The sequence below is a fragment of the Schistocerca nitens genome, chromosome 7 (genome assembly GCF_023898315.1).
Source record: "Schistocerca nitens isolate TAMUIC-IGC-003100 chromosome 7, iqSchNite1.1, whole genome shotgun sequence".
Lineage (NCBI taxonomy): Eukaryota > Metazoa > Arthropoda > Insecta > Orthoptera > Acrididae > Schistocerca > Schistocerca nitens.
The window spans coordinates 245,297,534-245,585,891 of record NC_064620.1 but is presented as its reverse complement, the minus strand read 5'-3'; the positions used below and the strand labels follow the sequence as shown (position 1 = coordinate 245,585,891).

Below are 288,358 nucleotides of genomic sequence, written 5' to 3'. Positions count from 1 at the left end.
TGGCCATTACCCACTTTCGTCTTCTACTTAAGAGATACGTGATCCCACCTCTGTTCGCCATTCATCCTCAAGTTATTTTTAAACAGCCTGTGACATTGGGGTTCCTGACTATCTCTAGATGCGATGGCAGTGCCAACGACCCATTCTTTCGGCATCTGTGCACGACGGGCACAGTCTCTGTGCCTCTTAACTTACATTCAGCTCCGCAAGAAGTAATACACTACCAATTCAAGTAGTTGCTTGATACAGTCTAAATACTCCTGGTAAGCTTTTGCAGACGTTCAAAGTTTTGTCTCTTTACCTTACTCCACTCCCCCACCCCCCACCCCAGCCTCACTTCCCATACACAGTTTTATAAAATGTTTCAAAATAATGATAATAATTTGTCTGCATCAGTGGTTAACACAACTCTTTTTGCTTTTCGGGTTTGGGGTCATGACCCCCTCCATGACATCCCCCCCTCCCTCTCCCGTCCACCTTGTATCTGTACCTGGCAACGGTTCCTGGCTATCACTATACTACAAATTCAGTTCACATGACATTAACGCTGACAAGATACGCAGACTCATAAGAAAAAAGTTATAAACACTACTCATCTCACAAGAACAGACAGTTATTGTTGACTTCTTCACAGAAGTACAGAAACGAGCAAAAAAACAGGTACTTCTGTTGCTTCTAGCAGACGCCCTCGCCTCAGCGACTGATCACTGCTGTGAACCATCACTGTTAATTTAAATGGCTGGATTTTCTAGATTTTAAGCTTTGTTGTAGTATTGAAGCAGTGTTTTTTATGTAACAGATAAACGTTGCGAGTTCAAGGGAGAGGTGACGTCTTCATTATTGCTCTTGTCCCCTTAGATCCGCAGGACCGCAAAGATCATTGATACAAACACACTGCGGTGCACGAACCTCCGTGTATCGGACCTTCAGACAGGCTGCTGTTGTGGAAAGAGAACAACAGTGAACCACTCCAGCTGGCGAATGACCTTGGCTGATAACGCTTCCGCTTACATGACACCATTCCGCTGCTGCGTTAACTTTACGGTAGCTCGGTCCGTCTTACGCTGATAGCAGCCTGCACCAGTTGGACACGGCGGAGATTTTCCAGTAACTGAGTTAAATTCCAACGGCTTAATGGTCATACGTGCGTTCATAACGGACGCGTTAGATTTGAATTCTTCACGATCTAAAGAACAAGACGCATAGAGCACACCGTCGACATTTTCACTCTTGTGCAGGTATTTTCAGTACAGTACGGATACGGAGATAAACGGGGGGTAAGACATCAAACGAAATGTAATAACTCAAACGAGACACCGAAGACCACGGCTCTCTCGTACGAAGATACTTACAAAATAGCCCTGAACAACCCCAGAAATTTATCTGTGGTGGCCGGTTTCTACGTGCACAAAGAACAGGCTTCTCTGTACACATCAATGCTGCCGCTTCCATTGGATAATGAGAAATACCGAACAGAAAGACCAGACACCTAAGGAGATCACAACAATTTCTCTCAGTGACATTTTGCAGATGAAATTCTTTGCCCCTGGTGCAGATAAAGTTAAACATCGTAATGTAAGAACTTAAAAAAACTAGTTTTAAAATCGGCTCGGAAATAAATTACAATAGTACTCAAGTAATCAAAAGTCTGGAAGGCAAATTGTACCAATTAACATGGAAGTCAGTGAGCCAATTGATAAATATTTTGTGTCTAGGGCAGCTGATGTCAACAACTGGGTTCACAGGAAAAGAAATAAACAGAAGAGTAAAAATTATTTGGAGTTCTTTTGATAAACTAAACAGTCTTCTCTCGACAAAGTTTCCCATAAACCTGAATCGGAAATTGTGTAGTCTGACTGTATCACCAGTTTTGACTCTTGACAGTGAGACTCGATCTTTGAATTAGAAAACCATTCAAAAAGTGAAGGTTGTAAGGTTGTTCAAGGAGGGATTGATAGATACATGATCAAAGTTAGTCATATTTCTTTTAAGTGGAGCTCCCCAAGCCTTCATTTGCTTGGTGACCATCACAAAAACTTCCAATGTCACCTCTGTGAAAAGAGTTAGTTTGCTGCAGTGGGGTTGACAGGATGCGGGTTTGCAATGCGGTCATCCATTATTATGGTCTCATCTGAGTTATATTGAGTTGGTGAATAAGTTCGTAGACGTTTTCGTTTTGCATGTTGATATTCCAGTTGCTATCGGTTTATTTATCGACTGTCATTTTTTTATTTGTAATTGACTGTTGCTGTCTGAGTTTACATATTGCCATTTTGTCGTTTGGAGATAGTGAGTGGAGCTGTGGACGCCAGAAAATGGAGTGCCAAGGGGAGAAATCGGGACATTTCCGACATATTCTTCTGTTTGACTTCAGTAGAGATGTGATAGCAGCGGAGGCATCCAGAAACATTTGCACTGTGTATGGGGTAATGCCACTGGACAGAGCACGGGTAAAAAATATTTTCTCGTTTTAAGGAGGATCGTTTTGACATAAGTGACTCTCCACATTCAGGAAGACCTTCGGGGTTTCATGAAGATTGTTTAAATGCATTAATGCACAATGATACACGTCAGCGTACTCGAGAACTGGTGGAAGTGGTGAACTGTGATCATTCCACCATCGCGCAACATTTACGTGCAATTGGGAAAATTCAAAAGTCAGATGTACGGGTACCGCATACTTTAAGCAAATGGTTCAAATGGCTCTGAGCAGTATGGGACTTAACATCTGTGGTCATCAGTCCCCTAGAACTTAGGACTACTTAAACCTAACTAACCTAAGGACATCACACGCATCCATGCCCGAGGCAGGATTCGAACCTGCGGCCGTTGCGGTCGCGCGGTTCCAGTCTGAAGCGCCTAGAACCGCTCGGCCACTCCGGCCGGCATACTTTAAGCCAAAATCGCAAAAATCAGCAGGTGGCCATTTGTCCAACTTCGTTTGCTCGTCATCAGTTGGCTCGTGAACAACACCGACTGTTTCTATCCTGTATCGCTATTGATGACGACAAATGATCTCTTTATGTTAACACAGAAAGGACTGACTGAGCCCAATCGAAGCAGGAACTGTCCATACAAACACTTGCGTGCACCCACAAAAGGTAATTTATGCATCTGGTGGAACAGAAACGGTCTGGTGTACTATGAATTGCTTGCCATCGGTGTAACTATCACTACTGACATTTATTGTTAACAACTGAGAGTCGTTCCAGACGCAATCCAAGGACAACGACCAAGAAGACTGCGTGAAATGATGCTACTGCTCAATAATGCCCGCCCCATTCTTATAGACAGGCAAAAAAACACTATGCAGAAGTTGGGTTAGGAAGTCATTCCGTACCCACCTTACTCACCTGATTTTGCGCCCTCAGATTTTCACCCTTTCTATCGAACAACATTCAACAAGTAATGAAGTGAACCCAGAGCCATTTCTCATGAAACCTCAAAAATATTTCGCCCTTCGCCGCTGTTCTCCTTGCAGCTGATAAATTACAAATGGGCCAGGCTTCTGAAAGGTTTCAGTAGCGTTGTGCCATCAATTCACGATTTTTTTTTTTTTTCGCCTTGCATCACCAGCAAATGTCAAAGTTACTAAAAATTGATACGGACTGTAAGCTTTGTCAGTTAAATTCATTGGAGACAGCATTACCTAAAGTGGCAGCATTAATGTGTTTAGTGATTAATAAATACAGTTTTTCAGTAGTTTTGAGTTGTATTTTGATAGAAATAGTGCTTCATAACTTACGAATCTGGCGTATCCACGAAACTGGAATGCGGCAACCCCCTAGCTCAGGCCCTGATTACGCCTGCGGACAGAAAAAAAAATAATCAGGGAGCAGACTGTAATGGAAGATATAACTACGGCTATAATGAAAACAAAATGAAAATAGGCAGGACGTGGTGCGAGGTAAATGGATGGAACGGGGAAAGCTGATTCCGAGGGATGACAGAAAGCTGACACAACTTAATGGAAAGTAGTTAGGTAACACAGAAAAACACCCAGGAGATAATGATCTATGGAAAAGTCTAGAGGTGGGCTTTTTCCAACAGTGAAGATGAGACGGCCGACATTTATGCTGACAAGTACGAAGCTAACTCAGGACGATCAGGAACCTCTTTTAATTTAATACTAACACTCATTAAATGCTGAGGGAACAGTTCTACTGTAGGTATAGAAAAGAATTAACAGACAAATATTATTTTAAAACACTGATTATCTCAGAACACACATACTACTTCTTATAGTGGACAATGACTCGGGTTCCCCGCCAAGCTGCGGTATAGATATGGAGTCTAAGATAAGCGGATATCGCTTAATAACAGTTCCTCGCGGCACCAGAGGCAGCGCAAGCAGAAGGTACAATGGATTCGTCCTCGTGCGGAGTTCTGTGCCTAAATATGTGCTCGTGGACATCTGCTGCTACTTTCCTGTTGCTCTCGACTGCGCCATTCGGTACAGCGTTTGACTACAGCTTGTTATTAATTTTCTGTCTCTCTCTCTCTCTGTATTCAATCTGGACTGATCTTGTGTTCCAACGACCTTGCTGGGCTTTCGATTCTGTTTCTAGTCAGCCATTCTTTATATCAAAATAATTTTTGTTGCTTGTGTTTCACAGCTTTGATAAATCATAGATAAGTATCCGGACACCTGGCTGAAAGTGACTTACAAGTTCGTAACGTCCTCCATCGGTAATGCTGGAATTCAATATGGTGTTGGCCCACCCTTAGCCTCGATGACAGCTTCCACTCTTGCAGGCATACGTTCAATCAGGTGCTGGAAGGTTTCTTGAAGAATGGCAGCCAATTCTTCGCGGATTGCTGCACTGAGGACAGGTATCGATGTCGGTCAGTGAGGCCTGGCACGAAATCGGTGTTGCAAAATGTCCCAAAGGTTTCCAGAATGAAATTTTCACTCTGCAGCGGAGTTTGCGCTGATATGAAACTTCCTGGCACACAATATCCCAAAGGTGTTCTATAGGATTCAGATCAGGACTCTGTGCAAGCCAGTCCATTACAGGGTTGTTATTGTCGTATAACCTCTCCGCCACAGGCCGTGCATTGTGAACAGGTGCTCGATCGTGTAGAAAGATGCAACCGCCATCCCCGAATTGCTCTTCAACAGTTGGAAGCAAGAAGATGCTTAAAACATTAATGTAGGCCTGTGCTGTGATAGTGCCACGCAAAACAACAAGGGGTGCAAGCCCCCTCCATGAAAAACACGATCACACCATAACACCATCGCCTCAGAATTTTACTGAAAATGGGAGTGGGTTGGGTGGATTTGGTCTCCTCACCAAATTGCGAGTTCACCAGTTTCATCGGATTAGGGAAGGATGGGGAAGGAAGTCGGCTGTTCCCTTTCAAAGGTACCATCCCAATATTTGCCTGAAGCGATTTAGGGAAATCACGGGAAACCTAAATCAGGATGGCCGGATGCGGGATTGAACCGTCGTCCTCCCGAATGCGAGTCCAGTGAGCTAACCACTGCGCCACCTCGCTCGGTCCGAATTTTACTGTTGGCACTACACACACTGGCAGATGTCGTTCACCGGGCATTCGCCATACCCACACCCTGCCATTGGATCGCCGCATTGTGTACCGTGATTCGTCACTCCACATAACGCGTTTCCACTGTTCAACCGTCCAATGTTTACGCTCCTTACACCAAGCGAGGCGTCGTTTGGCATTTACCGGCGTGATGTGTGGTTTATGAACGGCCGCTCGACCATGAAATCCAAGTTTTCTCACTTCCCGCATAACTGTCGTAGTACTTGCATTGAAACCTGGTGCAGTTTGTAATTCCTGTGTGATTGACTGGATGGATGTCTGCCTATTACACAATACGACTCTCTTCAACCGTCGGCCGTCTCTGTCAGTCAATAAACGAGGTCGGCCTGTATGCTTTTGATCTGTACGGGTCCCTTCAAGTTTCCACTTCACTAGCACATTGGAAACAGTGGACCTAAGGATGTTTAAGAGTGTGGAAATCTCGCGTGTCGACGTGTGACACAAGTGACATAAAATCACCTGACCACGTTCGAAGTCCGTGAGTTCCGCAGACCACCCTATTCTGCTCTCTCGCAATGTCTAATGGTTACTGAGGTCGCTGATATGGAGTATCTAGCAGTAGGTGGCAGCACAATGTACCTAATAAGAAAAACATATGTTTTGGTGGTGTTCGGACACTTTTGATCACATAATGTATATAATGCGTGTTTGTGTTCCAATTGTATAAAAAATAACAGAAAAAATAAATGACTGTTTTGGAAAAACAGGTTACTGAATGCAAAACCACTTTAGCTTTAGATCAGATTTGTCAACAGTAAAAGCAGTAGGAAATCTGTTAGATATTATATAAGAGGGCATTGAAAAGAGACATGCTACATGTGGTACACTTATACATTTGAGCAAAGCCTTCAACTCTATATCACACGAAAATATGTTAATACAATTAGCTCACTATGGCATTTGAGATAAATCATTCAGTATATTTGGAACCTATCTAGCTGTCAGGTTACTGTTAGTACATGCAATAATCAGGCACCACAGTTGTTGAAAATAAAATGTGGAGTACCACAGCGGTTGGTTCTTGGACCCTTTCTTTCCTATTTGTATATAAATGATTTCTGAATCATGTGCCATATAAGAATGTGCTGTATGTTGATGACATCACACTGATAACAATAGCTGAAAACTTACAAAGTGTTCAAAATTACAACAGAGAAATAGTTGAGATGACTAATCACTGGTGTCTGACTAAGCACCTGTCAATTAACAAAACAAAAACACAAGAACTTTATTTCAGTCTCAGAGTAGTGAAGTCTGTAAATAAAAATTACTTGCTCATGTGATCGATGAAAGACTGTTGTAGGATGGGTACATAAATTATTTAAGCACCAAACTAGCAAGAGTTTTATTGCGTAAATGAAGTCATAGAGTTCATAAGAATCTGCTGCTTTAATCTCATTATGCGTTCTTCCGCTTACACCTGTAATATGGAATACTGTTGTGGGAAAATACACCAGAGTTAGCTTACATTTTTCAATGGCAGAGGAAAGCTGTTAGATGTATTCTAGGTGTGCCTCCCAGAGAGACTTGCTGAAGTCAGTTCAGAGCATTTAACATAATGACAGTCCCATACCTTTACATCTATAGCTGTCTAATTTGTTCTAAAGAAACATTAAACAAACTTAAACTAAAAAGTAATATTCATTTTCGCAAAGCAAGAAACAGCCACATGATAGTTTTATCGTGCTCAAGACTTTGTCTCACACACAATAGCTGTAAACACCTGAATCTTAAATTCTTTAACAAACTGCCAACAACAGCTCACTTGACTCCCTTCAATGAGTTCAGGAACGTCTTAAAAACTTTCCTACAAGATTAATAATTTTACCCAGTTAATGAGTTCTTGGAAAGCTATTTTCAAGCAGTGTGCTTGAGGTAGCTGTATATAAAAGTACAACTGCATGTAATAATCAAACAGTTAGATATATGCATGTAAATAAGTATATGAGTATTGTTGCCTTTGCCTCAACTATCCATAATTAATTGTGAACTCTAAATGTGTGCAAATGATATGTACTCACATAAGTTTCTAATTAATATACAATTGTAATTAAGCATTTCCATATATATATATATATATATATATATATATATATATATATATATATATATATATATATATATATATATATATATATATATATATATATGGAGAGAGAGAGGGTGGTGCACTGATCATGACTGCCCCAAATAAGTGTCAAACGAAAAAGCTACAAAGAACAGAACTTGTGTAGCTTTAAAGGTGAAACCAGATGGCGCTATGGTTGGCCCACTAGATGGCGCTGCCATAGGTCAAACAGATATCAACTGCGTTTTTTTTTTTAAATAGGAACCCCATTTCTTATTACGTATTCGTGTAGTACATAAAGAAATGTGAACGTTTTAGTTGGACCACATTTTTCACATGCATACACTTTCATATCACATGCAAATTTGTGTCTTCAGTTTCATTTGTGTACATAAAATGTTTTTGTATGTTTATCAGTTTCCAACTATGTTCATGGTAAATTTTCCAAAATTTAACGAGATGCTGGAGTGTTTTCTTCAAATGTACCATAAACCTTATGCATTTAAACAGTGTCTTATATTTAATGTGTCCCACTTTTTTGGATGGAAAGTGAAAGACTTCCACTTATAGAATTATATTATTAGACCGTTGTGATGTCAGTTTTCCTGCCATCTATTCATGCATCGACCAACATCTCTTACTCCAGTAAGACGATATCTCAGTGCAAGCTTCAGGACTCTGTTGTCCCCCATTCTAAAAATATGGTTTTTCCAACTTCTCTTGTTTTCAGAAATTTTGTTATTCAATGAGAATATATTTAATTGCTGCCTTATTGCTACATTGCATTTTTTGCCTTTTAGGAAGTATCTTTTCACTGATCTGAGGAACTGCATTCAGAGGACTGTTTTTTGTTTGAATGATTTGTTTAATTCACCCATATCTCACTGTCATAGATCAATGTTAGCACATCTGTAGTCTTATAAAATTTATGTTTAATCTCTTCTCTCACATTATCCTTCAATTTTCACCAAATTGTTCACCCAGATATATTGAAATCGATGAAGCTTTTTCTTCACTTTGTCATCGTCGTGAAAAGATAAATCACAGACATCTGGAACTTAACTTCTGCAAATTATATTTAATATATGTAATGATTCATGAAGTGCACCTTACATTCCTGGAGGAAAAACTGAACATTTGTAAATAGCATAGAATTTATATACATACTGCTAGTCAGTTTTATTCCAAAGTGCACATATTCCTTCTAGTTTCTAATTATTTTGTGTATACATAATTTGAAGAGGGTTGGAGAGAGGCTGCAGCATTGGCATACTCATTGATTAATTACAGTTTTTTTCATTTACATATTTCCCAGATTTAAAATATTTTTTGTTATGCATACATATCTTGGATAACTTGAATTAATTGTTTAGAATGCCCCTTCTTTATCTCTATGCTCCCCAACTGCTCTCTAACTACCATATCAAAAGCTCTTGCCCGGTCAACAAAGGTGATGTAGGTTTTTTAAGGTATATTCTATTCTCTACCCCAATAACTGTTTTAAGCTAAATGTATCAGCTGTACAAGATCTCCACTTTTCTGAATCCAAATTTTTCTTTCTATAAAAAAAGAACAGCCTATAAGCTTAAGGCTGTTGTTTACTATTTTAGCATATATTTTGAACTCAGCATCTAGCAGACCTATTCCATGTTAGTTATTACAAGAACTTCTATCACGTGAGATTACTTTAGCATTTTTTTCCATTCTTCAGGTATGATTATCCTTTCCCAACAAAGGTTAATTAAATGTAAGTACCGGAATTTAAGAACAAAAATGGTTCAAATGGCTCTGAGCACTATAGGACTTAACTTCTAAGGTCATCAGTCCCCTAGAACTTAGAACTACTTAAACCTAACTAACCTAAGGACATCACACACATCCACACCTGAAGCAGGATTCGAACCTGCGACCGTAGCGGTCGCGTGTTTGCAGACTGTAGTGCCTTGCCGGCAATTTAATAACCATCCCACCACATTCGGACGGCTTCAAATTCATTTTACCTAATCCCAGGGCGTTCGTATTTTTAAATACTGTATTTAGTTCCTCTATACCGATTGGGTCATTTCCTGCAGCATCGATACCTCTACTTTGGTCTTGCTTTCATTATGTTGTAATTGTATGATACTGGGTCCATGATTCTTCTTCAATTATATTTATATTGGCTGTTTCTCTTTCATCACTGTAAGATGTTTTATTAATTTATAATCCATATCTTGCTTACCAGGCGCATCTTCTACTGAATGTTGTTAATCTGTTCCAATATCATTGCTTCAGTTTCCTTTTCATTGACTTAACATTATCTCCGCGACTTTTATACACTTCCTCGTTTTCTGGGCTCCAATTCAGCATCAGCTTTAGATAAACTACTCATTTTTGCATTACAGCTTTTGAAATTTTCCCATTCCATATTTTTTGTGATGACACAGGCTAAATAAGGGGCCCAAAGAGGAAGCTAGGGCGCAGCCACTGACAGTAGCTACTGTCAATAACCTGCCACCACAGCAATCCCAGTAGAAGCAAATGCTTCCATGCCAGCCACTTCCATATGGCTACTCCTGCATCTTGGAGACTTTCAGGAAACTTCTATGCTAGCCCAAGGGTTCATGGACATGGAGGAACGTGGCAAAGGTGTGTCTTCCTCATGGTCAGCTCCATACAGCTGTAATTAAACTGCTTGAACCTTCTGTCTTCGACAGGATAGCTAGATCATGTTATGATATTCAGACTGGCTCTGATCAGCAGACCACCGACCACTGCCTGACTACCCAGGTCTCTGGCAGCCAGCACATTGTTGCCGTCCCATGGTCTGAGGCACCAAGTGAGATCCAACCAACACAGAACTGTGTGGGTCCGACGCTACCTGCTACTACTCTCAAATCTGTGGTTCGATGTTCATCACTCTGAGCAGTACTACTGGGCAGACCTGTGTAGACGCGGCTACCAGCCACCATGTCGTCGCTCCTTCATCCTGACCAAGCAGCAACTGTCCTCCACAATGCAAAGGCAGCAAAGCTGTATGGTACCAATACCGTCCATGTGAAATTCTTGAGCCCGTGCGAGCATACCAGCATGCTCAGGTCCAAGGGTAAATCCCTGCCTCCTGTCGTTTACCTGCTGCAGGCATACTATTCCACCTTCATTCGTGTTTGTAAATAAATAACTTTAACAAGAAATTGGCTGCCTACGTCATCTGCACCTCGTCCACGTCTTTGTATCGAAACCCATTACATTTGGCTTCAGAAGAACTATTGGAGGCTGAAATGGTTGAGCAATGGAATGCAGAAATGACAGGATTCAGCAGCCATGGCAGTGAGCGTAATAATACAAGTAAGCGGCGGCTTTAAGCTTTTGGGCCTGCCTGGTTATGTTTTTTTTCCTTTTCTTTCTTTTCTATTCGGGTATACTAAATGCTTTTGGTGGTGGCAGATAAGCAGAATGTCTTTCAGTGATAAAGTAACACCCCAGGTGACGATTCAGTATTTGCCGGATCATGTAGGTAAGTTTAAACTCATAGTGAAGTGTTGCACAGGGAAACTGATCGATTAAAGGGGCGAAAGAAGAGAACGATCAACTCCTAGCACGCCTCCACCTTTCCTTGATACTAGTACTGCCTCACTAGTAATCCCATTACCTGGTGAATCTGTAGAAGATATCTGCTTATAGGTGCAAAGTTAGGAAACTGGGAAAGCGAGCAGTTGTTAAGAATGGCTCGCTTAAAATTAGTATTGGATGCTAGAACGTAACATGCAGTGAGAAGTTACGGGATGACCAGTTCTTCGAAGACTTACAGGAAAGGTTAGTGGCTCTTTACAGAAGAAAAAAGAAGTCTAGTTATTATCGAGAGCAGCTTAATAGAGTAGTCCAAAAACAAGGGGAATTGGTAGAAAGAGGTTGTGGACTTGTAATGTCCCCACAGCAAATACCCTCTACCACGCACCAATTAATCATTTTCAATCAAACCATCTACATTCATTCACTTTGGAAAAGTTATCTGATCTGATTTTCTCGTAATATATGCGGCGACAGCTCGTCGACGCCAAAGTATTTTCTAGTGCGTTAATTCTTTGAAATAACAGAGATGCATATATGCATTCTCCATGGTTGTTAGAGTGGTAACTAGTACAGCTTCGGGAATATCTGTTGAGGGATTGACGTGTTTCTGAGAGATACATATTCTGCTTTTCTTCTCGCTAAAGCGAGCCAATTAACATTTGTGCCGTTGGCGGTTTGTTTTGAAGAGAAAGAGATTGTAAAAGGAAAATAATTAAGGCGTGGAATCATCGGAGATCTGGATATGTAATGGAGATGGATTTAATACACGATTTCCTCCATAAATAAGGTTTGTGACTTTTTTGTTCTGGAGTGAATGAACGAATGAGTTTTTTTCTGAATCATTTGTTGATCACGTTGGCCCTGTAATTAGTGGGGAAGTTTCAGCTGTGTCGAAGAGAGCCTGCAATCACTGAGTCTGTGTTAAATCGTCCAAAAAGGCTTCGTACACATCTGGAATTCGCAATCTTTCGTAAAAGGGACAAATTGTTCAAACGATTGATTCTCCCGACTGACTGCAGTGTTTAACAGTAATAATAAATGTAAAGATCTCTTACAGCAAGCCCGCCGCTGATTACCAAGACGAAGGACCCCACCAAAAATTCTATTTGGCTGATTCCTTTTATCCACATACCACGTAATGAAATCTTATATTAAAAACTATACATAGATAAAGGAGAGAAAGAGAGAGAGCGAATGAAAATAGAGATAATACTAATAATCCTCCATTAGTCTGATTTTTCGCCTGTCTTATCACGGATCACCCGAGAACTGGGAGGGCCTTACTTTACTGTATAGATTTATGTGTGAAGATGAAGGGATCTTAAAGGCAACAGATACACGCCTATACAGACAAGACATTACACAGAGACAGCAACTAGCTGCATTGATCATCTATTCTTAGATAAAGAGACGGCAACTTATTATCTGAACATTTAAAATTGTTAAAGACTGAATCAGAAAACTCAATATTGATATATATGAGTTGACTGACGATGAAGGCGCCAATATGACTACTTTACAAAAAGCGGAACAAGGGCATTTGATGCGTTTTTGCTGTGTCCACCTGCTAAAACGTCGTGAAAAGTGCACATGGAATTCCAAAAAATCTTGGACGAAGCATTAGCAATTGCATCAGCTGTTGCTGAGATTGACTCAGTGATGGAGCTGAGAGAGAGTAGTTTTTAATGAGGATTATAATCATATAGATGTAGCCATCTGGGTCGCATTCACTGCTTCTGTAAGAAACCACAACGCAGATGGGGCCCTCTGTCCACAGATGCGAGGAATGTGGGCTCAGGGTAAAACTCGCACCCCTACATTAAACGGATCAGGAGGCATTGTGAGCACTGTGCAACATGCCACAGGAAACCCCTTTGCCAAGTTATTGACAGACTTTTGTCCAGCTGGCTATGTAAGACGAATGTTGTGGAAAATTTTATTGGATACCGGATCACAGGCATTTGTGGCAAGCCGGGGTATATTTGGTACAGTAAATCTGAACCAACCCCATTGTAGGTGGTAATAGGGTCATTAGCTCAGATCAGCAGCTTTGGTGTTCTGAGTGGGCATGAGACAGTTCAAGGTGTGTGTGGAAGTCATCCTTACCATAACCATGAACTACCATGTAATACACTCCTGGAAATGGAAAAAAGAACACATTGACACCGGCGTGTCAGACCCGCCATACTTGCTCCGGACACTGCGAGAGGGCTGTACAAGCAATGATCACACGCACGGCACAGCGGACACACCAGGAACCGCGGTGTTGGCCGTCGAATGGCGCTAGCTGCGCAGCATTTGTGCACCGCCGCCGTCAGTGTCAGCCAGTTTGCCGTGGCATACGGAGCTCCATCGCAGTCTTTAACACTGGTAGCATGCCGCGACAGCGTGGACGTGAACCGTATGTGCAGTTGACGGACTTTGAGCGAGGGCGTATAGTGGGCATGCGGGAGGCCGGGTGGACGTACCGCCGAATTGCTCAACACGTGGGGCGTGAGGTCTCCACAGTACATCGATGTTGTCGCCAGTGGTCGGCGGAAGGTGCACGTGCCCGTCGACCTGGGACCGGACCGCAGCGACGCACGGATGCACGCCAAGACCGTAGGACCCTACGCAGTGCCGTAGGGGACCGCACCGCCACTTCCCAGCAAATTAGGGACACTGTTGCTCCAGGGGTATCGGCGAGGACCATTCGCAACCGTCTCCATGAAGCTGGGCTACGGTCCCGCACACCGTTAGGCCGTCTTCCGCTCACGCCCCAACATCGTGCAGCCCGCCTCCAGTGGTGTCACGACAGGCGTGAATGGAGGGACGAATGGAGACGTGTCGTCTTGAGCGATGAGAGTCGCTTCTGCCTTGGTGCCAATGATGGTCGTATGCGTGTTTGGCGCCGTGCAGGTGAGCGCCACAATCAGGACTGCATACGACCGAGGCACACAGGGCCAACACCCGGCATCATGGTGTGGGGAGCGATCTCCTACACTGGCCGTACACCACTGGTGATCGTCGAGGGGACACTGAATAGTGCACGGTACATCCAAACCGTCATCGAACCCATCGTTCTACCATTCCTAGACCGGCAAGGGAACTTGCTGTTCCAACAGGACAATGCACGTCCGCATGTATCCCGTGCCACCCAACGTGCTCTAGAAGGTGTAAGTCACCTACCCTGGCCAGCAAGATCTCCGGATCTGTCCCCCATTGAGCATGTTTGGGACTGGATGAAGCGTCGTCTCACGCGGTCTGCACGTCCAGCACGAACGCTGGTCCAACTGAGACGCCAGGTGGAAATGGCATGGCAAGCCGTTCCACAGGACTACATCCAGCATCTCTACGATCGTCTCCATGGGAGAATAGCAGCCTGCATTGCTGCGAAAAGTGGATATACACTGTACTAGTGCCGACATTGTGCATGCTCTGTTACCTGTGTCTATGTGGCTGTGGTTCTGTCAGTGTGATCATGTGATGTATCTGACCCCAGGAATGTGTCAATAAAGTTTCCCCTTCCTGGGACAATGAATTCACGGTGTTCTTATTTCAATTTCCAGGAGTGTACATGTACTAGATTTCCTAATTAAACAACACGCCGAAGTCGAACTGCAATTGCACATAGCCGAGTTGGATAGGACATTGTTCTGTCTCGGTTTGACTGCTGAACGAACCGAGCTGTCACAAAGCACACCCGAGATATCAGGTAAGCCTACTAAACCCTGAAGTCTCTTAGATTCGAATCTCAGGATACAGTTCTGAAAGTTACAGGGAAGCTCATCTGGATACATGCAGGAGGTGGTCTGTCGATTAATTCTGTATGTGTAGTTCAGCCCTTGCCAGAAAATAAGGAACTGGATCAGGCACAATGTTTCTATGAATAGTTTATCCTAAATGCAAGAATTTGGTAGAAATCAATTAGTGCTGTCAATGTACACAATTTTAGTTTCAAAGGAGCGTGGCTATCAAGTGGCGCAGTCTGTCAATTTTACCACAGAGGGGAAAGGTGCTGCATTTGAAAGAATGTGATAGGTTGGACATGGTGAGGTTATTGGAGAAATAAATGAATTTATTTAACCTGCCTGGACCATTGCCAATTAGCAGCACTAGGAATGAGCCACATATATACAGTAAACTGTATGGACTTCCATTCCATCTACAAACATGGATAGATTACTCATTAATTAACAGCTTCATGACAGAATTGTAGAAGAAGCACTATTCCCTGATGAGCACCTGTTGTCATGGTTCTGAAAAAGTCCTCAGATAGTAGTAAAGCTAATAAGTTTATCTGTCATTAGAGAAACGGTTATGGATGCTTATCCAGTGCCTAATATTTTGGACAGTATAGGACAATGCCTTTATTTTACAATCAAAGAGTTGCAAAGTGGGTACCACCAGTTAGAGGTAGCATGGGAGGATCACCCCAAGACAGTGTTTAAGGATCCATCTGGTCACTATCAGTATCGCTGGATGCCATTTGGTTTGGAAAAGACACTGCTTACTAGAGTTCTACAGAGTCTAAAATTGAAACAATGCATGGTGTAAATGAACGATATCACAGTATTTTCCAAGTACATATAAGAGCGTGTGGTACTTCTATGAAAGGTTTCTAATCGGTTATGTGCAGCTTGACTGAACCTTAGCTTTAGGCCATATTATAGGCCAATTTGGTGTATGAACTGATCAACGAGTTATACAAGCCACAAAGAATTTCCCAATGCCTAGTGTAAGAAAGTAATTATACTCATTTATTCGTATTGCTAATTTCTATAGAAAATTCATTCCTAAACTAGCAGGTGTAGCAAGACCCCTTGCACATTTATTAAAGAAGGGAATAAAATTTCACTGGCCTGCAGATTGCAAAGCAGCCTTTCAGGAATTAAAAAATTTACTTACAGCTGGTCCTGTCATCACTTTCACAGACTGTCAGAAACAGTTTATATTATTGTGTGATTCAACCACTCATGCTCGAAGACGTGTTTTGAGCCAAGAGATAGATGAGAAAGATCACACAATAGCCTATGCTTCTAGAATGGTCAGTAAGGCAGAGAAGAATTCTTCATATACAAAAAAGGATATGTTCACATTAATCTTTGGCGTCATCTGTTTTTGCTATTACTTTTTAAGGTCAAAATGGATCACGAAATGTTGAAATGGCTTTTGGGACTCAAAGAACCAACTAGTCACTTGACCCACTGGATTTTACAGATAAGGGAATTTGATTTTGAGGTTTTACATCATTCAAGGAAATCTCATGATAATGCGAACTTACTCGTAAAATTTCCACCTTTGTATGTATTGGTATAAGGGCAGAACAATGGAGCAAAGCTCACGCTGGTAACCCAGATAGTCAGCAGTTCGCAAAGCAGGCACAATTCAGGTTCGCTAAATAGATTTTGATACAATTTTGGCTAATAGGTTGAATGATTAATGAGGAAGGTTTGGTTATATAATTTACAAATATTTAATGAAAATTGGATGAACTATAATAAATTAAAACCCGTCACTACTATGAAAACGATGGCATTGTCATCTAGTGGTACAGTTACTGCGACTCCAGAGAGCAGTGAAGCTTAAGCAGAAACTAAGTTGAGTCTGGCGCTCTAGCAGTAAATCACATGCTTGGAAGCTGAAAGCGCACAGTATCGAATTCTGGTTGGACCATGGATTTTTCACTAGTATTCGCCTCTCCATGATGTGGACATTTGCCAGAAGCAAAATGTGTTTCAGATCTCATGTTAAAATGTATGTCTCCTTTCCCAAAACCGCATCGTAGTTGGGTTTGGTGGTCTAGTGGTAAAGAACATGTCAGGCAGCTGGAAGATTGTGGCATCGAATCTCGGTTAGACTGTGGACTTTTATCTTTGTTTTGTAACCTAGCAGCCACCTCTCAGTGCCGTGGAGAATCTCCAGAAATAAAACGTATTTCGGATTCCACATTAAACTGTAGGTCACCTTCTCCCAATTGGATAACTGGCTCTAAGGCGCTGCAGTCATGGACTGTGCGGCTGGTCCCGGCGGAGGTTCGAGTCCTCCCTCGGGCATGGGTGTGTGTGTTTGTCTTTAGGATAATTTAGGTTAAGTAGTGTGTAAGCTTAGGAACTGATGACCTTAGCAGTTAAGTCCTATAAGATTTCACACACATTTGAACATTTTGATAACTGGCTAGGGAGACATCCAATTGAAAGATTTGCACCAGAACACTGAGTAACATGAAATTATCATTACCGGAATCTATACATACTTAGATACACTATCATTCTGTAGATATTGTCCATTAAAGTCTCCCGCCATATTTTTATGCCCATATATGAAGACTAATCTCAAGAACTATTGTAGGGATTTTGATAACATTTTCGCTAAAAGATAGTCCGCCCCCGGTAGCTGAGTGGTCAGCGCGACAGAATGTCAACCCTAATGGCCCGGGTTCGATTCCCGACTGGGTCGGAGATTTTTCTCCGCTCAGGGACTGGGTGTTGTGTTGTCCTAATCATCATCGTTTCATCCCCATCGACGGCCAAATCGCCGAAGTGATGTCAAATCTAAAGACTTGCACCTGGCGAACGGTCTACCCGACGGGAAGCCCTATTCACACGACATTTATTAAACGATAAATTGATTCATGAGGAAATTTCGTGTATATTATTTATAAATATTTGGCGTAAATTGACTGAAGTATGACCTACAGTTACCTACCACGTTTATCAGTGCGTGTGTGAAGGCTGCTCTCACGAAGTAGTGTAGGGATTTTGGTGCTAACGGGGGACTTGTGTTATCACCCCACCGACATTTATATGGCCGTAGAGGCGTGCCGCCTGACACAAACGGGTACTATTGTTCGAGGGGCTGTGACCGGGCAGTCTGCTCACTCCTTTAGACGCTGAAGTACGCCGACAAGTCGCGTGTGCTACCTCAATCGTTTCGTCACGGAATTCATCCGGCCATACGTATTTAGTGTTACCTGTGCGACGCTTGGGTGGGTTGCTAGTTAACTGTAAACGATATTTCTCGCGTTTTCTGGTCATGACCGTTACACCAAATCAAAAGGCAGAAACAGTGACACAGGCTACTGTTAACCAATGGATACTGAAGTTCAGGACACCAGAGACTGTGTAATAACTGGCCGAGGCACTAAATTTGTGCATCAGTTACTGAAGCAGTTGTGTTGACTGTTATGCCTAAAGAAGTTTAGAACCAGCGCGCTACATCCATAAACTAACAGGACTGAGAGAATACATACAATGGTAGAAAAAATACTGATTTCTTACATAAATAGTCACCATAGTGGTTGGGACGATCTGCTACCATATGTAGTAGCAGCATATAACTCCAGCATGCATGAAAATACGAAATTATCGCCATATGAGCTTGTTTCTGACCAAAAAATGCCCTCCCCTTTCGAATTATGCAACCCACCGGCTGGATAAGATACATCCTCCGTTCGCAATTTTGCTAAAACGTTAACAAATATCTGCCAGCAAGTTAAATAGATAGTAACCTCCCCACAAAAATTTAAAATTAAATAAATATTATTTGGTTAATGATTGTAATTTTTGTGTGACCTCAGAACAAAATTGGTTCCCATTTAATATACCCACAAAATTCTTTTCTCATTTAATGTAAGCTCGAAACAGAAAAATTCCTAAACCTCGTAATAATAATAAAAAAAAATTCAGTAACCTGGTAAATTTTGGACGACAGCAGTGCCGCGTCATGGCCCTGTAAGATCATTCTGAATAAAAAAACAAAAATTCTTACCTCAATAAAAAAAACGGCGAATATATCTGCTCTTACCTAAAAAATTTTCGGCACAGCTCTGTGCAACGCTGGCCTATACATTTGTGATTTATGAAAGGAAGCAAACTGATTTTTCTTTTGCAACAATCGGAATGATCGTGGATTGGAGAAATTAGTAAATTCTTTAAATTGAAATGAATGCTTTAAAAAATTACTTTATATTACAAAAATTATTATTAGGGCATTTTTCAAAACATTTGGATGACAGTTCACATACATTACTAGATATGCGTGAGGCTGCTTTTTTACCGTATACAATAATACTCAGGCTCCAGACTCCCGACCAGAGCAGACTGCGGACAACCGCAGACTAGCGACAAGAAACAACTAACTGTTACAGTTACACCGTTCGTAGTCAGTCAACACTGCTCTCTGGTCAGCGATTCTCTTATACCTTGCATATCGCAGGCAGCGCATACCTCTTACATAACCCTCCACTGGGGGGGGGGGGCAAAAATTTGGCAGTGATGGTGAGTCAATTGGACTTGCCATGAGCAACAAATTTTTCTAAAATCTACTTAATTAACTAAGTTGACAGTCACAGAATATATACATATATATAAGCGCAGAACATGAAATGAACTATAGTGCACATGCACTGAGTACAGAACATATCAAGCAATGACACAATGTATGTACAATGAGTACAAAACATATTAACAAATGACATAAAGTGCACACACACTGTAGTACAGAACATATCAAGCAATGACAAAATGTATACGCAATGAGTACAAAACATATTAACAAATGACATAAAGTGCACACGCACTGTATATATATATATATATATATATATATATATATATATATATATATATATATATATATATATATATACCATTTTACAAGAACTAGGATAGGAAAGGGAAGGATTGCATCATGGTTGTAGCACAGTAGGTTGCATGTAGCTGCACTGAAAGTACATATCTTTCTACAGAAGCACAACACCAAGTGAGACAATCTGAAGTTCTCTTCCTGAAGTATTTATCAGTGTAGCCAAGACCCTGAAATGTTGTATTAATATTGTATGTTATCATTTTGGTAGTACATTAGGTACACCAAATAGTATAACCATAATAACATCTCCATTGTTCAAGGTGGGGGACAGCATGTCATGTCAACACCACGTTCTTGTAAGGTACACCAACGTAGAATTAGTGCAAAAAGCAAAGTATAGTGCTCCATGATCATGAGGATGGACAGGACAAACGGATATTGCAGTAATTTCTGCTAATTAGGTCAGAAGGTGAAGGACATTAAGTCTTATGCTAGTCATCATTGAGAATTACACTAGTCTATCAACCGATTGAAGTAATTGGTGGCACTATCGCCTAGTTACTGAACATTTCTGTGCTATGTGTGAAGTATTACAGAATAATGTTCATAGGTCATCTGATTATAGTGAACATTGGCACTCATTGCCCAGTTACAAACCATTTTTATGCATTATTCAAAAATGATCATACAAAACAAGAGTTAATTAATGGCATACTATTTACATAATTCATCTAGTTATAGTAATCTTTGACACTCATTGGCCAGTTACAAACCATCAGAAGTCATCATTCAAAACAGGAGCTAATGAGTGTAGCATCAAGCTACTGGTATTCATATATAATAGCATGTAAGTGACATAATACAAATTTAAAATATAAGAAACAGTGGCATTCATTGACCAGTTACTAAACATATAGCAAGTATTGAATATTACAAAACTTTTTCATCATTCAAGTGACATATGTCATATTTAAAATAATTATTGGCACTCATTGGCCATCAGAAGTCATCATTCAAAATGAGAGTTAATTATTAGCATAGCATTTATAGAGTATAACAAAAATATTATTTACAGAAATTATTGGCATAGCATGTATGCATTATTACAAAATATCATTCATTATTACTCAGAACTCATCATTCAAGTGACATATGACATATTTAAAATGTAACACTCTGTAACTATTACTCAAGGTCTGTGATTAGAAAACATCATTCAGTATTACTCAGAACTCTCTGAAACTGGTAGCATTATTTGGGACTGGTAATACATTTTTTTTTGTGCTAGCAATGCATTGCGTTGGGATCGATAATTAATTGCTGGGGGATAACAATATTTGCTTTTGACTTATTGCTGCAAATGAGGATAGGTAACGTCAGTCGTCATGAGTCAGCTGTAGGAAGGTTATGAAACAAGTAGAGTATATGTGATCACATTCATGAATTACACACACAAATGGGTAAAAAAAGTGCAAGTAATAGAAGAGGTTTAATGACCAACTATTTATAGCACATTAATTTCATAAATAGCTTCTCCTAGAAAAAATACAAAATGGATTATTAAGCTGAAAGAAGAAACGCATAATATGCTGAAAAGTAGTGAACTTCGAATTAACAGGTAATGAAATGTGCACTCAATATGTATGTACTCTAGCTGTCCTTTCCAAAACATTCAGTCATTATACCATGCGACATAAGACATACTGTCAAAACGAACTGCAACAAATACTTAAATATTTACATAGCATTTCTTAACTAACAGTAAATGTATAAACTTCATCATTATTCTCATCTGCAAAGAAAAACTTAAAAGTGGTGCGTTAAGTGGCCATATAAAATTCATCACTATCATCACCTGCAAAGAAAAACTTCATTATTCATATTACCATATTCTTCATATAACTATTCATCGTCATTCATTATCATCTGCAAAAAGACACTTCATTATTCATCATTCATATTACCATTTACTTCATACACCTATTCATAGCATAGAGTTTCTTATTTCTAGCATATTTCATCACTAAAACTAAGGTGTGCAGTTCTGTCTGACAGCCTTCATCAATCGCCTCGTATTCTGAAAGAAAAACAATTAGTTAAGACTGCTATCATACGATGTGTATAGTATATTCTGGTTAATGTTTGTTAATTCTGATCCATTTACTCTTCGTGACGAGGTATTGCTTCTTGTTTCGTTCATTCCGAAGGTGAAATTCCCATTTCATAGTAATCCACTGTGGTTTGTTTAATTTATTTCCTTTACACGTCATTGCTTTCTGAAAATGATGAATAAGGATTAATATCTTGCATTTAAATCATATACCAATTAAATAAAAACTGGTTGCTAGTGATATAATTAAGCATACAGCATAGCATGATAGAAACGTATTATGTCAAAAACATAGACATTGTTCAGGTGCAAAAATGTACACAGAGTATCATAATGTAGCAGTAAAAAATGTAAAATAGTCACGATGTTGAGATATCACAAGGCAAAATGTCAAAGTCAACTGGTGTTTGTTACATCTTAAACATTTCATAGTGCATACAAACAAAACAGGAAAACAATCATATATACACGAAAAATGGAAAATGTGCACGGTCTGATATATAACGACAAGAAAAGCGACCTGCTAACCTTACCTTGCCGGGCACTTGCCAAGAAAAAATATGATAATCATCAGTAAGTAGTCACATAGATAGAATTGCATAATTATTCATAAAATGTGTAAGTTTATCTGGAAAAATGTGCACGGTCTGATGTGTAACGACAAGAATAGCAACTTGCTAACCTTACCCTGCCGGGCACTTGCCAAGAAAAAATATGATAATCATCAGTAAGTAGTCACATAGATAGAATTGCATAATTGGTCATAAAATGTGTAAGTTTATCTGGAAAAATGTGCACGGTCTGATGTGTAACGACAAGAAAAGCGACCTGCTAACCTTACCTTGCCGGGCACTTGCCAAGAAAAAATATGATAATCATCAGTAAGTAGTCACATAAATATAATTGCATCATTGGTCATATAAAAATCAGGCAATGGCATTACAGTGTGATAAATCATAAAGTATGTTCATTCAATAAAGGGTTTAATATTGGAGACATGGTGATTGCCTTTACTTTTTCTGGTTCTCAAAGTTTCGACGTGTACTACATTGGGGTGAGGAATGCTGCGAATTCGATATGGACCTGCGTATAGAAGCTCAAATTTACTACACCTATTCTTTCCTCTGTTGGATAAACAGTGTGTGCGTACTAATATCTTCTGTCCAATGTGAAAGTCACGGCGTGTACAAACCTGTTTTTGCTGTCTTCTCCGGCGCTCTGCGGCACGTTTGATGTTGTTCAGCGCAATGTCAATTATTTCATGGTGTCGTAGTCGACGAGATGTAGGAAAGGTTACTAATTCTTTAATTTTGTTAGGTGGTTCAACATTTTTTAATATAACAGTCGGAGATAGCATAGTAGATTCATTTGGTACGGAATTAATTACAACCTGGAATGAGAGTATGTGTGTGTCCCAATCAATATGTTTTTTATGGCAGTATATTCTACACAGTTTACTAATTTCTTTCATTAGTCGTTCACAAGGGTTCGAAGAAGCATGATACCCGGATATATAGATCGGAGAAATGTTTCTAGCTCGTAACATACGTGTCCATATAGCAGATCGAAACTGTGATCCATTGTCGGAAATTACTTTCAATACATGCCCTACATGGACTAGGAAATGTTTTACAAATGCTTTCGAAACAGTTTTAGCAGTATCTTTGCGTAACGGAGTGAAGGTAACAAATTTTGAAGTGAGTTCAACAGCGACAAAGATGTAGCAAAAACCTCTATTAGTTCTGGGAATCGGACCAAAAATGTCTACAGGGGCCATGTGTCTCAATTTAACAGGTACAATGGGATGTAATGGAGGAATATGTGAAGTCGTGTCTGACTTAGCTTTCTGGCAGATTTTACATGACGCTAAAACTCGTCGAATACGTTTCTCCATATTAGCAAAATAACAGTTCTGTCTCAGTATAAGAAAACATTTTCTGGCTCCGTAATGTGCGTAACTTAAATGAGTATACCAAATTAATTTGTTAACAAGCTCGTCAGGAATGCATAGTAACCAGTTGTTGCTGTCAGGGTGAGAGCGGCGAAACAGAATATTATTGCGTACAGTGTAATGGTTTCTAATGGTAACATTATTCCTATCTTGCCAAAGGTGTTTAATTTCTTTCCACACGTTGTCTTTACTCTGCTCTTGTGCTATGTCTCGTAATGACGACGAAATGAAATTTTCAAATGCAACTTGTTGAATGTACATGACGCTGAAATTTGCTTGGCACAAGTTGGTTGCGATTTCTTGCTGATTGTTGCTGAGAGAACGGGATAGTGCGTCTGCTACAATATTTTGTGTGCCGGGAATGTGAACAATTGTAAAATTAAATTCCTGTAAATAAAGTTTCCATCTGCTTAATCTGTCGTGTGTAAATTTAGCGGAAAGTAAAAACTGTATACCTCTACGATCTGTGCAAACGGTAGTATGTCTTCCATAAAGAAAATGCCGAAATCTCGTAAATGCCCATACAACACATAATGTTTCAAGTTCTGTGGCAGAATAATCGCGTTCTGCAGGTGACAGAATGCGACTCGCAAAGGCGATGTTTTTAATTACTGTACAACCATCTTCTTCAATTTCCTGAAAAATGTGTACGCCTAAAGCGGTGTTAGAACTGTCGGTGGCAATGGAAAAATTTCTAGTAAGATCTGGATGTGATAAAAGTGGTGCATTCAACAAAGCTTCTTTCAGATTGACAAATTCAGAATGTGCTTGGTTATCCCAGGACCAAATAGTGTTTTTACCCGTCAATTGACATAATCTAGGGGTGTCTAAAGCAGAGTAATGAATAAATTTAGGAAAAAAGTTAATTAAACCCAAAAAGCTGCGTAGTTGCTTCTTCGTCGTAGGAACATTAATATCACGTAAAGCTTGAAGTTTTTCCGGGTCAGGCGCAATGCCTTCTGCTGAAATTACATGTCCAAGAAATTTTATAGACGTTTTGCCAAAGTGCGATTTACTAAGATTAACTGTGAGTCCTTGTGCACGAAAAGTTCGTAACAGTTGTTCAAGAATCAGACTGTATTGACACCAGTTAGCTTCTGCAATAAGAATGTCGTCTACATACGTTGTGATTCTGTCTTTTAATTCTGTTGGTAGTATAGTATTCAATCCGCGAATAAATGCTGCTGAAGAAATAGTTAAAACGAACGGTAATTTGCAAAATTGAAAACAGTCACCAAAACAGAGAAAAGCCGTGTACTTTCTGCAGTCCGGATGGAGCTGAATTTGCCAAAATCCCGATTTCAAATCTAATGTGGAATAAATAGCAGTACCATGAAATTTCTGTAGAAGTTCTTCTAATGTCTGTGAGCGATCTGTTTCATTAATAATAATATCGTTGATGTGACATGAATCAAGTACGAGGCGAAGTGAACCATCCTTTTTCTTAACAATATGGAGTGGGTTTATAAACGGACTAACTGCCGGTTCAATAATTCCTTGGTCAAGCATAGCTTGCAATTCTTTCTTAACTTGTTGTTTGTGAATATACGGAATGGGATAATGTTTGGCTTTAAATGTGTCGTGCTGTTTAACTTGAAATTCATACATAAAACCGGACATAGTACCAGGCACGTTGTCAAAAACCGGAGCTTGCTGTAAAAGAATTTTGCGTAGTTGCGTGCGTTCGTCGTCTGTATTTGCACTGCTCTGTTTAACTTTATCAGCAATCATTTGCATAACGTTATAGTCGGCTTCGTCGGGAGTATTATAGTTATGTACGTACGTATATTTGAACAATGTGGAATGACAGTCTATGTTACGTGATGCGGAAATGACCTCTGTACGATTAATTGTTTGTTCTTCTGCAGATAAAGAGTGCTGAAATTCTAAACCCAGTTGTACATTTTCATCCTTTAACATTAAATAGGAGTTTTGAAAGTCAATAATTGCGTCGTGTTGTACCAGAAAATTTGTACCTAAAATAACGTCTGTTGTCAATAAGGGAACAATCCAAAAATTTGAGTGAAATGTATGACCTGCAGTACAAAATGATAAATGTGTCTGTAATTTTACATCTACTCCTTTACCAGATACTGCTCCTTTTACTTTAGTTTTGCCTAATGGTAATGTAGGACAGGTATTCTCTTTGTTACATTCGTTGAAAGTTTCCTCATTTATAACTGACATAGGTGATCCAGAATCGATTACTGCTGAAAATTTGGACGATCCAATCCTTACCTCAATGGTAGGGTGTGAAATGGTTTTTTGAATAACTGGTGTTTCCTGCAAAAGAGTGTCTCGGATGTCGTCAAAAGTAATAACATTTTCGTGAACAAGATTCAGTGTGTCAAAAGTATTGCTTGCATTGCTGGAAGATGCAACCTGTACTGTATCTAGTCAAATTGTATCTGACGTGCTATTATTTGCGGGAGGATGCTGTGGCATTTCAACTATTTGTACCGTTCTGTTATTTCTTCCTAACGTATTACGTTCGGGATGATATCTACTGTCTGGTTCATTCATGATAATATGTTGTTGCGGATGATTTTGCTGCTGATAAGACCGACTGTTATTAAGCGTACGCTGAAAATTGTGCTCCTTACTTTTACGTCTGTCATGATAGTCATTTCTATACGGTGCAAAAAAAAATGGTTCAAATGGCTCTGAGCACTATGGGACTCAACATCTTAGGTCATAAGTCCCCTAGAACTTAGAACTACTTAAACCTAACTAACCTAAGGACATCACACACACCCATGCCCGAGGCAGGATTCGAACCTGCGACCGTAGCAGTCCCGCGGTTCCGGACTGCAGCGCCAGAACCGCTAGATATACGGTGCATTGCGATATGAGTTGAAATGGTGTGTTTTCTGTATGTAGTTATTTTCTTGTTGCTGTGCGTTACTATTTAGCGGAGCCGACGCTATACGTGTAGGCGGCGAAACATTAAAGCTTGGTTGACCTTGTACATTACATTGTTGGTTAGGTATGCTAACCGGTTGGTTTTGTTGCTGTTGTTGAGAAAAACCTGTATTGTTACCAAAATGTGTTTACGATTGCTGAAAATTTTGTACATACTGATGATTAAAATTTTGTCTGATATTAAAATTACGTTGGTAGTTCTTGTTATTTCGGGAGCGTATAATGATAAATGTCACTTTCAGATAAAACTTGTCACATCAGGTTTTCTTTACTCTTTCATAATTATAGATAGATAGATAGTTGAAGAGCTGTTTTGATGGATATGAAGGATAGTAAAAGAGAAGACAGCAGTGCAGAAAACTAAAGGTGAAATAGCACTACTACGGCTCGGGACCCTGTGCACGCTATGGCACATATTCATTGAAGCGTAATGAATCCCCTGAGGTCAATTACGCGCTGCAAATAAATTTTAGCTTCTGCGTTACAGGCAATGCCGGTGAAAATTCAAAAGCAAGTTGTTGTATCAAACTCAATTCCAGTTTCTGCATTACAGGAAATGCCAGTGAAAATTCGAAAGCAAATTGTCGTATCCAGTCGAAAGCGTGTACCTGTGCTCTGTTATTTTTAAATACCTTAAATTTTCTCACGGATAAAAATAGCTTATAATCAACGTCATCGTCTCTGAATGTGTCAACAGGTTCAGGATTGCATGAGAATCTGTTTGTCTGTGTCTCTTCGGATTCTAAGTCGCGTGGTCTCTGTAAATTACTTAAGTTATACTGGCTGTGTGAGTGTGACAAATGTTTGGAACGTGGCGTATGCTGTGACGTGTTAGTGACTGAAACATTTTTCATTTCTGTCACTTTAATACATTCGTCAATTTGGCTGATCTGTTGTTCAAATTTCTTATCGACTTCCGTATCCAGAGTGCGTAAAACTTCTGCTGACATTAATTTAAACTCGTCGCATATCTGTGTTGCGTTTTCTGAACATTGTTCAGTGACTGCATTAATTTCATCTATTTTCGTTGTGGCTACACGTGTACTACTTAATTCTTGTACAACAGATCTAATTTCTTCACTATTGTTCCTAGCACAAGCCTCAATTTCGTCACGTAATTGTTCTTTAGTATCATGACGTTGCACGGTAACGGCTGTAATCTGTTCACTAAGTTGTTTGTTCTGTTCGTTAAGGTTGAAGTGTTTTTCATTCGACTGTTTGAAACTTTCATTAAGTTGTTCTTTGAGATTTTCACTAAGTTGTTTGTTTGATTCATCGAGTTGTTTGAAGTGGTTGTTGTATTTTTCATTAAGTTGTTTGAAACGGTTATCTAGTATTTCATTCCGCTGTTTGAAACTTTCATTAATTTGTTGTTTGAGATTTTCATTAAGTTGTTTGAAATGGTTGTCGAATTTTTCATTCCGCTGTTTGAAACTTTCATTAAGTTGTAGTAATAATGCCATAACTTGATCCCAGCCAAAATTAGCGGCTCTATTTTCTATGTTGTGTGTTGGTGTATTGCATTTGTCACGTTTTGTGTAACCATTTGGTCATTGTCTGACTCGCGAAAAGGTTTGCTAATTGGATGAGCACTGTTAGTCACTACCTCGGAATCAAATAAATCTGACGTATTTTGACTACATTGATCATCTTCGTGAGAAAAATTTATCTGTTCACTATTCAAGTTTTGCAAACCGGGTGTGTCAAACTGCGCAGCGTTCATTGTATCGGAACATGCCGTGTCATCAATTGTTACATTTACTGTGGACACAATTGAATTTGTTTGTTCATCATTAGCATTAAAATCATTACTAGTGGTCGGTACGCACTGATTGTCTGTAAATGGAGGATTATCATTAAGACACTGAGTAAAAATCTTCGAATCGGCTATTTCACTCATTGCACATCGTGATGGACTGTTAACAGTTTTTCACGGCATTTTTCACAAATCAAAATTAAGCACAAAATGAAACAAAGACAAAGCAAAAATGGAATAAACACAATTACAACAAAGAGCAATAAATTGCCGATCATCTGTGAAAGAAAGAGTGACAAATTAGTAAATGCGTTGCACCAGATGCAAACTACATTTAAGTAAATAAGAGCATATATATGACTACTTCTCAGAGATTCACAAAGAAATACGATCCTGGCAGGGTCGCCAAGTGTAACCTCCCCACAAAAATTTAAAATTAAATAAATATTATTTGGTTAATGATTCTAATTTTTGTGTGACCTCAGAACAAAATTGGTTCCCATTTACTATACCCACAAAATTCTTTTCTCATTTAATGTAAGCTCGAAACAGAAAAATTCCTAAACCTCATAATAATAAAAAATAAGTTCCGTAACCTGGTAAATTTTGGATGACAGCAGTGCCACGTCATGGCCCTGTAAGATCATTCTGAAAAAAAAAATTCTTACCTCAATAAAAAAAAACGGCGACTATATCTGCTCTTACCTAAAAATTTTTCGGCACAGCTCTGTGCAATGCTGGCCTATACATTTGTGATTTATGAAAGGAAGCAAACTGATTTTTCTTTTGCTACAATCGGAATGATCGTGGATTGGAGAAATTAGTAAATTCTTTAAATTGAAATGAATGCTTTAAAAAAAATTACTTTATATTACAAAAATTATTATTAGGGCATTTTTCAAAACATTTGGATGACAGTTCACATACATTACTAGATATGCGTGAGGCTGCTTTTTTACCTTATACAATAATACTCAGGCTCCAGACTCCCGACCAGAGCAGACTGCAGACAACCGCAGACTAGCGACAAGCAACAACTAACTGTTACAGTTACACAGTTCGTAGTCAGTCAACACTGCTCTCTGGTCAGCGATTCTCTTATACCTTGCATATCGCAGGCAGCGCATACCTCTTACAAGATGAAAACAATGGCTTTAGAACAGCAGGTAAGCACCCATAATTAAAAAGCAAAGCTGGCTATGTACCAAGTCCAGCAGTAAGTAATGTTAACGAACACTTACATGCTGAAAGTAAAAATTAAAAAGTATATTTCACATTGCCAAGGACGTTATCAGGTAGTCGAGATGACGTCTCCAGTCAATGTGAAAGTGAAGCTTCCAAATGGAACCACAAACGTCCACAGGGTGCATCAGAGGCATTGCTTCAATTTCCAGTAGCTCCTTCCAGAGGGGGAAGGGAAGTGTTTGCAAAGAAGGAAAAGGGGGGTAAGACCGGGAAAGTGAAAATGGATATCCCAACAGTAATCCTTAAGCTCTTAGGTCGTTAAAGGGACAGGCAATCTAACAGATAATTTCCTATTCCAATAGAGTGTGATCCAAATCCAATGCAGGACCAGTTCATGCAAAACAGGGGATTGAGCTCCAGCTCAAGTCGTCGAGTGCAAGACAAAGGGGGATATGAAAACAGAGGCATCATCACTGTTGTCTTCCTGAGCCTGTTGGGCAGATATAAAGCGACAGAGGCTCACAATGTATGTCCTTTGAGTGGTGAGGTACTGTTCACTCAGAAGGCCGATATAGTGGTGTCAGAACATTAGAAGACATTGAGCATGGACTTTAGTATATGGGTATAGAAACTGAAATTCAGTGACTGGAAGATTCGTTTGGGAAACTGAAATCATGATGCAAAGATAGGAGGGATTGAACGGCACTCGAGAGTGACATTAATTATTGCAAGCAGCCTCCATACGCTTCCAAGAGCAGTAGCAGTCCATTACAAGTATAGTCCTGCAGGCCTGACAAAAGAGGGGCTGGTTAGGCGCAGGTGGTGGGATCCTAAAGACTGATGACGCAGAAGACTTAGAAATGATAAACATGGTGATCCAGGAAGTACAAACGGATGTCGAAAAGAACCAGGAGACCACTGAACTGCACACCACACAGCTCGCAGGTTTCGAAAAGACCACGGTGAACAATACCTATCAATTCCATGTCACAGCTACCACTCTCATGACCCATGTACAAGAATCAGCAAATGCAATAAACCACGACATGGGTGTTCTCAAGGACTGTATGGATAAAGCTGACACCCAGCAGTCGTGAGGCTCTTACACATTCTCGCCGAAGCTATAACCGACATGCACACTAAGACCACAGAATCTCAAGACACAATCTTCTATGTTGTCTGAGGGCATCTGACAACAACACTTTTACCATGGGGTCAGTTCTTTGAAGGACTGTGTAACGTTCGAGCCTGGTTGCCAGCACCATTGGAATTCTTAGCCACCATATTCCCAGCGTCAACAGCACAGAAGAGAGAACAAGGCTGAAGGCTCAAGTATAGATACTGCTAACATGTAGGGATTGGCAGTTTGAAGGTTTTGTCATCTACACCAGACCAGAAATCCTACGAAATTTGTGCATTTAAGAGTACACGAAATATTATTGGTAACGCCTAATAGAAAGTCTTATGAATTATTCTACACCATGGAATTACCACAGTGCCAAGAAATGTGAGTTACCCTCTTCTCCACAAAGCAAATACACACAGACCCTGGTTCATCCAAGTATGCTCTGTTTCTGCTATGCCAGAGCTCATAGCCCTCCAGTATAGAAGTGCTGCACTGTGGGTGACCTACGCCAAAAGTCACAGGGGTTACAACGGTAAACACCGACATGGCATACATCGCCGACTGATGGCAGTGGCATAACCCTAAGAGGGCAGTGTCAATGTGGACCTAATCGCTGCTAAAGGATCACATTCTCGAAAATAGATATCACTGTATCCTGGTTTCTTAATAGTGTTTTTGCTCGGATGTGGCTATTGCTAGTCAGTTCTCCACAGACGATCTCTCTGGGTTTTACGTCAACAACTACTGCGGTTTCTCAGTCAGAAGTTCTCCTGTAATCCTCCCATGACCTGTTATCTGACACCAGTCTACCTGCCTGGGATCTTCGCCTCCAATGCTGCTAACAGTCACTCTCAAGTCACACCACGACTTGGTCTCTACAGTTCGGACATCAGGGCTTTTAGTATTTTGGCCTGATGCAGTCTTTGTATGATGGTGTTTGGTTTGTGTGTCGCTCAACTGTACATTCATCAGTGCCTGTACAAAGTCCCATTCTTTACACAGTCCAACCTAACCACTTTCACAAATGGTGATGAAATGATGGGGACAACATAAACACCCAGTCCCTGCACAGAGAAAATCCCCAACCCAGCTGGGAATCAAACTGGGGACCCTGTGATCAATGCTAACCACTAGACCACAAGCTGCGGACCAGTATTTGTGTGATTAGAGACAATCAGTTCCTCGTGAACCAGTACTTTGACTCTGGTAACTGGGAATTCAGTGTTCCTTGACTTATGGTCCACTGAATCTTTGCATCTCACTGACTTCAAAGACAGAGACTTGGTTATGTAATTACGGTCTGAAGAGGAGGATTGAAGTTTTATGTTCGTTTCAGTAAACTCGCTTCTCTTTATCTAATTGAGCTTTGGTTTCTTTGCGTCGAACAAGATGTGGGACATTTCAATTGGCAACAAGGTTTTCTTCTGTGAACTCACTCCGCATGCTTGTGCTACATCCCAGTTAAACGGTGCTTCTTCATATGTTTTCCAAGTTTCTGATGGACTAACATTTGCTGTATGTTTCAGTATGTCTACATCTATGGCCTTGAACATTCAAGTCTTACCACTTTTACAAAAATTGCTCAAGAGCTGATGTTCGAGAAGTTGGCTGCCTTCCTTCCCCACCATATCATTGAAATTCCCACATGATTGGCTCATTGGCAAAGAGAGTCTAGATGGCGCCCGCACTGTTCTAGGTGTCTGAGAAAAAGATGGAGCCCTGGGCCAACTATGTCTCCCACTTTGAATAACATTTAATTGCCCACAGTATCTCAAGAGACGTCCAGCAGAGGGCATTTTTTTCGCATACACAGAAGTAGAAATCTATGACCTCTTGCAGCAGCTCTACCCTGTGACTGAACCTCATGATTTACCTTATGAACATTTAAAATCCTATTTGTGGTACTATTTTGATGCCCAAGTGTATTGTCAGCGCCTGCCACGAGTTTTTTAATTGCCATAAACAAAACTGGCAGCAGTACAGGGAGTGGATAGCCTGTCAGCAAGGCCTTTCTACAGATTTCAGTTTCCAGTGTTGCAATCCTCAGTGCAAATAGACTTATGCCAAATCGCTTCTTAGGGACACGATCCTCGTCCACTCAACAGGTAAAGGACTACAGAACGACCTCTTAAAGCTCAATCTCAATCTTTAGCTACATACCTTCCCCTCATCCGTGCATTTGAACAGTCTATCAGGTCTTCGGCAGCTCTGCGGGACGAATTGCAGGTATTTGTTGCCGTCCAGCTCATCTGGCCCAGATCCAGCCCTGTCCCCCAGGCCGACCTCGTTCGCTGGCCAAGCACTCCTCCAGCAAAGTAGCCATGAGTAGACGAACATTTTATTTACTCATTTATTTTCTATATTACAATGACTGCTGTCTGGTTTACAATAGCAGTTTCTGGAAATGATTATACAGTATAGCAGTAGTTAGTATCCCTAGGTCCCTAAACAGGCTTCTGCAGGATGTTCATATGTGGTGTGAACTCAAGAACATCCTGCAGAAGCCTATTTAGGGAACTAGGGATACGAACTACTGCTTCCCAATGAAATTTGTCATTAAAATATATCACTTTTTCAAACCAACAGCTCAGTTCATGGAATCAATACTAGAAATAAGAATAATCTTCACAAGGATTTAAAGTCACTTAATCTCGCACAAAAAGGTGTGCATTATTCAGGAACACATATTTTCAATAACTTGCCAGCAGCCATAAAAAGCTTAACAACCAATGAAATTCAGTTTAAGAGAAGCCTAAAAGATTTATTGGTGGCCAACTCCTTCTACTCCATTGATGAATTTCTCAGTAAAAACCAACTGATATATATATATATATATATATATATATATATATATATATATATATATATATAATGGTTCGAATGGCTCTGAGCACTATGGGACTTAACATCTATGGTCATCAGTCCCCTAGAACTTAGAACTACTTAAACCTAACTAACCTAAGGACAGCACGCAACACCCAGTCATCATGAGGCAGAGAAAATCCCTGACCTCGCCGGAAATTGAACCCGGGAACCCAGGTGCGGGAAGCGAGAACGCTACTGCACGACCATGAGCTGCGGACTATATATTGAGCAGAAATTATATTTTACTTATATATATATATATATATATATATATATATAATATAACTTATGCTCAATTTCAGTGCAGTAATGTGTTCATTGTAAATATGTGTGTGTGTGTGTGTGTGTGTGTGTGTGTGTGTGTGTGTGTGTGTGTGTGTGTGTGTCTGTAAGTACAATCTAACTTCTGCACCATTTCAGTGCCGTAATGTGTCCATTGTAAATAAGTATTATAGTAGTTGTATTAAACGTTTATTACCTTATAAATAAATAAAAAAACTTTTTTTTTAAATTCAGTGCATTAGTATTTGAAAAATGACTCTTTCGTGTAGTGTTCATTAAAAATGACGATCATTGCACTTGGGACCTGTGGAATGGTACATTAGCTTATTTGTTTTAGTTGTAAATATTTGTCATGTATTGTTTTTCTGATATGTTCTACATCCTGGAGGACCTCCTCACTACGGATCAATTGGAATGAAAGTAAATCTAATCTAATCTAAAGGCTGGCCGCTGTGGCCATGCGGTTCTAGGTGCTTCAGTCCGGAACCGCGCTGCTGCTACGGTCGCCGGTTCGAATCCTGCCTCGGGCATGGATATGTGTGATGTCCTTAGGTTAGTTAGGTTTAAGTAGTTCTAAGTTCTAGCGGACTGATGACCTCAGATGTTAAGTCCCATAGTGCTCAGAGCCATTTTTTTCTAATCTAAAGATATGAAATATGGTACAGCATGCAGAGTACTAGACTGTAAAATATAATCCTACTATGATTATTTCAGCTTACTTAACCTAAAAACTCTAATTACCATCTACTACCAATATATTACTCCTACACACCAGTGGTGGTCTTGGAATGAATGGAGCCTCGCCACACGTACAGCTAAACTACGAACTATCCCAAAAGTGCTACATTAGACAACATTATCAAATGTGATGTTGCAGGGGGCAGCATACCCAAAAATTACAGGGAGTGTACAAAAATACAGAAACCCCGAAAACACAACACATTAGCATGCCTAATACAGTATGGGAAACCTGTTGGCACTCAAAACAGCTTCCAGTCATCTCGAAATGGATAGATACAGGTCCAGTATGGGTTTCAAAGGAATCTTGAACAATTGTACCTGCAAAATAGTGACAAGTTCAGAAACCGATGATGGAGATGGATAGTGATCACACATCCTTCGCTCCAAAGTGGACTGCGAAGCTCAAGAGAAGTGAGATCTTTTGACTGTGATGGCCGGAAGATCTATGACAATTCTTCTTCGTGTTCACAAAACCAGTCCTGGATGATGTGGACCTGTTGCCTTGTAACACAGCATCACCATTGTGGAACAAACATTGAACCTTGGGAAGGACCTGATCAGACAAAATGATAGCTTAATCTTTGCCAGTAATGCGACCTTCCAGAGTAACTATGGGGTCCATGGAACACCACGATATGGCTGCCCAAATCATAACCAAAACCCCGCCAGGTTTATCTCCTACGGTGTAAACTCGGTCAGAAGTAGGAAACAGTGTGATACATTACTCAAGCGACCACATGACTTCTTCCACTGCTCCATAGTCCAGGTTTTATGAATTCGGCGCCACGTTTTCTTTGGCGTCGCCAGGGCACTGGCCATATTCCAATACTGCTTGTAACAATACTACTTATAACACTTCACAAATGATGTTTCGAGGATGGCAAATTATTCAGACAATATCATTGTCACTGGTAAAAATGCACAGGATCTAGCAGTCAATTTGGACTCATTGTTCAGTGTGTTTAGTGCACTAATTTGAAGAAAAAATGCTGTTTCTTCATGCTGTGGAATATTTGGGACAGCTTTTCAGTACTTCAAGTGTATGCCCCAGTCCTCACCATTCTGAGGCCATAAAAAACCTATCAGCACTTCGTTCGAAACGTATTCCTACTAGCTGCAGAAAGTAATTAATTGCTTTTGTTGGATTTACGGTCTGGACATAACGACGTCTCTGTTTTTGTGGAGGACGACGAAACATCTGTAGATGTAATGTGGATTCCGCCTGGAATGCGATTCAACCACTCAGTAAAGATTTTTTTCTGCAGTGGAAAGCATTTTTCAGAAAATTATCAGACAACATAATTTACGATACCTCTCTCTCATTTCAGGTTCCTCAGTGGAACAGTATTCTTAACGTCCAGTCATTTGTGCATTATCAGTTTTCTTCGCCACACTTTACGAATTTGATCAAGTATGCCAGGTATGCAGCGCAATATGCAGAACAACGGCCGGAAACATTTCTGACTCCATCCCAGTTCTGTCTAAATAAAACTAGTGGCTACTGCGAAGTGCCTGACTGCATCAGTTTTTCCTTTGTCCGCTTGGTTTTTGTCATTCAATAGACACTTCTCATTTTTGTGACGACTACAGGGAATAAACAAAGAACTCTTTCACTCATTTGAGACCCGTTTTGATTTTCCTACTCGGGTGGTAAAGGATAGCAGCTCACTGATAGATAACTTCTTTATAGACCAAGATAAGTTTAACCAGATAAATGCTCAGCCTGTTGAGAATGATCTTTCTGATCAGGGTGCACAGCTAGTTACAATATATGACATAGCTCCATTCAGCAATACTAAACAGTCCTCCACCAAAGTAGTACGTTCAGTCAACGATTTAACAATTGCAAATTTCAGGGAAAGCCTACAGCAGTTAGACTGGGATGAGGTGTACCGTGAACCTGATACCAATTTAAAATATAATTTATTTCATGACATTTTTGTAAATGCATTTGAAAACTGCTTCCCCAAGAAAATAGTTAAATATACTCGTAAGAAACCTTGTAACAAACCATGGCTTACTAAGGGTATAAAAATATCTTGTAACCAGAAAAGGGAAATGTATGTGAAAGCAAGAAAGAGTAGTGACTCAGAAACTATCAAACATTATAAAAACTACTGTGTTATATTAAGAAAAGTTATTAAAAAATCCAGCAGTATGTGTATCATGTCTGAAATCAGCAACTCTAATAATAAAATTCAAACAATTTGGAATATTATTAAAAAAGAAACAGGTCAACCAAGAGCACAGGAAGACAGTATTACCATCAAATCGAATGAAAACTTTACGAACAAAAAGTCAGAAGTTGAAAATATTTTTAATAATCATTTTCTAAATGTTGTGGATATAGTAGAATCCAGGTGTTCATTAGAAGATGCTAGGCTGTTAATGGAAGAGGCCATACCTATGCAATTTGATAAATTGAAATCTCATCCACTTCTCTCTCTGAAATTAGGAAAATAATAAACTTGCTTAAAAGCAAAAACTCACATGGAATTGATGGCATTTCCAGCAAAATACTAAAAGCTTGTTCTCAACAGATAAGTAAGATTCTCAGCCAGCTGTGTAATAGCTCTCTGGAACAGGGCATTTTCCCTGATAGACTGAAATATGCTATTGTTATACCTTTGCATAAAAAGGGTGATAGATCTGATGTCAACAATTACCATCCAATCTCCCTTCTAACAGCTTTATCCAAAATTTTTTAGAAAGTAATGTATTCAAGAGTAGCTTCACATATCTGTAAAAATGAAGTACTAACAAAATGTCAGTTTGGTTAACAGAAAGATTTTTCAACAGAAAATGCCATATATGCTTTCACCAATCAAATTTTGAATGATCTGAATAACCGAACACCACCCATTGGGATTTTTTGTGATCTCTCAAAGGCTTTTGATTGTGTAAATCATGAAATTCTGCTAGACAAGCTCAAGTATTGTGGCATGAGTGGGACAGTGCACAAATGGTTTAATTCGTACCTAACTGGAAGAGTGCAGAAAGTTGAAATAAGTAGTTCTCATAATATGCAAAGATCAGCACATTCCTCAAACTGGGGAACTATCAAGAATGGGGTTCCACAAGGGTCAGTCATGGGTCCTTTGTTGTTCTTAATATATATTAATGACTTGCCATTCTATATTCATGAAGAGGCGAAGTTAGTTCTCTTTGCTGATGATACAAGTATAGTAATCACACCTGACAAACAAGAATTAACTGATGAAATTGTCAATAATGTCTTTCAGAAAATTACTAAGTGGTTCATTGTAAATGGAATCTCACTGAATTTTGATAAGACACAGTACATACAGTTCCGCACAGTGAATGGTATGATGCCATTAATAAATATAGACCTTAATCAGAAGCATATAGCTAAGGTAGAATATTCCAAATTTTTAGGTGTGTCCATTGATGAGAGATTAAATTGGAAGAAACACATTGATGGTCTGCTGAAACGTTTGAGTTCAGCTACTTATGCAATAAGGGTCATTGCAAATTTTGGTGATAAACATCTTAGTAAATTAGCTTACTACGCCTATTTTCACTCATTGCTTTCATATGGCATCATATTTTGGGGTATTTATTGCACAAAAGCGTGTAATTAGAATAATAGCTGGAGTCCACCCAAGATCATCCTGCAGACATTTATTTAAGGATCTAGGGATATTCACAGTAGCTTCTCAGTATATATACTCTCTTATGAAATTTGTTATTAACAACCAAACCCAATTCAAAAGTAATAGCAGTGTGCATAACTACAGAACTAGGAGAAAGGATGATCTTCACTACTCAAGATTAAATCTAACTTTGGCACAGAAAGGGGTGAATTATACTGGCACTGAAGTCTTTGGTCACTTACCAAATAGTATCAAAAGTCTGACAGATAACCAACAAGTATTTAAGAAGAAATTAAAAGAATTTCTGAATGACAACTCCTTCTACTCCATAGAGGAATTTTTAGATATATATTAAGAAAAAAACAAAAAATATTAAAAAATAAAAAATAAAAAAATAATTAAAAAATAAAAAATAAAAATACAAGAAATAAAAAGTTGTTACATTAACTTAAGTACGTTGTTAAATTAACTTAATTTTGTCATGTATTGGAAAATTTTACTCGTTCCACATCATTACGAAATATCGTATTCATGATCCATGGAACTAGTAGTATTAATCTAATCTAATCTAATCATAATCAAATGTACAACATTCAAACATTAATATAAGGAATGGCCAACAGGAATTGTCATAAAATGTAACACTGCAAGACACATTTAATTTCAACAAATAACAAGTCCTCATTGATGGAAGTCGTCTGTGACATGAAACAATGCCATAATTTTATTTTCTCTGCTAGCCAATTTTATCAGAATTACTTGTGCAAGAATTGAACTGTCGGTATGAATGTATAGTTTAAGCCAGGTTTTCACCGGAGCAAACAAGCTAATAAGTACGAGCAAAAGAGAATTCTGTCTGGCGTACCCGGTAGGCCTCTTGCAGGTCTTTCAACTGGACGCCACTGCATCTACTTACGTGTTCCTAACCTTCCCCAGTTATCTAATCGGAAACTGGAGACCTGCAGTTTAACATGGAATCCAAACCACATGTCTTTCATGGCCACTCCAACATCTGTGATAAGTGAATGCTCGGTTAAAAATTACAGTGAAAAATTGTGGTCTGAACGGGATTTGAGCCCGCGCTCTCTGCATCACGAAGCGCGTGCTTTGCCACTTTTTTTAGTTCGATACTGTTCGTTGCATTTGTTCGGTGCAGATGTCCCATGACACCCGTTCAAGTTCAGTGTTGATCCGTTGACTCAGATTTTTATTACAGAGGGCAGATAACTGTGAAATGGAGCAAACAGCACCCGGTGTTCTCAGGTGGTCACCCATCCAAGTAGTACTAAGCGGGCCCGAGCCACTAGACCGTTTTTGTTTTAGAAAAAAAAAACAAAAAACAAAAACAAATACGACCATTAGACCTTACGCGTGTAGTGGAAACGCTAGCTGTGTCACCTCTTGAGATGATGCTCGACGTTGGTAATTAGTGTTCTGTTTATAAATTTCCCGTCAATGGTAATCAGAAGCCAGGGAATAATGGCAGCCAACATACAAGGAAAATTTTGGACCAGTGCTAAGGAGAGATGGAGATGCAATTCCGTATAAAGTGCACTATCTCCACCCATGTCGCGCTTCCAAATGAATTGAGACACCAAATTCTTCCTTCCCTGCGCCATTTTTCATACTCCATCAAGAACAGGAGCTCGCTATGCAAAATAATCTTTAATGAACAGCAAAGTTTCGCATTGTGGCTCTAACAGGATATAATTGTATCCTGTAACCCGAATATTAGCTCCAAAAACTAAAAACTAATAATACAACGTTCATAGGTAATGTTCACCTCCTCGTGTTCTCTTCCTTTCCCTCTAGTATAGACGATTCCACCGATATACAAGCGAATGGTAGTGAATTTTCTGCAAACGCTCATTCGCACGTGTTCGCTTCCATTCGCTCCATTTAAAAACAAGGCATTTTAGGCGCTTGAAACTGGAGTCTGTGAACTCCGGATAATTCCGCTACGCGGCGCTGCGTGAGTGATTCGCCTAGTCGGCTCTAGCGGGGCAGGGCTGTACAAACCGCTGTTATAAGCTGTTCTTCGCTCGTCAAAAATGAGTAACTTCAACATTTTTTTTACAAAATACTTCCAGTGCCTCTTAGCAGTCAAAATATTGGCAGAGCATTTCTTTCGTTGCTTCTTTCTCTGTAAAAAATTTCAGGGTAGCTTTCGACATGTCTTATTGGACCATTCCCTTATGAGCTCCACACTGACCACTGCCATGCTCAGTCAAAAGCTCTCCTGGAATCCTCCCACAATCTCTTGTCTGAAGCCGGGCTACCATCCTGACTCCTTTGCCTCTGATACTACATGGAGCTACCAGCACTAGCCACTACAGTTTTGCTCCAAGAATCCCGCGATCAAACGCCCTGTGAAGGTAATTACGAGTAAAACTGCATTCATTCAGAGTAGTGGGGGCAAGGATTGTTAATAAATGATACACAGTATGACATTTAGGGACATACATGCTGGTTACCTGCCACTGAGCAGTGGGCGGATGGCAATCGATTTCGCATGCCTTGATTTTGGGCATTATTCACTGGCGCTACTATTGGCAGCTCGAATCTGTCGTAGCTTGGCACTGTTTATCTCTGGAAGAGACCTTGAGCAGCGTTGGTGGGGAAGTAAGAGTTAGGCAGCGAGTGACAGCAGACTAGAGGGCATCACAGGCTGAGTTTCAGACATATTCTGTCAGACGGCCGATAGCTCTGTTTATGACAAGACTTGGTGTAACTGGTGAAGTCGGAGTTACAACACAGAGCTGAATACAGCGTCCTTCTGTCTATGTCCGCTGATTTGTCTGGCTTTGATATTATTACATGCTGTGCGGGACTGGATGCTAGGAGCCGCACAGGATATTTCCAGGATTATCAAATATCTGCACACCACACGTTTATGGTCAGTACTTCTCACACTACGATACACCCAACTCCTTGGCCTTCGCTCGGTGGCTTACTGAAATATTCATTTGAGCGTAAATATCTGAGCTAAGGCTCTGTTGCTTCAGATTGTTTATTGGCTGTATATGTAATTGTGCATGTATTGGGGATTTCTGTGTAATACTGAAAGTTTCACTGTAATGTATTTGTGTTAGCTATATGAAGGGTGAAAGACTAAATTCAGTGGTTAACCTTAATGTTTGATTCTCCCACTGATATGGCCATCGGCTGTCTTGTGTTATAGTATTCTGGCAATAAGCTGTTGCAAAAATTTTGCAAGTTACATTGTGATCTTAAATGACTTTAAGGATTTTGTATTTAATTCTTTATGTTACATTTTGTTTGCCTTTTTAACAGAAATTTCCAATATTTAATATATGTGTTGGAACTGTGCTGAAGATTTCCATTTCTAAAAGCCACGGAAGGAAGTATTGTTTGTAAGGTCTAATTATTAAGTACCTCCTTGTAGAGGTAAGCTCATCATTTTACTTATGTAACTGTTTGCTTCATGCAAGGGTCCTTGCCATGTGGTTTGGTTAAATTACTCTCAGATCTTATTCTCTGGGCATTTATTAAGTTACCTGTATCAGATTTTATTCAGCTAAATGATTTAACAGACATTACCTTTTCCACTGCTATGCATTCTTGATATTTGGTTAAAGTTAGATTTTTGAAATTTTGTAGCATATTAAGAGGCCTTATGCTGACCATTTCTCTAGAAGGTGCCCATTAATATTTGGTTAATTTGTTTGTTTGTCTATGCCTTGAGGTGCATCCACTACTGCTTCAGCATGCTGGTTCACACTGCCTACTGATAAATTATAAGTCAAGTTGTGGCTATATTACTTATGTTCTGATCTATGGAACGTTATTTAAAGTGTACATCTCTTTTGGAATATGCATGTATTGCCCATGTTATGAGGGCCAGTAGCTAAGATCTTTATAAACTTACTTATGTTATGCAAATATTTCCAAGTAATTTAACCATAATTACTGGTTTCAGCCTAAATTGGGATTGTACTTGCCTCACATTTGGACAACCTAGATCTATTTTATTGTTTTGGTACTTGATGAAAATTTCATGCTGATTTTAGCAGTGTGTTTTCCCTCTTGTATGTTAAGGTCCTGTTTGATTAAAAAAAATTATTTATTCTGGCACTGTGTTTTGTGGCTTGTTGAGGTAAAATCATTTTCTAAAGCCAAGTATTGTTGTAAGCAACTCTTTAGCCTTACCCTGTGAATATTGTATTTGTTTATTCATGCTATTATCTGGTGGTTGAACAAATGTAACCATTCAAACAATAAATGATGCCGTTCTTCTGGGTTCGCCCTTCCACATTTTCCTTGTCCTACTCCATCCTGTGTTTAGGGATTTCAGCCTCCGTCACTGGAACCACAACCCTGAACATTAGTTATTCAGTGGTCTACCTGCCAAAGGAAAACCTAAATGACGTGCTACATCTGACCTTTTTACCTCCACTGATCAGATGGTAGCCACACAAAATGTAAATTACTAGTCACGTTGGCACCAGTGGTGACTCAGTCTTGAGACTGACGTAAAATAGCGCAAAAATAGGATCTACAAACTCCATGTTCAAGCAACGTAGGTGTGAGGTACTGAATACAGTGTAACATAGGGAAGAAGTACATGCAAAGGTGGAAGTTACTCAAGAAGTGCTTACATCAGACTTGCGCAAGAAAATGTAAAGTGCAAAGATAATGGTAAATATATTAGTGTTTCTGTTGCATGTAATCTCTCAGGTAGCAATCCAGTGAACCAGATTTTCTAAGGAGGGAAGAAATTTAACGACATGGGTAAAGGCAGGGGCCTAGAGCTGTACCTAGGGTGCAGCCACTGCCAACAGCCACAGTCAATGACCTGCCAACACAGCACCCCAAGTAGAAGCAGCTGCTCTCATTTCATCTCCTTCTGCGTAGCAATGTCTGCATCTGGGACAATAATCAACTTTCAGGAAGCTTCCACACTAGACCACGGGTCCATGAATACAGAGGAATATGGCAGAGGCATGTCTTCCCCACACTCAGCTCCAGACTGTTGTATTTGAACCATTGGAGCCATCTTCTCATCAATGGGACACCACAGCCATGTTCTGATGCTCGACCAGTGCCAATTGATACTGTATTCACGAGACAGTTGCCACCGCATTCTCCAGGACACAAACAGCCGTCTGCTGCCTGACCATTCAGGGCCCTGACAAACATCACTCAGTCGTTGCCTCATTATCTGAACCTCAAAGTGAGATCCAGCCAGCGCTGCACTGTAAGTGTCCGCTGCCACCTGCCTCTGCCCACCATCGCTCTCAGCCTGTGGTTTCATCTTTGTAACACTGGGTGGATCTGCCTAGTCCTGGCTATCAGCGACCTTGTCACTGCCCTGTTCACCTCCCACAAGAAACGCTTGTGTCAACACAGCCCTGCCAGTGTGCTCGGATCCATTGCCCAATGCTTCGGATGGTTCCTTTAAAAGGGCATGGCTGACATCCTTCCCCAGTCCGATGAGACCGATGACCTCGCTGTCTGGTCTTCTTCCCCAAATAATCCAACCCAACCCAACCCAATGCTTCTCGTTTGCATGCTGCAGACACAATGTTTCATATTTGTTTATGTCTGGAAATAAAGAACTTTAACAGGTAATTGGCTGTTTATATCGTCTGCACCTTCACCCACCTTCAGCAGAGAGCTGCTGTCCCACACCTTCCTGTCGCCCAATCCCATGTCTGGCCATCCTGATTTAGGTTTTCTGTCATTTCCGTAAATCTCTCCAGGCAAATGCCAGGATGGATCCTTTAAAAGGGCACGGCCAACTTCCTCCCCTAATCCGATGAGACTGATGACCTCAGTGTTTGGTTTCCTCCCCAAAACAACCCAAACCGTTCCTGTCACCAAATGTCACACTTTAGTCCAGCCTTTTACTGAATTTCCTTTTCTTCCCAATAGCCTCATCTCCTGCTTTCTTTACTGCTAGATATATATCTTCCCACTCTGTTTTAATTTCATTTCTTGTTGGAATCCCAACTAAATATTGCTGTGAACGAATCTGATATCGGTATTTTATTCACTCAGCTTGCAAAAGATATTTTTTATACATTTCATTGTCCTTCTGTACTTTCTTACAAATTGTAAACTATAGAGTTAAAAAGTTTCATTATTAAACTAAAAACAAAAATAGATTTTATATTTTTATTCATTCTGTTCAGTTTAATAGATAGCACACTTTTTTTAAGTTACCCAATGCAATAGGTCTAGTCCTTTGTGCTACCACTAAAATCTTTTAAAGCTCTCAAGAATTGCCTTAAATGCCAATGAGTGATTGATTCTTTTAATATTTCATACCAGAAAAAATTAAAAAGCTCATTTCTGTTGCTAAGGACTGTCTGTGTAGTACTTTGTGGATATTCTGGCTGGGAATGCTCGCAGGAAGAAGCAGAATGATAGTGAATGTAATTAACACACACTTCATTACTAAATACTGACATACAAAGAAACACATGCGCACAATGCCATTATTCATAACAAACTAAGCAAATGAAAAATATTCTCTCTATGGGCAGTTAAACTCGCTGCCAAAGAGTCTTTTCTATTAGTTTACATCATCAACAGTGAGTTCCCCACAGAGCCCTATCTCGCCCCCACCCCTTCAGTGTGAAACCATCGGCTGATGTCTGTGTCCTATCATTGCGGAGTACTCAGCTCTGGAGGTGAAGGGTGAGAAGGAGTGCTATTATCAATTTCTGACTGCTTGCTGGTAGCATTTGTTTCCTAGGAGGCTGGAAGAAGGTCCCTGAAGGTTTCAGCTGATGATGTCATCTTCGAGCAGTTCCATGTGACCAGCCATGCCATAGTAGGCTGCAATGCAGGACATGGCTGGACTATTTGTCAATGAGAAGAAAGTACATAGTACTGGTGGCCTACTACCCTTCTTAATACAAGTGATAATTGCTAAGGTAGGGGCGAGGTCGTCAGGGAAAACAATAACAGGACTGCTACTCGGCGTTGAGGTTATCAGCTTGTAGTGGCGGAGTACTCAGCTCTGGAGGTGAAGGGTGAGAAGGAGTGCTATTATCAATTTCTGACTGCTTGCTGGTAGCATTTGTTTCCTAGGAGGCATGATCATTATGAAACCATCGGCTGATGTCTGTGTCCTATCATTGCAAGTTCAACAGTGTTAAGTAGTTTGTAGAGGCTAGTGAACTGTCTGAAAATAAAATCATTTTCAACCTGTCACTCCTTATGCTGCCATTCAACCATAATGAAGCCGTCTGCCAGTTCCACGTTTACGACATTTGGCTGGAACTGATGTATATTAAGGCTCACCTTGAATGTGTTGTCGGTATTCTCAATGTGTAATGTCGTGTTGTGGTCTGGAGTGACATTCTGTTGTCAATTCAAGCAGTCCCTCCACCATCTGTGCTGATTGCACCTCGTAAAATGCAGGCGGGTTTGAGAGAACGCCTTGAAATGGTGACTGGCTTCCCATATAGGGAAATATCGAAAGTATCGTGTCTCCATTTCAGTATCCGATGTGCACCAGAATACAGTGGCTCATAACATGACATACTCGCAGTCTGCTAAAGCCTTGTGCACGAAAATTCTTGTTGAGCAGTTGGGTTGGGACAGTGGTATCCTTAATTTCATAATTGTTGTTTCAGTCTTTGAACTAGAGCTGGTAGCTCCATAGTCGATCGTTGTTGTACCATGGATACGAAATCAGCTGGTAAACTGAGCAGCTTAACACAGAATGACCGCCTAAAAGAACCCAGATTAAGAACTGTGTCCACTTGTCCCAATGGTGCATAAGTGCTGCGTTGAGTGTTCAGTGCCAGTGTTCCATCAAAACATTGCTCTGGGGATGACAGGCTGTGGTGTACTAGTGCTTGATGCTTCAAAGGTTATAGAGTTCAGAGAATAATGCAGGCTCAAATTGGCACCTTGGTCAGTAATAATGAATGCAAGGCAGCTGAATGTGATATCCACAACCGTGTAAACGCCCTCGCCATCAGTTCCACCATGCAGGAGTGTCGCCTTAAGCCAGTGGGTGATGTGAGCAATCACAGAAAGAATATACTGGAACCCCCCCCCCCCCCAAGTCCAGTACAGAGCTGACCATGTGGAGCTGGACATGTCATAGTGACCTTTGGGTATTTCATATCGTCTGTGTTTTGGATGTGTGTGTCGACCAGTCGTGCGGTGTTGGCAAGCCATGCAGATTTGTCACAGTTTGTAGTCTCGGATCACATCCAGACAGTCTAATCAATCTGTAACATGTTTGTAGTCGAGACAGCATAAGATGATCCTTGACAACTCACGGCGCTGTTGTTATTTTCACTAATGGCTGCAGGTGCAAACACTAGCCATCTAGAGAGTTGTGACAACACTGAGGCGTTGCCACATAATTGTTTACAAAATCACATTGCATTATTGATTGAGGTGGGTCCGCAACACTGCAGCACCCTGCCCAGTGCAACTGTCAGGGATCAACTTACGCCGACTCAGCTGCAGTAGTGGGACTTATTCCCACGTGTGAAAGTCCATGCAAGCTATGAAAAATAGGCTTCCACATAGTGAGTGGGACTAGTGGGGAGAGGTAGTTTTGTGAAATGTCTCAGCAGACTTATGTGAATGAAGCATGGATAGCGCAGCCCTCAACAAACCAGTCATAGTGCCTTATAGGAGACTGCAGATTTGCACATCCTGGTGTTGGGCCTTGGCGAGTTTGTCATAGTTGATGTCAACTGATAATGCATTTACTCGAGATAGGTAGTCAACCCTGACATTGTCTACATCCTTGAAATACTGAACGCCAGTAGTAAACTCTGCAACATAATGAATGTGGTGGAAACAGCGTGGAGAACAGTCTTTTGCTGAATTACATATGGAATCTGCTAGTGGTCAGTTGTCCATGTAAACAGTGGGGGCCTGTCCTTGAAGAGTCACACTACATTGTGTACAGCAAGCAGTTCTCTATCAAAAGCTGACCACTTTCAGTGAGACTCCATTAGCTTCTGTCAGAAGAAGTGTAATGGCTGTTGGTCGCTTGCAACTGTCTGCTGAAGCACAACTCTGACTGCAGTGTCACTCACATCAGAGGTTATTGACAAAGGAGCTGTTGTGCTTGGATGGGCTAACGTTGTAGCATGTAGCAAACTGAACTTAATTCGGGTGAATGCTTGTTGCATTTGAAGGGTCTGAGTGAGAGCCTACTTGCTGCATGTGTTTTTGCCAGTCAATTTGTCAACAGTGCCTTGTGGCTGCCACTATTGGAAAATGATGCCTACAGAAATTAATCATGCCAAAAAAGGCTATAACTCATGATAATTCCTGGGCTGTGGAAGTTGACGGGTAAGTTCTATGCATTGGGTCATGGGTCAAAACCCACTTCGACTATTTGCCCCAATATATTACTTTGGATGTTTCAAAGTTGGCATTAGTCATCATTTATCACTACATCAAAATGTTCAAGGATTTCAAAAATGAGTGTAAGATGTTCCTCATGATCTTACAGAGATGCTGAAAAAACTAAAATATTGTCCAAGTGTGCGTAACAGAATGAAAGTTTGAAGAGATTGTTATCACTGAAGTATTGCCATGTTTGGGCTGCATTTTTCGAATCATAAGGCATAAACAAAAATCCTAGAGCCTTAACAGTGTTATTATCACTGTTTCAGATATGTCCTCAGAAGCCATGGGAATTTGCAGGTAAGCTTTTTTACAGTATAGAACGCTAAACACAGAAGCGCCTCTTAAGGTGTGCATAAAATTGTGAATTTCAGTTTGGGTAACTATCAGCTTCCATGCAAGCGTTGAGGGCCCAATGATCACCACATAATCTGTATGTTTCGTCTTTCTTGGTAACTAAGTGTATGGACAAAGCCCATGGGCTATCTGACTCCCCAAAAATGCCAGTTTGCAGTAATTCATTGATTGCAGTTTTATCTCCTTATAATCTGTCTGGTGCCAGTCTGTGTGCTTTGTGACGAATTGATGGACCTGGTTTAGTATTAATTTTGTGCATAGTGTTGCGCCTAATGCTTGCCTGTTTAAATGGCGCATACATTGTCTGGGGAACACTGAATGTACAGGTGGGAGATGCACGCACACTGCAACTAAAGTTCATCGTACTGATCTGTATTTGTGATGAGTTACACAATGCACTATGTCCCAACTGCATGAGCGTGCCATCGACCAGTGTCAAGGTGGGTGCTGTCTCTTTCACACAAGGTACTTGGAGATGGTGACGCTGTTCCTGCTTTAAGTGTAGCAGGTAAGACTGTGTGGCATACACTTCATTCACTGACTAAAGTATTTCGAAGTGCAGTATTAGATTCTTGCTCCATGGCCTGAGCTTCTCATAACTTGTTGTCATTGTTTGTATTTTTTATTCTAAAACCTGACGGTCATTAAGTAGCTGCACATGGGTGTCATGTGTAGAGATTTAGGGAAGTGTTATCAGAATAGTCTCCTCCAGAAATGCCTGAAGATGTGGCTGTGGAATACTGATGACACCGTGTACCGATTTTCCACAGTTGGTTGTCCCGAGAATACCTTGTGTTAGATCTGGTGGGAGATGAAAATCCCAAAGAAAATTTGTGCACAAGATTGGTTTTCAAACATCTGTGACCAGAAACTGTAGACTGAAGTCCACAGGGTGTGTGACAGTTCTGGAAAGTTTGATACGAGTATCATTTGCAGCTTACAGTTGCATGACAGGTATCATAAGCTCCTTTGGTGGTTTCTCCCTGGGGAAGATGCTCACTTCTGAGCTTGTATCAATCAGGAAGTATTGATTTATTGATTGTCTCACACATACAGCCTACAACTGTCACTCAGAAACGGGACAAGACTAGTGTGGCCTATGTGTTTTGGGCGTAAGTGACCAGAGTGCAGTGGCCTGCAGTACCCATTGTAAACAGCGTCTTTGCATTTTGGCTCTTGTAAGGCCTGGAGCAGCTGCATGCTCTGTCGCCAAAGCAAGCACGAAACCGACATAGCCACGGTTGTATCGGTTTGCCTGTGTGAGGAGTTTGTTGTCAGTTGTGGGCAATGCTGTCACTGCTAGCCGAAGCTCACTGCCCTCACAGTGGGGACCTGTAATGTCACTCACATGAGTATATATAATTACTCAGATTTGCATCAGCTGCTTGTGGCTACGGGCAGCATGTTGCATGAGGATGTAGTGACAGCATTTGCCATCTGTGTCCGAGGTGGTAGTTTGAGGAGAAATAGCGTCTATAGTGTGCTTCCTGTCATGAGAGTTCAGCTGATTCATGTATAGAGATGCCTCCAAAGCTGAGATTGTGGCATGTTGCCCAGTCTTTACTCATAAATTATTTGTTGCAACTATTGCTCTGGTTTTTTTTTGTGTGTTGGTAGAGCAACGCTGCCTTCATGGTGTTGAATTTGCCATCGGCTAGGGGCTTGTATGATGTCACTGATGACGTGGGTGTGCTCTTCTATGTTGCTCAATAGAACCATGAACTTAAAAGCAGAATTGAAGATGCCGTGGCTGTGCAGCATGAGATGAATGATTGTGGACCATGTTGTCAGGTATTGCAGTTGGAAGTGCAGTAGTTCAGAGTGGAAACTCAGCTGCATGCATGAGCCACAGAAATTTTGTCAATGATGTACTGGGAAGTGTTGGCTGAGAGTGATGGCAGATGGGATCCCTGCAAATATGCACAGTGTGGATGGCAACCTGAGAATCTTCTTATGTGGCCCAGAAGATTGGTCCTGCTTGAGGTTATGAACAAATTTGGTTGGGTCATGCCTGATGCAGATGGACTGGTAATATGGCACAAGGTGATGTTCTGTAGACTTGAAGTAAGAGGCAGAATATTGTTTTATTGGTGCAAGGAAAGATTGAACTCTTCACTAAAATCGTCAGGCAGGTCGAAATTAATTACACATTGTTTGTGCCCACATTAATCATTTTTGTAATCGACAGTACAATACGATGTTCATAACGGCAGCAGTTGTGGGACGAATCCATTGCAGAAGTGAATGCAATTCAACAAAAGACTCTTATCACGTTAAAGTAGCTACAGTTGTTCGTTTCGGGGTAGCCATCGTGTAAATTTCAGCTGGGAACGATCACAGGAAGGAGTGGAACGCGAGTAAATACTTATTATTAAACGTGGATATAGAAAAAAAACACATGCACATGATACTTTGTTCATAATGAACTAAGCGAGTCAAAGATATTCTCTCTGCTGGTTGCTAAGCTCGTTGTCAAAAAGTCTTCTTTTGTAATATCTTACATCAACGATGGTGAGGTCCCCAAACCAATTTTGAACGAAAAAAAAAATAACCCATTGCCTCAATGATTAGAATTACACCTCAAGGAAATACAACTAATGCCTGAGAGATAAGGTGGGGGGAGGGGGCAGACGGTGCATTAGATGATAATATGTTGCTTGTGTGTGCAAAAATGTAATCGAAATGGTCTGGGGTATCGTTTCCACTTCACACTTCTCAAACCTGACGGCAATGTCAGCGGCTGAAAGCTTATGTACATCGAGAAAGAATCTAACTAAGCGCATTTAACATGTGGTGGGCATTTCGATTTTCTTAAATATTATCACAAATAACAATGAAGAACCCACTTTGTTCTTGTCTTTGTCCGTGACGTCACTATCCCGCTGGTGGGAGCCACGCATTTGCACACGTGCTATTGCAACAAAGTTACGACATAAACTGCGAACTGAAATAACTTTCTAGATATCATTTATACGGAAAATACTTAAGGGAACATTTCATTCTGTAATGGTCAAAGACACGCGAAACAAAGCATTTTAGACATTGTTTCCAACATACAAGAAAAGTGCACTCTATTAAAGGACACAAAAAGACGCAAAAGTTTGTCTTCACGTTAAGGTTAGCATAGCATGAGGATTTCCACAGGGAATTGAATATGTAGGATGAAGTTGAGGTCTGGAGGGGAAAAGAGCGGAGAACCAAGAAGGTCGACGGCGTTCCTTCTGGGGCAATGTGCTCTTTATGTTCAAACCTGACCAAAGTACTTGCGCATCTACTGATCATTATGGCTTTGTGTGTCTTTCCCCTATTTTTCTTCTGTCTCTCTCTCTACCATTCTGCGGTTCTCTTTCACTACCAGCATTACAGCAACTAATGTCGCTATGTAGCGCAGCCCATACAATTTTATCTTCTACCTCCGGCTCCACAAGTCTCACGATTTAGACAACTTCTTGCAGTATTAATCTCTGCCGTCAACGTTTATTCAGTATCATATCTCTTCCTCAGACTACCTACCCTTTGTTTATAATATTGCGGAACGTTTGGTAATTATCGTACCTCCAACTGTCAGTTTATTTTTATCCACAGATGTGACTCGACTAATTTTACCGTAAGATTCCGCAACGCTTATCAAAGTTCTATTGCTTGAGACTCTAAATAGTAACAAGAAGACTGTTACCAGACCTTCTACCCGTAAAACAATGGCCAACACTCATCTTCACAGTTTACTGGATGCATTCGGTACCAGATACGAAGTTTTACTATGGCCGCCTATCACTGTCATTATTCTTATGTTACTGGTATGATATTAAAACGCAGTACCGTTCACCAGTAGTGCAGACAGGAATCAGCTTTCTCAGTACATTGTTACACCGAAATAACTGATGCGAGATGCCTTTTCTTTCTTATGCGCGTTGACACAAAGAAAGTTTGGAGCTAAACGATGCATGCGAAATAAATCAACACAACTGCCACTAACAACTATTAATATTCTCAATTCTAAGACACTATTTCAAAATTTACCTTTTCTTCATACACTTGTAGTCTTTACTCTTGTATTTACCTTCTACACCATTTAAAAGTTATACGGCATCTGTTGTAAACAAAAGGCCACAGACTAGACAAGATCGAATCGCTCCGAGTTCACTGCACTTGCAGTGTCGTATCAGAATTTGTTTTTTATTACATATCTAATTACGAGTTGATATTGCCAAATCATAAGCATGGTTCAGAATTATATTTCATCTATGGGCAGTGTCTCACAGAGCTTAAACTTGATCTAACAGTGATCAGCTGAGATTGTAAACAAACAACGAGGAGTAGGTTTCATATCTCCCAGCTGTTCTTACGTCACTGTCTTGACAGCTGAGGTATAAAACAAGCAAGATGGCGCCGTAGGGGAGCAGACAAAGGAGCTGCGTATTAAACAGAAAATTTGCGTTATTCGTGTTTGTCACTGTGTGACTGGAAGAGGAGCCTAAGTTAACGTTCTGTCGCTACATGCTGAAGAAATGCTTGAACTTGAGTTGGTACCAGAAAGAAGTCTAGGGTGTGAACAATGGGAATTTATTTTAGGTAAGCCTTTTACCATGTTTGTTGTGAATTATTTGCGTAATATTGTTTTTGTTTTGAACCAACGACAAGACTCTGAGATGATCGAACGAAGTACGGTAGCATGAGAAAATAGAAAATATTGTATCTGCTGATCATAACGAAAAACTTGACGAGAAATATGAAGTACGATATAAACTGTCTAGAGTTACGTTGGAGAGGGTTGCACTAGGGGTAACCTTGATAGAGCAGAGTGAGTAGTATCTGAAATCATTTTATTTCTGATAGTAGCTGGCAAGTATTAGTGTCAGTGAAAGTAATTCCAATTAATGCAGTGGTTTTTTATAATTATTTTAATTTTTTTCTTTTCATTCCAATCCACAGGAATGCACTTTTCGCAAGCAGTAGCAATAATTCAGTCACAGGTGGGCATCATAAAAGGCGTTCAGGTGCTCTACAGTGATTCGGTAAGCAGGCAATATCATATTGTTTAGCATTAGTTTTCTGTGTTCATGGAGATACCAGAAAAATATTTTCTCCTTTTTTTCTACCGTATTATTTTAGATAATGGAATACACTACACAAAATTATAAATGAGGATTGTTTCGTTTCTAGAATTTTGTTCACGCTATAAACAGCACCAATGCTGTTCATTCGTCAATTTATGCAATTACCCTTTACTGTTGTTCACATGCTATTCAGGAAAGTTCTTATCAGTATGTACAACACAGAGAGAGAGAAGGAATGTAATGACATCAAAACATTACAGGCAAAGTAATTATGAAAAAATTAAGTTCATTGGTTGATTAAGTTCATTGGTTGAAAAAACTGTAAATATAGTCGAAACTGGTGCGTATCATGTGACAAGACCAATGACTGCAGGTGAACAACATTACTGGAAGCAAAAGAAAAAAATAAAACTGGTGTCTGAGAGAGTTGGTAACTGAAAAAAGTTGTAGAAAGTCTGTTGCTGAATCATTATGAAGATGAATTTACAAAACATCATTTGCCTTGTGTTAATGTCTGGGAATTGGAAGTACATCCTTTTAGATAGAAAATGAACAGCTGAAATCCCAAAAGAAGTATAATTGAAGTCGTAAGTTTGCAGGACAATAAAGTGAGAATCTGGAGAGTATTCTTCTTCAACTGAATGTGTAGTGGGCATTACTTCTGTTGGTTTCATTCTCTGTTATTGCAGGGAATACAGTTCAGATTTTGTTGCCAGTTAGATTTAAGCATCATGCAATTTTATAAGGGGGTGAAACTGAGCTGTATACCATAGTATTTGGACAATATTTGTCTTGTAGTGGTGATCCTTAAAGAAGGCCCTAGCTGGTACCTTTCTATGTTCAGTCTGAGCTGGTGCTGAATATCTAACGATCTTGGTGTTGATAGTTGTTAACTATAACTTTTATTGTAATGGATTGAAACTTCATCCAGGTACATTTCTTCTTTATATTATGATTACTGAAGATTTACATTCACTGCACAGATTTCATAAAGTTACTTTCCAAGCCTAAATTTTCTTATTTCCAGTGCAAACAGCAAATTTTGCAAGCGATGATGTAGGTGCAGTACAGTAACAAACAGCAGTGATAAAAATGTTAATACCATAAATATAGCCTACAATAAATTGTCTTATATAGCACAACTGTGATGTGTAAACATATTAGCGAAATCTTGGCATAATTAGTTTAAAACTACTTGACATGGTGCAAGGTAGAACAAGCTAATGTTTGTGGGGTACTGAAATGCATATGGTGCACTGAAGAAATAATGGTAAATTGAAGATGTGCTATAGAGTAATTCCCATTTCATGAGAGCTTGAAAATGAACTGCGTTCAGTTCATTATATGCCATTAATGGCCTCCGATTTCACATGTAACTAAGATGAAAATATAAATTAGTGGGCACAAACTTTTGCTATGGAAAGAAATGCTTATGCAAATTTTGTAGGCTAAATGTTTGCATTTTCACCCATCTTTGATTATTATTTTCTCATTCCTTTCGCTCCTGTTGCACCAGAAATATCACACTGAAGTAGATGGTGTCAGAATAGTTTATAGTGGTAGTGACGATTGTAGCAGTAGTAGTAGAAGAAGGCATTATGTTATGCATTTTCAACACAGTACTTGGTAATCCAGGATAGTGCAATGGAAAAACAATGTCACTATCTAGAAATAACAGTGAGTAATCCGTTCACACTCAAATATTAAATGTGTTGTTTTCATTGTTATTTTTTTTCTGTCTTTTCATAGAGCTACCCTTTATTGTTTTGTTTTAATAAGTTACAATTCCTCTTCTTCGTTAATTATTGTCCCAGTAGTGTATGACTGTCACATTGATGGTTCTCAGTGAATGAGAATGTATGGATACTTGCATTTGTTAGGGAAGAGTTTGAATGTAGTGCTTTCTTCACTCATGATTCTCATTTCTGCAGCCATCTTTGACTCATTCAAATTGTAATGCTGTAATAACTGAACCTTACACTGGGAAAATTGTTCCTTAAAATGTTTCACTTGTGGCAGGCTGTGTGTGGAAATTGTTTTATGATAACGAAACCCCATTTCTGTGTGCTGAAGATAATTCCATAAATTATAATCTAATGTTTCATTTGTGAAAATTTCATGAGGGATTACTGTGATTTGACTAGATCTTTTTAAATGAAAACATTGATATTGTGTCATAATTTAAGAGAAGTATAGCTAGTTTGAAATACTGAATATGTTCTTCCTTATATCGTGCCTTCTACAGACATCTGTTTGTCTCAATCTCCTCCTTGACATCTTGCAGAGCATCTCAGCAGTTAAGCCTGCTTATTGTTGTTGTCAGATAATTCACTCACAAAAACAGATCTAAATTCTTTCACTTTCAAATCTTTCTTAATGTGGTCATTCATTGTTGACCACGGTACTCGAAGTTCAGCTGTTTTTCATGAATGGGTTTCTCATCTGTCACGCTGTGCTTTCGTTCCCCTTATATGTAAAATACTACTAATTACAAGTTGTTTACAGGTTGAGAGTTTGGCAGACAACACAATCTCCTTGCTGATTGCATTTGCTCAAAGAAAAAACACTGTGGAATGCTGCATGCCTGCGTTTGAAGTTGGCCTATTTCATTGCTGTGAGAAATCCAGCCAGACACAAACACCACACATAGTCCAAGCTCATAGCATAAGTTGTCAACAAGAGGGTAGCTAGCACATGCAGACTGAATATGACACTGGCTTATTGTTACTGTGCTGGCCGCTCTATTCCCCTCAAGGTACCATGGGATCATGCCCTTTAATGTGATGTGGCAAAAGAAGGTGTATCTCTTGCCTGTTGTGATGTGCTTGCTGTCTGCTGTGCATATGTGGCAACACTGGTGGTGGAAGTGAGTAAATAGTTTCCCTCTCTTTAAATCATTGGCTGCAACAAAGTTAACAGGTGTACAGGGACTTCTCGCACACGTTGAATAGTGCTAAAAGGGCAGTCAAATTTACTACCCATATCACATCACTTGCATGGATCCTCAAGAACTGTGTCTTGTGCTTTGATCCTGGAATACCCTGTGGAAAAGTCTTGAATTAAACCTATGGCATTAGCACTTGGTCAGAGTCATACACCTTAGAAAAAATGTACACTGGAAAAGGGATGGGGAATGGTACGTAAAATCTAACAGAACCTTTTTTGTTTGCCATATTCATGGAATATCAGGCATTTTTATCTGAAAGTATATTCTGGAAATTGATCTAAAAGTTAAAATCATTTGATCGAGAGTAACAAGAGTAAAATTTTGTAGGAATGAAAATATATTTTATTTTTATGCCAAAGACACTTATCGTTAACACTTTTAATAAGCTTAAATTTTTAGTGCATTTGACTTTGATGTACACTTTTCACATTTTAAAGCTTCTTCAGCTATTTTTTATATGATATATGTTTTGTTTGCAGAACCCTTTAGGCGCAGATCTTATTATTAACTTGCCGCAGGATGGGATAAGATTAATATTTGACCCAATCGTTCAGAGACTGAAGGTATGGCTGTGAATGTAGTTTTTAATTGAATAATTTCTAAACCAAAATGAGAATTTAAGACTATGTTTTAGAGAATAACTTCTACAATATTTTATTTTTTATTTTTCAGATAATAGAAATTTACAACATGAAACTGGTCAAAGTAAAATACTGGTAAGTGTTTTCTTTTTGTGTAATTTTATACAGAAAGCAGCATGTTGTCTAACTGTCCATCGGCTGTTGCAGTGGTCTTACGTTCAACTCCCCAGAAGTTCTGCCGAGTATTGAACAAATCGAGAGGTCTTTTGGAGCTACGCATCCTGGTGTCCTGGATACCGAAAAACAGTTGTTTGTTCTGAATTTTAGGGGCCTTTCATTTTGTTTTCCTGTTGAGTCAAAATTCCAGGTAAGTGCCCTTAAAAAAAATTAAATGCTTATATTCTTGTAGCCTAATTATAGTACACTTAATATTGTGATTAGAGAAAGTAGCCGAAAAAAATGTGCGATGTTCAAATTTTGGGATGAAGACAAGCCAATGTAGATGTCATAAGTAATACATAATCAATAGCATTTGTGCAGAACTCCCTGGCTGTACTCAGACTTAGTAAAAAGATTGATTGTGGTTGTACAGTAGCTTGGTATGAAATGTCTTGTACACTCCATTTGAATGCCCAGCTCAGACCTGGTGGACAGCCATTGACTGACCAGTTCCTACACATAAACATAATAGTACAAAAATGACCAGTAGAAAACAAAGCTGTTCTTAAACTCTTGGACAGCATTGATGTGAGTGAAATACAATGTCAGTTTTTAAGTTAATATAGGAGGAAGGAGTAGAAGAAGGGATTGTGGGAGAATATGGGCTTGATACTAGAAATGACAGAGGAGAAAACTAGTTCAGTTCCGTAATAAATTTCAGCTAATAATAGCCAATACTCTGTTCAAGAATCACTAGAGGAGGAGACCAGGAGATACAGGAAGATTTCCGTTAGATTAAAACATGGTCAGGCAGAGATTCTGAAATTGGATATAGGATTGTAAGGCGTATTCAGGAACAGATAAAGACTCAGATCACAATTCAGTAATGATGAAGAGTATGCTGAAGTTTAAGAGGCTAGTCAGGAAGAATCAATGCACAAAGAAATGGGATACAGAAGTACAAAGGAATGAAGAGATTGCTTGAACTTCTTTAAGGCTGTAGATACTGCAACGAGGAATAGCTCAGTAGTAAGTAAAAAGGAAGGTAACTGTGAAGAAATCATGGGTAACAAGAAATACTTCAGTTGATGAAAGAAGGAAGTACAAAAATGTTAAGGGAAATTTGTGAATGCAGAAATATGTCGCTGAGGAATGAATTAAATAGGAATTGCAGGGAAGCTAAGACAAAATGGCTACATAAAAAATGTGAAGAAATCTAAAAGGACTGACTCAGCTTATAGGAAAGTCAAAACAACCTTCGATGAAATTAAAAGCAAGGCTGGTAACATTAGAAGTGCAGTGGGAATTCCATTGCTAAATGCAGAGGAGAGAGAGAATAGGTTGAAAGAATACATAAAAGGTCTTTATGGGGGGGGGGGGGGGAGATTTTTCTGATGTGATAGAAGAAGAAACAAGAGTTGATTTAGGAGATCCAGTATTAAAATCAGAATCTAAAAGAGAAGACTTTAAATCAAATAAGGCAAAAATGATAGATAACATTCCATCAGAGTTTCTAAAATAATTGGGAAAAGTGTCCACAAAATGACTATTCAGCTTTTTGTATAGAATGTATGAGTCTGGCAACATACCATCTGACTTACGGAATAATAACATCTGCACAGTTTCGAAGACTGCAAGAGTTGACAAGTATGAGAATTATCGCACAATCAACTTAACAGCCCAGGCATCCAAGTTGCTGACAAGAATAGTATACAGAAGAAAGGAAAAGGTTTGGCATTAGGAAAGGTAAAGGCACTGGAGAAGCAGTTAGGGCGTTGTGGTTGATAATGGAAGCAAGACTGAAGAAAAATAACAACACATTCATAGGATTAACTGACACTGAAAAAGTGTTTGACAATATTGAGTGGTACAAGATATTTGAAATTCTGAAGAAAATAGGGATAAGCTGTAGGGAGAAATGGGTAATGTATAACGCATAACATGTATTGTATGCCAGTGAAACATGGACTGTTGGAAAACTGGAACAGAAGAGAATTGAAGCATCTGAGATTTGGTGCTACAGACAACTGTTGGAAATTAAGTGGACTGATGAGGTAAGGAATGAGGAGATTCTGCACAGAAATGGAGAGGAAAGGAATATGTGGAATACACAGACAAGAAGGAACAGGATGGTAGGACATCTGTTAAGACGTTAGGGAAAAACTTCTGTGGTACTAGAGGAAGCCGTAGAGGGCAAAAACGGTAGAGGAGGACAGAGATTGGAATACATCCAGCATATAATTGAGGACATAGGTTGCAAGTGGTACTCTGAGCTGAAGAATGGTACAGGAGAGGAATTTGTGCCAGGTGACATCAGACTAATCAGAAGACTGATGGGGGGGGGGGGGGGGGGGCGAACTCCTTGAAGGGAATATTCCAATGGAAAATCATCCTGTCAATGAGAGAAAATCTTTCCTTGCACTCCATTGTTTTTCTCTGTAGCTGGATGGGAACATCAAAACTTTGTGGAGAGGTTGGCAGGTTTGTCAATAGCACTTTCCACTAAACTGCATGAAACCTATTCCCAATATATGATATCAGCTAATTTCGTACACTAGAAGTAACTGTGGGTTGACAGTATGTAAGGACAGAGGGCAAAAATGGCAGTGTTGTTATTTATTTTTAATTCATCGAAAGACTATCTCACACTGATGTAGGAAATGTCCTGTTAATATGGTGAAAACCAATAGCTCAAACTATAAATATACACAGAATACATAGATGTGCTCCACGAGGGTGGGGCTGGTGGGCGACTGTGGCCTCAATGATGGAATGATCCCAACATTTGTCTGAAATGATTTAGGAAGACCACAGAAAACTCAAATCATGATGGATGGACAGAGTGAGCTTCTTCCTCCTGAGTATGAGGCCAGTGTCTTAATAGCTTGACTGCCCAATTTGCCTGGTTTGCTCTTCATTGCCTCACACACTGGGAACGCCATTTGATGACTTTTGGACCATGAAGATGCTGCTATGCCCCTTGAGCTAACTTCAGTTTGTTCAGAAAACTGACTCCAGGGCCACTGTGCTCCATGTTTGTCTTCCTGCCATGCCCTTCGTCCACCTGAAAAACTGTGTCAGCAGGGACTGGACTCTATCTACACCTGCTGACTTCTTACTTTGTAATTTCTGTATTGTCTTCCTTACTTCAAGCTTTGTTGTGGGAAACATTATTGTGCTTGCTGTGTCATACATTGTGGACACTACATGTGTTGTAGTAAGATTTTTTTTTTCTGCAGCCTCTCCGCAATACCAAAGAAATAATCATTTACAAAATTTTCTAATTCCTAGGGATTTTCTGTTATTATACCCTAGTTTTTGATTTGCACGTTATTATGTTTGTGTCTGCCTTTTACAGCTTCTTGTTTTAGGATAACCTGCACTGCTTTGCATCTATTTTCTGCATTATGCAGCACTTTGCCAGTGAATGATTTTTTTTCTCTCAACAAGCAGTATCTCTGTATTTTTTATACCTGTGATAGTATTCTAGGAACTGTGAATTAGTGCAAACCTTTTGTAAAGAACTAACAAAATTAAGTTTCTGTGAGGACTTTCTGATATCCATAGTTATCCATCTATTTTCTTTGGGTGTTTTGTAGAGGTGGTCTGGAAACTCCTCAAAAATTAATTTAAACAATGTACAGAATCTAGAGAACTTAGCATCTATGATGTTTGATCAAAAAGTAATGGAAACTTTTGCTTTGCTTAAAGATTCTATACTTATTTGTCAAGTGGTAATTTTTGTTTTTCTTAAAGATTCTGTACTTATTCGTCACCATCAACACCTACTTTGTCCCATTCAAAGTAATCCCCCTCAGATATAAAACAAATGTGCCAGTGTTTTTTCCAATCCTGGAAGCACCTCAGGAACTCATTTTTCGTTACAGTGTTCAGCTCTTTTCTGCTTTTGTCTCATCAATGGTGGCAAAACAATGTCCTTTCATGCTTCTCTTCAGCCTCTGGAATAGAAAGAATTTGCAGGGGGGCCATGTTCAGTGAGTATGATGGCTGAGGCAACATAACGATTTTACTTTTTGCCAAAAAAATCATGAGCAAGCATTGAGGCATGAGGGGGAGATGTAATTTTCACAAGTAGTTTCATCACACTTTTGGTCAATTTCTTCAGATTGCTTCACGCAAACAGCACACAACTTCCAGCCAGTATTACTTATTGGCTGTACAACCGTAAGGCAGGAACTTATGATGCACTATTCCATTGTAATTGAAGAAAACAGTGAGAAGAACCATTATGTGTGATCGAACTTTCCATTGGGACAACTGGGCCTTGGTTTTGATGCCTTACCCGTGTACAGGTGATTCATCATGTGTTATGACCTTCATTAGAAGTAGTGGATAGTGGTCAACTTCTTTCAGCAGTTCCTGAGTAATGTTTACACAACATTGTTTTTGCTCAAAATTCAACTTTTTTGGAACAGACTTTGCTGTTACACATTTCATACTGAAAACACCCCCAAAAAATTGCTTGGCATGCGCCAAAGGATATGCAAACATTATGAGCAACCTCACTGGTGGTGATTCGGCAGTTTTCTAGAATCATTTTCTTTACTTGTTCCACATTGTCATCAGTAATTGATATGCCAGGGCATCCAGGGGAGTTGTCTTTTTTGGTGTCTTCTCAACCTTCTTTCAAATGTTTATATCACTAGTAAACTCTTTTCTTAGTCATAATAGATTTGCTAAAAGCCACAGTCAACATTTCAGATGTGGTGCTGCACTCTGTTCTATTTTTCAAGCAAAATTTGATACAAATTCTTGGATCTATCTATTTCGAAAGTAAAAATTTGCCAAGTGCTCAGAAACATGTATAACCTTATCAGCTGTCGGAGGTAAACTAAAAATTCAAAACAGCTGAAAATACCAACATACATCAGAAACATGTGTACCAACAAGATAAAAAATTTGAAAATTGAGTGTATAAAGCCCACAAAATTAAAAAAATTCCCATTACTTTTTGATCACATCTCGTCCATTGTTTTCCATTCTCACTGTCTCCCAGGTTTGATTTGCCAATTCCATGGAAAAAGCATGTAATTTACACTCTGAGAGGATTCTTCTGTTAGCCTGCAGTTTTGCGGGTTTTGCCGAGCCTGTCTGTTGCTTTATTATCTAACAGTAGTTACAAAAAAGATCGAGATTTCATACAAATACTTAAAATTTTCCCTGTCTGTATCTGTAAGCATGTGATCTAAGACCAGTGCTGAACATTTTGATATTCTAGGTGTTGTGTGTAGCATTTGCGCAACCCCAAAACGGCTCAAAATGTTTAAGAAGTTGTTACTAATTCCACCATTAACACCCATGTTAATGTTCATATCTCAAAATATTATTACATTAGTTGTGATGGCTGATGCTATTTCCAGGTGACAAAAGTAATGGGATAGTGATATGCACATATACAGATGGTGGTAGTATTGTGTACACAAGGTATAAAAGGGCAGTGGATTGACAGAGCTGTCATTTGTACTCAGGTGATTCAGATGCATAGGTTTCTGATGTGTTTATAACTGCACAGCAGGAATTAACAGACTGACTGTGGAATGGTAATTGGAGCTAGATGCATGGTACATTCCGTTTTGGAATTCATTAAGAAATTCCTTATTCTGAGATCCACAATGTCACAAGTGTGATGACAATTCCAGATTTCAGGCATTACTTCTCACCACGGACAACACAGTGGCCAACGGCCTTCACTTAACAACCGAGAGCAGTGACATTTGTGTAGAATTGTCAGTGATAACAGGCAAGCCACACTGCATGAGATAATCACAGAAATCAATGTTGCCATACTTGTATGACAACGTACCTGTTAGGACAGTGTGGCAAAATTTGCTGTTAATGGGCTATGGCACCATACGATCGACGCAAGTGCTTTTGCTAGCAGCATGGCATTGCCTGCAGCACCTCTCCTGGGCTCATACCATATCAGTTGGCTCCTACATGACTGGAAAACCATGACCTGGTCAGATGAGTCCCAATTACAGTTGGTAAGAGCTGAAAGTAGGATTTGAGTTTGGCTCAGACCTCACGAATCCTTGGACCCAAGTCATCAACAAGGCACTGTGGAAGCTGGTGTTGGCTCCATGGTGGTGTAGGCTGTGTTTGCAAGGAATAGACTGGGTCGTCTGGTCCAAATGAACCGATCATTCACTGAAAATGGTTATGTTCGGCCACTTTGAGACCATTTGCAGCCATTCACGGACTTCATTTTTCCATACGACAATGGAACTTTTATCAATGACAATGCATCATGCTGCCAGGCCACAATTGTTCTTCAAACCATTTTGGACAATCCAAGCAAATGATTTAGCACCTGTCAAATATTTATAGGACATAATTGAGAGGTCAGGTCAGTTCATACACAAAATCCTGCACCATCAAGACTTTTGCAATTATGGATGCCTATAGGAGTAGCATGGCTCAATATTTCTGCAGAGGGCTTCCAAAGACTTGTTGAGACTATGCCACATAGAGTTGCTGCATTATTCATGGCAAAAATAAGTCCGACACAATATTAGGAGGTATCCCATGACTTTTGTCAGCTCAGTGTATGGTGTAACTCATCATCTCTAGACCAGTAATCTGTAATGCATATCGTGACACTGTTCAAAGACTGTAATTAAACTTCAGGCTGGTGTACATTAGTTTTAATGGACTATAATTCTGAGCAAATGTTTGTGGTATCTGTGCGTTCCACTGTGGTACATTCTACGTTCTGTGCACACAATGAAGAAATCTCTAAACTGGTTGAGATAATTTAAGGAAGGGGAACCCATTGTCAGGGTTTATCCGAGAAAATGTGTAATCATCCTAACCTCGGGAACACGTATTTGATCAAGTGTGACATCACACCCATCTGCTATATTCTCACTAACTCCACTAACCTCCCTTTTCTAGCACGGTTGAGGTACAGGCCATGTCTAGTGTAGCCCCACCTCCCGATAGTCCACACCTGGCACCAGTGCTGCCCGGTCAGCATTTATCAGCACCATCTCCAGCTCCATGTTGAGGTGGCTTGCAGCACTGCCAAGATGAGGCCGATCATGCTGCTGGAACAGCTCTACCTTGCTGACATTGGTGCTATCAGTTTGGGAAGCTATCTTACTCAGGTCAACATCTATGCTGTATACCCCCATCCATATCCAAGCAGTTCCCTGCCTCATTCACTGTTATTACCTTATCATCCATTGTGAAATTCTTACACAAGGGCCCAAATCCTCAGTCATGTGGTTTAACCCAGGACTTGGCTTGAAAATGGCACCCTTGTACTCCTCCCCTAACTTCTCCTGTGATTGAAGACATGTGCCTCTGCCATAAGTGCTACCTAGCAGCAGTTCTGTTCTTCCTAACATTTTTGCTTTTCCAACCCTTCTTACTCATAGAATCTGCTGCATATTTCCTACTGCTTTTTCTTGTTTGCTGTTTACTTGTGTAATTTTTTTTTTTTTTTTCAGTGTTACATTGAAAATGATAATGTCTCCATCATGTATGCTATCTTTATTATTATTATTATTTCTTTACTTTCTCAGACGTTAAGTCTGGTTAAGAATGGAAAGTGACGCGGACCTTGATCAAGCGTCACTTCCTATTAACTGTACGGTATGTGTTATATTGCATTTAGGAACTTTCGGGTAATTGAACATGTATCAATAATTACGGATTTCTGTAGTTGTATATATATGTTTGGATGTAGCTGTATTGCATTGATGTACTGGTGGATATTGTGTGGTATGACTCCTGTAGTTGATAGTATAATTGGTATGATGTCAACTTTATCCTGATGCCACATGTCTTTGACTTCCTCAGCCAGTTGTGGATGTATTTTTCAATTTTTTCTCCTGTTTTCTTTTGTATATTTGTTGTATTGGGTATGGATATTTCGATTAGTTGTGTTAATTTCTTCTTTTTATTGGTGAGTATGATGTCAGGTTTGTTATGTGGTGTTGTTTTATCTGTTATAATGGTTCTGTTCCAGTATAATTTGTATTCATCATTCTCCAGTACATTTTGTGGTGCATACTTGTATGTAGGAACTTGTTGTTTTAAAAGTTTATATTGTAAGGCAAGCTGTTGATGTATTATTTTTGCAACATTGTCATGTCTTCTGGGGTATTCTGTATTTGCTAGTATTGTACATCCGCTTGTGATGTGATCTACTGTTTCTATTTGTTGTTTACAAAGTCTGCATGTATCTGTTGTGGTATTGGGATCTTTAATAATATGCTTGCTGTAATGCCTGGTGTTTATTGTTTGATCCTGTATTGCAATCATGAATCCTTCTGTCTCACTGTATATATTGCCTTTTCTTAGCCATGTGTTGGATGCGTCTTGATCGATGTGTGACTGTGTTAGATGATACGGGTGCTTGCCATGAAGTGTTTTCTTTTTCCAATTTACTTTCTTCGTATCTGTTGATGTTATGTGATCTAAAGGGTTGTAGAAGTGGTTATGAAATTGCAGTTATTATTATTATTATTATTATTATTATTATTATTATTACTGTTATTTTATTTTTGATTCATCAATCTTCTGACTGGTTTGATGCAACCCGCCATGAATTCCTCTCCTGTGCCAGTCTCTTCATCTCGGAGAAGCACTTGCAACCTCCATCCTCAATTACTTGTTGGATGTATTCCAGCCTCCGTATTCCTCTACAGTTTTGCCTTATACAGCTTCCTCTAGTACCATGGAAGTTATTCCCTGATGTTTTAGCAGATGTCCTTCCATCCTGTCCCTTCTTCTTGTCAGCATTTTCCACATATACATATTTCTTTCCTCTTCGATTCTTTGCAGAACCTCCTCATTCCTTACCTTATCACTCCACCTAATTTCAACATTCGTCTGTAGCACCACATCCCAAATGCTTCAATTCTCTTCTGTTCTGTTTTTCCTGCAGCCCATGTTTCTCACTACCATACAATGCTGTGCTCCGAACATACATTCTCAGAATTTTTTCTCTTTATTATACAATACACAAGACATTTAACTGCATCACTGAAAAGAACAAAGAAATATATTAAACATTTTGAATGTGAGTAAAGAAAATAATTACTGTTGAAGGCAAATAGTTTTTAAAACATGTACTGTTATATTTTTGATGTGAGATATTGGTTATAGTTTTAAAATTCTCTTCTAAGGAATTGTATTTCCCATGCATCACCACTGCCCTATTGGGGGAAAATAGTAGCTCACTCTATTATACATGAAACTACTCTGGCCTCATTGCTGCTGAAAAAAACTAGATTCATGTATTTTGTTGCCTACATACATAGTCTACATTTTTTAATGGCATGGAAAGTTGCTCTGTTGCTAGGTTCTGAGGGGAGCTATATTCTTTGAGAATATCCACATTGCTGAGACTTGTTTTCCAAGTACACATACTAGGCTCTTTGCTATGTCAGCATTGATAGGATTCATGTTCCTTATTGTATGATGGTAGAGTTGAAGCAAGAATGAAGGGCTAAGAACACTGACGTACATAGATCTGTGGCCATAAGAGCTGGCCAGGTGCTGTCAGGTGTGAATATTACTAAATATAGTAGTTGCAAAACACTGACACAAAGTACGTACAGAATATTGGAATAACTGGCTGAGGGAAACTGATATTTATATCATTTTCAGATTTACGGGGAGCGTTTGGTATTGTTGACTGGAATACATTATTTCAAATTCTGAAGGCAACAGGGATGAAATAGGGGGAGTTATGACTTGCCCGTAATGTGTACTGAAAGCAAACTGTAATTACCAGAGTCAGAGGAAATGAAACAGATGCTGTGGTTGTGAAAGGAGTGAGACGTAGTTCTAGCCATTCCTTGAAGTTATTAGATTTGAACGCTGAGTAAGCCAAGGAGAAATTTGCAAAAGGGATCAAAAGTTCAAGGGAATAAATAAAACTTGGGGGTGCATCAATGCTGTTGTAATTCTGTTGGAGACAGCATATGGTGCAGAAGAGCTGTTGAATGGAATAGATAATGTCTTAAAAAGATGAATATCAGCAAAAGTAAAACAAGAGTAATGGAATGTACTTTAGTTGGATGATATTGAGGGAATTAGATTAGGAAATGATACACAAAAAGTAGTCAGCGAGTTTTGCTAGTTTGCGGCAAAACAACTGTCACTGGCCAAAATAGGGAGGATATAAGATGCAGATTGGAAACAGAAAAGAGTTATTGAAAGATAGAAGTTCATTAATAAAAAAATAGGTTTAAAAGTTAGGAAGCATTTTCTGAAAGTATTTGTATGGTGTGTAGCCATGTATGGAAGTGAAACATGGATGGTAAACAATTTTGACAAGAAGAGAATGGAAGCTTTTGAAATGTGATGATACAGAGGAATTCTGAGGTTTTGATAGTTGGATTGAATAACTTTAGGGGGAGGGGGGTACGGAATCAACATGACTAGAGAAGAAATTATTTATGGCCCAATAAGATATGGATTAGTGGGATACATCGTAGGACGTCAAGGAATTGTCTGTTTTGTAACAGAAGGAAGGTGTGTGTGTGTGTGTGTGGGTGGGTGGTGGTGGTGGTGGTGGTGGTGGTGGTGGTGGTGGTGGTGGTGGTGGTGGTGGTGGTGGTGGTGGGGTGTATTGTAGAGGGTGTTCAGGCCTGACTATGTTAAGGAGCTTCAAATGGAAGCATTTTGCAGTAGTTATGTAGAGATGAACAGGCTTGATCAGGATAGACTACCATAGATAGCTGAATCACACCAGTCTTCGGACCGAAGCTGACAACCAGAGCTGTCAGCCAAGTTTGAAAGAACAACCAAATGTGTTTCAAGTTCTCTTCACATCTGTGCAAAGTATTTATCTCTGCTTTTTGTTAGTGTCTCTTTAATCTTGCTTGTTTCATCACAAAAATTCCTTTCTTTGCAATAGAAAAGTGATCTTCATGCTGTTTTAGTTTGGAATACAGTTAAATGAAGTAGAATAATTTGAACACTAGGTATCCTGTCATATTAATCAGATTACCAGCATACCCTTACATTTTGCTTGAGGACACACAGAAAAGCCTTTTACAAAATTGCCAAAGTATCAGTAACATTTTATAATGTTATGTCCAGAAGTTTTTGAAAGCAGGCATTTAGTGCAGATAATATAGTTCGAAAATTTATGGAGAAGTGAGTAGGGTTGAAATTTGGCTTATGCTTTTAATTTAGTGAGTTTTGTGTAACATAATTACACCCACGAACCAACATCATACACAAATTGCTGGATGGTAGTCCATGTATATTATCTGAAGTTTGATTAGGTGATTAAGCATATCTACTGAAGTATTAAAATAGTGGTATTGCAGTAATCTGATCTGAAAATTAAAGAGGAAGTCTCCGCGATGTTTCAGACACTTATTGTAATGTTCATCCTCATCACAGTCACCTCTTGGCAATTGACTGTCTTCATTGGTACATTGTTCTCAAGTCATATCAGTTCCTCTTGTGGATTCTTCTGTGCAAGTCCCTGAGCATTGTGGCACAATGGTTAATGTCAATGGACTCCTTTTTGTGTGGAGCAGGGTTCAAATCCTCATCTAGATGCCTGGATTGTAGGTGCACCATTATTTGTTTAAAATATTTGAAGTGAGGAGTGTTTCCTCCATAATACCATGGTCAGTTTCCTTTTGGGTTTCTGTTTACAAGATTTGAAAATAAAACATACTTACCCCTTTTTAATGAGTCTACTGCCAACCATTAAAAGAATCTGGATTTAGTGATTTCATTTAATTACATTATTGATAAAAAATTGTCTTGGTACAAGCTACATAGTTTTATGGGCAACAAGAAAGTACTTCTACATGCAATATTACAAAAAAGATTTCTTAAATTAAAGTTGTTTGTTACATGACTTATGATAGCGTACAAGAAATGAAATAAGGAAACAAAGAAAATCTAACATTATCATATTTGAAACGCGATCGAAAAAAAATTTTGTTAGGTCAGCACACACTAAGAAAATACAATATGCAATACGACACATTGCAGTAAAGGTCATGAGATGCATCACTTATTTGTGTGATGCATGTTTTTCCTCTGGAACAATGCAACAAGCAACGGGAGAGTACAGATGTGTCAGTGACAGCTTGCATTATAATTTCTTACGAGGTGTGAAGAAAGATCTGTTCCATACTTTTTCATGAATAAGAGGCAATAATGGCCCTGATTTCTTTGCATCACACGAATAGGATACATTTTCACTTTAGACAATTATCTTATTGGAACTATTAAAACTTACACCAATACAAAAGGAACATTTAACAAACTACATTCAGTAAAAACTTCCTGGCAGATTAAAACTGGGCAAAGGTCCCGAGTTCGAGTCTCGGTCGGGCAGACAGTTTTAATCTGCCAGGAAGTTTCATATCAGCACACACTCCGCTGCAGAGTGAAAATCTCATTCTGGATACATTCAGTAAGTTCTGCTCTAAATTGGACTGGTGGATAGTGTGAGGAAGAGTCATCAGTAGCAGATTAGTTCATTTTATTATGTTTCATAAGAATTTGCATATACAACTATCAAAAATAAGAATAAGATGAAACAATGACAGTAACAAAATTGTACATGAAAAGAGAAAAAGCATATGGTAGCTCATATTCTGCCAAGGCACTTTACCAGTCTCACTTGCAAAATAATTAGCCATTGCATCTCTGTTTCTTATTGCTGACACATTTCCTCCGCTTTCATCCAATTTTGTGGCAGATTCAAATAATTTCGCAGTAAATGTATTTTCAAGTTGGTGATGTCCAGAACACAGTATGCTTTAGTTACATCACAATCAGAATCCTGTTTAACATTCCTAGCTCACTGGAACACAATGCGCGAACAAAAACAGTTACAGAATGTTTTGTGAATTAATCTGTTAGTGCAAACTAGAAAAATTTTGTTATCTGACTTTATAAAGCACATACAAAAGAAACAATGTTCTTCCATTGTTTGACATACAAAACAACAACATAAGCCACAACTCTGCATGGTGTGCAGTCATAGCATCAAGGGTGGTGTGCTGTAGCTCATCACAGCCAAACATCAAAATATATCACTTATCTGTTCAGGACTGGTAAGATAAACAGCTTTCCTTCCAGTGCTAAAAACAAATTTGAGTTAAATTTTGTATCCTGCAATGTGTGATCTTAAATAAACCAAACATAAACTGGCCAGCATTTATGTTTTCTTTATTGCAAGTGCTTCTAAATGTGTCCAGTGGTTTACTTATTTTTGAAATAACAAATAACTGTGGACAACAGCAAAAAGGAAAATAATGCCTTGTAAAGCTGTGATGTGCAATTATAAAATGCAAAAAGAGGGTTTTTTTCCAAAATTTCCCTCAGAATCGAATGAGACAGACAGAGACTGCATGGTGGAGAGCACATGCGAATCTAAGAAATGTGTTTTTTAAGTTTTTACTCAAAAAGTAAAAGCTTTACTGAGGAACTTAGTAGAAAGCTGCATGTAGCTTGGCTTAATTTACACAAAACTATTCTTTTTCAAGCCACATCTGATTACTTGAAATTTGGTTCTCGCCCTTCCCTCCCCATCTATTTTATGACACAGTTGCGCTGAGCCATGAAATAGAGATACATGTCAGTGTATTGCTGTAGCCTCAGTGTCAACCAAAGTCACTTCAACTGCATTTCCATGCCGACCACTGATGTGGGTTGCTTCTGCCTCATATCAGGAGTCACATCTCATATAATATTACATATCACCTCAGTGGAAACTGCAGCATGTTTTGTTTGCGTGTTAAGAGTATAAAGCAAATTGTGACTGCACAATTCAAATTAATTTTGCTGACTTCCATAACAATTAAGGAACTCAGATTCTTACTATTTTACAAGCAAGGTGTCACAAGGTTATCACACTGGTCTAACACTTTGGAGGACAGTATTTCAAATTCCCATCTAGCCATGCAGATTTAGATCTATCGTGCTTTCCCTAAATCAAATGTCAGGATGGTTTATTTTTAAAAGCAGACAGCTGCACAGCTGACTGCCTTCCTCACCTTTATTGTCCCCAATGACCTCAACATGAAAAGATAAAAACTCCCATTATTCAGCAGAACAGGAATAGATTCAAAACTTTTGCTGGAGGAATTGCAGTGTCTAGTTTAGTATCCTAAAAGAATTCAGATACTGATACAAAGGTGAATGTAGCATGGTTGGCCTTTTAGAGTTGTACGGTTTTACGGCCTCACTGCAGTTGGCATGTGAATGGGCAAGACCCTCTGACAGAATAGTTACTATTTGCACACAGTGACATGCTTGTTGTTGGTTATTCCTTCGGTTTACTATTCAGGTTTTATTTGTACAATGTTAACAATTCTTTTGGCTTCACGTTTCTCTTCCTGTCAGTTTTTTCTTTTAGGACTTGTGTTTGGTCAGCTGTTGCCCAGTGCTCTTGTTTAGCCACGTAGAGTTTCTGACAGAAAGTGTGTTGTGGCACTCTGCCGCTTGGGTAGTGCATTATAAGAGGGATGACGAAGCTGACACTCAAATGTGAAATCACTCGTAACAATAGGTCAGCAGTTCTTGGAGCTTGGGTAGCTTTAGATAAGGCTGTGTGAACAACAGTGGGAACAGATGTTACAACAAGTACTACAGCAGGAACAGGTGCAGGTACTGATCAGACAGAATACGGAGCTGATCTGAAACATCCGTGGGACAGTCTTTGCCTCCAGTCGTCATAGCCATTATGAAGATGTACAAAAACTGCCTCTGCCCACAAACCCTGAAGCATTTGAATTTACTGAACTGTGCAGTCTGCTGCTGATCATTTCTGTCATCAGTCTCGCATTGTGGCAGTGTGATTGCGGTTTAAGCAATAAAGGAAGTGTAGTGATCAGTCCAATGCAACTGGATAACGGATTTGCAAGTCATCATCTGGAAATGTATGAACTATAGGGTCTTGTTGCTGATTCATGAATCAGTGATTGTCTGATTATCACTGAGCAAAGAGATTTAGCCTAAAACTGACCTTACCAAGACATTTGAGGTGTTGGCAGCAGCTCAAAATGCATTTTCAGGTAGTTGGCGAATAGCTGTGCTCTCTACTGTTTGCTGGCAAGTTAGTCCTCTTGATGACACTCTGGGTGCAAGTCCCATGCAAGGAGACACTTCATGTTCCCAACTAGGTTTCATTGGACATAGTAAAGAGGCACAACCTATCCAGGCTTCTTGACATAGATCATATTCTTTAGATAATAAGAAAAGTTCTCCCTCAACATTTGATTCACCCCCATTGATGCTCAAGTCTTGTCTGGACTGTTTGAGTTGCCATAAGCTTCACCAGTGTCCAAATTTTGTCAGCACATATTATGCCTGTTGCAAACGAGGGCACATAGCAGCAGTGTGGCTACACAGGGAAAGAGCACTGCAGGCTAATGCTCTGGTGTTTGACTGTACACTCGGTGCAGCAGAACATGACCAGTGTTAGTGTTTGCTTCAACTCCAGTCTCAGAAGAACCCATCCAACCACCTAATAAACTCCTGATGGATTTGGATATCAGTGGTATTATGATCCAGTGGGGACTGTAGTTTCTTGTATTAATCAGGAAGCGTATCATTGTTTGGGTACCCCTTCTGGCAGCTGTCGCAGTGGCAGGTTGCTTCACATATCTGGCTAAAGATACCTTTGTGAGGGTGAATTGTATTATTGACAGGACACAAATAATGTGGAATGTCAAATCACTTTCATGGTTGTGAGTTCATCATCAGCTGTAAATGTTTTGGACGTTTCACTATAATGGGGTCATGCCATTTTTTAAGAAAAGTTTGTATTTTCTTTGTAGGTCAGTTTGAAAATGTCCTAAACAAGGTGAAGTGCGTTATTGGCAAAATATATAATAATGAAGCTTGTTTTGCAACTGAGACTGTTTCTCTTCAAAATGTTCATCTCTGACTGCTGTGTCTTCCCATTGCAAATTTGGAAAAGTTAATAATATTTTTGGTTTAGATGCATTCACCTCATTTGGTGAGGTAAACCTGGTATCCAGATCAGTAGCATTCCAGGATTTATCATGGTTGTTAGAGAATCGAAGCAGTTATTCGAGTCAACATTGTATCAGGCCAAAGAGTTTGAAGTGCTTATTTCACTCAAGCAGTCCGCTGTGACTAAATTTTGCTGTGCAGTGCCAGTTCCTTTTGCAGTGCGTAACACAGTAAAGACAGAGTTAAACAGGATAGACAACTTTGGAGTCATTGTGCCAATCTTAGCTAGTCAGTGGGTGACCCAGTGGTCATTTTCAAGAAAGTAAACAGCTCCATCAAAATTTGTGGTGATTTTAAGACCACTATTAACATATAAAATGAGATCAACATTTACAGAATCCTTTCGCCAGAGGAAGTTTTAGTAAAGTTCTTTATGCAGTTACCTCTAGACTCAAAATTCTGGTGCCAAAGGTGCCTTTTTGAATGTATCAATATACGAGGTAGTCGTTTGGAATCGCTTTGGCACCAGGAATTTTCTAAATGTGTGTGTGGAGCAATTAACTCATGGCATTTGAAAGTGTGTAAACTATTTGGATGACATTTGGGTGATGGGTGCAACTAGGGAAGAGCACAAGCAAAAGTTACAAACATTATTTCAGCAGCTGCTGGAGAATGGAGAGAATAGACAAATGCAAGTTTTTGCACTGTCCGCAGTATTTGGGGTGTACGTTAAGCAGCAAAGGGGCCATGCTGATGGCAGACTATGTTGATGCAATTGAGAAGCTTCTGACCCTAAAAACGTTACAAGAATTGCAGTCTTTCCTGGGAAAGTGAACAACTATGCAAAGCTCATTCTCCAGGCAGATCACCTCACATAGTCACTGAAACTTTTGAGGAATAAGGTGTTTTATTCATTTGGTCATCTTGTAGTTGAAAACCACATGTGATCAGCCCTATGCTTTAGTGACATTCATAGTAGGCAAGTTCCTGACCCTTACAACTGACATCACAATATGTTCTCTCACACAATGGTGTCAGAGGTACATCACAACCAATTGCTTTTGTATCTAAGACACTCTCATTGGTACAGCAAAGTTATTAACTGCAGGCAAACATAGATGTGTTATCACACTTCTCCATAGTGCCTAATACTGAGTTTGACCATCTGGAAGCAGATGTTTTGCCCCATGACGAGATTTTGTGCCACACTTTGAAAGATTTCCCAGTCACTGCTTGCAAAACAGCAGTGGCTGCTGTCCTGGACACCCTCATGTGATTCAGGGTGATTGGCCAGAGTGTCTCCTGAAAGAATCGAACCCAGCATTGTGAAATTATACACTGAGGTGATGTGTTGTGATAGAGAAAAAAATGTACATATACAGATGACATTAGTATCTCATACACGAGGTGTAAAAGGGCAGTGCATGGGCAGAGTTGTCATTTGTACTCAGTTGATTCGTCTGAAAAGGTTTCCAAAATGACTGTGGCCACCCGACACATATTAAGATTTTGAATATGGAATGGTAGTTGAAGCTAGATGCATGGGACATCGTGTTTCGAAAATCATTAGGGAATTTAATATTCTGAGATCCACAATGTCAAGAACTTTCCGAGAATACTAGATACCAGAAATTACCTCTCGCCATGGACAATGCAGTGGCCGATTGCCGTTGCTTAACAACCGAGGGCAGCAGCGTTTCTGTAAAATTGTCAGTGCTAGCAGACAAGCAACAATGTGTGAAATAACTGCAGAAATAAATGTGGGACGTACGACAAAGGCAGTGTGATGAAATTTGGCATTAATGGGCTAGTGCAGCAGGCGACTGATACAAGTGCCTTTGCTAACAGCATGGTATCGCGTGCAGTGCCTGTCATGGGCTCATAACCATATCAGCCTGATCAGTTGAATCCCAATTTCAGTTGGTAAGAGCTGATGGTAGGGTTAGTGTGTGGTGCAGACCCCACAATGCCATAGACCCAAGTTGTCAACAAGGCACTGTGCAGGCCGATGGTGGCTCCATAATGGTGTGGGCTGTGTTGACACAGAACAGAATGAGTCCTCTGATTCATCCGAATGGAGGAATTTTTATCGATGACAATCTGCCATGTCACCAGGGCACAATTGTTTTCAGTTGGTTTGAGGAACATTCTTAACAATTCAAACAAATGATTTGGCGAATTCTATCGAACATTTATAGGACATAATCGAGATGTCGGTTCGTACACAGAATACTGCACTGGCAACACTTTTCACAGTTGTGGATGGCTACGGCTCAATATTTCTACAGGGTACTTCCACTTGTCGAGTCCATCCCATGGCAAGTTGCTGCACTATTCCAGGCAAAAGGAGGTATAACTTGATATTAGGAGATATCCCATGAGTTTTATCATCTCAGTGTATTTTGCTGTGAAACATAGGCTGAATGTTGTTCAGGGAGCAGTATTATTGTCTACAGAGGCAGTCGGTCAATGCATTGGAATACAGTATCCAACCACGACCCCTTTCTGCCAGCCTCAAACTTGGAAGCTGAGTGGATAGTTGGAACATTCAAGGCACAAATGAGGAAGGCATTCACATTACTGCCCACTGATAAGGCCTTTGCTATCAACTGGTCTACCGCAATCAACAAATGAAGCCCGGCTGGGGTGGTGCACAGATGCAGGCCGCACACACTCCTGGGTGCTTCCTCCCCCACCGACTCCTAAACTGGCCACACAACTCGCTAATTACAGGGTGCTGCTGCTGTTGCTGCTGTTGCTGTTGCTGCTGCTGCTGCTGCTGCTGCTGTGTCAGCTCGCACATTTGGTCAGGAGCAGGGTTGGAAGCAGGCATGATTTTTGGCCACAAGGGCCACCAAATGTCGCTCATTCCAGCTGGGCTAGAGCACCTCCTCTGTCACAGAAACCAATTGTAGCTTCGACACAGGCCGGAACCATCTCCACTCCTTGAAGCGGCACATGGAACTTCCAGCCCCATCACTATCAATGACAGTGTTTTCATGTTGCCCTGCAGACTGTCAGTGCTCCTAGGTTGGCATTCTGCACAGGCCACTGTGCTGTTACAACCTGTGCCCACTCCATCATTACCAACAGTGTCAGCAGCTGATGACCAAACTGGCACAGGACTGGCAACTTGTAGACATTGAGTCACTTACTTCAACACTACTCTTGCTGACAAACTCGGTGTCTCAGCAATGAATGCAGCCTCTTCTAGAGCAGCCAGCAAATGAATAAGACACCACAGGAATGGAAACACCAGAAACTGAGATGGCGTTGGAGCCACTGGAGGGGCTACTCGCGCAATGCCCGACATGCCTCGGCAAATGAGGCACAGGTCTTGTTATGTCTGACCTTATGTGCCTATTGGGGGGGGGGGGGGATTTAATGTTGTTACCAGATTCAGTTCAGACACACTAAGTGCAGTGTCAGCAACATGTGAATTGGAAAGACCCTCTGATGATATAAACAAAGAGGAAAGTGAGGCCTCACTCCTGGGCCACTTGTGTTGATATGTCTGAAGCTTTCTGGTCGCTGACATTACTATTTGGACACAATGACATGCTTTTTCTAGGTTATTCTCTCAGTTTGCTATTCAGGTTTTATTTGTACACTGTTGACAATTACTTTGGCTTCACATTTGACTTCCTGTCGGTTGTTCTTTTGGATTTGTGTTTGACTACTCATTGTCTAGTGAAATTGTTTGGGGCAATTACTATTTTGGAGAGGGACTGCTTGGTGGTACACTGCCACTGGAGTAGTGCATTACAAATTCTTGCCCAGAGAAGTCCCTTAGGCTTGCGGTTCCAGAAGATACTTACATTTATGCTATAAGGTGCATGAAAGGAATGATCTTCATAGTGATAGGGCCTATGTTATTGTGTTTATTGACACACACCACTTACCAAACCCACATACTTTTGAATTAAAAGTAGTTGCCATCAGAACATATGTCACTAAAACTAATGGTTTGCACTTTATACCTGACACTGCATGACTCTCTAGACATAGAGGCTCTGTCTCAATTTTTTCTTGTTGGGCATTCAGTACACAAACCATGTACTCTGCCCCAGGTCGAATCATAGAAACCTTGGCACTGCAACAGAGTAAACACCAGATATTGATATATTTTGCTGTTACGTGCTCATGGGTACTAATGAATGAGAAGAGAATAGTAAACTGGATTCTAGTTACCACATCCTAATATGGATTTCCTGGAAGAGTGGGCCTTAATTAGGTCACCTACAAGGATGCTTAGCCGGGACACCCGTCTCACTATGATACTGAACGGGCGCTGAAGACCTTGCTGTCGTGCGCCCATACAACCCCTCTACTCTACCTCTCTCCTTAGCCGGGTGAACTAGCCACCTTGCAACCACTTTGTTGTTTTTGATCTCCAAGACAGAACCACATTTACAGTGATATTTACCAAACTACTGAAACAGACATTCCAAGAGCATCCGAGTAGTGTAGAAGACAGCTTATTCCATGGTGGGGTGTGGAATGCTGCCACACGATCAGGGAAATGCGAGAAACTCCTGTGGAAGTTTCACTGTTGCTTGGAAACAGAAAATTTCTTTAGTCTTTCAAATGTGAAAAGCAGCAGTTCAGTAGGTAATGAAAGAACAAGAAAATATTTTCAAAGAATTTTTGTGTTATATCAGTTCTTCCATAACATCTACAAAACTTTGTGAGTATAAGAACAGCAAACACCAGTGTTCCAGACCTACAAAAACATGGAGAAGGAGGAGGAGGAGGAGGGAGGGAGGGGGGGGGGGAGAGAGAGAGAGAGAGAGAGAGAGAGAGAGAGAGAAGTTGAACTTCTTCTCTAGCAAGGAAGTATACAGCAACCAGTTTTCCACGCAGATGTCTGGACCTGCACTTTCCCTGGCATGAGAAACAATTATGCACCAGATGTGTTTCATTATTCCATGCTGTATCATCTGTGGTCAGACACTAAAATGTGAACTCCTTTATTGTTTTAATAAATTTTCCTCTTGCAGATAGTATCATGATAATGAGGAAGAGTTTGTAATAGGAGGGTAAGTCAATTATTATCCGCAAAGTAGTTATAAAATTTTATTGTAATCAAATGGGAAACTTACAGGAACATCATTTTTCAACATAGTCTCCTTGCGTTTGAACGCACTTGGTCCATCGTTGTATCAGCTTCCTGATGCCCTCATAAAAGAAGGTTCTCAGTTGAGCTGCGAGCCAGGAATGCCCTGCTTCTTTCACTGCTTTGTACGAGGTAAATCGACAGCCCCTTAATGCCTGTTAAGAGTGGACCAAACAAGTGATAGTCAGAAGAGGCAAGATCGGGGCTGTATGCAGGATGATCCAGTACTTCAAATTTGAGTTTCTGGAGCATTTCAGCAGTGTGGGCAGCAGTATGCAGACGGGCATTGTCGTGCAACAACACAACACCTTTTGACAGCAATCCTCTGCATTTGCTTCGAATTGCAGGCATTAGCCTGGCAGTAAGCATCTCACTGTACGAGGTGGAAACCAAAATTTTCGGGACTGGTGCTGCTATCTGGAAGTGTGAGTAGTAGATCTTTGCCCCACTATGTGGCAAGAACTGCATATCTGATGAGTTAGTGTGCTGAGTGGCATTCAGCTGGGAGAATGTGTTGCATGTCCACAGTGATTTCCTTAATACTCTGTGTTTGGTGTGTGGATCTGCGAACAGAACAGCACGTGCGTATCAAATTCCATGCGAATCTCAGGAAAAGTGCTACGGAGACCCCTGCAATGATTCAACAAGTGTTCGGGGAACAGAGCATGAGCAGTACACCCGGGCTCTCCAAGACCCAAAAAAGCGAGACAGGTGAAGAGTAAAGTGAAGAACATGATCATCATTTCCTTTGATGCCAAGGGAATTGTGCGCAAATAATTCATCCCACCCAATCAAACCGTGAATTCCGCGTACTACTGTGACATTTTGCGACAGCTCCTTGAAATCGTGCGGCGACAATGGCCTGAACTTTGGCGTCAAGGGAACTGGCTGCTGCATCATGACAACACGCCCTGTCACATGTCCTTGCTTAACAGGACCTTTTTGGCAAAAAACAACATTAGACTTGTGCATCAGCTCTGTCAGAATATCAATGTCAATCCTGTGGCATTGAATGACTTGAGACTGGCCACACAGACATGCCTTGCACATAACTATTGCCAGTTCCAAGGGACTCTTTATAAACAATTAGATGGCTTAGCTATGGGTTCCCCATTTAATCCACTGTTGGCTGAAATATTTATGGACCATTTTGAACAAAATTTTCTAAAAACAGAACCTTTGAGTGCAAACATCAAATACTGGTTTAGATATGTTGATGATGTCCTGTGTATGTGGACTAGTACTACAAGACAACTCAACACATTTTTGAAAAACCTAAACAGTCAACATAAAAATATCCAGTTCACTATGGAAATTGGCAACAAATTCATAAATGTCTTAGATCTCACCATTGACATCAGTAGACACACACATTGTTTCAAAATTTACAGAAAAACAACTACAGAAACAGTAATACCTTCTTGCTCACAACACCCCATAGTTCACAAACATGCAGCTTTCCACTCAATGGTACACCATCTCATATCTGTCCCCATGTCCAGAGATGATTTTAAAGCAGAGTTAGATACAGTAAAATTTATTGCCACAGCCAATGGCTACAGTCCAGTTCTTATTGACCACATCTTGCACAGGAAACAAAAATGGAAAATTATACCCCTCCTCTATGCCCCACCTGCTTCCCCATCCAATGTCTGCGAGAAATGGTGTACACTACCATTTCTAGGTTAGGTATCACAGATCGTAGCCAAAGCACTGAAATCCTGCAAGTATAGGGTTTCCTACTATGTCAGGAACACGACAGCCCAGTGTGTTTTTAATAGCAAAGACAAGATCCAGTTATTAGCCCACAGTGGGGTATACAAAATCACCTGTTCTGAGTGTGACAAATTTTACATTGGTCAGTCAGGCAGAGACATATCAACTAGGCTGGCTGAACATGAACGCAGCTGGAGGTTGCAGAATTCAGACTCTGCATTTGCTGAGCATGTACTGAATGAGGGTCACAACTACCAGCCAGAGTCCCATGTACTTCACTTAGCAAACAAAGGCCATAAACTCAACCTGCTGGAAGCCCTGGAAATTAACAAACATCTTGCTCACAGTCCAGATCTCATCCTAAATGACCAGACACAACTCAACACTTCCCCTCTCCTAAACTTCATATAATCATCTTTGTTGTTCATTACTTCCCACACTCTCTCTTCCTACATACTCCCATTTTCCTGTGTTCATTAAGTTGTTTTATTTGTTGCAGTTGCCTGTGTATTCCACACAGGCTGTAGTTTCAATAGTTAAGGGTTTCCTTTTAACTTGTATTACTGTCCATATTTAACTCCCCTTGTAGTTGTCTCATCAAATACTGTTCATATTTTACTTTGCCCATTTATTTAATGAAAACTGGTACACAGCCACTTCTTTGATTGTAATGTCAATGTTAAAATACAGTACCACGACACTCCCAAACTGTAGGTTCCCTCAAACACCTCCATTTTCCTGCATTTATTAATTTCTGTTTATCTTATTGATATTGCTTAAGTTCCTTATATATTCTGTATTTACATTGACAACTGTCTCTTCTTTTTTAATTGGTTGTGTATCACTCTCCATGTTTCATACCTCTTTGATGCAGCCTAGTACTAATTTTATCTTATTTTATTAGTTTAGTTTATTAATAGAAACTGTTATGTAGGCATGCTATTCCTATTTTGTGCTAAAGGTTTTCCTGTCAATTCCATTGTTATTTATGTACTGTTCAGTTTTTACTGCTTCATTGCAAAGATGTTACTTACTGTATGTTTCTACTTCAGTCTAGATGTTACTTCTCTTCCAATGTTGTCTGCTAACTTTGGTGATAATACTCAGTAAGTGTCTGAAGATGACCTTGTAAGCCGAAAACCGGTTAGCAATAAAAATAATATTGTAGAACAAAAGCAAACTGGTGCATTTCATTTGTCATAAAGCATGACAAGTAAACAAAAATATAACTAAATTGCAGATAATAATTGACTTACCCTCGTACTTCTGCAATTTATTCTCGATGAGTACCAATCCGGTCCAGAGACTTGATGTAGTATCATCTTCATCAGCTACAGAGAAAAGAGTTGTGCTCAACTGCAGCCATGTATGGATTTTTGAATTCCAAAGACTCTTTAGCCACCTATCACTCCACCTTCCATAACCTAATTAGAGTGGAGAAAACCATACAAGAGTATTTCCAGTAATAAAATAATGTAGTTTGTGTGTTTCCTTGGGAAGGTGAATGACGCTCGTAGGTGGTATAACATTCTTCGCTAACTTCACAAATAGGTCTTGCAAGGATTCTGTCAATTTTTATTCAGCTTTCTCCTGGTTAGTTTGACTACTGTGTTGAAAATACCACATTAAACCATTTTATTCGGGAGAATGATGTCCCCCAAGGCAGATTTGAAATAACTCAACAAATGTTATGTCCAATAAAGAGTCCTATTAAATGTTTGCTATTTTTGGATAATTTTGCATCTTTTGCTGCCTACCCAGTCTTATAACTGTAATGCAGTAGTTACATTCAGCTGTGAAGAGGTTCAAAGAACAGACAGATAAGACTTGATTTAGGTTTTCATTGAATTTTAACCAGTAAGAGTTCTAAAGATGTGGCACTGTAATTTAAATCTACACTTAAATTGATCAAACTGGACTCGCATTTGGGAGGCCATCAGTTCAAACCCAACCCACGTCTGGCCATCCAGATATAGGTTTTCTGTGATTTCCCTAAATTGCTCCAGGCAAAACCCAGTATGATTCTTTTGAAAGGGTATGGCTCATTTCCTTCCCCATCGTTGACTCAGTTTGTGCTTGTGTTCTGCCTCTTAATGAACTCAGTGTCAACCAGACGTTAAACCCAATCTTTCTTCCTTCTATCGAGTTGATCAAGTACTGACTAAATGTCACTCAAAACTTAGTTTATAATGGCACAAAAATGGGAAGCTGTATTGTCATTTTAATACTGTGTACAAAACTGAACATTCTTAGTTGATGAAATAATTCACGTTTCCTGCATAGCTTTTTGGTTGCTACAAATAAAGTACTTTACTTCAGTGTACCTCCTCTACATGCTGATTTTTACCACTTGGTCATTACCAAGTTTGCCTGAAGATCTGTTGAAACATTGCAGACTGTAATTAAGATCGGTATAACACACAAAGTAATGCAATGAGCGACTGTGTTGTCAGTTTGAGTCATTGTTAAAAATTCTTAATGGAATATTCTGTGTGGAAAACAAACAGTGGAAAGAGTAAAGGTAATCACTCGTCATACTTTTTCTGTATGTCCATCTTTTTAGAGATGGTTGTGGGCCTCGGCTGATCAGTACAGAATGTCAAATCGAGTACCTTTCAGTCATCTAATTTCCAAAACTGTTATTTTATTGGGCTACCAGTTTCGGTGATGTATTACACCATCATCAGGCCATCTAACCGGCGTGTAGGAAGATTCCAAGTTCATTTCCATTCAAAATAGGGGCTGGTATTCAAAGACTGTTATCTTTGGATTTCTACTTGATACAATGACCACTTCAAACATCATGAAGTTTGAAGTGATTGCTGTATCGAGCAGAAATCTACAGATACCAGTCTTTGAATGCTGGGCCCTATTTTTAGCGGAACTGAGGTTGGAATCTTCCTACATGTCAGTCAGGTGGCCTGAAGTTGGCGTAATAAATCACCGAAACTGGTAGCCAAATAAAATGACAGTTTGGAAATTAGATGACTGAAAGATATTTGATTTGGCTCATCATATAGTTAACGTAGTTAGTGTTCACCATCAAAAAGCTCATAAAGTAGATTGAAATCGTGATCAAGCGTTTGGACAGTGTTCTTCCAACACACTAACAAAAGAGTCAGATAAGCATTCAAGGCTACATTGTCCATGCTATGGGCACTGTAATTAGCGTAATCTTTTCTTTGTCAGTCCTACAGGAGCTTTGTGTAGGAGACTGAACTACATTTCCTGATTCTTCTTTTAATACTGATTGTTGAAATCTTGTAAGTAAGCTTTGGTGGGAAAGGTAGCATCTGTCTTCAGTATCTGCCAGTTAGTTTCCGGCATTTATATGACACTGTCCTGTGGGTCACACAAACATGAGAGATCCCAGTTAGTCCTCTGTGGTAGAGGTCCCACACAATGCTCTGTCAGTACTTCATGGTTGTAACAAGGACATTATTGTGCCAGCTGGTATGAAGTAATACAACATATGAATTCTCAGGCTGCATGTTTGGGAAGAATATTAGATTAACTTGTTCACCTGGAGGTGAGAAAATAGATCGGAATGCATTAGGGAATGTTTCAAGCATAGGGCTTATAATGAAATCAAAATGATGAAAAGCTTAATGCTGGTTCATTCTTCGAAACATCTAGTAGATGCTGTATTTCTCTTTCATCTTATCACAACAAGCAGTCATTTAATATTTTAAATTTGGCTACTTCACAAAATTTATTTATCATATTTATTTATTTATTTATTTATTTATTTATTTATTTTTCTCTGATATCCTCAGAAGTGGCAGTAGTGGACTTCAGCATACATTTATTTGCAGCAGACAACAGTGACTAAATGATTTTGAAAGATCTACCTTTTCCTAAATAATATACATTTATTGGTACATTAAATATTAACTGTCTCACATTTGTGTATTATATTTATTGAGATTCACTTACATTTTGTACCATACCTATGTTCTACCTCACTTACCTCCACTAAATTTAGTTCTGTAAATCCATCTCACATGTGGTGATGATAATTAATTTTGATGATATATTTAATGACATGGAATTACCTGTCTAAGTGTATTGTGTAATGATTAACACGTGAATGCTTTTATCTATGTCTATAGTATTTTTGTATTTATTTTCTCTTCGAATCTCTTTCTAGCACTTCTATTGCGTTCAGGGTTGGCAAATGTGGTCACATGACTGAAACTAATAGCTAATAAAGTTTTTATCTAACCAGCGGGTTTTGATGCTTCACACTGGCATTTTTCATTAAACATGATTTAATGCTTGTTGTTAGGCTGTCTTCAGCCAATGCTGTTGTGTTCAGATTTTTGTATTTGATGTTGTGATGATGTTCTGCACAGTGGTCTGATCCAGAATGTATGGACTGTTGAATACAGATACTGCCACATCCATGGGGAATGTTATACAGGGTGAATCACCTGAAACTTACACTGCAAATATTGCAGAAATGGTAAGTGGTATTGATGTGCAGTTTTCACAGAATGGATTGGTAGTCAGGAGTTCGTATTGTTAGCTTATCAACAGATTGTAGTAATGCTTAGAAAGTGTATTTTTTGTGCAGACATACACTTTTTAAACGGAACAGTGCTTATTGACATTAAGAAACGAAAAGTGGGGTAGATTAGAATGTCATTTGTTGCAGGATTTTAATGCGAGTTTACGAGACACCATGTTTTGTAAAGTTCGCACACTGACACTTGTGCAATACTCATGTTAGCCCACACTAAAGAACAATTCAAGTGTGTACACTAGTTATGTGGATTCTGACCAGTAATGAGACAGTTGATAATCACAGGTTGTGTTCAAAATGACCACTGACAGTGGCAGTACATGCTTTCTTTTGGTATGAATGACTGCTGCACACATGCTAGCATTTCAGCAGAGATGTCCCAGCAGGCTGCGGTAATATATCATTTGCGTATCATCGGGTATAGTTAGTATGTCCTTGTAGATAGTCTTTCAGCTTTCCTCACAGAAAAAAGTCTACAGGCATCAGATCCAGCAAACGGGCTAGCCAATGCACAGATCCTCAGCGTCCAATCCAGTGATTTGGAAACAATTCACGAAGACATGCTGTAGTGCTTAATGCACTATGAGCCAGATACCTATTATGTTGCTACCACAGGTTCCTGTTAGTCTGCAGAGGAACATCATCTGACACCTGTGAAAGGTCTGATAGGAGGCTGCGACAGTTGTGTGCTCAGTGTTCTGTCTGTGAAAAACAGGCCTATGAGCTGGTGGTTCACCATCCCACATCACATAGTAGACCACAGAAATCACCAAGGCCATTAGGTATTGCAGGCGGGCTCTCCAATACCATAAGTGGCATCCATCGTTTGAGCACCTCATTACCTTAAAAACAGCTCTGTGCCTGGGTCCCCGACTTAATAAAATGACAAGAAGCAAGAATGCTGGGAATGGTATGTTTCAACCATTGGGCCTCAGTGATTAGTCTCACCAATGTTGTCTGTAAATTACTCGAACACATGGTGATCCGGCGGCTGTATTGGCTCCTTTAATCTCGTGGCCTTCTGGCTCTGTCCCAGGGCAGCTTCACCATAGCTGTTCCATTGCTGATAATTTAGTTTGCCTGGAGTCTGCCATCTGGACAGATTTCGACCAACGTCAACACCTAATTGCTGTCCTCTTTGACCTACAAAAGGCTTATGACATCATACGAGGGTAATCCCAAAAGTAAGGTCTCCTATTTTTTTAGAAGTACATAGACCTGTTTATTTCTCCAATGGTTTAAATCAGTTTACAGCTTGAACATTTAGCTATTTTTAGACATAATCACCATTTCTGTCGATGCATTTTTGTAGACGCTGTGGCAGTTTTTGTATGCCCATGTCATGCCAGCTCACCGCCATGCTGTTCAGAAAGTTATGAACCAGAACCTCTTCTACCACCTCGTCGCCGGAGCTGAATTGCTTTCCGGCCAAATGTTCTTTTAACTTATGGAACAGGTGATAGTCACTGGCACCAAGTCAGGACTATAGGGTGGGTGGGTGATAATGTTCCACTGAAACTGCTGCAGGAGAGCAATGGTTTGCCGAGCGATGTGTGGGCGAGCGTTGTCATGGAGAATGTACTTCAACATTCCTCTTCTCCGGTTCTGAATTGCCCATTTGAGTTTTTTCAGACTCTCACAGTACCTGTCAGCGTTAATTGTGGTCCCCACAATTCAGCTCAGACTACGAGGTGAAAGAAGAGGTTCAGAACTTTCTGAACAGCATGGTGGTGAGCTAGTATGACATGGGCATACAACAACTGCCACAGCGTCTACAAAAAAGCTTTGACAGATATGGTGATTATGTCGAAAAATAGCTATATGTTCAAGCTGTAAACTGATGTAAACCATTGTTGAAATAAACATGTCTATGTACTTATAAAAAATAGGGGACCTTACTTTTGGGATTACCCTCGTATAGTGACACCTCGTCCTTGCTACCTTACATGAGTGAGGTATCTGGCACCCGCTTCCAATTTTTGTCCAGAACTTCTTGCTGCACCGTACCTTCTGGGTTCAAGTTGGTGCTTCCCACAATCCCCCTCCCATATCCAAGACAATGGTTTCCTGTAAGGCTCTGTATTAAGTGTCGTCGTCCCCCCCCCCCCCCCCTTTTAGTGGCCATCAATGGTCTATCAGCAATTGTTAGGTCTTCAGTATCACCCTCCTTGTATTTCAATGATTTTTGCTTTCACTATTGCTCCTCTAGTGTGAGTGTTGCTAAACACTGACTGCAGGGTGCCATTCAAAAGGCGCTGTCATTGCCCCTTGCCCATGACTTTGTTTTCCTCCGCCAAGACTCGTGTCATGCACTTCTGTCACTGCTGTACTGTTCGTCCACAACCAGAGCTTTACCTTGATGACCAGTTACTTAATGTGGTGGAGGCTTATTGCTTTTCGGGACTGGTCTTCGATGCCTGGCTGATGTGGCTTCCCCATCTTCACCAACTTAAGCAAAGGTGCTGGTTACTTCTTAATACTCTTTGTTACCTCAATAACAACAGCTGGTGTGCTGACAGCACTGCCGTTCAGCAGCTGTACATAGCCCTGATCTTCTCCCACCTTGATTATGGGAGTCTGGTGTATGGTTCTGCTTCACCATCAGCCTTGTGGCCACTTGACCCAAGTATACCACTGTGGGGTCCAACTTGCAACAAGAGCCTTTTGAACCAGACCTGTGAACAGCCTGCTTGTGGAGGCTGGAATCCCTCCACTGCAGATCTAGCACCAATAGCTACTCAGTTACATTATACATGTTGGCACCTCCCTTTAGCATTGAGACTGACTTGTCCTTCTTCCTAGTAGGGAGGTCCATCTCCCACAACAGAGATCCAGAACCAGAGTCACAGTTGCAGTTCGACTGCATGTCTCTGCTCTGAACTCTTTTAACTTCTCCCACTGTCACCTCTTGTAAGAGAGCAATCGCATACGCCCCCATGGCATGTACCTAGACCTCGGATCTGCTGCAATTTATCCTTTGGACCAAAAGATAAAAGATTCAGTTGATCCCACGGTGTTTTGCCACCCGTTCCTGGCTGTTCTCAATGCATTTCCAGGTTCAGAAGTTACATGCACTGACTGCTCAAAGGGTGATGGACAAATCAGTTGCATACACACATGCAAGGTGCAGTAAACTATGCTCCTTGCTGAATGACTACAGTGACTTCACTGCTGAATTGGTGGCCATCAAATGAGCCCTTAGCCATGCTCATTCGTGCACTGGCAAGATGGTTCTAATCTGCAGCGACTCCCTGAGCGGTCTTCGGGCTTGTAGACCAGTGCTGTCATCACCACCCATTAGTCACAACTATGCAGGATTTTCTTTGTGATCACCATTAAGCTGGATGCCTAGTTCTCTTTGTTTGGACCCATGGCCATGTTGGGATCACAGGGAATGAACATGCCAACCACTTGGCAAAGTTGGCTACCAGGATGCTGATTTTGGAAATGGTGGACCCAGAACTTGACCTTGGTCAACTCTACACCATCAGTTGTTGGATGTCTGGAACTCGGAATGGTTCTCCCAGGAGTACCCAAACAAACTGAGGGCAATAAAGGAGACCAAGACCACGTGGCAGTCTTCCCTTCACGCTTCTTGCAGGGAATCTGTTGTATGTTGCTGGCTATGCATTGGCCACACTTGGCTGACCCATAGCCACATAATCCGATGTGAAGACTCATGTTACTGTTGATGTGGTGTCCACCTGATGGTGGCTCACTTCCTACTCGACTGCCCGTATTTGGCTGTTTTGTGGCAATCTTTTAACCTTCTTGACACGCTGCCTTCGGTGTTAGCAGTTGATGCCAAAGCGGCTGACCTGGTTTTATGTTTCACCTATTAAGATGATTTCTATTCGCCTCCATGAGGTAGGGCACTTTGGCCTCATTGACTGCCTGAGGGGTTGGAGGGGCACCCTTTACCTGCTCTAGCCTAGGGGTCCCATGGTGGTCCTTGCTCAGCTGTCTGGCCAGGCCCCTACCTTTCTCGCCTTTTTATTCTCTTTGTTCTTTTATGTTTGCCCTTCTTTTATTTTTTATCTTTCCTAAAATTTTATTATCTTGTTTGGGAGGTTTTTTTTTTTTTTTTTTTTTTTTTTTTTTTTTTTTTTTTTTTTTTTGGGGGGGGGGGGGTAACTAATGGATGCTGTAGTGGGGCTGGTCAGATGCAGAGGGTGGATCTCCTACCATATACCGTGCTCCAGGGACCTCCAATTGCATTATGGACAAAGCAGCTCACACATCTTACCCCTTTCACTCCCCTCCTACTTCTTGATTTTCTCTCTGTCATATTGTATCTTGCGTACAATTGGGCTTCCCAGAATTGGCCTTCTGTACCCCTCCTCCAAAGATTATTCCTGTTTCAATATACATAGGATGAAGAGACTGATAAGCTCACAGTTTGGTCCCTTTTAACTCCAACAACCATACAGCCAACCAATATCACACATTTACACTCCATGCATGCTGATGTTCCACCTGACGAAGCCAATGGGGATTGTCAACAGACCAATAGTGCTTCTTTCAGCAGTTTATCTGGGCATATTTAGTAAATGTGGCATCAATAAACATGATACATCTGGAGTATCCTGTCTTAATGCCCTGTATAGAAATTAACGCGATTCTCATAATTGTTTCCATGCAGCTCTTGATGTAGAGTGATGTGATAGGGATGTACCTTTGTTGATGGAGAATGCGTATACACTTGCCTAACTCGTGCCCCTTCCTCGTGTGATTGCATAGGAGCTAAGTGTGGATCATCTGCAACAGCAACAAGAACATTAATTGCCCTCTTCTGTCTTAACTTGTTTCCTTCTGTTACCTTGTCTAGGTGTTACACTACCATTTTCACATAACTGGTTGAGGAGGCTGATATATAATTGCTGATACAGTGGATGTTATTGGGTCATCTTGTTTCATACACTGTGCAAGAACAAACTGCATTCTTCCTACACTCTCCGTACACTATATCATCCATTCACTACATAGTGCTTGGACTGACACACACCAACTGATTAGCCACAGCAAGTCACAGTATGCTCAAGGAATACACAAGTATATTTTAAGCCAACACACCAATGAACAACATTGTACCTAGCAACTACACAGGTTGAACGGCACAAAACAAGTGTTGGTGTGGAAACTTTGCACAGTACAATGTTTTGTAAAAGACTCACACTAGACTCCTGCAACAAACACCACTGACATTCTAATTTAGCTTACTTTTAGTTTTTGTCAATAGGCAATACTCCATTAAAAAAAAGATGCTTGTGTATGCACAATAAATACAGTTTCTAAGTATTATTACAATCTGTTGGCTGGCTGATAATTAATATGACCCCCTGACTACCAATCCATTCTTGAAAACTGCAGATCAATTGATTTCTGCAATATTTGTGGTGCAAGTTTTAGGTGACTGATCCTGTGTATTACACATACCCTGAGGGCACAATTGTCTTTTTATAGGTGTGGAGCACTTTTTAATCTCTTCGGCAAACACAAAATTGATATAATTCCTCATTGTTTTCTAGCTATTTTACTGTGTGGAACACTACAAAAGGCAGAAGTGTTGCAAATGAATTATTTGTAATGGTTGTGCACTTACTTTTTCTTTTTTTGGTATGATATACTGAATGCCTATTACCATTGCTGTTCTCCAAACTACCATTAATAGATGTGTAATCTTAGAATACAGGATATTCTTATTGGAAATGATCATGGTGCTATATATTTAAGTACAGGGTGTCTCACAAAAGATGCCCAGGAGGGTTCCTCGGGTCGTGCGGTATTCAGCCACCGGCTGCCACCACCGCATCTGCCAGCAGCCGCCATGCCCAACTATTGGACATTAATCTGCCCGTAGTCAGTGGCATATGCACTTCCCCTGAATTAAGCGTATACAGTTTTGCCATCTGATTAACTCAAGATTACCTTTACTTACAGTAGGTGCTCAAAATGATGTCCCTCTTTATAGTAAGAGCAGCCTGACATCTTATGAAAACATTTGCAAACACTTGACGAATTTTGACTGCCAAAATCTGGAAAATGACTAGTTAAATCCTGTCTTCCAGTTCTTCGAGTGTCTGGGGATTGGTTGCATACACCTTGTCTTTCAACATTCCCCAGAGATAAAAATAATACAGATTTATATCTGGAGAACGAAGAGGCCAGTGGACTATCCTATCATCAAAAACACTTCGTATTGCTGTCATAGAAGCAGTGGCAATGTGTGAACTTGCATTGTCCTGCACGAAATAAACATACATCTTTTCATTAGACATCAGTTATCAAAAATAAGGATGCAGTATATTGTTCACATACCTGTTGAAACATATTGTTTTGTGGAAAAAGATTGGTACAGTAATCCGTCTTGCGCTAACAGTACGCCACATTCCTGTTTTCACGTCATGCAGAGATTGTTGATGTAATTTGTAAGGGTTTTCAGAGCTCCAGCATCAATTGTTCTGAGAATTTACATACCCTGACACATGGAGCCATACTTCATTACAAAAACCACGCATCTCAGAATCAGCTTCCCCATCATGCAAAGATTGTAACAGCCGGTTGCAATAACGATGTTGAGCACCAGTATCAAAGTTCCTCAGTACATGCACTACAATTATTTTATATGGTTTCAACATGAGTGAGCTCACAACTCTGCGAGCAGATGCTCTTGACACACCAGTCTGAAGTGCTGAACAGCATAGAGTTTCTCTCGGACTTCTTTCGAAGGCCTCCACTATCACGTGTCATTTATTTTTGGTTAAACCGCTAGATTCCCTAGACCTTAATTTTTTTAACACAGATCCAGTCTCTTAAAATTTCTTCATGAATCTGCATATCGTTGAATCATTGGGAACATGCACACTGGGAAATTTTCATATGAATTCAAGTCTACATTCCACACACAAATGTGTTTTTGCATAGTTCAACTCAAGAAACACTTGTTGATCCTTCATGTATACCGTACCGAATGGATACTCAACAGGATACTCAAAACAAAACATCCGAACACTAAGTCATACAGTATAGAAGATACACAAGTGGTTTTGCTGAGGACCAGGCCCAGCGACATATAGGCAGGGAAAGCCATGACTTGGCGCAGATGCAGTAATGATACCTAGTAAACATATTTGAAAAAACAAAAAAAAAAAAAAAGATACCAGTACACTCAGCCAGTGTAGGGGATGCACGGAAAGTATTGGTGTCTAAGAACTGTGCATAGTGCCAACTGCCAGACACAGCAGCAACAGATGGCAAACACACTTCGTGACCATTGGACTCCTCCCATGCGTCTTTTGTGAGACTCTGTATTTTAAATGTCTCTCTTTCAGCCAAATAGTGTGAGCTCTCCACGCCGAGATAAAAGCCTGTATGTATTAGTCTGAGTACGCAGTGTGACAAAGAAATTCATCAAATTTTTGTTTAACTGAAATGTCTGATAACGGTAATTTTTCTGTCTCTCTTCATCTGACTTGTGAACTTTATATTAGAAGGCATGATATTCATCATATCAAGGAAATGGGGAAATGGGGAAATGGTGAAGAGCCAAGTCATGAATTTGTTGTCATCAGCACAACAAAAGAGTAATGGCAGACTGGATTCCCATAATAAGTAATTAGCCACAACTGGATACACTGAATTATCCTTAGTTGATTTGTTGGTCTTTTGTAAAGTTATTTTCATCACACAAGAAGCATGTAGTAATATGAATATGCTAGCCACTTGCTGGCCTACTCAGTCCTTAATGCAAGAGAATTAGCGTATTTCCTATGATTTTTGTTTTTTGTATATAGATTTAAATGACATAACAGCAGCTGTTACACAAAACAGAGCAAAATGTGGGAAGATAGAACATCTCATAACTCTATATCCAGCAGCTGTAGACAGTTGAAGGCTGAAAGTGTGGTATCTATAAAATGTCTGAGTCTTACAAATGTATTTCTGCAGAAGACATTCTTTAAACATGAATTCTATAGTTTGTTCATGAGCTCCAAAGTCATTGGCGGAAAGGTTGCAGAGTCCTCAGTTGTACATGATGACATTGTATATGGCACTTCCCATAATTGGTTGAGTCTAGTTCATACATTCCTTTTTGGAATGAATTCCTCTTTCATAATAATGATTTTTAGGTTGTATTTATCTACATGTAGCATGTATGTCAGGTCACCTTAATAAATAAAGGCAAATTTCACCAATCAAAATATAAACTGCACCTAGACATATGTAACCAAAAAATCATAAATATCATATTATTAGCAGAATCAAATAATGGGAAATTCAGGATCGAATAATGGCAATACTATGGAAGGATAGATTGCTACCCACCACATAATGGAAATGTGAGTCAAGGACAGGCACATCATTTGTGTGTGTGTGTGTGTGTGTGTGTGTGTGTGTGTGTGTGTTGTCTAATTCAGAAGAAGGCTCTTTGGATGAAATCTTACTTGTTTAGCAGTCTTTTTGTTGTGCCTCCCTGCGACTCATCATTTCCAGTATACAGTGAATAGTGGCCTTTCATAATATTGTCATATTACTAGCAACTGAAGATTGACAATCCAGCAACATTAAAGATTAGAGATTCAATGAGAGATCAGAAACACCTTATTGATTACATTATGGTTAAGTTCTATGTCTGGCACCATTCTTCTTAGGTGTTGAAATTATTCTTCATAACTTGCCATACTGGATTCAACTACTTAATCCAATTTGAAGGAAGACAGTCTAGGATCTCATGATCTCATGGACTTGGAGGTCATGTCATGGTTTGAGAAATGTAACTTTCTGTTCACGTATTGTTGCTTCCAATCACATGAGTTGTTGACGTGTTATATTAGTGATGGTATGCAACCATCATGCAAGTGTTGATTTCAGTGACAGTTCTGGTGCACTCTTGAAGGTGATCATCATTCTTGTTAGTATGGCAGCTGCATTGCAATACTGGGTCACAATACCCAATTATTGTGTACACTGAGGCGAGAGATGTCTAACTCATTTTTGATACTGCTAAATGCAAGTGTATTGAATAAAGTGAGAGCCACATTTTAACTTTTTGTACTCAAAATGATTCAGTTGTTAAATTATGATACATAGAATAGAAGTAACACTCTTATGTCTTTGGCAGCCAGGTTATGCACATGGCCTGGGGTCACTGCAGTTTCCTAATGGATCTTCACCGGTGGTCTCTCGGACATCAGTGTACAGTGGTAGCAGTCTGAGTGAATGTCGCACACCACAGTTACCACTGTGTTGCTACCATAACCACCTGTATCTGGAACGTGCTGAGGTTATTCGGGAGAGACTAACTACATGTGGCCTTCGTTTGCATCTCTTCACTGAAGGTAAAATAATCCACTGTCCCTTAGTTGTTTAGTGTTGAGTACCCAATATTGCAATCTCCAAATTAGCTATATTTAGTAATCATAATTTAGATTTCTGTTCTGAAATAACTTAGCAAGTTTAATAAATGATTAGGAACTGTGTGATGCAATTTTATAATAAATTATTTGGAAGCTCCATAGTGCCCAAAACGGACAAATATTGATCACAAGAATTTTGGTTTCAAATTGGACTCTCTTTTCAATTAAGTATATGGTATGATCTGCAATTGTTAAGATATTGCTATCCTTGCTGTCTATGTTTTTGTGTGCTCTTACTTACATAATTTACTATCTCTATTATCCGCCCAAAGGGGAAGATGACCATTCTTAGTGTTCTGTGACTTTCCTTATTTTGAGTGTTATAAACTAACATTACAGAGTTCACCTACTGCAGATGATGTCGTGAATTGAGCAGCAAAAATTCTGTGCATTTCACATGTTTATTTACTATTTACATACGTAAACCAACATCTGGATTTTACTGCATGAGAGTCCATGTATGCCAGATAGATTTAATTTGGACTTCTAATATTTTACACTAACAAACACAAACACACACACACAAATTTCAAGCTTTCGCAACCCACGGTTGCTTCATCAGGAAAGAGGGAAAGAGAGGGAAAGACGAAAGGATGTGGGTTTTAAGGGAGAGGGTAAGGAGTCATTCCAATCCCGGGAGCGGCAAGACTTTCCTTAGGGGGAAAAAAGGACAGGTATACACTCGCACAAAACCACACACATCCATCCGCACATACACAGCCACAAGCAGACATGTGACTTACCAAACGAAAGTGCTGGCAGGTCGATAGACACACAAACAAACACATACGTACACACAAAATTCTAGCTTTCGCAACCAACGGTTGCTTCGTCAGGAAAGAGGGAAGGAGGGGAGAAGATGAAAAGATGTGGGTTTTAAAGGAGAGGGTAAGGAGTCATTCCAATCTCGGGAGCGGAAAGACTTTCCTTAGGGGGGAAAAAAGGACAGGTATACAGTCGCGCGCGCGCGCACACACACACATATATCCATCCGCACATACACAGACACAAGCAGACATTTGTAAAGGCAAAGAGTTTGGGCAGAGATGTCAGTCGAGGCGGAAGTATATAGACAAAGATGTTGTTGAAAGGCAGGTGAGGTATGAGCGGCGGCAAATTGAAATTAGCGGAGATTGAGGCCTGGCGGATAACAAGAAGAGAGGATATACTGAAGGGCAAATTCCCATCTCCGGAGTTCTGACAGGTTGGTGTTAGTGGGAAGTATCCAGATAACCCGGACGGTGTAACACTGTGCCAAGATGTGCTGGCCGTGCACCAAGGCATGTTTAGCCACAGGGTGATCCTCATTACCAACAAACACTGTCTGCCTGTGTCCATTCATGCGAATGGACAGTTTGTTGCTGGTCATTCCCACATAGAAAGCTTCACAGTGTAGGCAGGTCAGTTGGTAAATCACGTTGGTGCTTTCACACGTGGCTCTGCCTTTGATCGTGTACACCTTCCGGGTTACAGGACTGGAGTAGATGGTGGTGGGAGGGTGCATGGGACAGGTTTTACACCAGGGGCGGTTACAAGGGTAGGAGCCAGAGGGTAGGGAAGGTGGTTTGGGGATTTCATAGGGATGAACTAACAAGTTTACGAAGGTTAGGTGGACGGCGGAAAGACACTCTTGGTGGGTTGGGGAGGATTTCATGAAGGATGGATCTCATTTCAGGGCAGGATTTGAGGAAGTCGTATCCCGGCTGGAGAGCCACATTCAGAGTCTGATCCAGTCCCGGAAAGTATACTGTCACAAGTGGGGCACTTTTGTGGTTCTTCTGTGGGAGGTTCTGGGTTTGAGGAGATGATGAAGTGGCTCTGGTTATTTGCTTCTCTACCAGGTCGGGAGGGTTGTTGCGGGATGCGAAAGCTGTTGTCAGGTTGTTGGTGTAATGGATCAGAGATTCCAGACCGGAGCAGATTCATTTGCCATGAAGACCTAGGCAGTAGGGAAGGGACCGTTTGATGTGGAATGGGTGGCAGCTGTCATAATGGAGGTACTGTTGCTTGTTGGTGGGTTTGATGTGGACAGACGTGTGAAGCTGGCCATTGGACAGGTGGAGGTCAACGTCAAGAAAAGTTGCATGGGATTTGGAGTAGGACCAGGTGAATCTGATGGAACCAAAGGAGTTGAGGTTGGAGAGGAAATTGTGGAGTTCTTCTTCACTGCGAGTCCAGATCATGAAGATGTCATCAATAAATCTGTACCAAACTTTGGGTTTGCAGGCCTGGGTAACCAAGAAGGCTTCCTCTAAGCGACCCATGAATAGGTTGGCGTACGAGGGGGCCATCCTGGTACCCATGGCTGTTCCCTTTAATTGTTGGTATGTCTGGCCTTCGAAAGTGAAGAAGTTGTGGGTCAGGATGAAGCTGGCTAAGGTAATGAAGAAAGAGGTTTTAGGTAGGATGGCAGGTGATCGGCGTGAAAGGAAGTGCTCCATCGCAGCGAGGCCCTGGACGTGCGGAATATTTGTGTATAAGAAAGTGGCATCAATGGTTACAAGGATGGTTTCCAGGGGTAACAGTCTGGGTAAGGATTCCAGGCGTTCGAGAAAGTGGCTGGTGTCTTTGATGAAGGATCAAGGTGTTGATCTACGTAGGTAGAGATACGTTCTGTGGGGGCTTGGTAACCAGCTACAATGGGGCGGCCGGGATGATTGGGTTTGTGAATTTTAGGTAGAAGGTAGGGGTGCGGTGTGTTGGTGGGGGTCAGGAGGTTGATGGAGTCAGGTGAAAGGTTTTGTAGGGCGCCTAAGGTTCTGAGGATTCGTTGAAGCTCCGCCTGGACATCAGGAATGGGATTACCTTAGCAAACTTTGTATGTAGTGTTGTCTGAAAGCTGACGCAGTCCCTCAGCCACATACTCCCGACGATCAAGTACCACGGACGTGGAACCCTTGTCCGCTGGAAGAATGACGATGGATCGGTCAGCCTTCAGATCACGGATAGCCTGGGCTTCAGCACTGGTGATGTTGGGAGTAGGATTAAGGTTTTTTAAGAAGGATTGAGAGGCAAGGCTGGTAGTCAGAAATTCCTGGAAGGTTTGGAGAGGGTGATTTTGAGGAAGAGGAGGTGGGTCCCGCTGTGATGATGGAGGACGGAACTGTTCCAGGCAGGGTTCAATTTGGATAGTGTCTTGGGGAGGTGGATCATTAGGAGGAGGATTAGGATCATTTTTCTTCGTGGCAAAGTGATATTTCCAGTAGAGAGTACGGGTGTAGGACAGTAAATCTTTGACAAGGGCTGTTTGGTTGAATCTGGGAGTGGGGCTGAAGGTGAGGCCTTTGGATAGGACAGAGGTTTAGGATTGGGAGAGAGGTTTGGAGGAAAGGTTAACTATTAAATTAGGGTGTTGTGGTTCCAGATTGTGTTGATTGGAATTTTGAGGTTTTGGGGGGAGTGGAGCAGGAAGTGGGAGATTGAGTAGATGGGAGAGACTGGGTCTGTGTGCAATGAGAGGAGGTTGAGGTTTGCTGGAAAGGTTGTGAAGGGTGAGTGAGCTGCCTTTCCGGAGGTGGGAAACCAGGAGATTGGATAGTTTTTTTAGGTGGAGGGTGGCGTGCTGTTCTAATTCGCGGTTGGCCTGTAGGAGGATGCTCTGAACAGCCGGTGTGGATGTGGGAGTGGAAAGATTGAGGACTTTTATTAAGGATAGGAGTTGGCGGGTGTGTTCATTGGCCGAGTTGATGTGTAGGTGAAGGATTAGGTGGGTGAGGGCAATGGATTGTTCAGTTTGGAACTGGTATAGGGACTGATGGAACGAAGGGTTACAGCCCGAGATGGGAACTTGAAGTGTGAGGCCTTTGGGGGTAATGCCAAATGTCAGACAAGCCTGAGAATCTTCGGGAGTATGTGGCTGAGGGACTGCATCAGCTTTCAGACAACACTACATACAAAGTTTGCCAAGGTAATCCCATTCCTGATGTCCAGGCAGAGCTTCAGGGAATCCTCAGAACCTTAGGCCCCCTACAAAACCTTCCACTTGACTCCATCAACCTCCTGACCCCACCAACACCCCGCACCCCTACCTTCTACCTTCTTCCTAAAATTCACAAACCCAATCATCCCGGCCGCCCCATTGTAGCTTGTTACCAAGCCCCCACAGAACGTATCTCTGCCTACGTAGATCAACACCTTCAACCCATTACATGCAGTCTCCCATCCTTCATCAAAGACACCAACCACTTTCTCGAACGCCTGGAATCCTTACCCAGTCTGTTACCCCTGGAAACCATCCGTGTAACCATTGATGCCACTTCTTAATACACAAATATTCCGCACGTCCAGGGCCTCGCTGCGATGGAGCACTTCCTTTCACGCCGATCACCTGCCACCCTACCTAAAACCTCCTTCCTCATTACCTTAGCCAGCTTCATCCTGACCCACAACTTCTTCACTTTCGAAGGTCAGACATACCAACAATTAAAGGGAACAGCCATGGGTACCAGGATGGCCCCCTTGTACGCCAACCTATTCATGGGTCGCTTAGAGGAAGCCTTCTTAGTTACCCAGGCCTGCCAACCCAAAGTTTGGTACAGATTTATTGATGACATCTTCATGAGCTGGACTTACAGTGAAGACGAACTCCAGAATTTCCTCTCCAACCTCAACTCTATAGGTTCCATCAGATTCACCTGGTCCTACTCCAAATCCCACGCCACTTTCCTTGACGTTGACCTCCATCTGTCCAATGGCCAGCTTCACACGTCAGTCCACATCAAACCCACCAACAAGCAACAGTACCTCCATTATGACAGTTGCCACCCATTCCACATCAAACGGTCCCTTCCCTACAGCCTAGGTCTTCGTGGCAAACGAATCTGCTCCAGTCCGGAATCTCTGATCCATTACACCAACAACCTGACAACAGCTTTCGCATCCTGCAACTACCCTCCCGACCTGGTACAGAAGCAAATAACCAGAGCCACTTCCTCATCCCCTAAAACCCAGAACCTCCCACAGAAGAACCACAAAAGTGCCCCACTTGTGACAGGATACTTTCCGGGACTGGATCAGACTCTGAATGTGGCTCTCCAGCAGGGATATGACTTCCTCAAATCCTGCCCTGAAATGAGATCCATCCTTCATGAAATCCTCCCCACTCCACCAAGAGTGTCTTTCCGTCGTCCACCTAACCTTCATAACCTGTTAGTTCATCCCTATGAAATCCCCAAACCACCTTCCCTACCCTCTGGCTCCTACCCTTGTAACCGCCCCCGGTGTAAAACCTGTCCCATGCACCCTCCCACCACCACCTACTCCAGTCCTGTAACCCAGAAGGTGTACACGGTCAAAGGCAGAGCCACGTATGAAAGCACCCACATGATTTACCAACTGACCTGCCTACACTGTGAAGCTTTCTATGTGGGAATGACCAGCAACAAACTGTCAATTCGCATGAATGGACACAGGCAGACAGTGTTTGTTGGTAATGAGGATCACCCTGTGGCTAAACATGCCTTGGTACACAGCCAGCACATCTTGGCACAGTGTTACACCGTCCAGGTTATCTGGATACTTCCCACTAACACCAACCTGTCAGAACTCCGGAGATGGGAACTTGCCCTTCAGTATATCCTCTCTTCTCGTTATCCTCCAGGCCTCAATCTCCGCTAATTTCAATTTGCCGCCGCTCATACCACACCTGCCTTTCAACAACATCTTTGTCTATGTACTTCCTCCTCGACTGACATCTCTGCCCAAACTCTTTGCCTTTACAAATGTCTGTCTGTGTCTGTGAATGTGCGGATGGATATGTGTGTGTGTGTGTGTGTGTGTGTGTGTGTGTGTGTGTGTGTGTGTGTGTGTGCGAGTGTATACCCGTCCTTTTTTTCCCCCTAAGGTAAGTCATTCCACTCCCGGAATTGGAATGACTCCTTACCCTCTCCCTTAAAACCCACATCTTTTCATCTTCTCCCCTCCTTCCCTCTTTCCTGACGAAGCAACTGTTGGTTGCGAAAGCTAGAATTTTGTGTGTATGTTTGTGTTTGTTTGTGTGTCTATCGACCTGCCAGCGCTTTTGTTTGGTAAGTCACATCATCTTTGTTTTTACATATATTTTTCCCACGTGGAATGTTTCCCTCTATCATATATATATATATATATATATATATATATATATATAACAGAGGGAAACATTCCACGTGGAATATATATATATATATATATATATATATATATATATATATATATATTCTTGCGCAAAATTGGTGCTGTATCATCAGTTATAAACTAAATTTGTGCTTCTTAGATATTTGTGGCAACAGTAGCCTCATTAAAAAACAATTGTTCTCTAATATCATTGTATATTTAGGTAGCTCTTTTTAAAAAAAAAATAAATAGATAAAGATTCCTATGACTGTTGTGCATATCATATTTCAAAGCAAATTGTGGTCTACAGTTGGGTATTTGGAAATTTTGGCAGTAACATCTTGTTAGGATATACTTTTCTCCATTCTTTCATCCATTTCTTCTAAGCTATTTCCAGCCAAAAAGGCAACACCTGCTTTCCTACAGTAATTTTCCGCAGTCTGAGTTTGGGCTAGGCCTTGAATGGTATACTTCACAATTTGTTGTTGAATCTTTACTTTTATCTTCGATATGCAATTTTTATTATATATTGTAAATGGATAGATAAAAAATCTACTTACCAAGCGGTGGCAGGGGAACACACACACACACACACACACACACACACACACACACACACAAAAGGATTTAACTTTTAAAAGCATTCAAAGCCAGTGGCTCCTTCTGGCAGAAGAGTTGAAGGTGAAGGAAGAGGGGTGAAGGGAAAGGACTGGAGAGGTTTGTTGTCCTATTGTATAATGTGACAATATATTTTTGTTATTTTGTTTTATTTGCCTATACTACCTGATAACTTACAGCATTAAGACATGACTATTTAGTTGTAGGTTATATAAAAATGGATATTCAGAAAGAAACAGTCCACGGGTATACTGCCCATTCATAGTGTCCAACGGGCACAATATTTCGGCGATCAGACGTGACATCGTCAGGTGCGCTGATGAACTGAGCTCCTGAGGGCGGGCGGCCGATTTAAATTTCCTCCCCCCGCGGGCCACACTCTTCGCTGTCCATGCCCGCACGGAATCTGTTGTAGTGTCGATGGGCTTGCTACGTCTGCCCTGGTCGCCAGTTCGTACTTCTTGCAGGAGTCTTCTTAATTACATTCAATGCCGGGTCCCAAGCCTTGCTGAGATTGTAGCCACAATCTCGGTTGATGAGATCTTCCCTGGTGCGAATTTCGGTAGACTCCCTTATAACACTGTCCCAATATTTAGAGGTCTGAGCCATGATCTTGGTATGTTCATAATCCATCTCATGTTTCTCGAACAAACAGCCGACTTATTTGGATATTTCTGTCGAGAGTGCCTTTGATATTCTCGGCAACGATCTTCGATAGTGTGTACTGTTTGTCCGATATAAGTATTCCCACACTCTCAGGGAATTTGGTACATGCCGGCCGATTACGCGCGATTACCATCTGAAGCAGCAGAAGAAGTGCGTCGGGGCACCTGCCAGGCTCTGACCAGAACTAAACCTACAAAGATTAACATTACCAGTAGAGAGAGGGCAGCCATTCAGGACCTAAGAGAGTGTTCTGAGATTGTTATCTTACCTGCTGACAAAGGCAATGCCACTGTTGTTCTTTCCTGTAAGGACTACATTGAGAAGATGCAGCACCTGCTAGATGACGACTCCTTTAGGAAGATCAACGCTGACCCCAAGAAGAAGGTGAAGAACAAGACCAGGGCTCTACCCAAGGACGCGGATTTACCAGAGGGGGACGCCAAGAAATTGTACAACCAAGACTTTATGGACTCCCTAAGGTCCACAAGGAGGGGGTACCTTTGCGCCCGATTGTCAGCAACATTAGGGCACCTACTTACTTGCTGGCAAAATGTCTGGCTAAATTACTTAACCCCTATGTAGGTAAGTGCCCTCACCATATTAATTCCGTGGATTTCGTGAAACGTCTCGACAACTTCAGACTGAAAGACACTGATATAATAGTGAGCTTAGACGTGGTTTCACTATTCACCAGGGTGCCTCTATGAGAGTCAGTCGAGCTTATTGGGCAGAAATTTGACGAGAACACCACCGAACTCTTTAGGCTTGTCTTGACCTCAACGTATTTTCTGTTTAATGGAGAATACAATGAGTAAACAGATGGAATCACAATGGGGAGCCCACTATCGCCGGTGGTCGCGAATTTGTACATGGAGTACTTCGAGAAGGAAGCCTTGGTGTTATCCAATTGGAAACCTACTTGCTTCTTCTGTTATGTCGATGACACATTCGTCATCTGGCCCCATGGTAGGGACAAGCTCCTGGATTTCCTTGCACACCTAAACTCCATACATCCAAACATCAAATTCACTATGGAATGGAGACCGAAGCAGAAGGAAGATTACCATTCCTGGACAATATGGTCAAGAGAAGAGCCGATGGTACCCTGAGCCATGGTGTGTACAGGAAGAAATCGCACACTGACCTGTACCTGCATGCAGACAGCTGCCACCACCCTTCTCAGAGGAATGGAGTACTAAAAACACTGGTACACAGGGTGCACAGCATCTCAGATGCAGAGAATCTGCCCCTGGAATTGGAACACCGCAAAACCGTGTTCTGAAAAAGCAGGTACTCGGAATGGCAGATTAGGCGCGCTCTCCGTTCCACCACCACAGCACAATCTGTGGAGACGGATGAAGTCAGAGAAGAAGAGGTAGCCACTGCCTTTATTACGTACAATGGTGCACTATCGGGGAAAATTGGTCGTATATTAAAGAAACACCGAGTTAAAACCGTCTTCTGCCCGCCCAATAAAACACGGGCATTACTGGGAAGTGTGAAAGATGACCTCGGTGTGAGGAAGGCCGGCATATACCAAATTCCCTGTGAGTGTGGGAAGACTTATATTGGACAAACAGTACACACCATCGAAGATCGTTGCCGAGAACATCAAAGGCACTCTCGACTGAAATATCCAAATAAGTCGGCGGTAGCAGAGGACTGTTTGTCCGAGAAACATGAGATGGATTATGAGTGTACCAAGATCGCGGCTCAGACCTCTAAATATTGGGACAGCATTATAACGGAGGCTATCAAAATTCGCACCAGGGAGGATCTTATCAACGAAGATTGCGGCTACAATCTCAGCAAGGCTTGGGACCCAGCATTGAATGTAATTAAGAAGACTCTCAGCAAGAAGTACGAACTGGCGACCAGGGCGGACGTAGCAAGCACATCGACGCTACAACAGATTCCGTGCGGGCGCGGACAGCGAAGAGAGCAGTCCACGGGGGGAGGAGATTTAAATCGGCCACCCGCCCTCAGGAGCTCAGTTCGTCAGCGCAACTGACGATGTCGACATGTCTGATTGCCGAAATATTGTGCCCGTTGGACACTATGAACCGGCGGTATACCCATGAACTGTTCGAGCAACAAATACGCCGGGAGAAATTGAAGAATCACATTCAGAAAGAAGTTGCAGAAATGTAGTGTTATATAAAAATGAATATTCAGAAAGAAGTTGCAGAAATGTGGTGGTAGAAATATACCAAACAGAAATGAGTGATCAGTGTGTCAGTTTGTTACAGCATCAGACACATACACAGGTACCATTACGCATAACAGTAACTCCATCTTCACTCTCGTCACCATGAAATGAAAACTATTAATCACTGACAAATTGTCCGAGTTGTTTGAAATAAACACAATATTGAGCTGTAATAAGCTCACTGACTAGTTGGGTTTTATTGTAAGAAAGAGGTATGTAGCTCCACGAGATCTCTCATGAACAACCATCAGCAAAATGGAGGATGAAAAACAACTGTAATGTATTTTATAACTGACATAGTTTAGCAAGCAAAGAAAGTAAGTGCAACAAAGATTTAAAAACTTGTGCACAGATCATCTAGGCATTTTTGTTGCTTAGAACAGACATTACTACTATTGCAAGTCACAAAATTCTGTGTTTAATGTTACATTGCCCGTAACACAGAAAGACATTTGTAGTATGTAAATATATCTATCACCATTCTAATTTCACTCCCTCCACTATGCAGTCATATCTTTGTATGGAGGATATGTTGGTTTTTTATTATTGTTTCTTTCATAATTTTTTGTACAGTTTTCATTTTGTTTGATTTTAGGTTAACTTGAGAAGGTATGGGTAGAAATTTATTGCAATTCAAAGTTATTTGTCACCTTGAAGTAATCAGGAAAACAGATTTGGACAAAGTCACTTGAAGCAAAGGAAAATGACTATACATAATAACTTTGTTTCACGTATCTTGCAATATTAAAGTAGCATTACATGTAGTTTTCAGTAATACATTAGTTTTCTTTGTACATAATCAGTTGAATGATTCCTTTTATTTTTATCTACTGTGAGGTTGGATTATATTTTCATCCTGGATTAGAAGTTTCTTTGTGCTGCTCCACCATTTGATCAGGTCTTGTGAAAGGCTAGGGTAAACCAGAACAAGAGCCTTCAACCACATGAAAAAAAATTTGGTACAGAACCTTGGTTTTGAATGGTTTTAAAGCAGCATTTTGTCACGTTTGTGACTGAATGCTGTTACGCTGTTATAGCAAGAACAAACATGATTTATGGAACATAGTACCGTGTAGAGCAACATGTAAGATACAGGCTGTGTGTAACACTGAACACATTGACTGGACAACAGTAATTCAGCATAAAGAATAGGCCAAGCACTTGTTTGTGACTGCTTAAATACTACTGTTTCCTTGGTGGTTCACCAGAGCACACCAGGGGCCAACCAAGGTGGCATCTGTAAGTGGGACTGTGAACTGTATGAAAGTGCGATCCCTAAAATAATATGCATCATAAGTAAAGGTACAACACTCCTATCTTCTAGGGGGTGGGAAAGCCATATACATACATAAAAACACTAGGTATGGAAAAATTGCATGACAGAAAAAAAAGCACTTATACGGGAAAAAGAACATGGGTACCAAAAAAAGCACTGGTTTCAAAAAGTCATTGGTACTGTGGGGAAAAAAGCACTGATCTCACAAGCCACTGAGATTACGAGTCACAGAAATCACCAGTGATGGTGCTGATGTCCATTTCGTCGACTGATGATGGCAGGTGGAAGCGGTGAGGGGTGGTTTGGTGTGCTGTTCTCCCCTCTCATGAGAAGCTGTGTGGCAGGACTGGGGATAACATTTCCATAGTGATGTCCTCTTTGAGGTAAGCGCTAAGAGGCGTCAGCATGGGTGTCGGAGACAACAGCCGCACAGGTCCCAGCAACGGAGGCGGTGGCAGCTGCGGCATCAGGTGCAGCAGAGACTGCACTATCAGTGGCAGTAGAGAAGTGGTGCAGATGCAGGAAGTCAAGACAGCAATCTGCCAGGCAGTGACCCCACTGTGGCGTGAATCAGACCGTCTGCGACACAGGAACAGGTGTCGGTGGTGGCAGGGGCAGAGAGGTGGTGGGCTCTCCAGAACAGACACCGCAAAGCGTGGCCCCAGCTGGTCGAAGTGACAGGACGTCCACCTGTTAGGAGTGTGGATGAAGCACAGGAACCTTATGATGGCAGGAACCTAGTTCGTTTGGTGGCTGAAACCGTGAGCCCAGACAGGAGCACCCGGACGGAACACTCGTGGAGCAGGCAACACCTTTGGAGGTGGCCTAGATGCAACAGCTGAATGAGGGTCCGTGGCTGGGGTCCATGTAGCTCTTGTCCCCCACCAAATTAAAATCGTACAAACAGTCTAAAGGAACTTCCGGGGACATATTTTTGTGTCTTGAGTTTTAAATGTCCAAACCATGCATTCGGCCTCACCATTAGATTGAGCTGTGAATGGCAAAAGGATGCAAATTCTTGAGAAACTAACTGGGGGCCATTATCAGTAACCACGGTATGTGAAAGCCCCTAAATTGCAGAAATTTTAGACAGGGCCAAAATAGTGGCTGATGCAGATGAGACGGACAACATGCCATGTAGGGAATGTTGAAATAGGTATCCAGTACAATGAGCCAATACGAATTTAGAAAGGGTGCAGCAAAATCGACAACTAGATGCTCCAACGGGTGCTGCAACGTTTACCAGGGAGAGAAAGATGCCCGTGGGGCTTCCTGTTTCTGAACATAGTGTGTGCAAGCAGCGATAAGCCGCATAATGTCCCCATCTATGCCCAGCTAATACACATGTCGACAGGCCAAAGCTTTGAGCTTTGGTACGAGAGGTCCACCAATGACCGAAAAAAACACAAACAAGGAGTGGACTCTGTCATCGTAAAGTCGGTCTGAAAACTGGCAACACAGCTGAGCCCAGGGGAAAACAGAGATGAAAACTCAGAGCAGATGGACTCCATTTGCTGATATGGACCTTGATCTGACACTAAATTTACCTCATCAGCAATGTAGGAACGGAAAGTATTAAACCCATCTAACCCAAACTGGTCATGGTATGGGAATGATTCACAGCTAGGGAAGTGAGGGTGCATACAGCAGATTTGTAACAGACAGGAGCAGGGAACTGACCTAGGATCTGAATCTGGCATTTATTGTTGCTAACCAACTTCCATGAAACCTGTGTGAGGTAAAGCGAGCACAAGTCCATGTATGTTTGTGCATTTGCAAAAGTAACTGTAGCTCCTGTGTCTTGTTGCATTTTTAGCAGTTTATTAAACATACACAAGTCAATAAACAATTTTTTCGGAGAGACAGTAATTGCAGAGGTACAGTTTATGTCCATCGGTACTACTGTGTCCGCCATGTTTGGAAAACAGCCCAATGCTTAGAGCACGCAGGATGCTCATGTTGGACGAAGCAGTGTAGGCAAGTTGGAAGCGGGGCTCGCACAGCTGTTTTGGTGCTGCCTGTTGCTGCTGTGGCCGCAACCAACACTGCCCCATGCGATGCTGAGTTGAAGGTTTTACTGCTGCAGTGGACTCCCCATCTTCCTGAACACTTGCAGCATAACTAACAGGAATTGGCTGAGAAACTTCTAATACCTCCCCCCGCACAGCAAACTGATTCCCTGCGGCGTTGACACTTCAAAGGACTGTGCTATATTGAGCACATCTGTAAGCATCGGATTCTCACATTGAAGCACTTTTTCGCAGACTTTCCCATCCGGGGCCAGACTAATGATGTCACTATGCATCAACATAGAATTCATGATGGGGACTAGTGACAGATCTACATACATTGCAATAACATGCCTCCTGTCACAGTAATAGGTTGAGAAGCATGCACATTTCATCAAATGACAAGCTAGCCAGTTCTTGTAAAGGCACAGCTTGGCACAACTCATAAATGCACAGCGAAAGCCAGGAAAGAAAGAAAGCCCACGGGGTTTGTATTGTCAATACAAAAAACTTGGAAATGTTTGCATAACCATGTCTTGTAGGAGTCCCTATCTGCAGCCGATTAGTTGTATGCCATAAAGGGTGATGGTTGCAGTGACAGGAGAGTAACCTTCTGCGAACACACAGATGCCACTTGATTGAGAGCAGTGGCAAGAGCCTGCTGTTATTCCGCAAAAGTTTGCTGCTGAAAATGAGATGTTGGAGTATTTCTTCCATCAAGACGTTTGTCGGGAGATCTACCACTGATACTAACACTAAGAGAAAACGTAACCCTCACTGGCTGCTAGGTTTGTTGTAGCAAGAACAAACATGATTTATGGAACACAATATACTTTATACAGCAACATGTAAGTTACAGGCTGTGCATAGCACTGAACACATTGACTAGACAACAGTAATATAGGCTGAGCACTCGTTTGTAATCCCTTAAATAACACCAGAGTATGTCAGGGGGCTGACCCGGATGGCCTTGATAAGCAAGTCGGCAAACTGTAGGGAAACGTGATCCTTGAAATTGCACACATCATGAGTGAAAGTACATCATATGCAATTTCGTACGATAGGCACAGGGTGGTAAAAATATTCAGTAGCCTATATTTACAGTGTAGTAAACATATGGCATACCTAACTGTCTACAAATACTGCTATAAAACATTCCTGGAAGTATCCTGGGCGGGGTATGGTCCCTTAATCTCATTAATTCCAGGATAGTTAAGTAAATAGGTTGTAGCATGGGTTATTGCAGTGATTTTGAATCGTCCTGTGCAAATCTGTTGCCATTTCTTACTCTTTTTAGTAAAGAGTAAGGACTTAAGGTGGTTTCTAACTAGTACTCCCTCTCCCACATGAAATTTCTGTATTTTAGATAATTTTCTGTCAAAGTGTTGCTTTCTCTGTCTAGTGCTTTATGTATCTAGCTTTATCTGTCAATGTTATCAGAGCTTGTCTTACTATCACCTTCTAAGAAAAATCATTTCTAGGGAGCTGTTGAAATGGTTTCACCCATTAATCGTTTTCTAATTTGTTAAGCAGTAATTTATTTGAAGTACAACTGGTTGAAGTGTGTTTTGAGCTATTAGTTCTCTCTTCAAATGATGTTATATAATTTATCCAGGTAGTTTGTTTAGTAGAACAGTATGTTCTAATGAATCTTTAATTCTGTTGTACATATTCTCCCAACTGCATTTGTCTCAGGATGGTAAAGTGGAATCAGTACTTGTGTTATGTTGTCTTCACTGAGGAAACTTCTCCAGCTTATGCTGGTGAAGTTATTTGTATTTGATAAGATTGATGCTGGCTTGTCAAGCTTTGGAATGTAATCATTCACAAGTCTCCTGATAGATGAGACCTCACAACACTTAAGACTGTTTACAGTTTAATGTGCTTAATGAAAATGTCATTGCCACAATTTGCAAGGGTTTGTTTGGTATAATGACACACAACTTTCCCCTAAGCATTTGTTTGATAGTTTAGCTTTCTGACAGCCAAGCATGTGTTTAATATCTTTTGTACCTTCTGTCTCATACTGGGAAAGTAACAGTAGGAATTAATTTGATTTGCCCATTTAATAACACCAAAATGTCTTGGATGCATGATGCATGATGTACATACCATACTTTACTCCACTTCAGATTGGTATCCTGTAATTTTCTCATATTTTTACACATGTCCACATAGTTCTTCAGTGTGTCACATCTTTCATCAGCAAGATTCTGAAATCCAAAGATTTCTTTGTGCAGTCTGGTACATTTTATCAACCTTCAGGTCAAGTGCACCTGCTTCATTGTTGTTTTCACCTTTAACATGAATTATTTCAATGCAGAATTAGTGACCATCTGGCTAAGCATACATGCAACAGCTTGCTGCACAGTAGAAAACTTAGATGTTCATGATCACAAAGCAAATTGGTACGATTCATGCAAGGTACCAGTGGAACTTTTAAAAAAACCCCAAAGTGGTGCGAGGGCTTCTAACGTTGTGGTTGAGTACATTTTCTCGCATCGAGATAAAATATGACTGGCAAATGCTTTAGTGTAAGCCATAGGTTTGCAATCTATGTTCATTACTTGAAACAGACAGGTGCTGATGCCAATGGAGGAATCATCAGTAGGAAAACACAGCTTTTTGATTTTGTAAGGGTTGTTTAATTTTATCAAATGCAGCCTGGCAATCTTTTGACCGGTATGATGGTACACATTTACTTGGCAAGTTTAACATAAGAATTTATTCTTCTCATGCTTAAATTTTGTTTTTGTAAGTTTGCATGTATATTTTCTATAACATAAACATGATATTAAAATGTTTTTGTCGTTATTAATAAGTCACCTACAAACGAGGTTACTCTGTCAAGTAACTCAAGTCCTTGTACAAGATAGCCGGCCGCGGTGGTCTAGCGGTTCTAGGCGCTCAGTCCAGAACCGCGCGACTGCTATGGTCGCAGGTTCGAATCCTGCCTCGGGTGTGGATGTGTGTGATGTCCTTAGGTTAGTCAGGTTTAAGTAGTTCTAAGTTCTAGGGGACTGATGACCACAGATGTTAAGTCCCATAGTGCTCAGAGCCTGGTACAAGATAGAATGCTTTGATAAACATACTTGAACTAATGTCCAAGCCAGAGGGCAACACTTTAAATTGATAGTACCTTCCTGGATAGGTAAAAGCAATATATTTTATTTATAGAAGAATCTGCCAGTCGGCAGTATGGTTATCTATTCTAGTTAGACATTTAATTCTGTGGAATTCCTGAATCTGTTCTGTTTCCTAGTCTGCTCCAGAATGATAAAATATTCCTAACCGCCCTGGCACCTAAAACAAGCCTATTATTTCCTCCTCATTTCACTACTTTAAGTAGCGGACCACAATGTGGGCTTTTGGATGGTTTGATTACGTTCCTGTCCAAAGGCTTTGCAAATTTCTTTGGTGACAGCAGGTATGTTTGCCCACATAATGGAGTAATAATTGTGGTGGAAGGTCTTGGATGGAATGACCAAAGGTGGCATTCATAACCTCAGATTATTACAGGCCTTACTTGAAGGAGATCTAAATACTTTAACAAATCCTTGTTAGATCAGTCCATTGATTATTGCTCAAATACGTAGACTCAGTTACTTAATTCCTAAGTAATTCTGAATACGAAGAACCCCTGTTAAGCCAGGTTGCTGCTTGTGTGTATAGACACTCTCACTTCTGATAAATATTTCTTTTATGCCCTGGCAGAATTTACCATTGCCAATGTCAGTCTTTAGGATACATAATATAAAAGGTGCGGCAGTGAAACATGCAATTTTGGAACTTACACCAGCAATACAAATTTATTCACAGCTATTTGAAAGAAAACTGACAATGGCCAGGAGAGCGATGTGCCCCTCTGTAGCTTCATCTGGTGATGCTTAAGGGCTGAAGATAACATAGCACATAGTCAGTACCAAAGATCCTTCAAAGCCTGTTCAGGTTTGTGTTTGTCTATGTGTATATAAAAGAAATATAATATAAATTTACAGTACTTGCAATTTAAAATGTTTGTCACTTGAAAAAATCATGTAGGTATCTGCCATTTTCCTGGACACACATTTGAAGCCTTTTACGGAAGCTAAGACATCACATTTCACAGGGCTAGCCCAGGAATTTGATTAACTTCTGTCCAAATTTGATCCTTCACTTCTTGGATGGTATATCGTGGGTCACACCACAAGATCAGAGATTTGAAATGACCCCAAAGGAAGAAATGACAAGGCATTTATAAAGAAAGAAATTACACAAAGTACATGAATAGATGTTTGCAGTGTCTTCAGAACCGCCCCCCCCCCCCCCCCCCAAAAAAAGGATCTGTCACAACAAAAGTGTGAGTAGTAACAAACATATATGCAAAACATTTTGACATGCCAAAATCATATTTTTTTCCTTTCTTTTTTTAAATTAAGGGTTGTGTTAACTCGCTGATGAAATTTACATTGTTCGGTTTGCAGATGACAGGACACCATACAGTTGGTCCTGGAAAACCATATAATATAAAATCATGGTGAGAAGCAAAATGACAAAAACATTCTTTAGGCATCACTTTGTTAAATCAGTTATAACATAAAACAATTTCACCTTTTACAGTTTCCAATCAAGGAAAACCCACTGCTGATGGCACAGAGGTGCCGAAACATCCTTGGGTAAAGAGAAAAAACAGTGTGTTTGCAAAAAGGTGAAATCCACATCCTATAAGAAATGACATGCTGAAAGGCCAGGAGATCTTAGAGGCCAGGAAATGGCCCTGTTCTTGGAGATTAGATGACTAGGAAATAAGTTCTGTATCGCATCAATGCAATGCCATGAGGTATGGCATATGGCCTCATCATGTTGGGAGAATGTGTTTGGAGTTACAGGAAGAGAAGCAAGATGTCACACTAGGATAATGGTTCAACATGTGAACATAACCTTCTGTAATCACAGTAACAGCAATTATCTTAAAGAAAAGGAAAAAAAGGCACTATGATTCCAAACAGTGATACACTGCACCACACTACCCCTCTCTGACTGAATTAGCATTTTGTGAAGAATTTCAGCATTTTCACATGACCAGTGTCTGAAGTTTTGCTTATTAACAAAGCCATAAACAAAAATTGGCCTCATGCTCTTAGTCAGATTGTTGCAAAGGCCTGCTTTGTCATTCAAGAGTTTCAACAATTCGATCCAAAAGTGTAGTGTCTTTGGGAGGTCTCCACAGTGAGTTTTTGCACTATCTGAATTTTATATGAGTGGTATCACAGTTTCTTTTGCAATATTTACCAAACAATATGATTGGATACGTAAAGTTGCAGTGCGTGCTTGCATGCAGAATGCCTGAGACTTTGGCTGAAGGCTTCTTCCCCTCTTTCAACATTCTCTGGTATGCATAAGTGTTTTAGAGTTCTGAAACCACACTTTGACAGTATGTGCCAATGGTAATGGAGCATGATATGCGAGATTGTAATGACCACAAAACACCCACTGTGCTACCATGTAGCTGTTGTTCCTTCTGTACAATGCCTTCAGAGCAACAATGCGTTGTTTGCAAGTCCATGGCGTGACCTCAACTGAACATCAATTTCAGGGTCAAAGACAAGGTTTGTTGTCGAGTAGCACCACTCATGTATTCTGATTCCTAACATAATGTGCCATTTCCAGGGTTGCCACATCACCCGTTTCACCACCACACCTGTTGCTTAAACACTATCATCCAAAAAAGTGACAGTTCCCTGAAGGAAAGTCAATCTTGCGAATCTCACCTTGAGAAATTCAGTACATGATTTACTGCCCATCACTCAACAATCAACAACCAGGAATATGAATTCTATCACTACATTTCCAGCTTAATAGGCAGGTGAGCCTTTAATTTATACTATGATATCTGGTGTCTACAACTCCCAGAATCTTGACAGTTACTGGCGTGCAAGTTTGGTACCTTTACATATTTGCATACTCCTGTAAACAAATCAGCAGAGACCACATTAACTGCACAGACTCTGTCCAGAATCATGATGATCCAAACATTGCATAGATATGCAATAATTGCAGATGCAGAATGCGGATCATTACAGTGACTACTCACTGTACAGCGGAGATGCTGAGTTGTAGTTAGGCACAAGAAGAAGACTGTCAAGCACGCAAGTAAGCTTTTGACCAAAAAGGCTTTCATCTAAATAGGACAACACGCGTGCGAACACACACACACACACACACACACACACACACACACACACACGACCACAGTTTCTAGCTGCCGAGGCCGATAGTGTGTTGCCTGGTTCCGATGGAGGACTTTTTGGTTGAAAGCTTACTTGTTTGACAGTATTTTTGTTGTGTCTATCTGTGGCTCTGCATCTCTGCTATTTGCTGAGTAGTAATCTATAATTTTCATAATATTGTAATTATTTCATTCTGGATTTTCCATTGTTTGATCATTACAGCGATTTACATGATACTAAAGTTCATCTCTAATGTCATTTCCATTGTTATAACGTGTTAGGTTAATCAATCTGTCACTGCCCCAGCACCACAACTGTCCTCTCAGGGCATAATGAGGTCACAATTAGTTTTCATTTACAGAGGTAAATGGTCAATTGTTCTCATCTTCCACACGTATGTCAGGAGTCTGGCTGCACCAATTATGGTCAGATTAATGGTTTTGCTGTCTGTTGTACCACTGATTATGGTTTTGTTTGCATGGTTAGAGTTGTGTTTGTGGTCTTGTCTTGCCTGTTTATGCTCATTAGGATAGTTGTGGCGATTGTTGTTATTGTGCTGTTCACTCGGCACATTATGTTGCTTGGTGCTATATGGGCGATGATATTGTCAGTTGACCTGTTGTGATGTTATTGTTGTGGTATCTCACACTGTCTATTCCTGCTTTTGTGTCTTTGTTAATTAAATCAGTGGAATAAAGTAGGACATGAACTTCTCTAAATTTGAATCTTGTACACTTATTAATTTCTCTCTTTTATATCTCGGCAATTTCACTTTAAAAGTTGTGATAAGATGATGAGATGAACCAATATCTTGTTTTGTTGTTACACTTTTCGATGTACTTTCTTAGACTGCCCTGTCAGGCATGAAGTGGTTCCAGGTTGGGAAGATCCTTGAAGAGTCTTTCTTGTATCCCTTTAGACCAGTAATTCGTCAAGAGAGACTTGATGTAAAGATTGGTTCATCCTCCATAATATATGGTGACTCTTGCAACAATTGAGTCATTATCTCCAGAATGTAGCCAGGACCTTAAGTAGACACATGTTTTTCATTTTATTGTGAAAACACATTTATTTGTATGTTTATTTATTTATTCTAAATATGTAATTAGCTTTTGGAAGCCTTTGTACAAATAGTATTTGATCTATATAATTAAGGAGGAAATGATGGGCAATTAAATCTCTCTTTATTTTGCAATATGTTAACTTTACTCTATTGCTACACCAATTAAAATGTGAATATAATGTACTACCTCTTTGTAAACAAAACATAAGTCAGTCTTCTAATGTAAGATTCACTATAGCAGAGCAGAAGAATATTAATATTGGGTTGAATAATTTGTAATGTTAAATGGCTTCAAATCCCTTTTGACACTAGCTATCATTCTCCTACTACAACCTTTATTTAAATTTACAAAGTATTTGAAACCAAGTCAGAACTTCATCAGCACATCAGAGCATCCAAAGTTCCTCACTTTAAGCTCAAGTTTTATTAACGTAGCCTTCATTTCATTAAAATTTTTCAATTTCCTTAAGTGATCAAGAACTCTTCTTTAAATTATTATTTCAATATTGAACTTGAAACTAAAGCAACTAAATGTATGTCTGAAACAAAATGGAATACACAAATACTATGAGTTACAGTTTTGACATCGTAACACTGATTCCCGTATTAATTTCAGCTAGACTTCTAGTGTATTCAACCTTGCGACCTCATAAAAGAATTTTTGTTTATACATTTTTGCCGGTAAACTCCTCTACAATGTAAAATACATGATGTCATTTATATTTATTTACTAATATGTTAAGTTGTGACATTTGGACTTGGATTTCCAATGATATTACAAATGAGACATTTCACAGCAAAAAGTTGTTGTTATAGTAAAACTTAAAGAAATGCTATATTGCGATTCCACAAGTAAACCATCTTTGTGCACAGATGTGTAGTAGAAAATGACGACTGTTAGATGCCTTCCAATGTAAATATGGCTTTTAGTGTGGGGAGTCTGGGAAGAGATGTTTGGCTCACCTTTGATGCAACTTGTTTTATTTAAGCAGAGAGGCTGCATATTTAAAAGAATTAGAATCTCCAGTAAAGAAAGGGATTTGGAAGGAATTGTCCCAACCTGACATTAGCCTAAACTGAAAATGGGAAACCGCATAAAACCATTTTCAAAGTTTCCAGTGGATGGATTTGAACGAGCTTGCATCATGAATCCTGGGATTGTTAGCTCAATGTTGCAAGGTGCAGAGCTACCCTAGTTGATGGAGAATTCAGAAAAACTGGTTATTGTTTATGTGTCAAATAAAATAAAATGCATCACAACAAAAGATGCACCTTTTTCCTTTAATGGTTCATGCTTCCTCATCTGATAGTACAAGAATGCATACATATTTTAAGATTTAGTTGTGCATGGAATTTGTGGCTCCAGTTACTATAGTTTTAGAGGAGTGTAGATAGACTTTGGACGGGGGGGGGGGGGGGGGGGGGGGGGGCAAATTTTTTGTTGATTGACATTATATATATAATATTATTTTCCCAGATATATATATATATATATATATATATATATATATATATATATATATATATATATAAAACAATGATGATGTGACTTACCGAACGAAAGTGCTGGCAGGTCGATAGACACACAAACAAACACAAAAATTTCGTGTGTATGTTTGTGTTTGTTTGTGTGTCTATCGACCTGCCAGCGCTTTCGTTTGGTAAGTCACATCATCTTTGTTTTTACATATATTTTTCCCACGTGGAATGTTTCACTCTATTATATTCATAACATTAATTTGAACCCAACAATTACGTTTGTTATTGTCACTGTTGCATTTCGAAATCTTTTCTGGCGTCGTATTTTCTCTTTCTGTTTTTGCCAGTAGTTTCACTTCTAATTCACCTTCTCCTTTTTCTGCACTTCCGCCTTGACTGACATCTCTGCCCAAACTCTTTGTCTTTGAATATGTATGCTTGTGTCTGTATATGTGTGGATGTGTGTGTGTGTGTGTGTGTGTGTGTGTGTGTGTGTGTGTGCGTGCGTGCGTGCGTGCGTGCGTGCGTGCGTGCGAGTGTATACCCGTCCTTTTTTCCCCCTAAGGTAAGTCTTTCCGCTCCCGGGATTGAAATGACTCCTTACCCTCTCACTTAAAACCCACATCCTTTCGTCTTTCCCTCTCCTTCCCTCTCTCCTGATGAGGCAACAGTTTGTTGCGAAAGCTAGAATTTTATGTGTATGTTTGTGTTTGTTTGTGTGTCTATCGACCTGCCAGCACTTTCATTTGGTAAGTCAAAAACCGCACGTCCAGGGCCTCGCTGCGATGGAGCACTTCCTTTCACGCCGATCACCTGCCACCCTACCTAAAACCTCTTTCCTCATTACCTTAGCCAGCTTCATCCTGACCCACAACTTCTTCCCTTTCGAAGGTCAGACATACCAACAATTAAAGGGAACAGCCATGGGTACCAGGATGGCCCCCTTGTACGCCAACCTATTCATTGGTCGCTTAGAGGAAGCCTTCTTGGTTACCCAGGCCTGCCAACCCAAAGTTTGGTACAGATTTATTGATGACATCTTCATGAGCTGGACTCACAGTGAAGACGAACTCCAGAATTTCCTCTCCAACCTCAACTCTTTAGGTTCCATCAGATTCACCTGGTCCTACTCCAAATCCCACGCCACTTTCCTTGACGTTGATCTCCATCTGTCCAATGGCCAGCTTCACACGTCAGTCCACATCAAACCCACCAACAAGCAACAGTACCTCCATTATGACAGTTGCCACCCATTCCACATCAAACGGTCCCTTCCCTACAGCCTAGGTCTTCGTGGCAAACGAATCTGCTCCAGTCCGGAATCTCTGATCCATTACACCAACAACCTGACAACAGCTTTCGCATCCTGCAACTACCCTCCCGACCTGGTACAGAAGCAAATAACCAGAGCCACTTCCTCATCCCCTAAAACCCAGAACCTCCCACAGAAGAACCACAAAAGTGCCCCACTTGTGACAGGATACTTTCCGGGACTGGATCAGACTCTGAATGTGGCTCTCCAGCAGGGATATGACTTCCTCAAATCCTGCCCTGAAATGAGGTCCATCCTTCATGAAATCCTCCCCACTCCACCAAGAGTGTCTTTCCGTCGTCCACCTAACCTTCGTAACCTGTTAGTTCATCCCTATGGGGATTCCCAAACCACCCTCCCTACCCTCTGGCTCCTACCCTTGTAACCGCCCCTGGTGTAAAACCTGTCCCATGCACCCTCCCACCACCACCTACTCCAGTCCTGTAACCCGGAAGGTGTACACGATCAAAGGCAGAGCCACGTGTGAAAGCACCCACGTGATTTACCAACTGACCTGCCTACACTGTGAAGCTTTCTATGTGGGAATGACCAGCAACAAACTGTCAATTCGCATGAATGGACACAGGCAGACAGTGTTTGTTGGTAATGAGGATCACCCTGTGGCTAAACATGCCTTGGTGCACGGCCAGCACATCTTGGCACAGTGTTACACCGTCCGGGTTATCTGGATACTTCCCACTAACACCAACCTATCCGAACTCCGGAGATGGGATCTTGCTGTTCAATATATCCTCTGTTCCCGTTACCCACCAGGCCTCAATCTCCGCTAATTTCAAGTTGCCGCCACTCATACCTCACCTGTCATTCAACAACATCTTTGCCTCTGCACTTCCACCTCGACTGACATCTCTGCCCAAACTCTTTGTCTTTGAATATGTCTGCTTGTGTCTGTGTATGTGTGGATGGATATGTGTGTGTGTGTGTGTGTGTGTGTGTGTGTGTGCGCGCGAGTGTATACCCGTCCTTTTTTCCCCCCTAAGGTAAGTCTTTCCGCTCCCGGGATTGGAATGACTTTTATATATATATATATATATATATATATATATATATATATATATAGAAACACAAAATTCAAGCTTTCGCAACAAACTGTTGCCTCATCAGGAAAGAGGGAAGGAGAGGGAAAGACGGAAGGATGTGGGTTTTAAGGGAGAGGGTAAGGAGTCATTCCAATCCCGGGAGCGGAAAGACTTACCTTAGGGGGAAAAAAGGACAGGTATACACTCGCACACACACGCATATCCATCCACACATACAGACACAAGCAGACATATTTAAAGACCTTTAAATATGTCTGCTTGTGTCTGTATGTGTGGATGGATATGCGTGTGTGTGCGAGTGTATACCTGTCCTTTTTTCCCCTAAGGTAAGTCTTTCCGCTCCCGGGATTGGAATGACTCCTTACCCTCTCCCTTAAAACCCACATCCTTTCGTCTTTCCCTCTCCTTCCCTCTTTCCTGATGAGGCAACAGTTTGTTGCGAAAGCTTGAATTTTGTGTGTATATTTGTGTTTGTTTGTGTGTCTATCGACCTGCCAGCGCTTTTGTTTGGTAAGTCTCATCATCTTTCTTTTTAGATATATATATATATATATATATATATATATATATGATGTAACTTACCAAATGAAAGCGCTGGCATGTTGATAGACACACAAACATACACAAAATTCTAACTTTCACAACCCACAGTTGCTTCATCAGGAAAAAGGGAAGGAGAGGGAAAGACGAAAGGATGTGGGTTTTAAGGGAGAGAGTAAGGAGTCATTCCAGTCCCGGGAGCGGAAAGACTTGCCTTAGGGGGAAAAAAGGACAGATATACACTCGCGCGCACGCATGCGCGCGCGGGCGCACACACACATATCCATCCACACATACACAGACATTCTTCATTTTGAAAACCCACATCCTTTCGTTTTTCCCTCTCCTTCCCTCTTTCCTGATGAAGCTACCGTTGCTTGTGAAAGCTTGAATTTTGTGTGTATGTTTGTGTTTGTTTGTGTGTCTGTCGACCTGCCAGCGCTTTCGTTTGGTAAGTCACATCATCATTGTTTGTAGATATATTTTTCCCACATGGAATGTTTCCCTCTATTATATTTATATAGGCAAATCCAAGTGTTCACTGACTTTAATTTACCGTTATTTGTAATGATGTTTTCTGTTCTACTGCCTTGTGAAATATTACAACCCTGAAGTCCTGCTAGTTTCCAAACAATGACTCCTGTGCTAACTATAAACTGCTATAGAGCGATAATTAGGCTATGTTAGTAGTGCGTACGTATTTTTAAGTTACCTTATGTTAGTGGGCAAATCAGAATCTGTTTTCCACTTCTTTCTTGTTACAGACTTTACCAAAATTAGAAGTTACCAGAACAGCATACAGCACAAAAGCAATAAACAGCAGCAGTTACATTAAATTCAACTGCAGATAAGAGCTGAAGTAACAAAACAACTGAACTTGGCTAAGGCCAATACTGTACAATGGTTTGCCTTGTCTAAAACAGGAATAGCCGGAAGCCGATCGTGTTGTCGATATATCAGTAACTTAAATCTGTCAATGGCCGTGTTGACTTTAGACAGTGCATATACTTTTATTGTGACATGACTGAAAATCAGAATATAAGGGACGATCAAATGGTTTTAGTTTGAGAACATACTGTCCAGAATTGGTATGCAACTGAGGCAAAATTTCTGTGGGCATTGAAGCAATCATCCCACCAATGCACTAGGTTGAAGATACCTGTTTGGTAAAATGCTGTGTCCTGCTGCATGAAGAAGTCAGTAACTGCCTGCTGCACATGCTCGTCTGACAGGAATCGACAATTTTTCAAGGCCTTTATTAAGGAGCAAAAGGCGTGTAATCGCATGGGGAGAGATCAGGACCGTAGGGCAGATGCTCAAGCATCTCCCGCTTGAGTTGGTGTTCTTTGTTATGATATACATGATTTGGTGATGTGCATCATCATGAAGCAGCACTACTCCTTGTCACAAAATCCACAATGGCAATATTCGACAGACAGGCTGCTCCATACACATTCTTCATTCTAAGATGGGTGTCTACTGGTGTTTGTCCTTTGGCAGCCAAGGGAAGAATAACAGCATGTTGGTCCTGTTTGGATGCATTTGGTAATAATGTCGTGATTGTTCATGTTTTCGTGTTTACTGCAGGCATGTTGGAAAAACACAAATGCCACACTAAGCCCTTGCTGACATATCTGTGCTTATATACCTGCTTCAGAGTCGCGATGTGTTGCATATGCACTGCACTGGCCACAAACGGAAACTTCTAATCACTCCTTATATCTCTGTTTCATTTTATGGCAGCTAGGTTGTGTGTAGTTTCATATTACTTGCAGGCTATTAGACATCGGTTTGGAAGTGTGCATATTGTCAGAGTTGGGTGTAAACAATACATTATCGTGCATTATATCCTTTACATTGGCTGATCCTTTCCTTGCAGTTTCTGTCTATACACTTATGGCAGTACACCATAGTGAAAAAATCTTTATCTAATTTGTCGATGACCTTACATAACTTGGTTTGAAACTGACTGGCTTAACAATCCATGTCCAGACATAACCTCTTCATTTATTTTGCAGATGTGTACTTGGTATTTTTCACTTATGATCTTGGCTATTTGTGTGTCCTATTTTGTTCTCCAAACTTCAAATTCATCTTCAAGTGTCTGACTTTGGAATTCACATTGCTTGTGTACCCTTTTCCCTTGTTTAGCAGCTATTGTATTATTTACTGTTTCTGAAAGATGACAAACATTTTCATACACTGTATGCTGTGCTTTCTTGTATTTCTGTGACCTTATTACCTAAATTTTTGTATGGCTTCTGGTAGGCCTGCTCAATGAGCTTGCTTTAATTCTGAAATTTCAAATGAGATTTCTGTTGACCCTGTGTCTTGTATTTATGATAAAGCATCCTATGTGCTGAAATTCCTAATGCCATAACCTCTTACTTTTCTGAAACATCTGACATCAGAGCATCTAAGAAACAAAAGTTATGCCTACATTGTTGACAAAGCTGCTTGCTTTGTCAAAATTTTGCTTACACTATTTAAGACTGTGGACATCATTGTAGTTATTAAATCCATTTTTGGACTAGTTTAGTCAACTGATCATTCATTTGATTTCCCTGAGTCATAGATTTGCCTAATTCATGGTTAGACTCTACATCTTTGTTCTCAGATGGATGCATTTTTTTTTCCCCTAGCTTTACCATAACATTGAAATTAATAAAAATTTTGTAAAATTTTTGTTCTCACAATGAGAATAATAAATAACCAAACCTATTAATATTTTATATGACTGCCAACAATGCTGGTTCTGTCAGTTTTACAAGAAAGAACAGTCTGACAGCACATAGTCATATTCTTTGTGTGGCGTGCAAATTCCTCCATCTGAGACATAAAAATTGCTGATTACAATGTCTATTTTTAACATAAGTTATCTGCAACTGCTAAGCTGAACTTTGAATGAGAACTGCTTGGTAGTAAGCAAGGTAGTACAGGAATAAGTAAAATTTTCAAACTTGTGGTCAAGCTTCACCAGCGGAAACTTTTCTTCTTGGCATGCCAAGTTTTAGTTTTGTCTGTGTACTTTTTGGGTAATACTTTTTATTTCCTGGCAGATGTCTTCCACTCAGAACATTAGAATATGATTTTCATGAAAGAGAAAAAACATCATTAGTAATTACCGGTTATTTTACATAATTTCAAATTATTTTTCAATGTAGAATTATGGCTTACATCGTTTATCATGAAGGCACGATGATTTAGTTATATAGAAATGGATCTTTGGTTGTAATGTGAGACACAGAAATTCCATTACACATTACAGCAACTCCTTCTTTACTCTTCTCGCCATGAAATGAAAACTATTAATTATTGATAAATTATCTTGAAATAATAATTGGATATTTCAATACAAAAATCTACTCACCAAGCAGCAATAGGTAACACCCACAAAAAGGGTTTAACTTTTACAACATTTTGCCGCCAGTGGCTCCCCTTCTGGTGGAAGAGTTGAAGGGGAAGGAAGAGGGGTGAAGGAAAGGGACTGGAGAGGTTTAGGGAAAGGGTTACAGTTCAGAAAAGTCACCCAGAACCTGGGTGAGGGGAGATTTGCTGGATGGGGTGAGTAAGAAAGACTGATTGTTGGACAGTGCATCAGACAAGATTGGAAAACCTGAGAACTTAAAGGTGGAAGGCAGGGTAGTATGCAAGACAGAGATTACTACTAAACTGTTGTGCATGAGTTAATGAGAGTGAAAAGCAAAGTGCATTGTTCATAATAGAGGTGGGACAGGGGACAGCAAAAAATAGACCAGTCAGAAAATGAAAGATCTACAAAACTAAAATGGAGTGAAGAAAAGAGTAGTTACTGTGAAGAATCCTGAGACAGAAGGAATTAACGTAAATTAAGACCAGGTGGGTGACGAGAACAGAGGAAATGTTGTAGTGCTAGTTCCCACCTAGTCTTGAATGTATTAATCAACTACTTCGAGAAGGCCATGACTTCGTAAAATCATGCCGTGGAATGAGATCTATTCTGTCTGAGATTTTGCCCAGCACACCTAGAATAGCTTTTTTGTCACCCTTCCAATCTCCACAATATCCTCGTTAGACCCTATGCTCCTTTTGCACCCATCTTCGTACCTGGTGGCTCCTACCCCTGTGACCGTTTCCACTACAAGACTTTCCCTATGCACCCTCCTACCATCACCTATTCCAGACCTGTAACTGGCAAAACATGTACTATCAAAGGGAGAGCCACCTGTGAAATAACACATCATATACCAGCTGTTATGTAAACAATGTTTGGCCTTTTACATCGGCATGACTGCCACCCAGTTATCAGTCAGGACGAATGGGCATAGGCAGAGGGTATATTCAGGAAACACACAATACTCTGTTGCAGAGTATGCTGTACAACATGACAGTCATGACCTCGGTGCCTGTTTCACCACAAGTGCCATCTGGATTCTTCCCCCAGACACCAGTTTCTCATAAATCCGCCAGTGGGAACTAGCACTACAAAATATCATTGGTTCTCGCCACCTACCTGGCATTAATTTACATTAATTCCTTCCATCTCAGCATTTCTTCACAGTAACTACTCCATTCTTCACTCCATTCTTCGCTACATTTTAGTTTTTAACATCTTTTACTTTCTGCCTTGTCTATTTTTTGCCATCTCCTGTCCTGCCTCTGTTACGTACAATGCACTTAGCTTTTCACTCTCATTAACTCATGCACAATATTTTAGTAGTAATCTCTGTCGTGCATATTACCCTGTCTTCCACCTTTAAGCTCTCAGATTTTCAAATCTTGTCCGGTGCACTCCCCAATAATCAGTCTTTCCTTCTCGTCCTGTCTGGTAAGTCTTCCCTGACTCAGGGTTCTGTGTGATTTCTCTGAACTATGCCCCTTTCTCTAAACCTCTGCAGTCCTTTCCCTTCACCCCTCTTCCTTCCCCTTCAACTCTTCTGCCAGAAGGAGCCACTGGCTCCAAAACTTTGTAAAAGTTCCCCTGCCGCCGCTTGGCGAGTAGGTTTTCTATCTATACGTTTACATTATATTACCAATAACTGATTGTTTTCATTGATATAATATCATATTTAGCCATAATGAGGTCACCAACTAGCTAGGTTTTATCACCATAAGTAATATACATGTACGTCTACCATTTCTCACTTAGATATATATTGGCAAAGTGGAGGATGAAATGTGGCCATAGAGTATTTTATTGTTTATGTAATGTGTTGAGCGAAGAAATGAAGTGTGACAGATTTAAGAACTTGAATGAAAATCATCTATGGATTTATCTTGTTGAGAGCAGACATTCCTACTACTGCCATTCATGAACTTCTACACTTTGTATTACCTTATCCTACAATTAACATTTTACATGATTTTCCTAAGTCATTTAAAATGAGTGTCAGGATGTTTCTTGTGGAAAACTACACTTGCTGACCTACAGCAGTTTTGCTCAATCATAGTTTGGTCTGGGTCTGTAATAGTATGATGGTTAGTGTAATGTTGAATCTTATTTTTTCCTTTAGTATGAAGTCTGCATTGTAAAGCATTTTTTCTATGAAAATCACCTTCATGAACTTTCAGGTACTGTAGTAAGCAAAATTTTTAGACTTCGTTCTTGAATTTAAGGCAGCTTCTAATAAAGTGGACAGGTCCTTCTTTTTCTGTATCTACTTTCTAGAACTAAGATGCTAACCTAAATTCTATATCACTTAACAGACTGTACAAATGAGTAGTAATCTGATGTTCACAGAGGTGTACTGTGTCAGTTCATTGAGGTGAAAATAGTTCATTAATCCATGTAACCCTCCATTAATTTTACTCTTCACACATTGAAAATTGTACTGCAATAAGGATGATTGAATTTGTTCACTAGCAACTGGTTGGGCACAAGTCTTTGTGGTGGATTTTAGAAAATTGTCTGTTACAGTGTGTTCCCCATATCCTGATGCCAGACATAATACTTTCTATGTGGCTAGTGCAATAATGTTTTCCGTATAATCAAGCAAGATAGTGCAGTTGCAAGACAAGATTCAGGATGGATATGCTTCAGATCATCTTCCACCCCTAGTTCCTTTGAAAAGGAGCTGGCCAATTCCATTCTCTATCCTCTCCCAATCCAAGGTTTTCCTCTGTAATGACCTTATATTGATGGAACATTAAACTCAAATTTTCCTTCCTTCCTTCCTTCTTTCTTTTCTCTGTTGAGATGGAGATCATGCCGACTACCCTTGTGTTGCTAATGTATATCGAACAAAATGTCAGAAAACCCTGTTTATGTCCACATGTCGAACACCAATAAAGTCATAGCAGTCAGACAAAGAACAACAATCACCAACACCACCACATTCACACCAAACCTCAAGAGTTAACAAGCTTGCAAGTGAATCACATCTTAGTTCCATCATTTCTGTAAATTAATAGGTAAAACCAGTTAGAAAATTAAGGCTACATTCTAAATTCTTAATACATTAATTGTTCTCATTTGGCAAATTTGTGTATTTCTCAATAAGATTATGGTACATTGTAAAGGGGTTGTCACTATTTAGCTGCCTTGAAATGACTTTTAAGTGAACACTTTCCTTGCTGTTTACACTGAAATTGTAAAGTAATTCAAGCCAGAGAATCCAGTTTTCCAATTTAAAAAAACTTGTCACTTTTCCAGTAATGTGCTTAGAGAAAAGAAACCATAAACAGAATGCAAATGGGTTCCAGTACTTGCATAAAATTTAACACCCTTAATTTCAGTAAGGAAGTTCTATGTTGCAGATGTGTGATAAATACTGATTCCCATGAACTCAAAAAATTAGTGCTAGGAGTAAACTACCACTTACATTTAAGTTTATAATGAAGGGTGTAATTGATGAGATTTGAAAAAAGGGAAAACAAGCAGACAGGCATTTAGTTTCCCATTGTTATCAGATTATATAACAGCTGATTGCATCTGTCTTAAAGTGTGGCCATATATTCCAAGTCCATTCCAGTGACATCATTATGGATATACTGCTATTTCATGCATGAGCCAGAAATTTGTAAATGTGACAAAGTTACCCATGCAGTGGGAACATACTGCTCATCAACACTACTATGTATAAAGGTTTGTTTGGAGCCAGGATCATTCAGTATTTTCTGGGAAATAGAAAATACACATAAAGATCACAAAACAAATATAAGGTTCCAAAGGCAGAAAACTGTGATAATCTCAAAAACTACTAATATTTTTTGGTCATTAGCTTCAGTAGCCAAAACAGGAACAGTTCAGAAGAGAGAATCCTCATGTGAGCTGTAACCAGTACCTATACTAGCACCTGAAAGTGTATAAAATCGCACATTCCATAAAAACCATTATATCGTCCATACTGGGGGATGATATTGCCTCACAACTCAGAAAGTTATCTCAACAGACCTGCATAGAAAAACTTGGGATTGGAGTCTCAATTGCAAATACTCTGATTCTACCATCGAAAAGGAAATAGGATCAGGGACCAAATGATCATCAGACACTCGATAAAAGGAACTAACTGTTGAATCACAAACTGACCTATGAACAAAGGATATTTAAAATCAGTCTGGGGGAACCAACAAGATGCTTGACAAGTTCTTCAACTGTTGTAATAAATATGCCAAGATAAAAGACATGGTGAAATAAATAAATACCTAACTATCCCCAAGTGGAAAATAAAAGGGTTTGAAATGCATGAGAGGAGCTAGGACTGTTAACAAAGGGAAGACAGTGCAAGAGACACATTTGTAGCACTCTGATCTTGCTTTCTACTGTCATAACAGCAGTTGCTGTCACAATGTATGCAGCCATGTCTGCCATCCTCACAACTACCTGCCTGTTACATTTTAATAGATGTAAAATTCTATGGGTCTCTGCAACTGCCTGCTCCAGTGATCAAGCTGTGGAGAGAGCCTTTTATTGGGAGACCCTCTGAACGATAGGCCTGAGGCACATTCATCATTGCTATGAGATTCTTCCCTCATCATTGATATTTCATTATAGCAACCTTTCCTCCTTTCACGGCTAAGTAGGAGGAAATCCAACTTACATTACTGTACCAACTTCCTCATTTAAAGTTGCTTGCCATCTAAAGCAAAGTCTATAAGAGCCTCCAAGGTTGATATTCAACAGGGAAAATGCAATATTTCACACACAGGTTGCTGTCATAATTTTGTGACAGTCTTCAGGAAATGTGAATCATAGTTGCCTGTATGATCCACCATGTTGCCAGAACACCAGTTCATAAATTCCACTGTCTTCAAGCCATCTTTGAATGTATGCATTCCACAGCTGAAAGACGAGGGACCACTTCACAGTCAGGGCAGGTAGAGGTGGCTTTGTGTAAGGACAGATAACCACAGCCTTTTGGGTAGTGAGATGAAACAATATAGAATAATGGAGGCAGCGTGGCCCAAGTTCTTTAACAGATGCACTATGAGCCCTGTTCTATGGAATATTTCATGGAGAGTTGGAAGGTGCCCAGTTGCCTGTATACTAAACCAGCTTACATACAAAACATTCTGATATCCACATTCAGCTGTATATCATACTGTTGTTCACAAAACTCCTTTTGAGTAACTAGGTAAATTAATCAATTACAGACGCTAAGTCTGTAAATCAGTCCACAGTCATGTTAAGGCACTTTATTTGCATAGGTCCATCTTGATCACATTAATCGCATATCTCACAGTTACCACTGTGGGCTACTGGCATCTTCAGATTTGTTACAAATAGAAAAACCGTGGAATAACTAAGTAAGTTCCAGCAGTTGAAGTAAAATCTGTAACAGGCCTAGTAGTACATAAAAAATGTTAACATGATCAGCAGCCATGCATACCAGCCATACATAGCATATAGTAGTGGCCTGCATACATCCATGTTTATACAAGTAACTGAGGCCAGTAGAGGGCGTGAATGCCTCAGTGCAAGCTAGTTAAATACTATAAGCAAGCATTAAGTTCCTGTTTTTTCGTTGAGTTCTATCCTTTTGTGTCAGTATCAGGGAAATTGGATTGTTATAAAGGAGAAAAATTCATTAACTTAAATTCCCATAGTGCCATACAAGCACTGTAATGGATGCGCTTGGTGGAGAAAACAACCCAACACTGGTAGGAGAGGGAGTATCATTCCATAGTTTACTGCAGCATGTGAGAGGAAAAGTGACTGGAGGTAAAGAACAGTAAGCTGTGATTAGGAACAGGAAAAATCATTATATTTTGTAGGCAGTTTTGATGTTATTTTTTGCCAATTCTGGTGCCATTTTGTGCCAACTTTGGCATTATTTTTTGCCAATTTTTGTATTAGTTTCTGATAGCTTATATTTGATGCACAGTATGTCCTTTGTTTTTTCCTATGTCATTGTTTCTCAGTGTTATGCTGAAAATGAAAATATACCTATCATTATCTTCATTGATATTACAAATCACATTTATTCACAATATTAAAAAAGAAATCTTTTGTATTAAATCTATTAAATCTAATCAGTTAAAAAAAAGTAACTGTGTAACTATATACTGTTGAAAATTTTTCAGCAGGAAGCAATGTTCTCCTCAGAGACCTTATTCCACTGATCCATAAACACTTCACTGTATTTTGAAAACAGTTGTGCAGAGTCAAAATCTGAATGTGGAAGACAAACTACCTTCAGCACATCATTCATTTGGCTGTTTATAGAGACATCGGGTTTCCTGCTACTTTTGTGTAACAAATCGTACCAAAAACTGCATGCATTGGGGAGTTCATTAATGTGGTTCAGCAGTTAAATTGGATATTTTCGGTAATACTCAAATAAAAATACAAAAGTCACAAAATAAATGACTTTTAACTTTGCAAATACATAAACTGACATGATGTCATGCAAATGTGTTTCTGGTGGTAAATCTGAGAATGTTTGTCAATAGTTTTTCAGTATTATTTTTAGTATTTTGTGAATGATGTTTTTTGGTGACAACATATGTTGCATAGACCAGGGCTTAGGTTAGGTTGAAAGGTGATCAGAGGCGATGTTCATTTCTGTATTTGCATCACTAAGGTACTGCATATGATATATTTCATATATGTATGTTCCTACTACGAAAATATGCAGTTTTTTGGTGACCATGTTGAAGATCTCCCAAAAATATGACATTTTTTTATATGAAAACTTCTGCAAAAGTGTCTGGAAATGTCATATTGATGCTGTTGCTGGAATGGAGATCATTGGTAGAATAATTTTATTTGATGTTATGCCTGGAGCCATAGTTCTTTACACAGGAAACAAACTGCCTTTTTAAGATTATATACAATTCTCAACATTGAGGAAAAAACCAAAAATCCAATTTCAACATTCAGTAACTATCAGTTTACCAATATTAGTAAGCTGTCACTCTCAGATTTGACATTTTTACACAGGAACGGGAAAGAATGCCAGATTTTGTGACGTTTCATAAAAACTGAAATAAGATCACAAATTTATGCATTACTTTGTGCTTTATCATTTATGCAAAAATTTCCTGTCACTACCTGTTGTTGTTGTTGTTGTTGTTGTTGTTGTGGTCTTCAGTCCAGAGACTGGTTTGATGCAGCTCTCCATGCTACTCTATCCTGTGCTAGCTTCATCATCTCCAAGTACCTACTGCAACCTACATCCTTCTGAATCTGCTTAGTTTATTCATCTCTTGGTCTCCCTCTACAATTTTTATCCTCCATGCTGCCCTCCAATACTAAGTTGGCGATCCCTTGATGTCTCAGAACATGTCCTATCAACAGATCCCTTCTTCTAGTCAAGTCGTGCCACAAAATTCTCTTTCTCCCCAGTTCTATTCAGTTACCACCTCATAGTTACGTGATCTACCCATCTAATCTTCAGCACTCTTCAGTAGTCCAGAATGAGAGTCGTGCTTGGGTAGCTCAGTTAGTAGAGCACTTGCCCGCGAAAGGCGAAGGTCCGGAGTTCGAGTCTCGGTCCGGCACACAGTTTTAATCTGCCAGGAAGTTTCATTCTTCAGTAGCACCACATTTCGAAAGCTTCTGTTCTCTTCTTGTCTAAACTATTTATCGCCCATGTTTCACTTCCATACAGGGCTATACTCCATACAAATACTTTCAGAAAAGACTTGACACTTAAATCTATACTCATGGTTAAAAAATTTCCCTTCTTCCGAAACGCTTTCCTCACCATTGCCAGTCTCCATTTTATATCCTCTTGTTCTTTGACATTCATCAGTTATTTTGCTCCCCAAATAGCAAAACTCACCTATTGCTTTAAGTGTGTCATTTTCTAATCTAATTCCCACAGCATCGTCTGATTTAATTCGACTACATTCCGTTATCCGCGTTCTGCTTTTGTTGATGTTCATCTTATATCCTCCTTTCAAGACACTGTCCATTCCATTCAACTGGTCTTCTTGGTCCTTTGCTGTCTCTGACAGAATTACAATGTCATCAGCAAACCTCAAAGTTTTTATTTCTTCTCCATGTATTTGAATTTCTTCTTCAAATTTTTCTTTTGTCTCCTTTACTGCTTGCTCAATATACAGATTGAATAACTTTGGGGATAGGTTACAACCCTGTCTCACTCCATTCCAAACCACTGCTTCCCTTTCATGCCCCTTGACTCTTATAATTGCCATCCTGTTTCTGTACAAATTGTAAATAGCCTTTCGCTCCCTGTACTTGACCCTTGCCACCTTCAGAATTTGAAAGAGAGTATTCCAGTCAACATTGTCAAAAGCCTTGTCTAAATTTACAAATGCTAGAAATGTATGTTTCGCTTTCTGTAATCTATCTTCTAAGATATGTCGTAGGGTCAGTATTGCCTCACGTGTTCCAACATTTCTACGTAATCCAAACTGCTCTTCCCAGAGGTCAGCTTCTACCAGTTTTTCAATTCATCTGTAAACAATTTGTGTTAGTATTTTGCAGCCGTGACTAATTAAACTGATAGTTCAGTAATTTTCACACTTATCAACACTTGCTTTCTTTGTGATTGGAATTATTATATTCTTCTTGAAGTGTGAAGGTATTTCGCCTGTCTCATACATCTTGCTCACCAGATGGAAGAGTTTTGTCATGGCTGGCTCTCCTAATGCTGTCAGTAGGTCTAACAGAATGTTGTCTACTCCCAGGTCCTTGTTTTGACTTAGGTCTTTCAGTGCTCTGTCGAACTCTTCATGCAATATCATATCTCCCATTTCATCTTCATCTACGTCCTCTTCCATTTCCGTAATATTGCCCTCAAGTACATCACCCTTGTATAAGCCCTCTATATATTCATTCCAGCTTTCTGTTTTCCCTTCTTTGTGTAGAACTGGTTTTCCATCTGAGCTCTTCATATTCATACAAGTGGTTCTCTTTTCTCCAAAGGTCTTTTAATTTTCCTGTAGGCAGTATCTACCTTACCCCTAGTGATATATGCCTCTACATCCTTACATTTGTCCTCTTGACATCCCCTCTTAGCCATTTTGCACTTCCTGGCTACCTCATTTTTGAGACATTTGTACTCCTTTTTGCCTGTTTCACGTACTGCAATTTTATATTTTCTCCTTTCATCAATTAAATTTAGTATATTTTCTGTTACCCAAGGATCTCTATTAGCCTTCATCTTTTTACCTGCTTGATTCTCTGCTCCTTCACTATTTCATCTCTCAAAGCTAACCATTCTTCTTCTACTGTATTTCATTCCCACATATTTGTCAATTGTTCCCTAATGCTCTCTCTGAAACTATCTAAAACCCCTGGTTCTTTCAGTTTATCCAGCTCTCAACTCCTTAAATTCCCACCTTTTTGTAGGTTCTTCAGTTTTAATCTACATCTCATAACCAACTGATTGTGGTCAGAGTCCACATCTGCCCCTGGAAATGTCTTACAATTTAAAACCTCGTTCCTAAATCTCCGTCTTACCATTATATAATCTATCTGAAACCTTCCAGTGTCTCCATGCCTCTTCCGTGTATATAACCTTCTTTCATTATTCTTAAACTAAGTGTTAGCTATGATTAAGTTACGCTCTGTGCATAATTCTACCAGGCAGCTTCCTCTTTCATTCCTTATCCCCATTCCACATTCACCCACTACTTTTCCTTCTCTTCCTTTTCCTACTATCAAATTCCAGGCCCCCATGACTATTAAATTTTCGTCTCCCTTCAGTATCTCAATAATTCCTTTTCTCTCGTCGTACATTTCTTCAATCTCTTCGTCATCTGTGGAGGTAGTTGGCATTTAAACTTGTAGTACTGTGGAAGGTGTGGGCGTCATGTCTGTCTTGGCTACAATAATGTGTTCACTATGCTCTTTGCAGTAGCTTACCCGCATTCCTATTTTTTTATTCATTCTTAAACCTACTCCTGCATTACCCCTTTTTGATTTTGTATTTATAACCCTGTATTCACCTGACCGGAAGTCTTGTTCCTCCTGCCACCGAACATGATTATCTTACTTTAATAACTACCTATAAATCTAATCAGTATACTGAACTTTCATTATTATTTATTATTGCCATAAAATGTTAGTAACTGTTTAATTAATTTTGTTTAAATGCTTTGTAGGTTCATCTCGTATGCTTGAACCAAGGAAGCAAAATCTTAGCAGGGAAGTAATGTTTGGTGATACATGCCAAGACGTTGCCACGGCTATTGGTGCACCATCACGAGTTTTTTATAAGTCTGAGGATAAAATGAAGATACACAGTCCAAATGCACACCGCCGCATTACTGCCCGACGTTCAGATTTCTTCTACAATTATTTCACCTTGGGGATAGTAAGTGCACAAGTATTTTGAAATGTATGCTAGTCATATTTTGTAAGATCATCCGCCATTACATTTACTTGTAATTTACCTTTTCAGGACATTTTATTTGATGCTAAGACTCAAAAAGTAAAGAAGTTTGTTCTCCATACCAATTTTCCTGGTCACTACAACTTCAATATGTAAGTTTATAGTATATGTCAGTCACCTTTCATATATGGTTTAGTAAAGATATAATGCTGAAGTAAGTACATAATAATGAAAGTAACTTCATTTGTATATTGCTCTACAAAAACGGTCTTCAGCCTAGCCCAAGAACTTATTATGTACTGTAAAAAATGTGACTGTGTACCATATTTTTTTAAACTGTACAGTCAGGAAATTCACTTATAACAAACATGAATAAATTATTGTTGTAAGAAGGAACATAGAAGTCAAACTAAGCAATAGTTAATTAACATAGAGAACATAGATGCTTCCTTGTGGAAGTATTTTGTGTCAGCAGTGCATTGCTTATTTTCCTGTATGGATTTCATGGGTAATGTTTTCTTACAAAACTTAGTTATTACTGGAATAAGTATTCATGATGTAAACATTTGCAGATCATAGTAGGTCCTGTTGACACTGGGAACGCTACCTAATATTAGAATGGAGAAGAATATGACACTCCTAGAATTGCATGAGAAGCTCATTTTGAATACCACATAAAAGTTTGTTAATTTTAACAATTTGAATTTATATTTTAAGGTCGTCTGCATTACATAAAAGTGTAGTTATTTTGTATTGTCCATTTAAATGTAAACTGTTCATAAATTGTTTACTACAGATTTATGTTGTTCTTTTTTTTCTGAATGGTGGACTTTCCAAGATGCTTTTTTCGTTTTGAGACCAACATAGACACATTTTGGAGAAATGACTTATAAATTTCTGGCATATTTAAATGGCATGCTGTACATGGACTCAAACCCAGAGACTTGCCTTTTGTGGCAATGCTCTTATTGTCTGAGCTATTGACACATGACTCAAAAGCCACTCTTAGTTTCTCTTCTGCCGGAACTATCTCCTACTTTTCAAGCTCAACAGAACTCTGCTGCATACCTTTTTGAAATAGCACTTTTGGAAGAAAGGAAGCAAGAGAAATTGCCTCACCCTTTTGCTTTTGCTTTTGGTTTGACTGTTGTTGGTAATGTCCACAGAGCTAAATGAACAATTAGATGACTTAACTGTATTGTTATATTGCTTGTTTGTAAACAGTGTTTATGGGCTGGAATGCCTTTATCCCGAAGGCATGAAATGTGAGTGGCCCACATTTATATACAGAAATCCAGGAGAGCATGTGCATTATGTTTGGCCATACAAACTGATCTTCAAATGTACCCTTCCCTGAAAATCTGCATTCACAAAATACACTGTTGCATAGGCTGAAAATTTTGTTGAGAATTGTAGCAAATAATTCAGTAGAAATGTCTGTCCAGTGTTGTAACATTTTATTACCTCTGATTAATTAGAAATCCATTTTTTTCTATCTTGAAATGATATGAACTGTGAGGCACTCAGATGGTAATGCCTCAAGTTAAAATGTAGAAACATTGGATACTGGTGGGTACCTGGCATATTTTGCAATGCCATTCAAAGAAAGGAAGTGTTTGGATTCAAATTCAGTTTATTGAAGTGCTTTTGGATACGTATTTTTTTTTCTTTTTTTTTTCCGATCTGGTGTGTACACAAATAGATCAGAAGATTTTCCAACACATGAGCAGGCCACATACCGCTGATGGTGTGAGGAACATGGATTTGCCAAATTTAGTCCCCACACTTGTACTTTGGTGATGATCATAGCAAATGCGAATTGCACTGGGAACTGCAAATTTTAGAGTTCAGATAGCATGTATGTCAGAATCATTGGGACGTGTGGCAGTGCTACATCTTCTCCTGTAAATTTTCCACGTAAAATAATAACACCCTTTTCATGAGGTGTGTTTATGTTTCAGAAAAGAGTGATATGCATGCTAATTTTCAATGTTAAAATGTTCAGCATCTTAGCTGGCAAGTCAGGTGAATCCAAGAATTCAGTTGAATATTTGACAACTTCATGTTGATTCTTTACATTATCAGTTGGGTAATATGTTGTTGCTTTGTTTCATATTTCATTTTGAATGCTGAAATTCATTGCATTGAACTTGCTGCTTTTGGGTTGCTGAGCCATTGATCATTTTTGTAAATATGTGTGATATTTGGGAGTGCTTTCTCTGATTTTACAGAAGTTTGTTGGTAATGTGATACATTGTGTGGATTCATCAATTGCCATTTTTCCATCCCCAATATCCTGTGATTGTTGTGCAAGACTTTCAGTGGACGCCTTATGTTGTTGTAAAGCATATTGGTCTTCAAAGTTGGTTTCTGTACATGTTGCTGTAAAACTGGTAATTTGAGGCATGCACCAAATTCTTTAGTAGAGATTAAATGTGACATAATTGGTAGAGTTTGTCAGAAATCACCAAGTAATAAAATGAGTGCACCACAGAAAAGCTTTTCACTACCTCTCAAATCTTTCATTATGTGATTAAGTGCATCAAATACTTTTTTGTGCCCCAAGTGCATTTGTTCCGTATAGTGAGTTGACATGATTGTTGTACTTTACCCATTCCAGAATTTTTGTTGATATTGCATGTTGGTATGTCACTGATTTGCATATTCAACGGCAATTTCTGTGGCTGAATTTGCTGTTCGGCCACCATCCATAAGAACTGCTGCAATTCCAGTGTAATATTTTTGCATGCTCATATGATTGCCAAAATAAATGAGAAAAGTTTTGCCTGTGCCTCTGGCCACATTTGGGAAGTACAGTCCACTGCTTTGGTTTATGATTGTGTGCATAGTTCTGTCATAAGCACACATTGTTCTGGAACCAATTTCATAAGACTTATTTGAACAAATGTACCCGATTCATTGACATAAAACTGTGTTTGTCATTGCAAGTCATGACTGAAAGTCATTTGCAGATTGATGTAGCACACTCATTCTCGTTTATAACAGCTTTTCATTAGTGATTATCAAATTTATGCCCTCAGTCGAACCCAATGCATCATTATAGACATTTGGTGTGAATTGAATCTCTGGATTTTGATTCATAATACACAGATGGCGTAGGACGCTTTCACCAATGAAGTCTTTGCATTTTCCCAAATATCTTTCGATCAAATGGGAAGCATGTTGTTAGTATTGTTGTAAATAACGTGCATATGTGCATCTTCATGTTTTTATGGCACAAGGACTGCTCCATTAAAAATTAAAAATGCATATTTTTGCTGGTTGAGCAGTTTTTGATGAATCAGTGAGCTAACTGTCACAGTGTGCATCATTTTTAAGATGATTTAATTCTTAGCATACTTCATGATAAGTGGCACATATTTTACAGTTTACTGTTTAAGTCTTGAAATGATGTAGATCCACAAATGTTAATTAACAATAATCATAAGTAAAAGCATTCTGCATTGTTTGGATGAATAGTGTACAGGCAGCCTAACACATTGGCTGAATATAAATTGAGATGTCCCGCAACTATTTTACCTTATTTGTGATACTGAAACTTGTTCATTCCATTTGTGTTACATTGATACATCAGAGTAAAGTAGCACCACAGCCCATGGTTAGTGTCACTGCCTCTGGATCACAGGGTCTTGGGTTCTATTTCCGGCCAGGTTATAGATTTTCTTCACTTGGAGATTCGTTTTTGTTTTGGCCTAATCGTTTATTCTCATCTTCATCAATGTACAAGTCGCTGAAGTGTTGTCAGGCAGCTGACTGACCCTAGATGGGGTCTCTTGGCCAGTAATATCATCCCTGTGCATTGAGAAAAATGCAAATAACATTGTTGATGTGCTAGTAGTATTCTAGCACACGCACTATCCATTATCAAGTACCCTTGCTTCCTATTTTGAAAGTATAATGTCAAATTAACAGTTGCTTAATGTCACTCATGGACTGGAAATAATGAAATATGCCATACTGCTTCATAGGTACTAATGTAGCTCCCAGTTTATAACTGCTCAATTTCATTGAGGTGCTGTTGCATTTCCCACTCCAAAAACTGCCATATTAATTCCTTTGTTGACAATATTTGCAAATTTACTTTATCGATATCACCAAATTGCAGTACTCAATATAGATGTGTGTGTGTTTTCTGCCGGCAGGAGTGGCCAAGTGGTTCTAGGCGCTACAGTCTGGAACCGCGCGACTGCTACGGTCGCAGGTTCGAATCCTGCCTCGGGCATGGATGAGTGTGATGTCCTTTGGTTAGTTAGGTTTAAGTAGTTCTAAGTTCTAGGGGACTGATGACCTCAGAAGTTAAGTCCCATAGTGCTCAGAGCCATTTAGAGTAACAGTGAATATGGTAAAATCCAATGATTAGTTGTTTAGTGTGGTTATTTTGTACTTTTAAAGTGCTGTATTTGCCATTATATTGAACTGATTGCCGGCTCTAGAGTGGATATCCCTCATAACCAGCGTTGTCAAGATTGCATTTTTAGCCGCAGCATGCAGAAGGTGAGCTTTGTTGTTGCAACACTGTTTCTGCATTTTTGAGTGTGATAAACTGATCGATCAGTGTTCATCTCTGGCTTGCCAGTGAAGGAGATGTCTCAAATTCATCCAAGCAAAAAATCCATGCAGTCTGTGCATTTATTTACATATATAAGCAAACTTTCATTTTTTTCTCTGTTAGACTGCATGTGGCAGATAAGTCCAGTTTGAAATTCTGGATTCTGACATCCTACTGTTTGTGTGATCTTCACATAATCTTGATTGTGTCAGTATTTTTGTATATCATGATATATTGTGTTTTTTCGAATATTTGTGAGTGCCATGAGTAACGTTTGCTATATTGTCAATTGTAACCTTAATTTATACTTTGAAGAAACTTTTGGCCATGGTATACTCCTCAAAACCAACCATTCTTTAATTTCGTTTTACAGGGTGTTTATAAATGAATATCAGGGTTTTAATGCTTTATAATATTTATTATATTAAACTTAAAGTTATAAATGATATGTCAAATGAAAGAGCAACTCAGTTTTACCAGGAACCTTATAAATGTTCAGTGTGAACACCATTTGTAACATGGCACACATCACGTCTCTAGCTGAGTTCTTCTTAAACGTTGATAAGTGTGTCTTAAGTGATTGTAGCAACAGCTGCTTCAATCTGGTTTCTGAATTCAGGGAGGTCTGCTGGTAGCGGAGGCATGTACACACAATCCTTGATGAAGCCCCAAAGGAAAAAATTGCATGGCGTTAGGTCGAGTGAACATGGAGGCCATGCAAAGCAAGCTCTGTCATTGTCGTTTGAGAACTCGGCTATAGACTTGATGTGTGCTGTGTGACAAATGGTGCTCACATTGAACATTTATAAGGTTCTTGGTAAAACTGTTTGAGTTGCTCTTTCATTTGACATATCATTTATAACTGTAAGTTTAATGTAATTAATATTATAACGCGTTAAAACCTCAATATTCATTTATAAACACCTTGTATATTTTTATGTGAAGAAGGTACATTTTTGAGAATTTATGGGTGCTTGCAAACATATATTTTCAAGAATTTTCATAAGTTATGGATGCTGTGCATAACGCATTTTGCAGTAAATTGGTGTTTGTGATTTAAAGCTACCATACATAACTAACATATTGAATCAAATTAGTTTTCTGTTTTAGTAGGAGTGTGTATTGTTTCCAGCAGTAAATTATGTACCAAGTTCTTTCTGTTATCATAATATGTATCTTGCTCTAGCTGTTACTCACTTCAGCTCTAAAAGACTGCTGGTAGTATTTGTAGCTCATCGGACCCATAAATTAAAAGATAATCAGCAACCTTAGTTTAAAGTTACTTTTTACTATTCTGTAAAATATTGCACCTGGAATCGTGCAACCTTACTGTGTATGCTGTCCTTGAACACAAGATAAGTTAGTTGCTGTTTATAAGCAGCTGGGAATCGCTGTAACTGCTATCAAGCATTTGGAAGCTGCTGCGAATGAGTGTGTTGGGTGGGCACCCAAGAGTTTGGGAGATATTACAGGTACCTCAAGTAATACCCTCTCCTGTGGATACTGTCCTCCTGCAGAAAATACATGATCTATCACTGCTTGTTGTCTTGACTGTGAGTGATGTGCAAATGGTAGGTCTAGGTGTCCTGTGAAGGGGAGATAGGAACCAGGGAGAACTCAGGGTGCTATGCCCACCCTCTGTAACCAACAAGTTCAAGGTGCTGTCTTCCACTGAAACCAAAACTGAACAAGTGATACTCACTTCACCTTTTGGGAAAATGCTGAGTCCTGTGTCAAGGGGAGGCAAATGCAAAAGGGTGGTGGTAAATTAATCTTTGGTAGTTCAGATATATGCAGTCTCTTAAGGAAATGGCAGCGAAGGGAAAGAACAAGCTGTACATTCAGTATGTATGCCTGGGGGCGTCATTCAGTTTAATTTGCTGGGTATGGACTTGCTGACCCCGGGGTTCCTGAACTGGGGACTGGTAAGTGCCACCAATCCCCCATCACCATAAGCTCTGGGCATGCTTCAGCAACCATCACGTGGCACGGCGGTGGAACTTTGTGTGTATCAGCGAACGGGGATCTTGACTTGACCGCCCGGATTGCGAGGACGGGACACACCTATATAAAAAACCTCTCAATCTCAAGGTGTGCAGCACGCTGAGAGGTAAATGGCTGTTGCGGTGGAGCAGTCGTTAGCGACCAGACTCTGGGCTACCTGCCGCATCTCAGTTGTATAAGGCTTACTCAGGCACATGGAGCTCTGTGTGAGTGGACCCTTATTTCCCTCACTGCTCATGGGACCGAAATGAAACCCTCAAAATCATCTTCTCGTCCTCACAGTGGCAGGGGCGCACTGCCTGGGAGTATTCACACCCATTCATCCAATAGAATGAAAGGGGCTAGTCCTCCCGACAATAAGAATACTTTCGACTGCAGTAACAGGGCTCATGGGTCATGAATAACAATGTGTTCTGGGTGATAAAGAGGAAGGAGGGAACATTTGAAAACGTGTCCCCCCTTTTATATCCATAGGGGTTTGGAAGGCCTTGCTGGAACATTAAAATCTATAAAACAGGTCAAAGCAGGTAGACCTTCTTAAGAAATCGCAGAAACTGGGTGACGATGATATCATTGTTGAGATGCGAACCTCTTTCAACTCCAGTAAGGGCATTGTCACATGCCAAGATACCATGGACATGGACATAGCAGAATTGAAGCAAGAATGGGCATCTCTGGGAGTAGTCGATGTGGAGCAACGAACGCACAGGAATAATGGAGCAACTGAAAGACTGCCACTTCCATTCTCACATTCAGTTCTCCGACACTACCTGAACATCTTATGGCAGCGTTCCTTCGACTTAATGTTCGGGCTTACATTCCAAACCCTATGTGGTGCTATAAATGACAGCATTTTGGCCATACAACCATGAATTGTGGAGGTGAAGCGATCTGCAGGAGTTGCAAAAAAGCCGCTCGTGACACTGGGACTGACTGCCCGTCTCTGGTGGTCTGCATCAGCTGCTCTGGGAACCATCCAGTCTGGAGTCTAGACTGCCCTGTTTTTGCTGAAGAATGCAAAATACAGGAGATGAAAGTAACCAAGTGGATCCCCTGTGCCGAAGCCAAAAAGAATATAAGGTGATGAAACCCCCTACGTTTGCCACCATATATTTTTCCATGTGCAGAAACCTATTCCCAAGGTGGACGCTTCGACACAGACGACGGTGGTGGTGGTGGTGGTTAGTGTTTAACGTCCCGTCGACAACGAGTCATTAGAGACGGAGCACAAGCTCGGGTTAGGGAAGGATTGGGAAGGAAATCGACCGTGCCCTTTCAAAGGAACCATCCCGGCATTTGCCTTAAACGATTTAGGGAAATCACGGAAAACCTAAATCAGGATGGCTGGAGACGGGATTGAACCGTCGTCCTCCCAAATGCGAGTCCAGTGTGCTAACCACTGCGCCACCTCACTCGGTCACAGACGATGCCTAGTGTGCCTGTATCCACCACAAGCACCGTTACCTGTACGTGAACGCGTACATGTCAAGGGGAAAAGAGTAAGGACAAAGCAATTGAGGCAGGTGCACCAGGAAAGACAAACGACAGTTCCACAGCGAGCATCCAGAGGGTACAAGAAAAGCAGTGTGCCTCTGTGTCCCCTCCCCCCCTCCCCCATCCTCAAAGGGACAGGGTGCAGGGAAAGGCACAACGTTCAGGTCAAAAGCTGTCCCAAGCGTTGTCGGACATCGTTCTTTCCTGTGTGCCTGTTGAGGAGGATATCATGGAGTTAGATGCCTTGGATCCAGGCAGCCCCACCACTCCCCCTCACTTTTAAAGTGCTTCACCTCCTCGGTGCAAAAATAGGGGTAAACTTGAACCACACTGATGACTTGGCTTCCATGCTACAGTGGAACATGAATGGGTTCAGGGCTCATGTGGAGGAACAGAAACTCCTAGCACAGGCACGTCCCTTATGCTTTTGTTTACAAGAAAACACATTTTAAAGATGCAGGTGTCCCTGTACTACAGGGATGTACATTATATGATGACCTTTTGGGGAAAGGGCCGAAGTAGGTGTTGCAGTTTTTGTCACTAATGTGCACCCCTTGCCTACTGACATGCAAGCAGTTGCAGTTCAAATTCATGTGTGTCAAAGGATTACTGTTTGCTTACTGTATTTACCTCCACAAGATGCACTGGACTCTGTGGCTCTAACAGATCAGATCACACAACTCTCGCGATCATTCCTCCTCCTGGGAGACTTCAATGCCCATCATGTCCTTTGGGGCTTGACCAATACTTGCCCTAGGGGTCAGGTTTTTGAGGCCTCATGACGTCTCACGAGCTGTGCATACTGAACATGGGTACTCACACATTTCTCTACTGCTACTGGGTCATTCTCAGCCATCGACCTCTCTTTCTGTTCTCCCACCCTCGCTGACTCTGTTCAGTAGTAGGTCATTGATGACCTTCATTTCAGTGACCACTTCCCAATCCACCTTCACCTATTAAATGGCTCACCACCTGAAATAAGCCCCTAAAATGGATGGTCAGCGGGGCCAACTAGACATGTTTCAGCCAGCTGGCTGTGTTCGAACACTGCGACAGTGTTCAAGGATGGGTGGACCACATCACACGAGTGATCCATCGTGCCTCTTACCTCTCCATCCCACAGTCCTCAGATCATCTTTGCAGGCGACTGGTACCTTGGTGGACAGATGAGTGCCTTTCCGCGATCTGGGAAAGTGGTGCAGCTCTTAGACATTTTAAATGCCGACCGACAGCAGATAACCGTAGGGCCTTTTGAGTCACGAGGGCCAAGACTCGACACGTCATTAGGGAGAGTAAGAAAAGGTCATGGCAAGCATTCCTGGACTCCATCAATCGTTCTGCTTCTTCTAAAAAAAAAAAAAAAAAGCATGGGAAGCCATCCAGAGGATTTCCGGTAAACGCAGCTGTTTACCGATAGCAGCAGTGCTGAAACAGGGGTGCCTCGAGACAACACCCAGAGACGTTGCTCAGACACTGGTCGAACGTTTTGCACAAACTAATGTCAATGCAGGCCAGGATCCAGCATTTCTTCGCTATCGTGTGACTGTAGATAGGGAAAAAAAAAGTTGGACTTCAGGTCCAACAGTTCTCTGAGGCCTACAACTCCCCTTTCTCCGTGTAGGAGCTCAAATTGGCACTGAGTGAGATTCATGACACTGCACCCAGTCATAACCAAATCCGGTACTGCAGGCTTAGACATTTGCCAGTGGCATGAAAGGAAATCCTCAAATTTTTTAACCTAATATGGCAGACAGGCAACTTCCCCAACTCGTAGAGGGAGGCAATTCTGATTCCTCTCTTCAAACCAGGAAAGGACTGTACATGTCCCAATAGATATTGGAGTATTGACATAACAAGCTTTGTAGGAAAGACCCTGGAGCGAATGGTTAACCGTCGTCTGGTCTGATCTGGTTGTTAGAGACCAGGCAACTCCTTAGCTGCTGTCTGTGTGGATTCCTAAGCTTTTGGTCCACTGTCAACAATCTGACTCTCCTAGAAGCAGCTATTCAGCAGGCTTTCCTCCGCAAGCATCACTGTATCGGCATGTTCTTCAATATAATAAGGCATACTATACTACTTGGAGACACTGTATTCTCGCACAACTGCATCAGTCAGGCTTTCGTGGCCACCTCCCCATCTTCATACGGTCTTTCCTGTCTCAGCAGATCTTTCAGGACCCAAGTTGGTGAAACACTGTCTTGATCGATTTGAGTAGGAGGATGGTGTTCCTCAGGGTAGTGTTTTAAGTGCTACCCTCTTTGCCATAGCCATCAACAGTATCACATCTATGGCAAAGAGCCCTGCACAGTGCTCCTTTTTTGCAGATGATTTTGATGTTTTCTGTTCCTCCTGCAGTGTTGCAACGGCGAGCCGTCAGTTGCAACTTGAAGTGCGGCAGTTAGAGAGTGGACCAAAAAGACGGGTCTTCAGTTTTCTGCAGATAAGTGTGTGTGTGTGTGTGTGTGTGTGTGTGTGTGTGTGTGTGTGTGTTCATTTTAATCATTCTCATTGGCTTTCTAATTTGCCTGCCTTGAATATGGGGGACACCATCCTACATAGTGTGGTTTCTGGGCCTCATTTTTTACTCCCAGTTGTCGTGGCTACCACACCTGCGAGATCTGATAGCCAGAACCCTGAAGGCACTGAACATCATCAATTGCCGCAGCCACAGGTTTTGGGGAGCGGACAGGGTGCATCTCCTTCTGTTTCATGTGGGTTTTATTTGTTCGCAATGGATTATGTTTGCACGGGGTGTTGCTCAGTGAGGCCCTCTTACTTGCATATCATTGACGCTGTCCATCATGAGGGGATATGGCTGGCCACATTTGCTTCCGGACCAGTCCCATACCTAGCATCTGTGCTGAGGTGGGGGAACTCCCAATTACCACCTGGTGCCAGCTCATCATGGTGTGTCAGGCGTGTAAGTTCCTTGCAGCTCTAACTTCACCCGCACACCATATTGTTGCTCGTCCACCTCTGGAATGCCTTCTTTCCAACCGTCCACGAGCCATGATGCCATTTGGGATCTGCGTGCAGCTTGTGCTGGAGTCACTTGGTGTGGAGCCAATATGACCCCAAATCCAGGGGTTTAACCTTCTGCCTCCCTGGTTATTGGAGAGACCCAGAGTGATTTTAGATTTGGTGCGGTACAGGAGAGATAGCACACCTGCTTTCATTTTTAATGCAATATTCTGTGATATTGTATCTGAGTATCACGACCATGCAGTTATTTTTATGGATGGGTCCAAGCAGGGGGCCTCTGTTGGTTGCTCTGTCGTTTTCCCGGATCATGTCCTCGAGGTCAGACTGCCTCCAGAATTTACCATCTTCGACGCAGAACTGGAGCAGGTGAGATGTTCCCTCGGTGTTAGATTTCTCGCCTGCTCAGATTCTCTGAGCCCCCTTCACTCTCTTCAATGTTTGTACCCAGCATATACAGAAACCCAGAATATACGCTGCCACCGATTCCATACCAAGAAGTCTTACGTACAGCCTAGCCATCTGTGGTTGTTGCATCTGCAGTGATGAGCAGTCCCTCTCAAAATATACCGAGGGTCTCACTGAAGCAGTAATTATCATCCCATCCTTGTACAAAGACAAATCTCCCGTGCCTTATCTTTCCAGTCTCCCACTACCTCCCAAAGTCCTACAGTCCAGCCACAGAGGAGCATTGCACTGGTGCTGCTGCTCGCAGTGTGGTTTCAGTTCTCTGGGACTGCAGACATGTGTGCAAGTTGCGTGTGCGTGTACGTGCACATGCACATGCGCATGCGCGCGTCTACTGCTGACAAAGGCGTTAATGGCCGAAAGCTATAATTGTGTGAATCCTTTTGTTGTGCCTGTCGCGACTCAGCATCTCCGCTATATGGTGAGTAGCAACTTTCCTTCTGTTGTATTTTTACATTTCATCCTCGATTTTCCAATGTTTGAATACAGGGTTATAAATACAAATCAAACAGGGGTCATGCAGGAATAGGTTTAATAATAAATAATAAAATAGAAATGTGGGTAAGTTGTTATGAACAGTGTAGTGAATGCCAAGATAGAAATGAAGCCCACAGCACCATTACAGTAGCACAAGTTTGTTTACCAACTAGTTCCATGGATGATGAAGAGATTGAAGAAATGTATGTTGAGATAAAAGATACTATTCAGATAGTTAAAGGTGATGAAAATTTAATAGTCATGGAAATTCAAGAGTAGGAAAAGTAGTAGGTAAATATGGACTTGGGGAAAGGAATGAAAGAGGAAGCCACCTGTAAGAAATTTGCTCAGAGCATAATTTAATCATCACCAATACTTGGTTTAAGAATCACGGAAGAAGGTTGTATACATGGAAGAGACTGGAAGCACCGTAAGGTTTCAGATTGATTATATAATGGTAAGACAGATTTAGGAACCAGATTTTAAATTTTAAGACGTATTCAGAGTCAGAAATGGATTCTGACCACAATTTATTGGTTATGAACTTTAGATGAAAAGTGAAGAAATTATTTTTAAAAAATTAGGAAATTAAGGAGATGGGATCTAGATAAGTGTAAAGAATCAGAGGTTGTTGAAAGTTTCATAGGCAGCATTAGGCAATGGATGACTAAAATAGGGGAAAGGTATGCAGTAGAAGACGAATGGGTACCTTCAAGAGATGAAATGGTGAAAGCAGCGGAGGATCAATTAGGTAAAAAGGCAAGGCCAAGTAAAAATCCTAATCTAATGCAAGAGATATTGAATTTAATTGATGAAAGGAGAAAATATAAAAATGCAGTATATGAAGAAGGCAAAAGGAAATACAAATTTCTAAAAAATGAGATTGACAGGAAGTGCAAATTGCCTAAGCAGGAATGGCTAGAGGACAAATGTAAGGACTTAGAAGCATATATCACTAGGTAAAGGTAGATATCACCTACAGGAAAATTAAAGAAGCCTTTGAAGAAAAGAGAAGCAGCTGTATGAATATCAAGAGCACAGATGGAAAACCAGTCTTTTGCAAAGAAGGGAAAGCTGAAAGGTGGAAAGAGTATATAGATGGTCTATACCAGGGAGATGTGCTTGAGGGCAGTATTATAGAAAGCAAGAGGACATAGATGAAGATGAAATACTCCAGATGAGATGGGAAATATAAGAATTTGACAGAGCACTGAAAGACCTAAAGTGAAACAAGGCCCTGGGAGTAGACAACATTCCGTTAAAGCTGCTGAGAGGCTAGTGAAACTCTTCCATCTGGTATGCAAGATGTATGAGACAAGCAAAATACCCCACACTTCAAACAGAAAATAATGATTCCAATTTCAAAGAAAGCAGATGCTGACAGTTGTGAATATTACCAAGCTATCAGTTTAAAAAGTCATTGTTGCAAAATACTGAAATGAATTATTTGCAGAAGAATGGAAAAACTGGTAGAACCTGACCTCAGGGAAGATCAGTTTGGATTCTGGAGGAATGTAGGAACACAAAAAGGCAATACTGACACTACAACTTTTTTATAGCATTTGTCAACTTAGAGAATGCTTTTGACAGTCTTGACTGGAGTACTTTCTTTGAAATTCTGAAGATAGCAGGGATAAAACCCAGGGAGAAAAAGGCTATTTACAACTTGTACAAAAGCCACACAGTAGTTATAAGAGTTGAGGGGCATGAAAGTGAAGCAGTGGTTGAGAAGGGAGTGAGACATGGTTGTAGCCTATTTCTGATGTTATTCAATCTGTACATTGATCAAGCAGGAAAGGAAACCAAAGAAAAATCTGAAGTAGGAGTTAAGGGTCTGGAAGAAGAAATAAAAACTTTTGAGGTTTGCTGGTGGCACTCTTGATTCCTTCAAAGACAGCAAAGGGCTTGGAAGAGCAGTTGAATGAAATGGACATTGCCTTGTAAGGGGGATATAAGATGAACATAAACAAAAACAAAACAAGGGTAATGGAATGTAGTCACATTAAATCAGGCAATACTGAGGGAATTATATTAGGAAACAGATCACTTAAAATTGAGTTTTGCTATTTGGGTTGCAAAATAACTGATGATGTCTGAAATGGAGAGTATATAAACTGTTGACTCGCAATGTCTAGAAAAGTTTTTCTGAAGAAAAGTATAAAATTAAGTGTCGGGAAGCCGTTTCTGAAAGTATTTGTGTGGAGTGTACGCATGTATGGAAGTGAAACATGGATGATAAACAGTTTAGACAAGAAGAGAATAGAAGCTTTTGAAATTTGTTGCCACAAAAGAATGCTGAAAATTAGGTGGGTCGATCGTGTAATTAATGAGGAGGTACTGAACAAAATTGGGGACAAAAGAAATGTGTGTTGCAGACTGATTACGAGGAGGGATTGGTTGATGTGACACATTCTGAGACATCGAGGGATTAGCAGTTTAGTACTGGAGGGAAGCATGAGTAGAGGAAGATGAAGAAATGAATTCAGCAAGCAGATTAAGAAGGATATAGGTTGTATTAGTTATTCGGAGATGGTTGTATTAGTTTTTCGGAGATGATGAGTCTTGCATGGGATAGGGTAGCATGGAGAGCTACATCAGACCAGTCTTTGATCTGAGGATCTCAACAACAACTACAACACCTATTAGACATGTATAGTGAACTGTTATTAAGTAAGCCTAATGAGCCATGAATCAAGTTTTAGTTGATGACTTCAGATCAGTCTGGCTTAGTGTCGACATCTGGTATCTCTACTGCAGTGACTTGATCAATTTGATATGGTGTGACTTTTTCGATCAACCAAATATAATGTGTGCATGTGGCAGTGCTATCCCTTGCCAATCAGTAGAGTATGTCCAACAGTGTGCTTCTCCAGAAACATGATACTCGACAAAGAAACCCATTAAAGATTTCAACTTTTGTTTGAACCCTCACATGCAAAAAATCGTGACAATCCAATGATGATTCTCCAGTTAACAGAAGTTCTTTTATTTCATCCCTTGTAGGATTGTATGTGAATGTAATAAAAAGATCTAGGTGCTCATACATGTGAACATACATCAATGCTTCTTGCATGGCATGTGCAAGGGACTTATAAATGTGCCAGTAGTATAACCAATTTTTCCAGTTCATTAGGATTCACATTGCCATCATTAGCAACTGCATCACATAAAAGTGTGTACTCTTAAGAACGCAACTTGGTTTGATTTAATCAAATGTAGAGTAGTGGTTCGGTTTCAATTTTCGCATTTGCCTCAACGCAGCTATGGATGGAATAATTGTCAATGTTTCAATATGTGATTTTCAGTGTTTCCATAAAACATCAGTTGGTATGAATAGTTTACTCATGGGACTGACTTTCTTGTTCATCTGTTTTCATCATTTTCAAATTTGATGTTGAAATAATATCCCCATTCTTCAAGCCAGAATAAAGCCAGATATTACAGTCTCACATTTCGTATGAGCATTGAGTATCTGAGACTCACTGAATATCACCATTCTTGCAATGAAGAATTATGGCATGCCAGTTAAACTCTTCACCATCTATAATAATCGCCACTTCATAAGTTGTTGGTACATTGTACTGTCTTTTGTCTTGACTGGCAGGTGATTTGTCTGTTTTAATTGTAACTCTGTAGTCATCAGCTGGCATTAGTTCAACAATCAAATTAATTTGTTGTGTTGATAGAATCAAGTTTTTAACACAGCAACATTCTCGTACAGTCTAAATATTGAACTGACTGTGTTGATTAATTTGTTCAGCCGTGGTTCCCATGAAATAAATTGGAAAATTTGTGATCTGACTAACTTGCGCGGTGATAAATTGGCCTTTGCACTTTGAATGTCATGTAATTCACAACATTTGTTGCAGTGAATAATTTCACTTGGAAATTTGAATTGTGTTTCCAAATGAAACTTCCTGGCAGATTAAACTGTGTACCAGACTGGCACTTGAACCACAGCCCTTTGCTTTTCATGATCAAGTGCTCTACTGACTGCACAACTCATGACCCATTCTCCCAGCTTCTCTTCTACCAGTACCTCATCTCCTACATTCCAAACTTCATGGAAATTCTCTTTCATACTTTGTGCGTCTAGCACACCTTGAAGAAAGGCTGGGGCATGTTTCCAGAGTAAATTTTCACACCACAATATCCTTTCTTCCAGGTGAGATAGTTCTGCAAGGTATACAGGAGAACTTGTCTGAAGTTGAGAAGGTAGGAGATGAGGTATTGGCAGAAGTAAAACTGTAGGCGCACCGGTGGTCCCGGTCGCCTACGGTGGACTTGATGGCCGAGCGGTGACCTCTCCAGTTGTCAGGATGCTAGGAAATGGCTGTAGAGGTGTCAGAAACTCCAAAGAAACATTGTTAATTCATAACAATTTTATTCCTGCTGAGTACAATGTGGCTTGGTGATATCAACGACCTTCCCCGAGTCCTCGCTGACTCGTAGCGATGACACCAGATCCGGGCCGCACAGTCTTGCTAGTGCAGCGCTGTGTGCTGTGACGTAGCGGAGGTATGCCCTTACTTCGGCTGCACGTGGCTGGCGGCGCCTGGCTGGGCGGCGGCTCGGCTGCGGACAGCAGGCCGTTGTGCATAGATGGCTCTGGGTTGGAATCCCGACGCAGTCGGGACGAGAGGCGTTCTCGTAGTGTAGAATGTGCTCTATCCCACCCTGTCTTCTTCCCTGCTCCTCCTGGTGGCTCGTCCGCAGTGGACGGGCGGAACGGGCTGCAGTCCCCCAGCCTCGTTGGCTCACCCGGTTTTGACGGCAGATGCACAGGGCCTAGGCCCCACACGATCTCGATGACGGCTCACTGATGTGGTCAACATTGGCGGCGAGCGTGTCTGCCGCAATGTCTGCTAATCCTGGGTTGTTGATGGACAGCGGCAGCAGAGAGGACCAGAGCTGGTACTGTCCCCTCACGTCTGCTGCTGGATGGGCCGCCCTTACTGCAACATCTCCTTAATAAAGATTAACATGTCGATCACCGAGCTGAGCGCTACGCAGCGACACAGTACACATCTTACTGCAAGTGTAACTACGAGTGCGAGTGCCTTGTTGCTATCAAAGCTGGCGTATTTAAAGGAAGCACGAGCAACGTCCTGACGTCATGCTCGTTTGTAATGACCGCATTCGTTCCACTTATACTGCTGATTCATCTGTCGTACTCGCCCCTTAGGTGTTCTTGCGACAGAGTTACGTGTTGTTGCGGCAGACTTACGCGAAGTTGTGAAATGCAATACAGCTGGCACTATACCTCTGTCTTGCACTCTACAAAAGTCTCCGTCTAACACAAACCCGTGTGCTAAGCAATTCTCTCTCGCCTGCTATGTATAATCAGGCCATTGCCCTGCGTGACGACACATTCCATACATGCGCAATCCTGTTACCTCTTGGCTAACTTACTGCCTGTGGCTCTCGGCACAGGCAACAAAACTTCGACAGTATTCCATGTTTCCAACTCTTTACTATTCTGCGCCACTACAAAACTGTGTGGGTAGGTCACGAGTTTTGCTTGGGTAGCTTAATCGGTAGACCATATGCCTGGGAAAGGCAAAAGTCCCAGGTTCAAGTTCTGACCTCGCAAACAGTTTTACTCTGCCAGGAAGTTTCTTATTAGTGCACACTCTGTTGCAGAGAAAAAATTTGTTCTGTATGTGCATTGTTTGCCAATAAATGTTTCGATTGGCTTGTCACTTAATACGAACATTGATAATGGTTCAGATAGTGAAAGTAATTGTGGAAATTTCACCGTTCCACCCGCACAGCTCATTTCTGTTGTTTCACTCTTAAATTTGAGGGCACTGCAATACATACATAATTCAACCAATTTTTTTTTTTTTTTTTTCCAATAACCACATGTGAGTGAAGACTGTAAACATTATCAGCTTTGTAATGGAATGCAGCAAGATGTAAATCAGTGTGCAGTGTTCATCTAGATCTAGCACTGCATACTCAAATGGATTCCATCCTTTCTTCCTGTTTCTCATCTCTTTCAGATGAACAGGCTCAAGCAGTTTGTGCTCAAATGATTTCCAGTTTTGCTTCCTGTTGCTTGTCTGTTCCTGAAGCTCATGTTGCCTTTGTCTTTCATGCTTAAGGTGTAGATTGACCAGTTGTTTGTAGTTTAACTGACATAAATGATTTGACAGAAAAAATGATGCTGTGTAATAACTGTTGCAAATCCACTTGGAGTAAGAAAAGAGGATGTTTGTGAAATCTATTATCTAATGTCAATTGGCAGTTGGAGTTTCGCAATAAACTCCTCCTGTAATGTTAATATATGAACTGAAATGTTGCTGTTTGTGTTTGGTTCAATTCAATAATGTCATGTGTGTGCTCTTAAATTCCGAAAACACACAAACTGCTGATAAACCATATGAAATACACTCATTTGTTGAAATAACTCACATGCCACGTATCGTAAAATCAATGTACTAATTCAGAAACCTTCATGGGCATGTGCATGATGACTCACCAAAGTTTCATCACATTCGGGTCGATGGCATAGGAATGCATACGGGATTAACAAATGTATGGTAACAAAATATTTTATTAGTCTTTGGTCCTAAAACTAATTTATTTTGTAAGCTGAAATGATTTGTTGTTTTGTTTAATTAATTTGCACAGAGTAGACAATAATTGAGACCCACCTCATCTGTTTTAACTGTGAAGCCCAGTTTTATTATAAATCTTAATCAGGAAATTCCTGTGTCTGAGCCACATTGTTTCACTGTACAGGTATCATCGCTGTGAATTTCATCTGACATTGCCACCAGATTCAAGGCATGGGTCTGAAGGAAGCAGGCAGCTAATAGATGTGTCTCCAATCCCAGTAACGGTCAGACATAGTTTTATGAATGACACTATTTATGCAAGGAACTTGTGTGACAACTTCAATGTAAAGCATAAATTCTTTATTTCAATGTCATCAATAGTAATTTCCTTTCTGTGTCTACAGATATCTGCGTACACTAAATGGGACACAATATCAGAGCAGCTTAAACCAAGTGAGCGACCTGTGGTTCTGAACAGGGCAAGTTCAACAAACACGACCAATCCTTTTGGCTCAACATTTTGCTACGGGTACCAGGACATCATCTTTGAGGTATTATTTTTAGCCCGGAGTCAGCATATTTGGCTTGGTTTCATTAATTGCATGTTCCATGTATCGTACTAATGACTTCTCGCTATGGTTTGGAATGTCTCAATTTTACACTTATTATACATTTTTCACAGTGAAAAATATCACAATGTATTAATCACGTACATGATTGTCTTAAACTGCCTTTTTTTTCCAAAGCCGTTATTTTCAAACATATGCCCATGCACATTCCTTGCTCCTAAGAGCTGCTGCAACTTTTACACACTAGGCAGGAATGCCCCTCATTGCCACTGTGTGAAGGACCCACAGCAGTTCAGCAGAAAAATACTGTGGGCATGAGGGAGTAGTCCCTGTGACCATCAGTGAGAGTGACCAGAGAGTTGGACGCCATAGAGTCACTAGACAATGATGATTCACAATGTTGCTGCAACCTGATAGTCATCGTACACCTGCTGCATGGGTGTGGAACATATGGTGGCATGTTCACTGCCATGACTTATGGCCTTGCCTTCAGTCATTTGCTAGCAGCCTGCGCAATCTCGACCAAGTGGACGATCCACAAGAAGTCCTCCAGTGATAGATTATTCAGTTTCACCACTACTGTGCAAGCCTCAGGGTCAGCTCCCAGCTGAACCACAACATTCATAAGAAGCCTTGCACTCTTGATTGGAGCAAGTGAAATAGCATTTGCAGCTGAGACATTGCAATTCACTGACCCAGGAGCAATGATTCGCAAGGCTGTTTACGATATTGGTGAAGCTCAAGCCTGGAAACAACCACATGATATATCTGTGAATAATAATTAGTCCACAGTGGGTATATCTCCTGAAAGAAGAGCACGACGTTCTCAGACAGAGGTGCTACTTTGTGGAGCTGGAAAAATGTGCCCGATGGCTCCCAAGACAGAAATAACGATCGCTGTAGTGAATCACCCGTGACTTGAAATAGCGTGAAATGTTGTTTGACTCGATGCAAATATGTCTCCCAGTCCACAGCATCACTAAAAGGTGGAGACAGTGGAGGACGAATGGGGACATTTCCTGCAGGGGGTGCTGAGATCTGGAGCAAAGCTTCCTCAGGTGCTCGGAATTTGTCTGCCTGAACCTGAAGCGACTTTTACAGAAAGTCTATCTGAAGCTGCTGCTGTTGCATATCTGCTGCTGTTACTCCAGCAAGCAAATCAGTTTAGTGTCCATGCTAATGAACAACTTTTGTTTTCCTTATTCCCAATGCTATATCTGCCAGTAGCCAGATATCAGCACTTTCATCAGAATCCAGGAGAGAAACACTTAAAGCCACCTGTGGAAGAGAACATGACACCTAGCAGGAGCCAAGCTGAACACAGCTGATTGGTGGTGGACAGGACACAGACAGTTTCAGGACCAAATCAACCTATGTGAACAACAAAGTGCAAAGTGAAAACCTTAGCTGCAGTGATGTGTCAACAGGCCAAGAGCAAAGAGAGAGGCAATCTGACCAAGCAAGGTTGTTATCCAGTAGTCTGAAGTATAGTCATGATAGTAATTGACAATATCAGACACAAGTACAGAAGTCACCGACCTTTTGCTGGGTGGCCATATTTATATTGGCTGCAAAGAACACCATCGGCCAGCCTATTCGTACAGTGAGACATGTGGTGCGTTCATGCTGTGAGTGCAATGTTACGACGAGACTGTGCCCTCTGACAGCCATCCGAGGTCCATAAGCTCTGGTGGCATTCACCTTCCACAAACACATACATAACAATATATATTAACCTCATAGTCAAACTTTCACAGTTTAGGATCCAAGTTTGAGTCTCAGTTGATTGCACAATTTTGAAGTGGCCTGTATCAATTCATTCATCATGTTCCATACATCTCATCGTGAAAGAGAGCCTTGGAAATGTGAAACAAGCCAAAGGGTTTCTTAAATGTAGAGCAGCAGTTGGTACGAGCTCAGTCTGCATGCTTTATTGGTTGAAAACTGTCACTACACTGTTAGATATTCTTTGCACTTACAGAGACTAAATTTAACTTCATAAAATTGGCAAGTAGGCTCAAACTCGAAAAATGCTGCTGTTTTCTCAGTTACATTAAATAAGTATTCTGTACTCCTGTTGCTAGATTAATATTAAAGTAACCGCAGTAATAATTATCAAAGAGTAATAGTTACTTACCTTTGCAGTGATAATGGCCTGTAACTGAAAAAAAAAATCTTCAGCACGTCAATGATGGTGACAATTTAATTTGTAACTGCAGCCAGTAAGAAATGTTTTTGCTTTGCTTTTGAATTAGTAGGGTTCACTTTTTTGCTTTATGCGTGATGGGGACTTGTTAAAAAATGTTCGCACCAGAATACAGAATTCTACTAGGAACTCAAAGCAAGGAGACATTCTCTCTGGGAAATCTATTTTTGTTGCTTGCATTGTAAGTGTATGAACCAAAGCTGAGCTAAGTTTGAAGTTTTGCACCTCACCTGTCTTTCATAGGTATTAAATTTATTGTATCTTGTGCGACTGGCAGATTTCAGCCTTGCAGGCTATTTTCAAGTGCAGAAGGTATTGATGTGTTGTACAGTTATCCTATTATTAACTGGTGGGTATAGACAATCTGAGATTTCAACACATCGACACCTACTGCAATCGAAAATGGCCTGGCCAATCGTGAAAGATACTATAAATTTAATACTTACGAAAAACTGCAGAGGTGGAAAACTTTCAAAATGTCCTGTGACAGATATATGACTGTGGTATCCACATGAAGAAAATGATGAAGTTCAACTGGATTAATGTATTATTACTATGAAATATCATTAACAGTAAATATACAGGGAAATAAGTGTAAAAATACAAAAGTCTTTGATAAAGTCCGAACAAATGTGTGTGTGTGCAGCTATTTTATACAGTATTCTTATTGCTCACTTGTACTGAAAAAATATTTTTGATTATTTCAGCTTTTTGTTAATATCTAGCTTGCTATCCAGCAGATAATGTAGGAATTGTACCAACAGTGTTTCATTTAGTGTATGATAATCGATGTTAGATCTTGGATGAAATGCCATAATACGAGTCTTTGTTAGATTATTCGTTTATTTTGCCTTACATCTCTTACACCTTATGAGACAACCTTAATGAATCAGCATTGCAATATGCATAGTATGTGAACAGTGCATAATAATAATAGTAATAATAAATGTGTTTATATATGGTATCAATATTAGTGAAGGAAAGTTGCTACGCACCATACAGCGGAGATTTTGAGTTGGGATAGGCACAACAAAAAGATTCATACAATTATAGCTTTTGGCCATTAAGGCCTTTGTCAGCAACACACACACACACACACACACACACACACACACACACACACACACACACAACTTGCACACACGTCTGCAGACTCAGACAACTGAAACCACACATATATGATATTTCAGAAATGTCAGTCTATCAGCATTGTATTAATCAGTTTCCTAATTATGTTGTTGTTGAATGTAACAACATCTAACAGAAATTTATGACTACATTACAGAAGGAATCACTTGTTGATGTGAAGTGGACATGTCAGGGGAAAAGTGAGAAATAATAAGTTGAGGTTAGTAGCTGAAGTAAAAGAGAGAAAACAGGAATAGTTAGATGTGGGAAAGCATGGATAATATTGACAATGTGATAGAGATACTGGTTCACTGTGTAACTCCCCCCCCCATTTCGCACCGAACTATATTATTCGCATACGCTGTAGGTAAAGTTATATTTTAATAATTTTAGCATAATATATACCTTTCCTCCTTGTCATGAGACTCATTGTTGTCCACATCCGTTATTGTGAAAACTACTAGATGATAACATCTCCTTTCTTAAATGCTGGAATTTATTAATTAAATCACTCAATTTATAAACATTTATGAACATCGAACACTGTGTGCCATTCTGCCACTCATCTACGGCCTTGCTACCGAGCAACCTCTCTCTCTAGCCTCTCACACCCGACTTCCACCCACGGACTCCAACACTCGACTGCTGCTTACCCACTCGCACATTGTTGACTGCACTGCAGTCTTTGCTTAAACCATGTATGATCTGTGCATAGTGCATAATCGATACTACGTAAGGGTACTGTGCCCTTACATATCCCCACCAAAATAATACTTTAATATGAAAAAATGTAATAGTGATATTAGATTTGGATATTAAAGTAGAAAAATATATAGAAAGACAAAAAAGAAAAAAATGTAAAATTACATTATTTAGCCAAAACTATTTGCTTATTTATGGAGAACCTCAAGCCATTAAGAATAACTCTCATTTGTGTAAGGAAAATGGTTTTAAGAAATTCAAGTATAACTTAATCACAGGACATTAATCAAATTATATCATTAAATCACTCACTAATTAGCAACAAGGTAAGTCAGGTTAATCGCAAATGATTGTGCACACTGCATAATGTCATTGAATTAACATAGCAACATGAAACACAATGCTGTAACGTCCCAAATAAATAGTATGGCTAACTGTGATACACGAATAACAAGTGTCTATTAGCTTGTTCATATGAATTAAATACTAATGATCAGATAGTCACTGTATTGAATGAGTAGAAACATAGGCCTAACTGAATGAATGTGATCAAAAAATAAACAAAATAATAAACAGACAACTCTAACTACTACACAAAATCCACAGGAAAATATTCTATTACTACCCCACATAAATTAACACTCAAAGTGGCAGCATATTTTGAAAATGCGATACTGTTATATTTATGGCACACAGTTTACAGGGTTAGTAATACATAAAATTTGACAAAAGACACATACCTTGAAAAGTAATCCATAAACAAATAATCACCTTGCAAAACACTTTTTTTTACATAGCACTTCATATCTAATTACTTTGCTTTAGATCCCTGCCTATATGTTGAGTCGTAAATCACAAGCGAACATGCTGATTCACTACGCACTGGGCTGTGGCATCTATGCCACTGGGGATATACCACCACAATAACAATAACACTTTCACTGTTTACTCTGCTTTTTCACTTCCCTATATGATGCGATGCAAAACACACGTATTTGTAGCTTTCGATGAATTATAGGGGTGTGGCATCGAAGCCGCCGGCGACTGTAGACTCGTTGTCTCTGCAAATTGGTGGAATTGTAGTAACAGCGTCATAACAGCGACTCCCGCGCCGTGAAGGTGGTTGTTGTTGATCAGCTGGTCGCTGACGTCAGCATCCCATGGTTCCGCGTTCCACACAGCTCGTCACCCTGACAGACTAGCGCAACGCTGGACAGGCGACAGTCGTGCTGCGTGCTAGGTTCTCGTAGGGGTTGGTAAATCCTCTACTGCAGTTGTAACATGTGACGACCGCGCTGCACACGCATCGCTTCACGTCGGTGGCTCCACATTGGCTCGGCAACATACAAACACAAAACGGAATTACGGCAGTGGGGAAACAAAATACACTGCGCGCGCACGTCAATCAGTCTGTAGTAACCACAACACTCATGCCACGCGTTCCTATTATTGCTTATAGACGTGTGTCTCACTCAAGCACTGCACAATGTTTACGTGACGGCATAAAATGTTTAAAACTGATTGCATCTAGCTCACAGAAGCTACTGACTATTGTCCATTTATTTTCACACAGGCAAAATGATACGTACACAAATAACACAATGTTCACTTTTTTTTTTTTTTACAGAGCATCTCTTGTCTTGCAACACTTCTTATAGATGATACGGTTTAATGTTTTCTACATGTTGTAGGCTATGATACTGACCGGACTGCACCATTACAATTTCAACCGAATTAGGGTGAACAAGTTTTCTAATATTGAATGGTCCTCTGCAGTAGTGATGAAACTTTTTTATCTCTTCATTTGCACTTGATGATTTTGTATGATTTCGAATAAGTACTAAATCACCGACTTTGTACGTAATGGGCTTCACTATCTTGTCATATGCCAGCTTCCATTCTTCTGCTCGTTTCTTCATCTCCAACGCGATTTTAAAGCGCTCCTCTTGCGTAATTTTCTTGCGGAAAGGAAATGTATTCATGAAAGATACTGTCAGGTTTCTTTCCAAAGAGAACTGTACATGGCAGCAATCCCGTTGAATCATGCGACAAACTATTAATTACTGTTTCAAAATCTCTCAATCGTTCTATCCATCTTTTATGTTTCTTCCCACAATGTGCACGAAATAAACGTCCGAGTTCACGCATTTGACATTCAGTCGGGTTGGACGCGGGTCTGAAAGAGGAAATTGCAATGTGCCGAATACCTTCATCATTAATAAAATTTTTCCATAAGTGTGACCGAAATGGTGGACCATTGTCTGCTAAAATGCACTCTGGCTTGACAGTATTTACGAAGTATTCTTCCCTGAGTTTCTTGATTATGATCTTACTATTGGCTTTCCTGAGTGGGTAAAGGCGTACAAATTTCGAAAAGACATCCATCACAACCAAAATTTGAGTAAAATTCCCTTTTGATCTGGGTAGTGGTCCATAGAGATAGAGAGCTGAAGTTTCACCCGGATTTTGAGGTATAATGCTATGCATGAAACCTTTGTGCTGAATCGTAGACACTTTAGTTTTTTGACAGAGATCGCAAGATTTTAGAATTGATCGTACTTTTCGTGTCATGTTATCGAAGATGACGTTCTCTTGCAGTTTTTAGTATACATTTACGTGGCCCAAAATGAGCATAGCTAACGTGAACGTATCTTATTAATTCATCCACTACATGTTTGGGTATACATAGCCTCCAATGATCGGAATTCAAGTTGCTTCGCCAATAAAGGATACTATCTTGTTTTAAATAATATTGACATATCTTGCCACTACTCTCGGCATTTGGATCATCATATTTTTCTTTAACCATCCTCAATATTTCGTCTGCCTCCTGTTCCTGTTCCTCTTTGATGTTCTGCAGAATCTTGCATATATGACGCTCGCCTTCAAGATCTCACATAAAATGAATCCTTATATCTTTCTGTAGTGGATGTGCAACATTAACTGAATCTTGTCCTTCTGATAGCCTTGACAGCGCATCCGGTACGATGTTTTGCTTTCCTGGTATGTACCGAATCTCAAAACTGTATTGCTGAAGCAATGACAACCACCAGGTTAACCTATTGTGCATCAATTTGCAATTCATCAAGAACGATAATACTTTGTGATCTGTCACTACGACAGTATGCCTTCCAAATAGATAAAAACAAAACTTTTTGAAGCTCCAAACGATGGCAAGTGCTTCTCTTTCCGTGACAGTATATTTTCACTCCCAGCTTGTGAGTGCGTGGCTCGCAAATGCGATAGTATGATGTTCAATAACTCCGTCAACTTCAATTAATTGATATAATTCTGCGCCAAACGCATAATCGCTTGAATCGGTGCCAAGGTAAAACTTTTCACTTAAATCAGGGTGGTGAAGGATAGGTGCTTCACACAGTTGGTTTTTTATTGAATCAAACGCTTCCTGATGTCATGAGTCCATTTCCATATAGCACCCTTTTTCAGCAAGTCCATTAATACAGGAGAAGATAGGCAGCATCCAGAAAGAAAAGACGATAAAAATTACAGAAACAAAAAAAAGACTAAAGTTGCTTACGGCACTTAGGTGCCGCAAAATTTCTTACTGTGTCCATTTTTGTTGGATCCGGTTCAGTCCCTTGTGACGAAATAATATGCCCAAGGAATTTAATTTGTGACTTGGCGAATTCAGATTTTTCCAGGTTAGCAGTCACTCCAGCTTTCCTAAATGCTTCAAGTATCCGATGAATAATTTCCAAATGTTCTTCCCATGAAGCTGTGCTAATCAAGATATCCTCAACATATAGTGTTACATGTTTCAACAAATCTTCGCCTAAAACTTTATCCAGTGTTCTCATAAAAGCCACTGAAGTAATCGAGAGACCAAAAGGCACTCTCTGAATTGGTAACTTCTACCATTATAAAGAAATGCTGTATACTTTCTACTATTCTCTTCTAGCATTAACTGCCAGTAACTACTAGTCAAATCAAGGCAACTTAGATATTTGACTCCTTTGAATGTTTGTAACAAAAACTCCCGGTTTACTGGCTGATCACGCTGTGGTAAAATTATGCGATTCATTGCACGGGCGCCAAGAACAATGCAAACTGTGCCATCCTTCTATGCTACAGCATGTATTGGGTTTGAATATTCGCTATCTGAGTGCTCAATTATTTGATTATTCAACATCCTCTGTATTTCCTTGTTAACAGCTTCCCTTTTTGCCAATGCTATTGCATATGACTTACGCGAAATGGTTCATGGTCCTTTACTTTAATTTTACAAGTACATCCTTTAATTAATCCTGGTATCTTTGAAAATATATCGACATAGCATCTCAGTAGTTCCCTCAGTTCTTCTCGTTCTGCTTCAGTCAAGTCCACTAATGCTCGAATCTTGGTTCGAATACAATTTAGAGTATCCTCCTCATTCCTCTCTTGCAGCTTAGTGCAGTTCTCTGAATTGTTTAAAGTGACAGCTTCATTTTCTCCTCTATAACGCATCATCCTTATTTTCACGCCCGCAGCACCCTTATTATCCATAATAAACCCCTTGAATACAATTCTTCTTTCTTTATTCTCTCTCCACATTCGCAGACAATTCTCCTCAAAATTAATACAGCATCTCATCTCCGAGAACTAGCCCAACATAGAGAGAACCAACAATTAACACACTCTGCTCATATTCGTCCCCTTGAATACAAAATCTTAGTAATGCTTGTCCTTTAATTGGTTTGCTTCGGTTTCCAACTGCACTGACAATACGTACGCCGTTAACAGGAAATGTGGGAATAGCGACAAGATTGTTTAATTGCGAAAATAGATTTTCAGAAATAGCACTTGCCTCGCTAGCTGAATCGATTAATGCATCCATAACAATACCACATACTTCGACTTCCACAAATGGCATCAGAATTTCTTTATTAGTTTCTTCATTTTCTCGACACAAATCTTCGTTGACATCATTTACATGTTCACACTTCATGGCATTTATCATAATATCAGACCCTTGTCCCTGTGACAGAGTTCCGGAGTGGGTCATCTTTGAAACTTTGCTTAGTTTAACTGTTCAGAATCTCGCTGATTGCGATTGCGGCTTCTTGCACGTTCTGGTGAGCGATACTGCCCTCTGTCTCTGTCATTGTGTGGCTGGTTCAGTGGATGATTTGACCTGAATCCGTCTTGTACATTGTATTCGTTTCTCCTGTGTCTATCATCGTCTCAGCAATCAAATACTTTCGGTCATTCGTAACTTGGAATTCCTTCCCACACTTGGCCGTTATGACGATTCAGGTAATTGTTATTACTGTGTCGCTCACGTTGATCGCGTTCGGCATTGAGCAATTCCATTCGGTCAATTAACAAACACACTTGTTAACTGTGGTGTGAGTGCTAACTTCTCATGCACCAAAAATGGTAATTTCTGGATTAATATAAGCATTAGCTCTTCTTCTTTAACTGGATCGTCCAAGTATGCATTGTCGTTCCAGTACCTTTGCATAAACTCATGCATTGTACCGTGATGTCTTGCATAATTTGGCGGTGTGAGAATTTTTGATTTTACGTCCCACTGTTTTTCTTTCAACCAAATTTTTTTTTTTAAAATGCTATTTCAGATTCTTCATACTTGGTGTAGTTGTCGGATACACTTATACCCCAAATATGTGCCTCACCCTTCATGTGACTGACGCAAGTATCAATTTTAGCACGTTCCGTATAATGTCTCGGAAACGCATGTTTGAATTGTCTGATGAACGCAACTGTGTGGATGCCTTGTTTCAGTTCATATTCATGAAATTTTCGACCACTCAGTCCATTGCCAACAATTAATTGCGGCAAACCAACAATATTGTTATCTGGTTCACATAACACTGCATTAATTTCATCGCGCAAAATTTCTTTATTAATTCCATTTGACATTGTGTAGTTGTTTGTTACCTTTTGTAGTATCTCATGTACCTCATCACTTAGTTCATCACATCGCGTTTGTACGCCGTTAACCATCTTAATTATCGATTCTTTGTTGGCTTTACAAGAACTTTTAATTTTGACGATTTTGTCATCTTAAGCCTTAACTTTGTCATTAACTTTGCAAATATAATCTTCCATTTGCCTACACCGTCCGTTAACTTCAATTTTAAGATCTGTAATTTCGCTGCCAATGGCCTCATGTTTGTCTTGACATTCTTTTCGGAGCTCATCATGCTTTTGTTCAAATGAGCTGGTGAGTTCCGTTCGCAAATTACTAATCACATTAGTTAGTGTCTGATAATCATTTTTGATTTCCTGATGGAAATTTGTTTCTTCATAAAATTTTGTTATTTCCTCATGCACCTTTTTATTTTCCTCATGAAACGCTCTTGTTTCTACACACGCCTGTCTATTTTCCTCATGAAAAGCTTTTATTTCTACACGCGCCTGTTAGGCAAATCAAAACTAAGAATACCACTGTTCTCTGTCGAATTAACTGTAGTGTTTTCCATCACATTAATTTGTTCTCTGTCAACCACGTTATTAAATTGTCCTCCCTCATCTTCAGTAACACTATCGTTTTGTTCTGAATTAGCCATATTAACACTGTTCACAACCATCACTGTTCGTTATAACTTATGCTTGCTCTAAATTGAAAAGTTCACTCGCAACTTAAAAGTCAGTAACACTATTGATTATTCTTATTCCTATTTGTTCCTACACAATGTTGAGTTCACTTAATTTCAAAGCGCTGCTGTGCTGAAATGCTGCGGACTCACCGTTTGCTGTGTTGTGTTCTCCGTCGTTTCCGAAGATTGCTGTGGAATCGAAGTCCGACACATGTGTCGCCATATGTAACCTCCCCCCAGTTTCGCACCAAACTATATTATTCGCATACGCTGTAGGTGAAGTTATATTTTAATTATTTTAGCATAATATATATGTTTCCTACTTGTCATGAGACTCATTGTTGTCCACTTCCGTTATTGTGAAAACTACTAAATGATAACATCTCCTTTCTTAAATGCTGTAATTTATTAATTAAATAACTCAATTTATAAACATTTATGAACATCAAACACTGTGTGCCATTCTGCCACTCATCTCCGGCCTTGTTACCGAGCAACCTCTCTCTCTAGCCTCTCACACCCGACTTCCACCCACGGACTCCAACACTCGACTACTGCTTATCCACTCGCACATTAAACCATGTATGATCTCTGCATAGTGCATAATCGATACTACGTAAGGGTACTGTACCCTTACAACTGTTAGACACATGGAATGCAATTGGTATACAGTAAGAAGGAAGCTTTGCTGATATCAGATAAAACTTTAACCTCCTCATCAGTGCAGAGTGGTTTCGAATAAACCCGTGTCCGGTTATCCTGATTTAGGTTTTCCGTGATTTCCCTAAATCGCTCCAGGCAAATGCCGGGATGGTTCCTTTCAAAGGGCACGGCCAACTTCCTTCCCCATCCTTCCCTAATCCGATGAGACCGATGACCTCGCTGTCTGGTCTCCTTCCCCAAAACAACCCCAACAATCCTGATATTCAATTAAATTATTGCCATGAATTTTAGACCTGTCATGTTTTGAAACTCCGAACACGTCATAGATATTCAGTACTCATGGTGACATATATTTTGTATAATAGAATAGTTACAAATCACGTTAAAAGCAACCTTTGTTAACCCTTTTGGCACCAGACGTTTTCTCAAAAGATCATGTTGAAAGTGCCATGCGATTTTACAGTAAAATGCAGACCTCTGCCATACTTGCAATAAAATCTAAACTAATGCATAAATGAATGTAATTTTTTTTAATTTTTAGGGAATGCTGCTGGCTACAGTTATATGTGCAATACACATTGTCAAAGAACATATTTTCCGAGAAAAAAATTATTTTCATGATGGGGTTTATCGAAAAAAATTAAAACTTTGATTTCAATTTACTCTGAGACCCATCAAATGATGATATACTCAAAAATTTCAGGTATATATGGAATCTCAGTAGTTTCCTTAACAAAAACATCATAAAGGAATACAAAAAATTTTATTACACTAAGGAAAAAAACAAAAAGAACATAACATTACAAAAAAAATTGTTTTGCTCTGAATGTGTTCTCAGTTCTTTAGTCATAACTCACTGACAAATGTGAGGTTGCAGTTATGACAACTATTTGCACACATGCTGACCAACACATGAAGGATGCAGTCCTTTCTTGCAACAAACACATACTGTTCGTGAGCGTCGCTTCTTATCCTTTGTAGAACAAACATTGCAGTAGTGTTCCTTTCTCCCCGGAAGAGTCTCTACACCATATACTATTGGAGCAGGTACATTTATATCTATTGCACTTGTGGTTGCAGTCTGTGCCTGAAACCACTGTTGAGAGAGTTTGCAAATGACTGTGCTGTTGAACTTCAGCCGTGTCAGTGGTTTGTCATTGGGGTTTAGGCTTTCCTTATACAAAACATATGCGTTCAGCAACATCCTGGCAATTATGCTGAACACTACCTTCTTCCACATCTTGACAGTCCTCCTCTCATCTAAATAGCAGTATGCCATTATATCAGATGAGTCAATGCCACCCATATACTTATTATATTAAAAAATCACATCTTGTTTCTTGACCGACTGTCTATTACGAATTGTCTTTTCTGATGATGTAGCAGAGGATGTTGTACTCACAAGGAGGACTGGGTTTCTCTGTGATTTCTTCTATCTGAAGCCACAGAGAAGTATAAAAGATTTCCTGAAAACTTTAGCTGACCTACAGCATAATCCGACAGAAGACCACGTGGCAGGAATTTTCTGTTTCTTCTAATTGTTCCCGTTAGATAAGTGCCGACTGAATACAGCTTTTCTGCCAGAGAAATAGATGTAAAAAAGTTATCACAAAACACATGGTAACCTTTTTGCATGTAGCTCCCAAGAGCTAGTAGTTTCATGACGACTACATATCCCAGACCATTCTCTTTTATTTCGTTTTTGTCATCATCACTTTTTGCACCACGGTATGCATAAAACCCTAGGCAGTAATTTACTACTGAATCACATAGCATCCAAAATTTGACTCCCCACCTGTGATTATGTTTATTGGGGAGGTACTGGATTAGCTGTGAGTGCGCCTTTGTCTAAACAAGATTTTCATCAACACTCAGTTGCTGGTGTGGAGTGTAGTAGTGACAGAAAACATTGTTGGCAATATCCACCAACACTTGAAATTTGGCTGTTGGATCATATAATGGGTGACCAGGAGGGTGAAGTTTCGAATTGTCTGCAAAATGTAAGAACCGCAGCAACAACTGAAACCTGTTGCGTGAAAACATTTGCGAAAACCACGGTGTCAACAGGTTTGCATCAGTTGACCAATAACTAAAAATCGTCGGGTTTTTTTACCAGTCCCATATTCAAAATCACTGCTATAAAAGCCCTCATTTCTGCTACGTTGTTGGTTGCCACTGTTTGAGTCTCGAATTTGGCAATAAATGCGTTGACTGAATCACCTGGCGAGCGTATCTGTTAGTCTCAGTCACCATAATCGTAAGAAGCTGCTGCGAAAACAACAAATTGAAAAAATCGTTTGGTGTGGCGTTTGCTGGTATTTGTTTAGGGCCTGGTAGTTCTGCATACACAATGCTTGGAGGGAACGGATTATCTGATGCCTCATCCATTATTTCAACAAAAGTATTTGCACTGCAATTCCGTTGTGTTTGGTCATCGTCGTTTGCTTACGCACAATCGTCACTTGAAGAAAAAACGAGGAGTCCTCTTCTCCACCGGACATCTCACAATCTGATTCACTTTCTGCAAAGCCCGCAAATTCATCTTCACTTTCACTACTTCTCATATTATTGCCTAAAACACTCGTATCAAACCGCAACTTCTTACTTCACGATGCCATGCTGCCACGAAATACTTGGTAAATAAACAACACCAGAGAAGTTTATTTTACTCGAAATATCGCACTGACAATCGAAAAGAAGATCGATTTGCTGTGCCTTCGACCTTCCTTCTGCGTCTTGGCTAGGAGATACTAACAACTTTGCCTTCAAGCGCGGAAAAAATGAATGAGAAGGGCATCACGATCAGATCGTTACTGGCATTTTTCGCCGAAAATCTGGATCACGATCAGATCGTATTTGGCACTAAAAGGGTTAATACTAATATAGAAATAAAAGAGAGCATTGAACATATAACCCAGTTTTTTTTAAAAAAAAAAGAAAATCATAAAATAAAAGGGACTTAGTTCCAGGTGCAGTAACATCCAGCTTATACTACTGCATTGGCCAATCACATTAATGTAACCATCTGTCAAAAGCCTGCATAACCACCTTTTGCAGCCCAGACTGCTGTGAAACATCCAGGAAGAGAGTCGGTGCGATTCTGGACGGTACCAGCAGGGATGTGGACCCATGCTGACTCCAGTGCTGTGGCCATCTGCACCAGGCTTCTTGGTTGAGAATCACTTACACTTGCAAACTGTGCGACATGGTGCATTGTCCTGCTGGTAGCTCTCGTGCACTGCATGTGAAAGTAGATATCATCCCCAGTGATAGGTGCATACTTGTGTTGGTCCAGGTCCCTTCCAGAACAATGAGATTATCCAGGAAACACCACAAAAAAATCCACCAGACCATAACATTCCAGCCTGGACCCTTCCGATGATTGTTTCAGGTAGTTTGCTTTGAGACATTTCATGCCATACATGCTGAAGGTCATATGTCTGGAGTATAAAACGTGATTCATCTCAAAAGGCCATCTGTCACCAATCTGTGGACATTCAGTTCCAGTTTCGGTATGCAAATTCCAGCCATTGTCGCTGGTAAATAGCAGTCATCATGGGTGCATGTACCAGGCACCTGCTGCAGAGGCCCGTACACAGCGACCTTTGCTGAACACTCATTGAGGAGACACTTTTGGTAGCCCCATGGTTCATATGGGTAGTCAGTTGCTCAACAGTTGCATGTCAATTTGCTGATACACATTTCTGCAGTTGTTGTTCACCCCTGTCATCTATGACCTGTGGCACACCGCAATTGCCTCAGAACTAGTTTTGGGTAGCACCATTTTGCCATGCATCATATACTTCAACCATGGCGGTTTGCAAACAGTTTACAAACTTAGCTATTTTGGAAATGCTTCCACCCTTGGTCCGAAAGTTAATGACCGTGCCCATTTGGATGTCAAAAAATAAATTACCCTGTTTCAGCTTTACAACAACGACTACACTGTTTATCACGTCCCCTCTGCATGCTTTGTATATCCTCCATGTCTAGTGCTGCCACCCGCTGTCTGTGAGTGGTTATTACACGTTGATACCAAACATAGATTATGGTCGCATTAACGAAACTGGACCACGTATATTTTTTACTGGCAGCATTGGAAGAACTTGAAGTTTGCCAACTAACTACAACTATGCCTACTCATAGACCTGTTGTTGCTATACTGTCTACATTGGTATGTACATTCCTCGATAATCATTGAGCCTGTGCCTACACATGTGGGTGGCTGAGTGGCCTTATTTTTCCTTCATGTTTTTACCAGCTGTAGAAGTATGAAACTGGAATTTGGTTGCAATAATTACACATCTGTAGTTTGAAACTGATAAACAGTATTTTATTCAAAATAATCTCCATTGCTATTTTATATATTTGTCCCACCTCTCCAGCAGGCTATGAATACCACACCAAAAAAAAAACAGTTCTTCTTTCGAAGCAAACAAGTCGGTGAGCTATTTTTGTACATTTTCATATGAATTGAAGCATTGTTCAGGGGGAGCAAATTCAAATAGATGGAGCCAAGTCTGGAGAATAAGCCGCATGCCCTACTGTTTCCCACCTGTAAACTCGATTGTTTCCCTGACCCATTTTGCTGTATGTGATGGGGTGTTATCATAGAGCAATATGCCTTTTTCCATATTCCAGTCGTTTTCCACATAATGCTCAATTTAAATTGGTCATTTGCTGTTGGTAGTGATCGGTGTTCATGGATTCACCAGGTTTTAGCCCACCAAACACAGAGCATTGTCTTCTTTTCAGAGCGATTTGTTCTTACGGTGGATGTCAGTGGTTTACCTGGATTCACCCATGATTTATGATGCGTAGGATTCTCAAAATATCCCGTTTTTCATCACCTGTCACTGTTCAATGGAGAAAGACTGGCTTTCTGCATCACATTCAATTGCTCCGTGAGTTCCTTTTGAGTTTGAGTATTGCCTTCACACCTTCTTCCGGTAAGGCCTGCAATTCATTGCCTTCAAACTTTTTCCGTGGTTTGCCATGCATGTCGTTTCTCACATCAGAATCACCACTTTTGAATTTTTTCAACCACTCGAAGCACTGTGTTCACCGAAAGTTTCAACAAGCATTCAGTGTGATTCTGCAACAGTTTTCTTCAAATGATAACAGAAAGCCAAAGCTGTCTGCAAATCGTAGTTCGTAGGCACAAAACTCAATATGTTTACAGGTTTGAAATAGATACCGATATATGCAACTTGGGTTACTATTTGTTGGCATTCGTCAGCCATTGCAGGAAACAGATGATGCTGCAGATGTGGTCTCACAGGCCCTACACTGACAGCTTGCACTACCTATAAGGAAATTCCGGTTTCATACTTCTACACCTGGTACACATATCAATCATTTTCTATGATGTAGGAAACACTTCTTGTGATCTGCTGACTTTACTTTGAAATTCACACGATCCATGTAATGTTTTAGACTGTAAGTTGAACAGTGGTGTTTGAGATATTAGACTTGGAGTCATATTTACTGTATCCATAAATTCTGATCACTTACAGTTGTTTGCAGATCACAGTCTAATTATCTGCATCCTTTCTCTAGCTGGAAATGCGGGCTACTGAAAACAACATGATCAGCGGGACCTTCCTCTCCATATTCATAGATTGATATGTTGTTATATCCCTCTTGATGCAGATGTTGAGGATATGGACCATGAGCTGTTAATAAGTGCACCAAACATCGAGTAGTGGCAATGTCTTGCAATCTGACCCTGTTTCTAATGCTTGATAATATACTGTATACCAGCTTTGCCTTGCTAGTGTCCCAGGCAGACTGCTGTCAATCTAACTTCCTGGCTGATAAGTGTCCTTTTTTCCAGTAATCTGAGCTCCTGTGATTTTGTTCACATGATTGTACTGTTTAAGCCCCAACCAATACAACACTGCCATGTAACATACCACGATATCCATCAGACAAATACCAAGAATCACCAGTAAAGTCTTTCTTGACTGGTTTAGTGCAAAAGGCACTGAAGAGCCTTGGAAGTATGTTGCATTGAATTCGTCACAGTACTGTTCTGTAGCTCTTCAACTGAAGGTTAGTCACCCAGAAGCTGGCAGCTTTCTGAGTAATGGATGTAGTATGTTCTAGAAAGTTCCATTTTTCACATAGAAGAATGCATAGGTACTTGCTGTTTTTATAGGATTTCTAAGAAGCCTCAGGTAGGGATTTATAGCAGGAGAAAGAAGTCTTCCCTTCAAAAATGTGTACATGGTATCATGAACATCTATAGTCAGTTTGGTGCCTGCGCATGATGGCTTCATGTGAACAAGCACATCATTCTGAAGTATCGCCCTGGATCTGCAGACATAGGTATTAGGATGTCATCCATGTATACAACATATTCGACAGTATCTGCCCTGTCTAACAGATGTAGTAGAGATTCAATACTTGGATCCCAAAACAGTGTACCATTTATGGAGCTTTGGGGACATTATTTGGTAGTCTTTTTGATTATCTTGTTCTGCCCCATAAGCTTCTGGATCCTATGTCCGCTATAATGATAGACAAAGGTCTTGTACAGACATTTGGACACCCAGAGAGCTCGGAGGTCTACAAACATGGTAGGCCACCAAAGATTATCAAATGCACCTGTAGTGTCAGTCTTGAGTGCAGTTGCATACTTCAGAGCCAAATTTTCAACAATCTGAAGAGCTCTATTAACCACATCATACATTGACTTCCCATTTCTGAATCCATTTTGGCTTTGATTCAGACCCAGGAGCTCGCTATACATATGCAACTGGTCACAAAGCAGACAATCTTGAACTTCGGCCTAGACATTTAATTAGCAAATGGGTCTATAGCTTTTTGGTGATGACAAGCCTTTATAATTTCTATATTTAATCATTATTTTTTTAGCTGTTTTCCAAATTGGTGGAATCCTACCTATTCGCTATGCCTCATTTAGTGATGCTGTCAAATGAGACACTGTCAGGGGACCTATCATCCATAGGACATCAGGTTAGAGGCATCTAGACCTGGTGGCTTTCCAATTTCGAACTTGTAAATCGTGATAGCAACTTTTCCTCGAGCAAAAGGTAACAACAGTATCTGATTGTCATGTAGTCCACTTTTTAGTTGTGCTTGAATTTCAGTATCTGTGTTTGTGTTGTCATCAGGAAGTGGGGCTGTTAGCAGATACTCTGCTGTATCTATCCACTCAGCCACATGAAGCCATAGTCTCTGTGATTTGTAGATATAACAGTAGAGGCCTTAATCTTTTTAGTTAATAACATATACATTCTTCTCTAGAAGTCAAATTGAAATTGCCTTCATAGAAACTTAGAACAGTTTCCTGAAGCAATGGTTTGTAGCACATCTCAGTTGCCCTATATTCACAGAACTTTGCAGTGCACTCTGTTTGCCCTAAAGCACATTGATATGCTCTTCCTCTTGATCTTGCCATTATGCTCAGCATGGAAAGTTGTGGTCTCTGTGCGATTATAGCCTGACTATTTATCTTTTTCTTAGGGGTAGAAATGTTGTGTGTTCTTTGCAAGACTTCACTTAATATTGTGCACCCAAGTCTACATTTAACAGAAGTGATTCCATTGGAAACACTGCAATAGGGGCAAGTAAGCCAGCCTGATCTATTTTCCTGATATCTAACCCAGTCATGCTTTTCTCTGGTTTCGTGCTCTACTGTTACCTTTTTCTCCTTCGGAGACAGTTTTGTTATGATGACTGGATGTCGGGTACTGAAGCATTTGCCAACTGCTCTGGTGTGCAAAAATTAAAGTATGGACCGTCCATAGAAGGACCAGTGTTGTACAGAAGGTAATTGACGGAAATATACAATGGGGCAAATTGAAATGACATCGTGGACATTACAAAAGGTGTAACAAGGTTCTTAACAGGGTGTGTGATCACCACGGACAGTATTGCATACTCTGCAATGTGCTCTCATGCTGGTCACATTCCTGATAAGGAGCTCCTGTGGCAGGGCCTTCCATTCCTCCACCATTGTGTTTGACAATTGCTGGATGGTCGGTGGTGCATGTGGACGTGCTACAGTAAGGCTCCCCAACACATTGCACACTTGCATGATAGGCTTTTGATTGGGGAAATAGGCAGGACAGTGCATTCTCCAGACATCCTCTCATTCCAGGAGGTCCTCCAATTGCGCTGTTTGACACAGCCGCATATTGTCAGCCATAAAAATAAAGTTGGGGCTAAATGCATCCAGAAAAGATGAATATGGGGAAGGAGTACAGTATCGCAGCAATATTCACCTTTGAGTGTACTGTGTTCAAAGATTTTGGGATCAGTATGCCCATACAGCATTACACCTTCCTACACAGTGACTCCTGGACCACCAAAATGATGATGTTTGACAATGTTCCTGGGTGCATTACATATACTCATCTCTCCCCATATGAGGATATGTCCAAAATCACTACTCATACTGAACCTGCTCTCATCCACAAACAGCAAGTGACCCCAGTCCTTGGTCCAGTCACCATGTTCTTGGCATTGGCCATTGCAAATGGTGCCATTGATGTATGGGTGCCAGTGGAACACAGGGGACTGGTCATCTGGCAAGGAGATCACCCTCAAGCAGTCACCATGCCACTGTAGAGTGTGAAATTGTGTGCTCTTCTGTCATGTTAAATGTGGTTGCACTTGTGCCCACTGTTTGGGGTGGGTCCCTTCTTGTCTGTTGCACAATTTAATGGTCATCTCCTGCTGTAGCTGACCATGGTCGAGCACTTCCTCTTATTTGGGCAGCAGTGCGTAGGATTTGGAACACTCCGCTTGCACATGAAACGATACTGTGAGCAGTACCAAACCCCAAATGCTCGTCACACCTCATTCTTCTTCCCCATCTGAAGTCTTCCAGATGCTGTCTCTGGGCAATGTTGTAATGAAGAACATGACCACAGTGCATCACAACTGCTCACTTATTGACTCACACTGTCTTTTACTGTTCCTTCAACTGCCTCATGTTACGGTCCCAGCCCCATTTGGTGCTATAGTCACACCAAACTCACAGCATATGACATCCAATTTTCTGTGCGTGACTAGGAAACTGGCAACATGCCCCTGCACTTTCGTTAATTTCTGTCAAGTAGTTAATATGCAATGTTACTTTATCTATCTAATTCTTAAGTTTTGCAGAGCATTGTATTAGTCATAGCTGCTGCCATCTGGTTTGCCCAATTGTTAGTTATATTGGTGACAACACCTGCTCATCCCTAGAAAGTACTTGGCAGGTCTTCTAGATTTAAAACAATGGGCTCTGACTCCTACATTTACTCCTGTAGTGTCTCATGTTGTTTATCATTTTGCCACTGTGCCACAAGAGGATCTTGCATTCATATCTCTTGTAACACGGAGAGAGATATCTCATCCATGTAGAGCTACGACTATGAGTTTATCTACAACCAGTCAGTGGGATGAGAATACTGCATGTGTATGCCTACTACAATCCACTTTGTCTGCACACCCTTCATTTCTACTGTGAACATATGCTTGTCACATAGCAGTGCCACCTTAGTCACAGTGAATTTCCCACGTGTAATGACAATGGCAGACATTGCGTCATCATGGCTAGTGATTGTTAACTTACCTGTAGGAAAATGGGGGAGCATATTGTTTCTAGAGTATGGTTCTTACAAATAGACTGTTTTAACACCTATCTCATCAATTAGTTTTTGTATGGCAGTCATTGCCAGTTTACTTCACACACCATTAATCTGTAGTATCTTTATCCTTGTACATGTATCCATAGTGAAGAAAGCATGTCGGAGAGGAGGGGGTTGGGTCAAAGTATGTGTGTCCATATGTTTTTACAGTATCCACTCACAATTGTTCAATGTCAAATGGTTCATTTCTTCTCATGAACACCTGCCAGAGGAGGTCTCACTATGGTCTAAACTCTGTTGGCAAATTATTCACTCTTAAAAGAATACTGCACGATGCCCCAGGCGCAGGGTATGTAATAGATTTCCCTTTAGGATGCCGACCTCTGATAACATATCTGAGAACAATTCGCAGTACGCTGGGATTCTCCAGTCAACTTAACTGGACATACATTTCTCAGTTAATATAAAGTAACTGAATATCATTTTAGTAGGGTTCAAAATGCTGTAAATGTTTCTTCTATTAGACAGGAAGTTCTGATTTTCACTGTTTTGCAATTTTTATATTCTCCAGTACTACCATGGTCACCACACTCAACTTCATATGGAAATAACAGAGGATCTGCAGATGATGTTAAAGCTAAATGGGCATGTGTTGCTACTGTAGGTATGGTAGTGATGTCATGATAGTCATCATCATCATCATCTTCTTTATTATACCCTTTTTTCAGAAGCTTTTTGGACAGCTGACACGATGGGAAGCATCCTATTGCAGTCATAGCTACAACAGGAATATGTCTTCTGTCACCAGTTCCCACAGCTTGAGAAGTGGATGCAGATGATCCCCATATTCTCTCTCCTCAGATGGAGATCACAACTTCATCTGTTGTTATTCGGCATATGACGGGCAAGTGCCTTCATAGTCTTGTGGGTGGGTCAGTATGTCATATTGCCTATGTTTAAGCTTCCTGAATGTTAAGCTTCACTTGCAAAAAGTTGCTGTAACTCAAGTTCATTTAACATTCAACACATCTTTGTGTACATCATGACCCATTTGAAAGATCTGTCTCCTAAGTTTCTTTGCAGCTGCTGCCTCTAATGCCTTTTGTAGTATCATGTTGACTGTGAAATTCATTAAGCCAAGATGTTGGTTCTCAAGAACCTCTGTACTAATTATTGCTGGAATGTTGTCAAAATGTGACACACTTCTCCCAGGCAGTATAATCCCAAGTAACTGACACCAGGCTATGAACAATGCCAATTCCTGGCTACTGTTGATGGGGATTTGTGTATCAGTTTCCTGTGCAGTATATCTTCTGTTACTTGATTTACATAGATTTTATATGGAGTTGACCACTCTGTTTACTTGTATTTTAGATGGGTGCTTAGTATGTTATAGCTGTTTCACTATGTGACAGCAGTGCATAAGCTGCACAGTCTTTCCCAGGTGAGTCACATTTTCTGTTCCTGTTGCAACATGAAATGCAGAAAGTTTTCTCATCAATTTTTGTGCATGCACTTTCCTGGTGGCCCTCTGCTAAACAATGGAGAGAACTCTATATTTAAAATTATGTAGCTACTCAGTGTGAACAAAGACACAACGTTTATAATATTTTGGCAAACGTGTGCATAATCATTCATTCTTAGAGGGCGGATACTTACACACACCATTTCTTTTGCTGCAGAAGTTTAAAGACATGAAGACTAACTTCCATTACATGATCAACTTAGGTTTTCTCTCAGGGTCCATTTTGGAAGGTCAGTCATACCTCTTCATATTCCTTCTTTTGCATGTGCTCAGCCAGATTGAGCTTGTATATGTCTTTGAGAAGATGTTCGTGGTGCACTTTGTTGGACATATTCTACATAATTATCAGAGGCTTCTTCTTTGGTGATTCACACTTAACACTGTGTATCTGATTAGCTTTCTCGTGAAGCTTTTTGCAGTCATCATTGTGATTGGATAAGATGCAGTTTACTTTCTTTCAGAGCTGTATGGCTGAAATGGAGACAAGATGAGGAAAACATTAGTGTCATGCCTGGGTACAGCCAAGATGCTGGACGTATCCAAAACTTGGGTTGCAGTTTTTCAATGATGATTGGTACTTGATACGTGAAGAAAAATACCGAGGACACTTATGACTAGGAAACAATTGGAGAAAATGAAGTGTTTGAAAATAATGTTAACTATCAGGTTAGATTTAGCCTCACTGAGCAATGGAAGAACTGATGTTTTCAAACAGCCAAATGTTACACTCACCTTATGGAAGTAGTTTTGCCTAGCTTGAGTCATCAGAAGTTTTTAGTGCTTGTGCTGTGTTAAACTACTTCACAGGAGTAAAGTTTCAGCACAACTTAAGACTACAATTTTTTGTTTAATTTTAGGTGGAAAAATATTTCTAAATTATTAAATTGCATGTAGATGAGAGAGATTTCCTGCATACTGAGATAGTTTGTTCTTTCCAGTTTGAATGATGATCAAAGATAGTACTGAGATATTTGTGAAGGAGTATAGAAGGAATGGTTTCATGATAAGTTTAGTGATCAATTCCTATTGGGATATGAGGAAGGTCTGTGGCTTCTTGGAGTTTAGTTAAAAACCTAGGTTCAGTATCTGGCCTCACACTGAACAAAAGTTGTCATTCATACTTGATACAACAGCAGCTTCTACAAAAGAAGTCTCAGTGTTCTTATTGCTTGCAGTTAGTTACAATCTGTTGTCATCAGCAACCAAGTGATAGTTACAAGACTGTAGCACAGATGAAACATCATTGACATGCAGTGAGAAAAGCAGTGTTACAAGGACTGAAACGTAGCAGACCTCTGAGATTACAGGTTTCGATGATGATGATGATGATGATGATGATGATGATGATGATGATAACCCACAGGCAGTTTGTTGGTATCTGTTTCTAAGGTATCTGTCAATCCACAGTATTACACTGTTTGAGAAATTTTAACTGTTTCATTTTGATAAGTACTGTATCAATATCAGCAATATTAAAAGTCTTCCTGAAAATAAGTGGAGTCAGTATGGTTTCTCTATGCCTTTGCGTGGTTGGTTTGGTGTCATAATTTTGCTTTGATTATTGCAGTTGCTGAGTTATGGTTTTTTGGAAGACATGTGATACTTACCATGGATGTTCTAAGCTGATCGATCAGCTGTTCGTAAACAATGTACTCCAAGGTGTTAGGTATTGTGGATAAATGCTGATTGGCTTATAGTCACTTGACAAAAAAAGGAATTAGGCAAATTAATCTTTGTTTCCACTCAGTATTATGTGTACCATCAACAAGAGAGAGTTTGAAAATCTCTGAGAAAACCAGTGCCACCTTGTGTCTGGTAATTTATTGTAAATTGAAAGCTGAGTCCTGTAGAGAAAAAGTTCTTTAATTTGTCTGCCGAGGCTTGAAAATTATTAAATTTTCATCTTTATTAGCACCCAACTGCACAGTTTTCTTTCCATTGTTCAATGACCTGAAAACAATAGAATGTGTATGCCTGATTTTTGGCTTTGTCCATGGTGTGCATCATTTTGGCACATAACAGTAAAGGTCAGAGGCTGGATTTCACTTGGACCATCTGTATGCAGAGGCTCATTTATTCATTATCTGGTGTAGTTCCATAATCAGCCATGGAGCAAGAGCTCTCTTTACTTTAACTGAACATTGAGAGGAATTGTTTCTATGCAGTACAGTAGCTGTGCAACTGAATTCCTACTTATATCCTGCCATGGTATATCTGAACTACCCTTTTGTAGGGCATCATGGTTGACTTGTTTAAAGTTGCTGTACATTATTAGGTGAGATTTTTCTCTATATTTCTGCAAAGAGGACAGTAAGAATATCTCATCACAGACAGAAAGACCAGGAGCAGAAGTCTGATGGTGCAAATAACTGTCTGTCCTCCTCATTTTCATTATACACTGAAGGGACAAAGAAACTGGAATAGGCATGCGTATTCAAATACAGGGATATGTAAACAGACAGAATACGGTAATGCAGTCACCATTGCCTATATAAGACAACAAGCATCTGGCACAGTTGTTAGATCGATTACTGCTACTACAATGGCATGTTATCAAAATTTAAGTAAGTTTGAACGTGGTGTTGAAGTTGGTGTAAGAGCGATGGAACACAGCATCACTGAGGTAGCAGTGAAGTGGGTATTTTACCATATCACCATTTCACAAGTGTACAGTGAATATCAGGAATCCAGTAAAACCTCAAATCTCCAATATCATTGCGGCCAGAAAAATATCCTGCAAGAACCCAATATCATTGCGGCCAGAAAAATATCCTGCAAGAACGGGACCAATTACAACTGCAGAGAATCATTCAGTATGGTGGAACTGCAACACCTCCACAAATTGCTGCAGATTTCAACGCTGGACCATCAACAAGTGTCAGCATGCAAACCATTCAATGAACCATCATCGATATGGGCGTTCAGAGCTCGAGGCCCACTCATTTACCTTTGATGACTGCACGACACAAATCTTTATGCCTCACCTGGGCCCATCAAAACCAACATTGGACTCTTGATGACTGGAAACACATTGCCTGGTTGGACGAGCCTCGTTTCAAATTGCACAGATGTGGAGACAACCTCATGAATCCACATGATGTCGGCAGGGAACTGTTCAAGCTGGTGGAGTCTCTGTAATGGTGTGGGGCGTCTAGATATAGCTCTGGCGGGTCTGATCACCTGCATCCATTCATGTCCACTGTGCATTCCGATGGACTTGGGCAATTCCAGCAGGACAATACCCCAGGAACGCTCTTCTGAGGTTAAACACTTCCACTGGTCCCCAAACTGCCCAGACATGAACATTATTGAGCATATGTGGGATGCCTTGCAACATGCTGTTCAGAAGAGAGCTCCACCCCCTCGCACTCTTATGGATTTATGGACAGCCCTGCAGGATTCATGGTGTCAGTTCCCTCCAGCACTATTTCAGACATTAGTTGAGTCCATGCCATGTTGTGGTGTGGCACTTCTGTGTGCTTGTGGGGACCCTACACAATATTAGGCAGGTGTACCAGTTTCTTTGGCTCTTCAGTGTATCTATTAGGGTGTGGATGTGGGTGGTGTTATGTGTTGGATCCAGAAGTATAATATTCATATTAGAACAAAACACACTCCTTAAATTGTATAGAGCAACACTAGGTGCAGGTCTATTTTTATGTCTCGCATAATGATTAAAAGTTCATTCTACGACACTAGAGGGGACAAGGCTGGTGGCTGTTTGCAAGAAAGATACCACTCTGATTTTGGATGTTTTATGGATTACTCTAGTTAAAACATTTCTGCTGAGATATATTAGACATATTATCTGAGAAATGAGAACCCATGATTCTGATGGTGTGCTTAACATCTTCAGTTTCAGAGTAGAATAAACATAAGCAACCATTAGTTAACGTCATCAATACTTAGAAGCATATAACATGTGAGGTGAACAGTGTCGAAGGAGATGCTTGGATTGAGCTGTATCTTCAACTGACAAATTACTTAGAAGTTCACCTGACACAATGGGTCGTTTCTCCTAAAACAGGCCAAACATTGTTCCGATATGTCCATTCTCATGCGTTTTTCATCCAGCATAAAGAGTCGTGGCACCCATCCTGCAGATAATTTTTTTGTTTATAATTCTGCTGTTAAAATGTAATATACCTTTTCAGATGATATGCAATTTCATGCACTTTCAATCGGCAATCCTCCATGACCATGTTGTGAACTTATGCAATGATTTCTGGAGTAGTGATACATCTTGGCCAACCACTGCGCGGATCATCGTCTAAGCTCTCCTGGAAATAGGCATGAATGTCCTTTGCTTTCATACCTTTCTTTACGACGTACTTAATCACTGCTCAAATCTTGACCTCCCCCCCCCCCCCCACCTCCCCTCAACAAATCACTACATGGGAACAGCAACAGAGCCATGTCACCACCACAGCTCCCTTCCAAGAGCACTGATGTGGCACGTGTTTACAGGCAACAGTCGAATGAATATCATGTGATTAACTTGTTGCACTAGTGCTGACCTCTCAATTGCAATAGGAGAATCAGACTGAATGAATCTTTGAGAGTTTTTAAATGCTAAAGTTTAAAATAATATTTTTTGTTTGTCGACAAATAAAAATACCATTTCTAACATTAGCATTTAAAAACTCTCAAAGACTCATTTTGTCTAATTTTCTGATTGTAGTCTATCATCAAAAAGATGCAAGAGTCTGAAAATCACACATGCAGACATCACCAAACGTATTTATGTAAACAGATGCACAAATGCACTCGAAAATGAGAATAAATTCTCAAAACGTGTTGTGCTAAACACCAAAAATAAGTAACTGGTATGGTTTTCATTATTTAAATCATTAATGAATACTGCCGGTGAATAGTTTTTCTGTCCCGTATAAATATCTAAAGTATCTTCATTTTAACACATTTTCATCCAGGAATGTCGAAGCAAAATTTAACTCATCTCCCACATTATTCATCAATACAACTGATGTACCAGGAATGGCTTCAAAAGTGAGTGGGATTCTTTATTATCAGCAACAGTTCAGGATTCATTACAAATTTTCAACTGCACATTGCTGAATGGTTTACGTTAGTTGCCTCTTCGGTTTCAGCACTCTCCCCTCTCCTCACTGACATTGTTTTACAAAAGAAAGCTAATTGTCAAATTGATTTCTGAGTTATCACAATTCTGTCTGACCATGGTTTATGGAGGTCCCACACTCAGCAGAAACTCATCATAAAATTATGATTTTACCATCTGTCCTGCTTGGAACTTATTATCAATTGTCTCTCTTACTTTGCATTTACTTTTCAAAAGTCTGGGTAGAAAATTCATCTCAAGCTTCTTGCTCTGTATTTCAAACTGTTTGTGTATGCTTTCTTCATTATCAGTAGCCATATTATTGACTCAAACAGATGTTGAACTGTTTCTGGCAAAGCTACTTGGTATTTGACTTATTCCTAGTACTTTGTCCATTCGTTTCGGTACAGCTTCAGGCAAGCCTGCATTAGCTAATTTAATTTCAGTGATTTCAGCCAACATGACTGTTTGAACATACACCATTGTGTCCTGTCTTTTTCTCTCACAAATTTTCTTAGCCACAAGATTTTGCTTACACGACAAAAACCCATTGCTGATGTGTAACTTGTCGTGATGTTTTGCTTAGCCAAAATCTCACCTATGCACTTTAGCATTGTGGCCATTGTCCATGGTAATACATCTCTTTCTGGAACAGTTGTGTTAAATTACTAATTGTTTGATAGCCTGAGTGGCTGACTGATCTTCTTGGGGCTAAATTCAATGTCACTGTTATGAGAATTACCCACGTGTATTACTGAACAGCTAAACTGGTTCATGGTTCTTAATACATGGACCCAGTTGCAGGTAGCCTATCTAACAGCTTTCAGGGCCAACAAAAATTTGCTTTTTGGTATTTCACACAATTACTGATTGAATTTAAAAATTTAAAATACTGTCCCAACTACTCATTAGGAGGTATAAGTTTTAGATTTAACACTGAAAGACAAGTATTTGTCTTGAGGCAGTGTACCTCTCGTTGTGCAAATTACCCACACTATATTCATCCATTATTTGAGAATGAGAAATATTAGTGACTTCCAACACACTTTTCACATAATTTTTTTTAACCTTTTCTAAACTTTTTCATTAGTCTGTAGATGACTAACACAGAAGGACAAGTGTAGTGTTTATGTTGAGGCAGTGTACATCACGTCATGCAAATTACCCAAACTATAGTCATCCATATTTGAGAATGACAGCTCTTAGTGACTTGCAACAATCTTTAATCATAATTTCAAGCCTTTATGAAACTTAATCATTAGTCTGTGGGTGAATAACCTGAAACGAATAAAACCAACATTATTAGAATTTTGTGTCTCTAGCCATAAAAGTTTAACATACTTAACATAAAGTATTTAACACATTAACTCAATTGTGAAGTAGTCAAACATCTGAAGCTGTTTCATTCATGAGAATTAAATTCTTTAAAGAATGGTGATTGGGGGATTGCTGGTCTTTGTCTGTTTGGTAATTTTCAAATTCCTCGTTTTATTATTTACATGATACTATGTTGAAAAAAGCAAAAGTGTATTGACTGTAGATATTCTTATGAAAAATTCCAGTTTTGATTCCAGTTACACATGCTGTATTTTTAACCTGCATGAAGTGCCATTGTGAGCTGAGATTCTTGTATTTCCTATTTGATATAAAGTTACAATACCTAAGTGATCTGAAAGTGAGACTCCATGCAGTTTTGGATGCCTTAAATTCTCTCAGCAAAAGAGCTTGCAATTGAAACAGAACTGATCTATTTTACTTGAAAGCTTTTACTCAGTCCCAGTGACTCTGAGATGTGTATATGTGTATTTTATTGATCAGCAAGGCATTATTGTTAGCACAAAATTGTGTACTTGCCACCCAGAATATTATGCTAGCCACAGGGTATTTACAGAATTTGCTAAATTTTCAGCTTCTGTACATTAACCAATGGATGACAGTTTCACTTAGTGGAACATTTTTATAAGATTTTGTTAGTCCAGTTGTAGTCCTCTGCATTCAGTGCCATTGCTTATTCATTATTGAACAGCTCTCCCATATCTTTAAAGGATGCTGGATTGAAGAAACCTCAGCAGACGTAACTCAAGAATGTTATCCTCAATTGAGTCATTTTCAGAGTAGAAAATAGCATCAGTACTTAAGAAAAGTGTGATAGAATTTGCATTATTGATAAATGTATGTGGGCTGTTCAATACTGAATGATCATAATTTTGTTTGATAATATACAGGGTTATTCTAAATAATGGACCCATTTTCAAAATTTCGCATTTATTTCAGTGCAAATCCAAAATGAACAAGCTTTATACCAATGAAAGGAGGAAGTTTCAAAGCTTCTGTTTATAATGTTTGATATCAATTTAATAACTTGTAATAATTTGTAATTAATTAGTTTTTAATAATCATTTAATAATGAGAAACATGACAAATGTTCATTGTGAGCAACATTGGCAGCATGACAAACATAGACGCGGTAGCCAAACTCGTCCCATACACGCAAAAGTGTATCTGCTGTTACTGAGTGCATGGCAGTGATCGAGTTCCGCAGATTGTTCAGACTGTTTGGTAGAGGCAGGACATAAACAGCTTCCTTTACATAACCCCATAAGAAATAGTCTCAGTAGCCAGAAGTGCAGAACCAGGTCCTCAAGTTCCTTGAGACCAATCCAGTGCTGAGGAAGAGAGTCATTCAAATAGCATCTTACATCATGATGCCAATGGGAGGGAGAGCTCCATTCTGTTGGAAAATGAAGTCCTGGGAATTTTCCATAACTTGAGGGAACAGCCATTGTTCCAACATGTCTAGGTACGTGAGTCCCATTACAGTTCTTTCTGCAAAGAAAAATGGTCCATAAACCTTTGTACAGAATATGGCACAGAATACATTGATCTTTGGTAAATCTCTTTTGTGTTTCAATGGTGAATGTGGATTTTCCAAACCCCATATGCGAACATTGTCTGTTGACTTTTCCACTAAGGTGGAATGTTACTTCATCGCTAAAAATAACATGCTGTAGAAATGTGTCTTCCTCCATCTTTGCTAGCACATAATTACAAAATGCAAGATGCTTCTCTTTATCATTGGGGTTGAGAATTTGCACAAGTTGCAATTCATAGGGCTTTTACAGCAAACACCGTCTCAGAAGTTTCCACACAGTTGGTTGGGGTATTCAAAGTTCTCAACTGGCTCTGTTGGTAGACTTACTGGGACTGCGCACAAAACTTTCGTGAATCCGTCTGACATCATCCTCTGACACACGCAGTCTGCCTGTGCTTTTTCCTTTGCACACTCTACCACTCTGTTTAAATTGCTTAAACCAATGGCTAATGCTTTTGCGAGTTGGTGGTTGAATACCAAACTTGATACAAAATTCCCCCTGCACTGCAATTTGCGACATTTTGGATTTATACTTGAATACATACAATTTTTTGAAAATGTGTCCATCATGTAAAATAACAGAGATGTGTAACCAATGGCACCCCATTCCGTCACGCCGGGTGATACGCCAGTATGGCGATGATGAATACACGCTTCCAATATGTGTTCATTGCGATGTCGCCAAACACGGATGCGACCATCATGATGCTGTAAACAGAACCTGGATTGATCCGAAAAAATGACGTTTTGCCATTTGTGCACCCAGGTTCGTCATTGAGTACACCATCACAGGCTCTCCTGTCTGTGATGCAGTGTCAAGGGTAACCGCAGCCATGGTCTCCGAGCTGATAGTCCATGCTGCTGCAAACGTCGTCAAACTGTTCGTGCAGATGATTGTTGTCTAGCAAACGTCCCCATTTGACTCGGGGATTGAGACGTGGCTGCACGATCCGTTACAGCCATGGGGATAAGATGCCTGTCATCTCGACTGCTAATGATACGAGGTCGTTGGGATCCAGCACGGCAACTGATTCCATATTCTGCTAACAGTCATTGGATCTCGACCAACCAGCACGGCAACCGATTCCATATTCTGCTAACAGTCATTGGATCTCGACCAACACAAGCAGTAATGTCACAATACGATAAACCGCAATTGCGATATGCTACAGTCCGACCTTTATCAAAGTTGGAAACGTGATGGTATGCATTTCTCCTCCTTACACGAGGCATGACATCAATGTTTGACCAGGCAACGCCGGTCAACTACTGTTTGTGTATGAGAAATCTGTTGGAAACCTCCCTCACGTCAGCACGTTGTAGGTGTCGCCACCGGCACCAACCTTGCGTGAATGCTCTGAAAAGCTAATCATTTGCATATCACAGCATCTTCTTACTGTCGGGTCCTACAAGGATCAGTACCATGCCCATTCTTGTCACTAATGTACACAAATGTTCTTGCAGTGATGTTAAAGAATTGTTCAATAGCAGTAAACAGCAGATAGTTAGTGTAACTAGAAGACAAACACTGTTTTCAAAGTAACTGCTTCCTTTCTAATTTACTGTATTAATTGTAACTCTCATAAGCATGAATAGCATTAAGCAGTATAATTATAGTTCACTGTTAACACACTACACAGATTAAATTTACACAATTGTTGATGTAAAACTTGACTCGTTACACATTCTTGATAGGAGGGGGTCTGCGGAAAATGATAAACAATTGACCAAATGAATCAATCAAAAACTGTAATTAATGTATGTTGATGTCACAAGTATACTAATCAAAAGTCAAAACTCAACCTTAGCTGAAACAGCTCTGATAATAGCTGCACAGACCTACAAGTGATTTACAGGTAACAGTTTTTAAGCCTTAATATCACAAAAACTCATATTACGTAATTTCAAACGTCGTGCAGTACTGATATGATAGTGCCAGAAGTAGGCATTAATGGTCATAATGAAATGAAACTAATCTGTGTAAAATTCCTTGAGGGTCAGGTGGATTAAAAGTTAAAATGGAGCCAGCACATAGATAATCTAAATAAGAAACTCAGTTCACTATGTTTCGCCTTTAAAAGCATCTCTGAATCGTCTTGATCTAAAGGCCCCCTGAGCGCTTGCAATTATATTGCGAGTTCATGCATGGCGTGCTTAGGGCCCCAAGCCATTGCAGTAATTCCTCCTTTCCTGTCTTGCAATGTTTCTCTTTGACTATATTTTTTCTCAAACTTTTGTGTTCTAGGACAGATTCACAGCTGACAACCTAGCTTTTTTGTAGGATGCAGATTATGGCTTTTCCCACCCTGTTTCTTTATTTTACACCACCTATTTCAGTTAACTTTTGTTTGGTTCCCACATCTATGTTTGACCTCCGTCTTTTCCAAATTTTTACTGAAGTTTGGGGGCTATGCAGGGGAGGTCATGCAATACCCAGCACAGTAGCCAGTCCATGTGATGGGTCGTCAGGTACCTGTACAGTGTTAACTCCTTGACTAACAGTAGGTGGCATCATGCCACCATGGAAAGACATAAGCTATCAGCCACTGGCTATGATGCTCAGACAGATCAGAATTCTTCAGTGGAGATCATTATGACCCTAGGAACTTTCCCTCTGTGGCCATGACATGGCAGGAAAGCAAACCCAAGAGACTTGCAGAAGCGTGACCCTCAGTTGCTTGTTTGCACACGGACAGGTGGAGGGTCCTTTATCTCTGCTAAGCCACTGTTTTTAGAGAATTCCGAAAACATATTTGCAGAAGTTTCTTCCCTTAGTAACTTAAAAAGTGGTTCCATCTTAATTTGGACTGTGAATCCTACCCAATCATGGGCATTACGCTTGAAAAAATTATGGTGGTGTACTGTACATGTCACCACAATGCTCCAGAAGAGTACATACATGGTGCAGGGTATAATTTTTCACAGATACTTTATGCTGCTGATGGACGCTGAACTGTGTGAATGTGCAGAATCCATTTTGTATGTCTAGGTCCACCAGATAACAATATTAATTCTGGAGCAATCATCTTCGCTTTTGAGGATGATTTGCATCCAGAGAAAGTGAAAATCATGGATTACTGCTGTAATTTGAAGATGTATTTCCCACACCTGACACAGTGCTTTAAATGCCAACAATTTGGGCTTATGTCTTCTTGGTGTATCTCTGTCAGTTGCGCAAATGACCATCCTTCCCAATACCCACAGTGTACTACCCTAATTAAGTAACACAAAATCCAGGAGCATTATCAACCTTTGCTACTACTGTAACCAGGTAGTCAGTGGCAACTGACATAAAACTTGACTGTGAGGGTGATAAGCCCTCACCTCACATAGCTCTTGTGGCACCATCTTCAGGGACCACTCGATTTCACTGAGCACAATGTAAATGTTTCACAAGCACCAAAATATAAGAGGCAATAGGAGATCTTCAGTTCATGGGTTTTGCATTCCTTATTATGGTAGTAGCTCAGTGATGGTGGTCATTTCTGCAATTGACATGGACAGGGGGTAACACACATGGTGTATTTTTGTAAAATGGTGGACCACATTTTCCACATATTGGGTCATATGTACACCAAGAAGACATGTACCCGAAGCATTGGTATTATTTAAAGCTCCATGTTAGCACCGGAAAATACAGCTTCACATCACAGCAGCATCTTCCTCCAGAGTCTTACCAGTTACAGGGCTTCCTTTTGGGACCACCTTAATCCAACACCCACCCCCTCTGCCACCCTTCCTCATCCCCATCCCCTTCATTTCTCCTGTTTCAGGATTTCAGTCTGCACCATCACCTATGGGGAAGTACCATATTGTCTGGCAGGAGCCTTCTGATTGACCATCTCCTTTGCAATCCTCATCTGTGCTTCTTTAATGATGAGTCTCCTACACACTTCAGTGCCACCCATACCGCCCTTCAGCCACGGGTGGCAACCAAAGACATTGCAACAGCTATATCATTGAAGATATTAGCAGTAAATTTTCAGAGTGTTTGGAATAAAGTTCCTAAATTTACTGCCCTCCAGGATGCGTGTGGCACAGAAATTATTCTCGGGACTGAGACCTGGCTGCCTGAGATAGGAAGTTCTTAAATATTTAGTGAGGGTTGGAACATGTATTGGAAAGACAGATTAGACACTGTAGGAGGTGGTGTCTGCATTGCAGTTGACAAAAACATTGTTTCTACTGAGGTCGAAGTAGAGTGTGATTGTGAAGTTATCTGGACACGTTTAACAGGGCTAGGAGAAATAAAGTTAATTGTTGGGTGTTATTACCGGCCACCAGGTTCCACCGTGACAGTTCTAGAATCCTTCAAAGAGAGTCTACACTCTGTATCGCAGAAGTACCCGTATCATGCTATATTAGTCGGAGGCGACTTCAACTTACCTAGCATAGACCGGGATGTCTATGGATTCATTACAGGTGGTACAGACAAGCCGTCCTATGAATTACTTGTGAACATATTATCCGAAAACGGTCTTGAGCAGCTAAATCGACAGCCAACGTGTAATGGAAATATTTTAGATCTGGTAGCCACGAACAGACCAGACCTCATCAACAGTGTCAGTGTTGAGACAGGGATTAGTGATCATGATGTTGTCATTACGACTATGGTTACGAAAGTTAAAAAGTCAGTCAAGAAGGCTAGGAGAGTATTCTTACTAGAAAGAGCAGATAAGCAGTTGTTAGCATCCCACTTAGTAAATCAATTGTTCATTTACTTCCGGTACGATGGATGTGGAAGAATTATGGGCAAATTTTAAACACATTGTAAATCGCGCATTGGAGAAGTGTGTGCCGAAAAAGTGAGTTACGGATGGAAAAGACCCACCGTGGTTTAACAGTCCAATTTGAAGAATGGTCAGGAAGCAAAGACAGTTGCACTCACGGTACGAGAAATATTGGGAAAATGAGGACAGGCAAAAGTTAGTAGAGATTCATGCTGCTGTAAAAAAGAGCGATGCGTGAAGCATACAACCACTACCACCGTCATACCTTAGCAAAAGATCTTGCTGAAAACCCAAGGAAATTCTGGTTTTACGTAAAATCGGTAAGCGGGTCGAAGGCTTCCATCCAGTCACTCACTGATCAGTCTGGCCTGGCAACGGAAAACAGCAAAACGAAACCTGAAGTTTTAAATTTAGCATTTGAGAAATCTTTCACGCAGGAGGATCGTATAAACATACTGCCGTTAGTCTTGTACAGATTCCCGTATGGAGGATATAGTGATAGACATCCATGGGGTTGTGAAGCAGCTGAATGGGTTGAAAATAAATAAATCACCAGGTCCTGATGGGATTCCAATTCGGTTTTACAGAAAGTACTCTACTGCATTGGCTCCTTACTTAGCTTGCATTTATCGCGGATCTCGTGCCCAACGTAAAATCCCGAGCGACTGGAAAAAAGCATAGGTGACGCCTGTATATAAGAAGGGTAGAGGGACGGATCCTCAAAATTACAGACCAATATCCTTAACATCAGTTTATTGCAGGATTCTGGAACATATTCTCAGTTCGAATGTAATAAATTTCCTTGAGACACAGAAGTTGCTGTCCATGCATCAGCACGGCTTTAGAAAGCATTGCTCCTGTGAAACGCAACTCGCCCTTTTGTCACATGATATCTTGTGAACCATAGATGAAGAGTATCAGACGGATGCCATATTCCTTGACTTCCGGAAAGCGTTTGAATCGGTGCCCCACTGCAGACTCCTAACTAAGGTACGAGCATATAGAATTGGTTCCCAAATATGTGAGTAGCTCGAAGTAATAGAACCCAGTACATTGTCCTCGATGGTGAGTGTCATCAGAGGCGAGGGTATCATCTGGAGTGCCCCAGGGAAGTGTGGTAGGTCCACTGTTGTTTTCTATCTACATAAATGATCTTTTGGATAGGTTGGATAGTAGTGTGCGGCTGTTTGCCGATGATGCTGTGGTGTACGGGAAGGTGTCGTCGTTGAGTGACTGTAGGAGGATACAAGATGACTTGGACAGGATTTGTGATTGGTGTAAAGAATGGCAGCTAACTCAAATATATATAAATGTAAATTAAAAAACAAAGATGATGTGACTTACCGAACTAAAGTGCTGGCAGGTCGATAGACACACAAACAAACACAAACATACGCACGAAATTCAAGCTTTCACAACAAACGGTTGCTTCATCAGGAAAGAGGGAAGGAGAGGGAAAGACGAAAGGATGTGGGTTTTAAGGGAGAGGGTAAGGAGTCATTCCAATTCCGGGAGCAGAAAGACTTACCTTAGGGGGGAAAAAGGACAGGTATACACTCGCTCTCTCTCTCGCGCGCGCGCACACACACACACACACACACACACACACACACACACACACACACACTCTCACACAAGCAGACATGTGCGGATGGATATGTGTGTGTGTGTGCGCGCGAGTGTATACCCTCTCCCTTAAAACCCACATCCTTTTGTCTTTCCCTCTCCTTCCCTCTTTCCTGATGAAGCAACCGTTTGTTGCGAAAACTTGAATTTCGTATTTCGTGTGTATGTTTGTGTTTGTTTGTGTGTCTATTGACCTGCCAGCACTTTCATTCGGTAAGTCACATCATCTTTGTTTTTAGATATATTTTTCCCACGTGGAATGTTTCCCTCTATTATATAAATGTAAATTAATGCAGATGAAAAGGAAAAAGAATCCCATAATGTTTGGATACTCCATTAGTAGTGTAGCGCTTCACACATTCATGTCGGATAAATATTTGGGCATAACATTGCAGAGCGATATGAAGTGGGACAAGCATGTAATGGCAGTTGTGGGGAAGGCGGATAGTCGTCTTCGGTTCATTGGTAGAATTTTGGTAAGATGTGGTTTATCTGTTATGGAGACCGCTAATAAAACACTAACATGACCTATTCTTAAGTACTGCTCGAGCGTTTGGGATCCCTATCAGGTCAGATTGAGGGAGGACATACAAGCAATTCAGAGGCGGGCTGCTAGATTCGTTACTGGTAGGTTTGATCATCACGCGAGTGTTACGGAAATGCTTCAGGAACTCGGGTGGGATTCTCTGGAGGAAAGGATGCATTCTTTTCGTGAATCGCTACTGAGGAAATTTAGAGAACCAGCATTTGAGGCTGACTGCAGTACAATTTTACTGCCGCCAACTTATATTTCGCGGAAAGACCACAAAGATAAGAGAGATTAGGGCTCGTACAGAGGCGTATAGGCAGTCATTTTTCCCTCGTTCTGTTTGGGATCTGTCTGTTATCCCTTTCTGCAATTACCGTATGTTTTTCTAATCATTTTTTCACTGTTCTCTTAGTACCACCCACGTACACATCTCCACAACTAAATGGTACCCCATATATTCCTGCTTTTTCCAGCAGTAGTCCTTGGCTGAGTTTAGGTGTATCAGTATTTTCCAAGTGGGTTTGTAGACTACATTCATATTTCATTTTGTCAAGATCATTCCTATGCAGCCACTAACATTTTTTATGAATGATGGGGAAACCTTGGATTTTACAGAAGCCTGTACATTGCTATGATTATTTCGTGGCTTTCTTCACTCTCCTTTTATCTCAACAAACAAATATTCATTTTCCAGTAATGCACTAGTGAGATATTCCATTTCCTCTTCAAGCAGCACCAGTTCACAAATGTTCATAGCTCAATCCACTAACATTTTCATAACACGCCACTTTTGACATGGACGGTGATTGGAATCCCAGTCTAGGTAATGGTCCACACCCGTAGGTTCTTAGTGTAGCCTGTGACCCAAGCTACTGTTTTCTTCCTTGATGACTAGTACATCAAGGAAATGTAATTTAAGGCCTGCCTCCTCCTCCTCCTCCGTAATGAAATGAATATTTGGATTAATCTCATTGAAATGTTCATGAAAATGACCTAATTTATCTCTGCCCTTTCTCCACCACACAAACGTATCATCCATGTAACAGAACAATATATTTCCTTTTTTTTTTTTTTTTTTTTTTTTTTTTTTTTTTTTTTTTTTTTGCCCCCCCCCCCCCCCCCCCCCCTATGCCCATTCTTCATATTTTTTCCGTGAAGAAATTTGCTGTGACTGCACTCAATGGGCATCCATCTGTTCATGAAACTTATCTTTCCATTTGAAGTATGTGGTCATGAGACATTATTTAAGCAATTCTGCTATATCGGCAGGAAAAATTCAGTTCTGGTGTTACAGCACCTCATTAACTCTGTACCTATCATCAGTCCTCAGAGGCTGATGTTTAATATCTTCTCTATTTGTAACTATGCAGTTTATTTTAATGAAATTTTAGACTTTTCCTAATTTGTCAAGTTAGTCATAATTTTGGAAAAATTATAAAATTTTGCCTATGGCTTTGTGTTAGAGTTGGTGCACATTTCCTGCCATATGGGCCTTGCAGGGCCATACAGTTAAAAGCAGTTTTTCAACAAACAACCAGATGTCTGTCTGCACAGCATCTGTTACATCATTTGCCATTGTTGATTTGCACTGTTGCCCTTTCAGTGTTCAACAGTCCTCCTTGTGATAAGCACATGTTTATTTTGGTGCATTATTTTGTAACAGTTCAGAGGCACTGACTTATAAAAAAATGTTGGGGGGGGGGGTCTTGCCCAGGGAATTTTTCTAAATTTTAGATGAAAAATAGTGAATTTTAAAGTTTTCTTAAGCATTTTAGAGTCATTTGATCAACATTAGAACCCTGAAAACTGGACTCTCGATAACTCGACACTCTGGGAAACTTGACAAGCCTGGCACGTTTTTTTGCTTTGAAAAAAGAAACAAAACATAAATATGCATGGTATTTTCGTAAAAAGTTAGTTTAGTTTACAGTAATAATCATGCTTATAGACTATTACAGAGCAGTGAATATATAGCTCTGAAAAGACTGAAATTATATTTGAATAAATCCTAAACTATCATTAAAAGAATAAAACATAAAATATTGCTGTCGCACAGTAATAGCACTTTGATTAATAAGCGAAAGAACTAATTTAAGCTTACTTTGAATAAGGCTCAAGGTTCATTAAATAAAAAGAGTATCTCAAAGTTAATGCTTCAATACACTTAATAAAGTTAATACAGTGTTGCCTAATAATTTCAGTCAAGAAGTATGGAAATAGTGGGTTTTAATTGGGTCTTACACTCTAAAAATATTTAAGTATTTGAAGATAACTAATACAGTACTAAACTAGTACTAATATTTCGAAACTGAAAATTTAACATTGTGTATGTATTTAATTCTCTATTTTATACAGATTTTTAATATTGCTCGAAATGCCATTATTAGGGCTGGAGTGTCTGTAGAAAGGTGCAAATGTTAAACTGCCTGAGTGGATTACTGAATGTGAAGTTGTTGATGACTGGTCGGATATCCAATTCATCCAAAACATCTCAGTAGACATGAAGAACAGCCAAGTTGTCCAATCTCTTCTGTTGCATTATTGATGGGAGGTATGACTTCAGGCATCTAAGGGCGCTAATTGACCACTCTGCTGTTGCTGTCGTGATTGGAACTAGCTTAAAGCACTTCACTACTTCACATAACATTTCTCCAACTGCAGGCTCTAGTGTAAAGTACTTTCTTACTTCACATATGTTTTTTAAGACCAGTTGTTTTTTATTAGCGATATTGCCTAACATATTCAAGTGTAAGTGCATTCTCTCAATGTCTAGGTTATTTTTGAAAAACTCGGTTGATTTTTCCAGATTTATTTCACTCTGTTTACTAAAAGTAAGCACTCTTGTTCAACTTCAATTACCTGTGTGAGTCCAGTTGAAGCAAACCATGCAGTAATGCAAGATTGCACCATTTCACAAACTTCATTGTAAATAGCTTTGTAGTATTCCTTTGGGGTTTTGAAAGTGTGGTAACCTGGCTTCGTTGTTTTCATACTTCTTTGGTACACTTAGATTCCAAGGAAGATTTTTCTTTTAAACACAATTTCCAGAAGTGTTCAAAACTATCACGCCTTCCATTCAATATATAAATCAAGCCCTCATATATTTTTCCAGATCAGCAACACTTAGACGAGGGCATTGAATTTTTTCATTGATATCCTCTACTGGGTTCATTGCATGGCAATAAAGAAGTAAAAAGAAAAAAGTCTTGAATTGTAACACTGACTCAAGGTAGCCTGCACATTTGTAACCTGCCTCTGTTTTGTCCTCTGCAGAAAATATTTCAAAAAAACTCTAGAGGTTCTTCAAAGTTTTTCAATATTCTCAAGATACTAGAAGCTTGCATGGTCCACCGAGTTGGGCAAAGGAGTTGTAGTCCAGCCGTGTTGTTGGCGCTCTCACAGCGTATGCTTCTGAAAAGTCCCATCCTTTTGTTGGATTCCCTTGCAGTGTTTATTTAAGTCCTTGGCTAAAGCCATAGTATCCCTCATAGACGTAAGATGGCGGAGACTGTCTACAACTGCCAAGTTTAAACTGTGAGCAGTACAGGGCACATAACGTCCATTTGGTTGTATATCCAAAACTGACTTTTTCAGTCCTTTGAACCTACCTCTCATATTCGAAGCACCATCATAGCACTGTCCTCCTTAAGTTATCCACTGACAAATCTATACGAGGAAAAACTTCTTTTAAAATACTAAACAGAGTTTGTGATTCAATTTTGTGGGTCTCGTATAAGCCAATAAAGTCTTAGTTGAAGATTAAGGAATCATCGACAGTATGAATACAAAATGACACTTGTTCGTGAATCGAAGAAGTACTTGTTTCGTCAACCATAATAGAAAAATGTTTAGTCTTCTTGATTGAAGCCAATATCTTTCTTAACACAGACTTTCCTAGTAGATCAAGGATCTCGTTTTGAACATCGTGGGATGTCCACTTGCGCCCCGAACCCCCTAACCAATCTTTAAACTTAGGTATGTCATTCTTTCGGAGTTACTACAAGCAAAAAAAATTTGAGTTTACATCTTTGTGCCCTCAATTGCTAGTCCTTGTTGGCATAGAAATTGCATGGTAGTAAAAATTGTCTCAAGAGCTAAATGGCATTTCTTCATATCACTATATAACTGTTCATTCAATTGGGAGGCCACACTTCGGTTAGTGATACAATTTAGTTTCAGAACACCTTCTTTATAAGTAAACATATTTCCATGAAGATGGAATTTTTCCAAAGCCTTTTTCCAGTTAGAAAACCCTACAGAAGTAAATGCATCTTTTTTTAAGTTGTAATAGATTTTTTGCATCTGCCTCTTTGCAGGTTTTGCAAAAATCTTTTTTGATAGATGCTTCATATTCTAGCCATGTATATTTGATCAACCAAGACTTCTGAAATGATCTTCCCTTACGGGATTGTCCATGTTTTGGCTGTAAATGGTTCTTACCTGAAGACAATGAAGCAATTGACAACACAATAATTGTTGGAGGTTGACTTGCAGTATCATCAACTTCCAAGCACGCTGTTTTGGTAACAAATTTATCTATTGTAAACTTAATTCACAATACACTAAGAGACTAAAGTAAACGAATGAAATACAGTCATATCAAATAGTCCACTAGACAATAAAGTCGGAACACTAAACACGTCTGCAGCATGCAGTGAACGAAACTATCCACACTGAATGACTGCAACAGCAGGGTGGGCTTTATATAGCCACGGCATCGTAATGTGTCGAAGCATCAAGGCGACGTGAAGCGGAGGGTTCCAAGCGCTTCTGCTCCAGTCCTTTTGATGTTGCGCCACAGCGCTAGCCCACTGACACCAGACTTTACCCGAAGGTCCACGCGACGGGACAAATTCTAAGTGTGCCAGCAGCACCGAAACACTATCGTGATTCACACCACTTGTTTTCAGTTAACGTGCTTACTACCATAATAATTATTTGTATTAACTCATTACTGAATGTATTTTAAAAGGTAACTATCGCCAAACAAGGAAAATAAAAAATTTCAACATAATTTTGTGATTTTACAAAGCTTAATATAACTGCCCCCCCCCTCCCCCAAATATGAATTTTTGAGAGGGCTCAGTCCCCCCAGGCCCCATGGAGTCCGTGCCTGTGTAATAGTTACGTATTCTACAAACTGAAAGTGTTACGGAGAAGAGATCTATCAAATCAGGAGATAAGGGAATTGTTGGAGCAGTCTTCTGATTCTGAAAACCCACCTAGTTCATGTAATTTCCTCTTGCATTAAATTATTTCTCATGTGTGGTATCAATATTGCCTTCAGTGCCATGATTTTGCAACTCTTACTTGCTTTCATAAGTTTATAAAGTTTGTGGCTTGCATCACTGATTCCAGATGGACTGTCTCTTTACTGAGGAACTGATGACCTCACTGACCCCTAACCAACCACATTGACCTAAAGACAGGAGTCATATTTTCACTCCTCCTTGTCTTATGGAATTATCTTGTGGAGAAGTTCACCAAATGCAAATAAAGTCTTCAGCAAAAACTAGCAGTGAGAATACCATTTAATGAAGACAACTGTACTTCTTGTAGAAAACATTTTTAGTAACTTGGAATTCTGTCTCACTTCCCAGTGCATTTAGTGCTTAATCATTTTCAATGCTGACAATAATTGTTTCAACTATACTGTAAATGCACAGTACAAGACACTAAAATATTGCCACAGTTTTTTTTTCTGGTATCGATTCTGTACTCTGGTGCAAATATATTAAACAAGCTCTCATCTAACACAGCAAGAAATTGTTAATCTACGCCAGTTCGAAAAAAAAGTCAAAAATTGAACATTTCCCTCAAAAACCACAAATTATCTGAATATCCAACCAAGCAAACTAAAAAGTGTTTTACGTATGTGTCAGAGCTTCCTTATCCATATTTCTGTTAATTTTGAAATTACTAACCTCAGTGAGTTTTCAGAAGTACAGTCTGCTCTGAAGTGACAAATATTATTTCTCAACTGAGAAAGCTGATAAAAAAATTAGCTGCACTACACATGTTAATGGAGTGCATGGAATTAACTGCTTCATTACTATAGAGTATGTTCATTTCATTAGATCTAGTTGTAATTTGTAAATCAATTAAAATTCTTGGATAAAACATCTGTTCTTCTTTTGTTACTTTGAATACACAGTTTTTGCTACCAAGTCCACACTAACACACTGTTCCAGAAATGAAAGTACAAAAATAGTCACACTAATTTCTTCACACTAGCAACTGTCTCCCCCTCCTCCTCCCCCTCCCGCTCTTCCTCTCCACCCCTCCCTGCCCTTTCCTCCCTCTCTAGCAGCTGTATAATTTAAATCCACAACCCGTTATTCAAACAATTGTACTTTTTATCAGCTAATAAGCTATAATGGTTTGGAATTCTTGCTCAAATACTGTGCAGTTCATCCTATTTTAGGACTCAAAAAGTTCTCTGTTATGACTGGACAGCATGCAATGTGGAAGTTATACCCTTCGAGAGAAAGTCTCAGTTCTCATTAGGAAAATTTGATGTTTCTGTTTACATCATCCTTGACTAATCACAAACTTTTATGGATTAATCTAATTCTTCATAAAAACAAATATTGCGCAGTCTTAACAAAAGATTTGAACTCTTGGGCTATATGTCCGCACGTCGCTAGAACTGGCCATGGACTCCCAGAGACAAATGCACAAACTCATCTCCCAGTACCAAAGTGCATGAAAGGTCTCTACTCTGATGGGCAAAGATGGTGGGGAGCCCTTCACATGGTGGTATTTACAGATACATGCAACAGATCCACATGTCCCATCCGCCTTTTTGTTCACTGATGAGATGACCTTACACAGAAGGGAATATTCAACCCACATAATAACCATGTTTGGTTGGACAAAAACCCACATGCAACAAGAACCCGCGCAGCTCAAAGAAAGTTTTCAGTTAATGTATGGGTTGACATTGCCTGGGATCACCTCATTGGGCTTTACTTGTTGCTCCAATGATTGACAGGTGCATCCTGTCTCATCTTTCTTCGGCAAGTATTCCTGTAGCTATTGGATGATGCACACATAGCCACTGTGTTGCATTCTGCCATACGGGTTCAGCATGATAGGGCCCTCTTGCATTACTGCCTTGATGCCTGTTGCCATCTGACACAATGCATTGTCAACATTTGACTGTCCAGAGTATTCTGCTGCATTGCCTAGCAAGATTGACAGACCTCACTTGCCTTGAATACTTGGGTGAAAACACTGGTGCATGAAACACCCGTTAACAGTGTTGAAGAATATGTTGTACACACCATGGTAGCTACTGGGGAAGTCTGAGTCACTCCTAGTGTTCCCCAGAACATTTGATATTCCAACACAGAGATGTGAAGCCTGCATCATTGTTCAGGGTTGTAATTTTGAACACAGTCTTTCATGGAGATGGTGGTCTGTTTTGTTCTTGCTTTTTGGTTTCTGCTGTACTAAGAATAATAAACAAGTTTTCTCATCCCATTTGTGTCTTGTCATCACTACCATGCCAGGAAAGTGTTTCTGACCATACACTGCTATTGTCTAGGTGTTTCTCTCTCTCTCTCTCTCTCTCTCTCTCTCTCCCTCTCCCTCTCCCTCTCCCTCTCCCTCTCCCTCCCCCTCCCTCCCTCCTGGAAGTTCGTAACCACTGTGCTAAACACCCTGTATGTATATAAAAAGTTGTCTAATGATTATATTACTAGTAACTCATTAAAAAATATTGCTTTATTATTCTTTGAAGCATCTTAGAAAATGTTAAAACTTATGCTAAATAAGAAGTAGGAAATGTACTAAATTTACAGTAGTGACTTATTTTAATACGATAAAAAAGACAAGAATTGCGGAAGTTTGAGAGTGCTCCACCACCAACGCAAACACAGTCCAGGGATAGAGGCCTTGGAAAAACATCAACCCCTGTTTTCCTGGATGACGTGAGATGTAAATGGACTAGACTCTTCTAATACCTCATGCTGCGCAGATACAGTGTCTCTGAAAGATTGAAGTCTCTGTTCTGCACAGCTGAGACCTTTTTCTAAGTTTATACACTTTTTATGTATAATGTAACTGTATAGATAAAAAACTGACTTGCCAAGTGAGGACAGGAGAAAACATGAAAGTTAAGGAAACGTGCAAGGTTTCAGAGCCAGTGGCTTCTTCTTCTTGCAAAATGTTTGAAGGGGAAGGAAGGGGACTGGTGAGCTTTAGGAGGTAGATAGAGTTTGGAAAAGTCACCCAAAACCCTGGATCAGGGGAGACTTACGGATGGGATGACAAGGAAGGAAAGACTGATTGTTGGGGTCTGCACCAGATGAGATTTGAAAATGTGAGAAACTAAAGGTGGAAGGTAGGGTAATAAGCAAGACATAGATCACCCCAAACATCATGCAAGAGTTAATAGGAGTGGAAAGTTAATTATGTTGTACATAAAGACTTGTTGTAATGTCATTTTCCACGAGCGGAGTTCTGAGAAACTGGTGTTCAGGGGAAGAATCCAGATCGTACATGAGGTGAAACAGGCACCGAGGTCACAAATTTATGTTTTAGAGCATGCTTTGCAACAGGCTATCGTGTGTTGGCAGTATGCACCTTCTATGTCCATTCATAACTTGGTGGTAGTCAGACCAAATTAAGAGGCCAAATAGTGTTTACATAACAGCTGGTACACATGTGTTATTTCACAGGTGGCTCTCCTATTAGTAGTATATATTTTGCCAATTATAGGGTTGGTATATGTGATGATAGGACGGTGCATTGGGTAAGTCATACAGTGGGGATTGTCACGGGAGGTAGGAGACAATGAATTAATAAGCTACTTCAACAAGGCTATAACTTCCTAAAACCATACCCCAAACTAGCTTTTTGGCCCCAACCCTCCCCTACCCAACCTCTGCAATATCATGGTTGGACCCTACACTCCTTTTGCACTGACTTCCCTATACTATGGCTTATACTCCTATGACTGTCCCCACCGTAAGACTTGGCCTATGCACCCTTCTACCACCACCTATACCAGCCCTGTAATAAATGTATACACTAGACTCTAACTAATCCATCCATTCCTTGCATACATAGGTACCAGATTAGTGGACATACTAGATTATTGAGAATGTCTGAAATTTTGTTTAACTACAAATGGACTATATTTTATTGAATCCAAAGATACATTCATTTTTGGTAAAAACTTTCTTTGAATGTGTACATATGTGATATATCACTCTCTATGAAACATGCCACAAATTTTTAGTAATGGCAGCATCTGTTACCATGCAACTGCTTTAAAAGTTTTACATCAGTACTGCATGTATGTGATTGTTGCATAATGTACTTGATGAAGATGTCTGTAGCTTCAGTACCATCAGAGTGAGCAGTCCTCATGCTGTCTCCTCCAATGTCCTCTTCTTCATCACTATCGCCGTTATGTCCTCTTCTTCATCACTATCGCCGTTACTTCCCTGTCCACTTTTGAGCCTCTTTTTTTTACTGTTAAAGTTTTCTATATCTTACAGTTTTCCTCATTCAGTCAATTAGCAACATCATCTTCGTCAATGTACAAAGTGTCAGCAATTGATGATTTTGAATTGACTGGCTCATTGCTGTCAACAACTTGTAATTTGATTGTTTTGCGCATCTTCAACAAAGCATTGGTAGAGTCATTTTCATTTTCATTCACCAAGGAGACAACAAGTGCATGTCGATAATGACTTTTAATTGATACCAAAATTCCCTGCACAATGGGCTCAATCAGGGTTTTCACATTGGGTGGAAAAAAAGAATACTTGTATAGCAACAGACTTTAAGTGTGACATTGGAAGGATGACTGGGAGCATTGTCAATTATAAGGACAGCTTTCAGCGGAAGCTTTTCTTCTTCAGCTCTTTTCTCATATATGGTGCAAATACCTCATGGAACCACAGAGTGAACATTTCGCTGTACATCCACCTATTTTCTTCTGAGCACAATATTGCACTGGTAATGTATTTATACCACTGTGTTGAAAATGGTGTGGGTGTTGGGATTTTACAAGATCACCACAAGTGGTGGTTTATGACTCCCATTTGCTTTACAACAAACCATTAATGTTTAAGCCCTGTTTCTGTTGTTTAATTTCTCATTCTAGGTAGATAATATTTTTGGAAAAAAAAAAGCATCTTGTAAAAGAGACAAGTATCATCAGCATTGTATAAGGTGTTATCAGCTAAATACTCTTCCTGTATTCTCCTATATCCTCTTTGCAAACAATTCTGCATCTTTTTGTTAGGTGAACGACTTCCCCCTCCCATCCCCCCCCCCCCCCCCGACCGGTAGCTGCTGCACACCATGTTCCCTTTTTTTTTTTTTTTTTACAGCCAACCCACACTTACTGCAAACAGTGTTAAATGTGACTGCTTTTTCCTTTATCATCAGGCCACTGACTGCAATTCGTGTAGTATGTGGTCGTATACCATCTATAAACATATACATTCAGTTCTTCATTCTCATTCTTTCACATAACTTTCCATTTTCCCAACTCACCGTCCATACCGTCAAACATCATCTCCATTTTCAATGTCACAAATAGTTGAAAGTCAGCAGCAATAACTTTCTGCTAAGAAACAGTTCAACTTACCTAAAATTTCGTGTTTCTCGTTGAGGTCTTGCTAATGTGTTTTCTTTTAGAAGCCACACTACTGAACTCTAGAGAAAGCCACAATTTCAAATATGTGTAGCGTTGTTTAACATTGTAATGAACTAACACATTGTTGCAAATGAGAATTCATTGTTGTTCACGTCATTTCTCCTTGAACAGCTAGGGACCAGATGTGGGCCAGATTACTGGGCACCAGACTACTAAGAGCCAGATTAGTGTGAGTTTAGTGTACTATTAAAGATAGAGCCACCTGTAAAATGACACGTTATGTTGCAGCTGCTAAGTGAACATTACATTGGCACAATTTCCACCAAGTTATCAATTAGGATGACAGGCCATAGACAGAGGGTGTATGCTGACGATGCACAATATCCTTTTGCAGAGCACACTTTGTAACATGACAATTGTGATCTTGGTGCCTGTTTCACCACACGCACCATCTGTATTCCTCTCCCAAACACTAGTTTCCCAGACTCTGCAGGTGGGAACTGGCCTTACAACATGTACTTTATTCTCAGCACCCACCTGGTCTTAATTAACATTAATTTCTGTGGTCTCAGCATTTCTTCTCTGTAACTCTTCCCTTTTTCAGTCCCATTCACCTTCCTATACTTTTTGTTTTCTGGCCTGTCTATTCTGCGCCCCCCCCCCCTCCTGCCTCCCTGCCTCTACCATATACAATGCACTTGGCTTTCTGCTCTTATTAACTCTTGCATGATGTTTCATCCGTGATCTCTGTCTTGCTTATTACTCCATCTTCCACCTTTAAGCTCTCCGGTTTTCGAAACTTGCCTGATGAAATCCCCAACAATCAGTCTTTGCTTCCTTTCCATCCCATCCAATAAGTCTGCCACAGTTCTTGGAGTCTTTTCCTAAGACTCTCCATTTTGTAAACCTTGCCAGTCCTTTTCATTCTTCCCTCTTCCTTCCCCTTCTCCTCTTCTGCCAGAAAAAGGAGCCACTGGCTCCAAAAGCATGCTCATTTCATTGACCTTTGTATATGTTCTCTCCTGCTGCCACCTGGTGAATAGACTTTTTATCCATCCAATTACCGTATATTTTCAAAAATTGATTATTTCTGTTGATATACACTTTTTGTGTGTTATTTTGGTATACAATAATAAGGCACAATCTTGTCCTAATTATTACAGTGCCTTTAATGGTTACAATAACTGGGTATGAGTTTTATTTTTAATGTATGTAATTTTAAGTATGATGTTCGTCTATGTTCTAGAGTTTCCTTTGTGTATTAGTTTTACTCTGGTTTCAGTTGTATGTCTCGTGTTCACTGTGTCCATGTAGTCAGGATAGCTTTTGATATTGGTAAGATCATGTTGTCATCTTTGCTCTTCTTTCATAATTTGTTCTAAATGCTGCTCATTTTCATCTTCTGTGTTAACAGTATTCTTGCTTGAAGTGTCATAAACAAGATATTGTGTGGTGTGTTGTCTGTCTATATGATTGTCTTTGTATTCTTTGTGTGGTGTTCGGGGTGCGTTGTCTGCAACAGTATTCAGTTCTGTCCATTTTCTAGTGCTTCATAGTGACTGTCCAATGTCTTCATCTGTCAATTGCAGCTGTTTTGTTTGGTCCACAATGTGACTCTTGAAGAATATGTTGTAGAGACTCGTATTCTCTGCATGTACATTCAGGATCCTGACTGAGGTCCACTCTGTAGATATGCGCTGGATAAGGGCCATGGGTGGTTAAGGAAATGAACAATACACCAGATGGGGTTAACATGTTTCATTCACAGTGATCGGGAAAGAAGTTTTTCACGTGGCATGCCTTATCACTGGGGTCTTACTCCCTTTGCCTGTATCTTTGTCCAAAGTTTTAGTTGTTCCAATATATGGATGTGCTTGCCTTTGATTTCTGCCATCTTGTCTTTTTCAACCATCTTCAGCCAGTATGTTGCAGCCTTATATTCGATGGTGATGTTTGTCGGGTATGTTCCAAACACTGCGTGTAGTGTTTCCACAGATGATGTCCTGAAACCACATGATAGTCATAATAGCACACTTCTTTATCCCTTTCTAACAGCTGTGGTATTAAGTAATACACAGCAGCACTGGTCACAAAACCTACTGTGCATTGTGAAGAGTGCACAGTAATACTTTGAAGTGTGTGTAGCAGCAGTTTATCTTTATCAGTGTTAATTCTGACCACTTTGTAGGAAAGACGTCCTGCTTTTTCTGTTATCTAATTGATTAATGGAAAATCTCATATAAAGATGTGAAACAAATACTAACAAAGAGATAGAGGGGCTGGCCAGTACTTACCTCAGCTCAGTACAGCCGATAGATACACAAAAAACAGAACCGAAAATTTACATTCCTAGCTTTCGGAACAAACGTTCCTTCATCAGGGAGGAGAGAGGGGAAAGAAAGGGAAGAAGGGAAAGTAGATTCAGTTACTCACAACCCAGGTTATGAAGCTTCTCCCTGATGAAGGAACATTTGTTCCGAAAGCTAGGAATGTAAATTTTCGGTTCTGTTTTTTGTGTATCTATCGGCTGTACTGAGCTGAGGTAAGTACTGGCCAGCCCCTCTATCTCTTTGTTAGTATTTGTTTTTCTGTTATCTGGCTGATATGATCATTAAATGAGAGTTTCTGTTTGGTATTTACTCTTGTATATTTGTTTTCTAGATTTATTAATATCCTATAGCATGTCTTCTGTTGCAGGTCATGCCTAATAACTACATTGCATCTGTTACCCTGTATGCTGCTGAGAAGCAGATGCCTGAGGTATGACAATGGCTTTCTGCCACCTACCTCGTGTTGCAGGGAAGGTACTGGCAGTTCTGACACCTTATCATGTTTTAAATAGAAAATAAAAGGAAACTGGAAGTCATATCATGTTTCTGCTATTAAGGGATTGTCTATGCAGTGAAAGCAAGATGCCAAATACTTTGCTGTAAAATACAAACATATTCATTTTTTTAAAGGAAGAGCTAAATAATCGTCAAGAGATACATGAAGAATATAAAAGTATATGCACCTTATGTGGATCAATATGTTCATAATGACAATAAGTTTTTGCCAGTGATAGGGGTTATTAGTTCAAACTGTTATTATTTATCATGCATGCCTCCCTTTCCCTAGTATAGCACAGATTGTGAGTACATTTTCATGTGAACAGTGACTAATGCAGAAACTTCTGAGACTGAGCTAAAATGGGGAAGGTTAAAATTCTTTGTTGTTATGTCGCTGTAACTGTGATAGAGGTATTAGATGGATGATTCAGTTTTGTCAGGAACTTGTTGAGGCCTTGTACTTCACATTGTATAAATCCTGATAAAAAATTTTGCACTCCACATTACTCAGCAAAAAGAAATCTAGGTTACTGAAAGTTGTTATTGTTTCTGTTTCCTTTAAACAAAACAGATTTTACAGTTGTATTAATTGTATACACTGCAAGATTGAAAACTTAATAAGCCATTAAGATGAATTGTGTCGTATCTTGTTGCAGAGAGTTCTGGCAGTAGCATGACTCACATTATTTATCAATAAAGTTTGTGATAGTGAGATTCCTGTTATTTTTGTCTCTGAAATACACAGCCACAGATTTTCTATTATAATTTTTATACTTGTTGCTACTTGATTTATCTGTAAATGCCCTACTTCAGTGTGAAGTAATTTTTCTCCATCTGCTTGATTGGTCACAGTCACTGGTGACAGCAGTGGTGCACTTGTTTCTGGTGTTGCCATTGCCACCTATCTGAAGTGAGTAATTTAGGCCGTACTAAAGGTATTTTGGTATTTTGTTCAATAATTTTTTACAATGTCGTTCTCCTTTCTTTCTCGTCATTTCTTGCCCTTTCCAATGTTTTCTCAAATGAGATGCAGATCGCTTACCACATATTTATTTCCTGGAATTTACTCCAGAACTTCGTTGTTTCAGTCCCACATTAGTTTTCTGTTTGATTGTAGGTCTTTTCTCAAATCTGAAATTTGTTGTATGCTGCAGTCCATGATTAGAGCTGTGCTCGTGTTGTGTGTTGATCAACATGTCCTTCACATTTTGTGGTTTTCAGGGCTTACCTTACAGTTTAGGTTTACCTGTTTCTTCCAAATGGAAGAGCTTGATATGTAAAAAATAGTGTTGCTTTTTTGTTTACACCTTCACAAATCAGTAAATCATACTAGAGGTCAAACATTATTCTGTCTTCAATGGAGAAGCCAAATACTCTAAAATTTTGTTATTGTAAGGTTGGGTGTGAAATTCTTAAGCTTAGATAACATTACTTATAATTTTGTACATAACTACCCATTCTGTGTCCAGTTTTAGATGTTTGTTGCTTTTTGTGTGAAGTCTCGTTTAATGTAAGTGTATGAAGATAATAGTAGTAGTTTAAAAGACAACAGTATGGTGGTGAGTGCTATCTGTATGATTGTTATAGTCTGTTGTGAATGATATTTAGTACAAATTTGGAGTAACATATTTACTGAATTTCTGACACTTTACAAAGCTGAGACTATATTCAGGGGTTTCTGATACGCTAGGTGCAAATATTGTATTATTGTACTTAGTACGTTAATAAAGCTTTTGTCAGCAAGTAGAAGGCATAAGTGAATGATATTTGGCAGTGTGGATCACTTATAGACAGTCCCTGTGAGATGATTGAACACAGCCTGGGTCTTATATTGTGAATTCGAATGTCATGTTTCATTACAGTGTTACAAAAACAAACTGTGAATAATGTCGGAACTTTCCTGTAAAAATGAAAAGTATAAAAAAAAGATTAAAAGACAAAGATATGAAAAAAATTAAAACAAAAAGTATTAAAAACTTTATATTAATCTCTTTTTCATACTTTTTGAGTTGGTTTGTTTAAAAAACCAAGGTAAGGCATAAGAAAATGACCTAAATTATTTTAGGTAATATGCTCCATGTCTGTTACCAACAGAAAAGAAGCGTATTGATCATTGGTATACCCGCATGATTAAACAGTTATATGTATCTGTATGTAACTATTTGTGGCTTTAGTCATACAAATTAAGGCAGTTGTTACATTATTTCAATCTGTGATGTTATTTAATGGCTTTATTAAAGCACCAGACTATTATATAATGGAAATTGAACTCCTGTACACAAGTTCAGGTATTTTTAATGTGTGGCATTATTTAAATTGTCATTATGCATCTTCACTGTGAGATTTTCTATACTTCATTTTGTACACAGCCATTTCCTTCAAATCCTTTTCTATGTCAATGATGTTCCCTGGTTATATTATTATAAAAGTCTGGGATTTTGGAAATAATTTTGTGTGATTTTATGATGAACACTATGTGTACCATTCTTAATAATTGTATAGTTTTTCCCACTTGGACCGGTAATTCCATGGTGGGATTAAAAAAGAAAAAAAGCTTTGTTTCTGTAGTGTCAGTTTGCAGCTGTCTATAATGTGAAAATACTGTTATTTGTTACAGTCTTTGTTCTCTTATTCCGAAAACAAGTCACTTGAAAACCTATACCTGCAAGCTTATTTCTGAATTACAAGGTTAAATTTCATCATCATCAGTCACAGTTCAAAGCTGATTTCACTTCATTAAATACCATTTCACTGCCGAGTAAGAAGTTGACAAACTGATTTTAATTTAGTTGAGACAATCTTCAGTTTTTAAAGTGTTGTCTTATTTCTTACATTAAAGCTGATTCTGTCATTATCAGTTTTGTCTTTAGAATTGACTGGCTGATTCAGCAATATTAAGGAATATTTATGTAAAATACATTATTTCTGTTATCTCTTAGGTTAAAAATGTTTTAATGCCGTAAGTGACTAGGATATCATGGCAAGATAAATGGTTGCTTTGATAGTTTACACGTGGAGTGTGTGACAAACCAAGGTTTGACAGTCACAGACAGCATGTGTGCTCATTGTAATATATTAACCCCTATTTATTAGTTGCCAGTTGGCAGTTATATGATGTAGTAGCGCATGAGATTGATGTTTCATATGTAACTGGAAATTTTTTGCTTAGCATTTCTTACAGCGTGTTCACATAGTGAAATCACCTTTCTCATTTCACACCAAATAAAAATTTTACCTTGTGCATGTATTATTCAAAAGTGCCGTCAGTGTTTCTTACGATACTACATAAAATGCCATTCACAGATCACTGTTTTCTCCTATTTTAAGAAATATGTGCTAATTTTTCTTTTACTTTGTCAAACCCATAAATAATAATAGATGAAGTTACAATTCTCTGTTTTTGATCTTCGTCACAGTGACTGCAGTTACAATCCGTGCCTTACAAATGTAACATATAATTACTATAGATTTTGTTTAGTGCATTTAATCTGCGGTGATGGTGTTTATATCTTAAGTCACTGGAGCAGGAAAGTGAAAAAAGTGCCTAGATGACTGTTGTTTCTAGTGTTCATCATTTCTCAGTCAGTCATTTGTTGCCTTTATACACTGCCGAGTTTGCAGATCCTCTTTTTTTTTACAGTATAATTTTCTGTATCTGCAAGACATCAGGTTGGGATACATGAACTTCAAATTCTTGGCAAGTGTTTCATAATCTTTTTCCATTTGGAATTCTTGTTTCATAACTGTCTCCATCTGCAATTCTGTTTGACCATACATGTTCACAGCAACAGATGTTGGGTAGTGCATTCAGAGTAACATATCATTTGTGCATGATTTTCTGTTTGCTAACAGCTCTTGACTTCATGTTCGTATCAATATTATATATATTATGTGTTGAGCAAATTTCAACTAGATAACTCAAGAAGACTAGAATGCTAGAAATAATCTTCAGTGTTTTCTGAAGGGGCGTCATTCTCACAAATGCTGGTTATGCTGAAACAGTACACATTTCATTTCATTTGAGCTTTTTATGATGTTTGTGTTCTCTGTCTGTGGCCCTCTACCAAAATGAAGAATTACCACTTTCACCTTATTCTTCACTTTAAAAATATGTTTTGAAATGCAATAAGTGGCTGTATTGATGGAGCCCATTTTTTAATAGAGCTAAAAGCAATTTCATACCACCTGAACAGTCTTAATTTACTTAATAATGTATGTGTTTCTTCCCCTTCTTTCTTTTAAGTAATGCCTGGTTACACTACGTTAGTTGTCATTACACAAATGTTTTTTAATTTATTTGAAGGTATTATTGACTGATTGACAACATCACTTGTAGATTATGTGACAATAGACAGTGATAAATTCATTCTTTGTATTTGATGGCATCTTTGTTCCAGTGACTTGCGCAAAACATAAAAACCTCAGATTCATTACTTTGTTCAGGATGACTCCCAACTGTAGAATTTTTAAAAAGAGATTAGTTAAATATGAAGTGGGATACAGACCACAGTGTGTGTAAATACTCTTAATTAAATTTTAGGAGCTAGGGTAGGTGACATATTTAACATAATCACTTGTATTGTTAATGCTAAATTTGCTCATTTACAATCAGAGTTAAAACTTTTCAATTAAAAACTTTTGTCATATGCTCATTAAAGAGCACAGTGATTGTTTTGCATCATTATGGAAGTACAGATATTGCTGTTTTTACTGTGATCTAGTCTACAAATTGTAGTTACCAGTGTTCACTTCCACAATTCAAAATATGAAAAGATACTATTCATTTATATACTGAAAAACCATCTTGCTTTATTCCGGTCGCCCATATTCTTTAGTATAGTGTGTGCACAGTATTTGGCACAGTTCATTTATCAGCCCCATGCTGAATTCTGTTTACATATGTAGTTGTTAATGTGGTGCAACTTTTGTAATTTGTGTGTGTGTGTGTGTGTGTGTGTGTGTGTGTGTGTTTTGTGGTAATATTCCTTCCTTTTACTTAATTGTCAGTTTGTGAATCACCACATTACCATCTGCACTTGAGGTAGACACCATAGAATAAGAATTATCCTGCTGTGAACTGCTGTAGAAAATGCTGATATTGTGTGAATGAATGTGTTACTTGATGTGTTACGAAAGACACCTACCCTATTGAGAAAAACAGTGGAAATATTTAGTTAGAAGTGCCCTCCGATTGATTAATTCTAAAAATTATCAAGATTGCTACTTAAGAGCTATCTATCTCCAGTATTGTTGATTATGTTCGTGATGCAGGACATTGTTGCATCATTTCCTTTTTTATTGTGATATGGACTCAGTAAATTTTGTGAATTGTGTGCGCATTGTGATTTTTGTGTTGTATGGGACCATAATTTCAGCTAACCAAAGTTACTATTGGATGTCAGTGAATGTAGTAAGAATAAATAATTTGTTGAAGTGTTGCTGTAATATGAATTCGATGTTGTTGAGTAAATTACATTGCTATACAGAAAGAATGTGTATGACATGGAATATACCACATCGAGGTTTCACAGAATGAAGTTGTAGTCACTGGTTTTTCGTCACCACTATAATAATGTATCACTGTGTGAAAGTTTGGGAATACAGCGAATCATATAGGTTTTTAAAATTACCTAAAACTGAGGCATACGGGTCTGTGATTTTGTAGAATGAACGGAGATGAAGAGTGGATATAATTGAAAAGTGATTCACTGTATTCCTAATTTTTTTCTTATATTTATTAATTATGGTTTGTAGTAGCCTGTTTGTATACTGCTTGAAAGTCTTAATATTAAAAATCAGTGCATACAGTGCACAATGCTTATCCATGAAAGTGGTAAAGGCATTTGCCTGTTGACTTGTGCTAGCTGTAGTTTGTATAAGAGGATGCCAGTATGCTGTTTTTATTGTAACAATAAATTTGACACTGTTTTTAAAAAGTGTGGATCTCAGTAGATAAGTATTGTATTTAAGTACACTGTAAAGAAGTAGCCAATTTCATCCCCTTTCATCCCCCCCCCCTCTCTCTCTCTCTCTCTCTCTCTCTCTCTCTCTCTCTCTCTCTCTCTCTCTCTCTCTGTGTGTGTGTGTGTGTGTGTGTGTGTGTGTGTGTGTGTGTGTGAGCGAGCATGGGCGCACACCTAATATGCGCATATAGTGTTGTCTCTTAGTGGCAAGAGAGTGATCATACTAAGAAATGCTTTGCTATCTAACCAGAGTGAAACATCGGAGGTTTCATTTCAGATACAGAGAAAAAAAGACTTGTGTGGAACAAATTAGTTGTAATAATGTGTGCTGTAAATCTTCATTTATCAGAAAAAATTGAAGATGTAAATATATTTTGTTTGGAACCTGAGGACAAAAATTGTAAATGAAAATGCCTGAATGTTTTCATCTGTATATATGTTGTTTTTTATAGTATCCACAGTTTGTTGACTGTATTTGTTAATAATGTTTGCATTTCAACGTCAGCTACAGAAACATACATTTCAATTTTGTGATTTACGGATTGCAGTTCTGACATGTTTATTGCTGTGTGTAAATACAATTTTTTAAAAAAAATAATTAAATGAAAAAGTTGTGTATAGTGGAGTGTTTGTCATAAAATCCAGCATACCTGTATCTATTTTCACTCATATGAAACACAAAATGTGAAAATTAAAGCATATATTTGGGTATTCAACCTCATGTTACCCTTTCCTCTTGTTAAGGGATTCCTGTGGTCCTTAACCTTTACCTTCTAAAAGCTTATTATACAGCACCATTGTGTCAGCTGTTGAAGGGCTTGCATTGGGTTCTCTGCCTCTCATTGTTATTCTTTGATCTCATCCCACTCATCCATTAATTAATAATTGTTTTCTGTAGATCCCATCAAGAAGGAGAATGTTGAAGGATATGGAATGAATCAAGCTATACATCAATTTTATTTTTTTAATCTGATCAGTTTAGGATTTTCAGGCCCTCTTTACATTGAATCAGGATTTCACACATGCAGAATTTTTTTCACATCAGTTATTCAAGAAAGAACAATAATTTAAATATCAGTATGACAGATAACAATGAAATAGTGTTAATAGAATTAAAAATGATTTGAACGTACATGTATAGAGAAGAGAGACCATGTGAATAAATAATATCAACCAAGAACTAATAAAATCAAACAATGGAAAATCCAGGATGGAATGTAACAATATAGGAGAAGGAAAGTTGCTACTCACCATACAGCGGAGATGCGGAGTCGCGATAGGTGCAATAAAAAGACTCGCACAATCATAGCTTTCCGCCATTAAGGCCTTTGTCAGCAGTAGACACACATACACACAAACGCACTGCAGCGTAGTTTCAGCTCTCTGAGACTGCAGACGTGTGTGCAAGTTGTGCTTGTGCTTGTGTGCAAGTTGTGCTTGTGTGTGTGTGTGTGTGTGTGTGTGTGTGTGTGTGTGTGTGTGTGTGTGTGTCTACTGCTGACAAAGACCTTAGTGGCTGAAAGCTATGATAGTGTGAGTCTTTTTATTGTGACTCAGCATCTCCGCTGTATGGTGAGTAGCAACTTCCCTTCTGTCATATTGTAAGAACTAATAAAATATTTACTAGCAGTACTGCTGCTGTACTGCCAGTAATAATAATAATAATAATAATAATAATAATAGTAATAATAATAATATAAATATAATAATAATAATGGCAGATGCAAAATGCATTTATAGGTAAACAGAAGTGATATTTTCTGACATAGGAAGTTCGGAGAAAAATTTAGGTAGATTGTGCTAGCTAAGAGCACTGGGGAATGAATATCTGATTGGAAAAAAGGATATATTTGGGTAAGGAATGCATACAGGGACAAAGGTAGACATTATTGTTACTTCAGTACATACACCATCAACTGTCTTGTGAAGCTTTAGATTATTTTCAGTTCACTGACATAATGAGAGGAGCCATTCCAGGACTCAGGTTCCTATTACTGAAAAGGACTTTGAGGAATCAGCTGAGTGATGTGATGTGACAGAATGGATTTTGCTCTGATGAGAGCAATAGTTCCTGCAGTGTTGCTGAGACAAGAGCCTTAAGGTCAAGGAAAGATTTGGAGGACAGTGCAAAGACTTTGAGTCTGCATGTGCTTGTCTGCACACAGCCAGGCTAGCTGCACATATGATTATGCTATGATCAATGTGTCCAACATCACAGATATATCTAATACAGAGGTTCATCATCAGTTGCAGACACTGTGAACTTTCCTGAAAAATACCTTGCAGGTTAACATCACTATAATAAACAATTGGAAGTATAAACATATTTAGGTGTAAGCGATACCATTTACTGCAGATGGTAAGAAATTTAAGTTGCTAAATTTGATAACTAAAATGTCAAATTCGACAGTGTCAAAGTCTTCCCTAAAATCTAAGAAGCACATGACAGTCTCCTTTTGTCTAGTCACGGCAAGCTTCAGGTCATCTCTTACTTTTATTAAAGTAAACATTGTGCTGCAATGTTTTGGAAACCTCATTGGTATTCATCTATTAGGTTGTTTGTAGTTAAGTACCTGACAGATGATTATGGACATTATATTCCAAGATCTTGGGCAGTGAGAAGAATGCAATTAGCATAGTAATTGGCATTCTATGGAAATGTTCTTTCTAGGTAGTGGCTTAATAAGTCCCTTTTTTCCACCCCTCAGGGAAAACACGTGGCTAAGGAGTTATTGAAGCTACCTGTTATAACTGGCAGTAATTGGTTACTAATAAGCTTCATCATTTGGACTGTGATGCTGCTGTTGGTAGCTTCTTGTTTACTTGATTTACACTGGCATTTTTCAGAGAATGTACTTACCTATATCTGTATATAATGAGTCCTGTTTAAAGTACATTACTGTGAGAGTTGGAACGTTAATGTGGCAACCATTTATTTACAATTTACACAAGTGATAGAATATCCTTAGCAGTGCCACCCATACTGATAGTGTAAGTGGGGCAATTTATTGCCTGATGGATCTCTGTAACAGTTCAGACGTGATAGCATGAAGTGCTATCTTCAATTTAGGAATGAAGTTGAAGTCATAAGGCCTAAATTCCCAGGCGTGCAGTGGGTGGTACAGCACGTCCCAGCCCCATCCATCAAACAAATCAGTCATAACTTGCGCCATATATGCCCGAGCATTGTCATGCAAAATGACAATGGGCGAGTCCTGTAGAAAGTTTCTCCACCTCTTTCTCTAAACCTGTTGATGGCTGTGTTCCAAACATGATCAGGTTAGAGAAAGAGATATTGACATTTCCTGTAGGACCCGCCCATCATTTTGCAGGACAATGTTTGGGCAGATACGGTGCAGACCATGACTGTTTCGATCAGTGGGGCTGGGAAGTGCTGTACCACCCACCATACTCCTGCACTTATGTCCTTGTGATTTCAACTTCATTCCTATATTGAAGGAGGCATTTCACACCGTTCACCTCAAAACTGTTGCAGAGATTTGTCAGGCAATAGAACTGCTCTGCTCGTAATATCAACACAACTGGCACTGGTAAGGGTATCCTATAACTTCCACATCATTGTCAGTGGGTTATATACAAAGCTGGTGACTACTTTGTAGGACATAAAAACTTCTGTGTACATTGTAAATAAACAGTTGCCACTATTAAAGTTCCAGCTCTCTACTTGTCATACTGTTTTATAACAATACTGCTACTTACCATGGGGCAAATAGAACTTTTTAATCCTTGAATCTAGAATTTGAAGAAGAGTGACTGTTTTGAAGTGGTTGGGATTGGAAGATTGTTGAGTATCCTTGCACTGGAATTCATAACTCGACTTTCAGGGTGAGGAGTCAGCCACATTTCTCATCTTTAGTCACATTTTCTTTCTTTCTTTTTTGTCAGCTAAGTTTTCATCTTTCTAAACTTTTTTTTTAAGGAAGAAAATAAGTTATTTAGTTTTGTTTCTAAGTTTGTTTATTTACTTCCTAGAATGTTCCAATGATGAAAGTAGATAGAATCTATAAAAAATACTTTGTGATTGACAGTTGGTAGTGATCGGGACAGAGTTGCCAGCTCATACACAATGTGCCAAGTGCTCATGTGACCAATATTTGTGCATGCACAGCAAAGGAACAAGGTGTCTGCTTACCAAATATTGGCAACATCTTTGTAGGTAGTGGGGTGAGAAGCGGTGAGAACTACTGCTACTGTTGCAGGGGTGGCCACCTTGAAAATAAAAGCAAAGAGTTTTTGTTTATTTCAAACTAGGTTTCAGCTTATTACGCCATCTTCAGGAAAGAACTGACTGGCTTCTGAAAGGAACACTGGTTCTTAGGTAACCAAACATTATAAGCAAAGGTACTCTCCAATTACAATGTGTTGTGATTCAAACTTATTTCTTAATGCTGAAACTACAATTTATGCAATGGGCAAAGTTAAGTACAATAAATAATTAAAGTACACAATATCAGAAGTTAAATGATTATTATAATGATAAACTTTGTGAGGAGTTGATATTGTCTCAGAAACTGTTAAACTGAGCACTCTTCATTTATGGTCTGCAAAAAAAAAAAAACAGTTTTTTTTTTAACATTCTAAACTAAACTTTAGGCAATGGGCAGTATTATACATAATAATTGAAATACACAATCTTACTGTATTATAGGTCAAATGGTTACGATGCCATAGTTTTTGAGGCCATGAAACTGGTTGAGAATTGTCTAACTGAGCACTAGTAACTTATGTTGTGCATCAAACACGTTTTACATTGTAAATTACATTTTTATGCAATGCATATTTTACATTTTTGCATTGCATAAAATGTAATTTACAATGTTAACCCATTAGCACTGGATTTAATTTTTTCGTGCATTTTTTAAAAAAATTGCGTTATTATGTCTGTAAAAGGCATAAATTACACAACAGAGTTGTTTCGATGAAAGTCATATTTGATGTTGCCATATGGTGGGAATTTAAGGAGATGGGACCTGGATAAACGGAAAGAATCAGAGGTTGTAAAGAGTTTCAGGGAGGGCATAAGGGAACAATTGACAGGAATGGGGGAAAGAAATACAGTAGAAGAAGAATGGGTAGCTTTGAGGGATGAAATAGTGAAGGCAGCAGAGGACCTAGTAGGTAAAAAGACAAGGGCTAGTAGAAATCCTTGGGTAACATAAGAAATAGTGAATTTAATTGATGAAAGTAGAAAATATAAAAATGCAGTAAAAGGAGGAGGCAAAAAGGAATACAAACGTCTCAAAAATGAGATCGACAGGAAGTGCAAAATGGCTAAGCAGCGATGGCTAGAGGATAAATGTAAGGATGTAGAGGCTTATCTCACTAGGGGTAAGATAGATATACTGCCTACAGGAAAATTAAAGAGACCTTTGGAGAAAAGAGAACCACTTGCATGAATATCAAGGGCTCAGATGGAAACCCAGTTCTAAGCAAAGAAGGGAAAGCAGAAAGGTGGAAATAGTATATAGAGGGTCTATACAAGGGCGACGTACTTGAGGACAATATTATGGAAATGGAAGAGGATGTAGATGAAGATGAAATGGGAGATACGATACTGCGTGAAGAGTTTGGCAGAGCACTGAAAGACCCGAGTCGAAACAAGGCCCCGGGAGTAGACAACATTACATTAGAACTACTGACGGCCTTGGGGGAGCCAGTCCTGACAAAACTTTACCATCTGGTGAGCGAGATGTATGAGACAGGCGAAATACCCTCAGACTTCAAGAATATAATAATTCAAATCCCAAAGAAATCAGGTGTTGACAGATGTGAAAATTACCAAAATATCAGTTTAATAAGTCACAGCTGCAAAATACTAACACGAATTCTTTACAGATGAATGGAAAAACTGGTAGAAGCCGACCTCGGGGCAGATCAGTTTGGATTCCGTAGAAATGTTGGAACACGTGAGGCAATGCTGACCCTACGATTTATCTTAGAAACTATATTTCTAGCATTTGTAGACTTAGAGAAAGCTTTTGACAATGTTGACTGGAATACCCTCTTTCAAATTCTGAAGGTGGCAGGGGTAAAATACAGGGAGCGAAAGACTATTTACAATTTGTACAGAAACCATCTATGGCAGTTATAAGATTCGAGGGGCATGAAAGGAAAGCAGTGGTTGGGAAGGGAGTGAGCCAGGATTGTAGCATCTCCCTGATGTTATTCAATCTGTATATTGAGCAAGCAGTGAAGGAAACAAAAGAAAAATTCGGAGTAGATATTAAAATCCATGGAGAAGAAATAAAAACTTTGAGGTTCGCCGATGACATTGTAATTCTGTCAGAGACAGCAAAGGACTTGGAATGGACAGTGTCATGAAAGGAGGGTATAAGATGAACATCAACAAAAGCAAAACGAGGATAATGGAATGTAGTTGAATTATGTCGGGCGATGCTGAGGGAATTAGATTAGGAAATAAGACACTTAAAGTAGTAAAGAAGTTTTGCTATTTGGGGAGCAATATAACATGATGGTTGAAGTAGAGAGGATATCAAATGTAGACTGGCAATGGCAAGGAAAACGTTTCTGAAGAAGAGAAATTTTTTTAACATCAAGTATTGGTTTAAGTGTCAGGAAGTCGTTTCTGAAAGTATTTGTGTGGAGTGTAGCCATGTATGGAAGTGAAACATGGACGATAACTAGTTTGGACAAGAAGAGAATAGAAGCTTTCGAAATGTGGTGCTACAGAAGAATGCTGAAAATTAGATGGGTAGATCATATAACTAATGAGGAGGTATTGAATAGGATTGGGGAGAAGAGAACTTTGTGGCACAACTTAACTAGAAGAAGGGATCGGTTGGTAGGACATGTTCTGAGACATCAAGGAATCGCCAATTTAGTATTGGAAGGCAGCGTGGAGGGTAAAAATCGTAGAGGGAGACCAAGAGATGAATACACTACACAGATTCAGAAGGATGTAGGTTGCGGTAGGTACTGGAAGATGATTAAGCTTGCAGAGGATAGAGTAGCATGGAGAGCTGCATCAAACCAGTCTCAGGACTGAAGACCACAACAACAACAACAACAACATATGGCAACGCTAGGCGCTTTCACTACCTAAATTTATATGGATTACAACTTCAACTAAAATAAGTAGGTTATTGAAATTTCTTATTACATATACAAGTTTTGTGCAAATTTATTATTCAGTCTTCATCATACAGTTGATACTTTATAACACAGTACAATTAATAATCAAAAATCAAACCTTGAACTCGGAATTATTTTACATGAAATGGAATAAAACAGTCAATACACAATCCCACATTACACTTTGAACACATTGTTCTCACAATAGATTTACAGTCCTTGTGTGCACACCTTTTCTTCTTCTTTCCTTCTGTGTGCTGGACGAGGTGGTCAGTCTTATCAAACCTAATTGAATCTGATATGCGGCTGTTGGAACATGTCCTTGATACAGATGGCCTCCCGGCTCCTTTTGGTAACGCTTGGTGTCTTTGCAAGTACACTGTTGCTACTTCTCTCTTGAAATCAGGCTGAGAAATAGTTTGGTTTCTTGCGTTATTATACAAAATCCAACTGTTTTGTATGGCGACATCTAACATCCATGTAAAGACACACCAGTACCATTTCTTGTTTCTTATTGCAATGCGACAGCATACTAGATTCTGATCCATCTGATCAGTACCTCCCATATATGTATTATATTTGGCTACCAGTTTTGGTCTGGGATCATTATATTTCGCTTTCTTAGTTGCGAGAATCTCTTGACTTGGCCGTCTTCTTGTGCACCACATGAAGAAGAGATCATTGTGACAACTGAGTTGTCCAGCCACCGCACATACAATAATCCATCATTCTTCTCTATTGCTGTCTCAAAATATCCCCTATCTTTCTTGGCATTATAAAGAATCTCCAGCGCCTCAGCAAGTGAGAAACCTCTTCTAAAACAAAAAAGAGAAAATTCGTCCTTTTACTGAGTACAAGCGCCTAGCGTTGCCATACGTCAACAACGACGTGCAAATGGCCTAAATGAACGTAATTTATTTCACAGCAAGTAGTAACCCCCAAAGAATATATATTTGAGTATTTAAAGCAAACCCATACTAAAAAATCAAATTATATATCGTAAGTTAATGTGCAAAACATACTTACTCGAACTTATACTCCATTTTATTTGTCATTCAGCAAACAACGACTTCCAACACTGCTTACGCCGCAGAATTTAAATGTATTGTTAAACCTGTTGCATTGTAGTGAACTTTATAGTCTTGCGGAATGGAATCCAGTGCTGCCAACACTCTCGCTTCGTTGATGTTGTGGAATCAACGATTTTAAAAAAGTGTTAAGCCCGGTCCACACGCAACGATCTGTCTGCGCAGACATCGGCGCAGATATCTGTACATGCAAAAGATCGCTGCAAATGTGGTGTGTTCACACGACACAAACCCCAATCTACTACTCGCCCGCCATCTGTCGGTGTAGAAATGAAATATCGGTGGCAAGCGACTACGCTCCCCGTAAACGTCAAAATTTAATTCAGTTATTTTGACATATAGAAATGGAGGAAGTTCTGTTGTGGTCTGTGTTCGCAACTTGTGTTGCAAAAAACATTCAGACCAACCGCAGGAAATAGAGAAAGCGGTCAAAATGGTGTAGACAGTGGCTGCTAAAGCGAAAGCAGTTTTCTCACGTAAATTTACTGCGAGAGTTGCAGGGCGAACCAGTTTTGTTTTACATTACCTCGTGTTCCATTTTCTCGCACATTGACACTCCAATTTCGTCTTCAATTGTATTCCTGCTTGGTCTTGGCGTTTCTTGATCACTAAGAAAGACAAGCAGATCAAAATACCATAACGTTGGCTGGTATACTTGATCTACTCCTACACCAGATCTTCTAGATTTCTGAACTTTGGATAACTCTTTTCGGTAAACAATTCGCTGACAGACTTAATTTACTTGACTTGCCTTCATGAACTCATCCTTCAGGAAAGCGTAAATAGCTTCACATCTGTTGGGTATTATTTCACTCATTGCTTGTTTCGATATTGCAGATGAAAATTCCAAATCCTTGTAGCTCCTTCCTGTTGCTAGGAATCTTAATGTTACCACCAGCCGTTCATGAGGAGAAATTGCCCTTCTCATACAAGTATTTTTTCTCATAATGTGAGGGGTTACAAGCTTTAAGAGATAATTATAAGTTTCGACATCCATCCGCAAATAATTTCGCCAATTCGCAACGAAATTAGTTTTTTATTACCGTTTCTCTGCTTGCTGAGGCGTCAACTGCCCGCAATTTTTCAATTAGAGCATTGTATGCTGGTGTCTTTTTGTCTCGGTCACTATATTCTTTACTTTTAATCTTCCACAAACATGGGTGGTTTCTGTATATTTCAATGAATTCACGTACAAACTCTCGAGAACACTGACGAGTATCAGCCATTTTAATGCTCTGTGCGTACAAATACAAACACTAGACTGAGGAAACAGCTGTTTCGCGCCAGATTTGCGGCGATCTCCTGTCCACACGCTCCAACTTGTCTGCGCAGATGTGGTTTGAACCTACAGATTTGAGAGGTTTCGCTCAAACCTCCAACTCCAACTTCCAGGTTTGCACACACCTCAGGTTGGTGCAAATCTTCTGTCCACACGCAACGATCTGTCTGCGCACATGTGATGTGCGCAGACATTTGCGCAGACAGATCGTTGCGTGTGGACGGGCCTTTACAAACGTTGCCATATGGCAACGCACGCGTTAATGGGTTAAACATGATTGTCGCGCAACATAAGTAATTAGTTCTCGTTAGGTACATAAAAATGCAAAGTGAGTAGCAAGACAACAATAGAGGCCCTTAGCTGACAGCACTGTGAGAGACCTGGTGAGGCACAGCGCGTAGCAAGAAGGCACTGCTGCTGTGATACTCTGTGATAAACTTTTTGAGGTGAGAAAATACAAATTTTGTTGTGACTGGTTTCAAGAGACAGTCAGTTTGAAAAGTAAAGTCTCATCTACAGAACTCTTCACTATATTCGCACAATGTTTTCAAGACCAAATTCCTTTGATTCACAAGTTGCATACAGAAATAGAAAACATAGTTTAAACCTTTTTTGCTGTTTTTTTTTTTTTTGAACATTTCTGTTTTGAGAGAAATTCAGTGCATTTCTAAACTACTTCATAATTAAATCCTTATGTCCGATAATCTGCTTCCTCTTGAACAACTAATTGTTAGCGAATGAGTAATCTGAAAGGATGTGGAAAATTTTGATTTCTAAAGAATGCCCAAAAACTTTACATCATATGTTGCAAACATGATGGACGAAACTTATTTATCAGGTGCCCAACTGAAAGAAGCTGCAGTTGTCCTGTCTACAAAAACACAGATAATAACAAGCACAACATTGTATTACTTCAAGAATACTGGTACAGGAAAACACTTGCCACAACATGGCGGCACTACTAATCTGAGATACATAGGCTGAATGTCAATACAGGCCTGACTCTATAAGCCATCAGGTGGCCGATAGAATGCACTACACAGAGTCTGCGCATGCATCCGAGAGTGAAGGCCTCTGCCAGTGCTAGCATCTTGCAACTTCTGTGTGAAACCGTACCCTGCACACCTGGATTGTGAGTGTGGAATCTTACTCAGGTCACTGTATCCCTCTCCCCTTGGGGGTGGAGTGTCACTGATGGCCTGAGCAAGGAGTGGATGGCCATGATGTGAAGACAGTGCACACATCTGTGGAGGCCATGGAGTGGAGAGCAATTCACAGTCAGTAAAGTGGTCAATGCAAGGAGCACCCTGACACCAGCTGTAGGAGCACAAACTGACAGGAGCAGCAATGGGCAATCCAAGCCAGTATCCATGACACTGGTGGGGAAGATGGAAGTGAATCTGCCACAGGATGAGGCCACATTGGAGACATCGAACCAGTGAGGGGCCTGTCCAGTGGCTGGAGGGGTACCAGAGCTGCTGCTGAGGGCTGTGATGTCATAGACTCATTGACTGGCACTGACACAGGTAGAAATTGGGGCTGTAACACCACCCAGCAACAGGGACACCGGCGAAAGTGGTGCCAGGGTGCCCACCTGGACTCTGAGCTGATGTTGATGGCACCGAAACTCTCAGTCTTCCATCTGGAGAGTGTAGGCAGGGCAGCCATTCTGACACGAGTGCCAACCAAAACCAGGTGCCCCAACTACCTTCCCTGGCGGAAAGCATGGTATAGTGTAACATGACGGAGGACGAGAATCTGGATGGAGATGGAGCAGCGTCCTCACTGCTGTCCATGGAGAACCTCAGCAGGGCTACGGGAATTAATAGGAATTGTCTAGCAGGTGGTCAGAAGATATAGTAACACGTCCTCAGCAGGATAGTCCTGCAGGTTTCGAACACTAGGCATATTTTCTGTTTTGACTAAGGCGTTTGATTGTGTTGATCACAAAGTATTGCTCCAGAAGTTGGACCATTACGGAATGTGGGAAGTAGCTCATAATTCGATCACCTCTTACTTTAGCAACAGAAAGCAAAAGGTCATTATTTACAATGTTGAGAATGGCTGTAATGTGGGGTCTGAGTGGGGTACAATCAAATTGGGGGTGCCCCAGGGATCAGTGTTGTGGCCATTCCTGTTTCTTATTTATATAAATTATATTCCCTCTAGTATTACAGGTAACTCTAAAGTATTTCTGTTTGCTGATGACACTAGCTTGCTAGTAAAGGATGTTGTGTGCAACTTTGGCTCGGTTTCAAATAGTGCAATTCATGACCTAAGTTCATGGCTTGTGGAAATCACAGTAAGACTCACTTTTTACAGTTTCTAATACACAATTCAACGAAACCTGACGTTTTAATTTCACAGAATGGGCATATGATTAGTGAAACTGAACAGTTCAAATTTCTAGGTGTTCAGATAAATAGTAAACTGTCGTGGAAAGCCCACATTCAGGATCTTGCTCAAAGACATAATGCTGTCATGTTTAATTTCTGAATGGTATCTGAAGTGAGTGATCATTTGATACGAAAATTAGTCTACTTTGCTTATTTTTATTCGCTTATGTTGTATGGTATTCTATTCTGGGGTAACTCTCCCCATTCTAAAAGGATATTTTCGGCTCAGAAACGGGCGTTTCCGGCAGTAAGTAGTGTTCACGAACCTCTTGTCGACCCCTGTTCACGAGTCTGGGTATTTGCCATTGACCTCTCAGGATATATATTCCTTAATGTAATTTCTTTTTAACAATATTAGGTTATTCCCAAGAATTAGCAGCTTTCACTCAGTTAATACTCGGCAGAAATCAAACCTGCATTTGGATCTGACTTCCTTAATTCTTGTGCAGAAAGCTGTGCAGTGTACTGCTGCATCCATTTTCAATAAGCTACCACTCGAATTCAAAAATCTTAGCAGTAATCCACGTGCTTTCAAATCGGAACTGAAGAGCTTCCTAATGGCTCACTCCTTGAGTTCCTTGAAAAAGTAAGCTGATTCTTGTTGTATTGTTGGTTGCGTTTACTCAAACTTATGGATTGCCTTTTTTCGGGTTCATAAACATTGTTATCTGTCATCACTTTTATGACGTAATTTTATGTACTGACACGTTCCATGACTTTGGAGAGTCGTTCCTCAATTTGGTCCTAAGGAATTTTATGTGTAAATAAATAAATTAATAAATAAATAAGCAATCATGTGCAGTGGCTTCGTTCGGGGTCAAGTATTTCTGTAGTGTAGCAGAAGGAAATTCCAGCTTCTCATAGCCCTGTTACACAATCTTGTTCAAAGTTAGTGAGGTGTTGATAATGTCCTCTTTGTCACCTTAAAGGCACCCTCGAATAACATCAAATACCATGTCGAGTCTCAAAGATAACTAACGCTCGCAACCGTTAAAGCTTGTATTTAAAACAAACCCGATTTGCATCATCATAATGGCGCACTAGCGCCAGTCGCGTATGAGTGGCACTAGTCTTATGCGACTGGTGCGAAATCTGAATAGAGGTCATCTTTCAGGTATAGAAACACGCTTACCAACTTTCGTTTACGTCACTCAACTCCTTCTTGGTGCTGCGTCTTTTTCCATCAGCGTATGAGTGGGAGTTACAGTACTTTTTTCGAAGAGAAGGATGAAAATTCTCAGTATCTATCAAGCAGTCACATAGTCGCCAGGAACCGCGTATATGCTCTAGAAAGATTGGTTGGTTGTTTTGGGGAAGGAGACCAGACAGCGGGGTCATCGGTCTCATCGGATTAGGGAAGGAGGGGGAAGGAAGTCGGCCGTGCCCTTTGAAAGGAACCATCCCGGCATTTGCCTGGAGCGATTTAGGGAAATCACGGAAAACCTAATTCAGGATGGCCGGACGCGGGATTGAACCGTCGTCCTCCCGAATGCGAGTCCAGTGTCTAACCACTGCGCCACCTCGCTCGGTACTCTAGAAAGACATTAGACCAAAATGCCTAAGGAATTTAAAGATTTAGTTGGTGATGAAAGAGAAAAGAAGTTAGAGGACGTAAAAAGGCGCAGTGCTACACAGCGAGCCGGTCTCAACGTGAATATCGATGTGTTTGCGCTGTTCGCATTTGCTAGTAGAAATATGAAATTTTTAAATCAGTTCTCTTGTTATTTTATTTTTATCCGACAACTAACTGTAGCGACCCATCGCAAATGTAATAAGGGCTCAAGATTGCCTGATCTAATAAACTTTTCAGCAATTGTGAGCCCATTAAAAAGGTCATTGTTGCGACGGCGAAACTCGCGACGCCATTTGACGTAAATTAATCTTTAGAGACAAACAATAAGGCTAGGCGCAAATTGAGACGCCTATAGCACGTGCGACGTGAGACGACACTACAGCGCGACATACACGTGCAGCACGAGCCGCATGGGTGCAGCACATATTGCGACGCGTACACCATATTTCTCACGCGCTTACAGAACTGAAACGCGCGCAACCTATTATCTTCCTCAAACGATTTTACAGAAACTGTTCACCGAAAATATTTCATTTTTGCCTTACTTGTAGCGTTATACGTCAGTTCGTGGCGAAGTGCCCATGATATCGCTAATGACCATTCTTATTGTGATGTACACATTTTAGTAAGACACTACGAAAAACTCAAAAAGTTTGCAACGAAAATTAGTAGTCACTATGGTTTTGCGTTTGGTGCGTATTACACCATATGTTGCTGCGTACGAAATTTAGCTAACATGTTGAATTTTTGTTTAGACTTGGGAGGAGGTCTCTATCCGCTTCCGATCTTGAGAAAATGGATCCCATGTAGCGCACTCACTTCCGATCTCACGCCCGCGGGAATGAAACACTCGCAACATCTTTCATATCTCCTAAACCGGTCGAGACATCGAAACAAAAGTTTGGCGAATGATAGCACACAAAGAGGAGAGTATTTTGCCAATTCTTAAACACACAGAACTTTCTTATCTACATATCAGTATTTATCAATATATCAGTACTTATACTTCCCTTTTTATTTATTTCACTCCAGTGACTGTAATTTTTTAAGAGTTATCGACAGCTAGCGAAACAAGAGTTTATTAGTATGAAAATAAACATGAAATTTCTTGTGATGTTTGAAACTTTCCCGGCGTACTGATTGTTCCATAAAAACACGGGAGAACTGCCGTAAGGCAGTAACATCTTGCCACGATATTTCGGCACAAAGTCTTTTGGCCATCTTCAGGTGAGTACAGCTGTAGAAGTACTGGCGAATACGCGCTGAGCTCTGCTGTTTAAAGCCAAAGGGAGATGCATTGTGCATGCGCTGCACATGTACTGTTTACCGTGCGCGTTCACAACTCCGTGCTTTGTGCCTGGCGCCCTCCGCAGTGAAAACTTGGCATTTCGAGATCAGATCGATCTTCATACCACCGAGCGAGGTGGCGCAGTGGTTAGCACACTGGACTCGCATTCGGAAGGACGACGGTTCAACCCCGCGTCCGGCCATCCTGATTTAGGTTTTCCGTGATTTCCCTATATCACTTCAGGCAAATGCCGGGATGGTTCCTTTGAAAGGGCACGGCCGATTTCCTTCCCCATCCTTCCCTAACCCGAAGCTTGTGCTCCGTCTCTAATGACCTCGTTGTCGATGGGACGTTAAACACTAATCTCCTCCTCGATCTTCATCTTTTTACCGATAACTGCGTTGACTACGAAGTTTCTCTACAACAGGGTTCCAAGCGAAACTTAACTGGTAACCGCTGTCTCGATTGATAAGAGTCTCGCTGTCTGACAATTTTATTTCTATGGATTCATTTATAATTGAACTCCAGAAATTTTATGTTTGAGCCACATTTTTTGTATCAATGTAATTCATAGAGTGGCCAGTAGGAATACAATGTTCAGCGATTGTGGACTTGGTGGGTTGGAGAAGGCGAGTATGGCGCTGGTGTTCCATAATACGTTCCTGCACCGTTCTTGTTGTCTGCCCTATATATGACTCGGCGCAATCACACGGAATCTTGTAGACACCTGATTTACGTAGGCCCAGGTCATCCTTAACGGATCCCACCAGTGATGATATTTTAGGAGGAGGGCGAAAGATGACTCTAACTTGATGGTTCCTCAATATCTGTGATGAGATGTTCCCAATAAAAGGTAGATAAGCCGTTGACCTGAAGACCTCTTCTTCCTCCGTTTTCTCGCCAGTATCTCCCACGAAACAAAGAAAAAAATGGTTCAAATGGTTCTAAGCACTATGGGACTTAACATCTGAGGTCATCAATCCTCTAGACTTAGAACTATGTAAACCTAACTAATCTAAGGACATCACACATCCATGCCTGAGGCAGGATTCGAAGCTGCGACCGTAGCAGCAGCGCAGTTCCGGACTGAGGCGTCTAGAACCGTTCGGCCACAGCGGCCGGCTATGCGTCAATGGTGTCTAGGTGAATTCTATATCGGATGAAGTTAGTGGAACTTCTATAGTTCTTAATTTTTCTCTGTTTGGGGGTAGAGAATAACGATGATAGCATGTTGGGGTGATAGAAATGAGTGGACGCAGATCTGTACTACTTATATGTAGTAACGATGATAGCATGTTGGGGTGATAGAAATGAGTGGACGCAGATCTGTACTACTTATATGTAGTTTGGGGATACACCACAATGCGCGCATTTCCATAGCATGGTCAAAACATGATCCTGTCGCACTAACTCAGGTCGCTCTGTTTCTACACTGGTTGCAGAAGGTGGTGGGTATAGTTTTCTCCGACTTCTGCTTAGTTCCGACATAAAATGAAACAACCACATGTGCGAAGCTGTAGAAAGGGACGCAGCTGCAAGATGCGTAGGAACTGGCTAAAACCAGGCTGTAATTTTACTGTAGCAGACAGGTTCGAGGAAGGTGACTCGTTGTGAGATGATTCAATTGTTTGTATGATCCGATGCAGGTATGTGCTTGAATGGAAAGACCTGATTCGAAATCATGGACATCATTTCTAGTGAATAGCGTAACACTAGAGACTTGAGAAGCTAGTGTACATTTTGTTACAGCTTCAATCGGCACATAATCTACTTGTACTGTCTGTGTTCCTTCTCAATCAGTCGTCGCCTATAACTCAGTGGATATATTGCAGAACCTCTGATATGATATTGAGACAGATTGCGCTACAAACACTATAGAATTATCTAGCTGGAGCGGTGTGAGGGAGTTGCAAATACCGCTTACATACCACGTTCCTTAGCCGAATCACTTTCAAAATGCGTTAACTTTATGACGAGGTTGCATCATGGGCTACGTGTTGGTCCAATAATACACATTCCTGCAATCACCATACGTATTTGACCGGAAAAACCACCGTATTCAGAGGTAAGATCGTACCTCGATTTGTAAAGTGGGTGTAGCTTTTAACATGGATACTTGCGTGCAGCTGTAGAACCAAGACCGCTTGTGATGGCAACATACAGTATTTGTTGTGATCAGGTTTTTTGTAACGTCTGACCGATTACGTCTCTCTTCCTCAGACATAGTGGTAGCACTCGCAAGAAAAACCTAGGAGACATGTCCACCCATCGTTCATTTTCGGTCAGTATTATTTTGCATCATGTGCAATCATTTAATGGTAAAAAATTATTATACTTAGTAGTAGTGGTGGGTGCGTGATATGTTTGCATTTGAGTATCAGGCTTATAATGAGACTGTTTGTGATCCTATGTGTGTAAAGGAGATGACTATGTCCAGTCATAAGGAAGGTACAGATATTTCCATTTCCAGAGTCACAGCCTTCAGCAGAGTGTATTTCCGATACTTCGCTCATTGTCGAATGCCGTTCAATTGAGTCCGCGATCATAACATTTCATTGTAAGTATAATGATAAAACATGTATGTGACCGGTTTTCTAGAATGATTCCTTCTATGCATGGCCTGTGGTGGGAATGACTCACGTTTCCCGTCAACGGCAGCAGCCATCCGAATGCAGAGGCTTGTTGGAGCGTAGGAATGTATCCGAGTGAACTTTGCCATCGTCTAGAAGACCGAATAGCGAAATAATACTTAGTATGTGTTGAGTAGCTTTTGTCATCAAGTGGAAATCTGAGAAGATTGTGTATGGAGGTGCGTTTGCGCTGGACCGTTATTCCCTCCAATGTAAATTGTTTGGTTGACAGCTTCTGCAAATTCCGTGCCTTTCTTTAGTTGAGAGAAGATCGATTGTGGTGTGTGCATCTAGCAAGTGGAAGACACATTTGCCGGTTCTCTAGACATGGGAAAGTCCTTAGTTGGCTTGTAAATTATAGGGATGATTCGGAATCTGTTACATCACTGACATTGGTATTCGAGATTTGAAGTATTAGTTTCCTTTACTTGTTTCTAGTGACTCAGTGGTTTACAGCACACTGCACATCGCTAAAGTTTGGGGTTTGTAGAGAAATAATTTCCGGTCTATATCTTGCGAATTATGTTACACTAGCGATCGTAGGTTGCTGCCTAGTGTTCGATATCGAGAAGTACCGCGAATAAAGGTCCAATATAACGGCGAACCGCGTGAAAGTACGTGTGTTCTTGTAATCCCCCAGTCTGGAGATGTGCGTAGAAGGGCGAGCAAGCAAGGGAGCAGGTTCAGAGCAGAAACAGTAACGCGTTTGTGCCAAGGGCAAAGGATCCCGAATTTTCAGAACAGTTCTGAGAGCGACTTTGGTCCGCTGAGATTGCTCTGATGTAAAAAGGATGATTTTGTATGGCAGAGGATATGAATTTTATGTTTACTACATCGACACGGTACGCTGTGATATATTGCTGTGATGGATGTCGGTTTCACACTCTAATACTCGTATTCAAGCTCCTGCCCTCAGTGGGAGAGCAGTGTAACTGAGTAACAATCTTTCCGTATTTGACGATATGTATGGCATTTTCCGAGGTTTAGTTTTCGGTGCAATATAGTGATCAGTGTAAAATAGTTTATTGCCGCTGAATGTCAGGTCTGTAGAAAGAAAGAAAAGTCTGACAGTGCTTCCCTAGGACTGAGGAGCATCGTGACATATAGCCGGTGTGAATGTAGACATACCACAATTTTTTCGGGTGCTGTACAGATCTAAAAGATAAGTGCACTGTTTGTGTAAATTGTGTATATATTATATTCTAAAGTTATTGTGGCTTACGTTGTGTAAAATATTGCATTGTAAAGTTACTATGATTTATGTTGTGGCATGACTAGAGTGGATGACTGTGTGTCCTATCGTGAGGGATGTATAGATTCAGCACATTGATAACCGCGAGGTTATGAGAGAGATTTTTTATGTTGAAAATTATGTGCGCTATAGATACTGAGATTCGTTTCAGAAGCACAACCGTCAAGAGAAGAAATTACGTGTACATCAATCGGTGTCAGACTGTTGCGGTAATCGTAATAATATTTAATTGTAGTTAGACTGGTAAATATGTTCCTGGCTTCCAATATTCTTGTGAGTCTCGTATGTATTTGATGGTCTATAGACAACTTTGTGGTTTTAACTGCGAGTGCAATTTAGCGATCTGTGCAAAATAATTTTACCATTGAAAGTCCCGTCTCCAGAAAGAAAGGAAAGGTGGATGGTGCTTTGATACCGGCGGCATCTTTAATTCAGTGGGTAAATTCGATAAGAGCCAATCGTAATGCTCGATGTATTCACAATCTTTGTGGTGGGATCTAGGAACTTCTACATAGCAGAGGGAACGTTTGTGTGTGTTGAAAGCAGGAAGGATAACATGTGACGTAGTGGGTACTACATTAGGTCTGCAAGGAAGACTACACTCGACATTATTCTGCGTTATTTTCGTAAACAGGTTCTGTTAGCGCAAGAATTTTCCTGCATACAAGCTGAGACATCGAGAAAACGAGTGTTAACTATTTCTGGGACACTACACAATTTCCGAGAGGTCGACTCGGTTTCTATTTTTTACATAAACAAGTGACATGAGTGTAAGATTGAGAACCTTGTTATATACATTTGCGAAGGTTTCTAGCTACTCTATCATCAATAGTAAATACATGTGCTGCCCGGAGGTGTCTTGCATAAGGGGGCTTCATGAGTGCACCTTGGAGTTCGGTGATGTCAGTATAACAGTGACTGTATACTCGAAAATAGAGGAAACTTTCACCTGCGTCCAGCACCTAGGTGATTATGTATTTCACGAGGAATTTCTCAGGTGTCAAGTATGAAAGGGGCTCCACCACCTCAAGCGTGTGGGACCTTAACAGGCGTCTGTGTGTCTTTTGAGAGCTGATGGCCACATCACTTCACGGCTGGCTGGCGTTAGCCTCCTGTGCGGTCTAGTGGACAGGGGGTGGCGGAGGGTGCTTGCTGTGTCTGTTGGATTATTTTGCGAGGCTGTGCTAGGCTGTGCTATGAGTTATTTGGACAGTTTACGATTTCGTGTCTGCACATCAGTGTACTCAATTATTTAGGAGTGGTGAAACAAGTTTTGTATAGCACGATCTGTGACGTTCGTATACGTGTCACACACACACGTCATGAGGTGTGGAACAGCATGATCTGTGACATCAGTATCCGCATATCAGAGGTGTCCCATTAGAATGTCGATAGAGAGAAAGAGGTCAAACAGATGAGAGGGATGATAGCAAGCTCTGGTGGTGGTGCTATGCACTAGGTCAGTTGGGCTCTGGACCTCGTGGCGAACACACTGGATGGTGGTAGTGGCTCAAATTGTTTAAATAAAGACTGGTGCATGATTTTGACAGTTGATGATTAGCAAGCATGTTTGCAGAGTCTTTTAATGGTTCGCTTGTCTGTAGGCTGTGTGGCGTGACTCCAAGCATGTCAGAGCGTGTGTTTTGTCTCAGTGTAATAAATATACTCCATCCCTAAATAAATTGTTCCAAAACAAATACACTCTTTCCTTTCACCACCAGCCCAGTGCAGGCTGAGTCCTTCTCCCACAAATCCCTAGGAGGAGGTTGCGGTCCGGTGACTTAGGATAGTGGAGGTGGTCCAAGCGTCCTTTATGTCACATCATTTTCTTAGGGTAGCAGAGGTAGCCCAATTGAACTATCTTCCCTCTAAAATTCAAAATTTCTGCCTGGGGTATGTTGCATATGCATCATCAACTGACGTCACAGCCACCATCTTTTTGTGACATCGTGCACTGTATATGTTAGTACACACTGGTACACATTAACCCACCAACATGAGTTGTCAACAGGACGTGGTGGTCAGTTGAGGAGACTTTAACTACTTCCTTCCAATTCCAGGTGGGCGTGGCACTCGCAAAAATGTGACAAAATTTGAATTTCCCATCTGTCAGGGGGGTGTGGCACTTTTTGAATTTCCCGCTGCCGCCATCTTGGATTTTGGGTGAGAACCCTATCAGTGTTCCTGTGATGTCACAGGTCTAAACGTACTTGCATTATCACCTGACGTCATGGCCGCCATTTTGGACGAGAGCGCCCTCTGGTGGTGGCACTGTGTACTAGGTCAGTCTGAGTCTGGACCTCCTGGCAAGCACAGTGTTTCCCACCATCTTGGATCACGTCACAGATGGGAGTGCCCTCTGGTGCCGGTACTGTGTACTAAGTCAGTTGGAGTCCAGACCTCATGGTGAACACACTGAATGGATGTACTGCATGAAATTGCTTAAATAAACACTTATGTCCAGCACAGGTCTAATCCTAATCCCACGAATCCTTAAGAGGATGTGGCAGTTGGGTGACTGAGGTTAGTCCAAGTGTTCTTTCTTTGGCGCCAGTTTCTTAGCTTAGTAGAGATATGCGAATAGACCTTTCTTTACCATCAAAATTCAGATTGGCGCCAGTTCATAGGAAGAATTGGCAGATGGATGACATAGGTTAGTGGGGGTAGTCCAAGTGGCCTATCTTCCCACGATTTTTCTTAGGTTAGTAGAGATAACTGTGGTGTGATGCATTATCCTGTCGGAATTTGAATTCCCACCATTTTTCTGGGAGACGGAGGCCTGGCACTTTCCCACCAAAATCCGCCATCTTGAATAACGGTACTTGCGTCATTGGCTGACATCATGGGCGCCATCTTGGATGACGTCATATGCTGTTGCCATGGCTACATGTCACCATCTTGGATACATCTGGCAACAATGGAAAGTGGGGTGGCACAAACTTTGTTCCAATACTGACATTTTCAAGACCGTTTGCCATATTATTGTTGGAGTCACGAATGATGGAGGTCGGGTTTAGGCCTGTTCTGCCAACCTACGTCACGTGTGTTCCGACAGCCAATGATCATTCAGTATGCTCTGAATGCTCTGCTCTGAATGCCGTATCTAATGCAACCATTAAACATGATTGTAGTGAGTTGTTTAATGAATTTATATTTCATTGCTTGCTAGTTGTCATTGCTGAGGGTTGTGGTAACATAAATTCTGCATAAGCAAGCGAAAGACATAATCTGCAGAATATAGGCTTCCTTCAAGAGGAAAGCATGTGCATACCTGAACCACAACTTTCGCTTGAAGCCGTCAACAACGCCATTCCCGATCATGGCTCGACATGTGCTAACCGCCATCATTCGTGGATCGGACTATTTGTAGATTGAACTGATCGATCTGTGGTGTAATTCCCGATTAAAAGAGAAATTTTTTTACGTTAAAACCGTCCAGGAGTTCTCTGATTTTCTTCACAAAGAGCTTTCACATCTCTATAACGAGGCTGCAAAAGTGATATCCATAATGTATGTGAGTGAAATTTTTTTTTCATTAATGAAACTACAGAAGTCACTTAATAACAACAATCTGATAAGCTACTTGTGCCTGTCAGTGAGTCTACAATTCGTACCAGATATCAGTTTTATTATGTCTTCAGCGAACGAAAATAATTAGATAATGATGAAATTTTTGTTTTGTTTTTGGAACTTGGGACCTTTGTCTTTTCGAGTAAGTGCTCTTCCAACTAAGCTGTCCAAGCACGGTTCACGACCTGTCCTCACAGCTCTACTTTTTTCCAGAAGTGCTAGTCTTGCAATGGTCGCAGGAGAGCTTCTGTGAAGGTTGGAAGGTGGGAGGCAAGGTACTGGCCGAGGTACAGGTGTGAGGACTGGTCATGAGTTGTGCTTGGGTGGCTCACTTGTAGCGGGGGATGGTAGCTCAGCATGTTCAGTCACAGGGTTACCTGCCCTCTGTAATATGAAAAACTAAGTGATTGGATCAACGATGAACTTGAATGGGTGTCAGGGGATGTTTGCCCTAAGCAAATGTAACGAACAATTACGAATAAAATGAGATTTAAAACAAAAGAAAAAAAAAAGATGTAAGTTGGAAGAGCACTTGCCTGCGAAAGGCAAAGGTCACAAGTTCGAGTCTTGGGCCCACACACAGTTTTAATCTGCTGGCAAGTGTCATATAAGAGCACACTGGGCTGCAGAGTGAAAATTTTCCTCTTCCTTTTTGGCGTTCACATGTATTTATGATAATTTATTCCATCCCTAAAGGCATGCTACAGATACTACAAGCCATGGTTTTTAAGTGAGATCCATTTGAACATAAGTACACAACAAAAGGTTATTTCAACAAAAGTAAATTTATTTTCAGAAAGTACACACTTCACTCCATTTTTCGACATAGTTGCCAAGTTTGTTGAAACACGTATCATACCTCTCAACCAATTTTAAAATACCCTCTTCATAAAAACTTGCCGCCAGCTCTGATAACGAAGAGTTCACTGCCGTTTTCACGTAGTCATCATTGTAACGGTTGCCACTGAGGTGTTGTTTGAGGTGGAGGAACAGATGGTAATCGCTCGGCGCAAGATCAGGACTGTATAGTGGGTGGTCTAAAACTTCCCAGCCAAAACTGTGCAATAAATTGCGGGTTTGACCTGCAGTGTGAGGTCTTGCATTGTCATAGAGGCGAGTGTGTGTATCTCCATTCCATGCTCTGTTGCTCCGATTCAGGCGTGATATGCGAAACCCTTGTTTCATCTCCAGTTACGATCTGACTCAAGAAGCTGTCACCTTCTTTGCGATAATGAGTCAAGAACTTCATCGCACACTCAAATCTTTGGTTTTTGTGGACCTCTGTTAGGAGTTTCGGGAGCCAACGGGAGCACAGTTTACTAAACTTTAGGTGTTCAGAAACGATGTTGTAAAGCACTGATCTCGACACGTCAGGAAATTAGTTTGAGAGACTTGTTATTGTGAAGCACCTGTTCTCACGAATCCTCGCTTCAACTGAAGCCACCAAACCTTATGTAATCAAAGAAAGGCGACTGGAGCAGTCCTCATCATGGACTTTGTCACAGCTATCTTTGAATTCTCGTACCCACTTACACACTTTGCTTTCACTCATAACAGTAGGAGGATGCTAAGTTCACCCAACCTGGATATGATGTGACGTCATTATGACGTATTTACGATTTAGTCGATTAACACACCTATAGACTTTTACGAACGTTCGAGATTCTAAACTGTGGTCAACTAGTGGTTTGTTTTGACACGTGCGATTCTGAAAACAGCTCAGTGTGGCAGCGTATATGTATTTCGCCAAAACTAATAGAAATATTCCTTGACCGTGGCCTTGAAAACATCACGTAAAAAAGTGAAGTCTTCTTATGTCCCGACCAGATTAGATTGTGTGATTGTTGTATTGAATGCTTACGCCGAAAATAATATTTATTTATTATCAACATTTTAGTATGGTTTCATACAATTGGTCTTGTCAGTACATATTAGATTGTAGCAGCATACGCTTGCTGACTTTTTTTTCTTAATTTATATAGCTGAAAGAGAACTCGTGCAAGTTTGTTAGCTAAGTAATTTATATGTCCATCCCAAGATAGTCTTTTATCAACCATAATTCCAAGTAATTTTACACTCGGACCGCAGAGACAGGTACCTTAGTGTCCAGTAATCATTGTTGAAGAAAAATCGTCGATCGGAGATGAAATACGAGGGGAAGTGGATTTCTCAATGTAATCTTAACGAAAGGATAGTGTCTAGTACTGATTGACGTATGAAATGATTGAATGCAGTGTCAAAGCATTCCATGGTGGTATGATAGTGTCAAAGCATTCCATGGTGGTAAGCTTTCCTCTCATTAGTCTCTCGAATGCTGAACACATAATTAGAGACGAGCAAACGAAAAACAATGCACAGGACACAAACACAGTACAATACACGATTTAAACGCAAGGAATGCAAAACACATTTAAACGAATGGCGCAGAGCACAGCGCTACCCTGTCACAATCTCTCGAAAGTTCACAAAGGTCGATATACGGTTTCTATCGTTTTCGATGTAGCGTGTATACGTCATAATGACGTCACATCGTATCCAAGTCCGGTGAACTTAGCATCCTCCATAACAGTATCACCGTACACTTTGCAAATTTGTCGATAAATTTCTGCAGCAGACAGGTTCCCTGCTGAAAAGCCGTATCACTAATAGAACCTCACACGCGGCAGGCGAGTTGATAGTCTTAAGCATTTTGAAAGCACAGGACAGAACCGCACAGGTTAGCTACAGAGCTGAAACTACACACAATTGTTCCCGAGGCATGCTGGTAAAAGACGCACGCGCCCGTTGCGGTATGCGCACGAACTACTAGTGTCTACAACAAAACTGACCTTACTTAAAAAACACGCCTCGTATTTGATTTTGCGTCTTGTAGTATATCTCAGCTGAAACGTTGTAAGAATTTTACAAGGAACTATGTGGTTCAGTCAATATTACTGACATAAGGCAGCTGCAAACTCAGCTTTGTTTTAATTCAATTTTTTTTATTATTTTTGTAGGTATATGCGATTGTGCCAATAGTCTGTAACAGTATAATACAGCTCTTCATGATACATAACTTAAGTTTTACGAATTTCCTTGTATAGAATAATATGAAATCAAGCCACTTGCAAGCCGATCTGTGTCGCAGGTGCGATTACTCTGCCGTTTAAACGATGCGTTTGCAGAAAGGCACCTGCAGCCCAAGAACGTACACTGCAGCCAACATCGTAAGGGACCCTCAACTACCGAGCAAACAGATAGATGTCGCTAAGGTCACGTTGATCCTTTGTGAGTCCACGGTGGCCATTTATTCACCCTGTCTTGGTGAGTTTTCGTAGGAGTAGCAGTAGTTTACATACAACGAAGATGTTTATTACTCCAAATCACAAATGTCACAGATACACTTATTTAATTTCTCAATAACAACTCAACCACAGACTGTGATATGCAGCTGTATTATTAAGGTTATGGGTTACAGCATTTTCACCACTTTGTTGTATTTGCATTTTAATACTTACTCTGATGTAATTAAGTTGTGATGTGCAGCATATGTACACAAATAGAATGCAGACATCAATTCTGAGTCAATACTATTTTTTTGGCTGTAGCCGAAATCTAGGCTACGCTGAAAGGTGACAGTTTGATGGTAAGTTCGCGAAGTCAACGAATTTGTTGGCGTAAGAACAAATATAATTATTGTTATGGCTATGTATATTGTATTAAAAGAGTCATTTATGTCCACTGTTTTGATGAAGGTGGTATCGAATGATTCATTTAATCTGGAAAACGATGAGCAATTAATCTGTGAAAATTACAGTAGCATAACTATTCAAGCTGCATGTACGACACATCAGTACAGAATACAATACCGCAATCGAAACAAATTTCTCAGGAGGAAGAATATTCAGCACTGCAGGATATTGCCCCCAGTTTATCTATGATTTTAAAATAAGTGTAGGCACAGAACACGTAATAGGGACGTTTGGATTAGAAGAATGTGAATTATTTTACAAATCCCCACGGACAGATCTCGAAACAAATAAAAGCTACCTTCCCAATTACAAACTGTAAAATACATGAATATTTCCATGTACATCACGTTTTTGCGGTTTATCTTATACTTTTAAGGTAAAATTCACGTTGCAGATCTCCATCGCCTTACATTCTTCATTGTTAATGTAATATTCCTCAAAATATCTGAAACATGACGATAATCTACTATATGTTATCTGAATTTACCACGAATTTATAGTTTTTATGAGCAAAGGTTCTTGAAATATGCAAAAAGAGTTATATATAGCGCGAACATAAACATTAGGTAACACAACAGGTCAATATGTTACCACAGACCTTAAGCATTTCGTTGACTTTGCCGACTCACAACCAGTAATAATAAATGGTTCAAATGGCTCTGAGCACTATAGGACTTAACTTCTGCGGTCATCAGTCCCCTAGAACTTAGAACTACTTAAGCCTAACTAACCTGAGGACATCACACACATCTATGCCCGAGGCAGGATTTGAACCCTTCGACAGTAGCGGTCGCGCGGTTCCAGACTGAAGCGCCTAGAGCCGCTCGGCCATTCCGGCCGGCCGGTAATAATGCCTTCAGTCTGTAACTACAACCAAAACTTCAGTAGGGGGACCAATACCACATGCTAGCCCCTTTTAATTCATCATAGTTTTGCTTAAATCGGGAAATTTGGTTTTGTACGAATCGCATTCCAACACTTTCCTTTCAGTAACGCCATTCATTTGGAGTTGCGAGCTTTTCGAGTGAATTTTCAAACTGTATGCATATATATTCTACAGAAAAAGGCACATTTCGGAAATCTGAACGGCCTAACGTGTTCTCTTAAGCTGATGCTTTAATTAATTGATAAGGGATCGACGTAGCGTGACAGATGTTGAGGATTCCTTGAGCCTGGTTTAACGCGACCACAGTGCGCGACGCGCATTTACACAACTCATTGGCAAAAGTAAACATTTACGGTTTGTTCCAACGTTGGCGACACTAGTTACATGAGTATTGAGATTAGGTCTACAGGTAGAGAGTAAACAAGGTGAAATATAGTGTTGAACGGAGGAAACTGTTCGTTTTATGGGTATCAGTGCTATGCTTAGTTGTTTTGCAGGATGTTGATTAGAAAAACAAGCAGCGACTTGCTGCTGCCTTTGGGACTGTCACACTGGATCTTCACACACATTGGTAGACAATACTTGAGCTGTAAAGCAGAACCACTCAATTAAAACTATAGGAGTACATACACAAACGATATAAGAATACAGAATGAGATTTTCACTCTCCAGAGGAGTGTGTGCTGATATGAAACTTCCTGGCAGATTAAAACTGTGTGCCGGACCGAGACTCGAACTGAGGACCATTGCCTTTCACGGCCAAGTGCTCTGCCAACTGAGCTATCCAAGCACGACTCACGCTCCCTCCTCACAGCTTCAATTCTGCCAGTACCTCGTCTCCTACCTTCCAAACTTCACAGAAGCTCTCCTGCGAACCTTGTAGAACTAGTAGTCTTGGATGAAATTATATTGCAGAGACATGCCTTAGTTTCATATCAGTGCACACTCCCCTGCAGAGTGGACGTCTCATTCTGGAAACATCCCCCAGGTTGCTGCTAAGCCATGTCTCCGCATTATCCTTTCTTCCAGGAGTGCTAGTTCTGCAAGGTTTGGAAGGTATGAGACGAGGTACTGGCAGAATTAAAGCTGTGAGGACGGTGCGTGAGTCGTGCTTGGGTAGCTCAGTTGGTAGAGCACTTGCCCGCAAAAGGCAAAGGTCCCGAGTTCGAGTCTCGGTCTGGCACACAGCTTTAATCTGCCAGGAAGTTTGATATAAGAGCAATACGCGCAAGCAAAACATCCCGCTGCAGAACAGCTCACGTCTAAAAGACTGAAGTTCCATGGTTTGAGCTGGCTGATTCTTTTTTAAGGGAAGTGGTTGACAGGAGAGAAGGCTACACAAATCTGGAAAGTTGAATTCTTTATTCAATATTAATTTATTTAAAATGTTACAGCACTGGTTCCCGTCCAAGAATTGTAGTACACTCACAAAACGACGAAATTTGAATGCATTCTGGTGGCGCCGTGTCTACAGTCATATACAATACCACTGACGTGCAACTCGTTGCATGCAACGAGTAGCGCAAGCTAGAGTCATCGTGTAAACTAGACTTTATGCTGTTTGCTCTAGACGCCTGCCGTTTAAAGTACTCCCATCGTTACCGCTCAGACAGCGTTTAAAAACAGATTTGCATCTTCAGCTAATATTAGGGTCATTGTTTGGATCTTGGATTGGCCCAGGCTACTGCTTATACACTCATGCTCATAATTTAAGGATAATGCTCATACATCGTGAAACAACGATCTGGTGGGCGGTTTGCGGGTTTAAATCACAACAGGTATGACCATGCAGTGCATTTCAACTACGGTCGTCACACAGTGGCGCTGGCAGCAGTCTACATACGCAGAGGTGTGTTGGTGCATGTCAGAGTACAGTACAACGAGTAAGTGTGCAGACGTTTTCAGACGTGCTAATGGTGACTGTGTGTTGAAAATGGCTCAAAGAACGCATATTGATGACGCTATGAGGGGTAGAGTACTAGGGCGACTGGAGGCTGGTCAAACACAGCAGGTCGTAGAACGGGCCCCTCCGCATGCCACAAAGTGTGATCTCAAGGTTATGCCAACGATTCCAGCAGACAGGAAACGTGTCCAGGCGCTACAGTGTGGGACGTCCACAGTGTACAACACCACAAGAAGATCGATATCTCACCATCAGTGCCCACAGACGGCCACCGAGTACTGCAGGTAACCTTGCTCAGGACCTTACCGCAGCCACTGGAACAGTTGTCTCCAGACACAGTGTCTACAGATGACTGAACAGACATGGTTCATTCGCCCAGAGACCTGCAAGGTGCATTCCACTGAACCCTGGTTACAGGAGAGCCCGTAAAGCCTGGTGCCAAGAACACAGTACATGGTCATTGGAACAGTGGTCCCAGGTTATGTTCACAGACGAGTCCAGGTATAGTCTGAACAGTGATTCTCGCCAGGTTTTCATCTGACGTGAACCAGGAGCCAGATACCAACCACTTAATGTCCTTGAAAGGGACTTGTGTGGAGGTCGTGGTTTGATGGTGTAGGGTGGGACTATGATTGGTGCTTGTACACCCCGGCATGTCTTTGACAGAGGAACTGCAACAGATCAGGTGTATCGGGCAGTCATTTTTCACAGTATGTCCATCTTTTCAGGGGCGCAGTGGGTCCCACCTTCCTCCTGATGGATGATAACGCACGGCCCCACCGAGCTGCCATCACAGAGGAGTAACTTGAAACCCAAGATATCAGGCGAATGGAGTGGCCTGCCTGTTATCCAGACCTAAACCCCATCGAGCACGTCTGGGATGCTCTTGGTCGACATATCGCTGCACGTCTTCAAACCCCTAGGACACTTCAGGAGCTGCTACAGGCGCTGGTGGAAGAATGGGAGACTATACCCCAGTAGCTGCTCGACTAACTGATCCAGAGTACGCCAACACAATGTGCGGCCTGTGTACATGTGCATATTCCATATCCCAGTTTCCTCCGTTCAACACTATATTTCACCTTGTTTACTCTCTACCTGCAGACCTAATCTCAATACTCATGTAACTAGTGCCACCAACGTTGGAACAAACCGTAAATGTTTACTTTTGCCAATGAGTTGCGCAAATACGCGTCGCGCACTGTGGTCGCGTTAAACCAGGCTCAAGGAATCCTCAACACCTGTCACGCTACGTCGATCCCTTATCAATTAATTAAAGCATCAGCTTAAGAGAACAGGTTAAGCCGTTCAGATTTCCGAAATGTGTCTTTTTCTGTAGAATATATATGCATACAGTTTGAAAATTCACTCGAAAAGCTCGCAACGCCAAATGAATGTCGTTACTGAAAGGAAAGTGTTGGAATGTGATTGGTACAAAACCAGATTTCCCGATTTAAGCAAAACTATCATGAATTAAAAGGGGCTAGCGTGGGGTATTGGTCCCCCTACTGAAGGGTTGGTTGTAGTTACAGACTGAAGGTATTATTACAGTCTGGAACCGCGCGAACGGTACGGTCGAAGGGTTCAAATCCTGCCTCAGGCATGGATGTGTGTGATGTCGGGGTATATGCGCAGGCAACAGTGGCGTTTTGTAGCACACGTGTTTCGGTAGGGTTTTCTCATCTTATAACGAATAACGTGGACTTACAGATCTGTATCCTCTGTGTTTCCTATGTGCCTATGCTATTAGCGCCAGTTCTGTGTAGTGCCACGTTGTGTGGCACCACATTTTGCAATTATCCTTAATTTATGAGCATGGTGTGTTTTAACTCCACACGGCTCCAACCCTGTCACCAATTTTGTTTACTAAATTTTATCTACAATTTTTACACTGCAACTCAAAGTATGTTTTAAGATGTTGCCAAAGTACTTGATCGTTAAGTATATACACTACTACCCCAGTACATCATACGCATGAAATTCCTAATAAAACACAATGTACAACACTGAAATGATATTTGATTGTTGAAGTGTAGTTCATCAGGAATCAATGTTAAAGCCAAGCGTTTCAATTAATCTAAATAGTCTGCTTAAGTGTAGCATACAAAATTTTTGAAAAGAACGTTAAACGTTTTGCGAAATGATTTGTCTAAAAGTAAGAAACAAAACATTTTATAGAAATATTTGATGCGCCTTATTTTCTGTGCATAATTCCGAGTATCATACAGAGGCACTTCAAATATTTTTCTGACCTATTTTATTTATTTTAAACATATAATTACAAAACATATTTAACCGAATCCTTCCGCTTCTTTATTTTCAAGTTTTATTTAGAAAACATGATTTTATTGACACCTTATTTGCCTTCCTGCATCTTCTGTTCACGAATTTCCTATATATAGTACTTGATTCGATTCTAGGCCTTGAAGAGATTAACTTTCTAACACTTACTTTAGATACGTTCGGGAGGACGACGGTTCAATCCCGCGTCCGGCCATCCTGATTTAGGTTTTCCGTGATTTCCCTAAATCGCTACAAGCAAATGCCGGGATGGTTCCTTTCAAAGGGCACGGCCGACTTCCTTCCCCCTCCTTCCCTAATCCGATGAGACCGATGACCTCGCTGTCTGGTCTCCTTCCCCAAACCAACCAACCAACTTACTTTAGATAGATGTCACCAGCTGTTCGTGAAATATTTCAAATTTTCCTCAAATCAGTAATTGAGTTTTGGTTATTTACCTTGATTACTGTCAAGAAATTAAATGTTTGCTTGCAAAACGAGTCCTCATGCTAGTCACTTTAATACTCTGTTCATTTCTCACTCTTTGTTTGGCAATGAAAATTCGGACAAAAACTCACTGTGTAATTTATAGGGAGTCTTTTTCCGCTCCGCTCAAACATTTGACCAAAACTATTCGAGCGTTAATCATTCGACAATATACGTTCTTTTTGCGTGGTGTCGTTTTCAAAAAACCTCATTTCGTTATCTTAAAGCTTTTATGAAATACGACGATTTATTACGACCACTTCGTTTCTGATGAGCAGGAAACGATTCGGACGCGCCGGGAGCGACGTGTCTGCGGATATAACAACCAATATCTTGAGAATGAAAAGAGTTATCATTCCGTTCTCAACTTTAAGCTCAGTTTCGATATGTTGGCTACATTTCATACGCAATAATGTGTAGATTAACATGATCTATACGTGAAGTCTACACAATACGATTTTACCTCTGCAACTATTTAAAATTTCGTGCAGTAATTTACTTAGTTTTTGTGCAGCACAGTAACTACGACGAATAATGAAAATAAATTCACTCCTTCATCGAACGGAGGTATCAAGCTGTAAGAGGCGGAAGAATCATATGTTGTCACCGGATAGTTTTTTGAAAATCGGATGATAAATACTTCATAGCAGCTGGCGCTTCAGCTCCACTGCTTTGGCGAGAATACTCCCAGCTGTCGCTCCCACTGTAGCGCGTGCTGTAGCGAAGAGATTCAAACAGTTTGAATTCAAACGTCGCTAGTTGTAGCGGAGGACAGGCAGCGCCACGGACGTCGTTCACCTATGACACTTCCGTTACTATACGGGAGGATTGTGTTTTGTCGTCTGAAGCTGCCGCGTGCAGTCGGTCGCTTATATACAAGTATATACGTAGAACACGGCCCTGGGCGGCCCGCATACCAAAGGGCCGCCTGCGTGCCGGGTTTCTAGCCACCCCTGCTCTAGAGAGTTCATTGCTGAACTTATTGTAATGTATAGGAGGCACGCATGTCTGTGGGTAATTAAGAGCATGGAATACAGTGATCGAGATAAGAAGGTAGCAGCTTATATTTCTTTAATAGGGAAATTACGAGAGGTTGACCCTACGGCAAAGAGGGAAACGGTAATGAAATGAAATAAATTCGTTGGAGATTGTTTACGCCAAAGAGCTAAGCAAAGTAGCGAACTCCATCCGATCTGATCTGGTGCCAGGGAAGATGAAATATGTAAGCCACGTTTGTGGTATTTTGACATCCTCTGCTTCCTGAGTGATTCCAATGAAGATGGATCACATGAAACACAGTTAGTTTTTCCTAGAATATCACAGTACCTAAATATTACTTTCTTTCGCAACTCTATTCGCCTAGCTACAAGACAAAAAGCATATAAGTAGGAACTGAGGAAAATGCAGATATAGCACATGACCACACACAATGCCTTTTTTAGCTGCTACTAACAAATCATTTCATCAAACTCAGATGGAATTAGCATGTTGATAACTTAACTGAAAGACTCTGTCTGCTTGCTTTTCACTTATAAATCACTCACATTATGTTGACCTGCAAAAAGGGATTGCTAAAATTCTTTCATTCAGTAACTTGAAACCCAAGATATCAGGCGAATGGAGTGGCCTGCCTGTTATCCAGACCTAAACCCCATCGAGCACGTCTGGGATGCTCTTGGTCGACATATCGCTGCACGTCTTCAAACCCCTAGGACACTTCAGGAGCTGCTACAGGCGCTGGTGGAAGAATGGGAGACTATACCCCAGCAGCTGCTCGACTAACTGATCCAGAGTATGCCAACACAATGTGCGGCCTGTGTACATGTGCATATTCCATATCCCAGTTTCCTCCGTTCAACACTATATTTCACCTTGTTTACTCTCTACCTGTAGACCTAATCTCAATACTCATGTAACTAGTGTCACCAACGTTGGAACAAACCGTAAATGTTTACTTTTGCCAATGAGTTGCGCAAATGCGCGTCGAGCACTGTGGTCGCGTTAAACCAGGCTCAAGGAATCCTCAACACCTGTCACGCTACGTCGATCCCTTATCAATTAATTAAAGCATCAGCTTAAGAGAACAGGTTAAGCCGTTCAGATTTCCGAAATGTGTCTTTTTCTGTAGAATATATATGCATACAGTTTGAAAATTCACTCGAAAAGCTCGCAACGCCAAATGAATGTCGTTACTGAAAGGAAAGTGTTGGAATGTGATTGGTACAAAACCAGATTTCCCGATTTAAGCAAAACTATCATGAATTAAAAGGGGCTAGCGTGGGGTATTGGTCCCCCTTCTGAAGGGTTGGTTGTAGTTACAGACTGAAGGTATTATTACAGTCTGGAACCGCGCGAACGGTACGGTCGAAGGGTTCAAATCCTGCCTCAGGCATGGATGTGTGTGATGTCGGGGCATATGCGCAGGCAACAGTGGCGTTTTGTAGCACACGTGTTTCGGTAGGGTTTTCTCATCTTATAACGAATAACGTGGACTTACAGATCTGTATCCTCTGTGTTTCCTATGTGCCTATGCTATTAGCGCCAGTTCTGTGTAGTGCCACGTTGTGTGGCACCACATTTTGCAATTATCCTTAATTTATGAGCATGGTGTATTTTAACTCCACACGGCTCCAACCCTGTCACCAATTTTGTTTACCAAATTTTATCTACAATTTTTACACTGCAACTCAAAGTATGTTTTAAGATGTTGCCAAAGTACTTGATCGTTAAGTATATACACTACTACCCCAGTACATCATACGCATGAAATTCCTAATAAAACACAATGTACAACACTGAAATGATATTTGATTGATTGTTGAAGTGTAGTTCATCAGGAATCAATGTTAAAGCCAAGCGTTTCAATTAATCTAAATAGTCTGCTTAAGTGTAGCATACAAAATTTTTGAAAAGAACGTTAAACGTTTTGCGAAATGATTTGTCTAAAAGTAAGAAACAAAACATTTTATAGAAATATTTGATGCGCCTTATTTTCTGTGCATAATTCCGAGTATCATACAGAGGCACTTCAAATATTTTTCTGACCTATTTTATTTATTTTAAACATATAATTACAAAACATATTTAACCGAATCCTTCCGCTTCTTTATTTTCAAGTTTTATTTAGAAAACATGATTTTATTGACACCTTATTTGCCTTCCTGCATCTTCTGTTCACGAATTTCCTATATATAGTACTTGATTCGATTCTAGGCCTTGAAGAGATTAACTTTCTAACACTTACTTTAGATACGTTCGGGAGGACGACGGTTCAATCCCACGTCCGGCCATCCTGATTTAGGTTTTCCGTGATTTCCCTAAATCGCTACAAGCAAATGCCGGGATGGTTCCTTTCAAAGGGCACGGCCGACTTCCTTCCCCCTCCTTCCCTAATCCGATGAGACCGATGACCTTGCTGTCTGGTCTCCTTCCCCAAACCAACCAACCAACTTACTTTAGATAGATGTCACCAGCTGTTCGTGAAATATTTCAAATTTTCCTCAAATCAGTAATTGAGTTTTGGTTATTTACCTTGATTACTGTCAAGAAATTAAATGTTTGCTTGCAAAACGAGTCCTCATGCTAGTCACTTTAATACTCTGTTCATTTCTCACTCTTTGTTTGGCAATGAAAATTCGGACAAAAACTCACTGTGTAATTTATAGGGAGTCTTTTTCCGCTCCGCTCAAACATTTGACCAAAACTATTCGAGCGTTAATCATTCGACAATATACGTTCTTTTTGCGTGGTGTCGTTTTCAAAAAACCTCATTTCGTTATCTTAAAGCTTTTATGAAATACGACGATTTATTACGACCACTTCGTTTCTGATGAGCAGGAAACGATTCGGACGCGCCGGGAGCGACGTGTCTGCGGATATAACAACCAATATCTTGAGAATGAAAAGAGTTATCATTCCGTTCTCAACTTTAAGCTCAGTTTCGATATGTTGGCTACATTTCATACGCAATAATGTGTAGATTAACATGATCTATACGTGAAGTCTACACAATACGATTTTACCTCTGCAACTATTTAAAATTTCGTGCAGTAATTTACTTAGATTTTGTGCAGCACAGTAACTACGACGAATAACGAAAATAAATTCACTCCTTCATCGAACGGAGGTATCAAGCTGTAAGAGGCGGAAGAATCATATGTTGTCACCGGATAGTTTTTTGAAAATCGGATGATAAATACTTCATAGCAGCTGGCGCTTCAGCTCCACTGCTTTGGCGAGAATACTCCCAGCTGTCGCTCCCACTGTAGCGCGTGCTGTAGCGAAGAGATTCAAACAGTTTGAATTCAAACGTCGCTAGTTGTAGCGGAGGACAGGCAGCGCCACGGACGTCGTTCACCTATGACACTTCCGTTACTATACGGGAGGATTGTGTTTTGTCGTCTGAAGCTGCCGCGTGCAGTCGGTCGCTTATATACAAGTATATACGTAGAACACGGCCCTGGGCGGCCCGCATACCAAAGGGCCGCCTGCGTGCCGGGTTTCTAGCCACCCCTGCTCTAGAGAGTTCATTGCTGAACTTATTGTAATGTATAGGAGGCACGCATGTCTGTGGGTAATTAAGAGCATGGAATACAGTGATCGAGATAAGAAGGTAGCAGCTTATATTTCTTTAATAGGGAAATTACGAGAGGTTGACCCTACGGCAAAGAGGGAAACGGTAATGAAATGAAATAAATTCGTTGGAGATTGTTTACGCCAAAGAGCTAAGCAAAGTAGCGAACTCCATCCGATCTGATCTGGTGCCAGGGAAGATGAAATATGTAAGCCACGTTTGTGGTATTTTGACATCCTCTGCTTCCTGAGTGATTCCAATGAAGATGGATCACATGAAACACAGTTAGTTTTTCCTAGAATATCACAGTACCTAAATATTACTTTCTTTCGCAACTCTATTCGCCTAGCTACAAGACAAAAAGCATATAAGTAGGAACTGAGGAAAATGCAGATATAGCACATGACCACACACAATGCCTTTTTTAGCTGCTACTAACAAATCATTTCATCAAACTGAGATGGAATTAGCATGTTGATAACTTAACTGAAAGACTCTGTCTGCTTGCTTTTCACTTATAAATCACTCACATTATGTTGACCTGCAAAAAGGGATTGCTAAAATTCTTTCATTCAGTAGCGTCCTATGCCATAACATTATGTTAGAGAGTAACAATAAAAACTAAGCCCTATCTATTCTAAAGAAAGTGCACTCCGAATATTGTGTTCAGTAGATAATAAGAGAGCTTGCAAGAGTACTTTCATTGACATAGGGATCCTTGCACTTGCTTTACTTCCAAAAATAACATGTGATTTTTTACAAGTGTGAGTTAGAGGTGAACTGTAGAATTCACTATAGTACCACAGAACTAGAAGTAAAACTTTCGACATAGACTGTGAATGCTTATCTAAAGTTAAGAAGGGAGTTTTATATTCTGATGCTGAGGACTTTAACAAGTTGTTGGTAGACTTAAGGCATTAAGCTGAAAAACCGCCTCATAAACAATCTAACATAGCTCTCTGGCCAGATCTATAATGTTTAAGAATATATCAACAATGAATTTCAAACGGTAAAAGTATGATTATCTGTAATGTGCCAGAACTGATGTGTTACAGAATTGAGGCACTTTATTTACCTTCATGAAATCCTCCTTTAGGACAGCATAAATAGATTCACATGTGTTGAGTATGATTTCACTCATTGCTTGTTTCGAAACTGCAGTAGAGAGTTGTAGCTGCTTGCAGCTTCTTCCTATTGCCACCAATCTTAACGTCAGCGTCAGCCTCTCATGCAGAGTAATTGCTCATACAAGTACTATTTTCTCATTCTACAAGGAATTATGAGCACCAAAACACAGTTTTATGTTTCCATGTTCATCCGCAAATAATTATGCCAGCCGTTGGGCACAGCCTGTAACATGCGAAGTACATTTATTTTCGAAAATTGCGTTCACTTAGCCACCAATGTCTAGACCATTTTGCTTGTTCTTTCTGTTTCTTGCATTTTTTTTACTTTTTTGTCAACAAAAGTTGCGAACTTAGATCACAACAGAATTTCCTCCATTAAGTATTTCTGAATAAAAGAAATAGACTCTGGGGTTATGTTAACCTAGTTGTTTTATTCGCTTCCCACTGCAAATTCATTTCTGGCCTGATATTTGGTAGGCAAGCAGTAGATAGTTGCACCATATTTGCAGTGATTTATTGCATTTACAGATCGTCGTATGTGGACCGTCCACCTGCTGGCTTCACACACACAACAAAAATGTCGCTATATCTAGTGGCATACTGCAGATGGAGTGCAGTAACATAGGTGAACTTCCAGTTTTCAGTGGCGCAACTCAAGAGACGCAACTTTCGTCACGACACAAAAAATTCAACTTGTTTATTCTTGGTCACGATACTTTTCTTTCGCTGCCGCTCCCTGGTGGCTGTATTACGAAACATTCGGATTTTTTACAGTTGTGGAGTAATTGCTGCTATACTTCATTTGATTTAAGTGTGTTTTCGTTTTATTGCTGAAGGAAGTCAAAACAGTAGTCGCCAGGTACACTTTCGCAGCTTCTGAACTGCAAGAACAATGACCAATGTTTAATTTTATATATCAATGTGTTTGTGCAAACCAATGACATAGACCTATCCCACAGTCTTGAAGACTTCTTGATGAATAAATAAATAAACTCATAACGAAAAAAGCAAATCGTATGAACTTCGTGATTTGTGAGATCAAGAACTGTACAAATTTGGGATTTATATGCGAGAAATAGCCTCAGAGTGTGATTTGGCAGCCTTTTAAACTAAAAATTGGTTAGTCTAAAAGCCTCGGTCAATGAATACAATAAATTCCAAAATCATGGATGAGTGGCCTACCTGCAGCTGATATTCACATGTCAACTGTTGATTAGCTTGTCACAACAGACAATATTTCCGCCTTTGGGTGTTATTTCTTATGTAAATGTGTTTGTGGCCCCTTATTTATCCCTATCTGAAATCTATTTTGAGATCCTACAAATTTATTTCTCTTGCTTCCATTTAACTCTTGTTACAGCTCTTGTCCTATAACCTGCATTTTAACATTAACACTACTGACATGATTTCAGTTGACACCATGTTGAAAGCTGTGCAAACTGTGTAGAATTCGTGACATCCTTTGTGGACGGTACCTCAAGGTGCCACTACACAAAGCCACAAGCTGTGGCGTCAATTTAGTAACGTGTGTGAACCCGGCTTTAAGCAGTGCTTTCTTACAACTGTGCACGATTTTTTTGTTTGAGGGATCTTCAGTATGTCATGGCTCTTGCCACACCGTATGAGTGTCTGGACACTAACTTCAGTGGTACTAGCAGCTATTAAATATGATCAGAATTTCTTTGGGTCTTGTGATAGATGTTTTGATAATACCCTGGTATGGTAGTCATTGAAGGCTTCATGCACTGCAATTTTTGACAGCCAAACATCTCTCTATCTATAGCCCTTTGATCTGTTTTGCACCTATTAGGCATTAGTCTCTGTTACTTTAAAATTTTCTATACAGTGATTGATTACGATGAATCATTTCTCACCTCATAAGCTGTTTACTGGTTTGAGCCACAGACTTTCTTCATACTCCAGTCTGCAATTAAATGTTTCAAGTTCCTAGCTGAGATATGACACTACAATCTATTTATCTACATTACTGAACATATAAATCTTCCTACTCGTTTTGTTCACCCATCATAATTATTAGAGAAATAATTCATTGCTTTCTAGGGAAAGTAGTTGTTAAACACTGATAGAAACCCATCTATAAGTATATTAAATTTAGATACGTTACATGCCGAATTATTCACATCCCTACAGTCAGCATCATGTAAGGATGCATTGAAATTTTTTTTATATGTTCATTATTTGCTGCATTTGTTTCCCAGTATACCTTTTCATAGCAGCCAGATAAGTTATTTAGTATGAACACTCATGCATAGTTCTAAGAGAGGCTATTCATCACTGTGTAAACATTTACATCTCTAAGGAAATCCAAAACTACATTGGAATAAAGGACCAGCAACTATATTTCAATATTTATATGATTTCCTGTCACAGTTGCTTACATATTTCTTGACAGAGATTTATTTTAAACGAGTCTGTTACTTTTCGAATCATTTCATATGGCAACAAGTGAAAAATAAAAGACAAAATGAAGATGGTATCTGTTACTGAAAGAACAGATACCATTGATGACCGTGCAGCTTCTCTAGAATGAAATGATAATTAAATTGAAATCCTTAGCTGCTGACAGGTATTGTTGATATACATCAATGGGGACAGCTGAAAATGTGTGCCCCGACCAGGACACGAACCCAGGATCTCTTGCTTACATGGCAGACGCTCCATCCATCTGAGCCAACGAGGGCACAGAGGATAATGCGACTACAAGGACTTATCTCTTGCACGCTTCCTGTGAGACCCACATTCCCAACTGTCCACAGCCTACATTCGTAGATATTTGCCCATTTACTCATTACTCGCGCCAAACTATGCTGACGAGTCCTGCAAGAGTTCGGACAAAGTGTGCGCATTCACATTGAAGAAGGTCAATGGCTGGGTAGCCTTTAACTATATAATGATTTGAATGTGGGTCTCACAGGAAGCGTGCAAGGGATAAGTCTGTTCGGTCGCGATATCCTCTGTGCCCTCGGTGGCTCAGATAGAGGGATCGTTTCCCATGTAGGCAGGAGATCCAGGGTTCGAGTTCCGGTTGGAGCACACATTTTCAACTGTCCCCATTGATTTATATCAACAACACCTGTCGGCAGCTAAGAGTTTCAATGTAATTATCATTTCATTCTAGAGAAGCTGCATGGTCATCAATGGTGTCTGTTCTTTTGGGAACAGATACCATCTTCATATAGTTAAACGCTACCCGGCCATTGACATTCTTCTGTGCGAATGCGCACACTTTGCGCGAACTATTACAGGACTCGTCGGCTTAGTCTGGCTCAAGTAATGAGTGAATGGGCAAATATACAGGTCTGCAAAAAAAAAATATTTTTTGGAAGTTGTTTGAAATTTGATAACTGACTTTTATGTACTTTTCAGCGCTGATTTCAAAAATGCAATCCATTTTTTTCTATCACATTACGTTTTCTCTCAAAAATGGAGTATTTTTAGGTATAATAACAAAATTTAAGTAATTTATCACATTTTTTCCAACGTTATAAAATTTTATTTTATTTGTAAATCATGTTCTAAACTACATTTCCAGTACACTTCCATTTCTCTTTAAGCTCATAATTCCTTATAATAACGCTTTTGCTTCCTGTCGAAGCTTCTTTTATTGCTTTTATGGCTGTGGACTCATTGAGGATTATCTCTTTTTCTCATCTAGCAGTAGTCTGTTCTCATGTTGACATTCCATCTTCCTTGATATCTTCTTTCCATTTCTTTGAGATCTTGGTGGAATCTTTCTCCCTGCTCTTCACTTACATCACCAAGGTTTGCAGGGAAGTGGTCAAGACGTGATTGGAGAAAATGAACTTTAATGCTCATGTTACAGCCCAGCTTTTAAAGTTGTCAAGCATGTCTGCGATGATTGTCTTATAGTTTGGGTCTCTTGTTTCCTAGGAAACCGGTAACAACTAATTTAAAAGATGTCCATGCAGCATTTTCTTTTGTTTCCATTTTGTCCACAATGTTGGGATCTGTCATTAGTTTTCTAATGACCGGTCTGACAAAGGTTCCGTCCTTTAGCTTTGCCTCGGATAAACCAGTAAATTGTCCTCAAAGATATCTGAAACACTCCCCTTTTTTGGCAATGACTTAACAAATTGTTTCATCAGCCCCAACTTAATGTGAAATGGTGGAAGTAACACTTTTTTGGGATCCACAAGGCTTTTCCACTCATCATTTTTAACCGCTACATGTAAGGTTTTTCTTAAGGGCCAAGTTTTTTTTTATGTTATGTTGCTTTATGTCTCTAGTGTCCCATTCACAGAGAAGGCAAGAGAGCTTTGTATAGCCACTTTGTTCACCAAGCAGCATTGAAATCACTTTTCATTCGCCACATAGTGTCCATTTGTGGTCTGAATAGCAGTGTTTGTTTAAAACCAATTCAAGGTTTTCTTATCATTCTTTTAAGTGAACTGAATGTCCAACTGGTATAGAAGGATACTTATTGCCCTTGTGTAGAAGTACTGCTTTAAGGCTTCTTTTTGAAGAATCAATAAAAAATCTCCACTCATCAGGAGCATATTCTGTTCTGAAATGCGCCATAAGTCCAGGAACATCACTGCAAAACACCAGGTCACCTTCTTAAGAGAAGAAAGATACAAAATCCTTTTCTCTCAATCGATACCAAGAAAAGGATGTACCACGGGCTAACATATGTTTATCTTTCAATCTAGATCCTAAAGCATCTGCCGATTCTTTAGAAAAGCCTAGGTCTCTAACTAAATCCATCAGTTCAGATGGTGTGAATGAAATGGGATCGGTTGTGCCACGATCGAAGCAGTCTCTGTACTCTTCACTATCACCTTGCTGAGCCAATGGCTCGTGATCATCTACTTGTATATCATCCAAAGAATCTGGAGGAGACAGTATTGGTACTTCAGGTCTATGAGGAACAGGGCGAATGGCTGATTGAATGTTAGGGTAAGAAACATCCTTTTTGTTTTTCAAATGGAAACCTCGTACATTGCAAGAACAGAAATAGCAGTCATCACTATGATTTTTGCACTCCCTATAAACCATTGATATTCCAAAACGTAAGGACTGCTTTTTACATTGAAACCATTGCCTCAGTTCTTCAACACACACTGAACAAACATTGTGTGGGGCCCAAAGCTTATCTTAATCGCCTAACAGTATCTCAAAATAGGCGAAATATAATTTTTCAACAAAATCGGAAATGTTTCTTTGTTGCTTTTTAACTGTATAGTTACCACAAATGTAGCAGAAGCAATCTGGCGAGTTTATACATCCCCTGGTAGACATTGTCCATTGTCCACAAAACAACTTCACAACACAAGAAAACAGTCACTACTTCAAAGCGCTAGAAACAACAAGTGAACAGCACAGAGTGAAGAGGTACTGTGAACTGAAGGACAATAGCAGGAGCTCACTGCTTGGTGATGGTGGGGGAAGGGGAAGCGCGACAGACAGCCACTGACATGAAAATACTGCTGGTTTCTCCTAATTAGTCTTTATTTTATGTATATCTAGTATAAAAAGGGCTAAATAACAGTTTATGGAGATATTAAAAAACAAAATTCAAACTCACTAGAGAGCTGAAATATCGAAAAAAGCTAAAACTAGACAAGCAGTTGGTGAAATAACTGTACGTGATGGAATTTTTTGACTATTTTTCCCGAAATCAGCGTTGAAAACATTATAACACTCACTTAATAAATTTGAAACAATTTTTATGTCACAGACCTGTGATATCTATTAGGAATACTACGAACATAGGTTGTGGACAGTTGGGAATGTAGGTCTCACGGGAAGCGTGCATGGGACAAGTCCCTGCAGTTGCACTATCCTCTGTGCCCTCTGTGGCTCAGACAGATGGAGCGTCTGCCATGTAAGCAGGAGATCCTGGGTTTGAGTCCTGGTTGGGGCACACATTTTCAGCTGTCCCCATTGATGTATATCAACAACACCTGTCGGCAGCTAAGAGTTTCAATTTAATTATCATTTCATTCTGGAGAAGTTGCACGGTCATCAATGGTCTCTTTTGTTTTGGGTTCAAATGGCTCTGAGCACTATGGAACTCAACTGCTGAGGTCATTAGTCCCCTAGAACTTAGAACTAGTTAAGCCGAACTAACCTAAGGACATCACAGACAACCATGCCCGAGGCAGGATTCGAACCTGCGACCGTAGCGGTCTTGCGGTTCCAGACTGCAGTGCCTTTAACCGCACGGCCACTTCGGCCGGCTTTGTTTTGGGAACAGATACCATCTTCATATAGTTAAAGGCTACCCGGCTATTGACTTTCTTCTGTGTGACTGCGCATGCTTAGCCCGAACTCTTACAGGACTCGTCAGTTTAGTCTGATATGACTAATGAGTGAATGGTCAAATATCTATTAGGGACACTATGAATGTAGTTTGTGGACAGTTGGAAATGTGGGTCTCACGGGAAGCATGCAAGGTATAAGTCCCTGCAGTCACACTATCCTCTGTGCCCTCGGTGGCTCAGATAGATGGAACGTCTGCCATGTAAGCAGGAGAACCTGGGTTAAAGTCTTGGTAGGGGCACACATTTTCAGCTGCCCTCTTTCATCTTTCATGTATATCAACAACACCTGTCGGCAGCTAAGGGTTTCAATTTAATTATTGTTTCATAAACACAACCCTCCCCCCCATGAAGCATGGACCTTGCCGTTGGTGAGGTGGCTTGTGTGTGGCTTGTGTGCCTCAGCGATACAGATAGCTGTAGTGTAGGTGCAACCACAACAGAGGGGTATCTGTTGAGAGGCCAGACAATTGCGTGATTCCTGAAGAGGGGCAGCAGCCTTGTCATTAGTTGCACGGGCAACAGTCTGGATGATTGACTGATCTGGCCTTGTAACACTAAACAAAACAGCCTTGCTGAGCTGGTACTGCGAACGGCTGAAAGCAAGGGGAAGCTACAGCCGTAATTTTTTCCAAGGGCATGCCGCTTTACTGTATGGTTAAATAATGATGGCGTCCTCTTGAGTAAAATATTCTGGAGGTAAAATAGCCCCCCATTCGGATATCCGGGCGGGGACTACTCAGGCGGACATTGTTATCAGGAGAAAGAAAACTGGCGTTCTACGGGACGGAGTGTGGAATGTCAGATCCCTTAATCAGGCAGGTAGGTTAGAAAATTTAAAAAGGGAAATGGATATGTTGAAGTTAGATGTAGAGGGAATTAGTGAAGTTCGGTGGCAGGAGGAACAAGACTTCTGGTCAGGTGAATACAGGGTTATAAATACAAAATTTAATAGGGGTAATGCAGGAGTAGGTTGAATAATGAATTAAAAAATAGGAATGCGGATAAGCTACACCATAGTGAACACATTATTGTGGCAAAGATAGATATTGTAAGACGTATGCGTTGCCGGCGATGGGCGAGGCATGACAGAGTCTCTGACCAGAGAGTAGTATGTCGTTAGTTGTTGCTTGTCGCTAGTCTGCGCTTGTCTGTGCGTGTCGACAGTAGTCTTGAGTAGTCTGTGTGAGTCGGCGGGAGTCGGCGCATGTCGGCAGTCTGCTCGGGACTCTGGTCAGGACTCTGCAGGATGGGTATTGTTGTAGAAGGTAAAGAAGCAGCCTTGCGCATATCTAATAATGTATGTTAATTGTGATTTAATTTGTTCCAAAAAAAATGCCCCAATAATAATTTTTACAACATAAAGTAACTTTTTTAAAGAAAAGCATTCATTTCAATTTAAAGAATATTTCCTATGCATTCTTTCCAAGAATAAAAAAAAATATACGCCAGCATTGCACGAAGCTGTGTCAAAAAATATCTAAATAAGAGCAGAAATAGTTGCAGTTTTTATTGAGGTAAGAATTTTTCCTTTCCTTTTTTTTTATTCAGAATACAGGGCCGAAGGGCAGCGCTGCTGTCCTTATAAAATTTACCAGGTTACTAATTTTTTTTATTATTATTTCCAGATTTACGAATTGAATTTTGAGGTTACATTAAATGTGAATGAATTTCAGCATAGAGATCATAAATGGAAACTAATTTTGTTCTTAGGTTACAATATTAACAAATTCAATTCATTTAGTTATTAATTTTGTGGGGAGTTAATGTATGGTCAATTTTCATTATTTATTTTTCTGTGGGGAGGTTACATTTGGTTAATGGTTACATATAAAATTTTGTGGGGAGGTTACACTTGGCGACATCCGGCCAGGATCGTATTTCTTTGTGAATCTTCTGAGAAGTAGTCATATATCTGCTCTTATTTAGTTAAATGTAGTTTGCATCTGGCGCTACGCATTTACTAATTTGTCACTCTTTCTTTCACAGATCTTCAGCAATTTGTTGCTCTTTGTTGTAATTGTTTGTTGCATTTTGCATTGTCTTTGTTTAATTTGTGCTTAATTTTGATTTGTGTAAAAATGCCGCGAAAAACTGTTAACAGTACATCGCGATGTGTAATGGGTGAAATAGCCGACTAGAATAATTTGACTGATAGTATTTGCGACACTTTGTGTAATTATGATAATCCCCTAATTGTAGACAATCAGTGCGTACCGACCACTAATATTGATTTTGATCCTAGTGATGAGCAAATAAATTCAATTGTGTCGTCTGTTAATTTAACGACAATGGATGACGCAGCACGTTCTATTACAAGGAACGCTGGCCAGCTTGACACACCTGGTTTGCAAAATTTACGTAATGTACAGATAATTATTTCTAACGAAAATGAACAATGTACTCAAAGTACGACAGATTTATTTGATTCCGAGGTAGTGACCAACAGTGCACATCCGATTAGCAAACATTTTCAAGAATCACAAAATTACCGAATGGTTACACAAAACGTTACAATTGCAGGTACGCCATCAAACAACACAGAGAATAGAGTAGGTAATATTGGCTTGAATCAAATTATGGTAGTATTGCTACAGTTTTAAAAAAAAACAAGACGACAATTTCAAACGACTTAATGAATTGTACAAACAACTCAATGAAAAATATGACAGGTCTATCAAACAATTTAATGAAAGTTTCAAACAGACGAATAAAAGACGTCGTGTCTTTTGATGAACTTTAATGAACAGAACAAACAACTTAGTGAACAGACTACAGCCGTTACCATGCAACGCCATGATACTAAAGAACAATTATGTGAGGAAAGTAAGGCTTGTGCTAGGAACAGTAGTGAAGAAATTAGATCTGTTCCACAAGAATTAGGTAATAGACATGCAGGCATAACAGAATCACATAGAGATGAAATTAATGCAGTCACTGAACAATGTTCAGAAAACGCAACACAGATACACAACGAGTTTAATTTAGTCACCAGAACTTTCACACACTCTGGATATGGAAGTCGATAAGAAATGTGAACAACAGAACAGCCAAATTGAGGAAAGTATTAAAGTAACAGAAATGCTAAATGTTTTAGCCTCTAACACGGCACAGCATACGCCACATTCTGAACATTTCTCACAGTCACACAGCCAGTATAATTTATGTAATTTACAGAGAGTACGTGACTTAGATTCCGAACAATCACAGACAGACAGATTCTTATTCAATCCTGAACCTGTTCACACATTCAGATAACGTTGATTACGAGCAATTTTTATCCGTAAAAAAATCTAAGGTATTTTAAAATGACAGAGCACAGGTACACGCTTTGAACTGGATACGACAACTTATTTTTGTACTTTCATCAGCTTGGCTTGTAATGCAGAAAGTAGAATTAGCATGGATACAGCAATTTGCTTTTGAATTTTCACCGCGATTGCCTGTAACGCAAAAGCTAAAATTTATTTGTAGCGCGTAATTGACCTCAGGGGATTCATTACGCTTTAATGAATATGTGCCGTAGCGTGCACAGGGCCCCGAGCCGTAGTAGTGCTATTTCATCTTTAGTTTTCTGCACTGCTGCCTTCTCTTCTACTATCCTTTATATCTATTAAAACAGCTCTTCAACTATCGATCAATCTAGGATTAAGAATGAGTAAAGAAAAACCGATAAGACAAGTTTTACTGAAAGTGACAATTTTTCATTAGACACTCCCGAAATGACAACTACCAGCGTAATTTTAATATCAGAGAAAATTTTAATCATCAGTATGTATAAAATTTTCAGCAGTCGCAAACACATTTTGGTAACAATAGACGTTTTTCTCCGCAACAGCATGAAAGCCAGCCGGTTAGCATACCTAACCAACAATGTAATGTACAAGGTCAACCAAGCTTTAATGTTTCGCCGAGTGCACGTATAGCATCAGCTCCAACAAATAGTAACGCACAGCAACAAGGAAATCAGTACGTACAGAAAACACACTATTTCAATTCTTATCGCAATGCACCGTATAGAAATTACTATCATGACAGACGTAAAAATAATGAGCACAATTGTCAGCGTACATTTAATAACAGTCGGTCTTATCAGCAGCAAGAACATCAGCAACAACATATTATCATGAATGAACCAGACAGTAGATATCATCCCGAACGTTATACGTCAGGAAGAAATAACAGAACAGTACAATTAGTGGAAATGCCACAGCATCCTGCGGAAAATAATAGCACGTCAGATAGAATTTGACTAGATACAGTACATGTTGCATCTTCCAGCAACGCAAGCAATACTTTTGACACAGAGAATCTTGTTCACGAAAATGTTATTACTTTTGACGACATCCGAGACACTCTTTTGCAGGAAAGACCAGTTGTTCAAAAAACCATTTCACACCCTGTCATCGGAGTTAAAATTGGATCATCGAAATTTTCAGCAGTAATCGATTCTGGATCACCTATGTCAGTTATAAATGAAGAAACTTTCAACGAGTGTAACAAAGAGAATACCTATCCTACGTTACCATTAGGCAAAACGAAAGTAAAAGGAGCGGTATCTAGTAAAGGAGTAGATGTAAAATTACAGACACATTTATCATTTTGTATTGCAGGTCATACATTTCACTCAAATTTTTGGATTGTTCCCTGATTGACGACAGACGTTATTTTAGGTACGAATTTTCTGGTACAACACGACGCAATTATTGACTTTCAAAATTCGTATTTAATGTTAAAGGATGAAAATGTACAACTGGCTTTAGAATTTAAGAACAAACAATAATTGTACAGAGGTCATTTCCGCATCACGTAACATAGACTGTCATTCCACATTGTTAACAGATACGTACGTGCATAACTACAATACTCCAGACGAAGCCGACTATGACGTTATACAGATGATTTCTGATAAAGTTAAACAGAGCAGTGCAAATACAGACGACGAACGCACACAACTACGCAAAATTCTTTTACAGCAAGCTCCAGTTTTTGACAACGTTCCTGGTACTATGTCCGGTTTTATGTATGAATTTCAAGTTAAACAGCACGACACATTTAAAGCGAAACATTATCCCATTCCGTATATTCACAAACAACAAGTTAAGAAAGAATTGCAAGCTATGCTTGACCAAGGAATTATTGAACCGGCAGTTAGTCCGTACATAAACCCGCTCCATATTGTTAAGAAAAAGGATGGTTCACTTCGCCTCGTACTTGATTCGCGTCACATCAATGACATTATTATTAATGAAACAGATCGCCCACAGACACTAGAAGAACTTCTACAAAAATTTCATGGTACTGCTATTTATTCCACATTAGATTTGAAACCTGGATTTTGGCAAATTCAACTCCATCCGAACTGCAGAAAGTACACGGCTTTTCTCTGTTTTGGTGACTGTTATCAATTTTGTAAATTACCATTCGGTTTAACTATTTCTTCAGCAGCTTTTATTCGCGGTTTGAATACAATACTTCCGACAGAACTTAAAGACAGAATTACAACGTACGTAGACGACATTCTTATTGCTGAAGCTAACTGGTCTGAACACAATTTGATTCTTGAACAACTGTTACGAACTTTTCGTGCACAAGGACTCACAGTTAATCTCAGTAAATCGCACTTTGGTAAAACTTCTATAAAATTTCTTGGACATGTAATTTCAGCAGAGGGCATTACGCCTGACCCGGAAAAACGTCAAGCTTTACGTAACATTACTGTTCCTACGACGAAGACACAACTACGCGGGTTTTTGGGTTTAATCAACTTTTTTCGTAAATTTATTCATTACTCTGTTTAGACACCCCTAGATTATGTCAATTGACGGGTAAAAACACTATTTGGTCTTGGGATAAGCAAGCACATTCTGAATTTATGAACCTGAAACATGCTTTGTTGAATGCACCACTTTTATCACACCCAGATCTTACTAGAAATTTTTTCATTGCCACCGACAGTTCTAACACCGCTTTAGGCGTACACATTTTTCAGGAAATTGAAGAAGATGGTTGTACAGTAATTAAAAACATCGCTTTTGCAAGTCGCATTCTGTCACCTGCTGAACGTAATTATTCTGCTACAGAACTTGAAACATTATGTGTTGCATGGGCATTTACGAGATTTCGGCATTTACTTTATGGAAGACATATGACCGTTTATACAGACCATAGTGCGATACAGTTTTTACTTTCGGCTAAATTTACACATGACAGATTAAGTAGATGGAAACTTTATTTGCAGGAATTTAATTTTACAATTGTTCACATTCCCGGCACACAAAATATTGTAGCAGGCACACTATCCCGTTCTCTTAGCAACAATCAGAAAGACATCGCAACCAACTTCTGTAAAGAAAATTTCAGCGTCATGTACATTCAACAAGTTGCATTTGAAAATTTCATTTCGTCGTCATTACAAGACATAGCACAAGAGCAGAGTAAAGACAACGTGTGGAAAGAAATTAAACACCTTTGGCAAGATAGGAATAATGTTACCATTAGAAACCATTACACTGTATGCAATAATATTCTGTTTCGCTGCTCTCATCCTGACAGCAACAATTGGTTATTATGCATTCCTGACGAACTTGTTAACAAATTAATCTGGTATACTCATTTAAGTTACGCACATTACGGAGCCAGAAAATGTTTTCTTATACTGAGACAGAACTGTTATTTTGCCAACATGGAGAAACGTATACGACAAGTTTTAGCGTCATGTAAAATCTGCCAGAAAGCTAAATTAGACACGACTTCACATGTTCCTCCGTTACATCCTATTGTACCGATTAAATTGAGACATATGGCCGCTGTAGACATTTTTGGTCCGATTCCCAGAACTAATAGAGGTTTTTGCTATATCTTTGTCGCTGTTGAATTCACTTCAAAATTTGTTACCTTCACTCCGTTACGCAAAGCTACTGCTAAAACTGTTTCGAAAGCATTTGTAAAACATTTTCTATTTCATGTAGGGCATGTGTTGAAAGTAATTTCCGACAATGGATCACAGTTTCGATCTCCTATATGGACACGTATGTTACGAGCTAGAAACATTTCTCCGATCTGTATATCCAGGTACCATGCTTCTTCGAACCCTTGTGAACGATTAATGAAAGAAATTGGTAAACTGTGTAGAATATACTGCCATAAAAAACATATTGATTGGGACACATACATACTCTCATTCCAGGATGTAATTAATTCCATACCAAATGAATCTACTATGCTATCTCCGTCTGTTATACTGAAAAATGTTGAACCACCTAACAAAATTAAAGAATTAGTAACCTTTCCTACATCTCGTCGATTACGACACCATGAAATAATTGACATTGCGCTGAACAACATCAAACGTGCCGCAGAGCGCCGGAGAAGACAGCAAAAACAGGTTTGTATACGCCGTGACTTTCACATTGGACAGAAGATATCAGCACGTACACACTATTTATCCAACAGAGGAAAGAGTAGATGCAGTAAATTTGAGCTTCTATACGCAGGTCCATATCGAATTCGCAGCATTCCTCACCCCAATGTAGTACACGCCGAAACTTTGAGAACCAGAAAAACCAAAGGGAACCACCACGTCTCCAAGGTCAAACCTTTTATTGAATGAGCATACTTTATGATTTATCACACTGTAATGCCATTTCCTAATTCTTTTTTATGACCACTTATGCAATTATATTCACATGAACACTTACTGATGATTATCGTATTTTTTCTTGGCAAGAGCCCGGCAAGGTAAGGTTAGCAGGTCGCTTTTCTTGTCGTTACACATCAGACCGTGCATATTTTCCAGATGAACTTACGCATTTTATGACCACTTATGCAATTGTATTTATGTGACTACTTACTGATGATTATCGTATTTTTTCTTGGCAAGTGCCCGGCAAGGTAAGGTTAGCAGGTCGCTCTTCTTGTCGTTACACATCAGACCGTGCACATTTTTCCATATAAACTTACGTATCTTATGAATAATTATGCAATTCTATCTAGTGACATATTAATTTTATTAAAATTCTCTCTCCATTAAAGTCTTCAATTCTCGCCTCTATTAACTACACAACATACAAGCTGAACACAAAGAAAGTCATTTCTTGTCGTTATACACTCCTGGAAATTGAAATAAGAACACCGTGAATTCATTGTCCCAGGAAGGGGAAACTTTATTGACACATTCCTGGGGTCAGATACATCACATGATCACACTGACAGAACCACAGGCACATAGACACAGGCAACAGAGCATGCACAATGTCGGCACTAGTACAGTGTATATCCACCTTTCGCAGCAATGCAGGCTGCTATTCTCCCATGGAGACGATCGTAGAGATGCTGGATGTAGTCCTGTGGAACGGCTTGCCATGCCATTTCCACCTGGCGCCTCAGTTGGACCAGCGTTCGTGCTGGACGTGCAGACCGCGTGAGACGACGCTTCATCCAGTCCCAAACATGCTCAATGGGGGACAGATTCGGAGATCTTGCTGGCCAGGGTAGTTGACTTACACCTTCTAGAGCACGTTGGGTGGCACGGGATACATGCGGACGTGCATTGTCCTGTTGGAACAGCAAGTTCCCTTGCCGGTCTAGGAATGGTAGAACGATGGGTTCGATGACGGTTTGGATGTACCGTGCACTATTCAGTGTCCCCTCGACGATCACCAGTGGTGTACGGCCAGTGTAGGAGATCGCTCCCCACACCATGATGCCGGGTGTTGGCCCTGTGTGCCTCGGTCGTATGCAGTCCTGATTGTGGCGCTCACCTGCACGGCGCCAAACACGCATACGACCATCATTGGCACCAAGGCAGAAGCGACTCTCATCGCTGAAGACGACACGTCTCCATTCGTCCCTCCATTCACGCCTGTCGCGACACCACTGGAGGCGGGCTGCACGATGTTGGGGCGTGAGCGGAAGACGGCCTAACGGTGTGCGGGACCGTAGCCCAGCGTCATGGAGACGGTTGCGAATGGTCCTCGCCGATACCCCAGGAGCAACAGTGTCCCTAATTTGCTGGGAAGTGGCGGTGCGGTCCCCTACGGCACTGCGTAGGATCCTACGGTCTTGGCGTGCATCCGTGCGTCGCTGCAGTCCGGTCCCAGGTCGACGGGCACGTGCACCTTCCGCCGACCACTGGCGACAACATCGATGTACTGTGGAGACCTCACGCCCCACGTGTTGAGCAATTCGGCGGTACGTCCTCCCGGCCTCCCGCATGCCCACTATACGCCCTCGCTCAAAGTCCGTCAACTGCACATACGGTTCACGTCCACGCTGTCGCGGCATGCTACCAGTGTTAAAGACTGCGATGGAGCTCCGTATGCCACGGCAAACTGGCTGACACTGACGGCGGCGGTGCACAAATGCTGCGCCGCTAGCTTCGTTCGACGGCCAACACCGCGGTTCCTGGTGTGTCTGCTGTGCCGTGCGTGTGATCATTGCTTGTACAGCCCTCTCGCAGTGTCCGGAGCAAGTATGGTGGGTCTGACACACCGGTGTCAATGTGTTCTTTTTTCCATTTCCAGGAGTGTATATCAGACCGTATACATATTTTCCATTTTTTTATGTATGTATAATTGTTTTACTGTTTTGTTTGTATGCACTATGAAATATTTAAGATATAACAAACACCAGTTGACTTTGACATTTTGCCTTATGATATCTCAACATCGTGACTATTTTACACTTTTCTTTTTTTTTTTTTTTTTTTTTGCTGCTACATTGTGATACTCTGTGTACATTTTTGCACCTGCACACTGTCTATGTTTTTGACATATTACGTTTTCTGTCATGCTATGCTGTATGCTCAATTATGTTACTATAAACCAGTTTTTATTTAGTGGGTATATGATTTAAATACAAGACAGTAATCTTTGTTCATCATTTTCAGAAAGCAATAACGTGTAAAAGAAATAAATTAAACAGAAATGGGAATTTCACCTTCGGAATGAACGAAAGAAGATGCAATACCTCATGTCGAAGAGTAAATGGATCAGAATTCACAAGCATTAACAAGAATATACTATACACAGCGTAGAATAGCAGTCTTAACTAATTTTTTCTTTCAGAATACGTGGCGATTGATGCAAGCTGTCAGACAGAACTACACATCTTAGTTTTAGTGATGAAATATGCTAGAAATAAGGAATAGTTGTATAATGAATAATGAAGTGACTTTTTTGCAGATGATAATGAATGGTGATGAATAATGATGAAGAATATGCTAATATGGATAATGAAGTTTTTCTTTACAGGTGATGATAAAAGGGAGTTATGATGATATGGATAATGAAGCTTTTCTTTGCAGATGAGGATAATGTTGAAGTTTATGTATTTATGCTATGTAGTTATTTAAGTATTTGTTGCAGTTCGTTTTTACAGTATGTCTTATGTCGCATGGTATGATGACTGAAGATTTTGGAAAGGACAGCTAGAGAACATATATATTTTATACACATTTCACTACCTATTAATTCGAAGTTCACTACTTTTCAGCATAATATGCGTTTCTTCTTTGAGTTTAATAATCCATTTTGTATTTTTTGCAGGAGAAATTATTCATGAAATTAATGTGCTATAAGCAGTTGGTCATTAAACCTGTGTCATTTATGAATGTGATCACATATACTCTACTTGTTTCATAACCTTGCTACAGCTGACTCATGATGAATGACGTTACACATCTTCATTTGCAGCAATAACTCAAAAGCAAATATTGTTATGCCCCAGTAATTAATTATCGATCTCAACGCAATGCATTGCTAGCACAAAAAAAGGAAAGTTCTGAGTAATTCTGAGTATGTTTCTAGTCACAGACGTTGAATAATAGTTATAGTATGTTACATTTTCAATATGTCCTATGTCACTGGAATGATCAGTTCTGAGTAATATGTCATTTGAATGATGAATTCTGAGTAATACTGAATAATGTTTTCTAGTCACAGACCTTGAATAATAGTTATAGTATGTTACATTTTCAATATGTCCTATGTCACTGGAATGATTAGTTCTGAGTAATAGTGAATGATGTTTTGTAATAATGCATAAATACTATGCCAATAATTTCTGTAAATAATATTTTGTTATACTCTACAAATGCTATGCCAATAATTGACTCTCATTTTGAATGATAAGTTCTGAATAATAGTGAATAAGGTTTTATAAAAATATAAGAATACTTGGTAACTGGCCAATGAGTGCCAATGATTACTATAACTAAGTGAATTATGTTAATACTATGCCATTCATTAGCTCCTGTTTTGTATGATGACTTCTGATGGTTTGTAACTGGTCAATGAATCCCAATAATTATTTTAAATATGTCGTATGTCACTTGAATGATGAAAAATGTTTTGTACTATTCAATACTTGCTATATGTTTTGTAACTGGACAATGAGTACCAATGATTACTACAACTAAGTGAATTATGTTAATACTATGCCAGTCATTAGCTCCTGTTTTAAATGATGACTTCTGATGGTTTGTAACTGGCCAATGAGTGCCAATGTTCTCTGTAAACAGATAATTTATGAACATTATTCTGTAATACTTCATACATGGTACAGAAATGTTCAGTAACTGGGCGATGAGTGCCACCAATTACTCAAATCAGTTGTTAGACTAGTGTAATTCTCAATGAAGACTAGTATGTGACTTAATGTTCTTCACCTTCTGACCTAATTACCAGAAATTACTGCAATATCCGTTTGCCCTGTCTATCCTCATGATCATGGAGCACTATATTTGCTTTTTGCACTAATTCTACGTTGGTGTACTTTACAAGAACGTAGTGTTGACACGACATGCTGTCCACCACCTTGAGCGATGGAGATGTTATTATGGTCCCACTGTTTGGTGTACCTAATGTACTACCAAAATGATAACATGGAATATTATTACGACATTTCAGTGCCTTGGCTACACTGATTAATACTTCAAGGAAAAGAACTTCAGATTGTCTCACTTAGTGTTGTGCTTCTGTAGAAAGATATGGACTTTCAGTGCAGCTGTGTGCAACCTAATGTGCTACAACCATGATGCAATCCTTCCCATTCCTTTCCTAGTTCTTGTAAAATGGTAAACACTTATACAATGCGTTTAAATTCTTGTAAAATGATAAAGACATATACAGTGCGTGTGCACTTCATTTCATTTGTTAACAAGTTCAGTTGTCCAAAATATGCTAAAGACTTATACAGTGCGTGTGCACTTTATTTCACTCCATGATATGTTATGTAAAAATGCTAAAAACTTATACAGTGCGTGTGCACTTTATTTCACTCCATGATATGTTATGTAAAAATGCTAAAGACTTATACAGTGTGTGTGCACTTTATTTCACTCCTTGATATGTTTATTTGTAAAAATACTAAAGAGTTTTACTGTGCGTGGGCACTTTTGTCATTTTGTTAACATGATTTGTATTCATTGCATATACATTTTGTGATTTGCTGATATGTTCTGAACTACAGTGCGTGTGCGCTTTGTCATTTGTTAACACGATTTGTACTCATTCCTTATACATTTTGTGATTTGCTGATATGTTCTGAACCACCGTGCGTGTGCACTTTTGTCATTTCTCAATATGATTTGTACTCATTGCATATACATTTGTGATTTCCTGAAATGTTCAGTACTACAGTGCGTGTGCACTTTTCCCATTTGTTAATATGATTTGTACTCATTGTGTATACATTTTGTCATTGCCTGATATGTTCTGTACTCAGTGCATGTGCACTATATTTTATTTAATGTTCTGCACATATATATATGTATATACTCTGTGATTGTAAACTTAGTTAATTAAGAAAAATTTGTTGCTCATGGCAATTCCAATTGACTCACCATCGCTGCCAAATTTTTGCCCCCCCAGTGGAGGGTTATGTAAGACGTATGCGTTGCCGGCAATGGGCGAGGCATGACAGAGTCTCTGACCAGAGAGTAGTATGTCGTTAGTTGTTGCTTGTCGCTTGTCTGTGCGTGTTGATAGTAGTCTTGAGTAGTCTGTGTGAGTCGGCGGGAGTCGGCGCGTGTCGGCAGTCTGCTCGGGACTCTGCTCATGACTCTGCAGGATGGGTATTGTTGTAGAAGGTAAAGAAGCAGCCTTGCGCATATCTAATAATGTATGTTAATTGTGATTTAATTTGTTCCAAAAAAATGCCCCAATAATAATTTTTACAACATAAAGTAACTTTTTTAAAGAAAAGCATTCAGTTCAATTTAAAGAATATTTCCTATGCATTCCTTCCAAGAATAAAATATACGCCAGCATTGTACGAAGCTGTGGCAAAAAATATCTAAATAAGAGAAGAAATAGTTGCAGTTTTTATTGAGGTAAGAATTTTTCCTTTCCTTTTTTTTTTATTCAGAATACAGGGCCGAAGGGCAGCGCTGCTGTCCTTATAAAATTTACCAGGTTACTAATTTTTTTATTATTATTTCCAGACTTACGAATTGAATTTTGAGGTTACATTAAATGTGAATGCATTTCAGCATAGAGATCATAAATGGGAACTAATTTTGTTCTGAGCTTACAATATTAACAAATTCAATTCATTTAGTTATTAATTTTGTGGGGAGTTAATGTATGGTCAATTTTCATTATTTATTTTTCTGTGGGGAGGTTACAATATGAAGCCCACACCTACCACAGTAGTAGAAGTTTATATGCCAACTAGCTCCACAGATGACGAAGAGATTCATGAAATGTATGATGAGGTAAAAGAAATTATTCAGATAGCGAAGGGAGAGGATAATTTCATGGTCATGGGTGACTGAAATTCGATAGTAGGAAAAGGAAGAGAAGGAAACGTAGTAGGTGAATATGGAATGGGGGTAAGGATCGAAAGAGGAAGCCGCCTGGTAGAATTTTGCACAGAACATAACTTAATCATAGCTAACACTTGGTTCAAGGATCATAAAAGAAGGTTGTATACATGGAAGAAGCCTGGAGATACTAGAAGGTGTCAGCTAGATTATGTCATGGTAAGACAGAGATTTAGGAACCAGGCTTTAAATTGTAAGACTTTCCCAGGGGCAGATGTGGACTCTGACCACAATCTATTGGTTATGAACTGTAGATCAAAACTGAAGAAACTGCAAACAGGTGGGAATTTAAGGAGACGGTACCTGGATAAATTGAAAGAACCAGAGGTTGTAGAGAATATCAGGGAGAGCATAAGGGAACAATTGACAGGAATTGGGGAAAGAAATACAGTAGAAGAAGAATGGGTAGCTCTGAGGGATGAAGTAGTGAAGGCAGCAGAGGATCAAGTAGGTAAAAAGACGAGGGCCAGTAGAAATCCTTGGGTAACAGAAGAAATATTGAATTTAATTGATGAAAGGAGAAAATATAAAAACGTAGTAAATGAAGCAGGCACAAGGGAATACAAACGTTTCAAAAATGAGATCGACAGGAAGTGCAAAATGGCTAAGCAGGGATGGCTAGAGGATAAATGTAAGGATGTAGAGGTGTATATCACTAGGGGTAAGATAGATACTGCCTACAGGAAAATTAAAGAGACCTTTGGAGAAAAGAGAGCCACTTGTATGAATATCAAGAGCTCAGATGGAAACCCAGTTCTAAGCAAAGAGGGGAAAGCAGAAAGGTGGAAGGAGTATATAGAGGGTCTATACAAGGGCGATGTACTTGAGGACAATATTATGGAAATGGAAGAGGTTGTAGATGAAGATTAAATGGGAGATACGATACTGCGTGAAGAGTTTGACAGAGCACTGAAAGACCTGAGTCGAAACAAGGCCCCGGGAGTAGACAACATTCCATTAGAACTATTGATGTCCTTGGGAGAGCCAGTCATGACAAAACTCTATCATCTGGTGAGCAAGATGTATGAGATAGGCAAAATACCCTCAGACTTCAAGAATATAATAATTCAAATTCCAAAGAAATCAGGTGTTGACATATATGAAAATTACCAAAATATCAGTTTAATAAGTCACAGCTGCAAATTACTAACACGAAATCTTTACAGATGAATGGAAAAACTGGTAGAAGCCGACCTCGGGGAAGATCAGTTCGGATTTAGTAGAAATATTGGAACACGTGAGGCAATACTGACCCTACAACTTATCTTAGAAAATAGATTAAAGACTGGCAAACCTACGTTTCTAGCATTTGTAGACTTAGAGCAAGCTTTTGACAATGTTGACTGGAATACTCTCTTTCAAATTCTGAAGGTGGCAGGGGTAAAATACAGGGAGCGAAAGGCTATTTACAATTTGTACAGAAACCATCTATGGCAGTTATAAGAGTCGAGGGGCATGAAAGGAAAGCAGTGGTTGGGAAGGGAGTGAGCCAGGATTGTAGCATCTCCCTGATGTTATTCAATCTGTATATTGAGCAAGCAGTAAAGGAAACAAAAGGAAAATTAGGAGTAGGAATTAAAATCCATGGAGAAGAAATAAAAACTTTGAGCTTCACTGATGATATTGTAATTCTGTCAGAGACAGCAAAGGACCTGGAAGAGCAGCTGAACGGAATGGACAGTGTCTTGAAAGGAGGATATAAGATGAACTTCAACAAAAGCAAAACGAGAATAATGGAATGTAGTCGAATTAAATCGGGTGATGCTGAGGGAATTAGTCTAGGAAATGAGATGCTAAAAGTAGTAAATGAGTTTTGCAATTTGGGGAGCAAAATAACTTATGGAGGTCGAAGTAGAGAGGATATAAAATGTAGACTGGCAATGGAAAGGAAAGCGTTTCTGAAGAAAAGACATTTGTTAACATCAAATATTGATTTAAGTGTCAGGAAGTCGTTTCTGAAAGTATTTGTATGGAGTGTAGCCATGTATGGAAGTGAAACATGGATGATAACTAGTTTGGACAAGAAGAGAATAGAAGCTTTCGAAATGTGGTGCTACTGAAGAATGCTGAAGATTAGATGGGTAGATCATATAACTAATGAGGAGGTATTGAATAGAATTGGGGAGAAGAGAAATTTGTAGCACAACCTGACTAGAAGAAGGGATCGCTTGGTAGGACATGTTCTGAGGCATCAAGGGATCACCAATTTAGTATTGGAGGGCAGCATGGACAGTAAAAATCGTAGAGGGAGACCAAGAGGATGTAGGTTGCACTAGGTACTGGGAGATGAAGAAGCTTGCACATGATAGAGTAGAATGGAGAGCTGCATCAAACAAGCCTCTGGGCTGAAGACCACAACAATAACAAACACAAAAGGTTAAAAGTTGTGAAACATCCTGATCACAGAAGTTAGTCACAGTGGTTATAACATACCTGTATTTTTATCCTGTGACTGCAAAATATATTCCTGAGTAATATATGAAAGTGTCATTCTAGTCTAACATTATATGTCCGAACTGCTTTTCCTTGCCACAACCGACTTCCATACAATGGGACAGCTCAGCAAATGTGGTTGAACTGGTGCCATCAGTGTTCAATAAGTGCTCATGTGCACTGTCATTATGCTGCGGTACTGTTGTATCTTTGTTTATTTAAAACATTACCTATCAATGTGAGCATTTCAAACATGAAAAATTTCCCATTTTAAAAACCTTTAAAATTACTCCAGTCTTCATAAAAAGTTCTTGTAGCATTATACATTTGCTTAAAAACAAAAACAGTATCCATAACGATATTACATTGACAACAGCCTCAGATGCTGGAATTGCATATTTTACAGTTTTTACTTTAAGAACTCTTTAACAGTTCAAACTGCCATAAAAACGTTATGTCTTAAGATATAAAAACCTTATTCTGAATAGTAGCAGATGCTCGTGCAAGTACTTGCAGCCTACAGATCGCTGCCACTTTCTGCTACAGCTGTCAATTGACTGCTGTGCCTTTTAAGACATGATAAGTTTCATAAAATTGCTTCTAATCTTACATCTTTAGTTAAAATAAATTGTATTCATATTGCATCGACAACAGCTTCAGACGCTGTCACAACTGATGATAGCTTGCAGAGTGTCGTGTTATTATGCTACAGCTGTCAGTTGACAGTTGTGCTGTATCATATCACTTCACTAAATAAAGTAAAAGGACTGTTTCTCTTATATTAGGACTACTCCTACATTAATTTTTCTGGCTGCTCCACTTTTCATTTATATGTCTATTTACATGTCTCACATGCTGTAATATGTCTAACTTAATTCCCATGCACACTATGTGCTAAATTCTCATAATATTTCCAGTGCTACTTTCCACATATTTTTTTACTTCAGAAATGATGGCGAAAAGCAGTTTCGAAGTTCAGACTGATGTGTTCCTCAAGTCTAGCGTTAAAATTACGATCAGTTAGGCCTGAAAAAAAGATCACATGATACACCATTGTAAGCTACATACACCAGAAGCTTTGTGTTTCCTGTTCTTATTATGTCTTAGCTTAAAACACTAGTGGCTTGCTATCCAAAATGCTACTTTATTCTCTTTGGGGAAAGCATGTGCTATCTTTTTTTTAAATATAGCCATAATACTTCATTACAGTACCCTTATGTGGTCCTTGTCACATATGTACTTGCTGAGAACCTGTATAAGTAAACTTCTCTTGAAACTGCCTGCTAATGCTATTTGTTTCAGAATACCTAACTGTTATATTTCTATTTCATCTAACAGAAGCTTTCATAGATGAGCCACTGTGGCAAAAACATACGACCTTTTATTCTGTGGTGGGTGGTTGGAATCCTATCCTATTATTCCCCTATGTTTGCATTGGTTTATGATAAATCTAATGTTTTTACTTTATTTTCTGTCTGGCCAAAGAAATGAATTTTTTTCTGCTTATTTTTCTGGAGTGTATTTAATGCTGTGGTGCTGTTGGCTAATAGTCATTTGGTGGGCATGCAAATACTCCTTCCCTTTCTTTATTGAGACAGGACAATAAAGGTATCAAATGCATCATCTAGATAGTGTTTGTACATAACTGCCCTCTTTACCATAAACTGATTGTTGGGAAACATCACTGTATCTAAATCATTAATAAAAATGGATGCTAATAATAAGAGATGAAATTGCCCATCGCCAAATTATATTTTATTGATACATTTTCCCACCAAATTCACAGTAATTAAAACTTAAACTAGATTCTTATAGTTCTAGAAATTCAAATCATTTGTCTTTTCTCATGGTGCCATACTGTACTATGTTTTCTCTTTTATTTTTAAAATTTCAGCTATCATCACATTTGTTTAGAGACTGTGTTGAATGACACCAGTAGCGTGTAATCAGTGATCGACAGATTTACAAAAACTTCACTACTGGGTTTACCGTATTTTGCTGAAAATCTGTATGCATTACTACTTTTTTATATAAAAATAATATTCTGCCTTCTGAACCTCTTTCATATTAGTAACGATATGCACAATTATGATCTCTTTTTGGAGTTTTGTTAAGGCAGTGACCAGCACGAGCTTGGGATTCATTCCAAATAGACCTCATCTCTAATTTAAAGTAGCAGAAGTTACTTTTTTCAGTCTTTCTCCTTAGCATGGATTGAAATAATTTGCTCAGGTCCCTGTCTACTTCTACAAAGTCATCCTATGTAAAAAACATTAATATGTTTTTGTTATAATCATCCTCTCTTACTTTGGTAAGGCTATAGTCTTTATCAGTCTTTATCGCTATTGTTACATTTTCTTTTATCTTACTATTATTGCTAATGTGAAGTTTATTGTTCTTGTATACACCACTAACACGCGATCTCTGCATTTCATTTGCCATCAGTTGCTGAGCCCTAACTGCTTCTTTAGTGCATGACATTTTCATTTATGTACAAACAGATTTTGTTCCCACTATCATAGCAGGTAAGTGACTTTCTGTTATTGGTACAGTGGGAATATACTTAAAACAAGTGTGGATGAAAATCCCACATCAAGATCGTAAATTTTCTTTACTAATTACCAGTTTTGGCTCATTACAGAGCCGTCTTCAGATCAATCTGAATTGTTGTTCAGTTTGTGACACTCATTAAACATCGTCATATTGTCTAGAGCAAAGTCGCCCTAGTTAAATAAAAAGTCTTAAACTGAAAATCTTAGCTGTTTTTGTAAACTGACAAGGTTAATCACAAATCAAATATAGCTACAGCGTCCACTTTGCCAAAACTGGCAATCAGTAAAGAAAATTTGTAATCTCGATGTAGGATTTTTATCTATACATTTGTTGAATCAACAGATCACATATAGCGTCCCATCCTCCCACATGCCCCCACCCATTGACGGTATCAAAGAATAACAGGAATATATTTCATGCCTTTCTGTAACCAAGTTTTCTCCTAAATAGAAAATTTTACCTTAGATAGGTTTTCTACTCAACTACAAAAAAAAAAAAAAAGAGTTTGTCCAATGTCAGTAGCTAGCAATACCTCACTTTCATCACGGATGAGCAACCTATTAAACTTACTGCCATGTTTCCTATATAACTTTTCCCACATTGTGAACTCTTATGGTCAATTTTCCCATAGCAGCTCATACGCTAAATATGTGTAGATGGTAGTAGATTAATTTTAGTTTTTTCTGAATGCAGCAGCGAAGTCATCTGTAGGAATACCATTTTATCAGCTTTCCATGTAGCACGTAGTTCTGTAACAGATCACACACTTCTTCATCTTTATGCATGGACACACAGCAAAAATAGTGTGCCTTGCACAAGAGGTAAAAGCTATCATAGATGCAGCAGAAAGTCTATGGCATTAATACATGTACCGCAGTAAGAGCAGAAACAATTATGTTCATAAGGTAGATATTGGTTCTCATGTTTCATGATTTTGTTTCCTGCTTTATTTTCGTGATACATTGTATGTTTTTCACAATTTACTTCAAGCATTCTCCAAATGAGACCAGTATCTGAAAGAGATGTGAACAAAGTAATTTTCTTCAGCACACACGAATAGAAAATGTCATGGAAAGTTTTTTGAAGTAAAAAATTATTCTGCAGTGTAGCAATCAGCCCAGCTGATTGAGAATATTAGCAACAGTTACAAACAAGAAAAATATCGTTACTTTTTTTGTACATGTATTTTTCTGAGCAAATAATCTATGTTTCTGATGTATTCACATGTATATAAGACCTTTTTCCTGTTCTATTAGGCCCCCAGCAACGCGAAAAATTAACCACAGCAACAGAATTGATCATTAATGTTATTTTGAGCAGATAGGAATGAAACACCTACAGCTCAAATAAATCAACTTTGTAGCTGACGTATTACAGCTGAGGGGTGCAAGTCTGTAGCCATGTAACAGGCACAATGTGAGGAGCTAACAACCAGATTACATCATGTACTTAAATCTTTAAACATTATTACAAAATTTGTTCTGAATGTATAAGATTATGAAAAGGTCCAATATTGTAAATGTGGTGCGCTGGTAAGTTATTTCAAAAATCCATTTTTTCTAAAATTCTAAGAGGTGCGAAATATTAAAGCTAGAAAATTCTATTTCTGTAATCAGATATCATTCATCATAAAAACACATGATAGAGGGGTGGAGTATTACTTACTCTCTTTTTTTAAGTATTAGAAGGGCTTGGTATTAAATTTACAGAATTCTATGTCTGGAATTAGTTTCAGTTTATTATAAAAACGTATGGTAGAGGATTCCATGAGGACATCTCATATACTTTTTGAATTATTAAGGAAAAACCAATTTTCATTCCTAAATTTTGTAAAACGAATTAGATTAAGTAATCTTTGTTATTAAGCTACAAAGACAAGATGAAAGTGCTCTATTCATTATTTGTAATAATGATGGTGTGCCAAGTTTAAAGATAATATTCTAAGTTTTAAAAGGTACAGAACTGAAACAGAGACAGTTCAGAGGCCAACATCTACTGTCAGTTCTGTCTGGAAAATTGTGGAGTTCAAAATTTCAGAATTATCAGGCTAAGGATTTTATAGAACATAAATAAAGTGCAGAGATACAGAAAAATTGCGACCGTTGTTAGTCTTCGACTAACATTGATGTAAATAATTTTGTAGCTATAAAGGGTGCTGGTCGGTCAATATTACCAATGCTAGAAGCAGTTTTGGAAGAAGTGTTCCCATTATCGTCTGCACCAATCATACATACAGTACGTAACGAGGCCTCTGCACCTGGGAAATTACTCCATCATTGACAGCCGTATGGGAATGTGCTACACTCCATTGTAAATCTGTCCACATACACTTACACCTTGGATGGTGTTAATGACCTCTCTCTCCCCATCCGATCGAGCTTCAGAGGGCCCAGTGGTACTGATCGACTATCATGTCATTCTCAGCCGACAGGCGTCACTGGATGCGGATATCGATGGCATATTGTCGGTAAACTGGTCTCTTGGCCCTTGCCAGCTTTCATGATTGGAGCCACCGCTTTTCAGACAGATAGCTCCTCAATTGGCCTCACAAGGGCTGAGAGCAGCCCACTTGCTAACAGTACTCATGAGACCCAGATGGTTGCCTACCCGAGTGCTAGTCAAGCCCTACAACAATTAATTTCGGTTATTTGACCGGAATCGGTATTACCACTGTGGTAAGGATGTTGGCGCGTTAATAATAACTGACATTATTGTGTTATGTCAAATGATATATCACATACAATTAGGAAAAGTGTGCAAAAGTGGATTTACTTGGATTAAGAATTTATCTGGAGAACCCCTGTTTCGTTCTCTATGTTCTGTTATATGTGCCCCCCACTATTTTATAGTAAACCATGTGGCAAGTGTCGGAGGTTATCCTCTACTTTTAAGGTGAGCAACCATCTTTTCGTAATTGGGAACAAACAGTAAAAAGCATCCCTCAACTGCTTCGTGAGCAGAGTAGGGCAGGAAACATCAATTATTTATAGAATCAAGGTCTTTTGGGTGTCAACATTGATCAAGATGTACTGTTTCAATAAAGGACAGCAGACTTTTATTTATCGTCGTGCTTCCTGACTCCTTTGAATTATTCTTAGAGAGTTAGAATATTTTATTTCAGGATGTCCTCTATCACTCTGTCGCTGCCTTTTCAAATAGTTTTCAGGCCCTGGTATAAGACTGTGATATTTAAAAATCACATAAGACTACCAAACATTTCAACTTATATATTACAAAAAAATACCTCATTTTACTATCTGCCGTCCCACAACTTTCTCATGCTTGCAAAGTACAGTATAAGTTAATACTCTGTACACACTTGGGTGCACCATAATATATCACATACAGGGTAATTATAATTAAAGTTAAACTTACAAAACGCCGTAGAAATAACACCACTGGTCAGAATGACGTCAAACTGCAACCGAATATTATCAGAGAAGAGGGAAAACGTATGGTAGAAGAAAAAAATAGTATGAAAATTGATCAATAGATGGCGCTGTATGTGTCATAATACGTAAATGGAAACGTTCGCCATGACTGTCTCAATGCAGGATCGCGCTCTGGTTGTATAGCTGTATTACAAGAATGATGACTGTGCTCACGTCGCTCTGCAGAAGTTCCAGACACTGAAGGGTTTGAAAAAAGGCGTTGGTCCGATGACTGCCGTGGGTCTGGAGATAATGATTCGGAAATTCGAAAAGACAGGGTCTTTTGGTGTGCAACCTGGTAGAGGGAGAAAACAAATTCATTCGACGTCAGTAGAAGCAGTGGCGACAGCAATGTAGGAGGAGACGAATGGTGGTGTGCAAACATGTGGTGAACAGAGAGTTACCCGAACATTGGAATACCCGTGAGCACGGTGTGTAAAATCCTACAAAACATCCTTCTTTACTATCCATTCAAAATTACCCATGTGCACGAGTTGCTTCCTGTTGACCTGCCAGCAAGAGAGATCTTTGCTTTAGAATTTCTGTCTCGCATGGAAGTGGACAATGATTGGCTGTGGGAGATTTTGTGGACATCTGAAGGCCACTTCCATTTCACAGGTTATGTCAATACACAGCACTATCGAATATGGGCAATGGAAAATCTTCACGCAGGTCACTGTATGGTGCAGGTTTACGACATCTTTTATCATAGGGCCATATTTTTTCGAAGAGACAGGTGCTTCCTGTCCTGTTACCAGTACTGTCACTGGTAAGCGCCATGAGTGTCTTCTGTGCAACCATGTCATTCCGGCTCTCCAACAGCATGGATGTGTGAATGGGATCATTTTTATGCAAGATGGCACACTTCAACTCATTGAAAATCCAGTTGAGCAGCTGCTGAAGCACCATTTCGGAAATGCTAGAATTAGCAGCCGCCATTTCCATACAGTCTGGCTGTCCCGATCAACTGATCTTAAACCGTGTGACTTCTGGCTGTGGAGCTATCTGAAAGATGTTGTGTTCAGTGTTCCGATTGCAAACTTAGCTGAAGACACACATTGCGCAACACATGTTGAATGTGACTCTAGAAACACTTCGATCAGTCGTGGAACATGCTGCTTCTCGATTTCAATTTGTTGCAGAAAACGGTGGACAGCATACTGAACATCTTTTGCCCCAATCACACAGAAATTAATAATCCGATTTGATTTTGATTTATGCTTTTTATGCGGATTTCGGCCTAAGGACGATTAAAAACCGATGTGAGTAATGCTCTTTGTGCAGTTTGTGGCCCCAGGACAATTAAACACAGATTTTTCCCATCTGATGTGATATGACCTTGCCGTGGTGGATGGGCTTACGTAACTGACAGTATCACACTTGTACTCCCATGCGCATTGAGTAGTACAGTTTGTTTAATGTCAAACGTACATCTTAGGCATTGTTGCATGATTCATTTGTCATTTATAGTCGGCCAATACTAAATTATGATGCTCATAGCGCCATGCATTGCTACATTTTGTAAATACTTATTTGTCTTCTGTCATACGTTTTCTCGCTTCTCTGATAATATTCAATTGTAATTTGATGTCATTCTGACCAGTGTTGTTATTCCTACAGCAGTTTGAAAGTTTAAATTTATTTATAATCACCCTGTACATCAGCATTGCCAGTGTTCTGCAAAACTATATGGAAACCATTAGACTTATATGATAGCTGGCCAACATCGATTCACACTAAACGATCCTCAAGCTATTTGCAACTTTTACTGCCTTCCAGACAAAGTAGCGCGGGCTCAAGTGATCTTCCTGGACATAAAAGCGAACTACCCGACATGGCCTATGTCAAAACGCAACATTCGTTCACGTCGTCTGCACCGCGACCACCGCCATGTCACATGAGTGTCTCACATCTCCGTCATCCATCCCACATTTACTTGCAGCCGCCACCACTATGCATGACGCACACACAATGCAACTCCTCCATGTGTGTGTAATGTCCAAATTCAGGATAACTGCCTTCCAGATTCATTACCTCGTGAGCATGCCATCTACTCACAGCATTCGGCGGTTCCTGCCAACCAGCACTGTGCACCACATATCGCTGGTCACGCCCATATTCAGGCTCAGCTCACTTCTGATGTGCCACACATACCTTCGTCTCATCTCAACATGCTCCATCCTGATGCTTCCGCACCTGACACGCCTGCCATGCCGTGTTTCTCTTCACCACTTTATGAAACCCCACTCCCCAACTCTTTCGCTTCTGCCATGCTTACCATTCCACATATCTTTTCGCGGAGTTACGATGCACTGCTCTGTGATGCCTCTGCTGCTGCTGCTGCTGCTTCTGCTGCACTGGGCAACACTGACCTCATGATGGCACCAACCTCACTTAACAAAGGCCCTTAATCTTTATGCACACCATCGGCCGAAACTCCCTCCATTGAAAGTGCACTTGCCTATGCTGTAGTTCGCACTTAGTGAGTGCATAATGCAGTTTGCAGGTGTCACTGAGAACAATGTCAAATTTGCAGTACTTCTCAACCACCTCAGTGATAATTCCGATCTCATTGGTGACTTTTTGTTGGATTTGCACACTCAAATGAACAAGTATGAAACTATCAAGGCACTCCTGCTTCAACGTCTATCCCACTTGCCAGAGCAACAACTTTATCTAGTGATAAGCGAAACATCACTTTGTCACAGTACGCTTTTAGAGCTGTGGTGTAAACTTTGCCTGCAAATCGATACGAGCCTGCCCCCGGATCGTGTACTGCAGACATTGTGGCTATTAAAACAGCTGGAGAGCATTCAAATCGCAATGCTCACATACAAGAATGCTCCACTAGATTTCAAAGTACACCTAGCTGACAGAATCCTAGCGCTCACACAGCATCGCTCGTTGATTAATTTTCATGACCTTGCATCAGCTGACAGCGCCCCTACCTACATTGTTTACAACACACAGGCCCAGCCGATTCTAGCTGACGCCCTGCCTACAGTTCTGTCCCCTACTGCACACCTACTGTGCAGGCGGTGGAACCCGGCATGTACTGAGACCCACTGGACCCCTGGAAATCTACCGAGTCACCACCTGCTACTGCTCCATGCTCTCTCCCGGGCAAGGAACATAAACGCCTACAGTGCGGACTACCACCACTGCGCCTTTGCCCGGTCACAATCCCATGCCTGCCAATCAAAACAATGTAAGTAAGCCGGGCACTACAACCGTCCACACGCATTGCCTCTGCTGCTTCCACACTCGCTTTGGCTCCATCATTCTACGTTGCAGACAGCCTTGCTCGTACCCAAACTGATCTCATGGCCTGATACCGACGCACCAGGTCACTCATCATCTTTATATCGCCGCAAATCACCACTTTGTGATAGTGTCCACAGGTCCCATCTACAACCGCATGGCTCTCACCTCTTCATTTTGGGTGCACAACTGAATTCTTACATTCTAGTCGAGACTGGCGCCAACGTCAGGACGATTCCACCATCTCTCGCTCCTGCTACACTTTCAAATTTGCTTGAAGCTAATGACTCTGTGATACGGTGGTTGGCACCTGCCTCCATCACAAGTGATCTCGGGAACCATGTACCTTTGCCCTGGATGTACTTGGTGGCCCATCTTAGGAGCTGATTTCTTCAGGCAGTACTGTTTGCTGCCAGACCTGAAGCGGGCTCTGCACCTGCACCACGATGGCCAAAGGCTCATCAGCGGCAAGATCAGTGATTCCCTCTCTGTGCTGCTGTCTCCTACTTCGCAGTCAGAAGTGACTCTCGAGCTTATCTTGAAATGTCAAATGCTTCTGGATGTGCTCTGCACCACGTCTGCCACGCACTCCAAACTCCAGCATTCCGACTCAGATGTGCATGCTACCAACGACCTTCTCTGCTCACACATTGCCAAAACACCTAGCGAGCTTCATACTGCACAACAGCAACTCACCTTTATGCAACATTTACACGCGCTGCCTGAAGATAAAGACAATATGTCGACCTCAAAACAGGTCAATCAAATGGCATTACCTAATTGTGCTCAGCCGACCACACCCAGTGTTATAGACAGTGGCTCCACAACTGGGCTGTACATTGATGATAGCGTCACAATAACTCCTATTGCTAAGCCCTCGACACACACTTCACGCTAGCCGATCCAGCTGCAGACTATTTTTATCATCCATGAAGGGATAGTTCATTGCATCAATATCACCCTGCCCCGCTGGTCCGCTGTCACCCGCTCCTCCTAACTCCCCAAAACTCAAAGCAGCAAAAGCTGCAATGGACGAACTCTTGAGTGCTGGTATTTTAAGGCTATCCAACAGTGCCTGGGCTTCTCCTGTCAAGCCTGCCCTCAAAAAGGATAATAGTTGGAGACTGTGTGGCGATTATCGGTACCTCAATTCCCAGACTATAACAGACAGTTACACTGTATCAAACTTACAAGACATTGCACACGAACTTGCTGGTGCCACTATATTCAGTGTTTTTGACTGTAAAAGGGTCTATTTACAGATACCTGTGGCTGACGAGGATATGCCAAAAACTGCAATAATCACATCATTCTATCTGTTCGAGTTTTTATTTATTCCGTGTGAGTTAAAAAACTCGGTCCAGACTTGGCAGAGATTTATTGACGGACTCTTTTTTAACATGTCCTTCTGCTATGCTTGTCTAGATGACGTGATAATTTCTCACAGTCTCCTGATGAAAATAAAGTTCATTTACTCACTGTGTTGGACAAGTTAGCGGGACATGGCGTCGTAATTAATAACAATAAACGCCAACTACAGGAATCATGTGTCACCTTTGTTGGACATTTGGTTAATGCTTCTAGCATACGTCCCACGTTGCAGAAAAGGGAACAATTCCGCCTTTTCCCTCACCCCTTGGATTATCAAGAACTACGCTGTTTCCTTGGAGTCGTCAGTTGTCAGAGGCGTTATTTCCTGCATGCAGCTGAAATACTTGTGCTTCTGACTGAGCCGCAGCACGGCAAGAACACCACTGGCAAACGTGGACACCTGGAACGCAAACGGCCTTCAACAAGATTAAAACCGACCTCGTGCAGGCTGTCGCCCTCACCCTTCCGTCACCAGACGCACAACTCGTGATCATTGCAGACGCCAGCGGCCGTACGATTGGCGCGGTACTGCAAAAAGAGGTCGTCTGCGTAACTGCTGCTGCGTTTCTTCTCTCGAAAGTTGACTAACAGAACAAGAGGTCGACTTTCGATAGAGAGCTCTTGGCCGTCTATGAGATGGTCTGCTATTTCCAGGATGACACTGAAATATGTCCTCTAACCATTTACACCAGCTGGAACTAGTGCAGTGAGCACATGAGCATATGTGCAACATCCTCATGCAACCGCCCACCCATTACGCAAAGCCTATGATGTTTGTTCACGAGGACTTAAACACCTGTTCCCATGTTATGCTGTGCATAGATATTGTCACGCCTACTTTGCACCTCCTCCCCATTTGCAGTGGTCCATGCCATGCTGTCAAGTAGGACCCCAACACATTTGAAATTATTATCTTGGGAAAGACCACTATGATGTCCTTAAACAGACTGAACCCTTCATGGACTTCAGCCAATTCCCTGGTGGCATGCCCTGCATCGGCGCCTCCACAGCTAACATACAAACAGTTCAAAATACAACTAAATATGAGTGACTTTCTGCCAGAATATATCGATATTGCCCTATGTGACTCACTGTCAGTCATCTCCACCAGTTTCACAAATATGTAGGCAGGGTCCAGTATAGTCTCTAGATCAATTGAACATAACAAACCCCCACCCTCCTTCGTGGATACAGTGGGTTTAACGTCTCACTTCATGACTGATGGAGCCCTAATCGCCACCGCCACTGCATATATCGCTGTTGCCACTGATGCTCTGGATGACACCAGTTCTACCACTGCCTCACCAGCCTCTAATCATTACGCCACATATGCTGCCCCCTCCGCCAATGCCGATGATCACATCACCCCCCCCCCCCTGCTGCCTCACCTGTCGTGGACCGTAATACCGCCTACACCGCACTGCCATCCACATATCCTCAGCCTCTGGCGGCTTCTCCCACTTCGCACTTTGGCTACGCATTGCACAGGCTGGCGCACCTCGCTGCTTACAACATTTCAGCGATTAACGCCAGGCAGGCTCTGTGGTGATGTAACTCCATGGAGTCACCCAGAGGCATGTCAACTAACCTCTCTGGACCTGCAGTTACTTCGCTCTGATTGAATTTTGTGACAACATGCTTTGTACCTTGTAGGACAACAAAACATATTGTAACAACCCAACAGATAAATTCCGTAACCTCACAATAAAAAAGTGACTGCTCGTATATAACCTTTCAACAGAAATCTCATAATGTAACCTTTCAATAATTAATTGACTATGAGTCTAAACTGGTAACTCTGGACGTCAGCAGTGCTGCGTCATGGCCCTGAAAAATCATTCTGAATAAACTGAAAATTCTTATCTCAATGATGTCACCAGATAATGCGTATATATCTGCTCCTATAAGAAATTTTTTGCTGTCTTCTGCTGCGCTCTGCGGCACGTTTGATGTTGTTGAGCGCAATGTCAATTATTTCATGGCCGCGTAGTCGACGTGATGTAGGGAAAGATACTAATTCTTTTATTTTGTTGGGTGGTTCAACATTTTTCAATATAACAGTCGGAGATAACATAGTAGATTCATTTGGTATGGAGTTAATTACATCCTCATGAGTGTGTCTCAATAAAAATGTCTTTTATGGCAGTGTATTCTACATAGTTTACCAATTTCTTTCACCAGTCGTTCAGAGGGGTTCGAAGAAGCGCGATACCTGGATATATATAGATGGGAGAAATGTTTCTAGCTCGTAACATACGTGCCCATATCGCAGATCGAAATTGTGGTCCATTGTCGGAAATTACTTTCAATACATGCCCTACATGAAATAGAAAATGTTTTACAAATGCATTCGAAATAGATTTACATTAGCTTTGCGTAACTGAGTGGAGGTAACAAATTTCAAAGTGAGTTCAACAGCGACGAAGATGTAATAAAAACCCATATTAGATCTGGGAATCGGTCCAAAAATGTCTACAATGGAATGTAACGGAGGAATATGTGTAGTCGTGTCTGATTTAGCTATCTGGTAGATTTTACATGACGCTAAAACTCGTCGAATACGTTTCTTCATGTTGGCAAAATAACAGTTCTGTCTCAGTATAAGAAAACCTTTTCTGGTTCCATAATGTGCGTAGCTTAAATGAGTATACTAAATTAATTTGTTAACAAGCTCTTCAGGAATCTACTGTATAATAACCAGTTGTTGCTGTCAAGGTGAGAGTGGCGAAACAGAATGCTATTGCGTACAGTATAATGGTTTCTAATGGTAACGTTATTTGTATCTTGCCAAAGTTGTTTAATTTCTTTCCATACATTGTCCTTGCTCTGCTCTTGTGCTATGTCTCGTAATGACGACGAAATGAAATTTTCAAATGCAACTTGTTGAATATACATGAGGCTAAAATTTGCTTGGCAAAAGTCGGTTGCGATGTCTTGCTGATTGTTGCTGAGAGAACGGGATAGTGCGTCTACTACAATATTTTGTGTACCAGGAATGTGAACAATTGCAAAATTAAATTCCTGTAAGTAACGCTTGCATCTGCTTAAGCTGTCATGTGTAAATTTAGAGGAAAGTAAAAATTGTATAGCTCTATGATCCGTATAAACGATAGTCTGTCTTCCATGAAGAAAATGCCTAAATCTGGTAAATGCCCATACATCACATAACGTTTCAAGTTCTGTAACAGAGTAATTGCTTTCAGCAGGTGCCAGAATGCGACTTGCAAAGGCGATGTTTTTAATTACTGTAATACCGTCTTACTTAGAAAATTTAAAAAGGGAAATGGATAGGTTGAAGTTAGATATAGTGGGAATTAGTGAAGTTCGGTGGCAGGAGGAACAAGCCTTTTAGTCAAGTGAATACAGGGTTATAAATACAAAATCAAATAGGGGTAATGCAGGAGTAGGTTTAATAATGAATAAAAAATTAGAGCGCGGGTAAGCTACTAACAACAGCATAGTGAACGCATTATTGTGGCCAAGATAGACATGAAGCCCATGCCTACTACAGTAGTACAAGTTTATATGCCAACTAGCTCTGCAGATGATGAAGAAATTAATGAAATGTATGATGAGATAAAAGTAATTATTCAGGTAGTGAAAGGGAGACGAAAATTTAATAGTCATGGGGGACTGGAATTCGACAGTAGGTAAAGGAAGAAAAGGAAACGTAGTAGGTGAATATGGATTGGGGGTAAGAAATGAAAGAGGAAGCCATCTGGTAGAATTTTGCACAGAGCACAACTTAATCATAGAACACTTGGTTCAAGAATCATAAAAGAAGGTTGTTTACATGGAAGAAGCCTGGAGATACTAGAAGGTGTCAGCTAGATGTCATGGTAAGACAGAGATTTAGGAACCAGGCTTTAAATTGTAAGACTTTCCCAGGGGCAGATGTGGACTCTGACCACAATCTATTGGTTATGAACTGTAGATCAAAACTGAAGAAACTGCAAAAAGGTGGGAATTTAAGGAGATGGTACCTGGATAAATTGAAAGAACCAGAAGTTGTAGAGAATTTCAGGGAGACCATAAGGGAACACTTGACAGGAATGGGGGGAAAGAAATACAGTAGAAGAAGAATGGGTAGCTCTGAGGGATGAAGTAGTGAAGGCAGCTGAGGATCAAGTAGGTAAAAAGACGAGGGCTAGTAGAAATCCTTGGGTAACAGAAGTAATATTGAATTTAATTAATGAAAGGAGAAAATATAAAAACACAGTAAATGAAGCAGGCAAAAGGGAATACAAACGTCTCAAAAATGAGATCGACAGGAAGTGCAAAATGGCTAAGCAGACATGGGTAGAGGACAAATGTAAGGATGTAGAGGCTGATTTCACTAGGGGTAAGATAGATACTGCCTACAGGAAAATTAAAGAGACCTTTGGAGAAAAGAGAGCCACTTGTATGAATATCATGAGCTCAGATGGAAACCCAGTTCTAAGCAAAGAAGGGAAAGCAGAAAGGTGGAAGGAGTATATAGAGGGTCTATACAAGGGCGATGTACTTGAGGACAATATTATGGAAATGGAAGAGGATGTAGATGAAGATGAAATGGGAGATACGATACTGCGTGAAGAGTTTGACAGAGCACTGAAAGACCTGAGTCGAAACAAGGCCCCAGGAGTAGACAACATTCCATTAGAACTACTGACGGCCTTGGGTGAGCCAGTCCTGACAAAACTCTACCATCTGGTGAACAAGATGTATGAGACAGGCGAAATACCCTCAGGCTTCAAGAAGAATATAATAATTCCAATCCCAAAGGAAGCAGGTGTTGACAGATGTGAAAATTACCGAACTATCAGTTTAATAAGTCACAGCTGAAAATTACTGACGCAAATTCTTTACAGACGAATGGAAAAACTGGTAGAAGCCAACCTCGGCGAAGATCAGTTTGGATTCCGCCGAAATGTAGGAACACGTGAGGCAATACTGACCCTACGACTTATCTTAGAAGCTAGATTAAGGAAAGGCAAACCTATGTTTCTAGCATTTGTAGACTTAGAGAAAGCTTTTGGCAATGTTGACTGGAATACTCTCTTTCAAATTCTAAAGGTGGCAGGGGTAAAATACAGGGAGTGAAAGGCTATTTACAATTTGTACAAAAAGCAGATGGCAGTTACAAGAGTCGAGGGGCATGAAAGGGAAGCAGTGGTTGGGAAGGGAGTGAGACATGGTTGTAGCCTCTCCCTGATGTTATTCAATCTGTATATTGAGCAAGCAGTAAAGGAAACAAAAGAAAAATTCGGAGTAGGTATTAAAGTCCATGGGGAAGAAATAAAAACTTTAAGGTTGGCCGATGACATTGTAATTCTGTCAGAGACAGCAAAGGACTTGGAAGAGCAGTTGAATGCAATGGACAGTGTCTTGAAAGGAGGATATAAGATGAACACCAACAAAAGCAAAACGAGGATAATGGAATGTAGTCGAATGAAGTGATCCAGAAACGATTACTGCTGAAAATGTGGATGATCCAATCTTTACTTCAATAACAGGGTGGGAAATGGTTTTTTGTATAACTGGTTTTTCATGTAAAAGTGTGTCTCGGATATCGTCAACAGTAATAACATTTTCGTGAACAAGATTCTGTGTATCAACAGTATTGCTTTCGTTGCTGGAAGATGCAACCTGTACTGTATCTAGTAAAATTCTTTCTGACGTACTGTTATTTGCGGGAGGATGCTGTGGCGTTTCAATGATCTGTACTGTCTGTTACTTCGTCCTGACGTATTAGGTTGGGGATGATATCGACTGTCTGGTTCATTCATGATAACCTGTGGTTGTGGATAATTCTGCTGCTGACAAAAACTGCTGTTATTAAATGTGCGCGTTGCGATAGGAGTTGAAACGATGTGTCTTCTGTACGTAGTGATTTCCTTGTTGCCGTGCGTTACTGTTTGGCAGAGCCGACGCTATACTTGTAGGCGGGGAAACATTAAAACTTGTGAATTTGAAAATTTTCCCGGCGAATTGACTGTTCAAACAAATTTCGGGCTTGCAGCCGGTCGTCGTTCAATACTTCGCACGATATTTCTGCGACGGCTCACCTGAAGATGACTGGCAGGTGCCCAGTTGAAATATCGTGCGAAGTATTGAACGACGACCGGCTGCAAGCCCGAAATTTGTTTGAACACATTAAAACTTGGTTGACCTTGCACATTCCATTGTTGGTTAGGTATTCTAACTGGCTGGTTATGTTGCTGTTGAGGGGAAAAACCTCATTGTTGGCAAAATTTGTTTGCGGTTGTTGTTAATTAAGAGGATACTGCTGATTAAAGTTTTGTCTGTTATTAAAATTATGCTGGTAGTTCTTGTCATTTCGGGAGTATCTAATGAAAATTGTCACTTTCAGGTAAAACTTGTCATATCAGGTTTTATTTACTCATTCCTAATCCTAGATAGATCGATAGTTGAATAGTTGTCTTGATGGATATAAAGGATAGTAAAAGAGTAGGCAGCAGTGCAGAAAACTAAAGAAGAAATAGCACTACTACGGCTTGGGGCCGGCACGTATTCATCGACGTGTAATGAATCCCCTGAGGTCAAAAGCTGCAAATGAATTTTAATTTCTGCATTATAGGCCAAGCCGGTGGAAATGCAAAATCAAGTTGTTGTATCCAGTCCAAAGGGTATATTTGTGTTCTGTCACTGTTAAGTACCTTAAATTTTCTCATGGATAGAAGATGCTTATAATCAAAATTATCGTCTCTGAATGTCTGAACAGATTCAGGATTGTATGAGAATCCGTTTGTCTGTGTCTGTTTGGAATCTAAGTCACGTACTCTCTGTAAATTACGTAAGTAATACTGGCTGTATGAGTGTGACAAACGTTCAGAATATGGTGTATGCGGTAACGTGTTAGAGGCTGAAACATTTTTCATTTCTGTCACTTCTTGCTGTAAAGATGACAATTTTCTATGTAATGTATTATTGGACGTACCCATCTCACTGATTGTATAATGTAATTTTGGAATTCGGGTGTTTGATTGAACGAAACTGGTGACGTATCGTCTGATTTAGTGTCATTATTATTTTAGATAGCGTCAATACGACTGGCTAATTCATCAAATTTTTCAGTGCTTTTACCTGATCGTCATTTTTAGAGTCACAGGCATCAATTTGTTTTTGTATTTTATGTGTGGTTTGGTTTAATTTCTTAACGTCTGCTTTAATGCATCGGGATCATGTATTAATTCCAATTGTTCAAGTCTGCTGGTCACTGTCTGAAAGTCTACTGTGTATTTATTTTCCAAAATCTGAATAACAGTGTCTGCTTATGTTTTTATATCGGAGATTTCACCATGCAATTCAGTGTTCAACTGTTTGATAGTATTTATTTCGTCTGATGCTGTAGCAATGTTGATGTCTACGTATGTTTTTGCTTTCATAAACAACTTACGTTTGTCTTCCTGTCTCTGTGTACTAATTGTTTCCATGAGTTGTTTCTTTACTTTGTTCTACTCCTGTATGAATTTACGGTAACGCGTTTCACTGTTTTGTAGGTGGTGATTAAAACGCTCGTCAATTTGGCTGTGCTGTTGTTAAAATTCCTTGTCGACTTTCGCATCCAGAGTGTGTGCAAGTTCTGCTGACATTAATTTAAACTCGTTGCGTAACTGTGTTGTGTTTTCTGTACACAGTGTAGTGACTGCACTTATTTCATCTCTAAGTAATTTTGTTGTGGCTGCCTGTGTATTACTTATTTCTTGTGCAACGTATTTAATTTCTCCACTACTATTCCTAGCACAAACCTTAATTTCCTCACGTAACTCTTCTTTGGTACATGACATTGCAGGGAAACAGCTGTAATCTGTTCACTAAGTTGTTTGTAACTGTTGTCGTGTTTTTCATTAAGTTGTCTATGATTGTTGTCGTGTTTTTCATTAAGTTGTAGAAATAATGCCACATCTTGATCCACGCCAAAATTAGCGACTCTATTGTCTGTGCTGTGTGATGGTGTATCTGCATTTGTCACGTTTCTTGTAGCCATTTGGTCACTGTCTGATTCATGAAAAGGTTTGCTAATTGGATGTACATTGTTGGTCACTACATCGGAATCAAATAAATCTGACGTATTTTGAGTACATTGTTCATCTTCGTTAGAAACATGTATCTGTTAACTGTGTAAATTTTGCAAATCAAGTGCGTCAAACAGGGCAGCGTTCATTGTAGTGGAACGTGCCACGTCATCAATTGTCGTTAAATTTTCTGTGGACACAATTGAATTTGTGTGCTCATCATTTAGGTTAGAATCGTTACTGGTGGTCGGCACGCACTGATTATCTGTAATTGAAGGATTATCATAATGACACTGAGTGCCCCTAGTATTATCAGTCAAAATATTCAAGTCAGCTTTTTTACTCATTACACATTGTGATGTACTGTTGGCAGTTGTTTCGTGGCATTTTCACAAGACAAAGGTAGGCACAAAATTTAAACAAAGACAAAGCAAAAATGGAACAAATATAATAACAACAAAGAGCAATAAATTGCCGTTGGTCTGTGAAAGAAAGAGTGACAAATTAGTAAATGCGTTGAGCCAGATGTAAACTACATTTCACATTAGGTAAATATGAGCAGATATATGACTGACTACTTCTCAGAAATTCACCAAAAAAATATACGATCATGCTCGGCTGTCGCCAAGTGTAACCTCCCAACAGATAAATTCTGTAACTTCGCAATAAAAAAGTGATTATTCATATATAACCTTTCAACAGAAATCTCGTAATGTGATCTTTCAATAATTAACAGACTCTGAATCTAAACTGGTAAATCTGGACGTCAGCAGTGCTGCGTCATGGCCCTGAAAAATCATTCTGAATAAACTGAAAATTCTTATCTCAATGATGTCACCAGATAATGCGTATATATCTGCTCCTATAAGAAATTTTTCTGGCACAGTCCAGTGCAATGCTGGACACTAGATGTTATTATACACTCCTGGAAATGGAAAAAAGAACACATTGACACCGGTGTGTCAGACCCACCATACTTTCTCCGGACACTGCGAGAGGGCTGTACAAGCAATGATCACACGCACGGCACAGCGGACACACCAGAAACCGCGGTGTTGGCCGTCGAATGGCGCTAGCTGCGCAGCATTTGTGCACCGCCGCCGTCAGTGTCAGCCAGTTTGCCGTGGCATACGGAGCTCCATCGCAGTCTTTAACACTGGTAGCATGCCGCGACAGCGTGGACGTGAACCGTATGTGCAGTTGACGGACTTTGAGCGAGGGCGTATAGTGGGCATGCGGGAGGCCGGGTGGACGTACCGCCGAATTGCTCAACACGTGGGGCGTGAGGTCTCCACAGTACATCGATGTTGTCGCCAGTGGTCGGCGGAAGGTGCACGTGCCCGTCGACCTGGGACCGGACCGCAGCGACGCACGGATGCACGCCAAGACCGTAGGATCCTACGCAGTGCCGTAGGGGACCGCACCGCCACTTCCCAGCAAATTAGGGACACTGTTGCTCCTGGGGTATCGGCGAGGACCATTCGCAACCGTCTCCATGAAGCTGGGCTACGGTCCCGCACACCGTCAGGCCGTCTTCCGCTCACGCCCCAACATCGTGCAGCCCGCCTCCAGTGGTGTCGCGGCAGGCGTGAATGGAGGGACGAATGGAGACGTGTCGTCTTCAGCGATGAGAGTCGCTTCTGCCTTGGTGCCAATGATGGTCGTATGCGTGTTTGGCGCCGTGCAGGTGAGCGCCACAATCAGGACTGCATACGACCGAGGCACACAGGGCCAACACCCGGCATCATGGTGTGGGGAGCGATCTCCTACACTGGCCGTACACCACTGGTGATCGTCGAGGGGACACTGAATAGTGCACGGTACATCCAAACCGTCATCGAACCCATCGTTCTACCATTCCTAGACCGGCAAGGGAACTTGCTGTTCCAACAGGACAATGCACGTCCGCATGTATCCCGTGCCACCCAACGTGCTCTAGAAGGTGTAAGTCAACTACCCTGTCCAGCAAGATCTCCGGATCTGTCCCCCATTGAGCATGTTTGGGACTGGATGAAGCGTCGTCTCACGCGGTCTGCACGTCCAGCACGAACCTGGTCCAACTGAGGCGCCAGGTGGAAATGGCATGGCAAGCCGTTCCACAGGACTACATCCAGCATCTCGACGATCGTCTCCATGGGAGAATAGCAGCCTGCATTGCTGCGAAAGGTGGATATACACTGTACTAGTGCCGACATTGTGCATGCTCTGTTGCCTGTGTCTATGTGCCTGTGGTTCTGTCAGTGTGATCATGTGATGTATGTGACCCCAGGAATGTGTCAATAAAGTTTCCCCTTCCTGGGACAATGAATTCACGGTGTTCTTATTTCAATTTCCAGGAGTGTATATAAAAAAACAACTCATTTTCTTTACGATAATCGGCATGACTATGCATAGGCGAAATTAGCAAAACCTTGAAATTCAGATGAATGACTGTCAGAAGTTATCTTTATAAGAAAAATTATTATTGAAAGACTTTTTTTTGAAAACATTTACATTGGACGTTCATAT

The 288,358-nt window shown here is 40.1% G+C and overlaps 1 protein-coding gene across 1 annotated transcript; it reads left to right on the top strand.

The window, feature by feature from the left end:
- Positions 1 to 52,413: 52,413 nt before the first annotated feature.
- LOC126194837 (PHAF1 protein CG7083) lies at positions 52,414 to 206,482 on the top strand. Its single transcript, XM_049933172.1, has 11 exons — positions 52,414 to 52,591; positions 52,952 to 53,034; positions 56,503 to 56,586; positions 56,696 to 56,739; positions 56,812 to 56,971; positions 93,175 to 93,391; positions 131,496 to 131,707; positions 131,795 to 131,877; positions 150,465 to 150,564; positions 150,685 to 150,831; positions 201,388 to 206,482. Exons 1-11 carry the CDS (start codon positions 52,528 to 52,530, stop codon positions 201,454 to 201,456), a joined length of 1,263 nt encoding a protein of 420 aa, XP_049789129.1. The 5' UTR covers positions 52,414 to 52,527; the 3' UTR covers positions 201,457 to 206,482.
- The last annotated feature ends 81,876 nt before the right edge of the window (positions 206,483 to 288,358 follow it).

What these genes read in the sequence shown, in the direction of transcription:
- LOC126194837 (XM_049933172.1), top strand. Translation starts at nt 52,528, where the DNA reads ATGCTTGAACTTGAGTTGGTACCAGAAAGAAGTCTAGGGTGTGAACAA. An exon ending in CAATCGTTCAGAGACTGAAG is followed by an intron (nt 56,587 to 56,695) that starts GTATGGCTGTGA and finishes TTTATTTTTCAG; the next exon opens with ATAATAGAAATTTACAACAT. An exon ending in ACCAGGACATCATCTTTGAG is followed by an intron (nt 150,832 to 201,387) that starts GTATTATTTTTA and finishes CTTCTGTTGCAG; the next exon opens with GTCATGCCTAATAACTACAT.